This window comes from Pleurodeles waltl, chromosome 2_1, assembly GCF_031143425.1.
Source record: "Pleurodeles waltl isolate 20211129_DDA chromosome 2_1, aPleWal1.hap1.20221129, whole genome shotgun sequence".
NCBI lineage: Eukaryota > Metazoa > Chordata > Amphibia > Caudata > Salamandridae > Pleurodeles > Pleurodeles waltl.
This window is the reverse complement of record NC_090438.1, coordinates 580603817-580862468: the sequence shown is the minus strand read 5'-3', so window position 1 is coordinate 580862468 and position 258652 is coordinate 580603817. Positions and strand designations below refer to the sequence as shown.

Here is a 258652-nt window from a genome sequence, read left to right as displayed (position 1 = left end):
ACTACACTAATGCCACCCTATATATTTCATATGAGTAGAGTCATGTAAGGTGAATTTAATAATCCAATGCTATATCCATGTCTCTGCCGAGCAACGGTCACAGTCACGAAAATATCTGCACTTATGTTCTCTAACTCAAGCCTTCTCTCTTTAGGCGTCTATACTTGGTGATCTGAATAACTTTGTTGATTCTTTTGTAGGAAATGGCTTTCTTATGCACAGTTTTTTTGTGATGTGTGCATTCCTATTTGAACGTTTCTCAGCCCCCCTGTTGGTCTAAACGGCTCAAACTAAAATGTTTTGTGCGATGGTTAGCATAGTACAAAGGCATGCCAGCTGTCTCTAGTGTGAGATTTGTACCCAAGGAATATCACACAATACTCTGATTGGCCCTTGTTGCTATCTGGTTTCATTGATTTTAAGATTTGTCGCAAAAATCAGGACAAACTAGTTTAGTTGATCCAGTTTGCATGAAATACTTTGGGGTGTGGTTTTCTTGGGCTGCTCTGCCCGTGAAAAGACCCACTTTGCATAAAATGTGGAGGTTTTTTTTCATGCTGTACAAGAATGTGATTTAGAGGTTGCATTTTAAAGTCTGTTTTGGCTTGCAACCCCTTTAGAACTAGAGAGCACGGCTGTCGTGCCCAAACAACAAGAGGTTAGAGCTGGGTTCCCAATCTGCGTGCCGTGGCCCCCCAGTGTGCTGTCAAAACTAGCCAAGGGCTCCACGAACAGATTGGTAACCACTGGAAGAAACTGCTGATGACCACGAGCATAAATCACAGGCAGGCATTCTCCAGCACTAACTCTTAAAGCCGGCTGCCTGACTGAACAGTTAAAGCAATGCTCGGAGGGACTCGCTAGGAAATGCATTACTGAAACTGGTTTTTGTGGAGAAATTGAGATAACTGTTGCTATACGACAAAATTAAAGGCAATCCTCAAGGTTGACAAGTGGGGTTATGAGATTAATTGAGATTAATTAGGATTGATGCTTTTAAGTTTTAGGGTGCGCCCCAGAATAAGGTTTAAAACGATTACTATGCCAATTCCTGGTTTAAGCATTTAGTATTTCCTTTCAAACTTTAAATACCACAATAGGCCCTGGGTTTGCAGGTTTTAGAATGCCACAACTGTTTCAGTCCCGACAGCTATGTAAAGCTAAAGATTTTCATCAGTACATTTGTATTTAGTGTTTATAATCACAGGTTCACTGAAGTGTCTTGTCACTAAACATGCAGGACCGCTGTAGAGGAGGCAGCGTTCACAAGAGTTAACAAGAAAGGTTACAAATATCCTTTTTTGAGTATAATGAAATGGGAACAGATGTGTCGTAGAGCCTAGTTCTCTCATGAAATTATTCCATTTTCTGACCAAAATATATTGAACACCTTTTGTAAATGGGAACAGAGCAGCACTTCTAAATTCAGTACATTCTGGATTGCCACAATAGGGCAGTAGGGTCTCTTCATATGTGTGTAACATTTGGCTGGTTTCTCAGTTTAAAAAAAAAAAATGTTTCTACATGCTTTTGGCCAGTATTTAATGAAACCATTTTGGGCACCTATGCAAAAAGTTAGAAAGCTACAACTATTTCCTTTGTTTATATGTAAGGACAAAAAGAAAAATTGTAAGTAGAGATGTGGCTATTCCATATTATTATTAACTAATGCTGTTGACTTTGAGTGTATCTATCCATGTCCTCTTGAGTGCTCGCTTTAAACTGCACGACAAATTAATTGATAACTATGCTACTCTACGTTCACTCTACTCCATTTAGAACTGGGTGAACTGTAAATCGCAGCCCTGAGAGCAGCCAAGAACCCCACGGCCCATCAAGCTCCCACAATGCAGTAGAAATACTTTCTGTGCCCTAGAACTTACTACGCCGCTGGCTTGGCTCAAGAAATATCTCTTGGTGCACCAATTAGCAATGCAGAAAAAATCTGCAATGTATACCCGCACATCAGAGCTGTAGCCTTTTGGGCTCTGGGGTGTATTAATTGAGAAGTACCATTCCCATTGAGTTTTTAAAAAGATGGAAAGTTGTACACTGTTTCCTGTTAGTTACAGAGGCACCTCCAGAGAAAAATGTGGCTTCCTAGTTTCCAAGAAGGTGAGGACAGAGGCTAAGCAGAGGCTCTTCACAAGTTTGGGGTGTGTTTGCTGGTGCTCTGTGACTGTACAGTTATACAGATTTATGAGACGGGTTGTGAAGAAGGTAGTAAACAAGATGAGATATTGAGAGTTGTCAAAAACATTTGCAAAATGATCCTCACCTGGCATATGTTGATGAATTCATATAGTCTTAATATTTGTGCATCTGTATCACTGTGCTTTCTGGAATTTCACTTTTACTGTCTTTAATATGTGGTTGAAATATTGGCATTAAGCATTCTTTACACTAAAGAACTGGGAGTGGCTCACTGTGCTACACATGCCATTGGATGCCATATTGCTTAATTATCTCCTCATCCCTGTCACAGTTCTTACACACTGAGCGATATCTCCTCCTACCAGAAGAATCATCTAGCTTTCAGTATACTACCGCATGTAAGCAGAGCCAATGAAACGGTTGGCGGTTCTTTATTAAATTTTGATATTGTGGTCTCTATCGCTGCTGGCCTTTGTAGCGACATAGTGGAGCTTAAACCATGAAAAGCAGATACCTCTCAGAAAAGATTGCTTATAAAGATCCCTTTCTGTGTCAGAAATGATTTGGTGATCAGCTTGATAGTTTGATTAGGAAATCATCTGAAGAAAAAATGATATTCACTGAAAAGCAGTCCTCTGGAGGAAGACATGGAAGTTCCAGCAGAGCCTCTGAACTGGCTTTTCAAGCCAGAATGAGGAATCAGTCCTTTTGATAAAGGTGATGTAACTGGGTTGTTGCTTCTTCTGAGAAAACCCAGTCTCAGCAACTCAGAGTCAAACTGCCTGAAATTCTGAGATGTCAGTAGAAGCTCCTTGCTTCCAGTGGGAGGAAGGCTGAAATGTTTCCTGAATGACTCAGAGTACTCAATTTAAGATACAGGGTGCTGCTTGTTATCTGAGAAGGGGATCAAAACATTTCAGTTGACCTTCTCCTGAATTCCCCTGTACAACCACTCTTCCAAGCGATGCAGTAAAGAGAGATGTCTTACAGAGTGGAATGCAGAAGCTACTGAACAAAAGACCAGTTGTGCAAATACCCTTTCTTCAGAGGGGAGGAGGAACATATTCTGCCTTGTTTTTCATGAAGAAAAACTCTGGGAAATACAGACCAGTCCTGGATCTCAAGGTCGGTGAACTGTTTAATCACACACATGAGTCAGAATGCTCTCTCGGAGGGGCGTGGCCTGACGCCGATGGCAGAGGAAGCCTCTCCGTGAGGCTCCTGCCAGCGATTCCCACTCCGGTCCAGCCTGAAAGGCAGTGGAACCCCAAACCGCTCCATTGCCCGGCTGAATATGCGCAGGGGTCCCGAGGCTCATTTTGAGGGGTCCGGTCCCGGAGTGAAGAGAGTTTCGGAGCTGAATTGGCGGCCGACGGAGTGCCGCGGAAAAAAAAAAGATGGCGGCCGCGATCTGAACGGCGTCCCCGGTGGCAGAAGAGCCACTAAAGCAATTCCATGCTCCTTTCCCGCTCACCCCTCTGGGAGACAGGAAGTACAAGGGGTCCTGGTGGTTCCCTCTGGGGTCCCACGCCGACGAACAGAGGGGCCCAGCGCGGCGTCTGTGCTCGGATAAGGACCGCGGAGCGCACACAACATGGCGACCGACACCCGAGGGAAGGACCGAGTGGATCAAGGTGAGAGGCGAAAATTCCGGGGTTCCCCCAGAGCTCCTTTGGCAGCTCCCCTCTGAGGACATCTGATCGCAGTCTACACGACAGCGCCGGGGGGTACTTCTGGGAGGCTTGACCCCATGGACCGCCTCAGGTGAGCTGGAACGAGGAGGGCGAAGTCGGCGACTTGATGGGGCGAACCTGGCCTGCACTGGGACACGGTGCATGCGGCCCCCCTCTACGGGGGTCCCCCTAGATGCGCAGTGCTACATACAGGAGAGTGCAGGGGGCCCCCAGACACTGGATGGGAGTCATGCATGCTTGAAGGCACCCTCCACGAACGGCAAGGCTTTTTGGCTCGACGGGTCCACACCCTGACTGGGAGGAGAGAGAGTGTCCTATCTACCTGGCGTGTGGAGTACCTCAGGGGTTCTTAGCGGCCTAGAGTGCGGAGTGCGGCTGGCACTGGAAGGCGATAATCCTCTTACACGTGTACCGAGCGCCAGAAACAGCAAGTCTCTAATAAAAAGTTTGGCGATCCCTCTGGCAGTGCAGTATACAGCGCGGTGGTGGGAGAGTAGGGGTCCAGAGCCCACCGATCAGACGGAGCTGGAGCCATACCCCAGAAAATGGGTAAAGTCGGTCGCCGGAGGGACATAGAACAAAAAGGTGGGTCCCCAGCTGAGGCACAGGCAGTCCCGCCTGAACCCAGGAATGACGCTTCAGGAGAGGGCCGTGCCGACCCCACACTTCAAGATGTCCTACAAGCTATAACGGCTTCCCGTGTAGCACTGGAGGGGAAAATCGACGCTTTGGCCACAGATCTCACAGTACTGCGAGATGATCACCGCCGCCTAGCCGAAAAGGTGTCCACCACCGACAGACAACTTAAAGAGCTCCTTCCAGAGGTCAAAGATGCCACTAAGTCTACACAGCAGCTGGAGACCAGGATCAAGGCCCTGGAATTAAGGGCCGAAGACGCGGAAAATAGATCGCGTCGCAATAACATACGGGTGATTGGTATGCCTGAAAGTGTTCCACAAACTGGCCTGGCGGAGTTCCTCGAGCGGTGGCTCCGAGAGGACTTAGCGGGCGACGGACTTTCTCCTTTTTTTGCGATCGAGAGGGCACATAGAGTTCCGTCGCGTCCTCCCCCTCCGGGAGCCCCCCCGCGACCTATAATAGCCAGGCTTCTTCATTACCGGGATAGGGATTACCTGTTGCATCAAAGTAGGGCCAAAGGGGACCGCACAATGGACAATCACACGGTTCGTATCTTCCCAGACTTCTCCCGGGAAGTACAGAAACAACGGGCCACCTTCAGAGCTACAAAACAGAAACTGCGTCAATTGGGTCTACAATATGTCATGCTATTCCCGGCGAAGCTTAGGGTAGTGACCAAAGACAGTACACAGTTTTTCACTACGGCGGAGGAGGTATGGCAATGGATTGATCTGCTTCCACATGAGGGGAATGGTCCTCCGGCACAGGGCCCTGAGCATGGACGGAGGAGAGGGGCTAAACGCAACACGGCCCGTATAGTAAATAGTCCCTCACCTGTGGAGATGCAAACTGAGAGACGAAAAGCCATGGAGGCAGCAGCTTCATTGAGCGGCTCTGATCGCGGATCCCAAGTACAGACTGCTGCGGACTGTGAACCATCTGATTCGGACCATGAATCCGAGACTTCCCAAGTATCCGACAGATCGGGCCCGGCCATAACACCGGGCACTTCTGACTGTATCATATGAAAGTCTTCCCATCGAACTACACTTGAGCCAGTTGTCCTGGTAATGAGAGCCTCCCCTGGCAGGCACCATGGTGGCCGGTGAGGAGGGTGTACTAGCTGTCACTATGGCGGTCGTACCCACCAGATGGATGAGACCGGGGTCCACAAGTACTACTATATCTTGCAATCCGGTAGTGGGGATTAGGGCGATGGCCCACTCCTTTTGTGATCTAGGAGTTACCCCACTTTCGATAATCTAGTTGACATTTCGCGAAGTTTGGATGAGAGTAGTTCAAACTTTTGTCCCGGGGAAGGGGAGTTGGGATGTTAAATGTTGGGGATTGTTTAGGGGGAGTGATGAGTGGTGGATGTTTAACACTGGTCTGCTGATGTTATATAATGTGAGAGTAGGGATCTTCGTGGTATATGCTAGCCCTGCATGGGGTATGTCACAGATGGGGATTGAAACACAGTTATGGCGTCGTTAGGCACTTATAAATTTCTCTCATGGAATGTACGGGGCATGCACACAATGTCTAAGAGATATAAGGTATTCTCACATTTACAGCGGAGGGGGATTCAGATTGCGTTGCTCCAAGAAACACATTTAACCCAGGCTGAAGGGCTAGCACTACAGAAAAGGTGGAGGGGCCAGGCATACTATACCTCTTATTCCACATTCGCCAGGGGTGCCTTGATATGGATCAGAGCCGGGGTTCCATTCCAGGTATTAGACACGCTCATAGACCCAGAGGGACGTTTTGTAGCAATCCGGGGTCGATTGGAGGGAAGAGATCTAGCGTTGATCAATGTCTATGCCCCGAACTGGGACCAGGGTGAGTTCTTTACACGCTTATCGGGCCTCCTAGCCACCTATTTGCAGTTCCCCCTAGTGATGGGGGGCGACTTTAATTGTGTGGCCGATCCCTCCAGGGATCGCTCCCACCCTCCGTTACATGATTCCCCTCTGATGAGAGTAGCAGGGCTATTCTCCTCCTGGCAGGCGAGTTGGGGGCTGGTGGATATCTGGAGACGAGTACACCCAGAGACCAGAGACTATTCCTTCTTCTCCCCCCGGCATGAGCTCCATGTCCGCTTGGATGTGTTTTTCTGCTCCCCAGACATTTTCCCTCAGGTGCATAATGTTGAATACCTGACCCGCACAATTTCTGATCATAACCCTCTATTACTAGAGTCACGCTGGGGTTCGCCCCCCTCTCGCATCCCCACCTGGCGGCTGAAGACTGAGTCCCTAGAAGACGCACCCTTTCGGGAGGAGCTAAGACAACATATTACCCACTACTTTGTAGATAACGAGGCTTCGACCAATAACCCCTTGATTGAATGGGACGCTTTTAAAGTGGTGGTGCGTGGGCGCTGTATTGCGGGAGCGGTAGGGGTCCGAAGGACTCTACTTAGGGACACTGAACAAGCGGAGAGTGAGCTGCGAGAGATGGAGAAAAAAAGACCTGAAAGTCCGCTCCTTCAGCCTACTATCTTAGAGCTTAGAGCAACGGTCGCTGACTGTGTGGAGCGTCTTCGATGCTTTGACTACCAAAACTATATTACACGAGCACATGGGGAGAGAGACAAAGCGGGTCGGATGTTAGCTTGGGTAATATCGCAAACGCATAAAACATCCCCTATCCTGGAAATGATATCGGAGAGTGGAGATCCCCTTCACGGGCAGGAGCAAATTAACTCTCACCTCGTGTCCTTTTACGAACGATTATATAAAAGCACTCTTCGTCCTGTCGGTAACTCCACCGATAGTTATGTATCTAGTCTGCAGTTGCAGACACTACCACCAGATGTTGCGACACAACTTGAGGGAGCCATAACACAACCAGAGATTCGGAGGGCCATTAGAGAACTATCGAGGGGAAAGACTCCGGGGACAGATGGTCTCCCTATCGAATTCTATGCCACGTATATAGATTTGTTAGCTCCTAGGCTTGAGATACTATATCAATCCGCCAGAGACCGAGGAATTTTGCCGGCAACAGCGAGGGAGGCGGTAATAGTGCCCTTGCTTAAACCTGGGAAAAATCCTGCGGAAGCTGGGGCATACAGACCTTTATCCATGCTGAACCTGGATTACAAGATCCTCAGCAAGATTCTGGCCTCTAGGCTTCTCCCCCACATGGCAACACTAATACATACTGACCAGGCAGGGTTCATCCCGGGGCGCAACACAGCGGATAACATACGCAGATTTATAGCGGTCATGAACGATCGAAAATCGTCTAGCCCAGCCCCTGGAGTGCTTGCAGTCGATATAGAAAAGGCCTTTGATAGCTTGGAGTGGGCCTTCCTTTATACAGTGATGTCCCGCCTTCGTTTCGGACCTGAATACATTGCCTGGGTCAGATTGTTGTATACTGAGCCCACTGCTAGGGTACGGACAGGACGGATAATATCCAGACCTTATGTCGTTGAGCGGGGTACCAGACAGGGGTGTCCCCTATCGCCGCTGCTATTTGCACTGGCTATGGAGCCATTAGCGGCCGCAGCGCGCGGTGGTGGGGGGGGTCCCGGCATAGTGGCAGGGGGCAAGAGACATCAAATAGCGTTGTATGCGGATGATCTATTGATCTTCTTAGACGATGTACACAGAGACCTTTCCCGGACCCAGCAGTTACTTTCGCAGTTTGGTGAGCTTTCTGGTCTTCGGGTGAATTGGGGCAAGACCGGCCTGTTTCCGTTGAACGCTACTGTAGCCCCACCATTGGAGTTGGGAAATGTCCAGTGGGTTCCAAGATGCCTCTCATACTTGGGGGTCAAGATTTTCCATGACCCAAAGGATATAATAGACAGCAATATTGGAGGCTCATTGCGTTCCCTCTGTTCCAACATGGCTTTCTGGCAAACCTTACCTCTATCTGTAGCGGGGAGGGTAGCCATCCTTAAAATGGTGGTGTTGCCTCGCCTTCTGTATCACTTCACGGTCCTGCCGGTATGGATTCCTAAGGCCATATTTGCAGAACTAGAATCCATGGTCGTGGCCTTTATCTGGGGGGGTGGACGGAAGCGAGTGGCTCTGGCCAAACTTCAGAGGCGGTCCACAGACGGAGGCCTAGCAGTCCCGGACTTTGAGGCTTACTACTTGGCAGCGCAATTCCAATGGTTGGCGCAATGGATAGCCAACAGATCAGCAACAGGGTTGGGGGTAAAGGCATTTACTCCCCCAGAGACTAGATTATACGAACTATTGTTGGGGTGTCCGGGTACTGGGACGCATGATTCCCTTGAATTTAAAGTCCTTGCGCGCTGTTGGAGGAGCTTTTTGCGTAAACTTAAAGTAAAGGCCCCTTACTCCCCCGACCTACCCCTCTTGTCCCTAAGAGCTTTGCCCCATCGGGGTGACTGGGGAGGACTCCAGTCCTGGGTGGAGTCCGGGATACAGACGGTAGGAGCACTATTTAAGGAGGGGGCACTGATGCCGTTTGAAGTCCTTCGGACACAATTCGGTCTACAGGGAGGACACTTCTTATTGTATGGCTCAGTAGTGGCTAGTATCAGGAAACACTGGCTGACACGGACAGGAGAGCTCACTACACAAACAACCTGTACATATTTGGCGACTTCTTCTGGCACCTTTAAGGCAGTTTCTAATCTCTACAGCAGGGTTCAAGCGGATAGGAACATACCTTTGACTCAACTCAAATTGTCATGGGAAGTAGACCTGGGCACAACTATATCCGATGTGGACTGGGAGCGTATTCTGGGGGGCTTCCCCAAAATGACTCGCAATGCCAGATTTAAGCTGATTAATTTTTATGTACTTCATAGGGCATATCTCACCCCTGAGCGGATCAGCAGGTACTTTGAAGTGGAAGGAGTAAATTGCCCGAGGTGCGGACTAGAGAAGGCAGAATTTAGGCATATGTTCTGGAGCTGCCCTACGGCGGAGGTGTATTGGGCGGAGGTGAGCCGTCTGGTGGCTGGAGCGATAGGAAGAGAAGTCCCTTGCACAATAGGGCATTGTCTGCTTGGCTGGTTTCCACGCACGGCTAAGTACAAAATAACCAACAGGTTCCGGGACTTGGCCTACGTACTGGCCAAGAGGGAAATAGCGATGTCCTGGAAGAATCCAGTTGGGCCGAGACTGTCCCTATGGACCAGAGAATTAACTAGGTGGGCTGGGTGCGAGAGCGCTGTTTTACATAGCGAGGCCAGAAGGGGTTGGCGGCCCCTGGAGGTGGCGCAAGGTTGGGACGCGATATTAGACTCCTTTAAGGAGGAATGCCGATTAGGTCCAGTCCCCTGATTGAATGATGTTTGGATGTTTTGAGAAGTTACCAATAGTCCCAAGCCATTGGTGCCAGTACAGATGACCCCGGGGCAGGATCCTACGGTTGGACTAGACGGGGTAAACACTCTCACACTGTGAGCGGAGGATTGACTCCTTCATAGCACACCTACATACAATACAAATGTCCAGATAAGCTACCAGTACCATCACTGGGGGGTGGGGCACTGTTGGGGAGGTTGAGGGATGGGGGGGTAGGGTAGTTGTTGCAACATCAGATTGCTGTTAGTGCAGAGATGTGTAGATTGAAAAAGCTCTTGATCTCAGAGTCTATGTAGGTCACTGTATATTCTCTTATACTATGTTTACCTAATCATTGGTTGATCGAAATTGCAATAAACTTTGTTTACAAAAAAAATGAGTCAGAATGCTCTCTCTACAATTGATTGCCCCTTTCTTGAACAAGGGAGCCATATTTGGCATCCCTAGCACTTCATGATGCATACCTTCAGGTGCGTGTACATCCAGCATCTCAAAAGTACCCGCGTTTCTGCGTGGGCCAAAATCATTACTGATTTCAGGTACTTCCTTTTAGAATGTCCTCCTCTCCTAAGGTCTTGACTAAGGTGATGAGTTCATTGGTGGGATTTACCCATGATAAAGGGATTCAGCTATTCCCATACCACGATGTGTTGTTGTTGACATTCCAAAAGTTGGTAAAATATTTTGGCTTCCTTTTGATGGATCTGTTTGCTTTGGAAAAGAGTGCCCTCCTTACCACATTTTTAAGATTATGCTGTCTGGGAGAGCATGGGAAATGGATGCAATGTCTTGCGTATGGCCGAATGGCCTTCTGTATGTCTTTTCCCCAATTCCAAGGATGTATTACAAAAAGTGAAAGAGGGCAAGGCGATGCTCCTTCTGGTGGTCCCAGTTTGGGATCCTCGTCCTCAGTACGCCTTAGTCCTCCACTTTGTCTAGCGTGGATAATTCCTCTGGATCCTTACCCTTTGAGAACACCATTTTTGTCTTTCCCATCTCTTCAGCGACTCAGGTTGAGGGGCTGTCTGTTAAAAGATTAAACCTAGAAACTATGAGTTGTATTCCGGAAGTAGCTTTGTTAGTGCAACAGTCCAGATGTCCGTCAACCTGAAAGTCCTATTCTCGACAGTGGCAGTCCTTTGACAAATGGTGTAGTAAATGGTAGTCATAATGATTCTTGATAGAGCCAGTGATGATGATGGATGTTTTTTGTTTTTTTTAAGAGGCTCTGGCAGTCTCTACCTTATGAGCCAAACGGGCAGCAGTGATCATTGAGTCTCAGAATGCGGCTTCTTTGGTGGGATGGTTGCTATGTTTTTTTTTTTCCTACTCAAAAGGCCAAACCACCCTTAGCCTCCCTCCATTGGCTTACTATCCAGGAAAGGATTAATTTTAAAGTTTTGTGTATGGTACATCGACCTCTTCATGATAGGGGACCTTCTTTTATCAAGCGTATGATCACACCCTACACCCCCCAGAGATCCCTTAGATCCTCATCTGCTGCTCTAATTAACACCTGCCGTGTTAAAAAAACAAGATGGGGAGGTAGGTCCTTCAAATTCATAGCAGCGAATCTGTGGAATTCCCTCCCTCTGTCACTTCGAATGGACAATTCCGAACTCTCTTTTCAAGGTAAATTGAAGACTAATCTTTCCAGCATAAATTCTCACTGTGATTCCTTCGTCCTCTTTCAGCGCTGGGAGACCTTCGGGTAGCCATGTGCTTTATAATTCTATTAAACTAAACTAAACTAAACCAAACTCTTTTGTTGTCCCATACCAGCTCGGGATCTTCCTTTGGTCCTAGAAACTATGCAGAAACCACCTTCTGTGCCTGTAGAGGAGGCAGAATTCAAGTTACTGACTTGCAAGATGACTTGTGGTGGCTTTTGCCATGGCACGAAGAGTTGGGAGCTTTGTTATCCTCTGAAATGTTTTTTAAGGCTTCTTCCAGATTACATTTTTCATCCTGCCACCCAGTTTGTTCCTGTATTGTCATTCTCAATGTTCAGAGGAGGTAAGTGCTCCTCTTTGCATTGATTATCTGATAGAGACTTCTAGTTGCAGATTCCTTACCTTAGAATTTCCCCCAGGCGTAAGTCTGGATCAGGAGATTTTCCTTCAAACAGCCCCCCTACACCCTATAAGGTGGCATCAGTTGACTCCGCAGCTGTTGTTGGCGTCGTGGTCGCTGGATGACGTTGCGGGTTCTATATGCGTGCCACCCTGGCATGCTGATGTCAGTTCTTTTCTTTTGTCTGAAGAGAGCTACCCCTACAGTCGTTTTTTAACTGGCCTTTCAATCTTTTGTCGATGTTTTTTGATTCCATGCAACGTCTGTCACCAGATGATGTCCGTGACGGATCCACACCTCATGTGTCTGTGGTGCTTGGAGCGCGACTACAACCCAATATCGTGTTCAGAGTGCTGGGCCAAGAACCCGGAGGCTTTGAGAGAGCGTCCCTAAAGCTACTTGTGGCCCGATGGCCGGCTCTGCTTCGCTCCCGCTCGAGAGGATGGTCCTGAGACGGCTTGTGGAGCCACTCACCACTCGTCATTGTCTCATTCAAAATCATCGGGCACTCAGGTAAGCACAAGTAGTCGAAGAAGTACAAGCACTCTTCGACTTTACCCTGTCGGTCAGACGACTCAACGCAGGACAAGGAGGGTCAACGCTCTAGGCCTCTGTCCTCGGAGCCTACTTCTGGGTCAGCTGTGCACCTCCCCGAGTTTTTGGGAGTCGGAACTACCCCTGCCCAATTGAGGGAATTTTACGAGGCCATACGCCTCCTCTTTGGGCAGTCTGCACCTGTCGGAGGACCTTTGGGCCCCGCAGGGGCCCATTCTGGATCCACGCCAGCGACTTCAGCCTCGGCTGCACGGGGTACCCAGGGATCCACCTCCAGATCCGAACCGGCATCGGTGGTACTATTGCGACCTTCCCAGGCGACTGTCACAGCCTTGATGCTCCTGACGCCCCGTGGGCATCATCGATCTCCTACTCACTGCCAACTCCGACATGGAACCGGACAGGCGTCATTCAATGCTGATTCCGCCTTTGGCGGGGACCTTGCTCCCTAGGTGGGATCCTGAACCTTATTCTTATGGGTACGAGTTCAGTGAGAGTTTGAAGGGGTCGCTGGACCCTCTAGAATACCAGCTTGAATACCCTATGGACTTGGCTCAGGAACTGGGTGAAGCCTGCGTTCTGGGTACCTCCCCTGAAATGCTTTCTCCATCTACTCAGCTACGGAGGGGGTTGGGGGGACATCTTATTCCATGATGGTGTGGAGAGCAGCTGAGGTCTTGGGCCTCGAGCTGCGTTCAGTGGCTGTCAGGACCAACCTCCTGACTACAGTGCTGCAGCCTGGGGCTTCCACATCAGAACCCCTTTTGCCCTTTAATGAAGCCCTCACTGATGATGTGCTGGGTACCTGGTCCAAACCCAGCACAGGGGCTCCTGTCAACAGGAGAATAGCCTGCGGCCATAGTCCCGCACCTAACGACCTGGCATTCCTGACCCAGTTCCCTACCCCGAGAGCTTGGTCATCCAAGTCTCAACATCCCATGACACATTCCCTTCCACTCCCCCAGCTAGGGAATCTAAAAGGGTGGATCACCTTGGGAAGAAGCTGCTTTCTTCCTCCAGCCTGGCATTGCGGTCCATGAACACCACATGCCTTTTGGGCTGTTACAACCATACTTTATGGGACATGGTTGCACAAGTGCTGCCACGGGTCCCGGAGGAGGCCAGAGCCATTCTTTCCTAAACTGCTGCTGATAGGAGAGACGCAGCTGAGTTCATGATCGGATGTGGCCTGGATACGACTGACTCTCTAGGCAGATCGGTTGCTTCCATGGTGGCCTTGAGGTGCCAGGCCTGGTTAAGGACATCTGGCTTTTCAGGGGATGTCCAACCCACTCTGATGGACATGCCCTTTGATGGCACCCATCTCTTTAGAGACAAAGCAGACTTTGTCTCCGAGGAGTCCCGAGTTATGGCCTGGTCCCTTGGCCTTGCAGTTGCTCCCGCCCCCCTCAGTCTGCTTTTGGCCCCTTTAGTGGCTACAGACGGCATGCTTCCCAGCCTCTGCATGGCCAGGGACATGAATCCAGCGTCCTGGTGAATCAGGGAGCCAGCGGTCTAGCTAGTCCACCACCTCCGCCCCCCCTCAACCACTGCCTCTAAACCTTCCTAGTCTGATGCTTCACAACCAGGGCCCAGTCAGAGGCAGGATTCGGCATCAGCTGCACAGCTGGGAATCCATCACATCAGACAGGTTACCGGGCTCCCCTTTGGCCTTACCAGCGCCACTCGGGTGTTCACCAGAGTGATGGAGGTGGTCAGAGCTCATCTGTGCAGGATCAGGGTTTCAGTCTTCCCCCTACCTCGATGACTAGCTGTAGAAGGCGAGCTCACCCTAGGCTGTTGTTTTTCACCTGCAGACCACAGTTGACCTGCTGCATTAGGTATGGTTCACTATAAACATGCCAAAGCCACACCTGACTCCCTTTCATCTGAGCTGTTCTTGACACAGTGCAGTTTCTGGCCTATCCTCCTGAGCAGAAAGTCCAGAATATTGAGGCTATGATACTGATGTTTCAGCCTCTATCCTGGATTTCAGTGAGAATGAATAAGGCTGCTGGACCTCATGGCCTCCTGCATCCTGCTAGTGACACATGCCAGATGGTATATGCGGGCTCTGCAGTGGGACCTGAAGTTCCAATGGGCACAGCATCAGGGGGACCTCGCCGACATGGTCCAGATCTCGGAGGGGACTGTGCAAGATGTTTAGTGGTGGGGGCGGAGCTTGCCACCAGTGCAGATGGCTGCGAGTTGAGAGAGATCTCTTGCCGCCTGAGTAACTAACCAGTTAATCTTGCAATAATTCTCTCAGACAACATGGCACAGTGATAGCCATGTGCTCTTGCCTCCCTGTGAGACGCAGGGTGATCTCTAGCAGAGTCGACGACTGAGATCAAAAACCCAACCTCCCTGCGTGGCCTGAACCAAGATGGCAGAGAGCACTCAGACTCCGGTGAGGCCACTGTGGCCGGGAAAGTGAGTGGAGACGGATCAGTGGGGTTGAAGCCCCCCATCTGAAATCCAGCAGTGATGTGGACAGAGCTGTGCCCCGTCAGTTGATGACAGCTGATGCTGCGACAGCTGGTGGTACCCCAGGGGGCCATTGTGAAGAGAGGACGAGCAGAGCTGTTGGGGGTGCAGGCAGCAGCCTAGGTGCAAGAAGGCTGGCCGCACGAGTAGCTGTGGCGAGAGGGGTGTGTGACTCCTCCCACCTCTCCTCCACCCCCCCGTTCAGCGATTTGGGGGGAGCTGCAGGGGCTTCCCATGCAGCCTGGTTGGTATCCCCCTCCTGTGGCCCTAAAGAGAGATGGGCGAGGCCCTGCGTGAGTAAGTAGCTGCTGCTGGCTGTGACTGAGGCTCCAGAGGGGGGAGACCTTTTGAGGGAGGACCAGCCTTGGTTCGTCCCAGAGGAGGAGACGAGGAGTGCCCAGGCCCCAGTGACCAGAGGGTGATGCAGAGACTGAAAATCCTTGCCCGAGGGGAACTGGAGTGGCACTTGGGGACAGCCCACCCCCTGGGGTTGTCGAGGCAGACCCTGTGACATTGGACTGGCCCGTGAGGGAAGCGGCACAGGGGTGTAAGCAATGAGTAGGTCACCCCTGGGGCTGGCGGAGATGAAGACCAGGGGCAAGCTATCCAAGTAAGTCTGCTCCAACAGGTGGCAGTAGGAGGTGAGGATCAGGAGGCCGGGCCATGGTGAGCTCTAAATCGGTGCAAGTAAATAAACCTGGACAGATACACCATATGAATGGAAGCGCCAGGGGGCCAGATGCTGGGTACTGAGACAGGATCCCATGGCAAAGTCCCAGTGCTTAACGGAGAGCCCTCATTAAGCACCATCATGGCAGCCATACAAGACATTTGAGGCTCTATTTCACCCCTGGAGCCCAAATTAGACGAGGCCCAAATCGACATCAACCTCCTAAGGATGGATTTTGGAAAGATATCTGAGAAGGTGGCCAAAACAGGCATAGAGGGGCTTATGGCAACCACCATACGCCTGGAGGAGCAGGTTTGGCCCGTCACCAAGAAGAGCTCGGAGATGGGGGCCAAATTTGAAGACCAGGAAGGAAGGTCCAGGAGAAACAACATGTGAGTGGTGGGGGTGCCAGAGAGCATGGAGGGCCCTAACGCAGACCTCTTCGTTAAAGACCTGGTTTTGAATAAACTCAAACCAAAACAACTGTCTAACTTTTTCTTGGTGGAAAGGGCGTGCAGAATGCCAGGCCCTCCACCAAAACCAGGGGCCTCACCGCACACAATAGTGGTCAGGATCCTGAACTACGGGGACCGTGACAACATCCTACGAGTGGCCAGATCCTATGGTGACTTAAAACTAGACAATGCTGTTATTCGCTTCTTTCGAGACTTCACCCTTTATAGGCAGCGCCAACGGAAGAACTTTGAGGGTGTTAAAAAAGCGCTGATGGCCAGGGAAAATAAATACATGAGACTGTTCCTAGCCAGACTTCGATTGGTGACGAATGTCAAGACCTGGCCCTTCGGGTCACCAGAGGAGGCGTGGGACTGGCTGGAGAGTAACCGGTAAGAAGCAGGGAGATTGCGGGAAGCTCAATGGGCAGATGGAGGTGAACAGAACATGCCCAGCGGGAGATGTGGAAGGCGCCTCTCCTAGACAGAAGCCTTAAAGGTATTGGGGAACTATTCCAGAAGTTTGAAAACTCTGTTGGACTCCTACTGCTTGAGAATTCCTCAGTGAGGGGGTAGACTGAGTGAGGAGCCGAGAACAGACTCCGCCGCATAGCGGCGAAGGGCAAGATAACTCCTCCACATACAGGAGGGGACATAGTACATTCCTCCAAATGACATCCGTTTTTTAACGCCACACAGGTCGCGGCACACCCCCATTGTAAAATGGTTTACTTAGGGCGACAGGTGCTCTGCAAGTTGGGGTGGTGGGTAGAATTCAACCCACAATGTAGGGTAACTGGGAGAGGGGAGTTGTGGGAACGAATTTTACTGTTTTGGTTTCTGATGAGAGTTCTGTTTTTTGTGACTAGTTCATAGGCATACTGGGTCTGCAAAGCACTGTTAGGAGCAACGAGGATCGGTGTAAAGGGGAGGGATGGAATGCCACTGGAAGTGGGTATCTGGTCCCAGCAGTGTAATAGTACTTGCATAGGGTGGGTCCAATACAGAATGTTCCTGAAATGTCAGTGGTCTTGGAAGCAGGATCAAGCGCACGCTGGTCTTGCAACAAATTACGGAATTATGGTGTCATTCACCAGATGTTATTCTGTTTCAGGAGACACATCTCTGAGGGAATTATTAAAAGACACTTGATAGATTTGGCTATACACTCATGACACATGCCGGATACACCACTGATTCCAGAGGGCGTAGGAATACTTTTCACAAAATCAGTAGGCCTCATCCCACACGGTTATGGTACGATAATAATGGACGTGGTGTGGTGCTCTTGGGAACCTGGGAGGGAACCACTCTGAACATATGTTCTCTATATCTCCCCTCCCCCTCGCCTACAAGAGGTGACTCTCCCAGAGGTTGGGGACCTGTTGTTAGGACTGCCTCCTGGGATCCTGATTTTGGGGGGAATGACCTGAACTTAACTATGGACCCAGGGGTAGACAGATCTGGGGGACCTGATATCAGAGGAGGTGGCAGCCTGCTTTCCCAGTTTGTGAGGGCGCTGGGCATGGTCGACCTGTGGAGGGATGACAACCCCCAGACGAGACAATACACGTATTTCTCCGAGACCCATGGTAGCTTCTCCCGACTGGTCTACATTTTTACATTGAGCGTCCATGCTTCCCGATTCTGGGATGCTGTCATTCACGCACGGGGGGGAGGGTGGGGGGGGGGGGGGGGGGGGGGGGGGGGGGTGACAGACCATTCCCCATTAAGGGTCACATTGATTGGGCCCACGAGGACATCTCACTGCCGAGCTGTCTGGAGCCTGTGGGATAAGAGGACCCGAGACAGACTAAAAGAGGGGGCGGATCTCTACTTTAAAGAAAATCTGGGCTCTGTATTATCGGCATACATGCAATGGGAGGCCTTTAAGACAGTCCTGAGGGGGCAGGCCTAGGCACTAATTGAGGCGGCCAAGAAAGAGTCAAGACTGGAATGTGCAGTCATGGAGAGAGACATTGTTCGATTGGGGAAGATGGCCCTCTCCTCCGAACCTCTTAGGACAGAGGTAAACTGCAGTTAAGAAAGCAGGAATTGAGTTCTTTGGCAAAAAATCATGCCAGGAACTATGCTATCGCAGCCCACTACAGACTGTAGGAGGTTGGTGGAAAAAGCCAGAAAATTACTGGCCTGGCTGGAGCAAAGAGACAGGGAGCACTCATGGGTGTTTACGATAGAAAACACAGAAAGCGCCGTGCAGGTAACAGGCGCAACCATAGCAGAGGTTTTTGCAGAATACTATGAGGACCTACATGCCTCCAAGAATGCCATGCCCCTAGTGGACTGTGCTGGCTTTCTTTGGGATATTCATCTGCAGGTACTGCAAGTGCAAGACAGAGACGCACTGGAGGTAGACATAACGGAAGAAGTAGCCCGCACCCCGAGGGATCTGCAAGTGGAGAAGGCCCCAGGCTCGAATGGGCTTTCAGTCAAACTGTTGAAAGAGCTGACCAGTACTAATGCCGGCCCACTGCTAGCGATGTTCAGGAAGGCCTGTGTAAGGGGTTACCTACCTGCAGATCAGAGAGCCACAACGATAACTGTCATACATAAGGAAGGCAAGCCCTCAACGTCTTGCAGCTCTTACAGGCCTATATCATTAAAGAAGGCGGCCAAGGTTTTGGCTAAGGTCTTGGCAAACAGACTTCGGGGGAGTCCTCGTGTCACTTGTTCACCCAGACCAGTCTAGGTTTAGGCCAGCAGGAGCACACGGCTTAACCTTCGGTGCCCCTATGGGGTGCTTCACTTGACAACTGATCCCCGGGCAGAGCAAACGGTCCTGATGGCGCTGGTTCCAAATGGCATTTGACTCCCTGGAGTGGGACTACATGTTTGCAGTTCTGGAGAAACTTGGATTTAGGCTGTGGTTTTGCGTCTGGGTTAAACTGGTATACGTCTCACCCATGGTGCGTGTGAGGGTCAACAGGGTGGTATCTCAGGAGTTCTAGCCATGGAAGTGTACCCCCCAGGGTTGTCCCTTATCCTCCATGCTTTTTGCCCTCACATTAGAGCCACTGGTGGCATGGATCCAATGCCCATGAGGGTGGGAAGAGCATATCTCATTATACGCCCATGACAGTCTATTTTAAGTATCAAAGCCCTCCCTTACTATTGGCAGGCTCATGCAAATATTCATAATTTTTGGAGACCACTGTGGATAGAACATCCTGGTCGAAACGATAGTTACAACAGGCTTTCGCTATCTGGGCATTTATGTAAGCAGGAACCCCCCCATGACTTTCTGAATAGAAACCTTGGGCCAGATGTATCAAAGGGTTTTGCCCATTCTGTGTCTATGGGAAAATATACTCATACATATGGCCCTTTATGCCTGAACTGGAGAGACTCGAGGGGGACGTCACTCACTGGCATAGCATCCCACTGACCCTGATAAGTAAGGCTGCTCTCTATAAAATAGTGAGCCTACCACAATTTTTATACATTATGCAGAACACACCTTAAAATATCCCACAGGAAGTCTTGGCCAAAATAGACTCAGGGGTACGCAGACTCCTGTGGAACCAGAGTGCTCCTAGGATTACCCTTGCCAAACTGCAAAAGGGGGTCTACCACGGAAGACTAGCAATTCCGGACATCAAAAAATACTATTGGGCAACCCACGACCTCATAGTCAATGAATGGTGTTCAAAGACCAACAGGCTTCAGTCTGTAAGCTTGATAGTCATATGATGGGTAGGGGAGGCCCGAGACCTTACTGCGTAAACCCACCGGCCTCTTTCCCACTCTGACATAGTCACAGACTTGCAGAAGTGCGAGACTTGCAAGGGTTTCAGAAGTGGAAACTGATAGGCATAGAGCACCTGCAGATGTGTGGAGGGAGCAGGTCTTCATCAGTTTTGAGACTTTTAGGGAGGAATACACTTTAGGTAGCACTGAACACTCAATATTTACAGTTGGGACATCACCTGAGGAGGCAAATCCAGGAAGGGGAACAGCTGCTGGAGGCTCCCCCCCTGGAAGATAGGGTCCTGTCTGAACCAATTCCAAAAACAAAGAAGGGGATCCCTGCGATTTACAGGAAATTAATCAATAACTCTCCAGACCTGCTGAGTAAATTGAGGGAGGCATGGAAGGCCGATGTGGGAAATTTAGGAGATGATGAATGGGCGGAGGCTCTTGGAGGACCCAGGGAAATAGCCATCAGGGCCAGGTTCAGACTAGTCCAGTTAAAGATCTTACATAGATTGTACTATTCTCATATGCTTCTACACAAAATTGGCAGGGTGGTGAGCCCCCTCTGTGCTTTAGGGGCTGTAATAAAGAGGGCACATTCATACACATACTCTGGGTATGCTCTTGATATGGGAATATTGGTCCAGCATAGCGCGGGAGATGTCCCAGACCACAACACTAGAGATACCTCTGGTTCCTACTGGGAATTTCGGGGGAAAACACATGGCCCAGCTATCAGGAAATCTGGTTGAGACTGGCATCTGGAGTAGCCAAATGCAGCATAGCAAGAGCCTGGGGCTGCACTGCTATCCCTCGGCTCATGGACTGGCAGATTGACCTGGACTGGTGCCAGAGAGCCGAGAAAGCTATATACAAAGGAAAGGGATGCCCCAAGAAATGGGAGAAAGTATGGGGAGATTGGGTGACTGTCCGAAGTGGGGGGATGGAGGTGGATCTTCAGGGGAGTCCTGAGAATGGAAACAAAGGGCTAGGAGTAGTTTTACCACAATGGTGAAGTGGCTGTAAAAGTGCCATAAACGTTTTGATGGCATATTCAGTGGCATTATGCAAAGTGTTCTGGATGATTAAACATGTACTTTCTATGCTCCATTGCAAATAACAGTGTGAACCCTGCACTTTTATAATAAAAATATATTTTTTAAATAAATAAAAATATCTGTAGTGGTGATTATTGAACCTTGAATGGGTCATAGGCAGATCCTTCTCCCTTCCCCAACCAGATCTGACAGTGGTGACAGATGTGTCACTCTTGGAATGGAGAGGCCACATGGGAGAGGCGGACGGAGATCAGAGGCTTCTGGTCTGCGGTGGAGTCGTAGCTCTATATCAATCTTTTAGAGCTCAGGGCGATCAGGCTAGCATTGAAAGCATTCCTTCCCTCTCTCATAGAGAAAGAGTTGCAGGTGTTCACAGTCAACACCACTGCCATGTGGTACTGCAACAAGCATGACGAGGTGGTGGTGTGGAACCTTTGTCAGGAGGCTCTGCGCCTCTGGACATGGCTGGAACATCAGGGCATATCCCTGGTGGTTTGACATCAGGTGGGCTCTCTGAACACCAGAGCGGATGAGCTCGGACCTCACAAATGGCGTCTCTATTTGGAAGTGGTGCAAAGTCTCTCCCAGCAGTGGGGAGAGCCTTGGCTAGATCTGTTCACCTCCACAGAGAACATGCAATGTCAGCTGTTGTGTGCGTTAGGGTTTCCAAGGCAACACTCGCTCGGCAATGCTTTTCATCTCAAGGCCTCCTTTCTGCCAATACCACTTCTGCCCAGAGTTCTCAAGAAGATCAAAAACGACTGGGCCCAAGTCATTCTTGTGGCTGTGCACCGGGCACAAAGAGTTTGGCATCAGAATCTCTTGAGCATGGCCATCGATTCTTCACTCAGACTGCCTCTTCGGGAGGATCTTCTGTCGCAGCAGCAGGGGATGGTTCTCCACCCTTACCTGTCCAGTCTCCGCCTTCTTGTGTGAAGATTGAGCAGCAGCAGTTGACTGCTTTTGACCTTCTTCCCAAAGTCTGTAACGTTATCTTGACAGCCAGGAGTTACTCTACCAAAACTGTACACGTCTGTTGATGGAACAAATTTGTGGCATAGTGTACAGACAAGGCTGTTGTCCCCCTCTTTCTTAGGTTATTTTGTTTGTTCTTCCCTGGCCCATCAGGGCTCTGCTTTGGGCACCCTCAAGAGTTATTTGTCTGCCATCCTGGTATTTTTCTCCGATTGCAAGACCAACCCTCATTATTTGAATCTCCCATTGTTGGAAGATTTCTCAAGGGTCTTACCCATCTGTTTCCTCCTCCGTTCATAATGCATCAATGGGATGTGAACTTAGTTCTTACTTTTTTGATGTGTGCTTCTTTTGAGCCACTTCACATCCGCCCACTTCAGCTCCTTCCTCTGAAGACAGTCTTCCTTGTAGCCATCACCTCTGCCCGCAGAGTGAGTCAGCTGCAGGCTCTTTCCTCAACACCACCTTTCATCTCCATCCATCCTGACAAGGTGATGCTTCGTATCAGGTCTTCCTTTCTACTTAAAGTGATCACACCCTTTCATGTTGGCCAATCCATCACTTTGCCTACTTTTTACGTGCCCCCACATCCTTCTAAAGAAGAGTAGAGACTCCACCGTCTGGACCCAAAAAGAGCGTTGGCTTTCTATCTTGATCGTACCAAAGAGTTCTTGGTGGATGATCAACTCTTTGTGGGTTATATGGATGCGAAAAAAAGGTCGGCAGTGCAGAAGGGAACCATCTCTAGATGGATTGTTCTCTGCATTCAAATGTGCTACGCATTGGCTAAAAAGCACCCCCGGAGGATTTGTGTGCTCACTCTACCAGAGAAACAGCTGCAACCACTGCATTAGCACGCAGAGTTCCAGTCCTGGACATCTGCCAGGCAGCAACATGGGCATCCTTGCACACATTTATCAAACACTACATCCTGGACAGTCAGGTCCACAGGAATGGGTACTTTGTCCGTTTATTCCTGCAGGATGTCCTAGTATGATCTTGGTTCGCAGACCCTCCTCCGGGGATGGTATTGTTTGGGTATCTGTTCTAAGGTAAGGAATCTGCATCTCGAAGTCTCTATCAGATGAACAAGTTACTTATCTTTGGTAACAAATTATCTGGTAGACACATTTTAGTTGCAGATTTCTTACTGACCCACCCATCCTCCCTGCTCTGCGAACTGATTTGAAGGGACAGGGTCTTCCCATTCAGGGCCCTAGTTCTGGCACATGAGAGTTAGTGTTCTTGATGGCTCTGTGCTTCTGGTGTGGAAAGTCGTGAAAGGAAACTGACGGCAGCGTGCTGGGGTGGCACCTATATACGACCTGCGACGTCATATCCAGTGACCATGATGCCAATAATGGATGCGGAGATGACTGACGCCACTTAACGGTGCGCAGCGGTACTGCTCAAAGAAAACTCTCCGGATCCAGACTGATGCCTGTGGGAAATTCTAAGGTAAGGAATCTGCAACTAGAATGCCTCTACCAGATAATTAATTACAGAAAGTAAGTAACTTGTTCTTCATGCTCTTGCCTTTGGTGAGCCGTTTGCTTACTTTGGTATCAGCTCCCTGTGTAAACTGACTGTGAGGACAATGAGGTATTGGCCTGATACTTACTGGTAATCTTTATTACTCACAGTCCAAGTTTGCCATCACTTGGGGGCCTAATTTCAGCTTTATGTGGCTTGAGAAGACCGGATGGGTGGTTAGTAGCCTTGCCTTTTTATGCCATGTCAAACAACAATACGGTGATAGATGGAATGCTTGAATTAATCTCAGCCAGTGGCAATGGCTTGGGGCTGCATTCCAGTCCATCGTTTTTCACCCACCATGCCACTCTAAGCCAAGATCTGTGTATATAAATCAGTATTGACCTTGCGCCTCATGGGAACAGTCCATCCTGAACTGCCAGTCGAGGCCCACTCCACAAGTGATCAGAAGCATCACCAGACTAGTTTCGTCCTACTTGGGGCTTTTCAGTAGGTTGTAGCTTGAGTCCTATGGCATAGCAACCATGGCCTGAATCAGGGGTGAAAGGCCTTTGGTTGCTTGTGTTCTGAATCAAGCATGACATGACCTGGAAGTTCATGCTGGATTGTTCCTATTGGAGCAGGTTCAAGAATGATTTGTATATGGCTGGGTCCAAATTGAGGTGGTATGGTGTGCAAAATAGCGAAGGACTGGGATGTAATGCTGGCTACTGGTATATAACCAGCTCTTCTCCACAGCTGCCATCAAGTACAGGCCGTCCACCTGGAGCCTTTTTTTTTCGCAGCCCCACAGTCTCTTGACAAGGAGTCCTACCAGGGGTTGGGTTTACTGTGCTTCACCAGTAAAACGAGATGAAAAACAACTAAATGAGACAATGGTAAGTAGAGCAGGATGTAAGGATAGGACTATAAAGTGAGAGAGATAAAGGGAGACGGGAGAAAATGAGATATATATGTAATGGAATCCAAGAGACTTGGAGACAGGTAGGATACAGAGAATAGTATACTGTTACTCAGGATGTGAGAGAGACAGAAGGGAGAAAACCAGAATTGTAAACAGTGAGAGAAAGCAAGAGAGATATAGAGGTGGAGAGATGGGGATACAGCTGGTGGAGGATAAAACAGGCAGAACACAAAAGAGATAAGTGGAGAGAGAAAGACATGGGACATATTTAAGAAAAGTGGTGCTGCACTGGGTGCAGCACCACTTTTTTGCACCCTTTATCGCCCCCCCTGCCTCCCCCCCACCACCACGTGTGCGCCGTATTTAAAATACGGTGCACCATGGCGCAGGGTAGGAGGCAATAGCGTCATTTTTCATGAGGCTATTGATGTACTCCGTAGTAGTAGTGCCAAAATATTGGCGCTACTCCTGCAGAGTACATAGGGGCGCATTATAAATAATGGAAGCCCCCTTTTAACGCCTGATCTGAGCAAGCATTAAAAGTGCCGTAAAATATTACGCAGGGAAATCTGTTAGAATGTGGGAATACCCCCTTTGCATACATTATGCCTGGCACAGGAATATTGTAGCACAAAGGGCACAATGCATGCATTGCGCCACTTTGTAAATATGGCGTGAGGGTTTTGGCATTGTTGGGCAACATTAGTGTAAAAATAAAACAAATGGCGCTAATGTGGCGCTAGGGGCTTATAAATATGCCCCTAAGTCTCAGATTGCAAGGCCCAGGGAAGTGTGAAGCAGCTGTCCACAACTTGGGTGCTTCTGGAAAAACATATGCTCTTCTTTATCCTTTTTGCTTTTCCTAGACATCAGGGAGAAATCGCTCCCACCCGCTTCCTCCCCCCCCCTCCCCCAAACAATCCCATCCCATCCTGAACCCTCATCCAGACCATTACTTGGGAACAAGTTGCAGTAGGATTTTCGTGAAACATTCCGGTCTACTTAGTTTTTCAAAATAGTTAACACTGAAGGCCTAGAATTCACTGATATAATGTTATTGCCACAAACAAGCATCCAACTTCTAAGTACTGCTGTGGAATGAGTGTTATTTTCTTCCCATCAGAATATACTAAGTATTGGTAAAACCAGTAGGTCTCTACTTTGGGACTTATTGGCTTTAGCAATGTTATTGTATATACATCGCAAAGTTCGTGTAAGCAAAGATTTTGTTTAAACTCTGTTTGCTTTAGGGCAATGTTGTATTGTAAATGACCACGAACTATCAGCAAAGTCAAGAGCTCGTGGCTCTAAAAGGCTCAGCTACTGGGTTTTCCAATGCGTGGATGGTACCTGTGTGCAGAGTTGCATTAAAGTATCCAGGTGAGTTCTGGTTGTGGGAGGGCGTAATATGTCACGAGGGGGGCAGGACCAAGATGGCGGCACAGTATGACATGCCTTTCCCACCCCAAACTCTGCCTGGGCAATAACAGCGGCCCCCAAATCAGGGGGTGGGGTGGGGGTTCTGTTATTTGGCTCAGCCAGAAGTCCTGAAGTGCCCAGGAGCTGGCCACAGTGGCAGGAGAGTCAAGATGCGCTGTTGTTTTGGCTCGATCGGTTACGCTGAAGGACTGATGCAAGGGCAAAATGCAATCACTGACCCCCTAGCAGTTGTGCAGTGACAGAATCACAGAAAGGGGAGGGACTGAGTTAGCTGGTTTGCCCGCCTCACCGTGCACAACATTTGGGTGGACACACTGATAGTCTGACATGGTCCAGCTGAGATCGAGAGGCCTGTCTGGGGTAAAGCAATGAAAGGAGTGTTGCAGCGAGCATCCTCCTAGAGACCCAGCAGGTGAACAGTGGCAGAGGAGGGGCGAGACCTGCATTTGGCGAAAAAAAAAAACGTATAGAAAGCATTCGACAGCCTCCAGAGAGTCCTAGAGCACATAGAACGATGCTCATTGGAACCGTAAAAGGGCGTATTTGACCTCAAAGACCTGGACTGCGACAAAGGTAGACCTTCCTGTTGGGAATCTGAATCAATTGTCTGCTGCATGGTGCTGCGCTGAGCTATCTCAACAGGAAGGCTGGTGCGGAGTCTGGACACTCCAGTTCAGACAATGATACCCTTCCTGACATCATTGTATGCTTGCAGTGTTATAAACAAAAAGAAGCCATCATTACAGCGGCACAGCACAGGGGCCTGATAACATTTGAGGGGCTTACTAGCCTCACACCCAAGACTTGTTGGCGAGTACTTTACAGAAACTGCACTGTTTCTAAACAGTTCTAAACAATTCCAAAACTCTTGAGATCCAAAGGGGTTGGATACTGATGGGAACCACCCTTTTCGATTCCCATTCACCTGAAAGGGTCATGTCCTCCAATTGAGGCACCCCAAATCCTTGGGCGGCACCAGAGGGAGGCGGTATGACTGGCCCTTCAGAGGAGTGTCCAGAGCTGCGACGAGCCGAGGCCAGCGAATGGCAAACTGTCCAGGGTAGGTGATACGGATATAATCTGTCAGCCAAACCCACTGTAAAAAGAATGCTGCCCTCTCCCAGCTTTGGGGCTGTTGCTCCCAGCGTCCTAATTCAAAACCCCTCCAGACGGCCCATTCCCGCAATTACATATTAATACCACAGTCAGTTCAATTGTTTGGGAAATGTTGGCTGCAGTTTATTAAAGTTGGTTTACAGGCATGGCTGCCCTGCTTTTATGAGGGCCATAAATCATCCTGTCACATCACTGTTACAATTAGCGGTTGTCATAATCGCGATATCCCCCTGAGGTTACAGGCCCTGGGGTTTGTGATTCATATTGGTACATTTGTGTCATACATTGGTTAGTATCTTAACAACCTTATCCTTGATGGTAAATTGCCTGTTACATGTCCTTTTTTCCTTTGCTGCCAAGCAGCCTCGCGTTTTAGTGCTTTGCCGTTATTTCTTTTTTATGTAGGAGGGTACTCGTTCCCTTTAGGCTCAACTCTCTACCTTGTTTAGTCCTTGTGTCCAGCTCTCCGGCAGACCCGTGCTGCGAGTGCCGTGTTTCCGAGTACCTCCCCAGACTGCCTTACCCTGCCGTGAGGCATCCCAAGGTAAGTAGCCCTGCCACCCCCTGTGTTGGGTGTGGCCTTACTTGTCCCTTAACTCGCCTTTCCGCCATGCCGCCTATGAGTTACCGCTCGAGGGCGGCTCCCCCATTCTCTGTTTGTTTTTTATTTGCAGCCTGCTAGACTCAGGGCCGCCCCCAAGTTATTCCAAAAAACCTCTGTTCCCTGGGGGGACCGGTGTACCCCATCTTTTCCAAAGTATTCCAGCCTCTTCAGGTTGATCAGCCCGTGTCTGATGCTCTCCAGCCATTTTGGATGCAAAACGTTTTGGTTGCGACGTTCAATTACTTGCGTGACTTTTCTCATGCCCCGCTGAGGTGGCTCCTCTCCATTTCTGTCTGGGGATAATTTCTGACCATATTAATGTGGTGTTGCCGAGGCGCCTCGCTGAGAGGTTTGCCCTAATGCTTTCCAGCACTCCTCTCCTGCCACGTTGAGCCATTTCGTTGCCCCCCAGGTGTATTATTAATACATCGGGTCCAGGTTGATGGGAGGCTAAAAGGTCTCTTAACCTGTCTTGGAAGTGGTCCCATTCCATGCCTGGGAAACCAAACCATTTTATAGTCGACTGCTAAAGGCGTTGTCTGCTCGTTGGGCCACCCGACTCCCACCAGATTTGGGCTCTGTGCATGAATGAGTGCCCGATCACCCATGCCGTCCTCCCCCCGCCCGGTCTTAGTTTGTGCGCCCCTCTGGCGCGCTTTTTGCTCAGGGGCCTCGGTGTGGTTTCTGTTCCGGCCCCTCGAGCTCCCTCTGGTTGTGGGCCTTCGCCCAGAGACATGAGTGCACTGCAGTGGCTGTGGACTCCTGGTCCTGAGGTGCCGTGCCTCGGAAGGACCACCCCTTAGGCCCACTTGGAGACATTTCAGGTAGCGGGATGGAGGGAAGTTGAGGATTTGTCTGAGATTGTACGTGCAAATGAAGGAGGAGGGTTGCTGCACCTTATGGACAACACTGGTCTCTTTGCCATAATCCATGTGAAGGGGTGGGATGCGGTTTCAAATGGTTAGAGTTGGGCAGACCCTAGTAATGCAACTTCCCTGACAATCACCATGTGCAGGCCTTCACCCAACTGCTGCACTAGTCCCTTAACATTGCTGCAATGCCTGGTCTTGATAGAACCACGGTACCCTAAGGACACCAACATGGCACAACTGTGTAAAATCCTGAGCTTCAACGTGAGAGGCTTGAATGCTCCTGCAAAGTATAGGGAAGTCCTGTCACTTTTAAGGGACTTGGAGGTGCAGCTATATCTATTGCAGGAGATGCACCCTGTAAGGAAAGACTGGTCCTATATGCGCTCCAGATGGTTGCTATACCAACTTTACTCTTCTTGTCACACCAAGAAAGGGGTAGTGACAATTTTAATCTATACTTCATTCAAAGGGGAAGGTGGGTGAGATTATAGTGGACATGAAAGGCAGGGTGCTGGCAATAAGACTGACAGTGGGTGAATATGGTTTCACTACACCTAACATCAAACAAGAAACATTTATTAAATCTGCCACCCCACTGATATCACAAAAACATGATATCATTTTCTTCTCAGTGCACCATACATATGCAAGAAATTATTGCTTTCTCGGCCTCGCAGACTGCTAGCCATGTAATGGAGGCCTTGATCGGGACTGTGGACCACATTAATCAAGGGATTGTGAACGCAGGCCGACGTAAAGTGTCGCAAGGGCAACGCAATTGCCAAGTCCAGATTTATCAAGCAATGAAAGATCACCTTTCGTGGCCCTGCATTGCTTGGTAAATCTGGAGTGATGCAAGGCAATGCAAGTCGCTGCCTTGCATTACTCTGCCATGGGAATGCATTACGTGGGTGTTCCCACTCATCCACCCATGGATTATGGCACATTCCCAGATTTCCCAAGACTGGTAAATCTGGTAGTGTGTCAAAATGGTACACCTTCCTAAGGGAGGCGCAATGGAGGAAAAATATCTTTATTTCTCCTAGTTTCCTCTTTCTAAATGTGCTGTTTTCCCTCACAAAAGGTAGCACATGTGGGACCCTTTGAGAAACAACCCCTGCTGGAGGAATTGTTCAACCCTTGTTCCCTCCTCCACTTGCTTTGGCACTGTGCCAAGCTTTAAAAATACTGTACCGAAGCCCTAAATAAGGTAGAGGAAATATACGGGAGTCAGCTGCCCCATTTCCCTGCATATATTATCTTTTCAGCAGCGGATCACCTCTCTTATCCTTTTATATAAAGGTTGGCAGATCTCCTTTCTGTTGGACGCAGACAAGCAGGTTATTTATATCCAATGGGGCAAAGAACATCCACCTACTTATCAAAGCTGGTTGTACTGGGTTTGGGATATATTAGTGATGGAGAAGATTTATTTGAGGCTCTCTGGCTGAGGGGAAAGCTTTCAATCACTGGAATACACTGCACTGTCTTACTGTATTATGATGGCTGTCATTTATACATTCCTGTTGGCCCATGAATGTAGGCAGCAGTATGCATATTTTAAAACTTGATTAAACACAGTTAATACTATAATGGGTCATGATAGACAGCTCTAGAGCGGAGGCTGTAGGTTGAGCGAGTCAGTGGGCCATAACAGTGTTCAGATTACATTATCATCTAATTTGTGGTCTCTCCAGGTTGCAAATGTATTATTTGTAATTAGCATTTCTAATTATTTACAACAAAATTGTTGTTAATCATTTATATCAAACTGCTGACAAGCACTCACGAAGTCTATAGAGCTGGCAGTTTTAGCCATATGTTTGTTCTTCTGTAAGACATAGGGGTGTCATAGAAGAAAATGCTCAAAAAGGCCCCTAAGTGTTGGTCATTCAGCATGCTCTGTAAAGCAGAGGCTAGCAGCACTCTTTTTTTCCACTTAGGCCCTGCCCCTTTTAGGGATCTGCCCCTCTTCATATCACTTAAAGCACTGTGATCCAGAATAGGCTTTTGCTTACAGATAGCTAAAAGCTGTCTCGTAGGTATCAACTAAAAATTGTAATGTAAAACTGTGGAGTCATTGGGGCCAAATCTACGTGGCGCAGAAAGGAGCGACCAGTGTACTCTTCTGTGGTGCTCAATGTCTTTCTGAGGCAGGATTTGAGCTGGTATAAAGTGTCAGGGGGGTAAGTCGTTCACTTCAGTGAAAGTGAGCCAAAGGTCTGACCGCCGCCTCTGTGACAACTCAGGCAATGATTGTAGGTTCCAGGACTTTTGCTGCTAGCATGCCCCTTTAAAAGAAGCTGCGGTACTGGTTTCCCGGTGAAGTTGATCCCAAAGTTGTGCAGGTCATCCATCTGCTCCCTGGTGAAGTAGATCCAAATAGCCTCAGCTTCTCTAAGAGTCAAGCACAAAGCAAATGAAGAAGCATGGGCAACAGACGGCAATATGGTGGGGGGAGCAACATAGAGAGCAGGGCAGAAGCAACACAGGGGACGTGGATGGAGGTGAAGCAACACTAGTGGGGAGGGAAGGGGAAAACGTAAATAGGTGTGAGTAATGGGAGTGGGTAGTAGAGAGAACCACATGGGCGAGAGTGCTGAGGGAGAGAAGAAGCATATTAGGAAGACAACTGGAAAACACATGCGCTCTTGTGGAGTGCTTAAATAAAATTTAAAAAAAATAAAAAATATCAACAACCATTGACAAAGCCATTAGGTCTCGCCTCGAAGAGAACTTATTGGCTTTGTCATTGCCTATGTGGCATGTTGTATAGCAGCATGCCTGAATATATATTTTTTAATTAAATAACAAAAACAGTACAATGCTGGCTGTGTCAGATTTGTATTTTTTTTTTATTGTGGTGGGACAGAAGGTGACAGAGGGAGGATGAGTGTGGTGAGGGCAAGGGGGTATCAGACAACAGGTGGGGCAGGAGAAGCTCTATGACAGGGCTAGCACTGGCCACCTCATAGCACTTTTATTTGTTTGCTGAGAGGTGGGCGGCAACACGGTCAGACGGTGGAAGGTGGGACATATGAGGGAGCGTGGAGGAGGGTTCAACAATGACAACAGAGGGTGTGGGGGGGAAGAAGCACTGTGATGCAGCCAGCACTGGCTCCCTCATGGCATTTTATGTTTTTTTGTTAATTGCGAAGTGAGTCAACATAGTAGGAGAGAGGGGACTTACTGGGTAGTCAAAACAGACAACAGCAGGTGTGGGGGGGGTGATAACGCATCCCACCTTATGTAATTTACTTAGTCTGGGACTCGTTTTAGGCCAATGAATCTTTTGACCCTGATTGGAGACACCTTAGGACGAGATGCCTAATCAGCATATCAATCAGTAATCAATAGTCTCATCAATATTCACAGCAGCAAATTAATCCAATTCGTTAATGACATTAATAAGAATCCAAACTCACCATGACCTTTCAGCCATGACCTTTCAGCCATGAATAACCACACAAATGTAATGAGGTTTATGAGATTTATTCCCTATTGATTACAATCTAATAGCAAGTTTATTAGTCTCAACATCAGAAAACACATCAACAATGTTATAATGTGGCAACTTGAATAAGATTTGAGCATGGCAAAGATTATAAACATCAAAACGAAACACGGCGTCAACATGTATCTATTTAGCAGATTATCAGTAGCGCATCTATTCAACACAGCAAAGATTCAGTCATTTTGTCTGATTGCACCCAATATTAGTGATCTCCTTGACTAACCTCGAATTAGCATCAGCATGTTGGGCTTCATGCAAAACAATTTAGTAACAAATTTAGAAAACGTCTGACTATGGTCTCGGTCAAAAGCAGTTGGTACCTAGAAAGGAAAGGCAAGCAGACAATTACAATTTCATTATCATATAGTTACCCTCCATAATGGGTCAGCATACAGAGTCAGTCTTCGTCCTCAGGACAGTAGTCGATTCGCCACCCGCCAGAATAGAACAGCAAAGTCTCAGCTAACAGGGCAGAAAGTTCTTCCCTCTTAAGGAGGAGAAGAAATAGATATTGGGCAAGACAAGGTAAGGATGGTTTGAAGAATCAAAGCAGCAAGGTTACAGACAGAATGCCAGAGTAACAGCAGGGATGTCCCTCTAATGCTGATGTCTCCTTGTAACACGACGTTAAATTGAATTTGCCGGACAAGTCTCTAATTTTTCCATTGGTCAGTATTTGGTGCACCAGTATCTCTACCCAATGGTTGGGAGGTCACCTTACTAGAATTTTCACCTAAGACAGTTCTCATACAGTTCATTGACTCCTGTGATTTACGTCTTCATCGGGTGAGATGGCAGGTCAGGCGACCTTGTACCTGTTGCGAATTACACTGTTGCATTAAACAAGAATGTCTCCTTGAGCAAGTCGGGTCTCATGAGAAAGAATTTACTACGGCTACACACATCTCTAACTCCTGGAAAAGTACAGCTTTATGTCCTTCAGGAAGACAGCACAGTGCACGTTAGAAAAAAACATTTAATATGAGACCAAGCAGCTAGGTCCAGACTCTTGCTAACTAAGGCCTAACGATTTATCCAGCAAATCCTTAACATCTAATTCTTAATGCTAAAACAGAATCATACATTAGTACATTAATAATTCATTATTAATCAATTTCATTAGTCATCGTATACATTGGTGGCCACTCCCCGTGGGCACATTTCAAAAGCGTACATTAGAAACATATTAATGCGTTTTCTATGCAGCTTCATTACACATTATTTTACAAGCAGTTCATGTAAATTCTAATTATAAAGCTACGCTCCAACAGGGGAAAGCAATACGGTGTGGACACTTTATAGCAGTTTTTTTTATTTTTTATTGCAGGGTGGCAGGCAGGATACAACACAAAAGGAGGGAATCAAACAATAGGGGACTAGGGAAGGGCTGGGAGCAAGCACAGAGATAACAGAAGGTGAGAAGGACAAATTGATGGACAATTGAAGGAGGTAGGGGCTGGGACAAGTGACAACACTGACAACGGGGGAGGATGGGTGAAGGCAAGTATGAACATGTACAACAATCGAGGGTGGGTGGAGACAGAGGAACATGGAGGTGGGAGACGTAGGGGAGGTCCTTTTTTGTGTTTAGGCACTCAACAAAAGTAGCACCAAAAAAATTAGCAGTAATGGGTCCATGCTCTAGGGTAGGGACACACAAAAGGAAGGAAGCCTACAGCAACTGGCCAATAAGAAGCAAACAAATGGAAATGAAGCCAATCAATGGTAATCAATGGGCGGAAGTAAACCCACTGTTAAAAAAAACAAAAGATCTCGAAGAGACAGCACCTGCACGGTATAGGCAAAATGTAAAAAGTAGCACCTAAAAATGAGCAGTGGAAAGATACAAGTTCTGCAACCATGTTTCAGGTGAGGGCCAAACAAAAGAAGAGGAAGAAAAGCCACCAAAAACAAACGAGAATTAAGGAAATGAGACAGATAAAGCCAACCAATGGTAAATTAAAAAAAAATTAAAAAAATTAAACAAAAAAAAAAACGGGCAGACTAAGCCCACTGTAAACTAACAATATGTCATGCAACAGACTATTAGACAAGAGTTGAAAAGGGTGGTACAGGGTCTTGCTCGTCTACAAGAGTAGTCACAGAGGGCAGTGGATCAGATATCTTTCCTGGATAGTGATGACATTTTATATGTGGTGTTTATGTTTTCCCTTTTTGCTGTTTACTCAGATCCTGTGCATTCTCCATATTTGGACTTGAAAGGCCATTCATTAGGTGCCTAATGATAGTATGGGCCATATTTATACTTTTTGATTGCAAAACTGCACGACGCAGTTTTGCGTCAAAATATTTACCGCCGTCTAACGCCATTTCCCTGTGCGGGCGTCAAATTTATACTTTGACACATGGCAGCGCAAACCACTGGTCTGAGTCGCAAAGAAAAATGACGTTAATGCGCCGAAAATTACTGTGAGCCGGTTTATGACGTCGCAAACAGGATGTTCGCTCTTTTTTTTACGCAATTGCGTCAAAAAGCGTCTCAAACAGCAAAATGTGCTAAGGAGAGTCAAAATGGATCCCAGATGCCTGCACAGACCCCAGTAAGATGACAACAGACCAGGAACCAGCCAGGAGGACCCACAGAACATCCAGGAAGGGGGGGGGGGGGGAGGGGGAGAAGAAAAAGTGTCGCTTCAGTGCAAAGGAGCACAACATTTTGGTGAAAGAGGTGACCGAACACCAGCACCAACTGTTTGTCACCTCAAAGTTGCCAATTAGTAGGAGAGATGCAATATGGCAACAAATTGTTGACACGATTAACAGTGTGGCAGAAGTACGGAGAACAGTCATTGAGTGCAAGAAACGCTGGGATTACTGCAAGCGCAGGACCAAGGAAAAGATGGCAAGGAACAGGAAGGCAGCACTGCAGACTGGAGCTGGAAGTCCAGCACCACAGGAGCCCCTGGCCCACATGGAGGAGATGGTTGCAGCCGTCATCCCTGAGGAGATCGTCACAGGGATTCAAGGACAGGACAGCGCAGACTACCAGGAGACAACACACATGCAGGGTAAGTTGCATGGGGAACTAAAATGCACAAATGTAAACTGCAACCAGGTTGGGGGACATACCTACTACACAATGCATGTAAGTTATGATAATCAGGGAGTGGCATGGGTAAAGGGACACGGCACGGGGGCATGGGCTGTACAGAGGAAAATTGGGGCACAGTACTACACTACACCAACAACCTTTGCATGGGGGTATGCTGCCATGCCAAGGATGTTGGAAAGGTAAAGCCTGGCCAGGAGGGTAGGGTACAATGTAAGGCTGGCAGCCCGTCACACGTCGGCCAGTATTCTCCCTACATGAACTAGGGCCCAATTAACAACCTCTGACCATATCTGCAAGTGGACTATAACAGACAACAGTTGCCATTACCACCTCTGCTGTGTGTGTGCAGGTCAAGTAGCTAATGGCAGTAACGTCCCCATGGATCAAACACACACAAATTAGAGGGTTCAGGATGACAACGTTATCAATCCCCTTTAATCAATACAAATGTCCCAAACCTGTCAAATGCGAATGTCCATAGTTGCTACAAACATCAGCCATTGTCAAACATTAGGAGGTACACAGCACCAATGTCATACCCATGCATATGTCAGGGTCCACCCTGTGCCTGGGTCACAATGCAACATCCCAAATGTCATACTGCTCAGACAACAGCATTGAGGGGGAGGACATATGTAACTGGTCACAGAAATACACCCGCACAGTCAGAGGAGGAAATGGAACACTGCTAGGACAATCTGTGCAATCCAATGTAGCACACATATCCCAAGTACACACTACCAATGCGGACATCCGTATCGTGCCATACCAATGCTCTACATAGTATATGCTAGATCTCAGCAACATATAGGTGGATGTGAAAGATCAGAGACTGGGGTAGTTCCAGAATGTTAAGTGTGGTGCTAGTGCCATCAGAACACCCACAGCCAGTTAAAGGCCTCACAATGAGAATGGAAGTAGACAGAGGGTTGAGTAGGACAAGAAGGGCTAGGAAGTTAAACATACAGTCAACCATGTTCATTAGTGATTAGGGAAGCAGAAGTCTGTGGTTAAGACTTTGGCATCCCTATTCTTGGAGAAGCAGGGTCTGACTTGCTGACTAAATCACTAATATGGTCCTATGCTACATTTTCTGAGTTTAAGTTTTATCCACATAACTCATCCCTATTCACATGGCCGTGCCTACAGGACTGACCTACAATCCAAAATTATGACAATATGCTAATGATTGGCCAACTCCAAGAGGTGGAAAAAACGATCCTCCACTCAAGGAACATATCCGATCATTGACCAGCGCATCACACCTTGCTATGTGTCCAACACACAGGAGTCAATCACACATCATCAGCAAACAACACAGAAGCAGAAACATCAACACTTACTGTAGATGTCGGGGTCCGCAAATCGAGACACCTCTCCGATAGTGTAGGGGGCCGGTCCACCTGTAAGAGATGGAAGGGAGAAATGTGCTCAATGTCTTTGCACTGTACAACATTTCAAAATACAAATACTGTGTGTAAGATTAACTAAGAAAGACAAGCCTCTCAGACATGAGGATACTGCATCCTACATACCACTGCAAACATGAACAGAGCCGGGGACTCCAATGAGGGAGACACACATCTGCACACATGCAGTGGCCCTGACTATCATGTGGTGGCAAACATGCTCCTTCATTAGTTAGCAGAAATAATCTTGGTGTGTATTCCTCTCATCATGTGGATCCATGTGAGACATGCAAAGCCACTTTCTGTGAGGACTGCAATACCAGTCACCCAGACATTGTGACTAGGACCAATTTAAGACACACAAGTACAATGTACAGAGAGCTATGGACAGTTGTTACCCCCTCAATTTGTATCATTTTCTTCATTTGATGTGGCACAGCTATGGTAAGTTGCACCAATCAGAGATATGAACCCATGGGCATAGCTTTTACCATCCATCCCTAATTTAAATGTGGCACTACAAACTCAAAATATCATTCTAAGATGTTACCTGAGGTAAGCTATAACTTGTTACGTATGTGTCAGAATCCAGTTCAGACATGTATCCGAAAACAATTGAGGGGCACAATATTAATAGTAAAAAACTGGATTTCAGACATATGTTTCCTGATACACTCACAGACCAAACAGTAAACACATGTTACAGCCACATTGGCATCATCAATTGACATGAAGCCAGCACTAATTTACAGGCTCCTGTTGTGTTTTGAAAGTTAGTTTAGCTGTTGCGCCCACAAATGACGGTAATGTGTAGGAAAAGTGTATACCTCACAGGCAACTGTGGCCCATATCTATACATAATTTGCACTGCATTTGTGTTGCTGTTGGACACAAAGACGGCGCAAACTTACAAAATACACTAGTATTTTGTAAGTTTGGGCCGCTCTTGCTTCAAAACAGGTCTCAATTGCGGTGCTAACAAAGTCGAAATATGGCCCGGTATGTTTAATTAGCATTCCACATTAAAAAACATTGGCGGGAGCATATGAAAAAATCTGCTACTGTCACTACAGAGCATTTAAACATGCACATTACTCTGATTTGTACTCACCAACAGGGCCACCAATCACAATCCCCAGGTGGTCCAGCAGGTCTTGCTCCCTGGAGACAAGATCAGCCCAGCGGTGCTTCAGCTGGTGGTCATTGCGTGGTGTGTGGTATATTCTCTGCAGATGGTGCAGCACCTTTGCCCACCGGAGTCTCCTTGCCTTTGTGTGATATCCTTGGATCACACACCCACCTGCCTCGATCATCAAGGGTAGGAAGTGGCACACAACCATATGAACACACCCAGGTCCTCCACTCCCATCCTGCCAAGACGAGGCCTACCCAACATTATTGCACCAAAAAAAAGAGGGGATGAAGGGGTACAAAGGAGAGTAGAGGGAAAGTAGGACAGGAAAATGCTAACTAACACAGCCCAACGATACCCAAACTACCACTACACACAACAGACTCCCAACACAACAAAGACAAATGTTTACAACACAAAAGACCACAAAAACACTCAGACAAGATACCACAGACAGTTATGAAACACAAAATGACAATTGAAAGACCACACTGGAGACAAAATCACAAACTCCACAGAGAGACAAGTCTAAACACAGCCACAGAGTCAGGAAATATCACAGACTGCAAAGTGAAAGCGAAAGTACACCCACTATACCAAATCTGTAAACAGGATATCCTATTACATCACTTCTTGTCTCAAATGTGGTGCGTTTTTATTGTTATGCATCAAAATATTACGACGCTTACAGTCTGTGCGACCTTGTTTTTGACGCACATGCTTAGAAATAACCCTGCATCCATATTTTGAAATATGTCTCATGCCTAACCAATTTCTGGCGGTACAGTGTGGGAATTACCGATAAGGGTCAATGGATGTTTCCTGGCAATGTGCGTCATATTTCAACGCATATGCGTCATTTTTTTATGCAGGTGTCATTTTTTTTGACGTGTATGCGTCAACATTTCTGCCTTTAACTGGGTTTGAGTAATTTCTCATTTGTAATTGTACCAGACAGTTGTGATACTACAGAGTAAGGCTGATTGCACCCAAATTGGGCATTACGGTGTATTGGCACATGTGACAGATCATACAACTGCGGACCATGATCCTCTAGTTGTTGTACCGGATTTGCACTCTTCACTGAAGCAATAGGTGGCCAAATGTGTGGGATACAATTAGGTATTACCCAGTTTGGGCATGTTTTGCGTCGAGAGGATAGCAAGCTGACACAAATCAATACAGTAACTCAATGCCTAGGGGTCAATGGTTGTGATTTGCCTACTACTATTGTTGTTGTCCCACTGTGAGACCATCACAAGATGCATGTTTGAAAATCTGCTTGTAGGCATGTGGAGTCAATGTGTCCAAGCCTCAGATGCTAGTCAGTGTGGAAATGAGAGGACATGTGTTAGTCATACACGTAGCAACAACTGCTGTGTGCACTTCCATGATTTTTGGGAACATAAGCACCACCAAGTACAAAGCATTCTCAGGATTGATGGCTGATGGTTGTTCATGGCAAGGTTCCAAAACTTAGCCATCACATGTCCTGGAATGATGGATGTTACATCCTAGACACTTGTTTGTTTACCCACCATGAGTCAGGAATGGTATAATGCTAAGTGGGTACCATGTTAGTGACACCGTGTCCGAAATATAACACAATTGTAATGTTACGCCACAGTTGGAGTCATATAACTGATCCATGTCTCTCCTGTGGCAGTGGAGAACATCATACCAAGCAGCACGTGTTCACATATTTCCAGTGGTAAAAGGCACAGAGGTGTCTGGTTCATGTGTGTGGGCCAATGTTTAGCCTGTATCATTTTTGGGGTCTATGTCGTCACAGTTATGTCCAGGTCTAGTCATGCGTCTGTGGAGCCATTTCCGGTATCTACAAAGTATCCTTCACAGATCAATAGAAGGAAAGCCAATGAGGAATTGAGAACCAACATGGGGATGGTCCTGCTCTGTCACTGCAGACGTGTTATGAGACTGTCAACAGGGCAACCTTGGTTTGCTGGCCAAGGTGCTGTGTCAGGATTCTGATACCTGCAGGTGTCCTCACAAGATTTGTACACAGGTTGGCCTCTAAATCTCCCACTGCATCTGGGAACATCATTGCCTCTGTGCTGATTAATCTCTCAGCTATTCACCAGACAAGCCCCATCAAGATGTTGGGAGCAATGTGCATCAGCGTGTGGACTGTCGGGGTCCTAACATGTGTAGACATTTCATGCACATTATCTTACGTTGTTTGTTGTGCTGGAGGCACCATATCCAATCCATGCATACAGCCATGGTACACTGTCAATATTAGTCAATCATGCATACATGAAACCCAGACAAGGGATAGGCCATAATTGGTCTATTTGGAGACAGGTTCCCCCTCCCCCATGGTACGATAAGTCAACTGGTTATGCTATATAATGTATTGGAGTATGCATTGCAGACCCACCTGACAATACCCCAGGAGGAATGTGAGGGTTGGGAAAGCAACTATGATACAAATGTAGCCACAAGGAACCTTTACGGTAATGCAAAGACAGGAGCCAGTCAGGCTAACAGGATTCAGGGGCAATCAGGATCCCAACATTTGACAAGGTAAATACACAGTGGTCAGACTGAGACTAGTCAAAGGTGGAACAACAGTGTGGAAACGGACAGCTGTGTTTCTCCTTTGTGTTGGAATGTAACACATTAACCCAAGGGCTGGGTTACACAGCTGATTTTTACAGCAATGCCTAACAATGTTACAGATTAAACTGCAGCTTCTATGCTGTACCAGGCAGCTGCAAGAGCAGTGCATGTTCAAATGGCTGGTCTCCGTGGAGGTGCTCACAGGTGTGTGCAGCATCAGTCTCTCACAAGTCCTGTAGGTGAGATTCTAGTACAAAGGGCCAACAGTACCTTTCACATGGGATGCAATGCACAGGTGATTACCGGTCCTACAGACTACAAGGCATTGCATTATTTAACCTGACGTCCATGCAGACAGAAGTACAATGACTATGGCATACCATACTAAAGGGGGAGGCACACTGGATTAACATTGAGAGTCTGGGTGTGTGTAGAGGAGGGATTATCTGGGGACACATTCCCATTCCAGGGACCTCTGAAGAAGGGTGGGCTGAAACAGGGAACATGGGTGTAGATGGACTTAGGACATGGGCTACCGTGTGCAGGGGATGTCATGTGAGCAATGCTAGTCATACCTGGGGCACATGTGCTATTCATTTGCAGCTTAAATGGAAATCTTGTCACACATAGTCCTTGCAAAGATAGGTGATGTGAAACTTACTGCTGTCAAGGGTCTGGTCATACCTTCTTGTCACCAATGCAATAGCACATCCACTGCCTCATGTATGAGGCTTTTTTTACCTTATTAACTGATGGTGTCTTAGTTGTGTGCCATATGCTACGGTGAACCATGTAGCTAACATGTATGTGTGAAATAGGTATTGCCCTTCAAATGTGAAATGTACATGATATAGGTCATTTGCAGTGTGTGTGTGAATGTGGCTTTAGATTCATACGCATCACAATAGATTTGGAATTTCCTGTGTCCTAATCTGTATTTCACCAATGCTCCATGAGGCTACACTTTGATTCTGGTAGTTAGAGATAATGTAATGCAAAAATGATTACCCAGACCATGATATGGTGAATAGAATGGGTGTTTATTGACATATTGTAAAACAGTGGTGATGGTGAATAGAGTCAAAAGAAATTGTAGACAATATGTTGGCACCGACCGATTGTCACCATGAGTCCTAGAGACGCCTTTCCCATGGAACCCGTTCTCAAGTAGGGGGTGGGTACCTGTTTTACCAGTCAACCTAAGTAAGTGACTGGTTTCTATATATTTCTAAAGAGGTCTGTTATTTAGTTATATGGGTCCTGATGAAGCGTCAGTGGATCGGTATAGACCAATAGACGCGAAACATGTCGACCATATTATAGAGGTGCCTTATAATTTTTAGGACTCTCTAATTTATGTATTTATCTTTTGAAAGACGTATGAGCATAACCCTCAACCTCACTTTCAAAACTGTTTTTAACCTTGGTCTTCATCCTTACTATACTGGACTGATTAAATGATGAAGTTTATGGATCATTAACCAATTTTAAATCCCTCTTTTTTCTTCGATGGTGACTTACAGCACCTCTGTTTTGCACGTTTGAATTTTTTAGTCACTATCTCAGAATTCGGCATAGAGCCCCCTTACGGGGTGCCCACTAGGCATTGCAGTGCCGGCCTAGTGAGGAGCGTTTCCCGATGATGATGCTAGTCATCCATAGTGATGCTTGAGGGCTCTCGCTCCTGAGATCATAGGTTCTTCCCTGTTTTCTTTTTCTTTTTCCATTTGGAACAGTGTACCTGTATATAGTTACTATTATAGGGAGATTGTACACTGGACCAGCAACTCTCCTAGTCCCTCCTTTTGTGTTAGCGTGTTTGGATGGTCCCCCTCATGATGATGGACAGCATCCTCCTCTTCAGGCATTTGTGGGTCTGGCTCATATAGGGGAATGTTCCTTCTTACACATGTTGTGCAGGATGGCACAGGTTAAAATAATTTTGCACACCATTTCTGGTGAGCATAGGAGGCTGCCTCCAGTGATGTCGAGGCACCTGAATCTGGAGTTCAGGATGCCAAAGGTCCTCTCGACTATGGTGCGTGTCCTCCTATGTGCCTCATTATAGGCACACTCTGCTGCAGTGCCTGGGTTTGCAAATGGGGTCATGATCCACGGCTGGATCCCATACCCCTGATCAGCTGAAAGAGAAATTTAGTGGGAACATGTTGAAGTACCTTGCAACACGATTATCACTTTACATGGCAGTTGTTCTCTTGTGTTGTCTGTGACTCATCTGTGTTTGTGTTATTGTGTGGAATCCTAGGCTTCTAGGATGTACCATCAGCATTGGGTTGTTTCCTTTTCTGAACAAGTGTTTGGCTGTTGACCGGATGTCAGCAGTATTTTGGTAGATTTGCAGTACAGTGTATACTCCCTTGCACTGTGTCATGTGAAATAGGTGTCCCTGTGTCTTACCTAGGGTTGAGATGATACTTCCATAAACAGAATCAATTCCACAGTGGTGGTAACACGGTTGCATCTATATACCCTGGACATCCCATCCAATTTCACATATGCACTAGAATTATTTAAACATCAGTGAGACCCTTTGAATTAGCAAGGGGACAATGTGCAACACATCTCCGTACGTTGTCTGCACTGACGTGTTGACAATTGACTATGCACTAATTTCACATGTGTGACAAGTTCACTGCAGACCTATTTTTCTGCCCTTGCCAAGTCGACTCAAGTTGTAACGTGTACCTATACTACTGCACATGTTCTAGTTCAGCTGGTTAACTTGGTTGTGAGGTTTTCATTTTGAGTGTCAGAAGGTCCGTATGCCTGTACATCTGTTGTGTGTGTTTGTCACAATGCGTATGTGTAGGAATGTGCACTTTCAATACTGTCCCATGAAGATGTGTTCTTCGCACAGTCCACTTGCTTATTGGTAGTGGGCAATGTCACCCCAGGAGTGATGTGAGATGTTGGTACTGCCTCAATGCTTCCATGTCCCATTCATTAGAGTCATCGTCATCAGGCTGTGTGTAATGGTGTTTGACCTGCAGAAAAACACATTACACACACAGTACATATTGTTTGGAAGGGTGCTTGATTGAGTGTTATTGTTGTGATATTAAAAGTTGAATCTTCCAAATTGTACTGCCAGTTGGGGCTATGTCTTTGTCATTGGGTTGTTTTAAATTGTCCCCTTGTGTCTGTGGAGTGGCATCAGTTGTTATTTGGAATTGTCAGTTGTCCCTAGGTGTTTATCCCATTGGGTGTGGATCTCAAACATGCCTAGCTGTGTCACTACCTCATTGTCTTCCTGTCGATGTCATGGTGTATGTGTTGTGTGTCCTAGAGGGTTGCTGTGCAGTGTGTAAATAACTGGGTTTCTGTACTTACCAACAAGTAGTCCATTTCCATATCGTCCATCCTGGAAGTGTTGATTGATGGTGCAGTGACGGAAGATGAATGAATCATGTACACTCCCAGGCTACTTAGCCACAATGCTGGTGATCAATCTCCAGTGATCGACAATGGCCTGCACATTGATGGAATGTGTGTGCTTCCTGTTGCGGTATAGATGTTCAGTTGCAGCAGGTGGCACAAGGCGTACATGTGTGCAGTCAATGGCACCAAGGACGTGTGGGAAGCCATTAATTTGGTAAAACCCCTGTTTTGTCTCCTGCTGCTTCTGCTGTGTGTTGGGGAAGTAGATGTGGCAGGGTGTGAGGGAGATGATGGAATCCAGTACCTTGAGTAGGAAGGCGGAGAATGATGGCTGAGAGATCCCGGCAACCAGGGCACCAGTGGTTTGAAAGGAGCCACTTGCCAACATGTGTAGTACAGCTAGCAGCTTGGGTTCTGGTGGAATGGTGCGGGTGTCTGCAAGCTGGGTGCCAACTGTGGCTCAATGTTGTGCAGCAGCTGCTGAATGGCTTGCCAGTTGAGCCTGTACCTTTGAATGATGTCTTGTTGGCGGAGTCCCATTAGGGTTGTCCTGGTGCGGAATATCCTCTCCTACCTTCTGCGTTGCCTTTGGGGTCCCTGCTGGTGTTGTGGAAGCTGCTGTTGGTCCTGTGCTCTGCGTCTGCATGTGAAGCACCTCCATGTCTTCCTTTTGGAGCTCTGCTGTTGCTTCTGTGTGTTTTCCTTAAGTACAGGTGTGTTTGCCCCATTTTAATGCCTGCCCTAGGTGTCATTTTTTAATGCAAATCGGGCTGTGCGTCATTTTCCGACTCTGCGTCCCGGCCATGCGTCATTTTTGCTCGGTAGCATAAATAAGGCGCATGTGAGTTGGAGTAATTTTTTTGGACGGGAACGCCTACTTTGCATGTCATTAACGCAAGGTGGTTTCCCGCATCCAGAAAATGACGCACACTGAGTAATTTTGGCATTTGTGGTCTTGTGCGTCAAAGTTTAAATATGGTGCACGGTTTGCGCAAATTGTGCGTCAAAATTTGACGCCCACTCGGCGCAAACAGAGTATAAATATGCCCCTATATTTGAGAGCTGCAAATATTAAATGTGATAAATGTTCTTCACATATGTCCTTCTCAGAGCAGATTGTGTTATGAATGTCTTACTTTACATTTGCTATCAGCACTGCTACTGTGCTAGAAACGTCATTCCTACATCTGCCAACTGACTCCATATTATATAATGGCACCTTCAGATATTGCTAGCTTGTAATACAACAGCACTTTGCATTCTCAAAGCTTTAATGCATTCCTATAATGATAACTAAAATTACTAGTCCCACAATGCAGTGATGCTGTTTATAAAAGAAACAGTCTGAAGGTGCAACATGACAAAATGGCTTCTTGGGAGGTCCATCCTTGCTGCTCTGATATTTGTGTTGATCATGCTCTTTGTTGGGCCACCTTACCCCACATATGGAATACCTCAGCTGGTGGAAGATCCTTCGCCTACCTCACAGCAAAGAGCAGGAACACCCTGCCCCTGCACCTCAGGCCCTCACCATCACTCCCTCAATTTAGAAAGGACCATAACACCTGGCTCTTCAACTGAAGCTCAGAGGACAAATCCCCCACAGCACCTTGAGACCCTTACGGGTGAGTAGTTGTGCTCTATAAATCCTGATTTGATTTGAGCATAACTGGTTGTTGAGAGAGACTAGATATTATCCTACTAGCATACCATTTTGCTGGTGGAAGACAGTAGTATGGAAGATTGACCGTTTTTTAGGTGTAAAGATTAAGGCTCAGAATAGCACCAAAAAGTGTTACGCGCCAACCAAAGTCATCTGGTTGCTCTTGACAAGTGTAAGGTGTAAGGCAGACCACGATGGAGCAAGGGTCAAATACAGGGACCAGGTTCATCCTGGTGAAAAGTATTACCTTCAGACTTGGGTTGACAAGCCCTGTCAACAGCTGGACCATCACCTTTTTCATTGCTCCAGCTCCACAGATTCCAGACCCATATTTACAAGGCCAAGCAAAGCCACTTTGCACGATTTTTCACAGACTCAAATATGGAGCAAGGCAGCACAAGTTGCTGCCTTGCCTTATTCTCCATCCAGGGGCATCCCATGGGCATTGCACTGGGCTTTCCTACCCAACACCCATGGGTTTTGACGCATTCCCAGATTTACAAGGCTATGTAAGCCAGGGAATGTCAAAACCATACACTTCCTCAGGGGAGGCATGACTAGGGGAAGTATCTTGATTTCTCCTAGTTTTCCCTCTTTCTGTGCGTGCTACCTTCTGAAGCACGCATAGAAAGAGGAAAATGCACCCATAGATTGTTTTTGTGCAGAGAGGAGACCCTTCCTGCACAAAAACAATCCTGCAGGCAAGGGTGTCTTTTGGTGCTAGGCAGCCAAAAGGGCACCAGTGCAGGGAGAAAGGACAAAAATGCACTGTATGTTGTAAATAGAGTGCATTTCTGCCCTTTTCCTGAGGCACAGGGCTGCGCAGCAAGGTTACTAGCTGCACTACCCTGCAACACTATTCAAGAAAATATGCCTTTTAGTCTCTTGAATGAAAGTCAAAAATCCTCATTAGGAAACCAGCAGGCTGGACAAGATTTCAGTAAAGTAGTTGACTTTTGACAGGAAAGCTCTGAGGGAGAGAAATTTGAATTTCTCACCCAGATAAAGTCCCTCAATGAAGATTTCTTCTACCTTTGAACTTGTTCAGTTTTTTGGAACTCTAATCCTTCCAGCAGGGGCAAGGTTGTAGCCTTTGGCCAAAGTGTGCTCTACAAGGCCAGGCACCTTCTCTGCAAGGTTCTGCTGGATTGGATTTGCAGCTATGGAGAAGAAAATAGCAAGAACAACTGGAATCTTTGGCCCAGGGGGGATGCACCTATGTCTGAAAGGCTTGGAAGGGCAAAACGTTTTCAAGTCCCAGGTTTCAGGAAACTGTAGGAGAAATGCACTTTGACACCTGCCAAATGTCCAGGATCTTGGATGCAGCACTTCAGTCATGACTCACTCCAGCAGATGCTAGTAGCAGGGTCCTGGGCAGGTCCACCTGGAACTGGCCAGCTGGAAATACAGAAAGTAAAAAAACTAAATAAATTACAAAAATTATAAAACAAAAACAAATTGGTGCTGTGTAGGAGGGCTAAGCACCAGAAAAGGCATGACTTATGCATGCCTTTCACAAATGAAAGCAAGCGGATTTGGAAAGGCAAGCCCACGAACCAATGTAAGTGACTGACATGGGCATGGTTTGAAGCCCAAAGAAAGAATACAGAATGGGACAGAGCACTTTGCGCTCGCCCATCAAAAGGAAGGCCTAGGGCTGGCAAAAGTTTTATTTTTCCAGGTAGAAATGGCAGTAAAACTGCATACCCAAGCTAAAGGCAATGCCTGGAGACAGATTTTACAGTGCTAATTTAATGGGTGGCACAATGAGTGCTGGAACCCACTAGTAGCATTTAACTTACAGGCCTGGGTACATTTATAGTGCCCTAGCGCCACCTTGCGCCACATTAACGTCATTGTTTTTTTTTTTTTTTACATTAATATGGCCCAACAAGGTTGAAATCCCTGCGCCTTATTTACAGGGTGGCGCAATGAATGCACCCCACCCCTTCCATCCAGTCAGAGTCCATAAACATTTTTTTAAATTTGATTTACTGTTTTTGTACTTGTGGCTTCTCCCATTTGCTACAGTGCCACCAGATTTGTAAAAACATCTTTCGGCCGCTTTATATATATATATTTTTTTTAAATCACCCAAAGAGGCAACCACAATCTTGTAATAGTAAAGGAAGAAAAAAACGGCAGCTGCTTCATGCTGGGTGCGTGCGCACATGGATTGGTAGAGATTGCATTCGACAAGGGTTTCTAGGGTGAAGGGAAGAAAGCAGACACCCATTTAACTCCTCTTTCAACTAGATGGATTTTGTAATTCCCTACTTATTCGATTTCTAGCAATTCATTTCTAGCTTTACATAACTGGCTGAGATGTAGGTGTTCGAGTTCTGACCTAGGTTTGCTTTAGATTTAACAATTGGATAAACAAAAAAAAGGCCATTTGAGTATGTTGAATGCCTTCCTGGCATCTAGTCAAGCAGTGCCATAAGAAAGCTTGGGATAATATATAGCAGTAGAGCTAATAGACAACAACCTGTCGTTTATAAACCCAGATTGTAATCCGATAGTAGGATCAGCTAAATGGGTGTGAGGCACAATACTAGAAATTTAGAATATTTTATTAGTGTTGCTAAAGAGCTTCCACCTCTCAGCTCTATCATGCTTCTAATTAAGTGTTAGTAGGGACTCCATCATTGGTTTGGTCCCACACGTTAATTACCCATTCCAAGCGGCTTCATGTGCTCTTGCACCGTACTGTTAGGGACTTAGCAAACAATAATAGTAAATTAGCAAGCACACCGCCAGTACAGTTCAACGCAGAAACCGGACCATAGTCCTCATTACTGCTGGTGAGCATAAACGGTCATAAAAGGCACCATGTGTATATCTTCTCCTTTTTGAGGAAAGACATAGCTTGTTTTAATTCACGTTTATTGGGTAGCATAACCCTGGAGAGATCGTGTAACAGGAGAATTGGGGCCCTCTTGTATAAGATTTCTTCTAACCTGCCAGCCATAAGAAAGCTCTCTCTAAAGACTTTGGTCCGCATCTCTGGGACCATTTTCTTCCTGGTTCCTTTTACACTCTTCCAGTGTAGATAAACCGCAAACGCACCCAAAAGGGGTAAAGGAAACGGGATGTTGAGAGGAAAAATAAAATAATGTAGGAATATTCGAGCTATTCTGTCTCCCACCGATATGATAGTATTATTTTGAGACTCCTATATGATCTTAATAACCGTCGCAATTGTGACAAAGAAGAAATGTAAATAACCTTGCCGGATTGGGTGCACTCTGGGATGTCTGTCACACAAGGAGCTAATTGCTGAGCAACCTTCCAGCTCCATATTGCTCTGGCTACTTCTGAAAACAGCCAGCTGTTCCTTCATGCTTGGCAGCTCTGACCAAGAATCTGAGCCTGTAGGAGGCGGTCCTGGTTTGTAGTGGGTAACACAGGTACTTACCTTATACCAGGTCCAGTTATGCCTTACTAGTGAAATGTAGTCAGTGTCTAGAAGCCAGGCTGTCTAAGGGTAGCTGAGCAGCCAAGGCTTATCTAGGAGACATGCAAAGCTCTTGCAATACCATTGTAGTCACACAGTACTCACACACGAAAGAAAATACTCAGTGTTGCAAAAATAAAAAGGTTCTTTATTTTTAGTGACAATGCCAAAAATACCTTAGAGACTATACTCCTTTAGTAGGTAAGTAATACACACAGTATATACACACTAGAATGCAGAAAACTGTAAGAACAGAAAACAGTGCAAATAGTGGAAATCACAATAGGTTGCAATGGGCCAAGGGCAAACAAACCATATTTTAAAATAGTGGAATGCGAAAGTTGGTTTCCCCACTAGGCAAATGTAGTGTGCAGAGGGGCACAGGGAGTGTAAGAAAACACCAAAGGTAAGTAATAGAACCCACTCCAAGAAAACAGGAGTAAATCACAGTAAGAGATTTATAGAGCGCACCTGAAGGCTTTCCAGCGCTACAAGGTAGGGCGATCTCGTATTAATGCCAACGAATAGCCTATAAGGAGAATAAGAATGTCTTCAATTTCTTACGGAAATAATTCTGAATGGTCTTGGCGAAGTTCCAGAGGGAGAGAATTCCAGAGATGTGAGACTAACTGAAAAGGAATTGCCTTCCCATCTGGTTTTCTTAAAACGGGGCGTATTAGCTAGTGAGGCCGAAGGGTATCTGAGGGACCTAGCTAGAACATTAAAGGACATGCGTTATTTAAGAAATCTGGGCCCCTTATTGTGCACAGCTTTGTGTGCCATGCAAATGGCCTTAAAATTGACCTGTTGCTTTATAGGAAGCCACTGGAGGGAAATTAAAGCAGATCAGGCAGATGTGTATTTAGGAATATGTTTAAGTAGGCATGCAGCAGCATTTTTTACAACCTGCAGTCTATTGACCACATAGCTCGGAGAGCTCAGAAAGACAGTTGCCATAATCTAGGCGGGACAATATTAAGGCTCGGATGAGAAGTCTTCTGGCCAGACAAGGTAAAAGGTTAATAATTTTCCTGAGGGTTCCTAATAGGCCGAAGCAGGATGCAGCTAGCTTTTTGGATTGAGTGTCCATCGTTAGGCGTGGATTTAGCCAGAAGCCTAAGCACTTTGTTATCCTTAGGGGGCGGGAGATAATTAAAACCATCCGGAAATGTTGTCAAGAGATTAGAGGGAGTATGATTACCAATGATCATTACTTCAGACTTGTTGTCGTTGAGCTTAAGTTTAGACTCAAACAATTAGCTATATCCTCAAGGTAAGATGAAAAATTGGACTGAGTGATGTTTCCAGAGTTAGAAAGAGACACTGAGTGTCGTCAGCATATGAAATTAAAGAAAGGCCATTGGGTGCCACAATTTTGGCCAAAGGAGAGAGATAGACATTGAAAAGAGTGGGACTCGAGGACAAGCCCTGTAGAACACCACAGATGAGGGGGGAGCGTGTTAGAGTAGAATGCACGGTCCAGAAAGTGAAAGGTTCTATCTTTTAAGAATGAAGAGAACCAGCTTAGTGTGGTGCCTTTTATTCCTATAGCAGTGAGTCTTTGAAGGAGAATATTGTTGTCTACAGTTGCAACGGCGGCACAGATCTAACAAGAGGATAGCTGCACATCCTCCATGGTCTAATATTTGGCAGGCAAATTCCATAGCCACTAACAGGGCTGACTCAGTACTATGTTGAGGTCTGAAGCCCATTTTAGAGGGATCCAGATGTTCATAATCCTCAAGAAAACAGGCTAGCTGACTGTTGACGTGGTTTTCCATGATCTTAGATAAAATGGTGAGGATAGCAATCGGTCTATAGTTATTCAACTCCAGGGGATCAAGATTGGGCTTTTTCAATGAGGGTTTGACGACAGCATGTTTTAGGGGTTGCGGTATCAAGACAGAGCTTAGGGAGTGATTTAAAATGTTTTCCAAAACAGAAGAAATTATTTCAGAAGCTAGAGCTAGTATATGTGGTGGAGCGGGGTCTAGGAGAGAGCCTGATTTTATCATATGTAAGTATTTAGTAACAAGAGCCTCGTCACTGGCTTAAACAACGAGAGGCCATAAAGATTTGAGAATATAGATTTTGATCTATTTCGTGGTCAGAGGTGGAAGTAAAGGAAGAATAAATGTCAACAATCTTCTTTTGAAAGAAGCTTGCCAAGTTGTTACTGTGAAAAGTGGAGGCCTCTATAGGGGAGTCCTTGGGAGGGGTGGAAACAAGGTCTTTGAAAATCATAAAGACTTCTATGAAAGATAGCAGCCTGTTCTATTCTTCAACTATAAAAAGTAGCTTGAGCGGTTTCAATTGAAGCATGAAAGGCTCTAACAGCCTCCCTATATTGCATCTTGGAGGTAATACTATAGTCCTTTCTCCACCTTCTTTCTAAGTGCTTACATCTCTTTTTTGCTTAGGCAGATGAGGAGTAAACCAGGGATTTATCTTGTGGCCCGTCCTTCTAGCCACCATCTTAATAGGAAGAAGAGTATCTAAGGAAGTGGAGATCCAGTTGTTAAAGTTATCTATGAGGCCTGGGTTGAACTGATCGTAACTAATCAGGGAGGCATGGAGAGCATCCTGCCAATCTATGGGGTCTAATTTTGACCAATGACAGGCAGTTGGCTTAGTAAAATAGTGATGGGAAGGGGGAGAGGGACATGAGGCATAATGAGCAGCAATAGATAGTGGTCCATCCAAATGAGAGGAAGAGGAATATGAGAAGATACATTTGAAAGGTTGCTAAAGACTAAGTCAATAGTTATGGCCTTTGGTATGAGTCGGTCCTTTGAGCTGAACCAGGTCTAGTGAGGCTAGATTAGAGTAGAGAGGCAATGTTAATCTACATGAATATTAAAATCATCAAGAATGGTAAAATTGGGAGTTTTGTAGGAAATACCCGCTACAAAATCTGGCAAGGACTGTAAAAAACATTCCCATAAGGGCCAGGAGGGCGGTAAATAAGCATCCCAGAAAGAGTAAATGTGGCATTGAGGGTTAAAGCAAAGGACAGGCTTTCGCAGTCTGGTATTTCTAGTGGAGTGACGAACACTTAATGGATTTCTTGTGGATAATGGCAATCCCTCCACCCTTAACATGGGGTCTGTAAGGTAAACACCTCATCACTTCGGGGGAGGAATCTTCATTATGCCAAGTTTCTGTAAGAAACAAAATGTCTGGGGACCATTCTTCTAATAGAGAAAAAATATGTAGACTGTGTGCTGGTAGAGAGCGACAGTTCAGCAAGAGTAATTTACAAATATATTCATTGGTATTGATAAGGAGTTGTGATTGAAGATTATGCAAGAACCAGAATAGACTGCAAGACACCAACAATGGATTCCTGGACCTGTAGACCTGTGGCAGAAGGGGTCCAAGTCTTGCAATAACACTGTAGTCACAGTACTCACACACATGAAAGAACATATTCAGTGTTGCAAAAATAAAGGTACTTTATTTTTAGTGACAAAGCTAAAAATACCTTAGAGACTATACTGCTCAAGTAACAGGAGGGCAGAAACCTGTCTGAGGTGGCAGCAGCTGGGGCTGCCTGGAAAACCTCAGAAGGCTGGTATGGTAGTACTGGGGGTCCACTGTGGAGCCCCCAGAGTGCATGGAATTGTGTAACCAATACTAGAATCAGTACTGGGGTACAATTCCCAGTTGTTAGATACCTTACATGACCATATTCAGAGTTACCATTGTGAAGCTAGACCGAGGTATTGACCTATGTACAGTGCACGCGTAAAATGGCATCCCCGCACTCACGAAGACTAGGACAATGGTCCTGATGACGTGGGGGCACCTCTGCTTATGCAGGGGTGCCCTCACAAACAGGTACTTTGCACCCAGCCTTCAGGGTTGGAAGGCCAAACATATAGAGGAACTTAGAAGTGACCTGGTACAGTGAAAATGGTTGTGAAAGGGTGCATGCACCTTTTCACACAAGCTGCACTGGCAATCCTGCAGAAGCCTTTGTATGGGTTCCCTATGGGTGGCAAAGGTAATGCTGCAGCTCATAGCAATCCCCTGGAACCCGGATGCCCTGGGTAACTAGGTACCATATACTAGGGACTTATAAGGGAGCACCATGATGCCAATTTGGGATGAAATACTGGGTTACCAGTATGTAGTGACAAATTTGGGAAAAGAGCATAAACACTGGGGTCCTGGCTAGCAGGATCCCAGTGACAGCCAAACACACTGACAAACATGGCAACATGGGGGGTAACCATGCTATAAAGAGGCTACTTTCTTACAGTGCCTCCTTTGGGTGTTGCTAGAGCACACCGCCCCCTTGATTTGGGCCCTTCTACCCCAATATTGAAGTCCATAACACTGCTGTCCATTGAGCAGACTCCAGTGCTGTCCAAGGAGACCATAGTAGAGAGTATCATCCATGTAGTAAAGAATATCAGGCCAAATTTTATCAATGACCCACATTGTGAGCACCACCCAAAGGTTCACCCGATGGTGAATATTTCTGGTTCAGATTCAGGTGCGCTGGCTATGGCTGATGGGGGAAATATTGTCAAGCAGGGGATGACAACTGAGAAGCTGATCTCCTACCACCTTACAGTGCTAATGCTTGCATTTACTTAGATTTTTGCAAAATACCAGTGGATTTAGACCAAAAGGGGACATTTCCTTCCACTCACGACCTGCTTTAGTGGGCTTACCTTTAACAGTTATCTACTAGGCAGTGGCAGCTTTACTTTCTGCAGAAAAAACGTTTAATATGCTAATGGAAATCTTGCAGTCTGCTACAGGTTATTTGGAGCCCTTCCTTCCATTCTGTGAAGCAATCCTGTAAGGGATGCATGGATGAAACTTTTTGGGCGCAGTAGCCCACACAGATTGCCATTAGCCTGTCTCACATCTTGTCCTAACGCCCCTCAGTCTGGTTGTTCAGATGTCCTCAAAGTACAACACTAGGGCTCAGATAGATGAGGGAAATCCAGGAAGCTCAAGACCTTTGGTCACAAGGTATTTAACTTTAGCTGCTCCAAACTGTGATACAACACCACTTTTAAAACAGGGGTGGGAGAGGTTTTGAACTGCATGTTGGGGCTGATTCACTTGTAGCAGCAATGGGATTTTTTTCCATTATTGGTTCACCTAGCAGGCTTCCTCCATGAGAGTAGTAAATGCTCTCAGTCATCTCACTGGAGGTCACAAGGCAGAGTATCACCCTGAACTGAGACAGTTGATATTGCCAAGAGCATCAGATCAACAAGTCTCTGAAATAAGTTACTGGTTTACATCACCCTCAGGTCACATCATGTTTGCAGTAATGATTGAGAAGTTCAGAAAAGGTTTTGATGAAGAAATATTTTAATACGGGGGGTGGGGGTAGGGAAATAGCATGCTTCATCAGGTCTCCATACTGAACAGTACTTTATTTATTCTGCTGTCAGACCTTCATTTGCAACTACAAGACAATGTCCATTGCAGCAAGGGGACAATAGGAAAGAGAACTACGTTGTCCTAAAAAGAACTGCACTCGTAACTCCCTGGACGAATTCTCTACTTTTAGGGCCAAGACCTTTACTAGTCTTCTGGGTTGGCAGTAGGTTCATCAAACCATCAGTTTTGGGAAATGGTCTTGTAACAACTCCTTTCACTCACAAAGAAGTCTCTGCTCCCCATAGCCTTCATGGTGCCCATTTTCCTCAATTCAGTATATCCATTCCATTAGAAGCCACTAATAATGAGCCAAGCACAGAGTTTCCAGTCTAAAACAGTACAATTTGGGCTTCGATCTCCCTCTAAAGCTTTTTCCTGATGACTCACAATGGTCGCTGTTCATGTCTAGAAACGGCACCTTTAACCTTCCTTTGAACGGAGCTGATCTCAAAGATGTTCGAAGGAGCACAAGGCATTCAGCCTACAACCATCATGCAGAATTCCATCAAAGCGAGTAAACATTCTAGGAATCAACCTGAATGTGTAATCGGCAAAATATTTTGCTTTGGCTGGGCAAATTCAGTGTTTGACCCACAGAATGCAACTGATCAAGACTTAAATACAGACAGAACAGTACTCCAAATCTTTGTGCATAACCCCGATTCTGCAAGGCTGCCTTCCCTAGACACAACTTCAGTAATGGATCTAACAACTGCATCAATCTTCAGGATGAGAAGCCAAGGGGAATGGAAAGGAAGGCTTCTCATCCCACAAAGTATTTGGCTTCTTGTGTAGTGGCAAATCAACTTTATGAAGCACACCATTTCACAAAAAGATCTGGAAATTATTTTGATGCCTTCCTTCAAGGATGGTGTTAGAAATGGGGTCTCTAGTTGGCAGAGGTATACACCCTTGTCCAAGTAGGGACCACAATCCTAGTCAGGGTAAGTCATACACAATCCAAATTATCCTGTTCCCACCCTCTGGTAGGTAGGCACTGAGCAGTCAGGCTTAACTTAGAAGACAATGTGCAAAGTATTTGTGCAATAAATCATGCAATAACAGTGAAAACATCACAAAAATACAGTTTTGGAAAAATACGAGAGCTTTATCTGAATAAATTAAGGTCAAAACAATCAAGATTTGATAATCCCAAATTGAAATATCACTTTGATAAGAAGAGTCTTAAGTTCTTAAAAGCCACAATTGTCTCTTGCAAGCACAAAGTACCTGATATGCGTCAAAATTAGTCGCACGGAGACCGCAGAGGAGGAGATGTGTGGAAAACGAAGGGTGTGTATCAGATTTCTGGGCACACAGACACTGCGTCGCTTCTTTTCCACACGGCAAGGACTTTGCATTGAATTCCAGCATGCAGGCTTCAATCCTCTTTGCTATGCAGGGTCTTCTGACACCCAGGGACAATGTGTGGAAATCGTGGTTGTGCAGGACCAAGTCACAGGTGCTGCGTCGATCCAGTGGACGATGCGTTGGAGTTTCTGAAGCACGGCAGGCCATGGGTTGATTCCTCCCACAGGAAGTCAGGCTGTGTCATTCCGTCTCAGCATTGTGTCAATCCAGCGGGCTGTCTAAGTTCCAGTTGCAACGCTGGCACTGCGTCGATCTCTCAGGGAACCTGGCTGCATCATTCCAGGTTAGCGATGCAGCGATTCTTTCACCACTAGGCAGGCTGTGAATCGTTTCTGGCAGACTGTGCATCGATTGTTGCCACACAAGGCGTTCCTTTGCAGAGATGACATCTTTTTGCCCATGAGACTTCAGGAAACAGGAGGCAAGCTCAATCCAAGCCCTTAGAGAGCACATCTCAGCAGAGCCAGAGGCCAGCAAGGCTGCAGGGCAACAGCAAGGCAGCAGTCCTTCACAGCAAAGCAGTCCAGGCGAGTCCTTTGTGCAGCCAGGCAGCTCCTCTCGGCAGGTTGCAGGGTCTGGTGCAGAGCATCTGTCCCGGGAAGTGTCTAAGTTAGTAGGGTCAGGGACCCAGTTTATATACCCAAAAAAGCCTTTGAAGTGGTGGAGACTTCAAAGAGTGGTTTTGAAGTGCACAAGGTCCCCTTTCAGTGGAACCCTGTTTGCCAGGGTCCCAGTAGGGGGTTTGGCAGTGCATTGTGTGAGGGCAGGCCACTGCCCTTTGAAATGTAAGTGTTAGGCCTTCCACCCTTGCAGCCCAGGAAGACCCATCCAGTATGCAGATGTGTGCAGTTGTGACTGAGAATCCTGTGTGTGGTTGCCTGGGTGAAATGCACAAGGGAGCTGTCAACCAGCCCAGACATGGATTGGAGACAGGCTGTAAAGGCACAGGAGTTTAAGTGCAGAGAAATGATCACTTTCTAAAAGTGAAATTTCTAAAATAGTAATATAAAATCCACAACCTCACCAATCAACAGAACTTGGTATTACCATTCTGGCCATACTAACTATGGCCTTTCTATACCCCTTTCTGATCAGAGCCTACCACTCAAACAATATATGAGGGTAGCCCTAATGTTAGCCGATGAAAGGAGCAGGCCTCACAGCAGTAGAAAATGAATTTAGGAGTTTTCCACTACCAGGATATATAGAAAAAAACAGGTATATGTCCTGCCTTTTACCTGTATATAACCCTGCCCTTGGGGTTAGCCAGGGCCTACCTTAGGGGTGACATGTAGCAAAAAGGGAGTTTTAGGCTTGGCAAGTAGTTTTAAATGCCAATTCGAAGTGGCAGTGAAACTGCAAACACAGGCCTTGCTATTGCAGGCCTGAGACATGGTTAAGGGGCTACTTGTGTGGGTGGCACAATCTGTGCTGCAGGCCCACTAGTAGCATTTAATTTACATGCCCTGGGCACATGCAGTGCACTTTACTAGGGACTTAAAAGTAAATTAAATATGCCAATTGGGTATGAGCCAATGTCACCATGTTTTAAGGGAGAGCGCATATACACTTTAGCAATGGTGAAGTGCACAGTCCTAAAACCAGCAAAAACAGTCAAAAAGCAGAGGGAGGCAGGCAAAAAGTTGGGGGGTGATCACCCTAAGGCTGTCAGGTCTAATATGTGTCCTCCCCAGCTGAACGTGGGAAGAGCTACACAACATCTTGGGAGCTCATCGTTAAGGCGGAAGTATCTAGAGAGACCGTCAGCATTGGCGTGGACTGTCCCCAGGTGAATCTCCATCGTAAAAGCCCGCCCCCTGTAGGGAAATGGAACACCTCAAGAGTTCAGGATTTTGACCCCTCATCTGTATGAGCCATCTGAGGGGCCTGTGGTCGGTCTGAACCCGGAAGTGAGTCCCAAACAGGTATGGCCTTAACTTCTTAAGTGCCCAGCCCACAGCAAATGCTTCTCTCTCTTAATAGCACTCCACCTCTGTTCCTGTGGTAATAGTCTTCTGCTAATACAAACTACTGGTTGGTCTAGGCCCTCATTCAGCTGTACTAGGACTGCCCCTACGCCATGATCTGAACCATCTGTCTGCACTATGAATTCTTGGGAGTAGTCAGGTGCCGTTCACATGGCTTCCTTTAGGGAGTCAAAGGCTTTCTGACAAGCTTCTGCCCAATTCACCAACCTAGGTTGCTTTTTGGATGAGAGTTCTGTTAAGGGGGCCACTATGGTGCCATAACCCTTAACAAGTCTTTGGTAGTATCCAATGAGACCCTAGAAGGCCCTCACCTGTCTGGGTTCTAGGTGGTTGCCAGGCCTTGATTGTTTCAATCTTTGCCTGGAGGGGCTGCATCTTGCCGCCACCTACTAGGCATCCCAAGTATACCACAGAACCCTGCCCAATCTGGCATTTACTGGCCTTGATGGTCAGGCCTGCATGTTGCAGGGCAGGAAGCACCTCGGAGGTGGAGCAGGTGTTCCTCCCAGCTGGAACTAGACGGCGATGTCTTGGTAAACTGCGCAGAAGGCATCCTTGCCAACTAGGACCCCGTTAACCAACTGTTGGAAGGTAGCAGGGGCATTTTTCATTCCAAAGAGCATTTACTGTGATCTCTTTTGCCCCTTCAATCAAGGCTATCTGCCAGTATCCTGACGTGAGGTCAAAGGTACTAAGGAACTTGGCAGCACCTAGCCATCAGCCATAAGCTCATCAGCTCGGGCATGGGGTGAGCATATGTCTGACAGTTGTGACCTCAGTAGTCCACACAGAACCTAAGTTCCAGCTTGGCACCGGCAGCTTTGGGAACCAACACCACTGGGCTGGACCAGGGACTGCTGGACTTGATCACCCCCAAGAGCCAGCATCTTGGCAACTTCCGCCTTGATGCTGGACCTCACCGTATCCGACACACTGTAAATTGTATTCTTTACAGGGGGATGGTCTCCTGTGTCAATATCAGACACACAAGCGTGAGCCCAGGGGAGAGGGAAAACAGGTAAGAGAACTGCTCCAATAACTCGCAGCAGTCTCCTCTCTGATCTAGGGTCAGGGAGTCCGAGAGGTTGACACCCTCCATTGACCCATCAACTTCTTTGGCAGAGATGAGGTCGGGGAGAGGCTCACTCTCCTTTTCCATACCCTCATCTGTCACCAGAAGCATGCAGACTTTAGACCTCTCAAATTGAGGCTTCAGTCTGTTTTGATGTAACATTCTTAGGGGTTTCTTGGGGACTTGAGGTCCACTAAGTGGCCTCCCCCTTCCGCTCCTTGATCTTGCAGCAGTCCTGGAGAGCTCTAGGCTCTACTGGCTGCATTACCCATACTTTGTCTCCAGGTGAGAATTCTACCAGGGCGGCCTTCTGGTCATACCATTGCTTCATCACCTCATGACTGGCCTCGAGGTTGCTCTTGGCCTGTTTCCAGAAGCGTTGCATCTGGTTTCAGAGGGCCAGCATGTAACTGACCACATCCTGGGAGGGTTTTCTAGGAGCTTTCTCCAGCCCTTCTTTCACTATGCTTGGGGGGTCCCCTGAGCGGGTACCCATAGAGAATTTCAAAGGGGCTGAACTCCACCCCTTTCTGGGGCACCTCTCTATAAGCAAAGAGAAGGCATGGCAAGATGACGTCCCACTTATGCCTCATGGCCTCCTGTAGGCCTGTGATCATGCCTTTTAGGGTCTTGTTGACCCTTTTCACAGGCCCACTGGATTGAGGATGGTGAGGGGTGGTAAACCGGTAGGTCACCCCACAAAGACTATGTACGCAGACATGAAGTTTGTGCCTCTGTCCGACACAACCTCTTTTGGGAACCCCACACAGGTAAACATCCCCATTAGAGCTCTGGTCACCATCGGTGCCGTCACGGTCCTTCAAGGGATTGCCGCTGGATAGTGTCTAGCATGGTCCTCTAAAACCAGGACAAATCTGTTGCCTAGGGCAGTTTTAGGGTCCGAGGGACCAATGATGTTGATGCTCACCCTTTCAAAAGGGTGTGCCAACAACGGGGAGTGGGATCAGGGGGGCTTTTAGCCTTTTCCCCTGACTTCCCAATAGCCTGGCAGGTTGGGCAGGACCTACAGTAAGCATCTGAGGCTACCCGCATTTGGGGCCAAAAAAAAAAAGTGGCAAGCCTGGCAAAGGTCTTGTCTTGCCCCAAATGCCACGTCAGGGGGATGTCGTGAGCCAGACCCAGTAGGAAGGGTCGTGGTACTGAGGGGACCAGCAGCAAACGTGCTGCCCCAGCTTCCAGCACCTTGGGCTCACTGTAAAGGAGAACATTCTCCCAATAGATATGGTGATCGCCAGTGGCTTCACCTGCTCCTTGGGCCATGGCCTGTTGCCTCAAACCCTCAAGAGCAGGGCACTCTTTGAGCTTTGGAGAACTTCTCCTTGGTTGGCCCACCTTCATCTTGCCAGACAGCAGGCTCAGGCAGGTTAACCAGGGTGGCAAAGTCCTCCCCAGTTGGCTCAGGTGCCGCCTCATCCTCCTCCTCGACCCCAACCACCGCAGGAACTTCTGGGGCCAGGTTTCATCGGACCCCTTGCCCTTCTTTGCAGCTGTCTGGGCCACTGTTCCAGGCTCCTGATGCCCTTGACTTTTTTCCTGGGCAGCCATGAACTGTGGTCATGCAGACCCACTAGGCAAACCTAATATCTCCAGGTGAGACCTGATGTATACCCTTTTCTTTACCTACCAGTCCTCCCAACCCCTCCCAACCCCCTCACCAGACTGCCATTCCGCTGGCATTGATGCAGCCCTCGGTCACATCACAGACAAACATTTTCACAGGGGCCAAAAAGTTTGGAGAGTACCCATGTTCTAAAGGATATATACGTTTAAAAAAATAAAAAAAACATTAAGTCCAGCCCAAAATGCTAAACAGAATACATGTAATTGTCAGAACAGCAACAGTGAAAAGTACTCTGCACACAGGCCCCAATTTCCAGGGTGTGGAGCAAGATTCTGCTGCTGTCTGACATGAGCCTGCACCAAATTATCCTTCAGAGACCAACCTAGAGACCCTATACAGATCCACACATGCCATGCACAAGGAAGAGCTGAGAACTGAAATGGAACAGTGTTTGCATCTTGTGTGTTCAAAAGGAATACAGCCCTGATGCTGCGTGCAGAGGCTTTTATACTAAGGAAGGTCAGATTTATGGGTTTTAAATGAAAACTCAAGTTGCACCACAACTGCATTAAAATCGCAATAGTCTTTGGATGCTCAAGAATGTCCAATCAACTAGATAAAATGCTTTATCAGCATCTAGGCCAGAAGGATTATCCATTTCCTGGAAGAAATAGTATACGAAAAAAAAAAAAAAAAAAACGTTTTTATGCCTGTCCACAGTGAAGCATATTGATAGGGGAAGGTGTGTTTTTGGCCTGCCAGATTGTGGGACTATAAAATTCATCAGCTTAACAAATATGGAATAAAAAAAATAAAAAAATAAAAAACAGGCAGCAACCAAAACCAGTTTAAGGCAAATACAATGAACCATAGACGTCCTAATGAGAGCTACTTTTTTCCAGAGCATCACTCAACAAGGACCCCCTTCCTGTTAGTTTTGCATCTCCAATTCTTCCTTGAGGTCCTAGGCCTATTATTAATTTCCGAGCTTTTACATTTACAATCCTTTTGCTAAAGTATTTCCCAGGCATACTCCACCTTGTCCTAGGCTGCCGCCAATAGCTGCAGCCCGGAAGCAAATAGCTTCCTTCCACCCCTTTCTAATTGTGTGACTTTGCAATAAGTTCCGAGAAGCGAAAGGTAGGCTGCAAGTTTGGTTATGAGAAAAGCTCTCGTTTTATTTAAAATGTGCAGATGCCATCAATAACTGTCCCATGCCTATTGCTTCTATGGTGCCACATAAAATCTTCACACTTGCCTTCCACTTGATTAGCCCCGAAATCTGCTATGCCCCTTTAGAAGTTCATCACAATTGTGGAGTCACTTAAGAACTCCGTTCCGTCTCCCGTTAGATTCCCTAGATCCAATATATTATGGATTAGACTGAGCACAGAGTGAGTAGTCCAGCCCCATTCCATGTCTCTACCTCCAAACATCTACAAAAGTTAAGGAAGCATCAATCCTCAACCTCCCCCCGCCCCCACCCACCCTCTGCCTGGGAGGCATCTTGGCCACGTGTTTACAGGGCAGCAGCGTCTCAAAACAGAAGGCATGTATCTCTTTCCAACTTATGTCATGCGAGAAGGCTGCTTAGACTTAGCCGAGTAAAGGTCCTTCATACGAACTAACTTTTCAGAATCATGGAAGCTTTGTCAGAGCCTACCCTAGGCGTTCTTATGACAAAGGCATTTTGTTTTGGCTAGGTGATGCCTACTGTACAAGTGCCAAAAAAAAAAGTTTTCCATCTGTTAAAATCATTACAAAAAGGTGAGTAAGTGAACTAAATGGGAGGAAAAGTGAAAAACAAGTCTTATGCGATCATAAAGCGAAATAACCCATTAGGTTTTATTTGCTACTGTTCCCTTACACATGTTCCATATTAAGGGCTGCCCTGCCTAGAGCAGCAACGATATTTTGGTAAAGTGTGATCGTAGAATATTTTTGGAAATAAACTAGGTCTTGCTGCTTTGAGCTAAAATTGTAAACTTTTATGTTGGATGCTTACCAAACAATGTAAACAAAGGGTCTGGCACACAGTCCGGTTCCCTGGTTCCTTAAGAAACTGAGGACCCTGGGAGGCAGTGGGGATAATATTGAATTCATCCCAGCAGTCGCGCTATTCGACACCAAGGAAATAAAGAGTATTTGATGACAAAACCAATCTTCATGCAACATGCAGACCACCAGGAGTTCCCACTACACGCAGTTTAGATACCAGGCATTAAAACCTAGTCAACCTGATGGCCAACTACTCACTAACCAAATTAAAGTACTGACTTCTCCTGAAACAATACGGTACGAAATTGATTTCTCTACAAATTCTTCTCTGAAGGATGTTTCAAAATCCCCACGTCAAAGATATTGGTGAAAGAGCAAGGGAGGTGTTTGTGCCTCGGATAGGGAGAGCTATATACTAGGACTTAACAGAAAATACAGCCAATGCTATGGAAGCCCCACTTAGAAATAGCTACTTACTATTACCAAGCGCCAAAGAACCATTGAGAATGGGACAAATACAGATCTGAGAAATTCTGGAGGGGACGTTGGAATATCAGCATGCTGATTATTCATTGTGGCTCGGTCTTAAACCCCGGAGGTAGTGGGATGGAGTGCCGAGTACAGTGACTGATATATTACACTAGCATCCCCAGGAACACAACTTGCATCATACTGTTCAGGTTAAAGGTAAGTTTCCTTTTTAGGCAGGAAAAGCATATGTGGCTGGCACTTAGTCATGTGAAACAGGACATTAGGAGCTCCAGGGCAGAGTAAGTCGCCAGACCTGAGCAACTGGCTCTATAGTCTTTGGGACCTGGTAGATTTTGGGGAGAAGACCTATATCCAGGTGAGATCTGCAAACTGCAATGGGCTCCCTTTGCAGACTTTGTCAACTGAAATGAGAGAACTTACCACTACCCAAGTGTGCTCAGAATTGTCAAAGGCGGAGAAAAGGTGGCCAGTACAGCATAACGGACCCATTCCCAGAGCTGCTATTTGGAGGTCTGGGCACTGGGCCAGACAAGGCTATGCCTGGTTACAGATGAAGGGGGTGGGGTGGAGAAAGGTAGTTCAACATTGACATAGGGATGCTGGCCAACAGTTGTGCAAGTCTATGTGTACTACATTGATAAATATAAAAATAAATTTGAACCGTACATGAGATCCTAGTGAATCTATTAAATATTGGTTTTGCATACTTATTTTTGTTGCAGGGAATACACGTGGGGCAGAAAACAGGTTGGGTCAATGAAAAGGTGCACAAACGTATTCACACACTAGAATGCACAGGCAGGTCCTCCACTAAATCAGGTTTCGCTTATGAAAGAACAGGATAGTGAGGTTTGTCCAAGGCTCAAAAATCTTCCAAAGGCTTTAAGAAGCCACATAACTGACGTCAACCAGGGGATTAGGCCAAAAGGAATTCTACAAATACAGTCCTTTGGACGTGCCACCCCACCTCTCCCCCAGCTACATTTCCTAAACATATGGTGTTTGAGACAAATGGCTGGGGCCTGCTGATCAGACTTCTGCTCAACTCATTTTAGCAAATCTGCAATACATATGGGTGATGCAAGCATGAAGATAATTTTTCCAGGTACATAGCTTTATAAAGTCCTCTTGCCTACCTCAAAGGCAACAATTATTTTAACAAAATAGATTTTTATTCTCCTGGTGGACCTTACAATGGCATATGGTTGTTTTATGTCCAACCTGCTATGACCGCCAAGGGATAACGGCTTAGCTTTAAATGCCAGCTTAAGCGAAGGCATGTAGAAATGGAGGGAAATTCACCCCCACACCCAGGTCTTGATTCCCTGGGTAAGGAAGGCCCAGTAACAATATTTCGGTTGAGCCTGTCTTGGACAATCGGTGCTGTTCACAACATGGAATGGAGAATAGATTAGACCTGGACATGTGGCCATTTTGAGATGATGTGTACAAGGTGAGAAGTGATGAACAGTATGAAATATGTTTTTTTTTTTTTTTTTTAAATAGTACAAGAAATCTTGGACAGCTGCTGCCAAAAGCAAGAAAGAACAGAACAAAAAAGCAAAAATAAAGCTGCAACTATAAATACTGGATAAAAATCTTGCTCAAGGGTGGTCACAAATCAGACTAGGTTTGCCTTCTGAAAACTCCAGTATAACTAAGTTAGGTCATAAATGTACTAAAGATAAAGAGAAGCCTTCCTGCGTGCTACTCTGAAAGATTCCCACTTGCCTCGGCCCTGGAGATATTCATCTCCATCTTTGGACGCAAGTCTCTTGAACCTGTATTTTATCCATTATATATTGGTTCTACAGTTAAGCCCCTCATCAACCACCTAAATGACTTAGTGGCCCTGTAAGGAAGCCTTTTACCTTTGGGGACTGTTCTCCTAAAATTAAAAATGGCAGAAAGTCTGGAGGACAGAGGAGTTGGAATAAATACAGACTACTTGCACCTAGATGTTTCACCCGCTTGCACCAATAAGACTTCCCTTTGTCTGAGGAGTGACAACAGCCCATTGGATCCACAGAAGTTCAGATGCAAAGAAACCCAGAGGACAATGTGAAACTACATACTTAGCTATGGACCTGAAATTCAGTTCTGGGGAGTCTCATCCATTTGGAAACGTTGAGGAACCGACCCTGAAGATTTTATAGTTTCCTTCTTGTCATTTTAACATTAATTCTTGCTGCTACGAGACAGCATACCATTTCAAATTACATTTTCTCTGATAAATAAAACACTGACATTGTTTTTTTTCTGTCCCAAAACGCAATGCTGCTCTTGGTGGGCGTTTTGAAGAAAGACCCGACTGGTCACACGAATTAGAAAGCCATTTTGATGCAAACTTACCCCAATTAGATTGATTCCTAGCAGGCAGATGTGCCTGAAACACGTATAGCAGTAGAGTTAATTTTTAAACAAAATAGGATTTGTGCACAGAAAAGTTACTATTGGCATTGAGTTACTTCAACTCAGACATTTTCAACACACCATGGACTAAAAATGGAAACAGGCATTAGTAAGTTTTGGCGTCCAACCCTGGCACTGTATGTAGGAATACATGTGATCAGGGCAAATACAGTGAATCGCAGAGAAAATTAGCCAATAGCTGAAGTAGGCTGGCCCACTGCCTTGCCTTATGCTGTGATGGATAGAAGCAAACTCAAAGACTGTATACATTTTTTATTTATTTTCATTACATGAAATTGCAAGACAAATCGGGTGTCTCCAGGCCAGAACTACAAAAGGTAAGAAAACAGAATGACCGTGTTGCATTGGAAACCCAGTTCATTTATTGGCTACTACTCTGAAAGAACAAAAAGGTACCTCACCTATGAGCTGTGTAGTGAAAACGTGTCGCTTGACGTACACAGGGTACTCCTACGGTCACCGAGCATTTTCTTTCAGAACAAACCTTACACACGAAAATGGCTGGCTAAGGATTCAAAGTGGTTTAAGACAAAAAAGTCTGGTTTTGTTTTATTACATTTTGTGGTGAGCAAAACAAATGTAATTTGAAGTAAAGTGAACAAATAGGTCGTCGTGAACATCCAGAACACAAACAAATCGTTGAAGACAATTTAGTCAGAAGTGCTAGATTGAGAGTTATGAACAGTCTTAAACAAGCACATTTCCCCTCCTAAAATAATTCTGTTATCCACCTCGGGTCCCACTACTATCCCAAAGATGCAGCGAATAAAAAACAATGCAAGTAAAGTCTGATGTAAAGAGCTATAGTAAACACTGTGTAGAATATATTAATGATCAGACATCTGCAACTTCATGTTTTTATTATGTCATCTGTCAGTGATTGTGAGTGCCATATATTTTAAAGTGCTTTCGTCAAATGTGCCTTGATATATATTTTCCATATTCAATTTAGTGAACAAATGCATTTGTGTACTTTTCTATTGTCATGCAAATTGCATACTTTCCATTTCTAGCTGTGCTCAACACTAGGTAGCAAACGTTTAGTTTTTATAGGCTCATTAAAGAGCATAAGTTAATTTAATTAACATTTTTAGCACATCTTCCTTCCCTTGAACATATATATATTTTTCAATAAATATTTACAAAAACACACTCCGTAAATCTTCCGTCATCTTCGAGAGAAGGTTTTCCTTGTTCCACGACCTAAAATGAAAAGGGAAATGTTGTTCAAAATATATGGTCAGAGTATTGCAGCATAGCCTAGGCACACATTCTCCTAAACTCTTGTAAACTAAAGAAGTTAAAATTCACACCAAACAAATTTCAAATTACTATACCAGCCCCTGGGCTCCATATCCCATCTTTATTGCTGGGGGGTAAACAAAGGAAGGAGAGGGACGGCAACAGAAAACCTCTTCAGTCTTCTTCACAAGTCAGCATGAAAGCAGCTGATTGGGCAGTGGGAGGGACGTTAAGGGTTGAGGGATTGTATTATTTTGCCTCCTCCTGACCGAGCTCAACACCAATATGCCAAGGAACCTGAACAGAGCACAGTGGTCAGACTTGACGTCAGCGCTACATATTTTCATTGAACATCTCCCGAGCTATCGATAGTGTGAAAGTGACCACAAACATTATATTAGTGGCCACCATATGCACAAATACCACCAGCAATCACCTCAGGACATCAGGCAGCCATAACTGCAATGCCACAGCCACAAAGGTATTAATTTTAGCAAAAGTCTCCACAATTCTGCATGACTTATCACCCAAATATGAACTCTAAATAGGTTTTTGAAAAAAACCAAAAAACTTCAGCATATGTATTTTGAAAAAGGACGCATTTTCATCTTGAATATACACTTTCAATTTTGGGATACATTAGACCTAGCGAGTGCCTAATTTTTAGGCTGGACTGCACACAGAAGAGCTACTTACAGGTAGTTGGAGAGCTACCATTAAACTACTCGAGCTACTTCTTGGAGAAGCCTGGCTTAGAACGAGAAGGCATGGTATGAAGACTACCACATGCAAGCATGAAGAGGCAGTGGGGAAAAGCATGGGGGCATAGCAGAAAGCAGTGACTAATATGGCATTAATGGGAAGAGGGATAGGACTTCAGTGAACAAGGGAAGGATCAACGATAGCAAAGGCCAGTACCATTAGGACCAATCTGTGGCCTGGGGACCTCTGGGGGTATCCGTGAAGCCCCCCTCAAGGGGTCCACGACTGCTTCGAAAATTAGTCAGAAATGGCGTCTCAGTCCCTACTTGGATAGGGTGCGAACCACTGCCAACCTCTCACTCTAGTTTGGGTAAAGGGAGCCACACAGCTAACATAACCCCTGCTCATCCCCTTGGTAGCTTGGCAGAGACAGTGTAAAGTATTTTTACACCCAGTAATAGTGAAAACACCAGAAAAGTACTCCACACCAGTTTAGAAAAATAGCCAATATTTATCTGAATAACACAAGACCAAAACACAAATCCGACATACACAAGCAACGATATCACTTAAGATTAAATGCAATTGCAGTTCCTTGAAATCAGTGAAGCGCTCGACTGAGCGAAAGTACAGGATATGCACCAAAAATAAAGACTATGCAGGCCACAGAAGAGCTGATGTGTGAAAGAGCCAGAGATGTGATGGTTCCTTATTGTTGCAGGAGAAGTGATGTGTCTGTTCCTTATTGCTTGCAGCGGGATGTGATAATTCAGTTCCTTACTGCCACAGCAGGGGTAATGCTTCTGTTCCTTACTGCAGTGCGGTGTTGAAGAAAATGACACCCAGAGTCAATGTGTCAGAAGTCAAGCCACAATGCAATGTAAGAGTTGAATCAGGTGCTGCGTCCGAGTCAGAGCGTCGCGTCACAGACTTCAGTGATGCATGGTCAAACCTCATGCAACAGTGGTTCTTTGGACATGCTGCGACAAAGATTGGGGGCTGCATGGAAAACCATGGTCATTGCATCAAGCAGGGACCACGCTCCAGTGCGGGGAGCGGTGATGTATCAAATTCTTGCAGCGCTGCTTTGGTTCGGAATGATAGTGAGTAGATGTGTGGGTTTCTCCTTGTAGCACCTAAAACCTCCTTCAAAGGCCCAGACTAGATTTGGCATCAATTAGAAGGACAGGGCTCTCAGAAGAGGAGCCCGGATCCTGGCAGATGAAGTCTTTGATGTCCCTGAGACTTCATTACAGGAGGTAAACTCAACTCAAGCCCCTGCAGAACCTTGGAAGCAGGATGTAAAAAGCAAAGTCCAGTCCTTTCACTCCCAGGACAGAAGCAGCACGCCAGCACAACAAAGCAACAGGCAGAGTGGCAGTTCCTAATACAGCTTCTAGCTTTTCTTCCTGGCAGAATGTCCTCAGTCAAGAAGGATTCTAACTTTGTGGGGGTCAGAGGTCCGGTACTTCTACCCATTTCGGTCTTTGAAGTAGGCAAACTTCAAAGAAAATTCTTTAAAGTGCACAAGACCCTGCCTTTCCCTGCCCTGACCAGGGACACTCTAGCCACCATGTGGATGGCACAACCGAGGGCTAGTAGCGTTTGATTTACAGGCCCTGGGCACACATGGTGCCCTGTACTGTAAGTACAGACTTTTTTTTTTTTAAATCTGTTTATTAAACATTATGCACACACAACAACACGTTTAGTCATTGATAATTTTCCAAACTGTTTACACATATTTATAAGTCATTGCATCGCAGTTGCGCGATACAGTACCAAGAACTCCACTGAAAATTATGCAACTAATTAGCTAAGGTCACAGCTAAACACCGCCAATATTATTCCTAATACTGGATACACCAACCGGAAGGTGGGAGGGATAAAGAGAAGATCCGATTATTGTGCATGGAGGTCAGGGCAACACAATTGAGATGTTGGTTGTGAGGGTATAATAGGGCATGGAGTCGCTTTAGGGATAAACAAAGCAAGGCATGAGGTGCGTGAAGGCATGGCCCCAGCGTGAGCATCCAAAAGTGCCACCACATTACGTTAGGAGGGGGTATGAGGAGGTTAGTGTACCGAATGGTTGAAGATGGGGCAGCTGAGGATAACCTACTGTAATTATTAAACAGAAGGATAATGCCTTTGCTATTTTTTTTTTTTTATTATTATTATTAAGGGGGGTATGTGTCATCCCTATTTTCAATCGCTACCACGAAAGTGTCCCAGACTTCGGGGCCATCCTGTAGTAGGCCTTTGTATTGCAATAAGTGTAATGTCTGAGCTTCAGCTTGTGAGCGGCTGTGTAAGTCACGAAGCCAAGCAGAATGAGATGGTACGTGTGGGGCTTTCCAGAGCGTGGCTATTAGGCGTTTAAAGACAACAAATGCCAAATCAATAAATCTGTGCAGATGTTTATCGCCTTTGGCGCGTTGACGTATGCCAAGTAAACAAGAGTCTGGGGTGGGCGACAGAGTATGAGATGAAATGTCTGCTGTGGCATTTGTAACCAGATGCCAGGCAGAGTTTATGGGGTGACAGCTCCAGACCATGTGGTAGAAATCTGCTGCTGGAGTAGCGCATCTAGGGCATGTCGGGTTTGCGCTCGGGTATATTCTTTGAATGCGGGCCGGAGATAAATATGCGTGGTGAATATAATTGAGTTGGGTGTAACGCAGCCGGGGGTTGCGGGATATTGACGACTTCATTGTGAGAGCCGCAGGCAACGTTTTTTGTGGTAATGGTGCAGGGAGGGCAGAGTCCCAGCGTGCTTTAGCGACCGGTAACGCAGAGCAGACTTCAGCTAACAGTACTTTATATAGTTTAGTTATGCCTTTTGCGCTACCCATGGTAAGAAGAACGGTGAGTAGTTGGGATTCGGGTGGTTCATTGTTGCCAGATCCCCAGAGGTTAAGTAGCCGTTTAATGGCGTTGTACGTCAGAAAGGCTCCTGTGTGCATAACCCCAGCAGCCACTAGGTCCGCGAAGGTGTGCATTTTAGAGCTAGAGTAGTAGTCACCTGCATTTAGTGTACTTATGTCCTGCGTATCGTGGTTTAATGATAGTGTTTGGGTGCACGGCAACTGGAACAGCGGTAACAGAGGGGAGTAAGGAGGTGAAGGGGTCTTACTTTAAACATCTCTGCGCCAGCAGAAACGAGCTGCGTCTAACAATATAAGTTTTGAGGGTAGGTGGTTAGGACCAGATAAAAGTGAGGACAGTAACGTTTGCGGGGCCAGATATGCCTGCAGCATTATATATTCGGGGGAAGGGGTTTCTTTGAGCCATGTAGATACCCACATCAGCTGAGAAGCTGCATAACATCTCTCGAAGTTGGGCATGCCCAGAGCACCTGCCTCTTGCGGATATTGTGTTGTAGCCAACGCTACCCTGCGTCTGTCCCTGCCCCAGAGTAAGTCGGTTAATAATGAGTGCAGTTTGTTAAAAAACGCTCTTGGCAAACATAGCGGAAGGGCAGTAAAAAAAAAAAACAATATAAAAACCTTGGAAGGATGAGCATTTTAGCTATCGCTACTCGACCCATGGGAGATAAGGGGAGCGAGCCCCAGAACGACATTGAGCTGCGAGTAGAGCGCCCTATCAATGTTAGCTTCTTTCAGGTCAGCAATAGTGTGATAAATTTGGATCCCAAGATACTTAAAGGTAGTGTGTGACCATGGGAGTTGATATTGCGGTAATGTCATGTGAAGGTCTGTTGGTATGGGGGTGAGAGGAAAGGTACTTGATTTGGACCAATTGACGCGTAGACCAGAAGCCAGGGCAAAGGAGTCCAGCATTGATAGTACCCCAGCCATGGAGGCGGAGTGATTACGCAGGTATATCAGGGCGTCGTCTGCGTATAAGGATATAATATGATGTGTGTTGGATTCGGAGATGCCCCATAGGTGTGCGTAGCTTAATTGCTAGTGGTTCCATGGCTATAGCGAATAATAAAGGGGATAATGGGCAACCCTGTATGGTGCCTCTGCCTATAGGGAACGCCTCAGAGATAGGATGACCATTTTTGACTCGAGCTGTGGGTTTAGAGTAGAGCATTTTGATCCATCGGAGGAAACCAGGGCCAAAGCCAAACGCTTTGAGTGTACGTAGAAGGTAATCCCAGCTCAACGTATCAAACGCTTTTTCAATGTCTAGGGAGAGGGCTACAGCTTTTGGTTCTGTGTTACTGTGCATTATGTGAAGCAGTCTTCTGATGTTTAAAAAGGTGCTTCTCCCTGTGATAAAGCCCGACAGGTTACTTCCCCATCTAGAAAGTTTAATACACTCGGACCAATTTGCCAGTATTTTCCCCAATAGTTTACAGTGTGTTGAGAAGAGAGAGTGGCCTGTATGATTTAACGTCTAGAGGGTCGCGGCCTGCTTTCGGGAGAACGACTATTAGAGCTTCGCGCATGGATTCTGGTAATAGTAATTTAATACGCGCCTCATTGAATACTTCTATGAGTGGCTGCAGAAGATGTGCAGCGTGGGAGTTAAAGTACTCTACCGGCAGGCCATCTGAACCAGGGGTTTTGCCGCGTGCCATCTGCGTTAGTGCGGAGCGCAATTCTTCTATTGTAATGGGACAGTCCAAGGTGGTGACATTGTCTATAATATGTTGGTTATGAGACAAATGTTAATATGTCAGTTAGTTGCTGCTCCGATGGGGGGGGGGGGGGGAGAGGAGGTTTATATAGAGCACGGTAGTATGTAGAGAAGGCGTAGTTGATTTCAGATTGAATATTGACAATGATGCCGGAGCTTAAACGTATTGCACCAATAGGTGATGATTGCGAGGATTGGCGGGTCAGCCACGCCAGTAGTCTACCTGATCTATCCCCTTCAGCGTGTTGCCGTGTCATGTAGTGTCTGTAGTCGTGTTTACACAGTCTAGTGTCTGCTTCTCTGTGGGCAGCTTTAAGCAAGTTCAGTCCAGCTAGTGTGGCCTCACCTCTGGAAACCTCAATCTCTGCTTTACGGAGCTTAACCTCTAGATCTTGTAGTTCTTTATTGAGTATCTTCTTTACCCCCCCACTGTGGCTGCGAGGCAGTGGCCACGTATCACCGCCTTGTGGGCGTCCCATTCTGTAGCACGAGATACGGTTATGTTTTTATTTAGTGAGAAGTAATCAGCCAATTGTTTGGACATTTCTGCATGGAAGGGGGGGGATCTAAGAGTTTCTGGCTGCAGTCGCCATGTTGGTATGCGAGTATGCATGTGGCCCCAGCCCATTATTGCGCATAGTGGGTTGTGATCTGATATAGTGAGTGCCAGATATTCGGTACTGCACATTTTCTGGATTACGGTTGCGGACACAAAGATCATATCTATTCTGGTGTGTAACTTGTGTACTGGGGAGTAATAAGAATAGTCGCGGTGGGTGGGGTGACCCATCCTCCAGATGTGTCTTAAATCATTGTGAGAGGCCCATTTTGCTAAAGCTTGTGAGGCACGGTTGGATGGAACCGCAACCATGAGGGGGGAACGAGCGGTCTATTTGAGTGTCTAGAACGCTATTAAAATCGCCCCCCCAAATGCACTCTAATGCGGGGTCACTAAGACTGCCAGTGGTAAGCGTATTCAGGAAGTCGCCTTGACTAGAGTTAGGGGAGTATAGCGCTACCAGCGCTAATGGGAATCCGTCAAGGACGCCTTCTAGTATCACATATCTACCTTCTGGGTCGCATTGTGTGCGAGATGTAGTAAATGGGACCCCAGGGGCAATCCAAATCGCCACACCGCGAGCAAAGGAAGAGGAAGTGGTGGCGTGTAATTGTCCTTTCCATTTTAAGCGTGTATTCTCGAACGTGGATTTAGAGAGATGTGTCTCTTGTAGCAGGGCAATGTGTACTTGTTGTCTTTTAAGAAATGTATGAATCCTTTGCCGCTTTTGCGGTGCTGCCATACCTTTGCTGTTCCATGTGAGTATCTTATATTTCAAGATTCCCTGTTGTGTTTGAGAAGCCATAATGCATTTGTAAATAAAACTGAACCGGAGAAATGTTTGTCCCCCGGTCCCATTATGGAAATATTGCAACAATTACCCTCCCAGGCTAGCCAGGCAGCGTTCCCAGTATTGTTAAATGTGAACCTATTGATGTGGTATATGCGGGGTAGGCATTTGCGATTGTATTTGCGATTGAGTAGCGTGTGACAAAACCAATAACCAAAAAAAAAAAAAAGCACTCTAAAACAATATATAACATCAACAAAAATAGTGAAAAATGAAAAGAATTCCGGCTATTGTCGGCATGGGAGAACAGTCCATATGGAACATGGGGGGTGCCAAAAAGCGTTAGTTCAACGTGATAAGATTACCCTGCCCAAGTTGCTTATGATGCGCAGTACGCCGCCCAGGTCCGCAGGCCGGCCACGCGCCGCGTCCAAGGCTCTGCAGTGCTGCCAGGTCCCACTCGAACATCCGGGGGAAGGAAGTCCTGTTATGGTGTGTGAAGAGCAGGGATGAATAGATCTCAGTTAGTTTAACAAATATCGTCTGCTGTGCGCAGCGTGAGAATAGGGCCTAGTGTGGATTCCGCCGAGTCAGAAGTAGGATCATGGTCTGGTTCCCCATCAGTTTGATTAGACAGGGCAGTTGGTGATGTATTAACGAATCTAGACGTGGCCTGCAAGAGAAGGGAGCGTTCAGTTTGTGATTGTTCAGGCGAGGGTTTAGTGCCTTGTTTTTTACGTTGCTTCCGTCTTGTCTTGGGTGAAGACCAGTTGTTACCTGGAGTGTTTATGTCTATCGGGTCGGCAAAGCCCTTGGCGTGTAGCCAGGTCCAGGCATCCTCCGGTGTGGTGAAGAAAAGTACACAGTGTCATTTTGTACCCGGAGTCTGGCTGGAAACATCAACGCATACTTGATGTGGTGCTTGCGAAGGCATTCTTTAACACGATAGAAAGAGCTCCGTTTCCTCTGGACTTCTGCTGTGAAGTCTGGATAAGCAGTGATCATTGCATTTTCAAAACGCAGCGGGCCAGATTTGCGAAATAATTGTAGAATGAGGTCTCTGTCCCGGTAATTAAGGAGTTTCGCTATCAGCGGGCGATGCTGCGCACCAGGAGGAGCGGGTCTGCCCGGAACCCTGTGGGCACGTTCGACAGAAGAACTTCGGGATATTGTCTTTGAGAATGGTGTCCGTAAGCCATTGTTCTATGAATAATTCTGTGCTGGGGCCTTCGACCCGCTCAGGAAATCCTACCAAACGTATGTTGTTGCGTCGGGACCTGCTCTCTGCATCTTCAGCTCTGCGTTTTAAGAGGTCCACCTCCGTTGTTAAGTGTGATAATTGCGATTGGAGATCCTTCACAGTCCGGGGTAGTATTGTAGAGTCTCTCTAATTCAGACACTGTCGGTCAGTGCGTGTTGATCAGTGCGGAGTATGTTAAGGTCTTCTGCCACCGAGCCTATTTTGGCTTCTAGGGTGGACATAGTGTCTAGGATAGCTTGCAATATTTTCTCGAACTGCGACGTGTGTGATTGTAATGTAAGGTCCATCTTCTGCAAAGCCAGTTGCATGGTCGCTTGGGTGTCAGTGGGAGAGGGGGAGTCGAGATCCATTTTACCTGGAGGGGCACGTGGGGTTTTTGGTTTGACAAGTGTGATTTCAGGTTGATCCAGGCAGAATAGAACCGGGTGGAGGCGATGCAGGAGGGGCGATCATAAAAAGCCGCCTGTGGCGCAGTGAGGACGCAGTTCCGGAGAGCTGAGGGTAACAGTTGAAAGCAAAAAGTGATATACTACCGTCCGCAGGGTAGTATACTAAGCTTGGGATTCGCTTCACACGCTACCGGGCCGGATCTGCAGGTTCGTGGTGGAAATGTGAGCTGGTAAATATCTGGTGGATAGAAGGGTGCACTGATGTTTTAGTTCAAGCTTAGCGCCCGTCCCGACTTCTGGTAGTTGATGGGTTGGGTATGCTATGCTGCTGCAGACGAAAGAAATGGTGATGCCCCAGAGCCTCACAAGGGCAGCGGGACAACAGGATAGTTGGAAGTGTCACATATGGCCAGGATGGAGAGCGCGCCACAGATCAGTTCAGCCTGGGTGCTGAGGGCAGACTGCCCAGTTGAGGGTCAATGAGAAAGGATGCGTAGATAATGGCCAACTATATTAGCAATTGCTAGCGCAATTTGAAGGACTATTGCGCTTGCACTATTGGTTCACCACTCCAGCAAGCCCACACTAGGTACATCGGCGTGGCCTCAAGCGATGGGCCCTGCAGGGCTTCGGACGCGCCCACTCCCAATGGTGACAACCCCGCACGGGGGTTGTTGATGTGCAGTATGTAAGTCTGTTCTCACAGGCACAACATGCAGGGCACAGCTCAGTTAAAGGCACGCACCCACCTCAGGCGTAGTCAGCAGGGCTGAGACTTTTGTAGCATGGCCTCCAGGCCGGACGTAAGTTCAGTCCCTGATGTGGGTCCTCCGGCAGCAGCACACGATTATGTGAGCCGCGGGCACGGTGCACAGCAGGACACGAGCCGCTCACGTAGCGGGCGCTTCATTTGGTATGCAGCTGCTGCTGGTGGTGGTGGTGGTGGTGTAGGTCCCTCTTCCAGCCGGGGTGTCCAAGGCACAGCGGTGCCAACCTTATCCGGCGGGAGGAGTACGCTGTAGGCAGAGCAGCAGGCATCCGTTGGTGAAGTGTTGCTTTTGTAGCGGGGCAGCCTCATCCAGCGCGGCTGCCCCGAGGCGTAGTTAGAAGTATGGAGCCGTCCCCGGCTCCACCCGCCGGGCTGACACTACCGCGACCCGGCCTCCGGGCCGGTCGCAAGTGCGATAGCTGGTGCAGGCTCGGGACCAGAAGCCCGCGTCCACGCGAGCCCCCAGGCCGCCAACACGATCGCGGATCCGGCTGCTCAGCAGCCCGCACGCAGTGTGCAAAGCGGGCGCGGCGGCCGGACCACAAACGCGGGCCCCAGCGTGGTTCGAGCCGCCGACGGCCCCCAACAGCAGGGCAGACATTCACGCGACTCAGCCTCCGGGCCGGCCGCTAATGTAACAGCTAGTGCGGGTCCAAGATAGGCGGCCCGCAGTCCCAGGAGTCTTTAGGCCGTAGCCACGAACACTGATACGGCCTCCTGGCAGCCCGCTCGCAGAACACGGAGCGGGCGCGTTGTCCAGATTCCGGACGCGGTCCGCAGCGTGGGCCTGGGTCAGTGGGTTTGGGCGACGCCTGCAACCTTCACCCGAGGCGCAGGCACCGCAAACAGGATACTTGTTCGGGCCAGGGATCGGAGCTGCAGTTTATGCTGCTGCTCTGGTCGCCATGTTGGCCACGCCCCGTAAGTACAGACTTACCAATAAATCAAGTATGCTAATTATCAATCAATCATAGTATTTATAAAGCGCGCTATGTACCCGTCAGGGTTTCGAGGCGCTGGGGGGGGGGGGGGGGGGGGGGGGGGGAGCGCTGCTGGTTTAGCGGTCGAAGAGCCAGGTCTTGAGAAGCCTTCTGAATGCGAGGAGGTCCTGGGTCTGGCGAAGAGATGTGGGGAGAGAGTTCCAGGTCTTGGCGGCGAGGAAGGAGAAGGATCTGCCGCCGGATGTCTTGCGCTGGATTCGGGGTACGATGGCGAGGTTGGCGGATCGGAGTTGACGTGTTGGAGTGTAGAAGTTGAGTCTGGTGTTGAGGTAGGAGGGTCCGGTGTTGTGAAGTGCCTTGTGAGCGTGGGTCAGGAGTTTGAAGGTGATTCTCTTGTCTACCGGGAGCCAGTGGAGTTCCTTTAGGTGAGGGGAGATGTGACTTCGGCGGGGTATGTTGAGGATCAGTCGGGCGGAGGCATTTTGGATACGTTGGAGGCGTTTGATGTCTTTGGTTGGGATGCCTGTGTAGAGTGGATATTATGGATATTATGGATTATGGATAAACCAATCACTCATACAAGTTTAGACAGAAAGCACTTGCACATCAGCAGTGGTAAAGTGCCCAGAGTCCACAAGTCAGCAAAAATAAAATTCAGCACAGGATCAAAAATGGTCAGAAGCAAAAAGGCAGGGGAAACTGCACCAAGACAGGTCTAACAAATGAATGAAGTTTATATAAATGTGGGTAAATGTACAAATGAAAATGTTAACACTGTAAATGTCAAAGAATTTGAAATTGGAGGCTAAAAATTAAATTCGCATCGTCAGATTGATTTGTGGGAGTAGTGCCAGAGCATCAAACAGAATATAGTACTGACAATGTGTGGCTTCAATTGCATTTAGAAAAGAGCCAACCTTCCTAATAAAATGTTTATATGTTTGCAAGTTGAATAAAATGCAATCTGACTTTGGGTGTTACACTATCAGCCACATGCAACCAGACATGAAAGGTGGACTCATGAAATTGGTTTCAGATCTATATTTTGCTATGGGGCCTGCCCACTTAAAACTCTCTGGCAGGAGACAAGTCTGAACTAGGATGAATTCTTGCACAACCACCATGGGGATTCATTTGTTTCCACACACACACACACACACACACAGTGAGAGCCAATTTTAAATAGTTCTATACTGGTACCATGTTGTGTTGGAAAGGTTGTGGGATGTCGAGTAGACTATTCCCAAGCAAATGTTACAAACTAAAAGGCTACTGGTCTGACGTCCTTGATACAATGGACTGTTTCAAATACCTTCAGTGGTTCGCCTCCTGCCTTTCCAATTAACACCAGTTTGCTCACATGGGCACCTTCAGATCTCAAAAGATCCCTTTAACCTGTGAAATCCCAGGTCTCCTTAGTGTCCTCGTCAATCTGTACATGGAACCCCTTAGGTCTTCACTCCGATAAAAGCACCAAGATTCACCAATATATTGGTGATTAACAACTCTACCTGAAGATCTTCTGCTACAGGCATTCTTCGTCTCAAACCTTCTCTGCACCTTATCCCGATCTGGAAGTCCAGAACCTTACCTGAAGCTCAGCCCAGCCCAGACAGACACCCCATTATTAGCCAAATACAACAAAGAAGAAATAATACAAACCTGGCTCAATGACCCGATTCTGAATTGCTTCCAACTTTGTCAGTCACTTTGAACACCAAACTTACCTTCAAGGAACAATGCCAAAAAATAATAGGGCAACCTAATAACAGCTTTCATCTAATAAAATAAACAGTTTCTTCCAGAAAGATACTTCAGACCTGCTCATTCTCGCATCTAGATGTTGATAATGACCTACTCCATGACCTTCCAGGTTTCACATTGACATGCCTTAACATGCTGCAGTACATCTCATCCAAAGCTGGGATAAAGAACCATCACATCAGCCCAATCCTGATCAAACTCCAAGGCGGCAGCCTTTTCCATCTATACACCCAGGATCTGGAAGAACAACCCTGTATCCATACAGACCACCCCAGTACTGCTCCAATTTAAGAAAGAGTTGAAGATTCACCTTTTAAAAAAAAAAAAAAAAAAAAAAAAACCACACACACACACACTACATCACAAAGCAGTAACAATCCAATAGCCAGCTACGTCTTCCATCACTCATTGTGTTCACTTGTCTTATTGTACAATGCCCCATTGCCTTTTAGGCTAGGTGGGCTCTATCGAAATAGCACATACATACATAGATCTGTCTATTTGGAGGCCCATAGGCATGGATGACAAAGCTATAAAACTATTTTCCCTAAAAGTAAGACAGGTGCCTCTGCTACTTTGAGCACCCCGGCATGTCATCACTGCATGCTGGGGTAAAACGGACAAACCAAACAAGAAACTTTGGGACTTGTACATCTCCTAAAGCTCCCAGATTCATAAGTTAACAGCAGTGTCTGAATAAGCTTGTGGAAACACATTGGACGGTTTCCCTTTCTATGCCACTCGTGAACTTTCATGTCCCAGATTACTCCGTCTTACACATCAACAACCGCAACATTTTTCCAGAGAGTGGGCACTGCTCAGATATCAGATTACTGGGTGTAGAAAGCACAGTGCGTGGTAGGCAAAGCCCGAAAAAGAGAGGAGGAAAAAACAGTATGAAGCACTACTTTTCAACAGAGCCTTCTCACCCACTAGAATTCACAAGCAGCCTTCTGCTCACGAGGCAGTAGGCACCTGGCCACTTAGCCTGCCACTTGCCGGTGGCTTTCAGTTCCTGCTTGTTCCATCCTGATCCAGTGACACCGCAGCTGCCTGGTTTCTACTGCTGAGGTGTTCCTGACCAGGTTTTCCCCACGCACTGTTCTTCCTGCCAACAGATGTCCCACCCAGCCCAGATCCTACGTAATACAGGCTGTAGTGCGACCACGTGTGCATGCCACTGGTACACCGAAGGCATGCCCACAGCAAGTCTGCCTGTGCCCAGACTGCACCATGACCCCCTGACCCTCCCTCCCAGAAGATACACAATCGCCAAGCTCTACACCCTCAACCCCGGACGCTGCAACAAACACTGCCACTGCGCTAACCCATGCACCATGTTCAAACCTTTCACCTGCACTCACTGCCACTCTTCACATCAGCCCACTAACAAGCTCCACCCAAAACACATCACAGACCCACTTGAACAAAAACAGCAACTTGCACACGCCATACTCCAAACATGCTCACTATGCAAGCATTCCACCGAATTATGGGACCTCATTGCAACCCTCACACCAGACAGTCTTCCTCAGTGAAATCTGGCACAATCCCAATTCCACCCCAGACAATGACACAGCGATCCGAGAGATATAGAAGTACTCACCAGGATGCACCAACAAGCTGGTAGGCGTAACAGCAATCATCCACAAGGAGACCATACAGTGCACCACCACCACTGACACCACCACCCCGTGGAACATCAACTGCAAGCTCCACAAGGATGACAAAACCATCAGAGACACCCTTGCATACCGAACCCCCCCCAGGCCCGTGCGCCAGCTTTACAACACCATCGTAGACTTCATTGCATCCCTAGCCTTAAACTCAAAGGATTACATCTGTCTCGGCAACCTAGATTTCTACATAGATGACCTCAATAACACTGCACAACTGACAGAATGAGCAGCCTGTGACTGACCCAGATAGTCCACAACCTTACACTCACCGGAGGACACATGCTGGACCCCATTTTTACCTCCAGCAACTGCTTAAATACAGCCACATCACAAAACTCAAATGGACCGATCATTCAATCCTCAGCTTCAGCATATCTAGACCTGCACCTCCACCCCAAGATGACCAGCACCCCCCACCAGAGGTGGAACTAAATCTCAGACCAGTTGGGCATTTGCCCTTAACACTTCCAACCCTGCTATAACCACCAACCTCGAACAAGGATTGAAAACCTTCAACATCTGGATCACCAATTGCACAGACAGCATTGTCCCCATCAAGAGCAACCTCTAGAGAAAATCCTCCAAAAAAGGCCAGTTGATACACCCAAGAACTCAGAACAGAGAAACAAGACAGCTAGCAGCTGGAGAAGAGATAGTTCACCATCAAGGACACCTCTGGCAGAGCACCCTTCAAGACCTCCCTCAATCTCTACCACCGTCTGCTTAAGGCAACAAAGACAGCCCTTGCTGCACGCATCAAAGCCACCACTACTAAGGAACTTTTCAACATCGTTAAGGGAGCCAGTTCAAGTACTTTTGTCCTTGCATTAACTAAATAGAAAACAATTACATTCCACCGCGACCTACTGTTCTCCAAACAACTAATATAGCCCACGATATAGCCCAAGGTCTGTCCTGACACTGGGTGAATGTTATGGCAAGATCTGGGAAAGGATGCAGAAGTAAAAACTATGTATGTGGTCCTCAATATGACTACCAAGGTTTATGAACATTTCCTCAAACACCAGTGATAAAGGTCCTAAGCAGCGGATCGTGTTGCAATTGCTGAATAATTTTATTGCCAGAGTGTGTGGGGTGGGGGTTAGGCAATCTCCCAAAAGGGTTTGAATAAGGAGGTTTGACATCCTATGCCTGCCTTGTCTGGAAAGACTGGACTTTGGAGGTGTTTTGGTGGTGACAGATTTGGCTTTCCATCCCGTTCACTTTTTTTCCCTGCACTGTAATGTGTTCTATTTGGATATCTGCCTTTTACCAAACAAATTAGTTTGGTACACTCATCCAGATTAACACTTTGTGGAATTTGTTTTCAGTTTTGAAAATTCAGTAAAGAAAGTGTGATCATAAATGTGACAAGTCCAGTTCTTCCATACACCTCTCCAATGGGGTAGTACAGCCCCCCCCCCACCCCCAAAGGAAAATGGTATCAACTAGTTAATAGCTAGAAACTTTAGAATATTTGACTTAACGTTTCTAGTAATTAACACGTTTAAACAGTTAAGAGATTAGACTTCAAAATAAATGTTTTTTTTAAACATGAAGTTAAATTAGGAAAATGACAATACACATTGGCACTATACATAACGAATTGTAGATATGCTGTGCTTCAAAACAGTATAATATGATCATACGTAAACCCCTCCACTCCCAGTGCAATGGCTCTGCATCCCAACACCCCCCTCCTCCCAAAGGTCCACCCCATCTCTCAAAAACCTCCACCTGAATTCTGGAATTGGCCTAACCAGGATCCTCATATCAGTGTTGGTGTGGGCAGCCTCATGATTTATTAACGGCCTCTTCCGCAACTGCACAGTAGTCCATGTCCCTAAGCCACTGACCGGTGGTGGAGCTGTGGGCCTCCAATGCCTGGCTGTGTCTCATTTGGCAAGTAGGCACCCAATTCTCATTAGTATCCACTGTCCCCCTGAGGCCGTCCCATCTGGAGAATACTCAGAGTAGTCCTACTTTGGGATCTATTTCTATTGAGAAGCCTATCACCTCCCCTAATTGTGAAAAAATGTGCTTCCAGTATTTACATAAGGTAGGGCATTTCCATATGGTGTGTATCCAATCACCGATTGGGGCTCTGCATCCAAGGCACTCGAGGGCTCGGGCTCTACCAATCTGCAATAGACTGAAGTATAAAGTAGACCTTGTGCAAGAATTTAAATTGGAATAATGAGGTGTGCTAAAATGACCAATTGCCTAACTGCCATTTTAGCTTCTAGCCAATCTTCCTCATCCAATTACTTTATATCAGACTCATATGTCTGTTAGGACAGCCGTGGAGTGAGGCGTGTTATTCACAAGGGTCCAGTTAAACTGGGGAAATGCCCTTGCCAGTAATGTTTACTTCCCACTCCCCACACACCTTCCCCCATCCCTTCTCCAGGTTGGAGCTCCAGGGGGTTAAATTAGGGAAGAGGACTGGGTTCATTCCCCACTTGTTACACGACATCTCAGTTGTAGATATTGAAAGAATTGTACTTGGTGTAAGTTGTATTCTGAGGTCATTCTGGAAACTAGCCACCTGCAGTCGAATGGCCGGGTTTCTAGACTTCATTATTTATTAAAATAATAAGTAATTACAAAGTTCTTAAGTGTCCTACTTCTTAAAAAGTCAGTTCTTAAAAGAAAAAAGTTTTAAAGTTAAAAACCAACAAAAGGCACTTTCACCATGCTTAACTACGATACTATAGAACTCCAACATACTTCGTAACTTTGGGGACAGTTTGCATGCTGTGTTCAGGTTGCGGCAGCCAATCATGAATGCAAAACTAATTTCACCACCTCTCCCCTGCCCCTCCAACAACCATGCAGTGCGGTGGAAAGAATCAACCAATCAAAGGCATGTGGGAAAAGAGTTTTTAAATGCAATACTAAACCTTTGCTCCCAAACGTTTTTGGAGCGACCCAGACTTCCACTTCCTCTGGTTCTGGCTCTGCAGGCTTGTTTTTAGATCTTAACAGACCCCTCTTTCTTGGCAACTTTTCTGCAAGGAAATGTAGAAGCACAACATTAACTATAAACATACGCCCTTTATTTCCTGGTGCCCCATTGAGCTGATCATGGCATTTAGTCAAAGATCAAATGTATGTGGTGCCAAGATAATGTGGGAAGGCTATAGAATAACTCACCCACAACACCCCTCAGGCAGGGAAACCAATTAGCGTTATCCATCCTATTAATAGATGCAAATATAAAGTGGGCTAAAAAAAAAAAAAGTTACAATAAAGTGGTGAGTTCATATAGCTAGCAGATTGCCTTAGAATAGTGTGTCTATAAAACAAGGGGAACCTCCATGAGCCAACAGGGAGCAGGGGTGTCTATAAATTTCTGTGAAAACAAAAGTCCCTCGTGTGATATGCGAGAACAGTATGCATAGGAATACAATCAAACCTATAATTATGTGTCCAATAGGCGTACATATGTATTTATTGTGCATAGATACATAAGCATTGTGTGGGAGCCACAAAGAAAAAGAAGTCAGTTATAACATTTAAAGACTCAGGCTTACATATGACGAAACACATGGTTACATTGCTGATCAATAACGAACCAACATGTATATGTACATCAAGGAAACTCAGGCTGAAACGTGACAGGATAGACCCTAACGGTTACAGTCACTATTCACACGATACCAATGGTCAAAACCATCCTTTATCATTGAGTCTAGATACTATAGTAGACGATGCTTTGAACTTGAAGGGTAAAAAAAGATCCATCAGGACAGAGAAGTGTGCCTGAGAGGAAGATTATAACACATACAAGCAAGCATGAGCTGGAGAGAGAAGAAAGCAAAAGAAAAGAGAAAGATAAAAACCTTATCTGAACGGAATACACATGGACCAAGAGAATCCCAACTTTTATATAAAAGTGAATACCAGCACACACAAGTGTCTTGTGGGGTTCGCCAATAACCGAAAGTCTGGAAACATCACATGGGGGCATTGTACCCAAAAGCATGCAACATGCTTCACAAGTGTATGAGACATGCCAAAGGCCCACCTGGTATGATAACAAGGCAGGCCTACTATGGGTCCTGCTACACGTTTATGATGCATCAGAGTAAGGCTACAGATGCATGCAACATTTAAGAAATAGTAATACTCATCGTATAAGCTATCAATATGAGCGTGAACCCCACATGCACTACCATACATGGTGAAGGTGTGCACCTCAATGCACGGGGTCAACCGGAAGGGGTATACAGTCATGAAGGAGAACCAAGTCATAAATTAAACCAACCCAGTAAGGAGCCCCCCTCCCAAAAAAAAAAAATATATGGATGTGTTCCTCCCCAGTCTGAGGCTGGTACCCCAGACCAATTGCTGGAATTGGCAAACACCTACACAAAAAGCATTATGTAAAAGGAGAGAACAGAGGAGGGTGGTCTCAAAGGAGGCCAATAAAAATTGTGCCTCAAGCAATAAAGGCTCTTCATGCTTGGATAATTTGATGAAAACACATGTAAATATGCAAGTACAGAGTCCCCTGTTAAGAAGGACTTAATGTGCTAAGTAAAGAGGTGGAGAAAAATGTGAACCTACAGCATTAGGGTGTAAGAAAAATACACAGAGAAACAGGATGAGGAGTATTGCTGATATAAATGGATTGGCTCGTAACAGAGAAAAGTGCAGGTTGGGAGTTGACCAGGAGAATACATCAATTAGGAGCCTCGGTGTCCGAAGTGACAAGGGTGCCAGAGAGCGTGGTCGCAGGTACAGACGCAACCCATCTCAAGCAAGAGAAGGCCTAAAAACGCTGGAACAGTGCAGACAATCTTGCACATGCTACATCAGCATGCTCCTTCAGCAAGGCTGGCGCAAGGGTGAAAATGTAAGCAGAAAAAATAGAAAGGAAAGACAAGGAATAGTGCCAATAAAGGGCGAGTTGTGAGGATGACCATCATGAACCACATGAGGGCAATATCCAAAAGTACAATGAAATCCTCAAAATAAATAAAAGCAAGGGTGGGGAGTCGGTCCTCGCCCCGTAGGTTTACTGAGAAAAATATATATTTGTATCCCACTGGACCAGAAAAATTCCTATCAAAAATAGATCAAGCCAAGAATATGTGCTGCACCTAAAGATAAAAACTGTAGAAAAAGAAAACATAGGCCATATTAAAGGATTAAACGAAAAACAAATTAAGGAATAAAATATAATCAACTGGTCAGGTACAAAAGAAACAGGTGAACCATAAAACCAAAACAAAATTAACAAGCAATCTTAAAAAGAAGATCTAAAGGGTGAGGAAGCAGCCCCTCCAAATCACAATTGGCCTTAATAAGCATACAGGGAGTGCAGAATTATTAGGCAAGTTGTATTTTTGAGGATTAATTTTATTATTGAACAACAACCATGTTCTCAATGAACCCAAAAAACTCATTAATATCAAAGCTGAATATTTTTGGAAGTAGTTATTAGTTTGTTTTTAGTTTTAGCTATGTTAGGGGGATATCTGTGTGTGCAGGTGACTATTACTGTGCATAATTATTAGGCAACTTAACAAAAAACAAATATATACCCATTTCAATTATTTATTATTACCAGTGAAACCAATATAACATCTCAACATTCACAAATATACATTTCTGACATTCAAAAACAAAACAAAATCAAATCAGTGACCAATATAGCCACCTTTCTTTGCAAGGACACTCAAAAGCCTGCCATCCATGGATTCTGTCAGTGTTTTGATCTGTTCACCATCAACATTGCGTGCAGCAGCAACCACAGCCTCCCAGACACTGTTCAGAGAGGTGTACTGTTTTCCCTCCTTGTAAATCTCACATTTGATGATGGACCACAGGTTCTCAATGGGGTTCAGATCAGGTGAACAAGGAGGCCATGTCATTAGATTTCCTTCTTTTATACCCTTTCTTGCCAGCCACGCTGTGGAGTACTTGGACGCGTGTGATGGAGCATTGTCCTGCATGAAAATCATGTTTTTCTTGAAGGATGCAGACTTCTTCCTGTACCACTGCTTGAAGAAGGTGTCTACCAGGAACTGGCAGTAGGACTGGGAGTTGAGCTTGACTCCATCCTCAACCCGAAAAGGCCCCACAAGCTCATCTTTGATGATACCAGCCCAAACCAGTACTCCACCTCCACCTTGCTGGCGTCTGAGTCGGACTGGAGCTCTCTGCCCTTTACCAATCCAGCCACGGGCCTATCCATCTGGCCCATCAAGACTCACTCTCATTTCATCAGTCCATAAAACCTTAGAAAATCAGTCTTGAGATATTTCTTGGCCCAGTCTTGACGTTTCAGCTTGTGTGTCTTGTTCAGTGGTGGTCGTCTTTCAGCCTTTCTTACCTTGGCCATGTCTCTGAGTATTGCACACCTTGTGCTTTTGGGCACTCCAGTGATGTTGCAGCTCTGAAATATGGCCAAACTGGTGGCAAGTGGCATTGTGGCAGCTGCACGCTTGACTTTTCTCAGTTCATGGGCAGTTATTTTGCGCCTTGGTTTTTCCACACGCTTCTTGCGACCCTGTTGACTATTTTGAATGAAACGCTTGATTGTTCGATGATCACGCTTCAGAAGCTTTGCAATTTTAAGAGTGCTGCATCCCTCTGCAAGATATCTCACTATTTTTGACTTTTCTGAGCCTGTCAAGTCCTTCTTTTGACCCATTTTGCCAAAGGAAAGGAAGTTGCCTAATAATTATGCACACCTGATATAGGGTGTTGATGTCATTAGACCACACCCCTTCTCATTACAGAGATGCACATCACCTAATATGCTTAATTGGTAGTAGGCTTTCGAGCCTATACAGCTTGGAGTAAGACAACATGCATAAAGAGGATGATGTGGTCAAAATACTCATTTGCCTAATAATTCTGCACTCCCTGTAGATCCAAGCAGGCAAAAGCCAGTCTTCTATATAATGAGAAAGGCTAGATAGTAGTTCAAAGGGGCAGGAACTTGTTGCTTATGATAAAAGGATCCACTTAATTACATAACCAAGGAAATATTTCATCACAGTTCCAGACATCATTAAACTTGTTTAACTGATTATACTAGAGAGGTCCAGGTTTCCAAACGATTAAGAGCAGCGTGAAGCCTGTCGGCGCGTAGGATCCATCAGAGTTTCTCCTGGTTTAGTCTTACTGAAACGTCCACAACCCTCAGGAGGTGGCTTAACCACAATCACCGGCCACTGATGGTAGTTGTGTGTGTGTGTCCCAGTTGTGAAGTGTTCGACCAAGGGGGTATTGAGCTCTTGGCAGCATAGGTGACTCCTATGTTGAGAGATGTACTGAAATCTTATGTGTCACCTGTCCAATATTGACAGAATTGCAGGGGCGCAATAGCATACATAACATTTTGGGTATTAGAGTTCGAGAAATGTTGCAAGTTGAACTTGGTATTACCACACACACTCTTGCTTCTACAGTGAACTGGCACGCTAAAATTACCGCAACTAAGTCATGGCGTGCACGTTCTAACCCAGCAGTAGGTATGCATGCTCTTAGTAAATGGTACTTTATGCTTTTGCAAAACGCAAAACTAGGGCGCTCAATTGTGAGTTCTCCTGCATCAAGTACCTCCCAGTGTTTTAGAAAGCTTTTTTTCCCCCCAGTTGGTTGGAAATCGAAGACAACTCATAATGCAGACTAGTCTATCATTTCTTTTGTCTTGAAGTGTGAATAAAAACATCTCTAGGACAATACCATGCCAGCTCCAAGTGTTTCTTGGCCGGTTTGCGGAGGTATCCTCTTGCAAGCAATTTGTTAGACAAAGTACTGGCTTTGTTTAAAAAAATAAAATAAATAATAATAATTCTACAGCAATTCTATTTTCTCATACAAGGATCGAAACGTCATCGAGTTTAGTACCTTGGCTCAATGATAACTGAAGTCTTTTTTTTTTTTATTGGTACTGCGTAAATAGTCACTGTAACAATTGGGTCTATCTTGTCATGTTTCAGCCTGAGCTTCCTTGATGTGCATTTTTGTTCTTTATCGATCAAGAATGTAACCATGAGTTCTTTTCCATCACATTCGTAAACTTGAGCCTTTTAATGTCACAATTGATGGTTTCCTTGTTGTGGCTCGCACATGTTTGAGTATCTATGATCAATCAGTACAAATGTATGCCCTTTGGTCACAAAATTATAGATTAGTTTGTATTCCTATGCACACTATTGTTCTCACATGTCAAACGAGGGACCTTTAGAATATTACTAGCTAGGGGTGAAGTGGGGGGGGCGGAGGAGGGAGGAATAAAGACGCAGGGCCAATGCTATCCCATCTTTGGCCTGGAGGAGGCCTAGGATGTGGCAGAAGACAGCCAACGCATCGAAGGAGGAACATTATGTACTCAAGTTTTTATTGATACGATCCGCAAATGAAGGAAATCAGTCGCACGCAAGTGTTCCTTGAGGCAGAACCATTGAATATACTGGCCTAGGAGAAGCAGAGAGCGTATAGGCCGCAAAGCTGACATGAAGAGGTTTGGGCATACGGCATCCAATTTTGGTTGAACCCCTTACATCAGAGCGATCTGTTGTGTTACCACAAAGGTATTGGTGGGGAAAGCTGGCAGTTGTGTCTCACTTTCTCCTGCTGAGGTATTTGGAGCCAGACAATCTGTCAATGAATCTCTTACCTGCAGGTTGTATGTACAGTCTCACCCACACCCAATATAGTCACTCACACAATAGTTGCCATTTCACCCTACAATTATAAACTATCTACGCATTGCATGTGCAAATATTTAACATCCCAACAAGTATTACACATTAGCACAAAGATTACATGAGAATCAATTCATCACAAATTCCCAACATATAAATCCACGTACAACTAAATTATAACTAGGTACCTCCTGCACAGTTTTATTTGTCTGGATTGATATGCCACATACCTTATTGTGCTACCAGGCTAGAAATCAGTACTCTGTACTGCATCCCTCCAGCAACTGGTCTGTATTTCTCAACTCCACACCAACAGCGTACAACCCTTTGTTCTACAGGGTGCTCTGTTGAGCAAGGAGGAACCAGGTTGCACTGCTCCTCCTTTGTTACACAGGACAGTGAATAATATTTAACATAGAAAGTGCACTCTGGCAGGTAATGGCAGGCAACAAACTGGAGGAAATGGCGAGAACTACTTAAATAGTGTAGACTATCTGTTGTACTCCAAATAGCATAGATATATCCTTAATGTGCATTTCCTGGCGCACCTTGTATGGATGTTACGCAAATGCATATAGTCGGTACCCACCAACAAAGCAAATTAAATCTATACAAATGTGAAGCTAACTGGGCGGTGCAGAGCGGAATGGGTGATGAGGAGCACACAGGACAAGGGACGTATCCAGTGGGGTACACCTGGAGAAAGTGCTAAAGAGTAGGAATGAGGGAGCTTTCAAGATTGTGAAGGGTAGGTTAGGGAAACGGGAATTTAGGGTGTGGAGGGCAGTTGTTTCTTGCTTTACTGGGCTCAAGCCTATCAAGGTTGCTGTAGCTTTGTAGGCATTCCACCAGTGACCTTGCTCTTGCTGATCAAATGCACAAACCAGCTTGTGTTTGTAGCTTAAAAAGTTATTAGGAATACATTGAAGGTGATGTGAGATTGGAACAAGAAGCAACAGAGTTTTGGGGTTGGTGAAGTTCTGGAAAACCTTATCAATTGAGCCACACAGATGATATTCTGAGAAACAGGCAAGTCTGGCATTGCATCGATCGAGAGATCAATTTAGGGTTTTACCGCTGTGCAGAAGCCTGTTCTAGGGAGAAAAAGCTTTACACTTGGCAACTTCAAAACTGCGTGGTCTAGGATGGCTGACACCACAAAAGTGCATTGTAGAGTTCAACTAAGGGATAAGCAGTTCAACATTTCAGCAAAAGTCTGTTTGTTACATTTGTTCTGTAAGACTATAGCGAAGTAAAAAACAAAAATTTAAGCTGCTTTACTGAAGCAGTCCATTTAGGATAGGACAATAGAAATTCACAACTTCGCTGTACAACTATGTTTTTTGCAGGTAACTCGGAACATTAACTGAAGAGCAACAATAAAACTAGCTAGACATACCAAAAGAAATAACTCAAGGAGAAACCTACCTTGTTCCTGGCTTTTAACGACAGACTGAAAAACAAAAGGCTGCTCAGAAAGCTTTGGCTTAGCACCTCTGCCACTCCAATATTCTTCATTTGGCATGCCAGTATTGCCCTTTTGTGGTTTTCCTAATAATGGCCAACAAATGCACTTTAATAACCATAGAGGAAATCAAATTTTATATAGTAAGAGCAGTCTAATTTCTTAGAGTGCAGTTATCAGAAATACCATGAAACACCACTATCTTAATTACTCTAGATCCACAAATACAACTTTGTTTTTAAATATGGTCACAATACAAACACGTTTCCTCAACTTTGAGCCAAATGTTTACTCATGTTTCCCCTTCACCCACATACACCTCAATACCCTGTTCTGTCCTTCCTCTTACATGCTATGTAGGAAGGAGTAGGTACAATCTACTAGACAGGATACTTCCGAGAAGGTTAGACTCAATAGGTTCTGACGCGGCATTTCAAGGTTTTTGTGGAAGGCATTCAATGCGGTCTCTCCGTTTTGGAACAGTCAAATACAAACTCCTAAGGACTCCAAACTCAAGGATGAGGCAAATGTCGCACAGAATGAGAGTTTGAATATGTACCACCTTCCCTCCCCAATTAGAGATATAAGGCAAACACCATCAGGAAAAAGAAATACAATCTTTTTTCAAACGTGACAAAGTCTTATTCTGCTAAATTATAGACAAACATTTCTAGCAAATGTAATCTACAATTCCCTTGCTCCACCTTTTCAGTGTGAAAGGTCCCATATGTAAGCATATATCTTTTCAGTTTTGTGAGTGGCCATTGGAATTCAAGTGGGGTTGTACCATTTTTTTCGTACTTCCTCCATGTGTTTGGGGTATTTATGTCTGAGTGTGTGGACCAGAGTCAGCATTTTTGGTGACATTTGTTCAGCAGCCACTCCGAGTTGAAAGGATAACGAAGTTCATTTTCAGTGACTTTAGGATGATTGTTAATCTGTGAGCGGCTGGCTTTTCCCCTGTAGTTAGAAGTTCTGCCTCCCGTACATGCCAATAGAGTAATTTAAATTTTTTGTTAAAAAAAAAAAGACTTCAAAATATCCAAACTTATTAATATTCAAACATACCCAAGACTATCGGTTTCAACAGTTCCACCATAATACTGTCAAATGTTTTTCTTCAAGTTGAGAGTTGGTGTCTGGCGAGTTTGGGCTTCTTTGGAATGGCCTTTTAGGCTTCCCACAGCAAGCCAATCCACCCAGCTCCTCTAGTCCCACATCAAGGTATCACCAGCTCTCTCCTACATATTGTACGTTTTAGTTAATTAATGACTCCGACGTTGACAAACAAATGTTGGCATTGTCTCGGGGGTGGGGGCTAGGTTGCAGATAAACTGGACAAGCTACTTTCTTTTAATTTCTTGGACAAGGTGGGGGCGGGGGGGGGGGGGGGGGGGGAATGATTTCTATCCATCCTGAAGGTGGAGGCCCAGTGAAGCTGCGGACTGCAGCAGTCAAGGGCTTGACCAGGCCTACCCTGCGGGAACGTGAAACTCCGGGAGCAGCCGATGCAGGAGACCGAGCTGAAGGTGCTGGAGTGTGACAATATTCTTGGTGCCACGAGCCTCCTGAGGTATTGAGGACTGAGGCAGTCTCAGACTGAAAAGGGTGGCGGAAAGATCAGAGATGCCTCACAGCTGGGCAGCGAGTACTTAAAGTCCTGGTGTACGGGGGGGGGGGGGGGGCGCGCAAATCAGTACTGCTCTCCAGCAGCTGCTGCGCATATGTTTATCAGGTGGGGACCCTCTGCTGCCTTAGCATCACGACTGCACATCGGCCTTGGAGCTAAGTGCAATCTTTGGACCTGCCCAGCAGCACCTTTGCGGACAAAGACTGGCAGCGGAAGGCCTACCATAGGGTACAGCAAAGGAAGCAAGGACACTGGTGAATGAGTACCTGGGGGGAAGTCTGACACGGCGTGGAAGGTGGAACCCTGCTTGACAAAGGGCTCCACAGATCAGCTGGACCTAATCCTGAATGCCTCCCAAGAAGTGTTGGAAAGTAAAATTGATAACATTTTAACTATGGTATAATCCAAGATGAAAATCTTAAATTGGCAGACTAAGTAAAATGCAACACATACACCCTAGAGAAGGTGGGCCCCATGGTCAAGTGGCCTGCAGACCATGGTGAGTGACCTGCACTGTGTGGAGTGGCTGGATAGGTATGCAGAGAATGCAGAGGGTTTCAGCCGGCACAAAGTGTAGACAGTGGGACTACCAGAAAAGAGGACACAGAAATGGTGGCTTTTGAGAGATTGCTAGTGAATGAGGTTGCTTCTGACTATCAGAGGGCACACAGGATCCCAGTGAGACCCTTGCAATCTGGAGCCCCCATAGACCAGTGGTGGCTCATTTGTTGAATTAAAGGGTTATATTTGATATGGCAGAAAACCCAGGAAGTGTGCAACTTTTTGAATCCGACAGGCATCTGTGGCTACTTTTCCAAACTACGTTAGTCCAGCAGAGACGTCCTGCACGGTCGAGAGAGGAGGGACCCTGGGATTGTGTACATGCTTTTATACCCTGCCCACCTCAAAGTCAAGCTGGATTGTTAATCACTATTCTTTGATGAGCCGAAGATGGCATGGGATTGACTGGCATCCTACAAAACTGAACTACACTGAGAGCTGGGCAGGAGCACAACAAAGCTGAAACACCATAGCCAAGGACACCGCGCAGCAGCTGGGAGTGCAGAACCGAACACAAGTCTAGAAGGAGAGAGTGGCGCGCTTGATGCAGCCTCCTCCCAGAGGACATCACTGAAGAGGACCATGGATGGTGGGGCACAACAACCTCTTCCAACCCCTTGACTCAGATACTGCAATGGAGGCACTCAGAGGGCCCCCATGCACGTCTAGAACGGCAGATGACCACTAGCATGGGGGTGTCTTCCTTGTGTGGGATGCTCATGCCACCTGAACGAAAGCAGGCCCTAGGGTGCCAGCAGTACAAAAACTGTCTTCTGACCCTACTCGGTGGCAGCTGCAGGTGGCATTAATCAGTACTCCTCTAGAGTGGGCTGGCACTTCTGTCGATACACTGCATGCATAGAGGGGAGTCAGCAGTGAATCATGTCTGTATCAACCACTATGACTACCTTCTCAACCTGGAGAAATCCCTTGCAGTAGTTGGGTATTGGGGATTTGGAAAGAGTACGTTAATATGGTTCATATGGAGGGAAGACTGGGCGGGAGACTGCTGGTGTAGCTCAGAAAGGAGACCGCAGGAAGTCCGATATTGAGACAACTTATTGCCATTGGGTGGTACTTCACAGTGAAGGAGGAGTTAACAAGATCCTTGTTTAAGGGCAATACAGCATGTTGCACACATTTTCAAGAAATGTCTTTTCTAGACGGTAAGATAGGATTATGAATTGTGACTTGACAGGACTGGCTTGTGACCACACACCTAATATGTATGTAATTTGGTGTACATTTGGAAGCTTTGTTAACTTGTTCAAATTCAGGATCCAGTTTGAGTACTATAGCGATGGATGTAATTGCACATTACTACCAACAGGTTTTGAACATATGGTATTACAATAGTTTTGAATATTGAGACAACTTCTGTTAGTCCTGCGGTTGGCGGGGGATATGAGGAGGGGGGTGCATAAGTGGGGCGGCTGAAAATAATGGTAGTGCCATACTGGAAGAATCTGCTGTTGCAGCTTGACTAAAGTCAGTATACGAGTGGAAACTAAGTACTGATTAGTTATGGTTTGCTCATGACATAACATTTAGGTTGCATGGCTCTGCAGGATGTAGGGCAGCACGAGGAACAGTCAATTTAATTTTACTGCATCTTTAATGTCCTGGAATCTTAGGTGACTGTCATGAAGACCTGGGTAATTGCATTTGCTATGCTTTAAGGTTATGGTGTTATTTTTGCAGATGGCACATTGGATGAAAAAAAAAAGTCCTGGTGAAATGAGCTAGAGCATGCAGCATAATCAGTACTTTGAATCAACAGTTTGGATTAAAGTGAAACGTGTTTGCATCTCCTACACATGTGCCTACTCGAAAATGAGTAAACTAGATTAGAACCTAGGCGATCGTTCCCTAGTTCTAGGAGACACTTATGTCCAGAAGCTTCATTTTTTATGAACTGTACACTGATCTCTGGGTGAAGCGATTTGGGCAGGCAACCCACATCTGAGTGGGCATCAGCTGACATTTGGAGTTCAGTGCCTCAAGAATACATAACTGGCCTGCAAAGGTGGTTCTCCAGCACTGGGGTTTGCTCAACTGATTTTTTATAGCTACAACTTAGGCACAGCTGACCTGGTTTTGCAAATTGCTCTGAACGTCACTATAACCAATTGGCTAGCTGCTAGTAATGAGCAACCCCCGAGCAGAGACGTGCACAGAATTCTAAGTCATGATGCAACAAGCCTCAATCACTCAGCATGGCCTCTATAATCCCAGAGTGTGGCGCCAGTGTCAGTCCCAATAATGCGCTCAACTCCAGGGTTGTCTCTTCAAGAAGCGAAATGGGGAATTTGGAAAAGGATACAGAAGTGAACTGCATGAACTGTTGCCTTTGCTTGGCTATCCGGTACAGCAACACACAAGAAGGAATGCTATCGCTGCGGGGGGGGGGGGGGGGGGGGGGGGGGGTGGGGGTGGGGGGGAGAGAATAACTGGTCACAGTACCCTCCACTTTCAGCTTGTAACAAAGGACATTCTGAAAGGTTTGGTACGAAGGTTTCACCTGGTTAGGACAGGTAGGCCAACGTCGAAGCTTTGCCCATAATCCCACATGATACAGTGCATAATATGACAACAGAAATAGGATATTCTCCCAGTGACTAAGGCTAAAATGGTATTACTGGTCAGGCTGCAACTGAAACATATGAAAAGTAATGAATGGATCCCAAGCATGGTCCACCCTGCCAAAACAGGGACGACCACACCCAGTCTAACCCATCCCCTGGCAGGGGGACAAAGTCGTGTCCACCATTTTACCAGCCCAGGCAAGACTGAGCACAAGAGAAAATTGTCAAGCACAAAAAAGCCCTCAATGTGTTCATTGATCGAGCAAAGGGGTCCAAGACAGATAACCAGACAAGAGCTCAAGGCAGAGCACAGTGAGGCAGAAGCTGACCCCAACAGAGGCAGACTTTGATGATCTATCATAGGAAGAAAGGAATGAGCTCCTCGCCGAGGGAAAAAACATCACATCGAGAACCCCATTCAGCAGCCCCTCACCAAAACCGTGGCAGATTTCCCCCTGCCACCCCCCCCCCCCCCCCCCCCAATCATAGCAGAGGATCTCTTGTGCAGGTGGAAGAGAGCACCTGGCCAGCATGGCTCAGAACATTTAGTCAATGGCCGATGCACTCAGCTATCACTCAGATAAGATGGATGTACAAGTGGAGGTACTGAGTTCAGTAGCACCCCTTGTTGCTGGCATAGATAAGTGTATCAAAGACCTCAACAGCCTCATCAAGAGGGCGCTAGAGGCTACCAACGATCTTGCTCCAAGACGCTGCTGTTCTGCAACTCTAGACAAACTAAGCCAGCTGCCAAGCATACATGGGGTGTAATAAACAAGCTAAGACAGGAGAGGTGTACACACTCCCACGCAACCACAAGGAGGTTGCAACACTGCACTTGGTGACAAGTAGGACAGCAAGCCCAAAAATAAGGGCACCTCACCTGAAAAAGCGGCATCAAACAGTCAGGACCCCTCACCTCTGAAGAAAACCCTGAAAAGCACCAGGGAGGTGAGAGGAGTACTATCGAGCAACCTGATAAGAGCCAACCACAGGCACCAAGAACACCAGCAATACCACCAGGGGGAAAAGCCAAGTCCAAAAGGACTCAGAAGTGGAAATCACAAACTGCCCCAGAACCACATGGCTACAAACCTACCATACAACACTGGGAGCAACACACCAGCAACCTACTACAAAGGCATCCCAGTGGCATCTCACCCCACAGCATGAACCGGAGCCATCCACAGCAAACCTCAATGAACTCAAGGATCCATGGGAGAAGGGGAGCAGCCCCAAGGTGGTCCTGAAGCCAAAAAAAGGCCACCCCCAACCATAGCACCGAGAGGGCTCACCACCTGAAAACAAATGGCAGGACACACCGTTCAGGGAGCCCGCCTAACAAGGTAGTGTACACCCGACAGTCATGATGAGAAGAGTAGGGGACTGGTTGGTGGGGGGCAGGCCCCACACTAGAGTACACATGCCAACCCCACCCAAGAAAGTTCTGCCACAGGAGTCAGGACAGCTCTCCTTAAATGAAGGTGAGGTGGCACTTAACCCTCCTTCAGCCAGACACTCCACCTCTGGTTAGGCGAACTACCAGATCTGGCCCCAACAGAACCTCCTCATATCACCCCTCGGATACATTTTACACCCTGCTGTCCTCACCCACGGAGGATAAAAACTAATACAGCAGACTGCCCCAGTGAGAACACCCATTGGGAAGGAAAGTGCTGCACAATTCTATTCAGCCCAGAACACCCATCACTGCGGAACATGGACATCCTATCCTCAACCAGGGAAACATACTAGAACTGCTAGGACAGACTCCAGGATTTGCCTACATCACCACAGACCTGACTGATCTGTAGAATTCAGAGCGTGGAGAGCCAACTAATCAACCAAAGTCATTTGGCAGTCCAACAAGCCAGCTGGGGCCTTTCAAGGAAAACAAACACTGAGAAGTGGGGAACCATCCTGGAAGGGGTAGAATACCCTGGCTATCCATATTCTCTCAAGCCACAAGGCTTATGGAGGCCCCCCGACAGTGACCACTTAAAGCTCTGCTCCTGGAACATTCACAGACTAAAGGTCAAACCGCAAGATCCTGGCACTTATTTTTCTCCAAGACTTCTTGATCATCCCCCTACAAGAAGCCTGGGGCCTGAAACCAATCCCCATACCTGGCTATTCCCAGGTCCTCCTTCCCACCACTAAAGGCAAATTTAGCCACAGGAAAGGGAGCCTGGGGGTGTATCTATCCACTGCCCAAAAGGCCAGCTGCAAGATGTTCTACTCTGACACTGACCTCACTGTGCACCTAACCTATCACAGAAGAGAGGAACAAGGGCTAATCCTAGTCCACAAAAATATATATATATACATATATATATATACACACACACACACACACACACACACACACACACACACACACACACACACACACACCAGAGACAAAAAACAAAAAAAGAATCAAGTTGAACTGTCAAGCCTCCTTGTGGACCATATCACTCAAGTGGCTGTCTCCCACCCACATCTTCCACTACTAGTGACAGGGAACTTTAACATGAACCTGATAGGAGGGTCAGACACTAACGAGGTCATTGACGCCCAGGAAAACCAGTGGTATATTCCTGAACAAGCATTGATTAAAACAGCAAAAAGATGCAACATAGGAGCAGACTTCTTTGGCTCTCTTGAGCACTTAGGTCGCAGAACACTAAATGGCCGATTCAGCGAAGACATTCCCCCCCGTTCCCCATTAATCCATGCTACAAATGGAAACTCCATAATAGACTTTACCTGGGTCTTCCTATCACTGCTGTAAACTGCCTTACTTCAAAATGGGTCTAAGGTCTGAAAGTGATCACCTGCCACAGGAAGTGGCTTTCACTTTGACACCAGTCCTACACATGACCAACATGGCACCAAACAGCTGTGCCAGCTGAAAAGAATCAAATAGTCATCTACTTCCCTAGCTCTCCTGACTGAGGAAGCTGACAAGCACCTAAAAGCCTCCCAAATCAGAGATGGGTCAACAAAGACAAATTGGGAGGCTTTCATTCACTCATACCCAGCAATACGCCAGGAATTCCGCAGCCGCCAAACCAAAAGGGCCACAAAGAAGCCCCACTCCTTTCATAAGCTGAAACAGCTAAAGAGGAAAGTTAATCAAGCACTCCGGCTGGTCCGCCAGTTTCCCGAACAAGGTCACCTCACCAAACAAACAAGCAAAAGGGAAGCTGAACCAGGCGGTTTGGGAGATCAGGAGGCTACACATGGAAAAATGTGGGGCCAAACTCATCTGGGACATAAAAACACAAGAACAGCATCCAAATCTGGAGTACTGTAAGTACCCTGAAAAACCAACAAGGCCCAATCTCAGACTCAAACATCTCGGAGGAGGACTGGGCATCTTTTCTAAAATTACACTTCCAGCAAACCAAAGGCATTGAGGATCACCTCACCATCAGTGGCCTAGGCATGCCAACCAAGCCCGGCAACCCAGTCGCTAGCAACTCCAGCAATGTGGACAGTGAACAAGCCATCTCCGGTGCATGTATCCAATGGCTAACAGGCAGAGGGAGAAAGACTGGCACCTCTGACCCAAACAGAGTTCCTCAGGCCATCTATAAACTGTCTCCTCCCACCCCCTACCCCCCTTGTCAACCATGCCTTATCTGGGGAGTAGGGACACCGACCCATAGTCGTATAAGTTGTGGGGGGCAGGTCCTGGGGCCATTTCTTTTTTTCTTTTTTAAAATTTAAATGTTTAAATAAGTGCCCCCCTGGGCCTGGGGTGGCCAGTGCCCAGTGGGAATTGAGAAGAGGGGTTCAGGGCATGCATGCAACACTTTCATACTCCTGTCCACACAGCAGATAGAAAGGTGCCAGCTAGCGCAGGAACCGCTATTCACACAAGAAGGTGGCTTGGCAGTGTGGTCTCCTCCCACTACGACTTGTTTAAGGTTGGGGGAAGAAGGGGGTGAAAGCTTCAGGTGCCCCAAAGAAAACAATATATCAAAGGCAAGGCAGCACAGGAGTGTCCTCTCCGTGCTGCCATGAATTTACAAAAAAATAAATCTGTAGATGCACCCAAAAAAATAAAAAAAATGAATAATGGCAGGGCAGCTAAAGACTGGGCTCCCAAGTTGCCATTATTTAAAAAAAAAAAACATTAGAAAGTAAGTTGCAGCCCCACTGCTTAAATACTGAAATGGAGGTGCCGCTCTTTAAACATTCACTGCACTCCCGCTGGAGCACCCTATAACGACCAACATAGGCTTTTTTAAATTCTTGTAGTGCCCCAAGGAGAGGCAGGGGCACCACTAACACTAGTAAAATGTGGGATGCTGCAAGGACCACAGAAGTCATCTTGTGGAAACTAAAAAGTAATGGCCAGATGTATGAAAGGGTTTTACCCATTCTGGGTCTATGGGACAATGTGTTTGTACATATGACCCCAAGGGCCATATGTACAAACATTTTCCCATAGACACAGAATGGGCAAAACTGCTTGCTACATCTGGTCCTAAGTCTCTTGGTTCACTGAATGCATGACCTCCAGAGCACCATACCATGTTTTTAAAAGCACTCAGCTTGAGCAGTATGCAGGTACATCTTGTGGTTGATTTTATGGCTGCATTTTGTAGCCTGAAGAATATTAAAGATTCAAGCACACATTTATGGTTGTCAGACCAGGCAGCCTTAAGGTAGTCCCAACTTTTTCACCCACCTCCCTCCATTTTTGTTCTCATTTTTGCAGGTTTTAGAGACTGCACAGTTTACAACTGCTGACCAGTGCTAAAGTATTTGTGCTCTCCCCCCTAAAAATGGTAACCTTGGCTCAGACCCAATTGGCATATTTAGTTTACCTAAAAGTTCTCAGTAAAGTACACTAGAGGTGCCCAGGGCCTGTAAACCAAGTGCTACTAGTGGGCCTGGAGCACTGACTGCCACCCACATATATAGCCCCTTAGCCATGTCTCAAGTATGCCATTGCCAGACCTGTGTGCAGCTTCACTGCCACACTGAGTTGGTGTTTACAATTACTTGCCAAGTCTTAAATTCTGCTTTTCTTACATAAGACACCCTTAAGGTATGCCCTAGTTAACCCGTAGGGCAGGGTGCTGTGTGAGGCAAAGGTAGGACATGTACTTCTACGTTTTACAAGTCCTGGTTTGGGAAAAAACAACACACAAAAAAAAAGTTATTTTTTCACTAACGTGAAGCCGGCTTCTCTCATAGGCCATCATTAGAAATCCCCTTACATGCTTTTAAGTGGTAATTTCTGATCCGAGAGGAATAGCCTGGTCCTGTTTAGTATGGCTGGAATGGAAGTGAGAAATCCTACTTACTGGTGAAGTTGGATTCTACATTACTATTTTAGAAATGCCACTTTTAGAAAGTAGGCAGTTCTCTGCACTTACTGCCATATGTGCCTTACAGCCCCTCTCCAATCCACATCTGGTCTGTGCTGGTTGACCGCTCCCTTCTGCATTCCACTCAGGCCGCCAAATGCAGGACATTCAACTGCATCTGCATACTGATGGGTCTCCCTAGGCAAGAAGGGTGGAAGGCCTCTTACACTGCAAAGGCCAGTGGCCTGCCCTTACACAAAGGGTTGATAATCCCCTCCCTCCCACCCCAACAGGGCTCCTGGCAGACAGGGCTGCACTGAAATGGGAACTTGCACACTATCTCCACTTCAAAGGCACGTTTGGGTATATACTGGATTTGTGACCCCCACCAAATCAGACACTTCTGGACCTACAACTGGCCTCTGTCAGAGGGACTGCCTGGCTGCCCTAAAAACTCATCTTGACTGCTTTGCTGCAAGGACTGCTGGCCTGCTTGTTGTCCTGCTGTCGGCTGACCAGACTCTTCCTTCCTCCACAAGTGCTCTCCAAAGGCTTGGATTGAGCTTTCCTCCTGTTCTGAGGTCACAGGGCCATCAAAAGCTTTACCGAAGAGAAGAAAATCCAGCACATCAGAAAAATCAATGCGATGCCTGCAAAATTTGATGCACCACCTGCCCCATGGCTGGGAAAGAAAATATATATTTTTTTTTAAATCACTGCATCGCCTGCCGGATCGATGCAGCACCTGTTAACTCTTCTCAACATGTTCTGGATTTTCCACACATCGTCCCTGGGTGTCAAAATATTCCTGCATTGCAGTGAGGAATCAAGGCTGTGCTCCTGGAAACAGACGCATCGCCATGCAGCATGGAAAGAAAACGCATTGCCTTTGCCACGCTGGCAAAAAAACATATTGCATTGCTTTACTTGGAAGCATCTCCTCCTCTGCGGCATGATTTTTTTATGCATCCCAGGTACTGTGTGTTAAAGTACAACCACTGATTAAGGATGGCAACTCCTTTAAACCTTAAAAGAAAGTGATGTCTTGACTTGTGCATATTGAACTTTTGTCATTTGTCTTATTTTATTCAGATAAATATTATCTATTTTCCTAAACTGGTGTGGAGTACTTTGTGGTGTTTTCACTGTTACTGTAAGAGTTATTGCACAAATACTTTACAGAGTCTTCCAGGTTAAGCCTGCCTGCTCTCTGCCAAGCTACTGGAGGGTGAGCACAGGATAATTTAGGTTGTGTTGTGACTTCCCCTTGATGTAGGAAGAATAGGAATACATCATATACATCACATACATACAAACATAAGTTCCCAGACCCCAATACAAACATTTTAGGCTAGGGATAGTTGTAAACCAATGTAAGTAGTGAAAGGCTTAATACATGGCATACTTAGAAAGACAGACTGTGGGTTCAATAGAAAAGGCAGGTCATATTTAGGACAAACACTTATTACTAAGGAAACTTATACACATGCTGCATTATTAAGTTAGATGTGCTGAAACACACAAGAGGCCCAAGCCACATTAGAATGAGAGTTTTTCTTTGGAGCTGCGCCAACTGTTTCTTTCAAAATCTTCAATTAGCACGTACAGGGCAGAACAAAAGGGTGTATCCTGCCTTAGTGCAAGGGCCCTAAAAACCACAAGTCATTCATATCTTGGTGAGGGAAACTGTGTAAGGGTCAGAAGCAATTGAACAAGGCAGGGCTACTGTGAGCATCATGTAACATATAATCACTTGTTGTGCAGAAAGATAGAGATGTTGAATGACGTCAATGTTACTTAACCACCCATGAGCCAATAATCGTGCATGTGCTCTTTGAGAGGTACCTCTCCCCTATTATCTTATCTGTACTGCTTGTTCTTGCTTACGTCAATGCTCAACTTGTGACCATAGTTTGTGGTTTTTACAGTATAAATACCACTGCTTGTGAACTAGAACTTTGAACTTCAGTCATGGCCTCTATGTTGAGACTGCCGGTCATCCCCAGCTGAAAAAAAAAAATCGATTAAACCTATGTTACTTTGTCAAACTGATCGGTCTTATTTTATTAACAGATTTCCTTCTAACACCCTGACTAGGATTGATGACCTGTGTGATTAGCTGCATTTCTCTAGGAGACAGGCACTGGGAAGTCAAACAGCCCAGTATTGAGTTAGGCCCTGAGCATCACTTTCTTGCCCACATGGTCACCCTGCAGATTTCCTTTTGACATCTAAAAGGGGGAGGGGGGAGAAAGACGTTGCCTGCCAGTGCCTACTATCACCTAGTCTGACACTGCTGCGCTGGGCTGGGCTTTTGTGCTCTTCTGCATTACTAGGACCATCATGGAGTGTACATAATGGACCAAAGTGGATGTGGCCACCAGTGACCCCCCCCCCCCCCGCCTCCTTCCAAAGAGTGAATCAAGCAAGGTGCTGGGAATGGGGATAAGGCATGTATGGATGGCACATTTGAGGCACATTTGGTTGCCACTGACTTCTGGGGAACAACTAGGTTAATTGACTTGTCAGTAGAATTGGGCCTCAGACGCCACACAAACTTGGAGGGCACTGCCCAGTCTGACACCCACCATCTAATTTGCAGACCATCGCATCACGACTCCAGCACAAACTCAGAGCCTGGCTAGAAAACCCAGAAGGTTGTGTGTGCAAGGAATAATGTCCATATTGTGGGACTGCCTGAAAGGATTGAGGGGAGGGGTGAAAGAACACCCAGCTGGCCTTCTTGGGAGTTTTGGCTGCGTGAGGTGGTAGCCCCAGAAGGCCTCTTTAAAATTAATTGCTTTAGAACATCTAAATAGATTACCGGCACAACTGCCTTTCCCTGAGGCCCTGCTGCTTCTGGTGGTGGAGCAAACTGCTGATTTGGTGAGCAGGCTCCTTTAGCCTGTGTATAATTCGGATGTGGGCAGGAGGGGGCCCTGAAAGATGCATCCCCTAGAATGTTTGGTTACCAGTGTGCTGCTTTTTCCTCTTCTAGCTGGCAGCCCACCTCTCCACCCAACCGTCTTCGGTCATTATGAAACTTCTTGGTCCCTGGTTGGCTCCTCACCCTTGGGTGATGTGGTGTTTGGGCAGGATGGTTGTATGTCTGTCAGGGGAAGGGGGATTTTTACCACCACTTATTCCAATTTCTCATGCAGTGTTTTATTTGGATCAGACCATGCTCCCCTACTAGTTGTACAGGGCAGTCAGATTTGAAGGGTCGTTATTTCTTGGTACTGGGGCAAGTAGATGGTGGAGATGTTTCGCTATTTAATATCTTGCACCATACGCTGTCCAGCTGGCATTCCTATTCAGACTGGCTCCCCTCTCGTCACTGATAGAGCCTTACTGGACGATTGTTGGGGGACGGGGGTGACTCAGGTAAGCATTGACTGATAGATCACATCCCTTGCCCCCCCCCCACTCCCAATTGCTCACTTCACTGGTGATTAAACCGGCGGACTCTGAAGTCATGAGATTTGGTTGATTGTTAGATAACTGAACCTGTATTCTTAAGAGTACTCCTACTGATTGGTTTGCACGACCTTGAAATCCAGCTTGACTGGATCTATACCTGTAAAATGCTGTATGGGAGGGTGGTGGGAACCGAATATTTGGCAGAGACATACTCTGATCCTTTCCTTGTATTATGTACCTTTTGGTGGTCCTTGCCTAGATACACTGTTCATAACTGACACCTGAACCCTGTGATGTGAAAGAGCAGGCCTTCGAGGTATTGTTGAGTGAGCAGGTCGCAAATTTCTGGCCTGACCATGCATGCTCGACTTAGTCAGTGGGAGTCAAATGGGAAGCCATGAAGGCAGTGATTAAGGTCTACTGCATCTCTAACAAGGTGGGGGTACGATGCATTCCGCTATTCAGCACCAGCAGGCAGTTGCTGATCTCCCGCATGAGTTGGAGGGGATGCAGAGTTCTGGAGGAAAGGAAGAAATTGTTTGAGGTCAAAAGCCTATGGCGCTATGGCTATAAGTCATGTGGCCAGGGCCTACACCGACAGGGATAAGTCAGGTAGGATGCTGGCAATGCTCCTTCAGTTTGAGAGCTGGGGACACATTCCTCCAGGTGCAGGACTGTTCGGGTACCAGTGTAATGATATGGATGCACTGGCTTATATTGTGGACTTAGCCAGTTTCGCTCAGTTCCAAGGTGGGAACCAGTTGGTTTGGATACCACTGAACAAAGTATGGGGAACAATCCAGGAATTGGCAAGGGGGAAGGTGCCAGGACTAGACAGGCTACCCATAGAATGACGCTGCATATGCATAGGCCCTTGTCCCCAAACTTGTGGCCTGTTTTAATGACTCCCGTCAGTGGGGTCTCTTTGCTTCCCCATGCGTGAAGCTATTGTTCCACTTCTGAAGAAAGATTAGGACCTGCTCTCCCTCCGACTCCCAAGGCCCACTCCCCATGCTCAACTCGGCCCAAAAGATCCTGAGTAAGGTGTTGGCCACACTTACAGCACCCCCTCCCCCCCCCCCCCCCCAAACATCTGCTCACTGGTTCACGCTGATCTGCTTCTGTCAGGTGTATGAAGCTCCTTCACATATGCCTGCTGGCTAGGATCTGCACCGGCTCTCTACAATATCATAGGTTTTCGCGGTGGAATGGGGCACCCCACAAGGCTGTCTCCTATCCCCAATATTTGATTTGGTCATAGAACCATTTCTTTGAATGGTTCCCGTAAGCTAACAATATTACGAACTGCACCTCACTGATGAACGTACGTACCTTTTATTATATGCCGATACATTACTGTATCTGAGGGGGTGATGGTGACTTGAAGGGGGCGGGGTCTGTGCTAACAGATTTTGGCAGCCATTCTGGTCTAGAGGTCATCTGTAACAAATCCTGCATTTACTCTACCCCCCCCCTTTGCGCCCCCTCTCCCCCAATTGGCCCCTGCTTTGCAGTGGGAGTATCACACTGACACCTTGGGGTTTTGCTCCATCGGTCGCCACAATTGTTGGATTGCAACTATGGTCAGGCTCTTGCAGGTCTGACAGTTGGTGGCATTCTGGACGAGGCTGCCACCTTCAATGAGTGTCAGGGTTGCAGTCTCCAAGATGGCTTTCCTGTCCCTCTATTTGTTCCCACTCTCCTGCTTAAGCTGTCCAAGTAGTTATTTCGAGAGCTTGATGGCATATTATATTAGGGTGCATTGTGGCACTGCATAGCGCTCTGGAAGTTACACCTCCCAGTGCTAGAGGGTGACTTTTCAGCCCCTGATCTGGAATTGCACTATGTTGCAGCACAATTAGTGGGTGGCTCGCTGGTGGTCCTGCCTCTGTGATGACGCGGGTACCCGGGAGTGCGGCTCTATGTCAGTATTTGACCAGGATCTTGCTGAGCTGTCCTCCTCCCTCTAGTGTACTAATTCAAATGTGCTAATTAGAACAGCACAATATATTTGGGCCCGTGCTCTTAAAAGGGCGCATAACTCAATGCTGTGTATGTGCGAACTACCACTCCTGGTGGCTTGACGCTGGGATAGAGGGGGCTGGGCTCCACTGGTGAACAGACTGGGTTACGGGTGATTTTTGTCGGAGGCAATCTGGCTTTGGCACTTCTGGAGACTTGTGACCTCCCTGCAGGGCACTTTCTGCTACACGGCTCGCTGATTTGCATGGTACATGAGTGGTGGCGTTCTGGGGTGGCAGAACCACCAGAGAACGATGACCTTTGCCTTCTATCATTACAGGATGGATGAAGGTGGTCACACTGCTATAGAGCTCTCCTACAGGGTGCTCCACTAGACCTTACTAGGCTCTGCACAAGCCGTCTCCTTTTTGGGAGGGCTGGGGGAGGTGAAGGTATGAACTACCTCCACTTCCCCTGCCAACCTCCCCGGTGCATACACACTATTCCCAGCAGTGACGTCAAAGCACCATTGATGTTTAGCAGAGGATGTCTGCTTTTGTTTTTTTTCCATATGGTATGGTCTTGCTCATGCTGGTCGCTGTATTAGGCTCGGATCGTCCAGGTGGTTCACAGAGCCACCAACGGGGTGCTTATTAGGTCTGCATGAGCGTGCCACAGTCTGGATGACTACATATAGTTTTCTGGATCTGCCCCCGATTCTTGCTTGGAGACAACTATGAGCTGGAAGTCTGCTCATGGCCTGAATAGATATGGAGATAGAGATACGAGGCCAAAGGAGTGTGGAAGGTACCAATTCTACTTGCGTGGGACGCCATATTGATGCCTTGTCCGAGTGGACCGTGAGGGACGACGTATTGTGGATGAACCACTTACCGAAGTCACCTCGCCCACTGCTGACCGGTTCGTCACGGTCGTCCCTGAAAGACGGTCCTTGAGGACACCTACTTCTCGTGATATTCTTGAGACCCTCGCGGGTGAGTAGTGCGCTTTACAAATCCCCTGATTGTGGATGTCAGAGTGCATCAGAGGACGAATGGGTGCCTGGAAACCTTGCTGGAGGGCAATGCACTGGCTTTGTGAGGTGGCGGGGACCCACTAAGGGCTTACACCCCTCTTTGCTACGATGGTTCTAGTATCGCTGACCTTTCCACTTGTTAAACTGCCTCTACACGCTCTGGCCGGAGGTTTGTATCATCTTATGTTGCACTGCAATATTAATATAAATATTTATAAACGTGACAGCTGCCCCTAGTATGAGCCAAATACAGCTCTAATTTTTGTATTGTTTTATTAAACAGTGTACATATTACGTCACACAAACTTTAATTTGTCATTCTTAAAAAAATTATCCAACAGTTTCAATAAAATCGGTCTGTTTCTTAAAAACAGCCAAAACTGCTGGAAAATGCCACTCGAGTCAAGTTCTATCCTCAATTTTCTCATTTTAATGAGTTATTTTGCCCATCAACCAATCAATTCTCTTATTCTCGTACCCGAGCCGGTACAGTATGTCCATCTAGGAGTGATAACTGATAAAAGCACTAGCTCTGTGCTGGAGCGAACAACCCGTCAAGTACCCTGATAGTGCTATGATGGGGAATAGCATTGGACTTCGACATTATTCATTGTCTGTCAAAAATGAATCGTAAAATGCTGATTTTTGCAAGAGGCACACACATGCAATACATTAGCAAATATTCTTGGCGTTAGGGGTACCTAGAAAGTCACCTGAAGTTTACTATACGTAGTTTTAAAGCGCTGCAGAGAATATTTTGAGGCGATAGCAAATAATTTCACCAATGATACTGTTGGCCTTGCGATCACCATCAAATGGTATCGCAAGGCCTCTTTGGCATGGTAGCCGTTCTCTAAGTCCTGGAAAAGAAGAGATTTGACAATAGATAGCAGAGAGTAAATAACCAACATCCCATTATTTCGAAATGTCAGTGGGTGCCCTACGGTTTCAAAAAACTGTTTCTCGGTTTTGAAAGTCTTCAAAAAAGTTAAGTTTACAAACTACTGTGTTCTCTGTTTTTTAGTACCCCTACCAGTCTGCATTCATTTCCCTTACCACTGCCCCTTTAGATCCTCTTTTGCGCCCTGCTAGTCGTATAATGTATTTTTACATTGTGTGCCAGCGTGATTGTTGGAAAACCAAAAGCTTACCACCACGCCCTTCAATCTTACCAACCAACCTACGCCCCTGCCAACCCTAGCTGTTGCAGGTGGTTCAAACAGAGTTCTTTCCCTCTTTTAAAAGCCAGATCGTGATAAATTGAGAGCTGGCCAGTTTGTCTCAGAACAGGTATATGAAAAGTAGGAAGCTTCAAATGCTTGCGTTGTATCACACATTGCCAGATATGCGGCACCAAGATTGTGCAATGTTTTAACTAAGAGAAAATCAAGTATTGGCAATATGAACGTGTCTTGCCTGCAATACAGAGAATAGGCACTTGATGGTGGCATAGTTCCACGTATGCAAGACAGCACAAGCAAAATGTGGCTGGCATGGACTGTGCTGGGCTGCGTGTGGGCCATCTGCCGGCCGCTGCAGGTTCTCCGACAGGAGCCATGGTCAAATCATTCGTGCAACCACAAGGGTGGATGTTCCGTGGTCAGGGCGCTTGCCGACCTGGATCAGGTGCATGCGGGCTCTCAGACGGACTCAGGGTAATTGTCTATCACGTTGCCAGGAGGGTGTCTAGTTGGTGTCATGTTAATTCACTGAAAACAGTCTTGGTGTGCTGTGACCTGTTGGGAGTCTCCATTGCACAGCCCTGGTTGTCTCCGACTTCATCGGTGGGGCAATGTCCAGTCCTCTCTCAAGCTTGAAAGGACCCTTGTCTGGGTTGTCACGGGACTGCTTGTGATCTGCGCTGGGGCTGCTTATGTGCCACATGGGGCAGCTGCAAGACCTCCTAGGAGCCACTGCCTAGTCGCTCGTGCAATTACAATGGTAGATGGATCTGGGTCACGACTTGCTCTTGTCACCGAGAGCAGGATACCAATAGGGCGAGCAGTTGGTCATTGGTTGACTAGTTCTTCAGAGCATTCAAGCAGAGGTGTAGGACTCCATTCTGGTTGTTTAACTGCTCCTTTGATGGATACCGTGATGCACATGGCAATGATGACATTTGCCGTTGGGAGACCTGGACGACAAGTGATGTTGCTGGAGTAAGGGTGATTGGAGTAACTTCGTCACAGCGAGTGCAGTCTTTCTTTTGCTCATGTGCAGATGCTAGCTAGCAGTGGTGTCATCTGCTTCAAGCAGCCGATGACAGGTGGCTTGGATGGTCACCTTTGACGTGTGGGGTAAGTACACGGTTCGCGCATGGCGTCCTACTTTTGGCACTCCCGCCGAGCTGTCTCCAGTGACGTCATCGCACCCCGGTGGCTGTCTTGTGTGTGTGCACTCTTCCTTTGTTGTGGGAGTCCTCCATCTCTCCACCCTGTTGATCTTCCGTTCTTGTTCTTCTGTGGTCGTCAGGTGTTGCAGTGTGACGGGTGATTTCACACAGTCTCCTTTCTTCCTCCTTCATAGCGTCGTGCTACGCCATGCTTTCTTCTCCTTTGTTGTGGCGTCTGGCCACTTGTCTTCCTTTCGTGTGGACCTTTCGAAGGTCCTGTCCTGTCGACGGACTAGGTGCTCATCCCAGTGTTGCAGTGGTGGCGTCGTGCCACTCAGGGTGTGCAACTCTCCTCTTGCGAGTCACTGCCGACTCAGTCTTGAGGCAGTGTGGGGGAGGACACTCCTTGTGCGACTCTCCTCTTGCAAGTCTCTGCCGACTCCGTCTTGAGGCAGTGTGGGGGAGGACACTCCTTGCTGAGTCTCTGGCCCGTTGCAGGGCAGTGACATAGGGTCACTTTCTTTTCCGCTTCCTCTTCACTTGAGAGCGCAGTGCTTGCGCCTCAAGGCAGTGTTTTTTTTTGGGCACTGGGTCTTGCTTGAACCTGCGTGTGCTTTGCAGGGTTGGTCGCTTCTGATGACCTTCTGTGTGATGGGCCCACGGTGGCAGTCTTGTGTTGCAGAAAGGCCGGCTGGCACGGCCTCTTGTCCCGTGCGTAACGTCACGCTCTCGGGTGCTCTCTCCAATTTTGTGGGCGCGTTTCCATGTCGTCACATTCTCTGGTGCAGCTCTCTGCACATGTGACATAGTCTCTTTTCTTTTCTGGGCATCCTTTGTTATTGCCTGGCATGTCCCTTTCTTGTCCTGCAGTGATTCCTTTACCGCTGGGGCATGTGGCGTGCTTTCGGCAGTGGAGGTGTACGGCTGGCAGGGGCTGCGCAGTCCATGTGCGCTTTCCTCGTGCGTCGCGTGGCACTTGCATCCATTTCTCGTTGTTGCAGCTTGGCTGGGACAGCTGCAGTCTTCTCCTTCCCTTTTACAGCGTCGCTTCCTTCTTCCTCGCCGTTTCCGTCTTCTGCGCCATTTCTGTCCATTGGTTTGGAGCAGTCACTTTCTGAAGGTGCTGCTCCAAACTTGCTTTCATTCAAGCTTCTTTTACCTTTAAAAGAGAAATAGGGTGCAGTACCGATCCTGGCCACTGGATGCCAGTAGCGCACTTTTTTCCTAGCTTGAAGACAGTCTTTCCTGTTACCGGCCTCCTTTGTTTCAACAGATGCCGGTGAGGAGGGCATGCTGCCGGGAGAACTCCGTCATGCTGGAGGGGGCTGCAGGTAAGGGTACTTTTATTTATTTTCTCCCTTTTCTCTTCTGTCCACTTTTTTTTTTTTTTTTTTTTTAAAGCTGCACAGCCTCGTTTGAAGAGGCATGCAGATGGCACGAATTTTAGTGAGGGGGTTGGGGGCTCCAGGCACTGTATTTTCTTCTCTCTAGGTGCCTGTGAGCACCTCACTTCTTTATTCAGTCGTTAGAGGTGGGGGCGCGGCCCTGGGCACCTGGTGCTTTGGTGCGTGGCTGCACCTCATGCTTTCATTAATGCCGGAACGGGGGGGGGGGCCAGCCCCTGGGCATTTTCGTTGCCTTTGGTGGTGCATGCCAGCACCATCGGTGATCTCACGTTGCAGCCGCAGCAGTCCTTTGTGCTGCGGCCGTTTCGCTGGCATTTTTTTGGGTGGGGGCGGCCCTGTGCAAATTTTCTTCGGTGCGCGAGTGCACCATTATTAAAAGGAAAAGGGGCGACCGGCCCCGGCACCTTTTGCCAACTTCTCACGGCACACAACAGCGCTACTTTAAATGAAAAAGACGGCCGCCGGTTTTTCTTCATTCATGGTGCCCGATTGCACCAAGTACATCACACGCGGCCGCAGCTGCATGACATGCTGCGGACCGCCTTCTTTTACTGGGGCAACTGGCCCCGGCCACATTTTTGGCACTTTCTTCAAGGGGGGGGGGGGGGGGGGGGCGGCCCCCTTGGCTTTTCTCCGTTCCGGTGCAGGTCAGCACCGAGTGGTTGTGCAGAGGGGTGGCCCTGGGCATACCTCTTTGTTTTCTTCGGTGCGTGGGAGCACCAGTATCTCGGATTAAACGGGCGACGGCCCCAGTCATGGTTCTGCGCCCTTTTCTTCACGGTGTGCGACAGCACCAGACACGCAATTTCAGCACGGCCCCAGTGGCTTTCCCACGCGCTGCAGGCTGCATTTAATTTTGAAAGTATTGGGGGAGCGGCCCTGGGCTTTTCTTTTCCATTTGGCTTTGGGTGCAGAGAAGCAATGCTCCTACCTTTTTTTTCGCCGGCTTGAGGACAGCATGCAGGGCGGCAGGCGCGCTCCTTCGCATCTGGGGTGGGGGGTACCAAACAAGTTGTGTGGCAGCAGGCGGGTGGTTGCGGTGCCTCCCTGGGCGGTATATTCTTCCTCCCACGAGGAACAGCAAAGCCCAAGGCGGCGCACACGTGGGGGTCCGACCCCCTCGTCGCCAATGTTGTGTTAGGGCCCTAGGCCCCCATGCTGCTCAGAAGATAAGACACGGATTGGTGGTATCTTGAACTGGCCCTGGGCACGTGCGCCCGGCCCCTTTTATTGCCAGGGTCACCTGACCGGTGACGCCTGTGCTGGGTGGGTGTGGGGTGTATGTGGGAGGCCAGCCCTCAGCAGAGAGGCTGGCCAAAACAATAGAACGTGTCCAGCAGGACACTACAGTGTCCAATACACAATGTGCACATCTTCAAGATTACGCATGTCAGCTGTATGGACTTTTAGACTAACAGGCTGCTTTAGTCAGAGACCCCAAAAACTAAAAATAAATAATAACAAGCATTTGCAATGGAATGGGTCTCGAGAGACGCGTTACAGCTATTAGCGCTGTAAACTCCTAACGGGACTTTCCTTGACAAATAAACTGATAATGAAAAGTAATACAGTTTCACATTACGAGTCGATGGCCGCCATTAGCATGAAAGACACAGAAATTTGCTGGATTGCATCGTGTGTTCCGAATACCCATTCTCGTTTGTGGTTCAGCACCTTTTAATACTAAGTTAAACAAGCAATTGCAATGCAACGGGTCTCGCGTTTGCTCATGTTAGAGCTGATCGCGTTGTAAACTCCTAACCCGACTTCATCTATCGGCAAAAGTGCTTTTATGAGGGGACCCGAAAAAGTGAAATTAACTGTGTAAAGCGCTCAACTTCTGCTAAGCGAAATCGCGCTAGGAAAGTAAAGAAAAAGTAGTCCACGATCCGACAGAAAACAGCGAGCCCCGCATGTTTTCTGTACTTGGTCGCTGCGCTCGAGGAGGGCTAGCCACCGGAAAAGGCATGACAGGTGCATGCCTTCCACTAATGAAAGCAAGCAGATTTTACTAGGCAAGCCCACGAACCAATGAAACACACTGACGTGACATCGACAGGGCTCCAAGCCCTTTTCTAATAAAGAAAGTGTCTCGCTGCAATACGCATGCACTAGCGCATGCAACGCAGGCTCGACCCAAACAACCTCTTTCTTAAAAACTGCTTATGTACGGTGCGGTTTCTTTAGCATACAATGCATCCATGGTCAAGCCAGCTTTATTGAAGCCATTGTAAAAAGACAATTAAACAACGCGTTGTACTTTGTTGTGAAACGGGAAGAAGTCGACCTATTTGTCTGGTAGCTAAATTACAGCACATGCGACCAAGGAATCTGGGCGTAAAACTTGCTTCCCCAGCGTGACCACATTGTGTGCTATTGGGCAAGTCAGTCTTTCACTTTGCCTCCGCTTACTGAGTGTGGAAACTGAGAGCACCTTGAAGTAATTGAGGTCAGACTCTACAGTACATAAAATTAACTCTTGCATTTGTTGTTTTATGTGGACTATAATGCTGAGCCACATAACACAATAATATTGGCCACAAATAATAATGCACATGCCAGAGAGACTTCCAAAGCTTCACATAAGGCAACACAAGCAGGGCGTGCAGGAAATCCTTGATGTTTTGAAGTTCTTCTGTAGAAATTACTTCCAAAACATTGCAAGAAGGTGAAAGACGAGCAAAAGTTTAAAAGCTTGTTTTGAATTGTAGAGTATCTGTTCTGTGATTACACAAGCAGTTTTTTTCCCCCTTTTTCTGTGAGGTTGCGGACCTGCCCCCTCAATCACGCAAATTGTTAGCTGTTTTCAGACTGTCGTGGCAACCCGCATCCAGCATGGTGTACAATGTGCTCCCCTACTTGGCTCTCCTGGATTTACGGTACAAACAGTGCACATAAATAGTAGAACGACACCAAAGCTATTTGCCTTGTAATTGTTACTGTCCGTGTATTTGCAGTTTTTATGCGGTTTCTGATGTTCTGTTATTCCTGCAGTGAAACTGCTTCAGTCAGCACCTGTGTTTGGTGAGTCGCTGACACCTTAAATGTAATTGCATATGCATCATGCATCACTGTGTAGCGGGCAGTAATTGGCAGACGCAGCCTAGTGGCAGAACCACAGATCTCTCCTTAATTGGCTGTTGACAAACACTGCAGCAGGCGGTTCTTGCTGTGCATTGTATGTGAAATTACAGCTGTTAATGAAATGCACATAAGAGGTCGAAGTTTGACCACAAACAATTTGTAAAATGTGACGCTAGTGAGAAACCTTCATGGGACAAATATTTGGGGCTCAGGTTATGAGAGTTCCTCAGCAGTGCAAAGCATGCTGTAGCACGTCACACGGGGGCGGGGAACCAAATCAGTGATCCAGAACCCGGTGTGTCCATTGTCTGTTTTTAGTTGGCTGAAGCCTTTTTGGACTGAACTGAATGGTGCAAACAGACATAAAATGTCTTTCATTAGAGTAGGAAATGTGCACTCCTGCAAGGGTAGGAAGAGGGCAGATTGTTACGGCAAATGGGGGAGGGGGGGGGGGTCTTGTGGGGGCATGAAAACTGGATTGACGTCTAGTTAATTTGCTAAATTCCAATGTATTTTCCCCATTAACAGTTTATTGAACATTATTATTTAAATATGCCTACAAAATACCTCCAGTTTAATACTAGTTACAGTTATTACCAGTTGTAAACTCCCAATCGGATTTTTCTTGCTACGTTGAAAGAAAAAAACAGCGCGATCGCGCTGCTACAGTTCACTCGTAATTAAACCTATCGGCAAAAGTGCAATTATGTACGTAACCGGCAAAAGAGCAGTTAACTGAAACAGGGGCGATATTATGCGAAGCGCTTGATTTCTGCCAAGCGAGATCGCGCTGTGAAAATAGATAAAAAGTAGTCCACATCCTTGACAGGAAACAGCGAGCCACACATGTTTACAGTACTTGGTCGCTGCGCTCGAGGAGGGCTAACCACCGGAAAAGTCATGCCGTATGCGTGCCTTCCACTAATCAAAGCAAGCCGATTTTAACAGGAGAGCCCACGAACCAATCAAAGACACTGACGTGAAAGGGGCTCCGAGCCCTTTTCTAACTCCAGAAGCATCTCGCTAGTGATACGCATGCGACGCAGGCTCTACCCTAAAACAGGGTCTCAAAACTTGGGAGTGAGAAATCCAGAGCCGGTATTTGAGTGAGCATTGTGGACATACATTTAACATGTTACACTCCTACCCGGAGTGTAACACTTGGGTAGGAGCTCACCCAATTTTTATGCTACTACTGCAATTAAGTTTCACATACCCAAGATTGTCATTGCTTTTCGTGTCCTCAAATAAAAACGGATATCAGAATGGGAGTACAAAAAACAAAAAAACAAAAAAAACAAAAAAAAAACGTTCCCAGCGAGTTGAAAATGTAAACGGATCTTGCCAAAACTATCACAATCAAGTGGTACTGGCCCTCTAAAGTGAGTTTTTATTTCTGAAAATGATTTGAGAATTGCCTCAGAAGTCGGTCACCTCCCATGTCAATGTTAATCAGCAAGCCAAACGTCCAAAGTCCTGCAATACTGACAACCCCCTCTGTTCTTCGAAGGCTGGTCAATTGAAAGCCATCGGAGGCGTAGCTTCGGGGAGGGGGCAGCGGTTATGCTTCTCCTAATAAATATATCTTCTGGTGATTAGTTGGGGGACAGGTGTTTTCAGTCTGATATGGTGAGGATCTGTCAAATTTCACCATGATTTATTCCATACACAGACAAATTCAGACTCTTCGCTCTCTGGGTCTTAAAATTTTTTAGTGTTTGTTAGAAATTGAGTCTTTGGTTTGCAGTCAGTTAACACTCTTTCCAAGCAGAGACCCTCACTCTAGTCCAGGAAATGGAAATACATACTCAAGATAACCCCTGTTCACCCCCTTGGTAGCTTGGCACAAGCAGTCAGGCTTATCTCAAAGGCACTGTGTAAAGTATTGGTACCAACACACAGTAATATAGTGAAAACACTACAAACTGGACACCACACCAGTTTAGAAAAATAGGCAGTATTTATCTAATAAAAACAATACCAACAATCCAACATACACAAGTCTAGATATGAATTTAAAATCTAAAATATAAAGTCTTACTCCATAGGAAAGAACGGAAACGTTACACACAGTACCCGTTTTACGTAAAAAAAAGTCGTACAGGCGAGCATGCGTTGAAAGTCAACGATGTGTTTATTCCTTAGTCGCTAGTGAAGCTATGCGTCGTTTCTTCTTCAGTCCAGTAGGCGATGTGTTTTTCTATCCCACAAGAGATGCAACCATTTCTGGACAGGGCACCTCGAATCCATGCAGGCTTCAGTTGATTCTTGACATCCAGTGATGATGCGTGAGAAATCTGGTTGCACGGTGTTGGAAAACTGTGCTGCGTGCAGTTTGCATCGTTATCAGAAGCTGCAAGCATCATCTCCAGCTGTGATGATCATCTCCCGGCCTCGATGTAGGCAGAGTGTCGAATTTAGCCACGAAGCGGGTGGCGTGTCATTTTTCAGCCACAATGCAGGTGGTGCGTCTAAATTTTCCCCGCACGGAGTTGTGTGTGTATATATTTCAGTCATTGTTTTACCAGCTTCACCTCTCAAGGGCCCAGGTACTGGATGTGCACCACTTGGCAGGACAGGAGTCTTAGAGAGTCCAGGTGCTGGCAAAGGAAGTCTTTGATGGCCTGGAGACTTCAACACAAGAAGCAAGCTCAGCCCAAGCCCTTGGAGATTCTTCACAAGCAGGAATATACCGCAAAGTCCAGTCTTTGTCCTCTCTCCGGCAGAAGCAGCAACTACAGGCCAACCCAGCAAAGCACAATCACAGGCTAAGGGGCAGTACTCCTCCAGCTCGTCTCCTTGGCAGAGGTTGCACTTGAATCCAGAAGAGATCTAAAAATGTGGGGTTTTGGGCCCACAAGGTATACCCCTTTCTGCCTTTGGAGTAGACAAACTTCAAACGAAAGTCCGTTTTTCACAAGATCCTGCCTTGCCCAGGTCTGGCTCTAGACTCAGCAGGGGTTTGGAGACTGCATTGTGTGAGGGCAGGCACAGGCCATTCAGGTGTAAGTGACCACTCCTCCCTCAACTCCATCTCAGAGGTCTCATCAGGATATGCAGGCTACACCCCAGCTCCCTTTGTATCACCGTCTAGAAGGGATTCATAAACAGCCCAACTGACAGTCTGACCCAGACAGGGAATCCACAAACAGGCAGAGTCACAATGGTTTAAGCAAGAAAATGCCCACTTTCTAGAAGTGGCATTTTCAAACTGACAATTTAAAAATTTACTTTACCAAAAGATGTATTTTTAAATTGCAAGATCAGAGACGCCAAACTATTTCAACCTGCTCCCAAAGGAAACTACACAAGATATTTGAAGTCATCCTCCTTGTTAACCTATGAGAGAGATAGGCCTTGCAACAGTGAAAACCAAATTTGGCAGTATTTCACTGTTAGGACTTGTAAAACACACCAGTACACATCCCCCTTTTAACATACAATTGCACCCTGCCCATGGGACTACCTAGGGTCTACCTTGGGGGTGCCTTACCTGTATAAGAAGGGAAGGTGTGGGACTGGCAAGTGGGTACAGGTCAAATTGGCAGGTTAAAACTGCACAAATACACTGCAGTGGCAGGACTGAGCAATGTTTACAGGGCTACGCATGTGGGTGGCACAATCAGTGCTGCAGGCCCACTAGTAACGATTTACAGGCCCTAGGTGCCTCAGGTGCACTGGACTAGGGACTTTAGTAAATCCTACGTGCCAATCATAGAAAAGCCAATTACACATACATTTTACACAGGGAGCACTTGCACTTTAGCACTGGTCAGCAGGGGTAAAGTGCCCAGAGTACCAAAAAAAAAAAAAAAAAAAGCAAAAACAGAGTCCAGTACACAGTCAAAACATGTGTCATAGGCCAAAAATGGATGCCAGGTCTAACGGTTTCTCACTTAGTGTCCCTACCAATTTGCATTTATCCCCCTTTCCACTGTGCCTTTATGCCCTCTCATATATATATATATTATATTCCAAGGGGGGTACTAAGACAGATTTTCAGATTTGTTGGGAATTTTAGTTGAAGAACTGCAGAAATTTAGCACCAGAGCCTAACCAGACAGGAAGCCTAATGCAGTTAAAGTTAAAATACATAAAACATGGTAGCACACTTTATACAGATTTGGGGCCCCAAAAGTTTAGAAATTCCAAGGGCAGTGTTATTTTGAGAGACCGTGGCGGATATATGGTGTAATATTTGCAGCAGTCTCAACAGGGGTGTTTTGAAAGGTACCCGTTATATTCTAGTCTGGAGTTTTAATTACTAAATTATATGTATGTAGTTCTGTTGAGGTAATATAGTTAGACAAATATAGTTATTAGATAAATAGTTATTAATGTCATTGGCATCAATATGTATTATACACTGTTAGGCCTAGTTCATAATGGTATGATCTGTCCACCCCTTGTGGGAACTAAAGATGGAACTAAAGATGGTAGGTTCTGGAGGTGGTTGAGATCTGGAGTGTGTGATAGAATGTTGAGAAGCTGTGAGAGAAGGTGATGAAGGAGAAGGAGGAAGGCACAGAGTGAAGAACAAACAATAAAGTCATAATTGTTATAAAGAAGATTGGAGTGGACTTTATAATACTGGCGACGAGGAGTGCGTAAGGGGGCACATCCTTCTTCACCCCTTTTCAGGTTGGTGACACTCTACCTGTCCTGTGTCCTTCTATTTAACCAAATCAGTAAAATAGATTACTCTGAAATAAGTAGTCTATATTTATATTACAAGCAACGTGAAGATTAATCTATCCCTGAATTACTTATCTGCCTTCATCATTAACGATGAAGACATTAATAGGAACGTGTAAACATCTAACGCGTCCTGTCATCTAGTTCGTGATATGCATTTTGCGGTATTTCATACAGAAGAAGAATTGTGGTAAAACTAAGCGCAAATCAAAGCCTTACCGGTGATCGAAATTGTTAAAGAGCCAGCGGCATTAAACGCTTGTGAGTGAAGCAGCGCCGTCAAAGGAAATTCAATTGTTCAGGGCCGTAGCGAGCGGCATATAAATTGTCTTAGCGGGTCCAGACAAGCGGGGTGAAGGCGAAGCGGCGCCGTGTGAGGAATTTCTGACTAGAATTCCTTTCGAACTCGAGCGCCACGGCAAAGGAAGGTGAAGCAGCGCCGTGTAAGGAATTCCAGGCATTCGGGGGCCGAAGTGAGCGGCATGCAGATTGACTCCGCGTGTATTCAGAATTCACCACAAGCGACGAAGCTTCTATTTACATGAAGCTGACTAGAATTTCAATTGAACTCTAGCGCTACGGCGAAGAAAGGTCAAACATAGTTTAACGACACGGGGATTCAAAAGAAGTGAACATTCTGATAAGGATTCCTGAAATTAAATCCTTCGTATGTAATTTCCTGACGAGCGTGTGCATTAAATCAATTCAACATCGCTGACAGGCACAGCAGGTGAAGTGGTGCAATTGCCTGTTAACAGTCACGCTGACAGGCACAGCTTTTCTTCAAAATCATACTTTAAGACTCTAGTTTTACATCGCTGACAGGCACAGCATTTGAAGAGAAGCCGGCTAAGTAATTACGCTGACTAGTACAGCATATCTAATGATTTGGACATTTCTTTAAAGAGTTTTCTTATACAAGTTATACATATTAACATGAATTAAAGGTAATATTGTATGCTCTGTGGTAAATTTATAGAACAATAATAGAACATTGTCAGCAGTAAGAGTGTGTTATAACCTGAACAATGGCAGCAGCGGGAATGTCACAACCAGTTCCATTTTTGAATGAGTTGGGTGAACCAAATGTACCTTGGAAAGATTGGTTGAAAATTTTTGAGTCTTACTTAATTGCAATTGGTGGGGATAAGTTCAATCCCATTAGAAAACGACATATTTTACTTCATAATCTAGGAACTCATGGGAGGAAAATATATGAGTCCCTCCCTGATCCAATCTTTCCTGAGGGACAAGCCCAGGACGAGTATGTCACTACATACTCGAAGCTAGAAAAGCAATTTGGAGACAGAATCAATGTAGTCTTAGAAAGACAAATTCTTTTCCCGTTGCCAAGGCAAGCAGGAGTGTAACAAGCTATATTGCGGCCTTAAGAGGTTTAAGTAAGTTATGTGAGTTCGGAGAGTTAAATGATTCACTAATTAGGGATCAATTAGTTCGTTGTACTAACAACATTAAAATACAAGAGAAGCTTTTACAGAAGCAACCTGGGTTAGTAGAAGCAATTGAGTTAGCCAAGTCTATTGAACACACAGCAGTTTGTCTACAGGAAATTAATTCTGCTCCCCTTGAAACACATGTAAATGAAGTGGTGGAAGAAGTAAAAGGAGAAAATTCTAAAAATTAAAGGTAATGAGAAACCATCCCAAAAGGTATAATGGGAATAAAACAAATTTCACTTGTTATAGGTGTGGCAGTAACAATCACCTTGCCAATTCCACATCCTGCCAGGCTAGATCGGCAATTTGCAGGAAATGCAATAGGAGAGGTCATTTCGCGAGGGTGTGTAAAGATATTCCAAGTATGGGGACAACAAAACATCTGAAGAAATACCGCAACTAATTAAGAAAATTATTTTACAGGTAAATAGCGAGAATATAATAGACACCCAATATCCTGTATGTACAGTTGCAATTGATAATGAGAATGTAAGAATGTATGCTGACTCATGTTCTCCATTCACCATAATAGATACAAACAACTTTCACAAAATTCAAAGGAATGGCGTAATAGAGTTACAGAATCCGGATATAAGCCCAAAGGGATACAACAGAGACCCTATAATCCTGAAAGGTATGTTTAAAAGTATCATTTCCTTCAAGGATAGGTCCACGGTTGGGAAAGTATATGTGGTAGAGGAAGGTTCCAATCTTTTAGGTTGGCAACATCAAAAAGAACTGGGAATAACATTAGATCCCAATAATTCTGAACAAGTCCTGTGCATTGATAATTCTAATTTGGGAGAAGCTTTCATTCGAGAATTCCCAGATATTTTTTGTGAGCGGTTAGGATTACTAAAAAACTTTCAACATAGAATTAAACTAAAGCCCAAAAATAAGCCCACTGTGCATAAAACCAGACCGATTCCACATCTGCTTAAACAGTTAGTCAAAGAGGAATTAGGAAGGTTAGAGTCACAGGGAATTATTCAACCCATCGAATGCTCCGAATGGTTGGCCCCATCGTGGTGGCCAAGAAAAATAACAAAAATGAAATTAGAATTTGTGTGGATTTAAGAGACCTAAACAAAAATATCTGGGTTGAGAGGCATCCTCTTCCAAGAATACACGAAATAATGAGCACTATGGGGGAAGCTTCATACTTCTCTGTGTTGGATCTCTCGAGTGCATACCATCAAGTGGAATTGCACCCGGAATCTAAATGGCTCACAGCATTCACCACCCCTTTTGGATCCTACATGTTTAATAGGATGCCTTTCGGGCTAGCGTCAGCTGCAGCTGTTTTCCAAAAAATTATGCAGAACATTTTGGGCAACGTGTCCAATACCCTTTTCTTCCAAGATGATGTACTTATATACGGAGCGACGGAAATGGAACATGACAAAATACTTAGGGTTGTCCTAGGAAAATTAAAAGCAGCAGGGCTCACACTAAAGAAAGAAAAGTGTAGGCTGAAAGTAAATTCAGTAGAATACTTAGGGCATGTTATATCAAAAGATGGCTTTAAACCCAAAATTTCCCTTGTTGATGCAATTGTGAATGCCAGTGCACCAAAAAACAAAGACGAACTAAGGTCCTTCCTGGGCCTTGCAGAGTTTATGGCAAAATATGTAAAAAAAATCTCAACAGTATCTGCGAGTCTTAGAGAGCTACTGAAAAACAAAGCTCCTTATGTTTGGAACGAAATCCAGGACGAGGCTTTTAAGAATATCAAATCAGCCATTGTGAATGCTCCATACTTATGCAATTTTGACCACTGTAGGAAAACGTTCCTTACAACTGATGCCAGCAAATTAGGTTTGGGGGCCACCTTATCGCAGATTGACGGAGAGGAAAGGATAGTAGCGTTTGCGTCGAGGACGTTGAGCAAAGCGGAGGCCAATTATTCGGTAATCGAAAGGGAGACACTCGCATGTTTCTGGGCAGTGAAACACTTTAAATTTTTACTGTGGGGCACTCAATTCACGTTACGCACTGACCATAAGCCATTAGTATACGTATTTTCTACCAAGGGGTTTAATAGCACACCCCGGATAGCCAGATGGATTCTAGCCTTGGAGAATTTCTGTTTCACGGTAGAATATCTACCAGGGTACAAGAACTGTGCAGCTGATTTCCTCTCAAGAAGCCCAATGGACTGTGTAGAAAATTTTGATACTATAGAGTACTCTATTCTAGCAGTTGACTTACCATCCATTAGTGATGAGGAGTGGAAGTCTGCATACCAACAGGATGATTCTTTGGCTCTGTTAAGGGTGAAAGCGAGAGAGGGATGGCCTGAGATGAGAAAAGACTTAGAGGACATCATCAAAGACTATTGGGAGGTAAGATGGGAAATTAATGAGAAAGATAACTATATGCTTAGGAATGACAAAATTATACCTCCTCGGAATCTTAGACAAAAAAATAGTAAAACTAGCTCACGAAGGTCATCTAGGAAGAAGTCTTACTAAAGCCAGAGTAAGAGAAAGATTCTGGTTTCCTAGTATGGATTCCACAATTGAGAACGAAGTTAAAGAATGCTCCTTTTGTGCTCTAAGCGACAAGTCCAAGTTCATTCGCAAGACACCCATTTCCCCAGTACAGGTTCCTGTCAAGCCATGGTCTAAATTAGCATTAAACATTATTGGGCCTCTTTATTACACTGGTCTGTCTACAAAATTTGTAATTGTACTTATAGACTATCATTCACACTGGATCACAACCAAATTAGTTAACGTAATTACTACTGAATCAGTCATCAACTTCCTGAAAAATGTTTTTAGCTTAGAAGGAATCCCAGAAGTTCTTATAACAGATAATGGGGTCCAATTAACTTCAAGCCCAATGAAACAGTTCCTGGATTCTATTGGGGTAAAACATTACACCACAGCTTTATATTGTCCCAGAGCCAACGGCTTAGCAGAACGAGCTAATAGAATGATTAAAGAATGTATCCAGTTAGCAAGTATTAACAGATTGAACATTGAAAACACCATTAGAGAAATGTTATGGGCCTATCACACCACTCCCAACTCTATAACGAAAATATCACCCTTTTCAGCATTACGGGACAGAGTACCATTTACCAAATTCTATCCCTCATGGTTGGGTGGGGGGAGTACAGTGCAAAAATACATCTCCAGGTGCTAAGACAAATATAGAAGTAAACCAGGAAATGTATAAAGAAAGGTATAATACCAAATTAGGGGTTAAAAAACAATACTGGATGGTGGGGGATAAAGTTATGATCAGGAAACCAGCTGGTAACTCGAGAAGGGGAATGGGAGAGACCAAGTTCGTGGGACCATTTTGCATTAAAGCAGTAAAGAAGAATGTTATTTTAGAAAATGGACAATGCTGGAGCATGGACAGGGTTGCGCGATATGTACCAATCACTACCAAGACTGCAGATGAAATTCCAACAGGGAAGGAACCAATGCAGTCAATAATTCGGAGTAGCGGACTGAGAGCTCCTAGTTGCCGAGCGAACAAACCTCCCGCATGGAGTAAGGATTATATTTGAATCCAACTATTATGCAAAACTTCATGTTTTTGGAACTGACTCAATTTCAAAGGTCTGGAACTGTTATGATGTAGATTTAATTAATCACTTTTAATGTAAAACCTTCCCTTTGTATTTTTGGTTATATTATTGTGTGGGGAAGATGTGTTATATTCTAGTCTGGAGTTTTAATTACTAAATTATATGTATGTAGTTCTGTTGAGGTAATATCGTTAGACAAATATAGTTATTAGATAAATATAGTTATTAATGTCATTGGCATCAATATGTATTATACACTGTTAGGCCTAGTTCATAATGGTATGATCTGTCCACCCCTTGTGGGAACTAAAGATGGTAGGTTCTGGAGTGTGTGATAGAATGTTGAGAAGCTGTGAGAGAAGGTGATGAAGGAGAAAGGCACAGAGTGAAGAAGAAACAATAAAGTCATAATTGTTATAAAGAAGATTGGAGTGGACTTTATAATAGTACCCCTACGTGGTTGCTTCCACTGGTTGAGGCCTATGAAGCAAATCTCATATATATATATATATATATATATATATATCCTTCTCCCACCCAGTTTTGGAAAGTCATGCCGTGTGCATGTCGCCGTATTTCGCATATCAGGTACAAGCGCACATCCACTTACACAATGTAGGCTTCACTCACCCTGGCAAGCCTGTGTCTGGATGTAACAGGCAGCATCTAAGAGGTGGTCAGATATTAAAACAACCCCACCACCCCCTCAGAACTCACTGGGCATGCCAGAATGTAAGAAGGATAAGCTAGCAAGCCCTCACATAGGTAGGAAATTAAAAGCTGGGTCAGCTGGTTCAAGAGGGCAAGTTGCGAACTACGGAAGACAAAAAAAAATAAAGGGCACAAATGGAAGCTTACTGAAATATAAATATCAAATGAATAAATTATGTACAATAGATCATATAGAAAAAGCCAACAGAATTGATCAAGAGCTATAGGACACCACTATAAATAAAAATGAGGCAACACATGGCATTGGATGATACTGGAAGCACCAGAAGCTGAACTCAAACTCACTTGCGAAGGATAGGAAAGGCACTTGCAAACCATAAATCTTAAAATTAAACTAAGTATCTAGGTGTATACCCTGCCAGATGGCTTGATCCTGGGGACAGCTAGGAGAAACCCTTGTTGGCAGGGACAGTCCAAGTACAGTAGCTACTGGAGATAATGGAAGGGGCAGGTGCCTCAGGTGACCTCCCATTTGCGGTGCGGCAGACAGCAAAAATCTGGCAAAGGATAGTTGAGTGGCATTTAGAGGCACCTCCTTACACCATGTATTGCGGGTGTGGATACTAGCGCTCGTCCAACAAATGGCTGAGAACATGCCCTCTAGGCCTGGAAGGATGGTTGCCGTCTGCAGCTCGGGGACTTGCATCTCAACTAACATTTTATTTCCTTAGAGAATGCCCAAGCAGTTTGCACTGGGGCATTTCTTGCATTATGCTGACCTGATGGAAATGGCGAAGCAAATCTAAGCCTACTTCCCGGTGGCACCTGGGGCCTCTTATACAGTGGGAGTCCTGTTGATCTGTAGGATGCGTGCATCCTCACTTGGACAGTGAGGTGTAATGCCCGCTTTAAATTAGTACATTGTAATTCCCTGAAGCGCATTTAGCTGACCCCCATAATTCTCCATAGGATATCACATGCCCACACATAGTTTCCCCTGATGTGGGTCAAGCAGGACTGACCTTCACCTCACCTGGGGCTGCAATGCAGTTCATGAGTTTTGGGTCCAGGTTTAAGGAGTGTTTAAAATGTATTTATATAGTGCTTACTAGCCCTGACAAGGAGTCCAAGAGCTTTACAGTGAATAGCAGGCTACCAAAGAGCTGAAGTTAGTGGTCAGTCGATTAGTTATTTGGGTTCATTTTTCATGCTCATTACATGCATCCAATCCAGTCTGAGGTACATTGACATAGATGTGATTATTTTAGGGGGGGGGGGGGGGGGGGGGGAGGGGGGCGAGATGTGTGAGACAGTTGCTTGTTGAAATTAAGTGATATGGTTTCCAAAAAGCTGTATGGCAGATAGGCATGAGAATTTAGAGTAACTTGTATACAGAAGAGGCAGACAGAAGGTAGGAAGAAGCCGAGGTCAATTTAAAAAATAAAAACCTACACAAGTGATGGAAAGTCTATTTTTCCAAGCAGGATTTTGATGAATGTAACAAGTTGAGCATTGTTGCAATCAATTTGTGGATGTTAACCTGTGGAAGACTGTTTCAAATTCTGCTACAAAGGAATGTAGCTTAGTCTTTCTAGAAGCACTCTTCAAGGTAATAAAAGAAGCACATTGCTTGCTGAGACCACTTTACTTTAAGCAGTGCGACAAAGAGCATCTTTAAAAAAAAAAAAAAAAAATGATTTTTAATAGGCCTGGGCGGAGTTCCACTCCACAGAAATGATTAAAAACTCTGGAATTCCAGAGGCAGAGTTCCATGAGCCATGGAGTCCTGAATGCACCCAATCTCTGAACCACTAGGCAGGGTCGGGCCCGTTTAGTCAGGCCTGACTCTGCTTAGCGCTTCCAAGATCGGCACATGCAGGAGAGAGCCGTTGGCAGTGAAAGCTGCTGTTTCAGCCCTCTTGTGCACTAGACTGTGCCATGTGCATTGCACACGGGGCAGTCCGGTGCACAAGGGGCCTGAAACAGCAGCTTTCACTGCCTATGGCAGTCACTTGAATTCAGGCCAGGGCTATAGGCAGCAAAAGCTGCTCTATCAGGCCTCTTGTGCACTAGTGTTCACAGTGAGGAAAAAAATAAATATATATATGCCCATATCTGGACTGCAGACACGGGGTGGAGTTTCCGGAGAACACTGCGCTCTAAGCCCAAAACTGTTAGATCCGCCCACCCCTACTTTTTATATACCCACTGCAGCATATTTAATACTATAAAGTATTGCTACAGTGCACGCAAATGATATGCACTATACATACATATACACACATACATATATATATATATATATATATACACACACACACACACATACATACACACACATATATGTATATATATTATAAAAAATATGCTATGTAAACACCAACTTTAAAAGAACGCAACAGATAGATTGCGGCAGCCATTAGTATATTCAGTGCATGTTTGTGACCCATTCAGTGTCGTCTGGTTCAGAAGGTGCTGTCCCCTGCATCTACCTGAAGAGTACCCCCACAGAACAGACACCATGTCAAGCACAATGTATGTGTCTGGATAATTTTCCCCTTCCAGGATCCACCTTGCCTCGTAGTGTACTCTGGTGGTGCGTGAACTTACAAGGATGACCTCGAAAAAGGTGGTTGGGTCTTCAAAATGCAGTTTGGTAGAATACATACGTTTGAAGACCTAAAGGTCCTAAGCGGATCTATAAATTCCTGCAACTGGCACGGATTCTTGCCATGCACGGGGGGCAGAAAGGCATTCACCTGGACAGGACAGCAGGCTGGCTCTGGAGTTGCACACTGGCACAGGTGATGTGGCTGAATGGTCATTAACAGAAGAGGCCCACATGAAGCTTGGCAAAAGTGATCCAAGAGTGGAGGAAGATATCACTGTTTGGTGATAGCTAGGAGATGGGCTCTTCTCCCCAGAGGCCACAGACTATTGAGACTAGTGAGGGACCTGAATATTTTCTCACCTTTAGGTGGGACTGGCACATGGGCGGGGGGGGGGGGGGGGGAGGGGATTGTCTCTCATTTTTGTTAGTTTGTCACATATGGGCTTGACAAGCCAGCCTTCCCAGGGACACCTCCAAATGCTGTGGAAGGACATGCCCTTATAGGGTATTGTGCCTTTATCCTTCAAGCCATAGAAGGTCAGGTACACATGCAATGTGGTTATTTGCCGTAGTTGCGAATAACTGCCCCACAATTCATCTTGTCTGCTTGCATCTACTGCAAGTGAACTTACTTTGTGTGGTAACTGACTGCTACTAGAAAATTAAGTCAGTTTATCAGGTCAGATGTCTGGCCTTAGTTAAGACAACTTTCTACGCAACCTAATAAGAAGCAAAGTAATGACGCCCCTGCTGTGACCACAGAAAGAGTACAGTGCATACATCAAATACATTTTTGCTTAAATCCATATTCCCTTACAGTGGTCCTCCATCTAGGACACAAAAAGGTACTCAGTGACTGGTTCCCTGCTGCTCTAAATTCCATTGACACCCCCCCCACCCCTTTTGACAAATAGGCCAAACAGCGGAACGGTTCCAGGAGTGCCACACACACTAAATTGCCAGCAACTATGGTTGATTTAGAGTTTAAATTAATATTTTTTGTTGGAAATGGCCCTTTTTTGCTGGAAATGGCCCTTTTTTGCAGGGTTATCCCCCAAAGTTTTGCCTCTGATCTCCTGTTTGACTGTGTGCTGCATTTCATTTTTGATGGATTTAGGACTCTGAGCATTTTACCACTGCGGAACCGTTCTTAAGTGCAAGTGCTCCCAGTCTAAATTGCACAGGTGATTGGCGTCTCCATGACTGGCATACTGGATTTAGTAATAAGTCCCTACTACAATGCACCAGTTATGCCCAGAGCCTGTAAACCAAATTCTACTAGTGGACAAGTAGCACTGATTGTTAGTGCCACCCACAGAAACAGCCCGTAAACAGGTCTCCGACCTGCCACTGCAGTGTGTGTGCAGTTTTAAACTGCCATTTCGACCTGGCAAGTGCACCCGATTGCCAGGCCAAATTATTATTATTTTTTTTTTTAAACATGCAAGTCACCCCTAAAGTAGGTCAAAGAGAGCCCCATGGACAGGGTGCAGTGTATTCAAAAAGGTAGGACATGTACTGGTGTGGTTTACATGTCCTGATAGTGAAAAACGAATTTAGCAGTATTTAACTCTTGCAAGGACTCTCCCCCATTGGTAACATGGGAATTACCTTGAATTATCTTTTAAGTGTAGTTTCCCATTGGGAGCAGATAGAGATGGAGTCGGGGGGGGGTGTCTCTGAACTCAACTTCATACATCTTTTGCTCAAGTTGGTTTTCGAATTGTGAGTTTGAAAATGCCACGTTTTTTCTGGCACTGGAACAAGGGACAAGACTATCACAGAAGGAAAGGCGCTTTTCAGAAAAATTGAAAAGGAAGCCAGTGAATCTAAAGCTTTTACATAAATCAAAAATCCATCAAATTTGTAATGTATAAACAAATATTTTAATTTGGAGACCGTATCCATAATTGAAGGAGGATTTCTGTACTCAACCTGAATCGCAAACAGCACTCAGAGAACCAGGGAAGGTCCAAGCAAAGCTTTCACTTTTTCTGAGACATCCTTCTCAGATTCTGCCAGGGACTGTGAGCCTCAAGAAGAAACTTCTAATCATAACACAAATATGAAGTAATCACTGACTTTTTTTGTAGGAGGCCAAAAGAAGGGGCAGAAAGAATCAACGATGGGACATGTGAACACATTGCTTACTGTACAAGTCAATAAAATCCATTTTTCAATTTGTCTAAAAAAAAAAAATTCTAACAATCAAGCAGAGCATCGTTGAGAAAGTTCTCTTTTGTACCAGACCGATACTTATTTTGCAAGTCTTAAAATGGAAGTGGTTGAGTTTTTTTTTAAAAAATACGCCTGAAAGCTTTTTCTTCTAAATAATTTTTTCCTAAATCGGGATTACCATAAGATGGAGAAACCCTCAGGATTTAAAAATAAATAATATTTTTACCCTTCTCCCAATGTGGTTCACAAGGAGGTGCTTACATTTGAGCAGTCCTTTCAACAATCAATTGGAAAGTAAGAAAGAATCTGTCAAAAATAAATCGGACTCCAAGCCAACGTAAAGCCTTAGAACACTTACAGAATGATGAAACCATAGTCAGACTGACAAGGGATGGGGGAATTATTGTCATCTGGTCAAAGGATGACCAAAAAAAAAAAAGAAAAAAAAAAAAAAGCTTACAGACAAATCCTTAACTGAGATTTTTGTTGAAAGACCAACAGATCCTGCCAGGGAGAAATGTCCGTGATTTCACAAGCCGCTTATGAAAATGGCTACATTAACCCAAAGACGCACGGATTTCTTTAAAAATTTAACCTGCGGATTCCTGTGATATTTTTCTTCCAAAAAGTACACAGGCAAAAAGTCCCCTCTGGGATGTCCAATTGCGTCAGGTTGTGATTTGGTATTGGAGCCAATTTCCCAATATATTGATATATTTCTTATACCAAAAAGTTCAATCACATCTTAGATACAACAAATGCCATTAAAAAGATTGAGGGAATGGAATACAGCCTTGAAACACAATGGCTGGTGAATCTGGATGTAGTTGCTCCTTATACTCAGATTCCTCAGGAGGGTGGCCTTGAAACCATAAAAATATACCTGGAAGAAAGAGTAAGATCCCACTGCACCACCAGAGTTTATAATTGAATTTGCACGCTTGGTATTAATAAGAAATTATTTCAAAATAAAAAAAAAAAAAATTCATATCCAAGGGACAGCGATAGGAAGTTTTTACACTGGAGCTGGCCGTCCTTTACACAGCTCAGTTCAAATAGAAATGTGTGTATAACAACCCTTTTTGTCATCAAATTACAAGATGGTTCCAGTACACAGATGACATCTTATGTATCTGTATGTGAGATTCAGACTCTTGATCAATTTTACAATTGGTTAAACAATAAATCCCCTAATATACAGTTTTGTTTGACCAAGAATCCGACAACTACATTCTTGGATACTGAAATCATGGTGATTGACATTAAATCAATGACAACACTACATCGGAAACCAACTGACAAATAAAGCATTGCATTATTCCATCTTCCATCCAAGAAGCCTTCAAGATGATTTGCCATATCAGCAGTTTTTACGGATCAGGCATTGTTCTAGAAAACGATTTTCACCATGCCGGAATTTTGGCAGTGCAATTAAAAGAAAGAGGGCAAGAAATTGCTAAAAATGCAATGAAAAGAGCTTGGTTCACGCCACATGGATGTTTATTGGAGGAGAAAGAGGAATTGAGATCAGAAAGCCATGTCTGTCTCTACCTTCTGTCCACAAACAAATCATTTTAAGAAAATTGGCTTCTACTTGCAGGATTAAATTGTTCTTTTCAACAACCATTGTTTGCACTCAAAAAGAAAACTAGTATTGGCAAACATTATACAAGCAGATACTCCTCCTACCTCAAACAAAAGCCATTTGAGACAACTTTGGAACCGGTCGCCTTTGAAGGGACCTCATAAATGTGGGACTTGTATAGTGTGTAATCAAACTCGAGGGTTCAGAATTTTTACATAACATAAAATGGATCTAAGAAATTATTTGCCTATGTATATAGGCAAGACCAATTAAGAGGTGTGACAAAGGATAATTCAGCATAAATCAAGGATTTGTTGAAGTAGTTACAGCTCCCCTAATCATTTTTTGGACAAACATGGAAGATAAATTACACTGGGCATTTTTTGCCACTATCCAATTGTACACAAGAGGTGGAAACCTTGAACAAAGTTTAAGTCACAAGGAGGCCCATTTCATTTTGAAATTTCAAACTGGGATTCATGGGCTCAATGAAATAACTGGGTCACAACACCTTTGGTTCGAAAAATAGTTTCCCCATTGTAAAAATAATCATTTTGATGCTGTGAGTAATTCAAAATAACGGTCGGTGAGACGTTTAGATGTCAGGAATAATTTTATCTAAGACTACAGGTTCATTACAAACTACTATTCCCAGAATGCAATTCTTTGTCAGTCCTGGATTGATACTGGATCTTAAATATACGACTGAGCCTCTACCATTGTCTTTCCCAAATGTTTAATTCCTAGAAGTAACAGATAAGGTGTGACATAAAATGGAGTCAAAAAGTTTGAGAAAATATAGAAGTCCCCCTATTTTTTTTAAGTTTATATATTGCAAACCTCAAAGACATTGACTAATAAAAACCAGCGAGAGAATTTAGAGTTGTAACGTCATTTGACTTTACTGAGGACAAAACATTCAATGTGTGGTATTTTTCTGCTATGCACTAATCAAGTAAGTTAATGGTTGATTTTCTCCACAAAATAAGCTATTTTCTTTAAATGTGTAATGCTACCTGTATTTAACCACCAACTCCACCTGGACCACTGACTCCATTTTGAGCTTAACCTCAAATGCCATCACATTGTGGAGAAGTGTGGCACAATGGTTAGAGCGGCAGACCCTGATGCAGAGATCTGGCCCGGGAACAAGGTTCAATTCCCACCTCGGCGGCTCTTGGGCTCTATTCCCTTGGACCAGATAATTCTCGCCTCGGTGCCTAATCTAATTAATGGGTCCCACTCTAACTCTGGGCAATAGCTTGCTTAATCTCCACAACGGCCCTCACAGCACTTGGATGCCTGGCTTCCCCCTGGGGCTTTTCAGGATTGGGTGCCTCACAGGGAAAAGCCAGGAGGGGTTCCACAGCGGTATGCGTACAGCGCCTTGAGACCCTAACGGGTGAGTAGTGCGCTATACAAGTGCAAAATTTACAGTTTACAGTATTAGGTGGCACAGGTATTTTTCCCCACACACAGCTTGTTTTCTACATTGAACATGTTTTTGCTTTTCTCACTAGAGAAGGGAACATACCGTGGGGGATGCAGAGGTGATAAGACTGCATCAGGATATGAATGTTTACAGCATTGACGGGTAGAGCTGTCTCGGGAATGCACAATGGGACGTTGCCAGGTCTTTTTGCCTGTTTGACAGACCAAATACAGCCAGTTTCACAAGTTACTCAAAGAGAGAAGGTTACCAGAACCTTCCCCTCAGGTTTAAGGCATACAAGGTGGGGGAAGCTTGGCATAGGTGGAAGGAAGTCACTGTTGAGGGTGGACGCACTGCTCAAAAAAACCAAGTCCCACTGGGGAGTGTTTTTCCCCAGTCTCAGCTGTCCAGGGTTCCACAGCTTGATGTTGGCAAGGACAAGGATGTTGGATTCCATTCCCATGGTGATGCATTGTTAATTCCTAATTATCTAGTTTTGCTGTGTACATACGAAAAAAATATATATATATATATATATATATATATATATATATATATATATATATATATATATATATATATATCTCATATATATTCTCTGCCTTCATATTCATTGTTGATGTATTGCACTTTTTCTGCCCATCATTATTCAACTGATGCGATTTTAGACTCTGCACGCGTTTTGCTGCATTAAAATTAAATGCTCAAGTTAATATTTTTGTATGTCCTCATTTGAGATCTGGGAAGTGCCTTAATAAATTCATTACACAGACTAAGTGCTACATTCTTTGCATTCTTTAGCTTCGTTCCCTTGTTCGTTTGAAGCCAAATAGAACAGTTTGGCATAGTCGTTTGCAGGAAAAGACTTAAAAGTGAAAAATGTTTGGCAAAAAGTCTCCCACATGCCAGGGTGGGGAAAAAGCACCATATGATGTTCTTGCAAATGAATGGCCTTGTGGAGCAGCATTAATGTGAAAACCAGGGCAGATGCCTTATTGATGCTGAACCCAAAACAGTTTCTCCGTTTACAGAAAGTGCCAGTAAACAGGGACATGATTTATCTATTTTAGGCAGACGGGGCTGGATCTGGTTATCTGTTTATAGAAAACTCATGACTTGTGCACGGTTAGAACAAGAATCAGCTACTGGAGAGGCAGCTAGTTGAAGCTAAAAAAAATATAACGTAACCATGCTGTCTTGTCAGAATAAGTTATTGCAGGATAAAGTGGATACTTAATCTGTTGCAGAAAAGACAGCTGTTCACATTGCCCAATATAGATGATATAAATGTAGGGGTAGAGTCAATGAAAAGAGTTCATTTAGCTATTGCTAAAGCCGGGTTAAATTGGGATCCAGAAATCTGGGATACCACAGTTTTTTTTTTCCCCCCTATTCCAGTGAGGAGTCAGAACAAAAAACAAAGGGGGCAGCTTAAGCTAGATGAACAGAAAGTAGTTCGTGCACAGCCTATATTTAGATGGTAAATATAGGGCATCCCACAAAACTGGGGTGGGGGGGGGGTGGGGGAGGGCCAGAGCCAAACTTTGAGATGCATTCCCTAGAAGATTATTCTCAGCAGGATATTGGTGCCATGGATAGGTTTTGTCAAAAACCTGGCGAGCACTGCTTACGTGGATGGGGCACTTGACACAGGAGCTTCTGGGGTGGCACAGGGTGAGTAAGATGCAAGAAGTTTTGTAATCTTAGCACGGACGCCAAAACACCAGAGCAATTTGTGGGAAATCAAGGAGTGATTAACTTGCTGCAATTGGCAGTTACGGAATGTGGTTAGAAAGATCATACTGAATCCGACTGGCCGGCAAATAAGCCTTGTTACACACAGAGATGCTATGCAAAGAATTAAAGAAGAAAGTATGGAAACTGCTATTCTCTTGGATGAGGCTCACAATTTGTTAAATGCTCCACTGACAGTTTCAGTACAAAATAAAATGATGTGTCATGCTCCTCCAGTTTACAAGCAGGTAGAATGACTCCTAATTAATCAGATGGGGCAGGCATTGAAAGATGTACTGGATGCAGTTTGTGAGTTAGGAGAGCTTGGAGACTGGATAAAACCTGAGAGCCTCAAGGTGGGAGGGTTGCATAGATAGAGTATCTAGGAGAGACATGTTTATGGCATTACTGAAGGATGGTGCCAACAAGGAGCAGATTGATGGGATAGGTACCAAAAGTTTCTGGGAGATGTACCATAAGCGAGGGCTTGACAGAAAGGAGGGCAGCAGGAAAGTGAATAAGCAGGATAATAAACAAGTGAATCGGGGCCTGCCACAGATGCAGGAGGAAGGAAAAGAGGGAGAAAAAGGTTTCTTCACAAAGGGAGAAGGAAGATTTGAACAGCAATTGGTTAACTGCTGAAAACAAGGCGGGAGAGGAATCTTCTCACAGATGAGCTCATATATCCAGACCAGACTGTCAAAAGTTGACAGGTTTATATCAGATTAGTAAACAGGTCAAGCTCCGGTACAGGGATGGGCTCAAAGATAAGATACTCCATGTTGATTTAGAAATTCACTGGAAGCACAAAAGTGTTCAATGGTTCCGGGCCTAAGTGGACACTGGAGCGAAAGCCTCTAAATTTATGGACATCCAAAAGAGTTAACAGATCAGCACAACGCTGTAAGCAAACCACTGCAGTGCAGACTACTTTTCAAATTAAAATAAGGAGAACGCCAAAGAACATATAGTTTTAATTGTGCCCCTCCGAGAGTATCTACTGGGATTGGACATTCTGAAGGGGATGACTTCATACTTGGATGCTGGTTATCAATTTGTATCAAAATGATATTTCAGTGGCAGCAGCGAGGGTGGGTCATCTGAAGGTACCCCCAGTGAAGGTGGTTTGTTTGAAACAATACCGAATTCTGGAAGGGCATGTGGAAATAAGTGACACTATACAGGAGCTGATGGAGGCAGGTGTGGTGGCTCAGGTCAGCACTGAGTGGAACAGTCCTCTGTGGCCTGTGTGCAGAGCAGATGGGCGCTATAGAATGACGATTGATTACTGAGAATTGAACAAATATATAGCCCATTTGACTGCTGCAGTACCCGACAACATCACTTTGAGAGAATACAAAAACAAAGGGACCTGGTATGCAACCATTGATATTGCCAATGCTTTCTTTTCTATACCATAGGCCTCCGACAGTCAGGATCAATTCAGTTTCTTGTGGAACGGCAGACAATTCAGGATACTAAGACTCCAAGGGTATGTACATAGCCCCACCATCTGTCACTAGTTGGTGGCAGAACACCTGGATGAAGTACCTCATTGCAGGGGTGCAATGATATGATGACTCGGAGATAAAACAAGGTGCAGACTCATTTGGACAGGGTTGTGAAACTTCCAGAGCAAAGGGTGGATGATTAATCCAGATAAGACTCGGGGACCCTCCCAAAATGTGAAGTTTCAAGGAATTTAGGGGAACCAGGGACAGAAAGGTATTGCTGCAGGGAAAACAAAGATTCAAATTTGCCACTCCCTGTAATAAGCAGGAGACTCAGTGATTCAGTGGATGGTTTGCTTTTGGAGACATGTCCCTCAATTGAGTCAGATTTTGGCCCCTTTATACGAAGTGACAAGAAAGAAACAGGAGTTTGAATGGGGAGAGCAGTGTGCATCTGACTTGGCAAAGACTGCGATTCAACAAATAGGCTTTAGACTTATGGCCAGTGCAGGAAGGAGACACTGAGTTACATGCAACCATTCAGGGGCAATATGCAAATTGGAGCATGTGGCAAAGTCAGGGAATAAAGATGGTGGATACTGAGCAAATGACCTAGGTCATAATGTGATTCCGAGACCGGAGATTCCAATTATGCAGGGGGGTGATGAGTTCACTTAAAGCTCACCAGATAGGACATGCACAAGAGGCCAGTATAATCAAGTGGAAGTGGTACATACAGGACAAGGCTTGAGTGGGACCAGCAGGACATCAGACCTGCATGAACAGGTGGCACAGGCCCTGGTGCAGGAGGTACAAGAGATCAGTCAGTGAGGTGGGGTGAATCCTGGTCCTCGGAGGATAGGAAGCATGTATGGTTTACCAGTGGTTCAGTCAAGGATGTGGGGGCCAAAAGACATTGTAAGGTAGTGTCATAACCCAGTCACCAAGAAGTTGCTATCCACTACAGCAGAAGGTAAGAGTAGTCAATATGCAGAATTGTATGCTGCATATCAGGCACTGAAACAAGAATTGCCTGGGACCTGTCACATTTATACTGATTCTCTACGGCCAATGGGTTACCCAGCTGGCTTCCCACGTGGCATGCACATAACTGGCAAATACATTTAATGGAAGTGTGGGGCAAAGAACTGTGCCAAGAAATTCGGGAAATGATAGAGCAAAGTACTGTTACTGTGCATCATGTAGATGCCCACAGTCCCACCGACTCACTAGAACAATGGTTTAGTTACTTTGCAGAAGGCAAAGCTGAAATCTCAAAGGCAGAAGTGGTGACACAGGATTCCAACTTGTTGGGGATGGCTACATAGATGCACCAAAAATGTTGACATCTGGGAGAGAAGGCCAGTAACAGGTGAGCAGAGACTAGAGGGATGCACATTCTCCTAGATTTGATAGAAACAGTTATCATGCAGTGTCCTATTTGTCAAACACAACAGAGATCTGTCCCGCAAACTGTCAAAGACAGTTTTGTGAGGGAGAAGTTGCAGGGGCAGATTGATTACAGTGGGTCACTACAGACTAATCGTAGATGTCAATACTTTTGCACGGTGGTGGATCCTTATTCAGGATATCCAATCGTAGTCCCCTGTAAACATGCTACTCCGTTCAATACCATTGAAACTCTGGTCTTGTTAATGTTGTATTACAGAGTCCCACTCCAAGCGCAGAGTGATCACAGGTCACATTTCAAAGGTGAATTGGTGCAAGATTGTTCACAACACAATATTGAGTGAATTTTGCATACTCCATATCAATCACAAGCTGCAGGACTGATTGAGAGAATTAACGGCTTACTGAAAGCCCCATTCATGTCTGACGGAACTTTCAGAAACTGGAGAGAGCATTTAAATGAAACCCTCCAAATTTTGAACAGACCAAAACAAATGCAGAGACCCCTTTAATGTGAATGTTGACCCCAGCGTTACAGATACAACCCCATGTAGCAACCAACACTATCATGTATTGGTAAATAAAACTGGGGGCTTAGCTCCTTACCGAACCCACACAAGAATCTGCAGGACTTGATTTACATGCTTTGAATATGTACAGACTGAAATCAAGACACATGGCACTTCTTCAAACAGGTGTTGGAATACAGATTCCACCCCGGAGCATGTCAGATTGATTGCTCCCCGATCTAGGTTGCCACTCAAAGTTATTCAGGTCTTTGGAGGGGAATTGATCGATGCAGACAAGAGGAGAGTTCAAAGTTAACCTTTTGAACAGTGGAGACACCGACTTGATACAACCCGTAGATATAAATGCGCGGATCATAATTCCTGTGCATGGGGAGGGAGGTTTTGGCTCAACTGACAAAAACACTGGTGCTACAGTGTGGGTAAAATCCCCAAATCATCCTTCTGAACCAGCAGAAGGTACAGCCAAAGGCTAGGACAATGTACTAATAATCATGAAACCAGGAAAGGACAAGTGGTAAAATGTACCAGTCGATAAAGGTTATTTGCGAGAATGCTCATACTGGTTTCTTTTACAGATCATACTGCAAGGCTTCAGTGCAGCTTGTACCACCTGGACAGTATTTGTGGTTGTCGGGTCAGGAGGGACCGAGAGCCCCCAGCTCTGAAGTGATTGACCGATCAACACCTTTATTGCACCGGACCGAAAATGTTTGGACACTTCTGGCACGAGCCATGTTCAATAGATCAGATTTCTGTAAGACGAATATGAGTACTGTTGACTCCTGCCAGCGTTTTGCTGCAAGTCTTTAACGGCAACAACAAAGATGAAGCATTTCAAGAAAGTGACACGCTGTCACACTAAACATTATATGAGTATTGCGGGTTTTGCCAAGAGGTAATGGATGAAAAATGGAATAACCTGACTTGTGTGATTACTTACAATATTACTACAGGTGATGTCTGCTACAACTTACCATGTGATACTTACAAAATCAGAAAATATGCTCAAAAAGCACCTTGACACAATGGGTCTCCTCAAGAGATCCTGTGGCAACATTTATTACTGTGTCAGCATAGAAAGAATAAACCTTGTAAGAATATCAATAGCATCTCTGGCCAACACATTATGACTGCTGCTAGCCACATCAAGCATGTTAAAGTACCAGTGGGATGGTTGTTCTCTTGTGGAAATATCCGGACTGTATGCTTTCACACCGTTAGGACTCATGCGGTTTCCATTTCACTCTGCACATACTCGCTATCCAAGGGAAGCAGTTCAATTAAGCGAAGACTGACTTTAAAATTCAGTTATAAGCATTTCTATAGCAGGAGTTGCAGGATTAACTGTTTATAATATTATAATACTCGAGTTATTAACAAGTTACCATGTTTGATGGTTAAAAACATCAATCGCACATCCATCGCATTGGCTGAATTACTCCTTGATATATGGAGCACTAGAAAAGCTGCTTTGCAGAACAGGGCAGCAATTGACTACTTGCTCTTGAAGAATGATCATGGCTCCCCAGAGTTTGAGGAAAAGTGTTGCTTTAACCCATCAGACCATTCTAAACCCATCCTCTCTCATTAATGCTTTACACGAATTAGTGAAAGTAGTAAAACAAGATGTTGAAAAAGGGTGGTGGGATTGGTTATTCAGCTGGTTGTCTGATTTTGGGTAATCAAGCAATTTTACGTGGAGGAGTACTCAATGATTTGTATTATAATAATGCTATGTTGCTGTGTCCAATGCATATCTAATCTACTTACAATGTTTAGACCGAAAAGGGTTATTTTTATACCAGTATGTTATGAGAGTCACTGGTCAAAGGGTGGAGTGTAATGCTCTCTCTATTTAACCACTGACTCCATTTTGACCACCGACTCCAACTTTAGCTTAGTCTAGCTTCAAATGCAGTCACATCGGTGGTGCAGGTATTTGCCATGCACAGCTGGTTTTCTACATTGAGCGTGTTTTCGCTTTTATCACCAGAGAAGGGAACATATTGTGGGGGATGCAGAGATTATAAGAGTACCAGGATGAGAATGTTTACAGCAGATAAAAGTACAACTGTCTGGGGAATGCACATTGGGACCTAGCCAGTTCGTTTTGCTTGTTTGACACAAACCAAGTACAGCTAGTGCTTGAATTTCACAACTTACTTTCAGGTATATAAAGGTGGGGAAGCTTGGCGCTGAGGTGGAAGGAACTCACTTTTGAGGGAGGATGCACTGCCCAAAAAACACAAGTACCATTGGGGAATGTGTCTCACGTCTTATCTGTCCAGGGTTCCACAGCTTGACGTTGACAAGGATGAGTTTTGATTCGATTCACATGGTGATGCATTTTTAATTCTTAGTAATCTAGCTTTGTGCATACACACATATACACACACACACATATATATGGTTTAAGCAAGAGGTCAGAGTCACAGACTCCGAGGCGCACTCAACTGCCTGTGCTGGTAACAGAAAAGACCACCCTCAAATTAATAATATCCAAAGAATTGTTTTCTGCAATCCAAAGAATCCTTTATGGTGTTTTTATTCAAACAAACAGCAACCATCAACACGTTTCAACTCCACTTGAGTCTTGCTCACGGTTAGTGAGTCCCATTTCCTTAAATAGTAAAGTTTTGTATCTCCCATACCAATGCATTCTGGGTATGGTAGTCTAATCCAACAATCATACAAAAATTAAGAAAATTAAGAACATTGTAATGATACTAAGGGGCAACAAACAGTATTCAGTTTTCAAATGGCCAAATTATCTACACACTTTCCTTAAAAAAAGATAATTGTAATTAACTGTCAGGGACTTTATATCAATTACTTCATCTATTCTTGCGCAATCAATGCAGAGAAGAGGGATTTTTTTAAAACTCCTTTGTAATATGCCATTATTTGTTATTTCTCTCCCATATCAGTGCCCTGCATAATTTTATATGAGAAAGAGGATTCCATACTATGCATCTCACCACTTCTCACAATAATATTGGCTAAGCGCCCTACAAATAACATTCTACATGGGACAAGTTTCCATCCTAAACCATCCTTAAAGAGTACTCCTTTGGTGAATTCCTAAGAACCAAAAGAAACTGCTCAAATGATGAGGAAATGGAAATGCAATTCATGGATGTTAAACAAAGATTTCTTTGAAGAGGCTATTCAAAGGTGCATGTCGAACTTGGTGCAAAGAAAGCTGAAAGGAGACCTCGCCAGCAGACTTTAGTTCATAATATATCCAATACTTTCCAAGGAGAAATAAAGGAAGAAAATGAGGGCTCATGCTTGATATTAACATACAGCAAAGAAAGTAAAAGGATTGTGAACATCTTTAAAAGATATTGGAAGATACTAAGAAGTGATCAAGATTTTAAGCAAATAGTAGGAGCAAGGCCACAAGTAACATATAGAAGGCCAAGGTCCTTAAAGGACATGCTAGTTAGGAGTCACTATCTGGCACATCCTAAAACAAACTGGCTAAATGTTAGATCAACGGGCTTTTATAAATGCAATAAATGTAAAGCTGGTCAAACTGAAAAACATGAAATCCTTCATAGACTATAAAGGAAAAAAAGATATGTGGTATGGAAATTTTTATACACGATTAGGTATCTAAAGATATGAAGCACTTAGCTAATGTGTGTAAGAAATGTTTGCCTAAGGTATCTATAATAATGAATCATTAGATCACAAATGTTTTTATGAAACTTTAGTTAGTTATCGATTGCACTAATTTGGAAGCTATCATTATTAACATTAGTTGTATTCCATCTGTAATGGTACTTACCGCATTATCCGTGACATGTAGGGCGCTTAGCCAGTATTATTAAGAGAAGAGGCGAGATACATAGTATGGGATCTTCTTTCTCATATAAAATTATGCACTGAGCTGATATGGGAAAGAAATAACTAAAAATGGCATTCTAAACTTCATTATCTTACAAATGAGTGTCAGAAAATCCCTCTTTTCTCTGCATTGATTGCACAGGAATAGATAAAGTAGTTGATATAAAGTCCCTGAGAGTTAATTGCAATTATTTTTTAAGGAAAGTGTGGAGATAATTTGTCCATTTGAAAATTGAATACTGTTTGTTGCCCCTTGCTATCATTACAATGTTCTTAATTTTTGGATTAGACTACCATGCCCAGAATGCATTGGTATGGGAGATACAAAACTTTCCTATTTAAGGAAAAGAGAAATGGGACCCACTAACCGTGAGCAAGACTCAAGTGGAGTTGAAACGAGTTGGTGGTTGCGGTTTGAATAAAAACGCCATAAAGGATTCTTTGGCGTGTGGTAAACAATTCTTTGGATATATATACATACACATATACACACACACACACATATATATATATATATATATATATATATATATATATACATATGCACACACACACGCGCACATATATATATACATATACACACACACACACACACACACACACACACACACACACACACAGTGCATACATGTTCATTGTTGATGTATTGCACTTTTTCTGCCTATCATTCAACTGCTGTGATTATTTTAGTATTTGCACATGTTCTGCGGCATTCAGGTTAAAAGCTCACATTAATATTTTTTGTATGTCCTCGTTTGAGATCTGGGAAGTGCCTTAATTAATTACTCAGACTAGGAGTGCCACATTCTTTAGCTTTGTTCCCTCTTAGTTTGAAGATAATCAGAATAAAACAGAACCTACACAAAAATGTTGTGCATACCATCAGTCTCTGCAACCGCACACGATTCAAGCACGGTGCCCTTGGTTACTTTGTTTAAAAATAAACCATGCACCATCTGAACAGAGGAGCCTGGGTAAAATGAAAACCTCTCAGTTGGGGCCACGTAAAGTGTTTGTCACCATATGGAAATTGACTCAAAGTCCAAGACTCGCTACTGAAAAACCAGCCTAATAAAGTGAGTTGATTTGACTGGCGAAATGGAAATTAATTCAAAGTCTGTTTTCTGGAATGTTTCAACCAAAGGATATACTTTACAGTTATGCATTTTTGTTCCAGCCGAAAAGATAATTGCCTAGTAGGATGACATTTTGCACAAACTGGGTCAAACAATGATTTCATTTGTAGTAAGTGGTTTTAACAGTTCCGACACGGATGTTTATTTGCGCTTTCTAATGGAAGAATAATAAACACTCTTGGTACTTTCGCTTTTTTGTTTTCAGTTCAAAAGTGGGAGCATGATTAAATCTGGTACATAATTAGTAAGCATTAAAATGAGGGGTTCTCAATGTCCTTTCCGATATTCAAAACTTTTGTTAAACACTTTTTTCCTTTCTTGATTACAATACGGTACAGTTCATGGTCCTGAGAAGAACCCTGAACTGTTTGGTTCAAAATGCGTCAGCTTCAAACTACTGAGTTGGCTTTGAGCTAGACTGGGTTGTAGAGAACCCTGAACAAATGAAAGTAGCCTGAACACCCTCTTTGTAAGCCCTTAAATAGAGGGAAAAAAAAAACCTCTACCCCTTAGTTCAGTGGAACTTGGAGTAAAAAAATAAATAAAAATAAAAATGAAAATCATTGTGAGACTCCTTTTTATTCCAAATGATGAACTGGTGAACTGGGTGTAATTTGTATAGTGAATACAGTTTGGTGGTTTGTTTAATGTGATGAATGGTGTTAGTATCCAATATGAAATTGTGTATGCCTGATTACGCAAAAAAAAAAGAAATGGTGTAAGTATGAATGAGATGGTGATTTTGTTTAAGAATGTGTTTTTTAGGTTGTTTTGGAGTAAGACATTCTGTTAAAAAAATGGTTAGTGGTTGATTTACATTTTTTTAATTAAATCAAAACAAATTTGAAAGTAAAAAAATTCACTTTTTCTGGCTACAATATAAAAAAGGTGCTAACTAGCGTCAGTTAAGGTTTATTTTCTTTAAAACTTTTAGAAAGTGGGCATTTTCTTGCTGAACCATTCTGTGCCCCTGCCTGTCTGCTGAACACATGTCTGGGCCAAGTCGACAGTTGGGCTGGTTATGCATTCACTCTAGACAGTCACACAAAGGGAGCTGAGGTGTGCCCTGCATATCCTGATGGCCCATCACCAGGCTAATGGGTCCTCCTGAGCTAGAGTGATGGAAGGAGTTGACGCGTGCACCTGAACAGGGCTGTGCCTCTCCTCACACAAAGCAGTCTCCAACACTCTGGAGTGTCTGGGGGCTAGGGAATGAAAGAAAGGGTGTTGTGATCTACAAAGATTTCTCTTTCACGTTTACCTACTTCAAAGACAGAAATGGGCAGAAGTATTGGACCTCTGACACTAGAGTTAGAATCCTTCTGGACTGAGGAAATTCTGCCAGGAAGAGATGGATCAAGGACTGCCACTGCCTGTTGCTTTGTTGTGCTGGCCAGGTGCTTGCGTCCTGTATGTAAAAGGACTGGACTTTGCTTTCTACATCCTGCTTCAAAAGATTCTCTAAGGGCTTGATCTGAGCTTGCCTCCTATTAAGAAGTCTCAGGGAGATTAAAGACTTAGTCTACCAGCACCGGGCTCTCTTACTGAGAGTCCCAATTTGCCAAGTCCAGTACCTGTGCCCTTGGGAGTGAGTTTAGTGCAACAATGAAGAAACTAGTGCATTCACTTTGAGAACAGCATCAGAATAGGCACTGCTCTGACCCTGCACCGCTGCCTGCACCACAGCCGTGGTCCCTGCCAAGTGCAATGACAATCACCATGACCTATAACAGTCCTGATGCCGCCGCACCTCTGAAGTCCCACCACAGCAGGAGTCCAGAGTGTTGTTTCACTAATGTCTGTGGCTCCAGACTCCACCACAGCCCTGTGGTTTTATCAGGACAGCACAAAGTCAATGCCTTGCGTCTTAACCTGCTGGATTCATCAACCCAGTCTTGTCATAATGAACAGATGCCTTGCTGCCCAACACATCATCACTTTCTCTGCAACTGTAAGGAACAGACGCCTCACCTCCCCTGCCTAGCTGAAAGAAACTAACACCTCACCTCCCCAGTGGCAGTAAGGAAACAACGCCTTTTACCGGCTCCAGCAATGCCTCACCTCCCAGACTCCCTGCAATGTCTGTTCCCTCATCGTCCTGCAAAGTACTGTAACTGGGTTCTCTATGATTCCGTGGCAGACTGCGCTCAATTGCTGGTGGCGCTGGACGGTTGGAAATAACTGAAGCAGTTTTGATAGCCCCAGTTGAAGCTATCGTGTTTAAGCACTATACTACATTTAATCTTTGAAAACTCGTATCTTTGCTTGTGTACGTTTAATTTTTGCTGTTGTGGTCTTGTTTTACTCTGATAAATTTTGGCTATTTTTCTAAACTGGTGTGGAGTACTTTTGTGGTGTTTTCACTGTTACCGTGAGTGTGCTTCAATACTTTGCCTCAGAGATAAGCCTAACTGCTTGCGCCAAACTACCAAGGGGGTAAAGCAGGGGGCTATTTCAGCTGTGTGACTCCCTTAATCGGACTAGAGTGTTGGTCCCTACTTGAACAGTGTTGAAACCGCTGCCAACTAGAAGCCCCATTTTTAACAATTTTCTTTTGTATATTAAACCAACTGAAGTTGACATCCACAGATTATTCTCAAAATTATAAAGTCAATGTACACACCTGTATAAACTACACTGAGGCAAACAAAGGAAACATGGGTTTAAAGTACACTGCTATGCCCTGTGGCTTTCAGTTGTAAAGGTTTCAATTTGCAGCAAATAAAGTAAGCCATCTTACCTCCTGAAGGCTTTTGTGATCTCCTTTGTTCAGGCACTTCCAGACAACGCTCTGGTTTACCAGTAGACCTCTTGATGTAACTCCCATGCTCGCAATCAACTTCCTGTTCTTTCTGCCTCGTTCGGCGAATATGTGCAAAGCTATCAAGGAGTCCTTTCTTCATTTTCACTTTTTCAGAAGATGGCCATCTTATTAATTGAGGAGGCCCAGAACCTTTGGAGTATTTCCACACTACCTTTTGCTGAGGTGCAGCTTTGTACACTTTACCATTGCTGATGTGTAATTTGCCTTGAGGAATGCTTTCTTCTAGAAAGTACTCCGCTTCATCAGTCTCATCATCATCATCTTCACACCTGTTATCAACAGTCTCTTCTACTACCCAATAGTCCTCTGAATCCTCAGGCTCAGAAAGAGACATATTCTTCCTGGGTTTCTTTTTCAGGGAGTAAAGTTTCCGCCGACTAACGTCTCTCAGTGAGACCCCCAATTTCCTATTTTTACCAGAAACTTCAACTTTTTGACTGGAGACTTTCCTGTCCTGGATCGCACTGTATTGGGTGCTGACAGCATTTGTATCCCTCTGGATGCATTCATCATCTTCATTCAAGGAACCACCACTCTTAATCTTCTCTTTTTCTGAGCTATCAGTACTTTTCCGAAAGGAGTACATACTTTTTCGAAGCAAGTAGTCAGGCACATAGTAAGATACAGGTCCATTATCCATAGAAGACCCTTCATCTCTGGAAGAAAGATCATCAGAAGTCACACTCAGGACACTGGTTCGTTTCTGCTTTCGATCAGACAAACAGATATCATAATTGCAGTTGGTTTCCATGTTATCCAAGCACGCCAGCCAGCTGGGAGAAGGAACATAGTTCTCAACTGAATCTTCAGCCCACAAAGCGAGTTCACCATCACATGCTACTGTCTCATCATGATTTACCAAATCTAAATCCTTTAACTCCTCCATACTGGCATTCAATAGTCCATCTTGCTCCCTGTGATCAGACTCTTCATCATGGAAGCCGTTGAAACAGATTGCATTTTTACTTTCAATGTTCTTCACAGTGGCATGAAAGTCCTGGCAGGAATTGGCCAACTCTGGAAGTTTTGAAAACATGGCTTGACTCTCTGCATCTTGTCCAGGTCTTGAACCCTGACTTACATGTGCCTTCTTCTCGGGCTCCAATCCAACCACATTTTGACCAGGTAGGCACTGTTCGTCCTTTTCTTGAGCAGAATCAATAAGCATCAAAGGAGGGGGTGCCACTCTGCACTCTTCTTTGGGATAGGCAGCAGATTGCAACATCTCCTCCCCTTCAGGCCTGGCTCCATAACGGACACCCTCACAAGAACTAAGAGAATACACATCTCGTTGCACTACATTATCTGCCATTTCTTTATCGTTTGCCACATCATACAATGGTATGGTTTCTTTGTAGGATTTCCAGAGCTGTATTGCTGCAGGGGATCCACTACCGTACTCTATTCGCACCTCTTCCTTCTCAAAGGCATAGCTACCTGGAAGCAAATTTCTGTAGGATGCAGAGGTGCAAGCATTTTTGTGAAAGTCTCTTTCTTGCACTGCAGCCACAGAGGATCGAGAGGATTCCAAGTTCTCAGAGATACTTTCATTTCCTGTGCCGATACCAGAAGAAAGACCAGTCATGTTGCCAGCATCACAGGCCCTCGCACTGGTGCCCAGATTTCCATTCCTTTTTGCCATGTCAGATATTCGTGACTCAGTCTGTGTTTCTTTGGATTCTGTTCTTTTCCCTTGACTACTAAAGTGCCTAAATCGTGTAGCATGGTAAAACATTGGGGAAGGGGGGTGTGGGTTAAAATGGGGTCTTCTGGTCATTCTCGTGTGAATTGGAGGCTGTGGAACATAAAATCCAGGGTACTCTTGCAGCGCAACAGAATAAAACGGAAAATAAGGATTTCCACTTCTGAAGCCTAGGAGGAAAAAGGAAAAAAAGATGCAGGTTACATTTACTGCATGCAGTGTGCATTTTTTACCTGTTGATGCTATTTGTGGTGGACTGTACTTTGCAGTTGAAGGGAGCATTCTCAAACTCCCTTTCTTTCAGTGTTCACTCACTCTTAGGCACCAGTTACCACTCCAATCACACATTGACACTGTTCAGCTCTGCTGCACTTCAGCTAGGTTCATGCTATGCTTTCAGGAGTTATTTATTTTATGTGAAGTCTACCTGAATTACTAGAGGAATCTTAGCTCAGTGCATCTATAAATGATGCTCGGTACTTTGTTAGCTCTGGCATAATTTTAATACTGAATAGGGTGATATTGGGGTCACACCGGTACGGTAGGTAGAAGCACAGCAGGCAAAGGCACAGAGTGGATCAAGTCTGCATAAGCTCATCTATCTCAAAGCTAGTGGGACTGCACCCGTCACCGCAGATACATGCAAATGATGCAGGAGCTGGGGGAGCCTCCTCAAAGGATCTTGAAGACAATCACTCCCTAACCATACTGAAGGGACACTCGCACACAAACCCCTCCCACCACCTGTTCCCCAAATCTCTAGCCCAGGCCAAGCAACCATCTTTCAAACTGCAGAATGCAACAGGACTGGTTTCACATTGAAACCCATCCTTGCAAGCAGCAGATAGATAGCGAATTCCTCTGGAATCGAACATTTCACCAGCTGTAGCAAGAGTGATCAGCATGGTTAATGGATACTATACAACTGCAAGCCTGTTCCTTGGACAAGGACATTCACTCTGCTCAGGACTAAGTACCTGTCAAGGTTCCTTAAACGTCATAATTAAAACAGTACACACCTTAAATATGGTGGTACGAATAGCACAGAGTCAATTAGGAGGGTGCCAGTGTCCAAATGAAACAAATGTGGAGAAAAATGGACTGAAAGCCTCACCCACATCATCATGCCATGCTTCATCATAGGCAATTCTGTCCTACTTTGGTAGGATATTACCACCACATAATCCACCCCCGCGGTCTTGACCTCAAAATGGAGATCACAATCAGTTATGGATAGGTGCAGGATCAAGATGGTGCAATAAAACTGTGTAAACCCAAACAGTATCCTTATTTATAGGTTACATCAGGTAGAATTATTATCCCTGAAGGGTCTTGTGCCTTCGTTAGGGTAAACAGGATCAAACATCCTTACTGTTGATTCCAGAGGTAAATAACTCTTACCTTATGGATCAATCTTGTGTAAACAGTTCTATATTTGAGGTATCTAGGCTCCACTGGGCTCAAGTGAGAGAAGACTGCCATAGTCTCATGTTGTACCATGGGTCCACCTCCTTGACAAATAAGTCTCCCTCCATGGACCGCATAAAACAGACTTATGATACCAAAATGAAATCCAAAGTCAAACATTCTGAAACTGAAAGTACTGGTAATGAGGAATGTTTGGTCATAGTATATAATGTTCTCACGCACATAGACCACAATTAAAGTGCCCATTCACTTTGAGAAAACTATTACCACTTTTCTTAGTAACAACTTCAGAGACTAAATGCTTCCAGTGATGAACCCAGTGTTCTAATCGCCTAATGATTTTGGTACTCCAAACCAGAGCCTGGTTTACAAATCATATTACATTCGATATGTGAAAAACAATAGACATGCTTCAATACATGAAGCAAATTAAAATCAAAGTTAAAAATAAATAAAAATAAATAAAAGAAAAAGGACTATCCAGGGTGGGGGGGTGGGCGGGGAAGAGGACGAGGCCAGTATGGCTCACAAACGCAAAGTGGTTGCAGTATGTCTGTTTATAACTGAACACTCCTTAATACGCAGAAATGGAGGGGTCCACCACAGCTCAGACAATTGGTGTTTTCAGCTCACTATGTTCGGGAGTGAGCTGTTTCAGAAGGGCGACAGATGCTTCTTGGGGGAAGTGTGGGGAGGGCCTACATTCATTTTAATAAAATCTAAATGTGAGCAAACCTAATTTCTCTCCATAATAGCATTAGTGCTACTATGCGTTGTTAATTTAAAATGTTTAATATAAAAAACCTCAAATCCCCCTCCCTCTGGCAATTCTGGGAATCACAACAAATTAATGGGAGAATTCAGTTGGTGAAAACGTAAACAGAAGTTTTGATTTTGCATCTTGATTCTGAACTTCTCCAACCCCTGGAGTTCTTAGTACATTGTCTTGTAGGTCATTCATTTCAATCTCATCCCTCTTCGTGCGGATTTTTTGTCCCTCTGTAACTTGACCCAACTCTGCCAAAATTATTTTGATACCGCTTATGAAAAGAAAAATGCACATCACAAACCAAAAGAATTAGTATCTGTCCTAATACGGTCCTGAAGATTTGTCCTTTAATACCATAAAACCGCTTGTCAATATTTGAAAAGCTTTTCCCTATCGCCTCTCAAGCCCTTGTCTCCTCCAATCTATCTTAAGAGAAATACCGGTCATTAGATAGGCATGTTAATCTGCTTACTTGCGCCAGGCATATGATGTACCAAAATAGGCAGCTTTCTTATTTTCAAATCATGTAAAGCTACACCTACAGAAGGCATCCTAGCACTAAATACAGGGAGTGCAGAATTATTAGGCAAATGAGTATTTTGACCACATCATCCTCTTTATGCATGTTGTCTTACTCCAAGCTGTATAGGCTCGAAAGCCTACTACCAATTAAGCATATTAGGTGATGTGCATCTCTGTAATGAGAAGGGGTGTGGTCTAATGACATCAACACCCTATATCAGGTGTGCATAATTATTAGGCAACTTCCTTTCCTTTGGCAAAATGGGTCAAAAGAAGGACTTGACAGGCTCCGAAAAGTCAAAAATAGTGAGATATCTTGCAGAGGGATGCAGCACTCTTAAAATTGCAAAGCTTCTGAAGCGTGATCATCGAACAATCAAGCGTTTCATTCAAAATAGTCAGGGTCGCAAGAAGCGTGTGGAAAAACCAAGGCGCAAAATAACTGCCCATGAACTGAGAAAAGTCAAGCGTGCAGCTGCCACGATGCCACTTGCCACCAGTTTGGCCATATTTCAGAGCTGCAACATCACTGGAGTGCCCAAAAGCACAAGGTGTGCAATACTCAGAGACATGGCCAAGGTAAGAAAGGCTGAAAGACGACCACCACTGAACAAGACACAAGCTGAAACGTCAAGACTGGCCCAAGAAATATCTCAAGACTGATTTTTCTAAGGTTTTATGGACTGATGAAATGAGAGCGAGTCTTGATGGGCCAGATGGATGGGCCCGTGGCTGGATTGGTAAAGGGCAGAGAGCTCCAGTCCGACTCGGACGCCAGCAAGGTGGAGTACTGGTTTGGGCTGGTATCATCAAAGATGAGCTTGTGGGGCCTTTTTGGGTTGAGGATGGAGTCAAGCTCAACTCCCAGTCCTACTGCCAGTTCCTGGAAGACACCTTCTTCAAGCAGTGGTACAGGAAGAAGTCTGCATCCTTCAAGAAAAACATGATTTTCATGCAGGACAATGCTCCATCACACGCGTCCAAGTACTCCACAGCGTGGCTGGCAAGAAAGGGTATAAAAGAAGGAAATCTAATGACATGGCCTCCTTGTTCACCTGATCTGAACCCCATTGAGAACCTGTGGTCCATCATCAAATGTGAGATTTACAAGGAGGGAAAACAGTACACCTCTCTGAACAGTGTCTGGGAGGCTGGGGTTGCTGCTGCACGCAATGTTGATGGTGAACAGATCAAAACACTGACAGAATCCATGGATGGCAGGCTTTTGAGTGTCCTTGCAAAGAAAGGTGGCTATATTGGTCACTGATTTGTTTTTGAATGTCAGAAATGTATATTTGTGAATGTTGAGATGTTATATTGGTTTCACTGGTAATAAATAATTGAAATGGGTATATATTTTTGTTTGTTAAGTTGCCTAATAATTATGCACAGTAATAGTCACCTGCACACACAGATATCCCCCTAACATAGCTAAAACTAAAAACAAACTAAAAACTACTTCCAAAAATATTCAGCTTTGATATTAATGAGTTTTTTGGGTTCATTGAGAACATGGTTGTTGTTCAATAATAAAATGAATCCTCAAAAATACAACTTGCCTAATAATTCTGCACTCCCTGTACATATACTGCTTGTGATGCACACCTACATTTTCCAGGAGATTTTACACTCCTAGCATCTAGGAGACTTGCATGATATACCTTAGCTCTCTTTCCTAAGGATCAATTCCTTAACCAATTTGCTGGAAGCTGAAAATAAGCATACTTTCCACATAGTGAGCTACTTTAACAGTATGTTCCTCCCGACAAAAATGTGACATTTGCCCTGCACTCTTGCACACAATCACTTTTTTATTATTTATTTATGCAGATTTTGAATAAACATACAACAATAATGTAAGGAAATGCCTCCTTGGCATGGTTACCCCCTGACTTTTTGCCTTTGATGATGCTAAGTTATGATTTGAAAGTGTGCTGAGGCCTGCTAACCAGGCCCCAGCACCAGTGTTCTTTCCCGAACCTGTACCTTTGTCTCCACAATTGGCACAACCCTGGCATCCAGGTAAGTCCCTTGTAACTGGTACCCCTGGTACCAAGGGGCCCTGATGCCAGGGAAGGTCTCTAAGGGCTGCAGCATGTCTTATGCCATCCTAGGGACCCCTCACTCAGCACAGACACACTGCTTGCCAGCTTGTGTGTGCTGGTGGGGAGAAAATGACTAAGTCGACATGGCACTCCCCTCAGAGTGCCATGCTAACCTCACACTGCCTATGGCATAGGTAAGTCACCCCTCTAGCCGGCCTTACAACCCTAAGGCAGGGTGCACTATACCATAGGTGAGGGCATAGGTGCATGAGCACTATGCCCCTACAGTGTCTAAGCAAAACCTTAGACATTGTAAGTGCAGGGTAGCCATAAGAGTATATAGTCTGGGAGTTTGTCAAACACGAACTCCACCGCACCATAATGGCTACACTGAAAACTGTGAAGTTTGGTATCAAACTTCTCAGCACAATAAATGCACTCTGTGTCCAATGTGCACTTTATTGTAAAAATACACCCAGAGAGCATCTTAGAGATGCCCCCTGAAAACATACCCGACTTCCAGTGTGGGCTAACTAGTTTTGCCAGCCTGCCACACACCAGACATGTTGCTGGCCACATGGGGAGAGTGCCTTTGTCACTCTGTGGCCAGTAACAAAGCCTGTACTGGGTGGAGGTGCTTCACACCTCCCCTGCAGGAACTGTAACACCTGGCGGTGAGCCTCACAGGCTCACCCCCTTTGTTACAGCGCCACAGGGCATCCCAGCTAGTGGAGATGCCCGCCCCGCCGGCCAGTGCCCCCACTTTTGGCGGCAAGGTTGGAGAAGATAGTGAGGAAAACAAGGAGGAGTCACTCCCCAGTCAGTCAGGACAGCCCCTAAGGTGTCCTGAGCTGAGGTGACTGACTTAGAAATCCTACATCTTGCAGATGGAGGATTCCCCCAATAGGATTAGGGATGTGCCCCCGCTCCCCACAGGGAGGAGGCACAAAGAGGGTGTAGCCACCCTCAGGGCTAGTAGCCATTGGATACTATCCCCCCCAGACCTAAACATACCCCTAAATTGAGCATTTAGGGGCTCCCAGAACCGAGGAAGATGGATTCCTGCAACCTGAAGATGAAGGACTGCTGATCTGAAGCCCTGCAGAGAAGACAGACACCAACTGCTTTGGCCCCAGCCCTACCGGTCTGTCTCCCCACTTCAAGATAAACTGCAACAGTGATGCATCCCCCAGGGTCCAGCAACTTCTGGGGCCTCAGAGGACTACCCTGCATCTAAAAGGACCAAGAAGCTCCTGAGGACAGCGGCCCTGTTCCACAAAACTGCAACTTTGCAACAAAGAAGCAACTTTTAAAGACCACACGTTTCCCGCCAGAAGCGTGAGACTTTCCACTCTGCACCCAACACCCCTGGCTCGACCTGCGGAAAACTAACTCTACAGGGAGGACTCCCCGGTGACTGCGAGCCCGCGACTAGCCAGAGTTGAGCCCCCACAGCGACGCCTGCAGAGGGAATCCAGAGGCTCCCCCTGACCGCGACTGCCTGTTTCAAGGAACCAGACGCCTGGAAAACACTGCACCCGCAGCCCCCAGGACCTGAAGGAACCAGAATCCAGTGCAGGTGTGACCCCCAGGCGACCCTCTTCCTAGCCCAGGTGGCGGCTACCCCGAGGAGCCCCCCCTGTGCCTGCATCGCTTAAGAGACCCCCGGGTCTCCCCATTGAAACCTATTGAAAACCCGACGCCTGTTTGCACTCTGCACCCAGCCGCCCCTGTGCCGATGAGGGTGTAATTTTTGTGCCTGCTTGTGTCCCCCGTGGTGCCCTACAAAACCCCCCTGGTCTGCCCTCCGAAGTCGGGGGTACTTACCTGCTGGCATACTGGAACCGGGGCACCCATATTTCCATTGAAGCCTATGTGTTTTGGGCACCACTTTGACCGCTGCACCTGACCGGCCCTGAGCTGCTGGTGTGGTAACTTTGGAGTTGCCTTGAACACCAAACGGTGGGCTAGCTTGGACCAAACTTTGAACCCTGTAAGTGTTTCTTACCTGTGAACTTAACATTTACTTACCTCGCCCAGGAACTGTTGATTTTTGCACCGTGTCCACTTTTAAAATAGCTTATTGCCATTTTTGCCAAGACTGTACATGCTATTGTGAAAATTCAAAGTTCCTAAGATACCTGAGTGAAATACCTTTCATTTAAAGTATTGTTTGTAAATCTTGAACCTGTGGTTCTTAAAATAAACTAAGAAAAGATTTTTCTATACAAAAACCTATTGGCCTGGAATTGTCTTTGAGTGTGTGTTCCTCATTTATTGCCCATGTGTGTACAACAAATGCTTAACACTACCCTCTGATAAGCCTACTGCTCGGCCACACAACCACAAAATAGAGCATTAGAACTATCTTTTTGCCACTATCTTAACTCTAAGGGGAACCCTTTAACTCTGTGCACACTATTTCTTACTTTGAAATAGTATATACACAGAGCCAACTTCCTACAAATACCCTTCAGACAGCAAGATGCTCCAAGATGTTCGGCCCTGGGGGCGCAAGTCCAACAACCAATAGTAAATGCAGGTGTCCAAAGGTAGAAAAACAGGACAAACCAACTAAAACATAAGCAAGCACATCACTCAGCCATCACAAAAAGCAGCATCACACAGGGCAGCAACTCAAGCTATGTCCCAAATACAGGAGCATGTGGAATGAACGCCCCATTGCTTAATAAGTGGTCTCCAAAAAGGAGACCAGCGGCACCCAGATATCTCTAGGCCTAGAGCTTTCGGGCATCAACTCCCAATAAGTCGTTAGTTGTTCCTGACAGAACACAGCATCGCGCAGCCACTCAGAAACCTGAGGGGATCGACCCCTTCCTCAACATATTGCGACCCTACGCTTGGCCAACAGCAACATGCCCACCAGCCTCCGCATAGCGACCGGTACTCCATCCACCCATGCAAGCAGCGCCAACATCGGAGAGGGGGCTAACTTCAAGCCGGTGATCTCCTCAATTGCATGCAGCACCGCTAGCCAGAAGCCACGTACCTCCCCACAGTTCCACGCCAGATGGAGAAAATCAGCATCTGGGGCGCAACACCGGCCACAGTTAGCAGCTGCACACAGCCCCATAGCACAGACTCCGGGGCGTGTAATAGAGGCGGTGCAGAAATTTGAAATGAATGAGGCGTAGCCTGTAATTCGGCGACAGCTCCCTCATATACACACAGCACTTCCTCCATACCTCATAAGGGATGGCTTCGCCAATATCCATTTCCCACTTAGCCTTAGCAGACATCGTGCTTACGCCCCGCTGTTCCTGCATACATCCATACAGTTTAGTAACAAGTACTTCTTCGGTGACTGCACTCCATAAAACCTCCAGCGCCTGGCATACCTGTGGGATTTCTGAGAGACCAGAATAACTCGCACGAAGCATTGCGCACACACCCACACACACACACACACACACACACACACACACACAGAGAGAGAACATACAGCAGATGCAGTGCATTATCCGTCCTCTCACCAAGCGCCACCTCCAGAGAGATGAGCTGTCCCTCCACAAACCAGTCCCCCAGTGATGACAAACCTGAATCACAAAGGTAACTTCGCAGCTGCAAATCTCGGAACATCCTCGCAACGGCAAGCAGCGACATCGATGGCGCAAAGAGTTTGCGCATGGCAGATTGATTCAATAAGGCCATCCAAGCCCCGATGGTGCACACCACCACATCAACTCCCCGAGTCCTAGGCAGAGACAAACTCCAAGACACGTACCAATCCATCTGGCCATACCGCATCGCTGTCAGGAGCAATGTGCGGCATATAGTGAACGGATGAACCCAGTATTATGCAAAATGAGCTTGCGCACAGTAATCGAGCTCCATGTCCGGAGCAGCAAGGCCACCCAATTCAAACGGCAATGTCAATTTCTCCCATGCAATTAGAGGTTGACCACCCGCCCAAACCAACCGAATCATAGCAGCGCGAAGGCGCTTCAAGAAGCCTGCTGTGAGGACGATGGGAAGATTTACAAACCGATACAAAAATTTGGGCAGTACGGCCATTTTAGCGATAGCAATACATCCCATCAAGGACAATGGCACTGAACGCCACACCTCAACCCTGTCCTCCAGCCAAGACCTAACCTTTCCATAATTAGCCATCCAGAGCGTCTCCACATCACAGCTCAACCAGACTCCCAAATACTGTACCAGCCCACTACTGGATAGCGGGACGGGAAACCCGCCGTCCCAGAGGAAACAGGAAGCACAACCAACTTAAACCAGTTAATCACGATGCCTGAAATCGCGCCAAACCGAATTCTCATCCAGCAGCATATCTAAATTCTTCCCCGGTTAACGAACATACAGTGCAATGTCGTCAGCATACATAGAAATCAAGATAGGCATGATTGGAATGATGATGCTGCCGCAGATAGGCCGCCAGGGGCTCCATCGCCACTGCAAATAATGGGGATAAAAGGGCATCCCTGCCGGGTTCCCCGAGCTACCCAGAAGGAAGCCAATACAATACCATTTAACCGCAGGCATGCGACTGGCTCAACATACAACAGCCGTATCAAATTAACAAAACGCGTACTTATACCCACTCTCAAGAAGCGAAAAAAGATATTTCCACGCCAACGAGACAAAGGCCTTAGTTGCATCCAAAAACACCGCCGCCACATCCTCTTCCACAGTAATCAAACTGGCGACCGCAAAAAACGTCCGCAAGTTATGCGCCGTGAACCGCCCCGGCATGAACGCCGACTGGTCCGACAGCACCAGCTTTGTCATCGACGGCTGCAACCATTTTAGGCAAAATCTTGTTGTCTATGTTGATTTTAACAATCAATGCCTCCCGAAGAGAAGCAAGAAGGATGCCATGCTACATAGCCCCGGTATAGACCTCCAGTAATTGAGGAGCAATTATATCAGAGTACTCTTTATAAAAAGCAGAAGTCAGACAATCCAGGCCGGGGGACTTATCCCCAGGGAGGGATCGAATCGCAGCCTTTACCTCCTCCACCGAAAAGGGCTCGTCAAAATAAGCTCTAGGCACATCAAACCGCGAAATAATCCTGGATAGCCTCAGCACTCACAGCCGGTTCAGAATACAGGTCCGCAAAAACCTTAGTAAACACCTTTATGACTGTCTGTGCCCGTCACACGCTCTCCCGCAGGACTGTATTTCAGTGACCTAGCTGCTTGCCCAAGGTTTACGGAGCATGCACGCCAGCGTGCGCCCAGCTCACTCCCCCTCACTATATCGCCGTGCCCAGGCTGACCTCCCCAAAAAGCAAAGTTCTCGCATAGCGGCTTCTTCATATTCAGAAATTGCACACCGTAGAGCTGCCAGCGTGTCACCAGACCAGTCCAAAACCAAACGCACCTCCAATTCGCTATCCGCACTTCCAGATCTGCCAGCTCCTGGTGCAACGCCCGCACCACTCCATACTGTTTTCGAAATACATATTCCACGGATGACCACTTTAAAGGCCTCCCACAACGTGCCAGCCGAGCTCACAGAACCACAGTTATCGCTCAAAATAGTGGACAATGGCCTCACGGATCTCCCCGTGGAACACACCATCCCGGAGTGCCTCAGAGGGCAACCGCCACATAAAAGCGAGCCCCGGCCCACCAGGCACCACAACTGGGGAATGGCCTGACAGCATCCGCACCAAGTGCTCCACCGACTACGTCCAAAGCAGCATGTCAGCGAGCCCAGCCACCGATCTATACGAGGCCAGCTATTATGGACATAGTTAACGCATGTTCCCCTCTCTCGTCTCCGTGCTTTACTCTCCATATATCCACCAAGGCCCCATCTGTCGTAATAGCTGACAGAGCCCTAGCTGCAGCCACTTGCTGAATCCTGGCCACACCCTCCCGATCACATTAAAGTCCCCTCCCCACCAAATCACTGCACCTGCCCCCATCGATTCAACCAACCGCCAGACCTCGCTAAAAAACTCCAGATCATCCGTATTAGGACTGTACATAGCCACAAGTCTGCAAGGCCTGTCCACTAGCAGCCCACTCATCAGCACGTATCGTCCACTGGGGTCCACTATTACCTTTTGAGTTTGCCATTGCAGCCCCTTGCGCAACAAAATCGCCACGCCTCTGACATACCACGAATATACAGCGCCATGACATTCACCAATCCAGCCAGCCTTCAAGCGGTGCATCGTAGCCGCCACTAGATGAGTCTCCTGCAACATGCATACGTCTATATTCTGGCGCTTAACGTACGCAGTCATAAGATGCACCTTACGCTCATCGTTCAAACCTCACACATTCCAAGTAAGACAACAAATCGATGTCACCTGCTCCTGTGTCATCCCCGCCGCTCCCACACTCCCACTCATACAAAAGAGACAGAAGATATGAAGTAAAAAGACCAGAAGAATCAAACCGTTAACCAACCCCAGCCCCCACCCACCCACACAGACCCCACCCAACCGGGTCAAAGCCAGCAGCCACCCCCCCCCCCCCCCCCCATAGCCCTACAAGCACAACACTTAACACATGTAATAATGACAGGACTCATCCAAGGGGCAAAGAGATAACTGCCCAACCCTTCATCCCGACCAGGACTGGGAAGGGCAGGCAAAGGGCCCTTAAAGGAACAAGATCATTGAGACGGCAAATAGTGCAGTAAGCACTGTATCCAGATGGTCAAGTGATCAATCACTGCCCGTGGCCATTCAGTGTCGCTAAGAGATGCGCCCTCCACTTCAGGCCCCCTTGAATCAGCGGCTGCAAGGCTTCGAGGAATTGTCTTAAATTTGGCCACCATCTATGGATCAGTAAAGAAGTGCAGTTTGCCCCCATACTGCACCCTCCGCTTCGCAGAATATATAAGAGAAAACAGAGCATCCGTCTAAGGGAGCGCTTAATCGGTAGGAAAGCCCGATGCGCCACCTGCACCCCAGGAGTATAGTCTGATATATAGGAACTCTGAACTGAACTTTTTTCCAATCACCAGACAGCGATCTCTAGCCAGGTGGAGCACCGCATCCCTGTCACGATAATTCAACAGGCGGATGATGACAGGCAGAGGCGGAGTCCCAGGTGGAGGCAGAGGTCCCAGCGACCTACGCGCTCTCTCCACCACCATTAGACTTGAAAGTTCACCAGGAAATAGTTTAGAAAGCATGGCTTCAACAAAGTACTCCATTCTGCCCATGTCCGTGGACTCCGGAAGGCCAATCACTCGGATATTATTGCGGCGAGAGCGAGCCTCCAAATCCTCATTCTTATTGCATATAACTTCCAGCTCTCTCTCTATATGCAACAGCTGCTCACGCTCATCCCGCCGCTGATCTTCTAGTTCTGAAGTTTGCCCCTCCAACTGCTCAAATCGAGAGTCATGGTCATCCACTCTCGCCTTGATGCGATCCAATTGTTCAGTTAAATGGTCAAGCTTAGCATCAATCCCAGTCAGACTGGACTTCAGATCTAAAAACATGTCTTTCACCAACATGTCTGCTGACCCTTCCGCAGACAGCACCTCTCCTGATTGGGAGGAGACTCCACCCCTCCGCCGGCCCTCATTAAAGGAGATCTTTGCTTGTCGCTGCTCGGCCTTCCCCATGCCAGCGGCCACAGAGTCCCCCACTTAGGGGACCCCACTGAATTTAACACAAATAGCGGCCAGCAAACGGCGCCTCCCAGCCGTCGCTCTCCCAATGCACGAGGCGTCCAGGGCAACTGAGCTCTCAGAGAAAAGAAAAAAAAAGCACAACCTGCAGCTCCACCAAGTCCAGAGCGCCACAAGACCATGCGCGTGCTCAAACAGCTCAACAGCAGGGGAACCAGGCCCCGTATTGTGCCATACCGCAAACCAAGCAGCGCAGCTGTTAAAAAAAGGCGTCCAGAGTCTCACACTCGTGCCGCTAGCCAACTCATGCAGCCGAGCCACCTTCCAGCAGGCCAACCACAGGTCCTCCCCCAGTCCAGAGGCGGCAGAGCAGCCACTAGCCTGACCACTGTCAGCACCCTAGCCCCCAGGACTCAAGGGGGCCTAGTCGCCTCCACCGCAACCCCCTGGGCTAGAGCCCCGGCCAAGGCCTGACAAACACGACTCTCCAAAGGCCAGGCGAACCGAACCCCCCCGCAGAGCCCAGAGAAAAATAAAAAATAAAAAAAATAACCACACACAAGCCCGCGTGTAGCGCCCACCCAGCAGAACGGCGAGCCGAGGCGCTCTGGTCCAGTGGACCTAATACCCGCAGGGAAAGGCAGGGGCCACGGTCCTGCACGACCCCCAATCCGACCCCGGAGAAGTCCGTGGGAGCAGCAGGGGCCTCTGTTGCAGCGGGGGGCCGCGGTCCAAAACGACCGCCAAGCCGGCCCCCACTGAGAGTCCTCACCTCTTCAGCAGGCGCCACCATCAGCGTCGGCGCTCTCGGCCCCAGTTCACTCAGTCCGACCGAAAGGGCTGCGACGGCACGCCTCCATTCACCAGCCAGACACGGCCAGGCCCACCTCCTCATGCAGCGATCGGCGCAGCCAAGACGCACCGACACCCCGGAAAGGCTGCCTAGCAATAAAATCAATACAATGCCACCTCAATAAGGAGAAATAAAAAACTGGGGCCTGATGCCCAGCAGAGCCTCACAAAGTGCCGCCCATCTTGCTGGCTGGCTAGCTCCGCCCCCCCTTGCAAACAATCACTTCAGCCATCTGCTTTTTTAAAAATCTTCATGTACCAAACATTTTTTTGTTAATCTAGGCTAAAGTTTAGATGTATTCTGTAGGAAGTTGGCTCTGTATGCTGCTATTTCAAAGTAAGGAATAGCATGCACAGATTCCAAGGGTTCCCCTTAGAGGTAAGATAGTGGCAAAAAGAGAATTCTAATGCTCTATTTTGTGGTAGTGTGGTCGAGCAGCAGGCTTATCAGAGGGTAGTGTTAAGCATTTGTGGTACACACACAGGCAAGAAATGAGGAACACACACTCTGACAATTCCAGGCCAATAGGTTTTTGTATAGAAAAATATATTTTCTTAATTTATTTTAAGAACCACAGGTTCAGGATTTACAAACAATACTTTAAATGAAAGGTACTTCACTTAGGAACTTTGAATTAGCAAAATAGCATATACAGTTTTCACACAAATGGCATATAGCTATTTTAAAACTAGACAGTGCAATTTTCAACAGTTCCTGGAGGAGGTAAGGGTTTGTTAGTTTTTGCAGGTAAGTAAACCACCTACGGGGTTCAAAGTTGGGTACAAGGTAGCCCATCGTTGGGGGTTCAGGGCAACCCCAAAGTTACCACACCAGCAGCTCAGGTGCAGAGGTCAAAGTGGTGCCCAAAACGCATAGGCTTCAATGGAGACGGGGGTGCCCCGGTTCCAGTCTGCCAGCAGGTAAGTACCTGCATCTTCAGAGGGCAGACCAGGGGGGTTTTGTAAGGCACCAGGGGGACACAAGTCCACACAAAGTACACCCTCAGCAGCACGGGGGCGGCCGGGTGCAGTGTGCAAACAAGCGTCGGGTTCGCAATAGGATTCAATGGGCGACCAAGGGGTCTCTTCAGCAATGCAGGCAGGCAAGGGGGGGGGGGGGGGCTCCTGGGGGTAGCCACCACCGTGGCAAGGGAGAGGGCCACCTGGGGGTCGCTCCTGCACTGGAGGTCTGATCCTTCAGGTCCTGGGGGCTGCGGATACAGTGCCTTTACCAGGTGTCGGGTCTTTGAAGCAGGCAGTCACGGTCAGGGGGAGCCTCGGGATTCCCTCTGCAGGCGTCGCTGTGGGGGGGGGGGGGGGGGGGGGGGGGGGGGTCAGGGGGTCCAACTCTGGCTACTCACGGTCTCGTAGTTGCCGGGGAGTCCTCCCTGTGGTGTTTGTTCTCCACAAGTCGAGCCGGGGGCATCGGGTGCAGAGTGCAAAGTCTCACGCTTCCGGCGGGAAACGTGTGTTGGTTCAAAGTTGCTTCTTTGTTGCAAAGTTGCAGTCTTTGTGGAACAGAGCCGCTGTCCTCAGGAGTGCTTGGTCTTTCAAGATGCAGGGCAGTCCTCTGAGGCTTCAGAGGTCGCTGGTCCCTGTGGAACGCATCGCTGGAGCAGTGTCTTTAGAAGTGGGGAGACAGGGCGGTAGAGCTGGGGCCAAAGCAGTTGGTGTCAGTCTTCTCTGCAGGGTTTTTCAGCTCCGCAGTCCTTCTTCGTCTTAGGTTGCAGGAATCTATCTTGCTGTGTTCTGGGAGCCCCTAAATACAGAATTTAGGGGCGTGTTTAGGTCTGGGAGGGCAGTAACCAGTGGCTACTGTCCTCGAGGGTAGCTACACCCTCTTTATGCCTCCTCCCTGGGGGGAAGAGGGCACATTCCTATCCCTATTGGTGGAATCCTCCATATGCAAGATGGAGGATTTCTAAAAGTCAGAGTCACCTCAGCTCAGGGCACCTTAGGGGCTGTCCTGACTGGCCAGTGACTCCTTGTTTTTCTCAATTATCTCCTCTGGCCTTGCTGCCAAAAGTGGGGCCGTGGCCGGAGGGGGCAAGCAACTCCACTAGCGGGAGTGCCCTGGGGTGCTGTAACAAAGGGGGTGAGCCTTTGAGGCTCACCGCCAGGTGTTACAGTTCCTGCAGGGGGAGGTGATAAGCATCTCCACCCAGTACAGGCTTTGTTACTAGCCACAGAGTGACAAAGTCAGTCTCCCCATGTGGTCAGGAACATGTCTGGTGTGTGGCAGGCTGCTAAAACTAGTCAGCCTACACGGGTAGTCGGTTAAGGTTTCAGGGGGCACCTCTAAGGTGCCCTCTGGGGTGTATGTTACAATAAAATGTACACTGGCATCAGTGTGCATTTATTGTGCTGAGAAGTTGGATACCAAACTTCAGTCTTCAGTGTAGCCATTATGGTGCTGTGGAGTTCGTGCATGACAGACTACCAGACCATATACTCTTATGGCTACCGTGCACTTACAATGTCTAAGGTTTTGCTTAGACACTGTAGGGGCATAGTGCTCATGCACTTATGCCCTCACCTATGGTATAGTGCACCCTGCCTTAGGCCTGTAAGGCCTGCTAGAGGGGTGACTGATCTATACCTATAGGCAGTGTGTGGTTGACATGGCACCCTGAGGGGAGTGCCATGTCGACTTAGTCTTTTTATCCCCACTAGCACACACAAGCTGGCAAGCAGTGTGTCTGTGCTGAGTGAGGGGTCCCCAGGGTGGCATAAGACATGCTGCAGCCCTTAGAGACCTTCCCTGGCATCAGGGCCCTTGGTACCAGAGGTACCAGTTACAAGGGACTTACCTGGATGCCAGGGTGTGCCAATTGTGGAAACAAAAGTACAGGTTAGGGAACGAACACTGGTGCTGGGGCCTGATTAGCAGGCCTCAGCACACTTTTGAATCATAACTTGGCATCAGCAAAGGCAAAAAGTCAGGGGGTAACCATGCCAAGGAGGCATTTCCTTACATATTCCTAACCCCAAATGCTGTTTTTTCCTTTCCCCACCAATTCTCTCCATCTCTTCCTCCTTCAGACTTTGATGTAGTAAATTAATCTGTAAAGTTTCTCAGCCCTATTCAACTTACAACTAACCTTCTTAAACGTAAGGCTTTTTATTAATTTGGCTGACCAGCTTTATATAAGGATACATGCGGTCTAAAGCCTTCGCCCCCTTTTATGGATTTAAAGCAAACCGGCACATCTAATGGCATATGAATATAAAAAAAAAATAATTAACACAATGATTGAGTATGAGGCAAAGTTATTATCACTAAGAGATTAAGCGGCAAATGATAGTAACTTCTGCTGCCAGAGACGGGAAGATACATGCAAGTATCAATCTTCAATGCTCATTACCTTGGAATATTTAACTTAATAAACACGGTCTGAAAATTTCCTTCAGAGCCATCTTTTTGTAATATTTTTATACAAAATCCAGGTTGCTCATCTAATTAGGTCTGCTTAAATCTAATATCAGCAGACGCACCCTTGACAGCTAAGTTATGAATCACTTATTACCATACTATGGCTAATGACATGACTAGTAATATAATTTTGAAACCTTGATGTGAGGTTAACGCAAAGGTTTCAAGTTAGATCAAGGAAAAGAAAATCCATAAACTCGGACATTACTGTGCAATTCATCAACAATTAGCTCTTCACTCTAAATCAATTAGTACGTTAACTTTAGGATAACAAATCACACCTTCAACTGGATACCTAAATGGAAATTCACGCTTCTGCTGCATAGCTATGGGAACCTAGTATCTTTTGGTTGCCCGAGGTACAAAATATGATTTTTCAAACAAACGTGTTACTTAAGTTAACTGATCAAAATTGCGTTCAATTCTTAACTTTGATAACATCATTCATGGGGGAATTCTCAAATGCTTTGATTGTTCAGATTCATAAGATCTCAGACCAGGATCACTTATGGCAGTAGGTCTTCTCAGAAGAACCAAGACAGAGTGCCAAATCAAAGGGACTCAGCTCCTTGCTTCGTGTTAACTGTCACCAGCACTCTGTTCGGCTGGCATTAGAGCTTCCTGATCATTTCTAGAATTACCTCACAATATTTTTCAGCCTCTCCCACTTATCAGCCACCTTTCTTCCCTCTACTATCCATAGTAGTATGGAATTCATTTCAGTTCATGGTACAGACTCCTCAGTTGATTGTTATTTTTCATAGTTTTTTCAGTCTGACTTGGAGACCCTTGCACATGGTCTGTACCCTCTGCTCATTCGCACTGAACTTGAGTTGGACTCTACAAATAAGTGGCTACTGTCATCACTTCTTCACTGGCCTGCCTCACTCTGTATGGGAGGCATGTAAACAGTGGGGCAATCTTCCACACAGCAGTGCTGGTCACAAGAATCACCTGGAAAGGTCCCTTCCAACATGGTACAAGCCATGTTTTCCTGACTGAGGTCATGGCATAGTGACCCTGTCCTGCAAGACTAGCTTAGTCAACCTGATGAGGAACAGAGTGTACCAAATCAGACAGTCCTTTATGGTACTTAAGATCCTTTATACTCACAAGTCTAGCTGCACTGAGCTAATTCTCAGTTATCTCCATTACTACTTCATGTAGTGTGAGTTCAGACATTTGACTGAAAGAACATCAGGCCACTTCAAAGCTGGAAACACATTTTAGAGTGTCATTAATTTGTTCCCACTGTGCCTGAAGCTTCTAGTCTAACTGCAGTGGACTCTCTGGTTGATCTGTAAAACTATGCACAGCAACATCATAAAAAAATAAAAAATAATAATAAACAAAAAAAGTGCCCTAATCTGAATCCAGAGAAACCGGTATACCACATCAAGGGATCAATTCCCTTTCACACCTCCTGGTCTGGCATGCTTCAACAAAACAGGAAAAAAAAAAAAAAGAAGATTGTAACAAAGTCCATTTCAGATTTGACTTTCAATAAAGTCCTAATTCAAGGGATTAAAGGGCCAGCACATTTCCCTAGTTAACACACACTTACAGCAGTACTTCTGGCTGCATTTAACTGCTGCCAAGTAATGCACTTTTGACAAATTCTCAGCAGTAGCACAGAAATGACTACCAGTAATCGTGAATGGCACAGGATCATGGAGACTTGTGTCCATGTAAGTGTCTGGCCACTGTGAAAAGGACCTATCACCAGATAAGACTCCTATCCCTCGAAACCCATCTCTCCCTACAATTCTTTGAAAATCCAACCCTCACCCACTTTCTGGCACTTCTTTCAGCAACTATCACTTCTTCATAAATATTTACAGTGCTCATCAACATGTTTGAAACAGGGTTAAGTTCTTTGTTTATCAAATGTAATATACTCCAGAAAGCAAAACCTGGCCATTTCATCAGCATAAGGGTTTTCTGGAATTAACAAAATAACATCCACTTGTGTACTGCACATTTATAAACTGATCTAAGCAGCTGCAATTCCTCGAACAAATCCAGGACATGTCTGCCCATTCCAGACTGGAAAACAAGAGAAGGTTAGGAAACCCATCTGAGCACAACAGTGCAAAATCAGAGAATGCTAAAACCATATTCACTATCGCTGTAAAGGGTGCCACTCAAATTACTGTATACGTAGTGTGCTCTGGTCAAAGAATTGAGATCAGCCACCTGTGCGGATGTTGCATTCCACCAACAATGGTGTTGTGGAAGCCTATTTGTCCAGACAGCGTATGCTGCTTTAAAAAATTCCTGGTCTCTGTTAAACAAGAACCATCCACAAACACGTTAAGCTAGGGCTCTTCCAAAGGGACATCTCGAATGTCAGGTCTTTGCAAACTGATCCAGACAGAACTGCTGACCATGATTGCTGTGATGTTACTCCTTTGCCGCTCCTAGAGAGTAACAGGATTCAACACATTACAACTCAAGATTCTTTTCTCCCGCCATAATCACCTGCTCATACCAAGTGAGCCGGCCGTTTATCATGGGCAAGACTGCGGGTCCATAAGATCAACTGAATGTGGAACCATCACAATAAGTGAAAGGCCCATTACTAGGCCATCATATTGTAGGATGCTAACACCCATGGTGGCTACAGCTTCAAGGCATCCAGGAAGCACTGGGTAAGTGTGCAAAGAAGAAAGAAAACACACAGGCCATTTTTCTTCCCCATGGATCTCAGTAAACACGAAGAATGCACACCCTTCTCCCTCATGACAAACCAAATCCTTTTTGTATATTGATCATTCCTAATGCAGGTGTGCTGCAAAGTTTGAGGTCTAGGAAGGCACTCATGCATTTGTTGGCCCTGGTAATTCTCCTGTGTGTGAGCCTCTGTAGAGGCTTAGCTATTAAGGAAGAGTTGGGAATCCACTGATTGAACATCAGCAGTAGCCCACCATTCCCAGAAAACATCCTGTATCGTGGGTAGGTATGTAGGCCTTAGGAATGGAGATTCATTCTTAGGACACTTTCCTAGCTCCTTTCTTAATGTGGTGTTCCAAATGGAGAACATGCCTCTGGCAGCACTGTAATTTTGTTGGTGACACATTGTGCCCATTATCTGCAAAGTGGTTCAGCAAGGCAATTATATTTTGCTAGCAAGCTTCTTGCGTTATTGATGCCTCCAGTAGGTGGTCACTGTACTAGACCAGAACAAAAAGGCATGGTCTCCAGATTTTCCTTGACGGTTTAAAGATAGAGGGGCACTCTGTAAAATTCTTTAGGACTGGACACAAGGGTTTTCTTAAAAATTGGAACGTGTGAAGAAGTGGACTATCTGCATGCAAGGAATGAAAAAGAACGCCTGACCGATCAATGGCTGAGAACCACTCCTCCACGTGAAATCTGAAAGAGTATCACAAGCAGGATTTGTTACCACAGAAAAATGTGATTACAATTTAATTTGCCCTTCTTAGGTCCTGAACTATCCTCCGTTTCTGCGGTTGCTTCAAATCCAGCAATGAAAGGATGCCCTACCACTTACTTCAAAATGCCCCGTTTTAGCATGGATTTGATGGACTGGCATAATTACGGACAGTACCTTGGGTGTGAAGTTATATTGAGGCATTCTGAGATGTTGTGAATTAGGCTTTGCTGTGGTTTTCACGGGCTCTTCATTTTTAATCCATCCAATGTCTTTACCTGTCAAGTCCCAGATTTCCCCTATTAACTGTACATCTTAGGTCAAGAGGAACGTTTTCCTTGATTAGGACTGGAAGCCTGCCTTGGAGTCCTTTTCTGTACCAACTTAGATTGTACCAACATGATTTTCTCCTCAATCTTCCTTGAATTGACATCACAATTATCACTACAATGTTTTGTATACTTAAGGATCTTGTCCAAGGACTTCGGATGCAAACAAATATTCTGCTGCATACGAGAAGCACTTTCTGGGCGCTGACAATACAGAGGGATTAATTAACCCACTAAGGTTCTTCTGGATGGTATTGACACCACTGTGTGGTCCTAAAATGTACACCAACCTGTCATAAGTGTGCACAAGCTCTTTGGTGGTTCTGGTTATTTCAAGCTAATCCATCTCTTTCAGCAGGTCCTTTGGTTTCAAAGGACCAAACAACTGGTCATACCTATACAGGACAAGGAGGGAAGGCGTATTTATCTGGGATTGCCTTGGCAGCTCAGGCAGCCCAATACACAGCTACTTTGCAATCTCCCCACAACTTCAAAAAGCATATTTAAGTCTACCCAAGCCATTTAAAGAGTTTAGCAATTCTTTTGACCTCTGTGTACGGTTTCAGGATTCTCTTATCTTCAGGATCAGATTACCCAGTGAAAGGGGATCAGAGCAACTCTATGGCACATTAACATATGCACCCTGTGAACCTCTCAGTAGGAGCTCACCAGCCTTCGAATCAATCATGCTAGCTCACACCCTTCCATGCTGACTGGGTCCCCTTTTGCCTATTGGTCCTTCTACAGTAAGAAAGGGTGGCAGGACTACAAAGGTGTAACAAATCCTTAATGTGCACAGTCAAACTTTGTCTCATTTTCTTTAATTCATCACCAGCCTAATATTTCAGTAAGTTCTTACTCTCCTTCAAATAAACTCCAAAGTAGTCAGCCAACTCTTGCAACCTGCCATGCACCTCAGCTCACTGCTTATGAAGCCTAGATCAAGTGTACCCTGTACATGATCCTCCAAGTGTGAGGTTAATTGGACAACATTAATCACTTTGGAGGGAGTCTCTTCTGTGCATGTTTGAGAGTCTGAAACTAAAGCAATAGTGACATATGTATTAGGGATGTACAGAGATGTTCCTGAAGTAACAGGAATCTGTGGCAGGGACCCTGCACCTAATGGTGTATTTACTTTTTATACCTACTGTGGTAGAGGTTGCAGGTTACAGGTGAAGGAACAACATTGTTTGAAACTAGTCAGGAATTTGAGTCATCGAAGAACTCCTCATTCGTATTGTTGACTCAGGCTCTTGTCAACTTCACCTCCTTTTGTGACTCATCCTAGTTGTCTCCTTCACAAATGCAAGAAAAGAGCCAACACCCTCAAGCACTCTTGCCAACCCTGTGGTCTTGCGTTCCATCTGGACTCCATCCAACTGGGAGATTTTATTTTTTGTTTGATTTTTTATATCTTTGCTTTTCATGAGCCAAATGTTCCCATGAGTTCAACACTTCAAACTGTATAGGTCTGGGTTGAGGATTCATCTCATACATCACTAATCAGCTTTTCAATTTTTCTCACATTGAACGTGTCATACAGGGGAAATTGTAAACTGCAATTTTGTTACACTGTTTGACCCAAACAAGTATATCGTCCAACATTAGGGGCCATATTGAATGACTGTGTGCCTTGTGAAGGACCTTTCAGACACTGAAAACAGATACATAATTTATTTTCAATATAGCTCGGATTTTCTTAAAAAAGGACCTCACTGTCGCAAATTGTGATATTAAACACATTTTCAATCCCAATGAAATGGCCAACAACGTTCAGAAAATCACAACGCAACACTAAGTGAAACAACCACCCTATCCCAGTTCAACCCAAAAAAAAACAAGTGCAAAGGAAAAATTGAGTTGCTTGGAGGGAAATAGGGAACAGTACCTTCTTGGAACTATCAAACACACAAAGCAAGTTCCAGATGAGCAAGAACTCACATTAAACTGGTGGGTTCTACTCCTGGGCACAAAGGAATGACTGAACACCAATCCCAGTTATAACAATCTCACAACAGAAGTTTTAATAAGTCCCTGTCTTTGGCGCAGCGCCTCTCAGTCCAGCCCCTCAACCTTAATACACACTTCAAATGCCAGTTAGATATATCTGGCTAGGAGAAATTGGGTTAAAGGTTGAGGAGGATAAACCCCTACTCAAGCAGCAAACCATTTTTGCCAGGGTGAGCACAATTTTTATCAGTATAAATGAGACAATGCTGGCTGGTAGGAATTTTGTGGATTCCTGCAGATTCTGGAAGGTTCCATCACAAAAATATTGAAATATACTGCACCCTGCCCTTTGGGCAGTCCATGGCCTATTCTAGAGGTGACTTACATGTATTAAAAAGGAAAGGTTGAGCCTGACAAAAGGCTTATTTTGCCATGTTGAAATTTAAGTTTAAAAACTGCACATATATGTCTGAAACTTGTTTGGATGCTACTTAAGTGGGTGACCAAGGAGTACTGCAGGCCCACTAGTAGCATTTACTTTACAGGCCCGAGAACCTGTAGCACCACTTAGGCAGGGACTTACAAGTAAATTTAATATGCCATTAATTTAATATGGGTGTAAGCCAATTCTACTACGGCGTAAAGGAGAGCACAAGCACTTTAGTACTGGTTAGAAGGGTTAAAGAGGAGGATGAAGGCAAACATTTTGGGGATGACCTTCCAAAAAGGGCTAAGTCCATCAACTGGGGTCTTGAATTTCAAGAAGTCAGATAACCTAAACCTCAACTCTGAACAATCAGCACATTAATCGCAGCAGGTACAAGCGACAAACATGGCAGGACATTCAAATCTTAAAATTCAACATCAGAGTCCTCTTAGGCACAGATGGCTTCTGCAGCTCAAAATAAGAAATCAAAATCTACAATCAAAACTGCAAAATGAAAAGTCATACTGCTAGGATCCTGCAACCACTGAGGAACTGTGTCAATAATCCAAATGGGAGGAGATAGAGAACAGAATCAGGGCAAGATTAGGTATGGGAGAGAATTCCAAGTCATCCATGCCCAGTTAGTAACCATCGCTTGGTGCACATTTTAAACAGAGAGGAGAAAACAAAAAAAACCACACACACCCACCCACTACAAACACAAAAAACTGTCCAACAAGGCTAAAGCGAAATTATACAAATTATACAATTACATACTCAGTAGGTTTAAGGTTCTCAATTCAAGCTTCGTTCGGTATCCTTCACACTTCCACCATCTCTAGCTAGATAAGATACAGACTCAAACGGCACACTGTAGGAATCTATAGAATGAGCTATTCTTTAAATCATAACACAATGACTACAAAAACATGCATGGGAAAGAAGGGAAAAAAAAACCTGCATTCAACACTAGAATTCCAGCTAGTCTAGAAATAAAACGTTAGTGTCAACAACAACAAAAAGTTGGCAACCAACAATTTTAAAATTAGTGCCTACATGATCTTTAATAAAAACTAAAAGTGGATAATATATCTTCTCTTTCCAGATAGCATTAGTGTGCCTACTTGTTATTGTAATGTAAACAGTTTAATATAAACTGCAAGGGAGCTCTTGGGAATTATGGGGGTTATGTGGGTTTCATGAGACCTCAAGAACAGACAGCTGATAATTCACTTAGGAAGCGTGTTAAGGAGAAATACTGCAGAGGCCATTACATAACGCCCTCAAGGGTCCTGGGCCCCAACACTTCAATTTTAGTACCCTCCTGTGTGGAAAAAAAAATAAAAATCTATTGGGTGTGAGTATGAAACTGCCTCTGACATGGTTAACCCCCCACCCCCCCCTTCCACCCCCCACCACCACAATCGTTTTGCCTGGTATCTGATGAGATTCCGACTGAAAGTGCATTGGTTTCTGCTAACCAGGTCCCCAGTGACCTCTATTTCCCTAAACTGTAAATTGTTTCCCCAATAGGCAAATCCGTTAGCACCATCTACAAATCCCTAGTAAATGGCACCCAGAGTGCCTGCTGAGCTAAAAAGGGTCCCTAAGGGCTGCAGCACCATTTGTGCCACCCTAAGGGACTCCATACCAAGCACAAGACAAGCTGCATGTATTGACACAGACAAAAGTGAAATCACAACATGGCACACAGCCCGTGTGCAATGCCCCCTAACACTGCATGCAATATATGTAAATCACCCCTACAGCAGGCCTTCCATCCCTAATGCAGGGTGCACTGTATTACATGCGAGGGCATATCTGCAAGAGCAGAAATGCCCCTGCTAGGTCTAACAATTCTCAGACAAAGTAAGTGGCAAGGGAAGCGATTTTAAATGCAGGTGGTGGACACTGCTTAATAAGAGTTTGCTATCTACATGATGGCTTCACTGAAGAGAGGAATGTTTGGTATCAAACCTTTTGTATCTGTGCACCCACACTGATACCAGTGTTGGACTTACCAATACATGCTCCCAGAGGTCATCTTTGAGGTGCTCCCTGAAACCCTGTGTCTAGTGTTTTTACTGACAGGTTTGTCAGTCTGCCACCAGAGAAGTTCTGGCTCTCTAGGGTGAGAACCTTCTGCTCTTAGGAGGCCCCAAACAAAAGCCTGTCTGGGAAGAGGGTGTAACACCCCTTTCCACAGGATGACCTGCTGATTAGCCTTCCTAAGGCGGCAAACCTCAGATCTGCAAGCTTTGAAATGCAAACTTGTCCCCTCTCCCCCCAATTGTCCAGGCCCCACTTGGCATCAGGACAGGCATGAAAATTAGCTACTCAGGCATGCAACCTCCAGGCAATTACCACCCCCTATGGTAGGCTAAGCCGAGGGACACGATTTCTCAGACATAACATTACAAATATACATGTTAAGCGCACATTCACCCGTAGGCCTCTTGGTGCTGAATAACAGATGTTTGTTACCCAACTTAATTGTACTCATTTTATCGACCTCAGAACTTGAATGAAAGGCTGAGTGGACCAGTCGGGATTTGAACCTGTGAACATGAGGTCAAATACAAGTCCCGTACAGTGGAGGCATTAGTCCACTAAGCCACCAGACCCGGCATGGTCTTTGAGATGGCATACCTAGAAATTCTGGTACAGGGTTATGCCCACTTCCCACAGGGAGAGGTCATATAGGGGGCATTTGTACCCCATGGTTCAGTAGCCCATTGGCTACTGCCATACAGACCCCTACACTTAGTTTTTAGGGGAACCCCTGGCACCAGAGAAGCAGATCCTGATGCCCTAAGATAACCATGGACACTGAAGAGCCAAGAAAGCATTAGAGGAGAAAAGAAGCTGCTGACCATGGACCAACTCCACCAGCATGTCTACATCCCTTTTCGAAATCTGCACCAGAGTGGACTCATCCTGCACCTTTGACTCAGGAAATCCAGGAGGACTGCCTGCCTTCAATAACAATTCAAGACCTCCTGTGAACAGCAGACCTGTTCGAGCTAACTCGAAAGAAGGAACTCTGAAGCCTCTGGAACAGCCAAAATCCAACAACTGAAGTCACCACTGCACCCACCATCTCCGACAAGAGTTAAAGTGGACCACCAGTGCCAACAAGGTTCTCCAGCTCTCCAGAGTGAGTCCATCATGGTTTTTCCCCACCAAGACTCCCCAATGACTTATTCAGCCTCTGCACACAGCCAACCATCCATCCATCCATCCATCCATCAATACTCCGATAAAGAAAACCTGACACTTGCCATCCCTTAGCTGCAGAAAAGAGGACCAAAGTTTCCTACCTGTGCCCAAGCATCGTAAGGCCTAAGCCCCTGCTGTTGGTTCACCCGGACTGGCCTCCTGGCCAGAGCCTGCAGCCTCTTTTCACAGTAACCAATCTACACTGAAACGCATTGGCCACCCAATGCTGTTTTGCATCCTGCACCCAGCTGCCCCCTGCCGCTGGCAGTGTACTGCTGGCGCTGGTTTGAAATTATTCACTACTCACCTTAATTCCTGAAGACTGGTATATTAAGTTGCTGTACTCTACCTTTTTACAGAACTTGTTTTTCTTTCTATAGGATAAACACTGCAAAACGGATTGCAAGATGTTTTTTTCTGAATATATATATATATATATATATATATATATATATTCACAATAAAAGTAACCATAAGGCCGCACGCTCAGGAAATCATAAGTAAAGAGTATTTATTTCATACACAACGCGTTTCGGCTGACAAGCAGCCTTGATCACATGTATAATTTTGACCAATATACACAGCCTTAAATACCCAACGAACATAGTCATAGAAACAGGACTGAGTTTGCTACCTTTCTTTATAAATGCCAAAATAAATTAAATTTTGAATTTAAATTAAGGAGCTGATTGAGTAGGAAATAAATATATGTATATTCATGTAGAGATATCCATCTCATTGATAATAACTTAAACTATACAGATGCAAGACACTTATATTACAATAAATACTGAGAATGTCAATGTATATAAATAAATACAAATATAAATATAATTTATATATACATTCAGTACAAAAATATTGTTAAGATTAATAAATTAATTTTTTCTTCAATATGATTAAAACCAATATCTGATAAGTATCTGAGTGTCTTTCCCTCCTGCAAGAGATGATAAAATTCACATAACATGTATATCTTTGTTATTTCAAAAAAATTATTCCCTTCTTCAAATCAGAATCCCCCAATTATCAAATAATATCAATATAATTTTCAAAAAAATTATACATTCTTCATATTAAATCCTTATAGAATTCTAGAAAGAAAAGAAAAAGGAAAAACTCAACACTATTTCTATGATATTAATACCCATCACCACGTGATAAAGCAAGCAGTAAATAATTCAGTTATCCATCCGGACCCCACCATTCTGAAAAGACAATCAAAATAACAAAATTAAAATTAGAGATCATTAGAGGAACACTACTCCTCACACTAAAAAACTACTATAAAGAATGTAATGCACCATCAACAATTCCATGTTTCAGAACAAATTCATCTTACTAATCATTGAATAAATGGGTGTTTAACTCTTCCCCCATATTCAAACCTTTCGGTGTCTTGGTTTCCAAAACAACAATGTGTCGAGATTCTTTTTTACGTAGTCAACTCTCTGTTCCCACCTCTATGATGAGATGGCACATGTTCAATACCAAAGTAAGATAGTAAGGTAATGTCAGAATTATGATTATCCTGAAAGTGTCTAGCTACAGGATAATGAGGATCCTTTGTTGTAATAGCACGCATGTGTTCAAGAATACGTTTTTTCACTGCATGTTTAGTGCTTCCCACATACCAAAGATGACATGGGTATTCCAATACATAAATAGTGAATGGAGTACTACACGTCAAAAATTGTTTGATTTGTGTATTTGTTCCTGGTTTGCTTGTCGGGTACTCTTTCCTGACCACACTATTATGGCATGCTTTGCAGTGACCACATGGGAAGAATCCCTGTAAGTTATGTTCTTAGTTGGGAGATAGGCTGAGATCAAATGATGTCACTTCTATCATGAAGATTACGACCTCTTCTGTAAGTAATCGAGGGCCACTTCTGGATCTCTTTACCAATAATAGGGTCACACTACAAAATATTAGTGTTTAGAAATGATCTTTTTAATTTCTGTGGTATCCTCATTATATGTTAAGATCAATCTGATGTCCTCATCTTTCTCATTTTCCACCTTCACAGTATTAACTAAAAGGGTCTGGATTCTTTCTACATTCTTGATTTTATCAATGGCCTTTTTGATTACCCAATCCGGGTAACCTCTTTGTTTAAACCTCATGATCATTTATTTCTGTTCACGTTCAAAAGCCTCATCAGTATTGCTGATTCTTTTAGCCCTTAATAGTTCACCATAAAGGACACTCCATTTAAGTTTATCGGGATGTCCACTAGTTGCGTGCAATAAATTATTTCCTGCAGTGATTTTTCTGAAAAGTTCAGTGTGGATCATCTTATCTTTAATCCTAATATCCAAAAAAAATCAGATTGATGACCGGCTGATGTTATATGTCAGTCTAATATTACAATCATTTTTATTAAGTTTATCAATAACCCGTATAGCCTCATTCTCCGATCCTTTCCAGATTATAAAAAGGTCATCAATATACCTAAACCACAAAATGGCCTGGGTAATTTCAGGGTACTTTTCTTCATCTTTAAAAATCTCTTCTTCCCATAAGCCCAAAAATAAACAGGCAAAACTGGGAGCAAAGCAAGTTCCCATAGCAGTCCCAAGGACTTGTCTATAGAGCTTGACATTGAAAAGGAAAATATTGTTAGTCAGGCAGTATTTTATCATCTCAATGATCATGTCAGTATGGGCCAAATATCTTAAAGACCTTGTATGTAAAAAATGTTTAGAGCTCTTCAGAGGAGTATAGCTTTGTCCAGACACAAGGGAGCACCCAGTATAAGTCAAACCAAGTCCCTTTCGGGGTTAGAGTGACGCATAAATTATGCAAAAAAGAAAGGAGAACTCTGGGAAGTTCCCAATGTTAGGTGGAGAGCTGCTCTAGTAAGGAGCACCCTGCAACACCAGCGACACTCTAAATTTGCTCACCTCAAATGTCTGCTTATCTAGCAAAGTTTTTAAGCATAGGATTAGCACAGTGCTATCCTCGCCGAGCTAGACAGTGACAAAGTCTTTTGCCATTTGTACAGCAAAATCTTTAGGCATAGGATTGACATAGTGTCATCCTCGCCGAGCTGTGCTAATCCTATGCTTAAAAACTTTGCTAGATAAGCAGACATTTGAGGTGAGCAAATTTAGAGTGTCGCTGGTGTTGCAGGGTGCTCCTTACTAGAGCAGCTCTCCACCTAAAATTGGGAACTTCCCAGAGTTCTCCTTTCTTTTTTGCATAATTTACAATTATTTTGCCCTGCCTACGGACATTGTAGCAGGATGGGCCCAGAGGGCAGTATGCCTTTTGGGCAATGCTAACTGTGCCCTCTACGCGGAGAGGCGAAGATCCCTTCTCCTTAAGATTGACCCCAAGTTAGGAGAACTCTTCAACTCTGAGGTAGGGGCTATTGCCCAAGGGAACCTGTTTTGGCGACCCCTTTGTGAAGGAGTTGGGCAAATTTGTTGCCACCTTCTCAGCGCTGGATAATGCGCAAACCTCCATCAAAAAGATATTTCCGGGGACGAATTTTGGAGGGGCTGGAAGAGGCAGGGGTCGCTCCTCCAGCCATTCGTTTCAGCAAGGCACCAGCTCCTATCCCTCAAGGAACAATGGATGAAGGGACATCAGACAAGGAGCCTTCTTCCCCAATCGGGGTAGAGGGAAAGGCAGAAAAGATGCCCGAGGTGGAGCAAACGCCCCCGGAGGTGCCAACGGTGATTACTACCCTTTTTTCCCCCCCATCTCAGGTTCTCTGGGGGGGAGGCTGCAGTTATTCATAAACAGGTGGGACCAGTTAACATTGGACGCCTGGGTTCTCCAGACGGTGTCAGGGTTCCACATAGAGTTATGGGGGACTCCGGTTCAAGAGGTACCGCCTCAGCCTCTCGTCTTTTCGGAGCCAGACAGCGCGCTGATTCTCGGAGATGCAGGACCTCCTGCGCAAGGAAGCCATTCGTGCGTCAGTCCGCCACCCCAGAGGTGGCGTGAGCAATCTTTCTGGTCGAGAAGAAAGAGACACAAAGGGTTTCGGCCAGTCATCAATCTCAGAGCCTTCAACGAGTGGGTCGTCTACCGGCACTTCAAAATGGAAGGCATTCACATGCTCAGGGACCTCCTCTTGCACGGGGATGGGCTGATCCGGCTAGACCTCAAGGACGCACTTACCTGACTGTCCTGATTTCCCCCCCCTCATCGCAGATTCCTGCAATTCATCTGGAGGGATCAGGTGTTAGAGTTCACGTCCCTGCCTTTCGGTCTGTCGTCGGCACCTTGGTGCTTCACGAAACTGCTCAGACCAGTGGTGGAATACCTGCGGTCTCAGGGGATCTGTTTGATCATCTACCTCGATGACATCCTCCTGATGGACAAGTCTCGCGCATGCACCTAGTGTCCAATGCGAACACAACTATTCAGCTCCTCCAAGACCTGGGGTTTGTGATAAACACCCAGAAGTCGGACCTTCTTCCATCTCAGTCCATGACCTTCCTGGGTTTCCTTATCGACTCCCATGTGGCCACCCTCAGTCTCCCAGACTCGAAGATAGCCAAAATCAAGAAAGAATTGTCGAAGGTCTTGAGGCGCGACAGAATCTCGCTCTGGCAATTGGCCAGAGTAGTGGGACTCCTCTCTTCCTCTGTACAGGCCATCTTTCCAGGCCTGCTTCATTACAGGGCCCTTCAATGCCTGAAGGCTCATCACCTATGACGCAGCCTCATGTACTCCGAACTGGTAACTCTCTCCCAGGAGGTGCGGACAGAGAGAACCAGTGGTGGCTGGACCACATGGAGGAATGGAATGGCAGGGCGATCTTCAAAGCCTCGCCGGACCTGGTGATAGAGTCGGACACCAGCCGCTACGGCTGGGGGGCTCGATGTGGGAACATCTCCTTTGGGGGACGTAGGACCCAGCGGGAACTCAGCCTTCATATCAACTGCCTGGAGCTCCTAGCAGGTTCCTTCGCCATCAAGTCCCTGACATGGGACAGGGTCTCCTGCTGCATCCTCTTAAGAATGGATGCTATATCGGCGGTGCAGTATGAACCATTTGGGGGGCACCCGCTCGAAGGCTCTTGCAGAGATGGGGGGGTGGGGGGGGAGGACTTCTGGCACTTCTGCCTCCAACAACATATCGGTGACGGCGGAGTACCTTCCGGGCTCCCAGAACAACCTAGGGGACTGGAACTCCAGATTCCTGGAGGATTCCAGCGACTGGACAGAACGGAATTACTCGCACTCATGAGGCGCGGGGTCCCTGCGCAGTGGATCTCTTTGCGTACAGGTGGAATGCACACCTGCCGCAGTACTTCAGTTACTATCCATACCCCGGTAGATGCTTTTCTGCATGATTGGGAGCAGAGTTATGAGTTTCCCCCCTTCCTCTTGATCCTGAGAGTGACAGCGCAGATACATCGCCAAGGGGCGACAGTGATCCTCATCACTCCATTGTGGAGGTCTCCGGGTGGTTCCCCTCCCTTCTGGAACTCTTACAATTCTGCTTCCGAACTTCCCGTCCATCCCATTGAGTCCAGAGGGACAGTTACACCCGCTGGTCCTTCAGGGCCATCTCTGGTGGCTTGGAGGATTTCCGGTCTTGCTGGACGGACCACAGACTTTCACAGGAGGCTGAAAAGTTTCAGACAAGCCTGGGCCGGAGCACTTGTAAAAGATACAGATCAGCCTGGAACCGTTGGGCCCGTTGGTGTGGGAAGGCACGTCAATCCCATGGGGGCCCAAATTACAGAGGTCGTAAGCTTCTTGGCGGAGTCCAGTCAGTCTTACTGCTCGATTAACTTGGTGTGGTCCGTGATTTCGGCATTGCCCCCCCCCTCCTGCCTCATCTCCCCCCCATTGGCAATTGCCTGGTGGGGGAGCACCCTTGGGTGTGCAAGCTGCTGAAAGGCATCAGGTTGAGCCGTCCCCCGGAACCCAGATACTCTGAGCTGTGGGACGTCAACCAAGTAACCAGGTAACTTATCCAGCTTTTGAACATTCACCCAAACTATGTGTGGTGAGATGTTTGAAGACATACGATTAAGTGACGGCCGACCTCCGGCCACTGGGGGAAAGACAATTGTTTATCTCCCTAAAGAAACCCTTCAGGGCAGTTTCCTCCCCCTCCATTGCTAGGTGGGTCAGATGGATTCTGATGGAAGCCGGCATCAACGTACAAGTCTTTGGAGCGCATTCCACTAGGGAGGCCATGACCTCCAGAGCCATTCAGGTAGGGGGGAAGGCTGGAAGATATCAAGAACGCGGCCGACTGGTCATCAGAGTCTACGTTTAAAAGATTCTATTTTAAGCCCATTCACGAGGCAGCCTCACTTGTGGTAAGTAAGCTTTAAGCATGCATAATCCTCGCCTCCTGTCCTGACATAGAATGAGAAATTTCCTAGCTATCATGAAGGAAATTTTCAATTCTATTAAGGACACAGAGGCAAGGATTATCCCGCCCGACATTCCAGGCATGTCACCCACCCAAGGGCGGATTCACCGGATCTGGAGGTGGTATTCATTTCTTCCAGATTTGAGAATGAGGTTATTTAAGGTGGAACTTGTTCAAACTGGGTAATGATGTTTGCAAGAAGTACCGTTCCTCGTCATGAGGGGAGTGGGATCTCCAGTCTGTTTAGTTTACCTCACCTGTTTATGCATTCCAGGACATGGATCCCAATCTCACTGTTCACTTTCTTCCTAGGTACAGAAACTGCACCAACCAAAGGACACCTTAACTTCCTATCGCACTGAAGTCGAGGAAGGACACTGGCACGGACTGATATATACACACGGACTGTCGGATAGTGCTATGATTTGACATTGGTTGCCATGGTGACGTGTCCCATGGGTGTTGTAGTTTTTTTCTATTGTTGCACTTTGAACCTGCTGTTAATAAAAAGTGAAGAAAGAGGATGCATAATCCTCGCCTCCGTGTCCTTAATAGAATTGAAACTTTCCTTCACAATAGCTAGGACATTTCTCATTCACATCTATGTTATATCGTTTGTCAACACTTGGCAAATATACTTGATTAGCCACTTGAACAGGTTTAAATCGCATCAGTATTGCCCGGAAGATGGCTGCATAACAAGTGCTAATTTTGCAACATTCCCAAATCCTGCGCTATCTAGACTTGTGTTATAAAAACATTTAAAAAGGTGAGAACATTGGTGTGTCTCATAATGAAACAGTTAAATGACTGTACTTCTATTTGATCACATCCATGCTACTCAAAGCAGCTGAACAACAAATCCTTTTGGAATAGTTCGATATACGCAAAATATATAAAGTGACTTGTGCTGTGCATACTGCATTATTAAATAAGCAAACATTTTAAACCATGCCATTGTTGCTAGTTTGCGTCAATGTACAGTTATCACCAAAATCTCATCATGTCACCTAAAACACAGAATGATTAACATTTTAGAAAATACGAACTCACATCTCTGTTGCCCATAGGATAAGTATCTAGTTATTTATTTTCTTTTAGTCATATGTTGAGCTCCAAATATAAAAAGTGACTCATGCTGTACAAATCTCATTGCTCCAAGATGAAACTATAGAATTCCTATCTCTACAGTGAATTGTATGGGTAAATTCATAACTAATCGTTGCATATCCTACACAGAATACAAAGTGACTTGTGCTGTGCAGACCCCATTTATTAATACATCAAAACAGTTTGAGCAAGGTCACTGATACCAACATGCAGCATGATTTACCACTATGTATCACCCAAAGTTCAACGTTTTATGTAAGATAAACATTGGTAAATAGTGTACCCAGTTATCCTGTTTGTACTTCTAAAAACAAATTTCATTTCTAACATCAAATATATAAAGGGACTAATGTTGTGCATATCGCATCATTAAACAATAGAAACTGAGGAATATTACAGATGTAATACAAGTTATTCAATGGTTCGATTCAGACATTATTTAACCTATAATTTGCTCAACATATTGGGTATCCCGTCCAATCGAACAATCCAACACTCAATTGTTGTCAAATTCTATTCATCCATGCCACAATGTCCGTTGACTATATATATATATATATATATATATATATATATATATACATACACACATACATACATACATACATACACACACACACACACACACATACTAAGAAGTATTCAAACTAGCCATACAAAGATGATATGAGACTACAAAGATTTTAATGGGCCATTTCTCAAAATGCTTCAGCTATAGGGACTCTATTTAGTGAATAATGAAAAAAATTATTTATATACAAAGATCTGGAAGATGAAGTTGCAAAATTAAAAGAGTAACTACCTAAGGTAGTTGCCGACAGAGTGTTAACAACAAAGTGCAAAAACTCCTGACCCTTCAAAAAGCAACAAGACAGATACCTTGTGAACCCATAATATATACACTATATAATAGTGTATATATTACTATTTATAGAGTATTCCATTACCATATAAGCAGCCCTCAAGAGTGATCTAAATTGGTCAACTATAAAGACTTACCTTTTAAATTATGTAGAGCTAGACTGGCACCATAGTGGTAAGTCGGTGATCTTACTTACATCTGTTAGGGGAAATCCCCAAGTAGGGCAACATTATTTTCACAATTACAACTCAATTCATTTCTAGATATGCACATGAAGTTCTGCAGCTACATTGTGTCCCCAAGTTTTCAGTCCCCAGGGATAAAATCATCCTAGATTCCATTCTCCTTGGTTCTAGTACCGTATTCTCCCCTGCGGAGGTCTGCTTTTACACGTTTAATTCTAAAGGTCAAATTATTTCAATCTCCCTCATGAACTTCTCAAAAATGTTTTGCTATGGGGGTTATGATCTATCTTGGTTCTTAATGGCTAAGGTGTTGCAAGAATTGGATCTTCAACTTGTGTATAGTACTCCCAACATATTTTCTTGCACATGCACATTGGATGACATACACTACATGATCAGTGTCTCATGTGATCCTTTCTGTGATAGAGCACAACTTTCTCTCAAATGTCTCAAAATACTGTATTCAAGGCATAGTTGCATTCTTTGTAGTGACCACAACTCCTGAATCCCAAACTCTTTTTGGCTAACCACATCACACTTTTTTTGAACAAACAGACTTAGTTAGGATGTCTAATGATCTCACTTTGCAAAATGTAATCTGTGAATGTGGGCCAATCTGGTCCCTAAATGCTAGTCTTGTTGCAAAACATGCCAGTTGCGTGTCAAAATGGTTTTCACTGCCTTGTGTTAATTATTAAATTCCAAAAAGAATCTAGGCTGAAAGGATTCAAGATTGTTGTGCCATGGGCTTCTGAGATTTAAAAAGCAATTCCTCTCTTTTCTGGACATTTGCCATTTCATATGCATCTGTGAGAACCGTCTATACCAAATTTGTGTTTAATTGATGTATATAGGGATGTCACATCCAGTCACCAAGAGAAATGTATCCTATCAAGGAATGCCACGGATTTTTGATAGAAAATCTGTTGTATCATGTAAATATAACTGGAGCTCTGTGATATACGACATAAGGAGAGATCAAGATATCTGGATGTGTTCAAGGAGAGAGCCAATCATGTTGACAAAAGGTCTACGTGGAGGGTGATTTTTATGGATCCTAGGTAAAAAGTATATGCAAGGAATTTTAGGAAAATCCACTTTCAAATAGGTGAATTTCTCATATTCAATCAGCCCACAACAGAGTTCAGCTTAGGGTAATTTTGTTGGTACATAGTAGTGGGATCTTTTTTAGTTTCTCATAATGATGACTGTTTTCTAGTTGTTTCAGGGATTCCTTGATATATTCAACATTGTCCATGATCACAAAACACCGCCCTTAAGATTTCATAAGGATAGAATCATTGTTCTTTAGGGCATCACTCTCTTTCCAATCATTATCCCTGATGTTACCGTATCCTTTTGTTTGTCGCCAATCATACTTTAATACCTCCCACTACTAGTTCGTGATAAATATCAACAAGGTTACCACTAGGTAAATGAGGATTAAAGTTGTCAGATGGCTTCAAATAACTGGTTGTGGAGAGGTCAGTCACAAATCCCATTGAATTTAAATGAATTATTTCACCGTTGTTTATAGCAATGTCAGAAGGTTTATCTAAAGTCAGTTCATCAGCTAAGTCGTTGATGGGCAGAAGTTCTGGAATGTCACCTATTTTGAACCCAGAATATTTTATATTTTTAGTTACTTTGATAGAGGAAGATTATGTCATAGTACTTCTTCAGCCAAAGCCTCAGAACAAGTTTGTATGTTTCAATGCGAATTTTGCTGCAATCCAAGTTTGTAGTAGGACAGAAACTCAAACCAAGATTTAAAATCTTTTCCCGATTCTGGGTTAGTGTTGTTTTTGAGATATTGACTACTCTGGCACTGGCCAAGGACTCAGTTTGTGCATTAAGATCTTCAGCTATTCCTCTGATCTTTTTCTATTCCTGTTTCCCCTCCTCGTTTTGGGCCACCGAAGCCATGTTCTCTGCCTCTCGCTGACTAGGGAGTGGGCAGTTTCATTAATCTCATTGCCCCATGAAAATCCAACTTTTGTTGTGGTGCTTCATCTGCTGAGGATCCTGGATCTGAACTTAGATCAGATGCCACGTTAAGCAACACAGATATACCCACAGTTTTACATTTTTCTTGGACGTGTCATATTTGTGGGTAAACGGAGAGATCCTGCCATACTTATAGTCCAGTCGCTCTCTTTTAAACGTATGTGCCTTGTGTGCTCATTTCCTCCTCTTGTTTCGCAATATGTTCCTCCATTTTTGTTATCAATTTAACCTCCTCTTGGGCAGAGACCATATCTAGCTTTCATCAATCCATCAATAATTATAGTCTGTTCCATGCAACATCTGGCATGTGTGGTTAATGTTCCCATAAGTTTCAATAAACAATCAACAGTGTGGGATCTCCATTCCTCTAGATGATACAGGTCCATATCCCCAAATGTTGGCAAAAAGCGGGATGAGTAGTCTCTGTGGGACTACCACATTCCATATATTTGGTGAGTGATGTAATTTCCCACAATTTCTTCCAGTTCCAAGACCCGTGCTTTTTCTAATTCCCTAATGATGTTGGTTACTGTTCTGGAACCAGGACTTTGTATTTGCCTTATATTGCATTGACAATCAATGTTATCAAACACAGCTGCTGCCTTCTCCCACATGATATATGTGCATACATACACTTACTATTTTTATAAATTAGTGTGGATCTCCTTTGTGTTGGGTCTCATTTATTGACTATTGTCTATATTTGAATATATCTTGCAGTCCTGTGTTAAGCCTAAGGCTGCTTGACTACATTACCCCTAAATAGGGCACTTTGGACAAGGTTTGCTATGCAATCCCACTCATTGGGGAATCCCTGGACCCTTCACACAGTATTTACATAATGGCCAGCTTTCTACAGTGTTCAGAAGGCAGATCTCAAAGAGGAGGAGTATAGAGACTGCAGTCCTGAAAGGAGACAAAACAAATCTAAGTATTTCAATAAACCTCTGCTTAATTTAAGAAACCTGTGCATATGCAATCGATATTTAAATTGAAAATTCAGCGTAAGAAGGCACACTTGCTGGGTCCATTTCAAGGTGTTCTCCTGTTCTTCGGAAAAGAACAGTCCTATTCGGGTGTTCTTACATACGTCGTGCACAGTATTGCAGGGAAATACCAAAAGTAACGTGGAGCGTGACATGTATACCGGTATTTTCTCACTTATTTTACTGAAATGACTGATGCAATGAAGGTTTACACAGTGATCCGTTAATATTTAAAAAAGAGGCCATTCAGTGAATATTTCACAATAGTTTTCAAAACCCACGTGGGCAACAAAGGAACATCCTAGAATGCCCAATGCTGGCAATCGTTAGAGATTAATGCTTCAGTAAAGACCAGGGGCTGCTACTCGATTAGGATCGCAATCCCCCCCCCCCCCCCACCAGCAAACTCAACAGCCAAACGATAACAAACTATGTTTATTATCGTTTGGTTGTTAAAGGTTAAAGAGGCAGGGCCATGGGGTATGACGAGGGGTGCGCACTGTGCACTCCCCTTAGTGTGCACAGTTGCCAGGCTGGAGAGAGCCTGCACAGGCTCCCAAGTCTGCCTGGGGGGGCTCCCAGCCAATCCTTTTATTTCATTATTCTTCCCCCCCCATCCACTGCCCCCCTCCCTTTGTGTCACCCCTTTTAATCCCTGCGAGCCGTGACTTGTAAAGACAACCATTTTCTTCTTTACACTGAATAGGCACTTTAAAATAGTATATAGACTATTGCACTGGCTTCATTTTACAGTAAGCACACAAAATAAACAAGTATCCACACAAACAATCCAAGGCTAAGGGTCTCCATGTATTCAAGGCCAGTCGTTGCCATCTTACCTGGTGCTGGCAGGCAGTATGGATTGTAAACCTGCCCAAGGTACCATGGATTTGGGAAAGGCTGTTGTGCTGTTGGTTGTGCATAAAAAAAGGGTCTTGTGTGATTTGTGGGGTAAGGACCATTCTCGGAAGCAGGTGCAGTGTTCATTTTTATCTGGGGAAAAAAAAAGAAAGTTAGGTGTGTTAGATGACTATCTTTTGCTTGGCAAACACCAAGCCCAAATGAACAGCATTGGTTTGTAAAGCTACCGTAATCAACTTTTTAAAATGGAGTACCAAGGAGTGAACTATACAAAGAACTGCTGTGGCGGCAGGCTCGTATTTACAGTGTGGAGGCGGAAGGGGGGGGGCGGGCCAGGTGATTTTTTATTTTTATTTTTAATAAAAAAAATAAAAAAAGTTAGCCCGACTACGATCTCTTCTCTCACGGTCTCTCAGCTCTGACACATGAGTCACAGGACCCAGGAAACTGCACAAGCCAATCCGGATGTTAGTTTCATGCCGTTACCAGAATCAGGATTAGTGGGAGCAGCCTCTCGGCACTCGGGCCGGATGTAGGAGGAACACAAATTGCGACTTGCAATTTGCGAGTCAAAGCGACTCGCAATTCGCGATGTAGAAAGGTGTCTCAGACACCTTCTGAGACTCGCTATGGGGTCGCAAAGACCCACCTCAAATATTTATGAGGTGGGTCGCAGTTTGCGACCCCATAGCGAGTCTAGGCACTCACGGGGATGGTGGCCTGCTGGAGACAGCAGACCACCATGTCCGTGACTGCTTTTAAATAAAGCATTTTTTTTTTCTCTTTGCAGCCCGTTTTCCTTAAAGGAAAACGAGCTGCAAATAGAAAAAAAATACCAAAACCTTTTGTTTCGATTTCCCCCCCCCCCCCCCCCCAGAGTAGGCAGTGGTCCATAGGACCACTGCCTGCTCTGAAAAAATAATTTTGTGAGCAGTCACAAAGGGGAAGGGGTCCCATGGGGACCCCTTCCCGTTTACGAATGAGTTACCATCCACTTCAAGTGGATGGTAACTGCGAGTTGATTTGCGACCGCTTTCGCGGTCACAAATCAACTTACATCGCGGTGCAAGTCGCAAATAGGAAGGGAACACCCCTTCCTATTTGCGAGTCGGAAACACATTTTGCAAGTCTGTTCCAACTCGCAAAATGTGTTTCTGCATCGCGTGAGGGCTTTTGCGCCTCTCCATTTGCGAGGCGCAAAAGCCAACCTACATCTGGCCCTCAGTGCTGGAGGCTTGTGCTTTCTCCAACTCAGCTATCTTATGACAACTGGGTTGCTGGGCAACAGCCTGTTTAAAGTGTGCATGTTAGGCTGGCCGTCGCAAGACAGCTGGCCAAAGGGACATGCGCACTTTAAACAATTGTACAGCTCCCTGCTGCCACTCAGCAGCAATTGCCCCACCCTGACACTGCTCAAGACGTGGTGCTGAAAAATAAAAATGGTACCAAACAAAGTTTACCATTTTATTTTTCCATTCGGGGGCCATTTGGCGGGCCAATGTTCTTCCACCCATGTGGAGGGGCTGCTCCTGGTGGTTAACTTCAAACAGGTGACTAATACGATTTCAGGCACTTGGAAACAAGGGAGGTGTCGTTTTAGAGGGCTCCTAGACTACAGTTCATGCTGTTTTACCAGTGGTTCATTTAAAAAACAAGAAGTGACAGGGGCCTCGTCAGGAGAACGTGGCAGCTTGCACCATCCATTGCTCCTGCAAGCACTGCTAGTTTCAGTACTAACCATGACACCTACAAGTGCAACAATTCACACTGTAAGGCCCCCAGAGCTATAAGAAATGCTGGGGTGGCACATATTAGCGGTTGTTAGTGTATATTAAAATTATTAAACAGCTGTTGTGCTGATGTCCACATTTTGCAGACAGCACCACCATGTGGCAGAATCTCACAAGCGCAGGGGCTAAGAATTAAGTGCCAGTGCAGCGCAAATTAAGCACTGTACAGTTGCCACACAAGACACTCACATATTAAACACTGTAATATGCCATAAACTGCCCTAAATCCTTATTTTTAATCAGTTAGCCATGGCAAGTAATGAGGTGCACAGGGCAGAGATGCTCATTAAAATAACTCCCACTTTGTATTGAATCCAAAACTTTAATAATGTTTTCAAGAAGAAGTCTCTCAGCCTATTCACAATAACAAAGGTACACTGTTCCTAACTCTAGGGTGAACAGTTAAAGTTTAGGAGCTAGAACCCTCACACACCCGAAAGGGGTGTCATGCTTCATCATCGGGAAGCTCCTCGTCAGACCGGCTGGTGCAATGTCTGACGGGCTCCCCTTTCGGGGGCTCTTTGCCGGAGATCTTTTTTATATGTGGTGGCTGCCGTTGAATTATGAAGGTCAGGCACTCTATATGGCAGGAGAGTGGAAAAATTAAGATTGATTAGAAACCCCTGAACTTGTTCTGTTTAATATCTATCCAGAGGGGTTACGATCAAGATTAAAAAAAACATAATTAAGTGGAAAATGAGAATGATGCTCAACCACTTTAAAAAGCCTGGAGTACTGTGAAATTGTCACCTGCCCCCTAGGGTCTGGTCAACATGTTTCGCGTAATATTGGTCGTGAAAGATCCTCTAACGCTTCATCAGGACCTACATCAAACTAGACTTCTCCTGGCTGTATACGAAAGAAAACACTATCTAATTGTGTGTGTGAGAGAGATAAATAACAGTCACTTACATTTGTGTGAACTGTCTCGTCAGTAGTCTGAAACAAAAAAGTCGCCCCGCCCTCTTCGTGTGGGGGGCCCCTTAGGGAGTAGCACGTTCCAGCCTATAGCTTTTTTCTATAGGCGTCCTCAATTTGAGACACCTACCCACAGGCGTGCTCACCCTGGAATACCTGATGTCTGTTCTAAGGTCTGACATGCTTGCACTGTCAAAGTACTTACTAGAGTTAGTTCATTGTCACCATAGACCTTGTGTCGGTGGGGCTAATTTGGGAAGAGGACAGCAGCATTCTAGTTCTGGTCAACAGTACTGGGTACAGGAAGACTTCTTCCCCTCTGAAAGCTTAGTAGCAGTGTTCACCTCCCTGTGGTCCACGTTTGGCTGAAATAGTTATTGAAGTGACCCAGCCATGTTTTCCACCAAGATGCATCAGTGGCAGGGTCTGCTACTTTGCTAAACACCAGTAGCACAGTCCTGGAGGTAACTGTGGAACTGCCTCAATGAGGTGGTGTGACAGGTTGCATGGCACTTTTCCTTCGCTGCAATGCCAACAGCTCCAGAGCTGGGAACGTTGTTCAACCATGGTGGGCTGATATGCGAGGTTACTTTTCCCTTCAGCCAGCTGGGTTTTGGGCATTGCTGGTGATTCAGCACAGATGGTAGGCAGCAGGTTTACGGCTAATTTCTCATGTTTTAAAGACATATCTTAGTCTTCATTGGAGGAGTCCTGGAAGGAATCTCCATTATCCATGTGAGTTAATTCTGAGTGCCTTGGCTTTGTTGCACTGCAGTCGTTGACACCAGTTCTTAGGTACACGTTCCTTCTATAAGGTAACCCCCTCATAGGCTCACTGGGCACTATATTGTATAGCAGACCTGCTGTTCCACCAGATCCTTGTCAGGCGATGCTGTTGACAGATTCAGGTCTATGTCATTCTCCAACTCTCAGCACCAGAGAGGATGCTCTCACTATGCTGCCAATCACCCGGGCGCCTCAACAATGAGCAAGCAGTTGCCAAGAGAAACAGTTGCATGTTACTGCAGGGCCGGGGGCACCTCTACAGTGAGGTCAAGGGATTATGGCACCTGCTGATGTTTTGTCAGGCTGACACAGCCTAAGTTGCTAGCAAGGAAGGCTTCAGCTGTTCCATAGGTAGGCTTAAAACACAGAAATTTGAGTCCGTGTGGGTCTTTCCTCAATTCCTCATCACTAGTGTAGAAGCTTCCCTAATTATAGCGCATGCTGAGTTGCCGCACAATATGTTCAGTTAACACCACCTGGAATGTGACATGTCACGAGTGGTCCCAATTACCTTGTTCTCATTGGCCATGCCCAGCCACATGGTGCATGCAACAGGACCTTCCACGCAGGGCCTGGGTGGCCCACTACAATATTCTTCTCAACAAGCCAGGGCAAACATTTATGGATATACCAATCTTTTGTAAATTAGTCAAATCCTTCATAACCAGTTGAACATGGGATCACACTGAAAACTGTTAAAGGAATTTAAAACCGAGTGGTGGAAAAGGAGGTGCCGGTCAACCCATTTGATTTATTAATATTTCAATAATTCAAACAACCCTTTGTACAGACCGCTACTGCCGACCCCATTAAAACCACGAATCCCTTCTTAACTTGCAAGGTATATCTCTAGAAAAAGCTATATTTTTCAAATGTGAAACACAGCTGATCCTTTACTTGCAGATGTGGTGGTTCGTTAGTGTGCTAAAAAAATAAAAAAATAGAAAAGGAAAAAAAGTACTAATCTGTCAAACACTATATTGTTGGTAGAGCACAAGCGGGCTTAATGATTAATATATCAGTTAAGCACTTCAGCCCAAGGTTCTAAGCCTTCCAGCTGCTCTTTAAAGTGGAAGCGCCCAGTGTCAACCACTCAAAGGTTGAAACAAAATGTGGGGTTTGTTTCACCTTTAAGCATCATGAGTCCCAACCCTTTAGTCAGGTCCAGATTATCTGCATCCTATTGACCCCCTAATGCTGGCACTACAGCACTGTTTAGCTCCAATGTTTAGGGTCTCAGTATCATGCAAAGAGCGCTAGCACCGTGAGCACACCAATAAGCTGTGTTCCTGTTCGAGACCACTATTCTGTAACAAGGTTCTCACATGAAATCTCGCAAGAACTTCAAATAATGGCAACCTTTGTGGGCACAACAGTCCATAAAACACTATACCGAAGAGAGGAACAGCTTTGCCTCAAGACCAGAAGGGAGAGGAGGAGCAGTTCCACTGATCTCCAGAATAATCTCCCTCACTTCTGTAACCAGAAAAATCAGCAAAGTCAAGGCATAGTTGTTGATAAAAGGCATGCCGGAGTATTTTAGAGTTAATTGTTTAAAAATATAATTAAAGACAAGAGACTTCAAAAAAAATACTAGCATCCTCAGAAAAGTATTGCATTGTTGATTTTTAAACTACAGAACAGTTTTCTACAGTTACTGAAGGTGAGAAGGTTGCATCCAATCCCCAAAACGTGTGCGTTTTAAAGGCAACAAAATCTAAGAACATATCCACCTGCTGTGAGGTTCTTGAGCTAAATGTATAGATAAAACCACTATTAGGAGGTAGTGGAGATCCGTAGGTGGCTACCATCAGAAGAGCATACTAGTTCAAGTTCATTACGATTTGGAATTCCTAGGAGGTCTACATTACGACAAGATAACATATCAAATAGCAACAATAACAAAAGTCAATTAAAATTAAAAATTGAAAAATGTCAAATAAGGAGCATACTTTTTTTTTTTTTAAATGATCAATAGATATGTAAACACTTTGAAAAATTTAAAAATCTGAAAACAAAACATTTTACTGGAAGGATTATACAAACTAATTAAGGGCCTTTCCCAATGATCATACCATAAATTTCAGCAAAGAAGGACAGACCAGTACAACATTTTTTATGTCTTGGACATCAGTTTGACAAAAATCACAAACATTTCAAGTGTGACATCATTTATGAGTTAGACCCTTTAACGGAAGTAAGTCCATTCTCAAAGTGCAGAAGCGCCTCAACCCATGGGTGTAAGTTTTAAGTCACATAAGATTGCGATTTTGTTTAACATAGCAGAATTATTAAAACCATCAAATCTCTTGACTACAGAACTTTAAAATCCAATTCATGGCTTATGTAGAAATACATACTTTGAAATAGATTGTCAACTGGGTAGGAGATAATCAAAAACAAATATTTAGATTTAACTCCAGATGTTCTATGGCATATTTAAGACTTCCTGAAAAGCGGTCATCTCTCTCAATGTCACAAAAATCTCCATACATAAGGTGCCTTAATGAAAGTGCTTTGCTGCAAAATAGGCAGCGGGCCTAACGGATCACCACTACTAGGCCTTGTACGAATGAGCTCTTAATGCCAAACTCTAATCATAAGGCAGCACTGGATGCCAGAGTGTTACAAGACAATAAAGGGATCATTATGACTGGTGGACAGTTTACACCATCCACCAAAGTCCAGACAGACAGTCAGGTTCCCACCAGTGTGGCCCCCTTCCCACAGGCCCCATTAAGCGTTCTCCGCTAGCCCAGCGAGGAACAGCCTACAACATTGACTCCAGCTCATAATACAGCCGGTGGCAATGTAGTAGTGCGTAGGGTGCACCAGTACCTGTTGCAATGATCACGTCTGCAAAGCATACCCATGACCCACCCACAGGCCCCTTGACCCCATCTCCTCCAGTAGTTACATGGCGGTGCTGCCTCCATGTAACCGCTGGCGGAGACGGGGGTCGTAATCCCCAGGGTGACGCTGCTTGCAGGACAGCCCTGGCAGATTAGGACTGCCAGCACTGCCTCTCCCTTCTATGGAAAAAACTGCCGGTCCGATTGGCACTACAAACCACGGTTGCAATGTGGTGGTGGGACCGCCACAATGGCAGCAGTCCAACCGCAACCCTGGCAGTCTTAAGACTGATCTCCACCCATCAGTAATTTGCACTACGTAGAGGACTGTAGTGCTATAATGAAATGCAACAAATTAGCTGGAATGCCCAGGTTCAATAACTTCTTCCACAAAGTTAGACAATCAACCTTAACGGCTGGGGAGAAGTTTATAACAGCAGCATATACTGTCCGCTCTAACAGTTACATATTTTCATTTATTACCTGCAGCGCTGTGATGTTATCTAGTGTACTATGGTCTTTCCTGAAGCGGGACCAGTCCAATGGGATGATCTGATTGCTTTCTGGCCAAGTCTTGATGTTCTAATAGGCTTTTGGTAAATTATTTGCTAACTGCATCCAGTAGCACAATTTGTCAGTAATTTGTAGGAGAAGGTCTATCACACTTTTTATGTACAAGTATTACAACACCTCATACCCATGATGGGGGCGCTGTTACTTTTAACTAGTGTTTAATACAGGTTGCAAGACTTTTGCCCAAAAAGAAGGTTCCTGCTGAACCACTGAGATTGGATCATCCAGGCCCATTGCACCCAAAGCTTGTAGTGCCAAAATGAATGGCTTAATCTTGGTTGCTGAAGGGGGACCGTAGCTATTAACTTCTCTGGTATGATCAGGCAGGATCTCTTTCTCAAAGAACGTAGGATTAGAATTTTCTGCGTACAAGGAGAGAAAATAACCTCTCCACCACATCTCATAAATAGGAGATGGGAAAGATCTTATTGGTACGGTAGCATTCTTCAACAATTGCCCAATATTTGTGGATTTCTTTTTTTAAGGCTGCTTCTCTCAAATTAGTCTACCTCTGCTCATTATTCACCTTTAGGCCTGCCTTCAGCTGACATCTTCAATAAGGATATAATTCTACCCCTTTTCTTTTGAGAACATACGAAACTAGCCAAATCAACCTATGAACTTCCTTATTTAGGAATAACAGAGGCTCTTACTAATGTGGAGGCCTCAAACATACTTGGCGATTACCCTTTATTACCTGGCCCATAAACTAAGAAAAACGATTAAGGGTGTCTGTTCCAATAGTCTAGAGATAGAATAGCCCTCTATAGGCAGTTTAAGTGAGTTTAACTTGAAGGGAGCCAGCAAGTTCGCCCAGTATTCTTACTAAAATTGGTTTCTTGGGCTATGAAATTTCAGGCCTCTACAGTAGAAAAGAAGCTACACTGTAGTCTATAAAAGAGCCTCTCCAAAGATGTGTGTAAATTGAGCTGGCCAATCAGAGTTGAATCTCTCATTTAAGATCATATAACCATTCCCCCGCACCCCCCCGAGACAGTTTAGAAAAATATACCCTCATATACGTTCTGACAGATGGAAACATCAGATAGCATATTCAACAGATTCCTTCTCTAATCACTCCATGAACTTCCTTCTGTGATGCAAACACTTTACAATTAAGGTCTCCAACTAGCAGTATTTCACATTTTCCTTCATTCATTTCAATCAATGAGATGTAATTAAACACTTCAAGTAAGGTTTTATTTATCAGATATCTGGGGTAATAAGGATTTACCACTAACAAAGGGAGTCTTCTGCCACCCTCTACGAACAAGTTAACCTTCAGTACTTGGAAAAGATTAGAAGGGGCTATAATTTTCATATCCCACTTTCAATTATTACTCAAAAGTACAGCAAATTCCCTCCTTTGCATGGCCTCTCTTACAGGTCAACACATTGCAGCATAAATGGATGCAGATTAAATCAAAATTGTAATCTACTTTTTTTAAAAAACTACTTTTTCTAAAGAGTTTGCAATTCCAGCTGCATTCCAAGAAGCCACTCTGTTACTAGAGACCAAACTGTGGAGCATGTCCCATCCCCAGAGGAGTTTAATGCTCCAGCTAACCCCATTTCTCTTGCTCGTCCTCCACCCAGGAGACCATAACATCTGACCCTGAATATTTTACCGCCCTCACCTCTCAAAACTTTTCTTTTTTTTGTAATGTTTCTGCTTCCATTTATCACACCCATGAGCCGACCAAGTATCAAACAGCAACTGAACTGTATAAACAGATTGACTGCTGGGAGCAAGCTTTACATCACATACTGGGATTACATCAATACCTCTACATTGGAACGACTCACAATTTTTTAAACCTAGATTAGTAACAATTTTCGAGTAGAGTAACCATACCCTTGTCTTAAATACTCCAGAAACGTGCACTAGATTTACCAGAGAAATATCTTTGCTTTGCATCAGATTTAAGTTTTCAATGTCTGCAAAGTAAGATAAAAAAAAGCGATTCATAATTACATCACATTCAAACAATACAACAAAAGCAAGAAATAGTACCCATAGAGTCCAGAGTAGAAGCAACACCACAAGGGAAAGAACTTCCACTCTGGGGAGAGCGACTTTGAAAGGTATTTTGTTCAAAGTTAGTCTTGGCCGCAATGGCGGCAGCAACAAAAGGACCAGCTCTAGAATTTAATGATGATTGCCACCTCTGCAAAAGACCTCATCCCATGGAGATCACAACTCCCTTTTTCCTTGCATTCAAGACTGGTCAATATTCTCCTTCGGGGACAATGCTCCAGAGACTCCCACTTTGCGGAAATTAATTTTCCTGGACTTATTCTCCGATATCTTCCGTATAGAAATTGTTTTCCATTTCCCGACCCCTTACTAATAGGGGGAGCCGAAGACTAATGGACAGGAAGTGGACCAAACCATTGGTCTGAAAATTGGAAAGGGTTCCACCACAGTACCAGAGCCCTTAGGCAGGATATGTTCATGTTTGAGTTTATAAAGCGCATGGCTACCCAAAGACCTCCCAGCGTTAGGTGAGGAACAGGAACAGCTAAGTCTGTACTACTGTCAGCTTCTGGAGGGGAAATTGTAACAAGATTTTTAGTGAATAAACAGGGCTGGCTTGACCAGATAAATTAGATAGGGTCTCTCTTAAAAGATACTAGAGGTTTACCAGCCTGAGTTCCCTGATAAAGCTGAGAGCCAAGTTTGAGTTTTGCCAGACTGAAATCTGTCAACTGCCACAAGAGACGGACCAAGAAAGGAAATAAAAAAAAATAAAAAAAAGCTTTCGACAAGCCTCGTGAGTAACAGTTAAAAAAAAAAAAAAAAAATCTTGGCCAGGAAAAGCCCGTCCTCCTTTGAGCCCATCAGCACTTTTAGTATTACCAATAAAATGTCTTGTATATGGACAGAGCTATTCACCTTATTTTTCAAGTAAAGCTAGAACAGAGGCTACCATTCTTTCCAGACACTTAAAGGACTGATATTAGCACATTGTCCAGAGAGATTACAGGTCTGAGTCCCAATAATCAAACTCCGGGCTTGCAGGTGTATGAAGTACCGAAGAAGCTTAATCTGTAGGAGTGCTTCTGAAGAGCCTTAAACCAGAGGCGGGTGTAGTCCCAACTGGGTCTTTGCTTTACTACAGGCTAAAGAGCTCCAATTGGCTACCACACTAATATCAATGTCTGGGAGAGTGAAATACTCTATGAAGAGTTCACCTAATCATTTATAACTAGAAGGTGTGCTGTTCCCCATTTCGGAGACTGATGACTATTTTACAGCAGGTGGAACTTGAAGCATGATTTACATCATTTCCAGCAGCCATAGAAGAGTCAGGAGCCCCTCCATCAGCCATTGTAACTAGGCCAGCTTGCTTCTCTTTTTGAAAGAAAGAAAATTTTATTTTTACTTTGTGTGGGACAAGCTAAGCCCCTTATTTCTAATAGGATTTGATTTCGTTTTTTTACATGCTCTTGTAAAAATGTATCTGCCAGATCTAATCTACGACCAGTCATGCTAGTCCTACCTAGAACCTCTAGGCCTCCAAGCAAAGTTCCAAAGCAAAGCTGTAGGGTATATTATTGGGTCACACTATGACACTTGGGAACTTTAAGGGCTGAGCCCAGAGAGTGGTCCACAGAATATGCGTAACAAATTGGACCTCAGATTAACAGTGGGCAGCACACAGGCAAATTGCAAAAAAAGCAAAACAACTTGGCAACGACTGGGCAACGACTGGGGTGCAACTGAGCATGAGAACATCAGCTAGCAAGCCACACCTAAATCTAGATATGGGCTGCTTCCACTGGACAGCCAACTTTACACCTGGAGAGTGCCTATACCTTAGGGCCCTCCAATGCAGTTTTTCTTTGGTTGCATTTATTCAATACTACAGACTTCAAAGTGACTGATTAGAGTTCTTAGCTTCATTACCTGAGAAATATCTCAGAGTTGGGGCCACAAAGAAACGACCTCTCGGACCACTCTGTGCCTCGGTGAAGCACCTTGCAGGCACTTTGGCATCTCCTTGCCTGAGTCTGTGGCTTTTGCAGCACCTCCTCCCAACAATGCATCAGCCAAACTCCTTACACCATGATGGGTCACCTCGCATGGGTTGCTTCGTGGCAAATGCTCTCCAGATTAATTCACAAGCTCGCAGATCTACAGAAACCATGTATTCAGTGGAGGGATAACCTCCCTACTACCCAGCTCAGACTCATGGACGTCATTTACAAGTTAGTCCCTTACTAACCCAGACACTGTCCTTGCAACACCTGGCTTCATCTTGCAACGGTAACACCATTTTCATGTAAAAACAAATATTCCAAGGCAGGTGTAAGGAAATGCCTCCTTGGCATGGTTACCCCCGGACTTTTTGACTTTGCTGATGCTCAGTTATGACTTGAAAGTGTGCTGGGACCCTGCTAACCAGGCCCCAGCACCAGTGTTCTTTCCCTAAACTGTACCTTTGTCTCCACAGTTGGCACAACCCTGGCACCCAGGTAGGTCCCTTGTAACTGGTACCAAGGGCCCTGATGCCAGGGAAGGTCTCTAAGGGCTGCAGCATGTCTTATGCCACCCTAGAGACCCCTCACTCAGCACATACACACTGCTTCACAGCTTGTGTGTGCTGGTGGGGAGAAAATGACTAAGTCGACATGGCACTCCCCTCAGGGTGCCATGCCAACCTCACACTGCCTGTGGCATAGGTAAGTCACCCCTCTAGCAGGCCTTGCAGCCCTAAGGCAGGGTGCACTATACCACAGGTGAGGGCATATGTGCATGAGCACTATGCCCCTGCAGTGTCTAAGCAAAACCTTAGACATTGTAAGTGCAGGGTAGCCAAAAGAGTATATGGTCTGGGAGTCTGTCAAACACTAACTCTACAGCACCATAATGGCTACACTGAAAACTGGGAAGTTTGGTATCAAACGTCTCAGCACAATAAATGCACACTGATGCCAGTGTGCAATTTATTGTAAAATACACCCAGAGGGCATCTTAGAGATGCCCCCTGAACAGATACCTGACTTCCAGTGTAGGCCGACTAGTTTTTGTCAGCCTGCCACTCACCAGACATATTGCTGGCCACGTGGGGAGAGTGCCTTTGTCACTCTGTGGCCAGTAACAGAGCCTGTACTGGGTGGAGGTCCTTCTTACATCCCCCGGCAGGAACTGTAACACCTGGCGGTGAGCCTCAAAGGCTCACCCCTTTTGTTACAGCGCCCCAGGGCATCCCAGATAGTGGAGATGCCCGCCCCTCCGGCCACTGCCCTCTCTTTTGGCAGCAAGGCTGGGGGAGATAATGAGAAAAAACGAGGAGACACCCACCAGTCAGGACAGCCCCTAAGGTGTCCTGAGCGGAGGTGACCCTTACTTTTAGAAATCCTCCATCTTGTGGATGGAGGATTCCCCCAATAGGATTAGGGATGTGCCCCCGCCCCACAGGGAGGAGGCACAAAGAGGGTGTAGCCACCCTCAAAGACAGTAGCCATTGGCTGCCTTCCCAGACCTAAACACACCCCTAAATTCAGTATTTAGGGGACCCCAGAACCTAGATTCCTGCAACCTTAACAAGGACTGCTGTCCTGAAGCCCTGCAGTGAAGACGGAGATGACAACTGCTTTGGCCCCCGCCCTACCGGCCAGTCTCCCAACTTCGCAGAAAACTGCAACAGCAACGCATCCAAAAGGGACCAGCGACCTCTGAAGCCTCAGAGGACTGTCCTTTAACCAAGGTCCAATAAACTCCAGTGAACAGCGGCCCTGTTCAACATCCTGCAACTTCTGTGCAACAATGAAGCAACTTTAAGGACTTCACGTTACCTGCCGGAAGTGAGAGACTTGCTACTCTGCACCCAACGCCCCCGTCTGGACCTGCGGAAAACCAACACTACAGGGAGGACTCCCCGGTGACTGAGCCCGTGAGTAGCCAGAGTTGACCCCCCTGAGCCCCCACAGCGACGCCTGCAAAGGAAATCCAGAGGCTCCCCCTGACAGCGACTGCCTGTAACAAGGGACACAACACCTGGAACCAACACTGCACCCGCAGCCCCCATGACCTGAAGGAACCGAACTCCAGTGCAGGCGCGACCCCCAGGCAACCCTCTGCCTAGCCCAGGTGGTGGCTACCCAGAGGAGCCCCCCCTGTGCCTGACTGCATCGTTGAAGAGACCCCCGGGTCTCCCCATTGCTTTCAATACAAAACCAGACGCCTGTTTGCACTCTGCACCCGGCCGCCCCTGTGCCGCTGAGGGTGTACTTTGTGCCTGCTTGTGTCGTCCCCCCTCGTGCCCTACAAAACCCCCCTAGTCTGCCCTCTGAGGACATGGGTACTTACCTGCTGGCAGACTGGAACCGGGGCACCCTTGTCCTCCATTGAAGCCTATGTGTTTTGGGCACCTCTTTGACCTCTGCACCTGACCGGCCCTGAGCTGCTGGTGTGGTAACTTTGGGGTTGCCTTGAACCCCCAACGGTGGGCTACCTTGGACCCAACTTTGAACCCTGTAAGTGTTTTACTTACCTGTGAACTTATTACCTACCTCCCCCGGGAACTGTTGAGTTTTGCACTGTGTCCACTTTTAAAACAGCTTATTGCCAATTTTGTCAAAACTGTACATGATATTGTGATTATTCTAAGTGCCTAGAATACCTGAGTGAAATACCTTTCATTTGAAGTATTACTTTTAAATCTTGAACATGTGGTTCTTAAAATAAACTAAGAAAATAGATTTTTCTATTTAATAACCTACTGGCCTGGAACTTGTCTTTGAGTGCGTGTTCCTCATTTATTGCCTGTGTGTACAACAAATGCTTAACACTACCCTCTGATAAGCCTACTGCTCGACCACACTACCACAAAATAGATCAATAGAATTCTCTTTTTGCCACTATCTTACCTCTAAGGGGAACCCTTGGACTCGGTGCACACTATTTCTTACTTTGAAATAGTATATACAGAGCCAACTTCCTACAGAGGGTTTTATTTTCCATCTGTGAAACATTAGCTGCTCGAGGGCCCTTGGGACAGTGCACAGTTGAAATGTTATATTGTTTCAACTTGTCCCATCAAGTCAGGTGTTACTTAGTAACACTTTGAAGCCTCCTGGGCCTCTGTCTCCACTAAGCACAACTTTTCTTGTCACAGATTCTGGCATGGTTCCCTGGTCTAAAGTGAATCTAGTGCAGCCATCTGATTTAGCTAAATGTGGCTCATCAGGCAGGTAGCGAAGACCCTTCGGTTTAGACATATGGAGGCAAAGTACACCCAATTCAGTATCTGCAAAAGGTCAGTAAGAACCAGGAACATCCGATGGAAATTTGCGGTGCTAAAACTTCAAATTGTCAAGTTAAAACCAAGGGCTTACAGTTTTAGTTGCTAGTCAAAGAACAGGAACAATATTTTAGTAAAGACCAGTGCTCCAGGATAGGACCACAACACAGGCCAGAGGACAAGAGTTAATTCACAGGCTGAAAGATTAGACTGCGTATGGAGGAACACATACGAGTTAGACAATGCCTTCTTGCCTGCATCAAACTAGTCCTGTGATACTCTGGATAATTTCCTCATTAACGATACTCTTAGGAATAGGAATTTAGCAGGGGCTGGGATACTGGGTGCATTCAAGTCCTTAATTTTTGCCAAGCCTAAACAACTTGTGTGTTGTACAGTTTCCTTTAAAAAATAAAAAAAATTAAAAAAAAATTAAATTTGAACAGGTATCGGTGGTACTCTAAATAAAGATTCCTTTCCCATTATTTGCCAATTTTTACTTCCCACACACTAAGTCAATCGGCTTCAACCAATATTCATAGACTTTTATAGCCAACCGGGAAACAAAGATCTCAATAAATCAATTATGCGTCAGTTAATAAAATGTTGACTTTCCATCACTGGCAATTTAAAATAAGACTCAACTTTGGGCCCAGAAAAATATGCAACCTTTTCAGAAAATGCTAAGTTTCCCACTGCTGGAGTTGGACAATGTTCCCATTGCATATAATTAAAAATAATCTTTGGGGTATTTGCTCTGTGAATGTAAGGATGTCCATAACAGTTATAACAAACATATCCCCATAATTTTTTCTTGATAAACATCTTCACTTTCAAATACAGTAAAATATTTGAATCAGACATCATACATCAGTCATCAGAAACCACTCCAGGAGTTATTACATAATTCATGGACAGTTTGAATGCATATGGACTTAGGATGACCCCAAATGGGCCATATACATCAAATGGTACTTTATTCCAAGCAATCCAATCTGGAATTGTTATAGCTGAAATGTTCACTAGGGACAAGATTCTGCGGACATTATGGGAGGTAAAATATTGTTTTAGGACCTCATCCACAAGTTCAACTGTAGAGCATTCAAAAAGCTAATGACCACATATCAGTAAGGAAAAAACTATGACCAATCCAAAGAAGGAAGGCAAGTACAGTTAATAAGAGCCACAGATAGTTCCACTGAAGATTAAAGTAATTAATTTTGAGCCACAATATCAGCTTATGTGCTTGTAGTTGTGTTGCACAAGAGACAGAGGAGTCGGTGAAAGTGTCACTGACTGTCAAAATATCCAGAAGCAGTTTGTGCAAAAAATGGTGCAGTGTTTGGAAGGGGAGAGCTGGCAAAAGTCTCCCTTGGTAGTTCAGAGTAGGCTATTCCATCTGTGTGTAGAATTTGAGTAGATTTGCCCAACGTTCTTGACATTTGTCACAGAAGAAGTTAATAGGACTACTAAGATAATTTTCCACCCTCCCCAAGCTCAGAGAGGTGTCTGTGTTGCTGCTTAAAACCTGCGGAGAAATATTCTGGTCTGGAGTGAGGGATTGGGGTACTATCCAGGAGTCCTCTAGGTCTGCTGTGCAGGATCGGCCACGTGGTGCTTGATATTGTCGATGGAGACAAAGTGATTTTAGAACCAGGCAGCGGTTGAAGAACGACAGTTCTGGTACCATGTAATCGCAGGACCAGAACCGGTGCACAGTAGAAAGGACTGAACTGCTTTTTCACAGCAATCTTTTCACGCACTAGATCCTTAACTTTAGAATAGAGCCAGTAGGTGTTATAGGTGCAATCCCTATTCCCAAGGAGGCAGCACTGGCAGGTGCGTTGTCGTCACAGAACTGTTGTAAGTCCTGCAAGACAGTGACATGTTCATTTATGTCAAAAGTTGTATCTGCTGCCTCTGCACCAGGACCATAAAGATCTGGAACATACATTTGCGTTCCAAACAGGCATTCATATGAAGTACACCTCCCAAGGACCTTCTGGGCAGATTACATGCTCTCTGGACTCCATACAGGTGATTAAGCCATCTGCAATCCATACCTAATACTCTGGCTGTTAAGGATTGCTTTAAATCCCAGTTTCTTCACTCCATGACAAGATTTCCCTTGGGATGAAATGGAGACGAATACAGTTGGACCCCTATTGAAGCTATGGCATCCCTGAAAGCCCTCGAGGCAAAAGCAGGGCTCTGGTCCGAGTGGAAAGCCACAACTGTACCTGTGCTGATAAAGACATGCAAATCTTTAACAGTTCAAATGTCAGTAGAGCGTTGAGGCCAAACCCGCAAAAATCAGGAGCATGAATTAACATTGACCAAAATGTATTTGTATGCACTATCAGGAGGCCACAGTGGTCCAAGTACACACATTGTAAAGGTTTGCTGGAACTTAGGAGGGGTTTCTGTTGTGGGCATTTGATGGTGGACCCTTTTATCTGATGACAGATGTCACAGCAAAGGACATACTGCCTGGCCGGACTGTTTCGAACTGGCCACAAGTAACCTGCTTACAACAATGATATTGTACCTGCCACACCAGCATGGGCAAAAGCAACTCCCTCATCCTCCACTTTGATCAACTCTGGTCTTTGATTTTTGTTTGGGGAATCCCACCATCAGCCACCTCTGGTATTGTTACTAGGGCAATATTAAGGCTAAATATGCAGTAGGAATATTTGGCTGGATATGCCTCTGGCCTGGATTTGCAGTCACCCGAAGCTTTCACAGCAGCCAGTGTTTCACCATCCAATTTCATCCTAGAACGAGTTATTGCAGCACAGGAGTTATAGCTACTGATGACTTGGCTGCTTCATCAGCCAAGGTATTGGCAGTAACATGTATTCCAACACGATGTCCCAGTGTACGTACAGCATGGACATTGGGTAGCGTTCGCTTCAGATCCGCTACCCCCCCCACACCAAACAGCAGTCTGTGTTTAATGGTGTTGCCTTTTGAATCTCTGAATCCATCCTGGCGCCAATAATGCAGATATTCCCTGAATGAACAGACACAATAGTACAAATCCTAGACTATTATTGTTAACTGTTTTGGATCTGTGTTTTCCAGTGCCATCACCAGAGCCATCAGCTATGCTAGTTGTGCAGTACAGTCTCCTAAGGTCTGCATGTGTGTGCTGGATGGAATTCACCATCTTTCTTGTGGCCACTCACGACCACACAAGCGGCAGAATATTGGTGTTTTGTGCCCACTGCGGGTTGAGCTGAGCCATCAGTGCACATAATTGTTTGATATTGTTCCATAGGCAATGTGCTTGCAGGAATCGGGTATTCAAGTTCATATTTCAAAAAAGTAGTGAGTGTCATTTTGGGTCAAAACAGTCATAAGTTGCCGTCCGAGACGTTGCCCATCGAATCCAACATGGATGTAGGCCTTAGTGTTATGAACGCTGGTTTTGGCAACAGCTTCAAGGGCTGGGATCAGAGATACGACAACATGTTTCCCTTGGGCCAGAGGCCTCTCTTTAATGACAGCCACCTGGAACAGCAGTGAAAATATTCTGTGTGGGAGCTAAGCATTGTTTAACTGTGGAATACAGATGTGATTTGTTTGCAATCAGGACAGTATCACCCTCACTGAATGTTGCATAGGTGAAACCAACAGCACCAGCAATTACTCTGATTACCAAGTGTGTTTTGTTGTCCCTTGTGTGTAAGTGTTTAGCTGCAAGCAGGTCTTGTTGCAATGTACTGAGAATGTTCTACAAAATACCCCATACCGGATTCAGCATTCACTGATATATACACAAATATTATTGGTTGACCTAATTGACAATAGTTAATGAATGAGTCTACTAAAGTAATGAAAACCCATCTGTTAGACATGCCATGGGTAGAAAGGAATAGCCAGTTAATTTACATGGCAGTAGAAGAAATTACTAACGCTAGTGAAGACACTTCAAAGATAACTAAGCCCTTGGCGTCAAAAATACTGACATATGTCCTTTTCTAGTTAAGGCAAGAGTAAAGGAAACTGCTTATTTCCAAGGATTCTGCAAATACAATTTAACATGTATAAGAACGTTACAGGCTATTTGTACAAGGAATTGAGTGAAATAATTTGAAGTTTGTTAGTAGTTCTGCGAATTAAGTTGCTCCGACATATTTTTATATAGATGACCATGCATGCAAGGGCGGTGCACATCACAGCCTAAAGTGAAATCCTACAATATACTTCTGTTGAGAAGGGGGAATTTGCCTGAATCTTTGACAAAAAAATGTCCACATTATTAATAGTAAAAGGCACTAAATCTCAGACATTATCCAAGTGGAGAGAAAAGTAGGAAGAAAATCTGCTGACATTGGAAGACAGGAAATCTAAGGAAGCAATGCAGCAACCACAAGAAGTTGCCATAAAAACAGAGTTCCACTGAATCCAGATTAAAATAATCAAAGGTTATTTCACAGGAAGCGAGGGGCCATACATACTACAAGGCTGCTCCGTCTAACACACCTTAATGTGCACCAGTGGCAAACAAGGACAATGCGCCAGATTATGGATTATGCGTTGCCCTGGGTACAAAGCATTTATGAATGATGGACAGGACGATTCAGATAGTTTATCTGCCTTTCACAGTGCAGATAGCACCTACACTGAACTTTCAATGGAGACAGAGATCCCCTGCAGGCAAGTGCAATGAGTGGCAGGTAGATACAGGGGAGGAGAAAGAGGAGGGGACTACGAGACCTCCAGGGGGAGCCATCAGGTAGGTGCACTGAGTGGGTGCCATGTCTGCGTCGGGAGTCGCTTGGGTGGCTATTCAGTCAATTATCAGTAGTGGCAGGTCAAAGGGTGGGGTTGGTATGGGGAAGGGGTAGAGTGGTTTTGAGGACTGGCTAATGTGCAGGTTCTACAGGCCTTGAGTGGACTGCAGAGGTAAAGACTATTTACAAACTGGGAGTGCCAGAGCAGGCGTGAGTGCCTCAAGTGATCCATCCAGGAACGTGTGCTGAGGGGGCAACAGGGGAGGTCTGCCGAGATACTGGCATGCTTGCCACTCAAGGCCAAATAAAGATGGGGCCCACTGTAAAGCTGTAGGACACTTATGAGGTGGAACATGGGGGTAGTAGCAATGAGGCAGGTGTCTGCTTTTCACTGCCAGATCGGTCATGCAGGGCAGTAGTGTGGGCACTAAAACAACTAAGGCCCATACCAGAAGCTGGAAGAGTTTGAGGGTGGAGGGGCAGGAAGGGGGAAGAGGTCCAGGCAGTTTTTGCTGTGATGGCATAAGGGCCCAGCAGGAGCATCAACATGGGGACGGGCCTGCTCATGCCTCACCCCCCAGAAGAAAAGAACAAGAATGCAGGGACATTTCTCAGCCAGCCAAGAGACTGACGAGTGCTGTCTCTCTGGGGAAACTGTCTGGTCTGCAACAGTGCGGCCATGATGAAAGGTGTCAGGGGCAGTTATTGTGGCTACCAGTGAAGGTACAGGATTCATACCTTGCGAAGACACATTTTTCAGAGGAACAGCACACATGCATAATGTCAGCCTACACGTCCAGAGCAAAAAACAAGTATAGGCAAACTAGGTGAAGACAGGACTATCAGGCAAGCTGAAGGTATGGGACTTTGTAAAGTAATGTGGGTAAGGATTCCCAATGAGGAAGCAAACAGTAGCTCATAGGGTCAGTTGAGAAGTGTTTAAGTAGCACAGTGGGCCAATCAGGAACTCCCAACCTTCATGAGTGGCACAGGTGAGCCAGAAATGTCTGGTACAGCTTCCTTGCCCCAGTACAAAGTCATGGCTCTGCCCAGGGTAGCTAGCGGGACAATGTTGATGAACATTTCTGCGGTGGAGCAAGGAGGCCTTTCGGCAGCCCCCCAGCACAAGTTGGTGCACCTGGAAGACTGATTTTGATGTGCAGAGCGATGGCGCTGGTGACCAAGGCTGATCATGAGTACTGGACAAATGGGAGGAGGGCCACAGGGTACTAAAATATATGGCAAGAAACTGGAATATGAAGATAAGATGGGGTGAAATAGACCAGGATTGGGGGGGGGGGGGGGGGGTCACGTGAAAGAACATGAGGCTATAGTGGACTGATGATTCCAAGGGTGATTGGGGAGGGTAGAGAACCCTAGGGGCGACAGCGCACACACTATAAATACCAACTGATTGACCGAGATAAGGTTTGGTTTATTGCAGGACAAAACTGGATAGAGGAAAAAGCTGCTGCTGCAGGTAGTTTGTACAATTATGGCTGGGCAGACAACTCCAGAGGGTGGGTGGTAACGCTGAAGAACATTGGTGCATCTGTGAAAAGGTTTATATGTGGCTGAAGAAAGGGACCAGGACAGAGGATGACATGGGCAACACAGGGGAAGCTGGTAGTTTGGAGGAGGGAGCAGGGTAGGGTACTAAAGAGGGAATTGAGTCAGGACAAATAAAACTGCAAAGCAAAAAAAGGACGTATAAGAAGCTGCAATACATAGGTTACTAAACCTTAGGGGGCTCACCTGATACCCGTGACAAGAGGTTATGAAAAGTGGAATATGAAGATTTTTCAGTTAATACACAGGAAAGAAAGAGCAAAACAGTTGAAGTAGTAGGAGCTGGTCAGTCCGCTCAGTATGCCAGTCACCACCGAGGATTGGGGTGCAGCCCTTCTAATCTATGCCAGTGTATCCTACAAGGATTATCCAGAGCACTGTATCAGTCTGTTTAGGTATATGGATCTAATAGGCAAGGATCAAATATTTGGAGGATTTGCCAGTGGCAGCTCCTCCATTAGGGTGGAGGAGCATCACTCCCACCCTCCCAACCCCCAACCCCCCCCCCCCCCCCCCACTCACCACCAGCAGCAAACTTTTTTTTACCAAAAAACAATAAACTGTTTTGTCGTTTTTTGGTAAAGGGGGTGTGGCCACAGGCTTGATAAGCACTGAGTGGGGAGTGGTTAGCACTCCCCCTCACTGCATGTGTGCCTGCAGCGAGGAGATGGAGGAGCAGAGGGCGGCGTTAAAGTAGTGGTTATGTTTTTTTTTTTATTATTATTATTATATTTTTATTTCTCCCTCCCCACCGACTCCTCGGCGCACCACCCCGCACCCCCTTCTGCTTGCCGCGAGCTGCTCATGGCATTAGCATGGGTCAGTTACAATGAGGAATTTAAGGTGCAACTGTAAGCAGAGACCGAAGGAAATTGTGGAACGGGGTGGGATGGGGTGGGGTTGGGGGGGGAGAAAGGGGTGTATAATTATCTTTGGCTCCACACTGGAGTTCAGTAGACCTGCTCTAAGGACCTGCTCTGTTATCGCCCCTTTCAAGGGTGTTCCACCAATCGAGGGGTGGGTCAGAACAGTTGGAACACAGAGGGCAGGGTGTCCGTTGGAGCTACAAAGGCTACTGCATCCGATTACTACTGCTTCAGGCACTAATGTTCTCTGTGCAATAGCCGACACCCTGTTACACATGCCTATATGATCCACTCAAGAAAAGCAATGAGGGGCATGCCTGGTTTCCAGACATGGTGGATGCAGCAGGGGTAGTTTTGGCCTTCACTGGCAAGGAAGTGGTGTGCTGAGGAGTGGCCAACTTGTCAGAAGCACGAGGGGCCACCACAATACCTTCCAGGAATTCTTCTGCCTAATGGTGCCAGTGGCACTGTGAGGCAACCATTTTTTCCAAAATAAGTTGGTGCAAGTAATGTTGATAAGGCTGTAAAGAACACTGTCAATATGCAGTTCAAGAGGGATGTTATGTTGCTACAGTTGCTGTGGTGTTTGTGCTGAGATGTTTAACCCACATTGTGACTTTTCGGGCAAGGCATGTTACTGGAGTCCACAATGACACTGCAGATGCTTTCTCGTTCACAGCATAGGAGAATGTGGGCTTGCCAGAGACCGACAAGGAGAGAACTTGCATGCCAGATGAGTTATGGGAAAGAGGAGGTGCAGATTGCTAAATTTCTTTGAAGGGTAATTTACATCATCCACAAGAAGCATCTATCCACAAGCGTGATTGGAGCTCATGAGATTAGGAGCACACTGGAGGGATGGATCTGCAGAGTGTGTAAATTACCTGGTTAAGTTTTACTTGGATATGATGGATAAAGGGTTATCGCAGGTCTCCAAAGCGGTAAAAACCATCACTAGTGGCTTTCTACATCAAGATGTTTTGGGTGTTTGAGCCTTCAATGGATGTGATGAGCAGAAGGATGCTAAAAGGGTGCACTTTAGAAAAGAGTAGAACAGCAGATGAGGAAGCTTTTTACAACTGGCCTGTTGAAAAAAAAGATGGTCCCATTGCTGAAAAATATTTCGAAAAATGAGGATGAGAAAGTATGGTTTTAAAGTAATGATCTGGTTAGTCTTTCGTGCTTTTCGTATTTCTGAGATAAGGGAACAAATAGGGGAAGGTCTGCAGACTCTGGATGTGGTGGATGGACTTGAAGTGATAATTCGAAAAAAACAAAACTGATAATAGGCCTTGGTAGAAGAGTAGTGTTGGGAAGTTCTACTACAGCAAAGTTGTGCCCAGTAAGATCACTAGCAGCTTTGAAACAATGGAAAGGGAGGCCATATATTTCGCTACTTTGATGGTTCAAGGTTGAAGAGTGAGCAGGTTTGGCAGTTTTGAGGAAGTTGAGAGCTCTGGTTTTGTCAAGGGCAGAGTTTCGGACTTGTTCTTTTAGAATGGGATTACTACAGAACAGTACGCGTGGCCATGCAGAGACACACATTCAGCAAATTGGTTGTTGGCAGTCTGAATGTTTCAAGAGGTGTGTTCACCCAGAGTGGGTGCTGCATGGAGATGTTTCTTCTGGTTGTTTTCAGGTTGTGTTGCCAGACTTCAGAGGTTCGGTATCAGTTTGGATATGTGGTCACTCCTACAGAAAATGGGCAGCACAACATTCTCAGTGGAGATGTGGGTGAATACCATACATTTGATACCGAAAACTTCAAAAGGTGGCACACAGCATACAATTCTATTGAAATGTCTGAGCTGTGCAACAAAGAAATATGATCTTAAAGTATACTCACAGAAAGAAGATAGTACTTGTGTACATTAGAGTCTACTTGACCCAAGACCACGAAACGGCCTTTTTACACAACTACCGTGCACTACACTATACATGTGGAAAAGGTAAATAGATACTTTGCTCTTTGGCCATCCATCCCATAATAGCCAAGATGCCCACGTTAAGACTGTTCTGGCGGAGAAAAAGAAAGCAAACCTACAAAATGTAGGTTCTAAAGATGGCAGTTTATAGGAGTTTCATTAGTCAAGTGCAGTCCACCAGGAATACTTAACCACGTCAAGAAATTATTGGATAACACTGGATTTAAATACACTGCTGTGTAAACTGTTAAGGTTATGGTCGCGCACACACACAGTACTAACCTGTCGCCACTGCTGCTCAGGAATTTGTGGCCAGAATATCACTTCCAGAAGCAGTCCAAAGAAGCAGCCCAAATCAAACTGCTAGAACACCAGGGAGCACCGACTGAGACAGAACCTCACCTTTAAGGACTCATCTGAAGACCATGACATCAGATGGGACAGGGATTTCGCACAAGAAATCACTAAGTTGATGCTCAGAAGGTGAGCAGTAGCCACTCAAGGGGTAAAATCAGCAGTTGTAAGCAGCTCCGTAAACCACTCATTTTTTCAGCTTGCGCAACACTTGTTCTTCAACGTTCCTTATATTGTTTTATTATGAAAAAAGATTGTACCTCAACTACGTAAATGTCTGCGTGTGTACTGCCAGCGCACAGTGGTGCCTGGCTGCACAATCAACTGTTTGCATACTACTGCCGACATTTATATCCTGTGTCAGTATTGCTGGCATTACTTGCGTTCCTGAGTAAGCAGTGCCTTGTCTCCAGGAAAATTAAAAGCTTGATATTTCTATACTGGAGGCTTGCCTGGTTGATTGCCAAGCCAGAAACCCTCAGCTTTCCAATGGCATCAGTATTAGACTCCCCTATCCAGGAAAAGGGTAGAAAGGTCAAGGGTGTCTCGCCTATTTCATTCCGGACAAGGCCTAGTCAAACTCATACAACTCCCCATCTTCAGTCCAATTACCCAATTAATGGAAGCAGACTGATTACCCTTCTTAAGGCTACTTTGGATCCTCTTTACCCTTATCAAATCGCAAACCAATCCTTCGTCTGCCGTTTTTTGCAAAACTAACGGAGATACGAGTTAACCAACAATTAAACTCATTTCTGGAAGTACATGCTCTTTAGAATTATACAATCATGTCTGGTAGCATTCGACACTTATGAAGACAACTCCCAATGTTCAAACATCCCAAAGACAGAAATTCTTTTTGACATAACATGCACTCACAAATGTAGAAGGTCACCGTTCTAATTCTTGCCATATTACCTCAGTGGGTAGGTTTAAGCAGGGTTTGTCTACGGGTAGGGGTAAGAGTATGGAATTTTAGTAACTTGGTGGTTGCCAGCACGGGTAGTGAGCGTGGGCTACTGAAGGTTTTCATTTCGTACTTTACAGAAAAAGTAAAATGGCTACATTCAGGATGCACAGCTGATATGAGAACCCCTGGATGAAGACGCAAATTAGAACATGCGTGTTTCTAAAGTATTATAATTGCAACTGCAGTTGATTAGCACTTCACACCCCAGACGTTGAGCTGATGTCCATTTGTGAAAAGGCAGAAACGTACTCTGTTGGATCGTAGTGAATGAAAGAGTGCGAGAGGTCTTGGGGGCTACATGGGTTCTGCATTTGAGCTCTACGTTTATCGCTCTACCTTTTTGTGAAGAGCAGCAAGTCTATGGTACTTAAGCATTAAATGCAAATGTACACTGGAGCCACACCAGGTTCCTCTGGGGTTATTAAACTCTTATTAGACCCAGAGTAATTATTAAAAAAAAAAAAAAAAAAAAAAAAAAAAAAAAAGGGGATTTGGAAGGAGATTTGCCTCAGGTGCAGGTTAGCCAGCTCATAAACACTAAGAAGTATAAAAGATATACTTAAAGGACCATCCAGGTTTGGCATACTTGCATACACACTGTTGTATTTGATTTTACAGGAAACTGCTGCTGTATTCTGGCCATGTTGCAGTCAAGACAGCAGTATGTATTATGACTGGATATCACGCTCTCGGGGTTGGGGGGGGGGGGGGGGGGGAAGCGAATTATCACACCTATAGCACAATTATTAGACTTTAAAGTACCTGAGAGGCTCTTGTGATTTGTCTGCATTCAGTTGACATGAAACTGATGCCCATTTAGGAACCATTGAATTTAACCCGGATTCACTCCTTGGTGATGAAGGAACCAGCATGTCCTATCAGGTTTTGATCAGGTCACACTAGCAGCTGTGAGCTGCTGGGCTCTTGTGAGTTTTAAAGAGTATTGAAGAGCGGCTTTCTATGAGGCATTGCTGCTGATGGTTCCTCCAAAAGGACTCCCTTTTCAACTGATTTCTCAAACCTACTTATCCAGATTCATATCACCCAGTTTCATTCATAAACTGTTGGACCTGGCCCTTTTTACATGGTCATCCCCAAACTTTTTTCCACTTACTTTTTCTGACCTGTTTTTGTGGGCTTTAGGACTCTGGGTACTTCACCACTGCTAACCAGTGGAGAAGTGCATATGCTCTTTGTAAATTGTGATTCCATGACTGGCACATTTGATTTACTGGTACATCCCTAGTAAAGTGCACCAGAGGTGCCCATGGCCTGTAAATCCAATGCTACTAGTGGGCCTGCAGCACTGATTGTGCCACCCACACGAGTAGCCCTGAAGACATGACTCGGACCTGCCACTAGTGTCCGAGAGTGCAGTTTTACACTACCAATTCGACCTGGCAAGTGCACAGACTTGCCCGGCCCAAACCTTCCCTTTTACTACATGCAAGTCACCCCTAAGGTAGGGCCCAAGGCAGCCCCACGGGCAGAGTGCACTGTATTTAGAAGGTAGGACATGTACAGGTGTGTTTTACATATCCTGATAGTGAAATACTGCTAAATTTATTTTTCACTATTGCAAGGCCTATCTCTTCCCTTGAGATGTCTTAAGTGCAGTTTCCCATTGGGAGCAGATAGATATTTGGAGTTTGGGGTCTCTGAACTCAATTTAAAAACACATCTTTTGGTAAAGTTGGTTGTTAGATTGTCTGAAACTGCCACTTTTATAAAGCATTTTCTTGCTTAACCATTATGTGCCTGTGCTTGGCTGTTGAATCCACGTCTGGGTCAGACCAACAGTTGGGCTGTTTGTGAATTCACTCTAGACAGTAAAACAAAAGGTCCTGAGGTGTGTCCTACATATCCTGCTGGATCTTCCTGGGCTAGAGTGGGAGGGATGAGCAGACACCTGCACTTGAAAGGGTTGTGCCTAACCTCACACAAAACAGTCTCAAACCCCCTACAGTGTGGCCGGGGGAGGGCAAGGTCTTGTGCACTACAAAAAATGTCCTTTGAAGTCTGCCTACTTCAAAGGCAGAAATGAGTATAAGTACTGGACTGCTGACCCCACAACTTTAGAAAACTTCTGGATCAAGAGGAACCTCTGCCAAGGAGAAGAGCTGTGAGGAGGAGTACTGCCCCTTTGCTGTGTGCGCTTTGATGTATTGGCCTGCAGTTGCTGATTCTGCCTTAGAAAGTACAAAGGCTGGACTTTGCTGTGTATTCTGCTTGTGAAGATTTTCCAAGGGTTTCGACCAAGCTTGCCTCCTGTTAAGAAGTCTCAGGCCCCTGACTTGCCAAGTGGTGCCACATCCAGTCCCTGGGCCCCTGGAATGAGAAGCTGGCAGAACCCGAGTGAAAATCCATGCACCAGAAAAAGCAACAGCACCTGTACTGTGGCTGGAGAGAGAAGAGAGAAAAAACAAAAAAAAGTAGATGCTGATTAAAAGAAATCTATGCAGCGCCAGTGAAAATCGATGCATTGCCAGCTCAGCTCAAATTCATTGCTGAGGAGCGTCTGGATTTTACATCCATCATCCCTTGCCGTCAAAACCTTTATCACCGCACAGACCAGAGGCTGCCTGTCCGAAAGCAGACGCATCCTTTCCCTGCGAGGAAAGGAAAAACGCATCGATTACCCAGCAGAGGAAGAATCAAGGCACTCCCTCACTTGCGAGTAAGGAATCGATGCATCGTTTGCTTTTCCGATGCACACTCATCTGTATGACTATTTGTAACGCATACCAGGTACTTTGTGATAAAAACGCATCCACTGATTCTTCTGGATTAAGACTTTATACTTTAAAAATTGATATCTTTAATTGTGTAAGTTGGATTTTTGGCATTTTGGTCTTGTATCATTTTGATAATTATTGGCTATTTTATCTAAACCAGTGTGGAGTCATTTTGTGGTGTTTTCACTGTGTTACTCTATATGTTGGTGCAAATATTTACACAGTGCCTAAGAGATAAGCCTGACTGCTTGTGCCAAACTACCAACGGGGGTGAGCAGGGGTTTTCCCAGCTGCGTAACTCCATTGCCCAGACTAGGGAGACTGTCCTTACTTGGACAGGGTATAAACTGACTGCCAAATAAAGATCCCATTTCAAACAAACATTTGAGTTATTCTTGCTAAGAGCTTTTAAAATGTGTTACTACTCACAAGACACTCTCTGCTGCCAGATCAGTCAAGCTTTATTTCAGGATAACTCAATATAATCTGAACATTTTCTGTTTGTGGGCAGATCAAACCCTAGGGTTTAACTGCAAGGGTAATAGTACTTTTGATTCAGTGGAAACACATTTTCTTAACTGATGGTTACCTAAAGCAGATGTAGATATATGCGTCCTCGCCGGTCTAATCCATGTACATTGCATTGGTTACGGGGCTTCAGTGGTTGATTTTCTATAAATGTTATTTTACCCCCCCCCCCTCCCCCCCCACAATCCTAACTCGTGCATTAAGTGTTAAATTGACAGCAATTTGCCATGGTCGCTCTTCACCAGTTCTCTTGAAGTACTGCCTATTGCAAGACTAGTCAGCAAGAAACAGAATAGGGTATGGAATTGGACTGCAATAAAAATGTAAATATCAATATATATTGAATCAGTAACAGCAGACGTTAGGCTATTCAAGGGGTTCTATCAGTTGCCAGGACGAGACCAGCTCGCCCCAGGCACCCTAGGAGTTAAACTGCATTTGTTTACATCGTAAGTACTTTTACACTGCATGTCATTACATCAGAAGTACACCCTGGGAGTTAAACTGCATTTGTTTACATCGTAAGTACTTTTACATTGAATGCTTTTACTTCTGCAATCCTTTGCAAGTAAGTTGTACTTTTACACACTCATTTATATGTTTAACCTTAACTTCTGTTTATGCATGTAAAGATGTAAGTTTTATTATATTAATGTATAATGTAATTTAGGTGTAAATCTATACTATAATTTAGAATAAATCAAAAAATTTCATTTTAATTAAATTATATTAATTTTAACGTTATAAAACGCTAGCGCTCCCCCTTGGTCCTCCCTACCACACCCCCCAAGTCCGGGATGGAAGTGAAATTGCTTCCCCTTCTGCCCCATTGGCAATCTGATGACGTGAGCGTGCTCACAGCACGCAGACGTCATCAAATGCTGCAGAGGTTATTCTGGACACCACTTGCTTCTAGCGCGTGGAGAGAGGACAGAAGAAAGGCGAGTCCTCTTTGGGTGGGATTTTTTTGGGGGGAAAACAGACAGGGGGAAAAGGAAAGAGTTTCCTTTCCCCCTGCTCCTCTTTTCAAAGGATTCCTGCTCCATGATCATGGGCGAGGCCCACGATCATGGAGCAGGAATCCACCACTAGGCACCGGGGATCTTATCTGTTTATTTTGGGGAGCTACCCCTTGGGCAAGGGTCGCTCCCCTGGGGCAATATCTAATCTGTTTCGGCCCCAACTGGGGGCAGAACCGCCATTTTTTGGGTGCTCTGCCCCCAGGGGGAGCGGGGGGGGTTCGAAACACTAGGAATTATGTTTTTATATGATCTTTTTAGGCAGCAACCTCTTAGGCAAGAGTCGCTGCCCTGGGGGCAATATTTTTTTATATGTTCTCCCCCCCCCCCCCCGGGAGTTAGATCGGCCATGTTTTTTGCAAATCTCGTCGGCCATTTCTGCCCCACTTGGGGGCAGATTCACCTATTTCTTTTAGGCCCATCTGCCCAAGGAAGGCTGAAGCCACCAAGACGGCAGGGATTTTTTTTTTTTTTTGTTTGTTTTTTTAATTTCCCTTTGTTTTTGGTGCTGGTGGCACCCTCTTTGGCAAGGGTCGCCCCCCAAAGGGAGCATATTACTGATGGCCTTTTCTGCCCCTCTTGGGGGCAGATCTGCCTATTTTTTGTTTTTAGGCCCATCTGCCCCAAGTGGGGGCAGAAGCCACCAAGAAGTCAGGAATTTATTTTTTGTTCACCTTTTTTTTTGTACTGGGGCGCCCCCTTTGGCGAGGGGCGCCCCTCCAAAGAGGGCACAGAGCTGTTGGCCATTTCTGCCCCCCTTGGAGGCAGATTGGCCTATTTTTTAGAATCCACTTAGGCACCAGGGATTGTGCGTGTGTTTTGTATGGGGGGGGCGGCCCCCTCTGGCAAGGGTCACCCCCATAGGGGACACATTACTGATGGCCATTTCTGCCCCATTTGGGGCAGATCGGCCTATTTTTTTTATTTTTTAGCAGAAGCCACTTAGGTACCAGGGAAAATGTGTAAGTTCTTGGTGGCGTAGTGTTTGTCAACTGGTGAAGTATTTGTGATAACAGTTTATTTCTTTTTGTTCTAGTTCAAGCTTTTGCTTCCTTGGCTATGGATCCTTGAGGTTTTGGCAGTAGTTGTCCTGCAGTTTGCATAGTTGCATGTTTTAGGTAAGTAATTTACTCCAAAGGAGTATTGTTGACATGCATGAATGATGTGGTTGTAGGTGGTGTACTAAATGCAGGATTGTGCGAAATTGGCCTTAGATTTGGGCACAATGATATTTGTGTTGTCTTATGAATAATTTGTTGTTTTATTGTGGGATATCATAGGCGATTGCTGTGTGTGCAGAGTAGTTGCTGGTGAGTAGCTTTTTCAGGCAAGTGAGTGCCATAGTTTTGTACATAACTCTTTGTGATAAAGCTACACTTTGTTTATTACTTATTTTAGACAGTGCTGGTTGTTGTTGTTGTTGGCAATCCATTTGCTGTTAGATAGGATCATGGCTATTCGCAGACTGACTGCTCAGCAGGTTGTTGGCATGCTTTAGGAGTCTTCTGACCAGGATTAAGAGACTGACTCTGCATCTGAGGCAGATGAGGAAGTGAGAGATTCTGGAAGTGAGTTTTCTATCTGAGAGGATTCTTCTGATGAGGAAGCCACTCTCATTGCAGATGAAGGGCCTGTTTTTAGAGGAGGAAATTGATGTGCCAAGAGTGCAGCTGCCTGGGGCTGAAGGGTTTCCCATTGGAAGACCTGACACCTGGATTGCTCCAAACATGGAGCAGCCACATTTATGTGCATTTACTTGTCTCCCAGGGTGTATAGAGTCAATATGGAAAACTTTTTGCCTGTCAATTTCTTTCACTTGTTCATGGATGATATATTTTTGGAAGAGATTGTTGAGCAGACTAATTTGTATGTGGAGCAATATTTGAGGGACAACGCTGCCAGACTTAGGCCTCAGTCTAGTGCTACCCAGTGGGTTCCCACAAATCTGGAAGAGATGAAAATTTTTAGGTTTTAATTTTTTGACTGGGTTGATAAGGAAGGAGTCACTGGCTTCTTATTTGTCTACTAGTCCCTTGATGGCAATGGCTATATTTCCTGCAACCATGACTCCTAAATCTCTATTTGCTTCTTCAGATGCTGCATTTTGTTGACAACGCTTTAGCCTTGCCACGAGACCACCTCGATTGTGAGTCTTTTTAAGATTAGGCCTGTCCAGGATAATTTTGTAGATCTGTTTTCAGAGGTGTATGTTCCAGGCAAAGAGATAAGTCTGGACGGGTCTTTGGTCCTGTTCAAGGGGAGTTTGGTTTTTCAGCAGTACGTTCCTAGCAAGAGGGCACAGTATGGAATTAAATTGTACATGCTGTCAGAAAGTAGTACAGGATACGTGTAAAATGTCTGGGTCTACACTAGTAGGGATTCCAGTATTGACCCCCCACCCCCAGTTGTCCACCCACTTTTGGAGTTACCGAGAAAATTGTGTGGGAACATGGTAGACTGTCTAATAAAGGTCACCATTTGTACGTAGATAATTTCTACACTGGAGTGCAGTTGTAGAAGGAGTTTAGAGTGGACACTGTTGCTTGTGGCACAATCTGTTCTAACCGGAAAGGCTATTCAAGGGAGCTTGTCTCTTTTAAAAAAAAAAAAAAAAAACCTGAGGGGACAGTGCAGTGCCTTGCGGAATAGTGAGCTGCTAGCTCTGAAATTTTCCTACAGGAGGGATGTGTACATGCTAGCTACCCTCTATGAGAGTACTTCCCCTGTGACTGTTTGGGGCCAGGCTGACAAAGTGCACAAACCTGCGTGCATTTTGGACTACAGTAATCACATGGGTGGTGTTGATAGAGTAGATCAGAGGATGGAACCTTACGCTGCTCTTAATACTTATGTGTCGTATAAAAAGTTGGCCATACATTTATTTCATTTGGCAACTTTTAATTTGTCAAATTTCAGGAGTTAGTGATGGAGAATCTTATTGTGGTGGAACAGGCAAGAGTTAAAAGAGTAGCAGTGGTGGAGGATGTGGCTAGATTAAAAGATCGCCACTTTCCAGATCACATTCCTCCCACTCCCAAAAAAAGACTTGCCCACTAAGAAATGTAGAGTATGTGCTTAAAGAGGTATCCGGAGGGAGAGACAGATGTACTGCCCAGATTGCCCTTCAAAGCCTGGGCTGTGTGTGGCCGGCTGTTTCAGTAGTTACCACACCCAAAAACAATTTGGGGAAATACCGTGAGCGTAGACTGCCTCTAATATTTTCAGATGCTCAGTTTCACATTTTTGTCATGTTTTCAGTTAGAGCTTTTGTGTTTGTAGTTTTGTACATATTTTATATTTAGTCAGTGGTTTCTTAGTTTTTTTGTTTACAAACAACAAAGTGATGGTGGTGTGTGTGGGGAATCACACTGCCATCAGCTAGTGTGATTGTTCTATCAGGCATGTGGGCGTATGTAAGTGATGGGCCCTTGAGTGGCACTGTCTGGCGATGCGAGTGTTGTAATGTGCTAGGCCCGTGGCTGGCAGAGTGAATGGTCTTGAGCATGTCTTACATGAAAAGGGTGTGAATGGACTGTAAAGCACAGTTGGTGCCGTGACAGTGCTTTACAGCTCGTGAGCTGTGAGTCATTGGTTCCGTTTTTGGCCTTTCAGTTATTAACAGCGTATTTCATTTTTGTGAAATGTCGTGTTAATAAAATTTGATCTACTGAACCATCACTCACCCTCGTGCCAAATCCAACCAGAATGTGTGGTAAAAATGACAAAACCTGCTCCGCTGTAATCAGGCGTCGCAGCACACCTGTGACACACAAGGTGTCTCAGGTGGGACCTCGATGATGAAGCATGGGTGATGGGTCATTTTAACAAACTAAATGAGTTTTTCACAATTTTAGTGTTTGGAACATCACAGAAGTATGTGGACACATCAAAATGTTATGTTACAAAACTACCTGTGTTGGGGAGGGTGTACCTATGTTTTTGGTCTTGGTGCAGCCTTCATCTAGGGAAGCCTACCAAACCCAGACTTTTTTTTTTTTTTAAATAAACACCCCAAGGAGTCCAGGGAGGTGTGACTTGCGTGGATCCCCAACATTCTTACCCAGACTCCTCTGCAAACCTCAAAATTTGCTTTAAAAAAAAATACAATAAAAAGCATATTTTCCTCACTTTTCTGTGTAGGATCACCGCTCCGGCACAAACTTCCTACTCCCCAGCATTCACCTCAGCCTCCCAAGTAAAATGATACCTCGCCTGTGTGGGTCCCCAAAGCAGTCAGCCTAAAGATGTATAAAAGAAAAATGTGCTTATCAACTCGCTGTGTTATCCCCTCAATCTCTACAGGTTTTTGGCCTTTTTCTGTTGCAGGTACCCCAGCCCCCACACAAGTGAGGAACCATTTTTATTGGGAGACTTGGGGGAACGCTGGGTGGAAGGAAATGTGTGGCTCCTCTTAGATTCAAGATCTTTGTCACCGAAATGTGAGGAAAGTGTTTTTTTAGCCACATTGAGGTTTGTAATGTTTCTGGGTAACAGAACCTGGTGAGAGCCCCACAAGTCACCCCATCCTTGATTCCCCTAGGTGTCTAGTTTTCAAAAAAGTGCAGGTTTGCTGGTTTTCCTAGGTGCCGGCTGAGCTAGAGGCCAAAATCTACAGCTAGGCAAGCAGGTTATTTTTTTTTTTTTTTTTTTTAAATCTGACGTGCAAAAAACACGTCAGATTTCAACGTAAAAATGTTAAGTGTCCATGTTGCGTTTCCTGTCGCGAGCATTAGGCCTACCCATGCAAGTGAGGTACCATTTTTATTGGGAGACTTGGGGTGAACACAATAGCAAAACAAGTGTTATTGCCCCTTGTCTTTCTCTACATGTTTTCCTTCTAAAAGTAAGACGGTGTAAAAAAAAAAAAAAAAAAAAAAATCTATTTGACAACTGCCCTGTTATTCACATGCTAGTATTGGCATCCCAGAATTCAGAGATGTGCAAATAACTACTGCTTCTCAACACCTTATCTTGTGCCCATTTTAGAAATATAAAGGTTTTCTTGATACCTACTTTTCACTCTTCATATTTCACCAAATGAATTACTGTATAACCGGTATAGAATGAAAACCCATTGCAAGGTGCAGCTCATTTATTGGCTCGGGGTTCCTAGGGTTCTTGATGAACCTACAAGGCCTTTATATGCCTGCAACCAGAAGAGTCCAGCAGACATAACGGTATATTGTTTTCAAAAATCTTACACATCGCAGGAAAAAGTTAGATTAAAACATTGCTGTTTTTCACCTCAATTTCCATTTTTTTTTTTTTTTATTTTTTTTAGTTCAGCTGTTTTCTGTAAGAAAACCTTGTAGGATCTACACATGACCCCTTGCTGAATTCAGCATTTTGCCTACTTTTCAGAAATGTTAAGCTTTCTGGGATCGAGCATTGGTTTCACCCCCATTTCTGTCACTAAGTGGAAGGAGGCTGAAAGCACAAAAAAAAAAAAAAAAAAAAAAAAAAAAAAAAAAGTAAAAATGGAGTACGTCCCAGTAAAATGCCAAAATTGTGTTGAAAAATTGGTTTTTCTGATTCAAGTCTGCCTGTTCCTGAAAGCTGGTGATTTTAGCACGCAAACCCTTTAATGATGCCATTTTCAGGGGGGGGGGGGGGGGGGGAGATCAGCCTTCTTCTGCAGCCCTTTTCCCCCCCATTTTTCTTTTTTTAAACAAAACATTTGCTGTATTTTGGCTAATTTCTTGGTTTCCTCCAGGGGAACCCACAAACTCTGGGTACCTCTAGAATCCCTAGGATGTTGGGAAAAAAAGGGACACAAATTTGGCGTGAGTAGCTTATGTGGACAAAACGATATTAAGGCCTAAGCACTTACTGGCCCAAATAGCCAAAAAAAGGCTTGGCACTTAAGGGGGGAGGAAAGCCTGGCAGCGAAGGGGTTAATGAGTTCTCATGTAAACAACTGCACAGTGACACTTGGCCAACACATCATGAAGATGATTAAAGCTACTTTATTTTTTGTAGTACACCATTCAGGCTGTTGTAGCTTTCTTCAGGATCTAGTTTTGTCCTGTCCTGGATTGGGGCACTTAGCAAGTTTGAGCTGAATGAATTACTGTCGTCCTCACAGAGCCAGAAATTGTGCCTTGTGGCGCATGGTATATATTTCATGTTTTGATTTAAAAACTCAGACTCACTCCACATCTTCGCTCAATGTATCTTTTGCATTCCCTTCTTTGTTGAAGTCAGATATCTCCAATGTAAGCATTATGGTCCTCATTATGAGTTTGGTGGGTGGCAGAGGCTGCCTGCCAAACTTATCACCATCTGACTGCAGGTGCAGCCAGAACACCACCGGCCTGATTACAAGTTTACTGCTGGGCTGCCCGCCAGCCCAGTGGGAAAAATGGCCTTAACATGGACATCGGCTTGTAATCGAGCCAGCGGCAATGTGGCAGTGCAGCAGCACCCGCCACGCTCTCCACTGCCTGTAATTCAGGCAGTGGAAAGCACAACGCATATGTCCAGGGGGGGGGGGGGCAGTCCCTGCACTTCCTGTGCCAGGTGCATGGGCAGTGCAGGGTTCCCCCCCCCCCCCCAGGCCCCCTTTCCATGGTGGTCCAATAGCCATGAAAAGGCTGGCGGATTGGGGAGTCGTAATCCCCAGGGCTGCGGATTACAACCTCCAAGATTGCCAGACTGTTGACCAGCAGCAACCTGGCAGTATTGGCAGTCGGACTGTTACGACTGCGGCAGTCTGACCCCCCCACTGTGAGTCTGGCAGTCTTAGGACCGCCAGACTCTTAATGAGGACCTATGTGTGATTTTAGGAAGAAAACTGCCAGGGGTGCGGGGGGAAATGGTACAGAGGAAAGATTGTTACTAATCCCTACTGCTGTACCTCAGCAACGTAGAATACTCCTGTCCTTTTACTGCAAAGTTGGTTTTCATCAAGTCAAGGTAAGTAAGGTTCAAGATGACTCAGCGATGGATAACCCATAATTTGAGCGTTTTAAAAACAAGAGCAATGGAATATACTTTGTATTGGTATTTTTACATCTGGGTGTCACTGGGTTTCAGCCTGCCACCACTGCAGAACAAAGGACGTAAGATACTGACGTACGCATCTGAAGGAGTTTCTGTGGGGGCCCACTATTGCTCAATTACATACATTACAATAAAGAAGAGATGGCGTACCTATGTGTCTTTTTAATTTTTGGGAAAGTGCAAGTCTGGCAAGGCAGCCAATGCAGTCCGTACCCCGGACTTAAAGATAGGGCTAACTGTCCTACACAATATGCACCAATCATTGTCCCAAAAAACAATGCCACAGCCTTAACGACATTGCACTTGAATCTGCATGATAACTTTCCAGCCAAACTACACTCAATAAAACATTCCATATAAACAAGGTTTAGTATACACTACACCTGCTCAGACAAACTGAACATTAATGTCCATCATCTAGTATGTCACTGCAAAGCAGCAGCCAACGACGGGCTGTCCAAGTCTACATTTGAACAAAAATACATTCATTTATAAATATTTTTTTGCACTTGCCATACAATGAAAAAGGCATTAAGGAATTCAGTGTTTGCTTAACAAGCTGAACACTGCATTCATTAATTGTATGTGGGTATCTTCAAATACCACAAAAATGCACATGCTTTGTGAAGGACTAAAGAAGAAGTCTGCTATGGGCATAAGTGAGATTTTGGCATTTTGCATCCAAGAATCTCATATCTGTGATAATTTTTAGGTCTTGCCTAGAGATGGTCATTTTTAGTTCTCTCCTAGGAAGCGCATGCGCGGTCTCTTCGAAACGTGCTGTTTCTTCGGTGTGCTTTAGACACGCCCATCATTTGCCGCTCCGAGATCCTTGCTTTTTAGTGGTGGTTTGGCTTTATTCGTCCCTCTGTGTCTTTGGTTCCCTCCCAGGTGACTGGCCCTATTACAAGTGCTCATGCCCTTCAGTCTATTTATGTTTGTTTCGGCGGACTAGTTTGGCTTTATTCGTCCCTCTGTGTTTTTGCTTCCCCAAAGCTCTTGTGCTTGGCTTGCGTTTAGTATCTTGTGTTTTCACCCCCTCTCCCCCCAATCAGCTGACTGCATTTGCTAAATTAAACGTGTTCCACGCGTTTTGTTCCTGGTTTTAGAATGCTGTGCATTTCCACACAACTGGCGGCTATGGTAAAATAAAATGTGTAGTGCGTTCAACTGAAAGGAAGTTTGGATAAATATCGATTTGGGTATTTTCTGTTTTGCGCATATAGGTGGTTACTAGTACTGTCCATGATACAGCTCCCACAGACATGGCTTTTCTTCTCCCCCCCTAACACCCCCTGCTTTGCTGTTGCTTCTTTGCACCGGCACATTACAGGTGCAGAGACCATGCCCCTCCCGCCCCCCTTGTTTGTCGCCGCTCTCCACCACCAAAGCATTTTGTTTGGTCTCCTCTTCCGAACTGGAGGGTCTGTGTGAATATCACAGAAGGGCCCCTAACTTTAACTGGCACGATATTGTGGGTAACCATTACCTGAGATAATTCAAATATTAGAAATGATTTTTTTTTTTTTTTTTTTTTTTTAAAGAAAAGTGCTTCCTCCAAGCCCCGCATGCTTCGGTCCTGTTTTTGGAATGTTGTGCATTTCCGCCTGACAGCGCTGTCAAAATAACATTAACTGAAAACGCAGCACGCATTTTAAGTATGGTTACAAATCAATTTTGGCATTTATCTTTAGATTCTCTTAAGCACAAATTGATGGATTTCACAGATGTAATGTGGTTTGCAGTACCGTGCATGAAACAGCTGCCGCAGATATGGCTTCTCTTCCCAAACATCTCCCTCACAGGGGAGAGGATGCGGCATAACAGCCAGAGCTGCCCACCCTGGAGCAGGAGGAACCAGGTTGGAGTCTCAGCATTGACTCAACATCTTGTGATTCTGGGCAAATCACAATCTCCCATTGCCTACCAAGAAATTAACAAATGTAACTAATGCTCATGTAGAGCGCTCCAAGACCTTCTGGAGGAGTTCACTCTACATAAAACTGCAAAACTCTCCCGCTTTGATGTTGCTTTTGGCACATTAGAGCTCCAGAGACTTTGACCCTGCATGTTTTGTTTATTGCCATGCACTAACCCCAAACCATTTTGTTTGGAAATCCTGTCTTCTTTCCCAAACGTGTGAACATTACTGTAAAGACCCAAAAAGAAGCACTGAGGGGCTCCCAACTTGACATGATATCGCTGGAAACATTACCTACATGATACAGTTGCCACAAACATGGTTTCTCTCCGTTCCCCAAACATTTTCTTGCTAAGTAAAACCAGTTTGTTTTCTGGCATTGTTCCAGGTGGATGGGCACTACTGGTGTTTTCAGTAGGCACATGCAACAAACCTGATCTGCCTATCCAGGGTCAGACAGACTCAAAATAGGCTACAATATCCAATTACAGACACCCCTAACTAGCGAATTTATCATTTCACTGTTCTATATCGTGCCAGAATATAACTTCAAAACACATGCTGAAGATGCGGTCTCTGTATATACTATATCAAAATGTGTGCGCGCAGAGTCCAGGGGTTCCCAAGAGGCTTAACAGAGGCTAAAGTCGATAATACTAATGCACTTTTGTGGTAGAGTGGTCAAGCATTTGTTGTACACCCACATGCGATAAACGAAGCACACACTCAATGGCAACTCCAGGCCAATTGTTTTTATATAGCAAAAATGGGTGTTACTTTATTTCTAGAACCACAAGATTCAATTAGCAAGTAAGTACATTTGCAAGTAAGTAGCCAACATATGTATCCATACCACTTTGTGTCAATTTGGCAAGTTAAATGGTTTTCAAGAAAACAGCAAATATTTGTTTTAAAAGTTAACTGCAATTTTCAGAAACCGTTCTGGGGGAAGAAAGTAGTTTGAGTTACATACCGGATTTACAGTTCGAGTCTCTGGTGGTTCAGGATGTCCTTCGGTCAGAGTTCAAATTAACCCCATACACCCACCACCAGCAACATTGGCCGGCCGGGTGCAGAGGTCAAAGTTGAAGTCGGTTTAACATGGGCTCCTATGGAGACTTGTAATTAGGCCTGCTTGCAGGTAAGTATATGAGTCGTCGGATGGCAGACCCAGGGGTATAAAGAAGCACCCGGGGCCACCGGTCCGCACCAAAAATCTTCAGGGGCACAGGGGCAGCCGGTTGCAAACACAGCCTTGGGCTACCAATGTTTTTCTATAGAGGAACCCCAGGGGTCACAAAGATGCTGCAGGTGAAGTCCAGGAAACCAAAGGCAAGGAGGGGGGTGGGGCCTGATGGATGTTGCTGCACCAAAGGTCAGATTCCCCAAGGCCAGGGGGCTGAAGGTGCAGGGGTTCCCTTTAGGCGTCAGGGAATCTTGTCCAGTTATGTCACGGTCAGTGGTGTCCTCTGGATTCGGATGTAGTCATGTTGGATAGTAGGGGTCAACCCAGGTGAGCACTTGCTCAGAATCACCTAGGGACCAGCTCTAGTCAATTGGGCCACCTGGACACAGGCCATGGGCATCAGGTGCAGAGTAGGTAGGACTGGCAGATCCTGGAGCCTTTTGCTGGTGTTTCTTTCTAGACAGGGCCGCTGTCCACAGGAGTTCTTTGTCCTCTGGGGTGCAGGCAGTCCTCTTGAGTCTTTCGGAGGTCACTGATCCTGCAGGATGAGTCGCTTTTTTGTAGCAGGGCTACAGAATCTGGAGACAGGCCTGTAGGGCTGGGGCAAAGTCAGGTGGTGTCTTCAGTCTTCTCTGCCGGGGGTCAGGTTAGCAGTCCTTTCTTGTAAGGTCTCCAGGAATCTGATGATCTAGGTTCAGGGGAGCCCTTAAATCCCAGATTTAGGGGTGTTGCAGGGGGTCAGAGGGCAGTAGCCAATGGCTACTGTCCCTAAGGGGGACCACAGGGACAGACCCAACCCTATTGGTCCCTCTTCTCCAAACCAAGATGGAGGATTATGAAAGGAGGGGCCCCATCAGCTCTGGACACCTTAGGCGTGGTCCTAGCTGAAGTAGGCACTCCTTGTTTTTCCTAATTGTCCCGCCGGACTTGCTGCCAAAATTGGTGCTCTGAAGGGGGGTGGGCATCTCCACTAGCTGGAGTGCTCTGGGGCACTGTAACAAGAGGCCTGAGCCTTTGAGTCTCATGGCCAGGTGTCACAGTTCCTAATGGGGGGGGGGGGTGGGGGGCGCGGGAGGGAGTTGTGTAGCACCTCCACCCAGTGCAGGCTTGGTTTCTGGCCACAGAGCACAGAGGCTCGCACCCCATGTGGTCAGAAACTCATCTGGAAGTGGTAGGTAGGCAGACTGGTCAGTCCACTAGAAGTTGGGCTAAAATACAGGGGGCCTCTCTAAGATTCCCTCTGGGTGCATTTTGCAATAAATCCAACACTGGCATCAATATGGTTCTATTGTGCTAAGACGTTTGATACCAAACTTCCCAGTATTCAGGCAAGCCATAATGGAGCTGTGAACTTTGTAATGACAAACTCCCAGCCCATATACACTATATGGCCACACTGCACTTACAATGCCTAAGAATGGACTTAGACACTGTAGAGTAATATTGCTCATGCAGCTTTGCCCTCAACTGGGGTATAGTGCACCCTGCCTTAGCCCTGTAATATCTGCTAGAGAGGTGACTTACCTATGTCACAGGCAGTGGGTTATGGGCATGGCACCCTGAGAGGTTTGCCATATCATCTTTGCCTTTTTCTACCCACCAGCACACACAAGCTGCAAGGGCAGTGTGCACGTGTAGGAAGTTGGCTCTGTATGTACTATTTCAAAGTAAGAAATAGCATGCAGAGAGTCCAAGGGTTCCCCTTAGAGGTAAGATAGTGGCAAAAAGAGATAATTCTAATGCTCTTTTTTGTGGTAGTGTGGTCGAGCAGTAGGCTTATCAGAGGATAGTGTTAAGCATTTGTTGTACATACACACAGGCAATAAATGAGGAACACACACTCCGACAATTCCAGGCCAATAGGTTTTTGTATAGAAAAATATATATATATTTTTTAGTTTATTTTAAGAACCACAGGTTCAAGATTTACAATCAAAACTTCAAATGAAAGGTACTTCACTTAGGTATCATAGGAACTTTGAATCAGCAAAATAACATGTACAGTTTTGGCAAAAATGGCAATAAGCTATTTCAAAACTAGACAGTGCAAATTTCAACAGTTCCTGGGGGAGATAAGTGTTTGTTAGTTTTGCAGGTAAGTAAACCACCTACAGGGTTCAAAGTTGGGTCCAAGGTAGCCCACCGTTGGGGGTTCAGGGCAACCCCAAAGTTACCACACCAGCAGCTCAGGGCCGGTCAGGTGCAGAGGTCAAAGTGGTGCCCAAAACACATAGGCTTCAATGGAGAAGGAGGTGTCCCGGTTTCAGTCTGCCAGCAGGTAGGTGCCCGTAACTTCAGAGGGCAGACCGGGGGGTTTTGTAGGGCACCGCAAAGGGGGGGGCCCCAAGTCAGCACAAAAAGTACACCCTCAGCGGCACGGGGGCGGGCGGGTACAGAGTGCAAACAGGCGTCTGGTTTGCAATGGAGTTCAATGGGAGACCCAGGGGTCTCTTCAGCGAAGCATGCAGGCAAGGGGGGGGGGGCGCTCCTCGGGGTAACCACCACCTGGGCAAGGGAGAGGGCCACCTGGGGGTCGCTTCTGCAGTGGAGGTCGGATCCTTCAGGTCCTGGGGGCTGCGGGTGCAGTGTCTTTACCAGGCGTCTGGTTCTTAGAAGCCGGCAGTCGTGGTCAGGGGGAGCCTCTGGATTCCCTCTGCAGGCGTCGCTAGGGGGGGGGGGTCAACTCTGGCTACTCACAGGGTCGCAGTCGCCGGGGAGTCCTCCCTGTAGTGTTGTTTCTCCGCAGGTCGAGCCGGGGGCATCGGGTGCAGAGTGGAAAGTCTCACGCTTCCGTCGGGAAACGTGCAGTCCTTTAAAAGTTGTTTCTTTGTTGCAAAGTTGTTTCTTCTTTGGAGCAGAGCTGCTGTCCTCAGGAGTTCTTGGTCCTTTTAGATGCAGGGTAGTCCTCTGATGCTTCAGAGGTCGCTGGACCCCGGGGAGCGTGTCGCTGTTGCAGTTTTTCTTGAAGTGGGGAGACAGGCCAGTAGGGCTGGGGCCAAAGCAGTTGGTGTCTCAGTCTTCTCTGCAGGGCTTCAGGTCAGCAGTCCTTCTTCGTCTTCAGGTTGCAGGAATCTATCTTGCTAGTTTCTGGGAGCCCCTAAATACTCGCTTTAGGGGTGTGTTTAGGTCTGGGGGCTTAGTAGCCAATGGCTACTAGCCCTGAGGGTGGCTACACTCTGTGTCTCCTCCCGGAGGGGAGGGGGGCACATCCCTAATCCTATTGGGGAATCCTCCATCTGCAAGATGGAGGATTTCTAAAAGTCAGAGTCACCTCAGGACACCTTAGGGGTTGTCCTGACTGGCCAATGACGACTCCTTGTTTTTCTCATTATCTCCTCCGGCCTTGCCGCCAAAAGTGGGGCAGTGGCCGGAGGGGGCGGGCATCTCCACTTAGCTGGAGTGCCTTGTGGCGCTGTAACAAAGGGGGTGAGCCTTTGAGGCAGTTCCTGAAGGGGGAGGTGAGAAGCACCTTCACCCAGTACAGGCTTTGTTACTAGCCACAGAGTGACAAAGGCACTCTCCCCATGTGGCCAGCAACATGTCTGGTGTGTGGCAGGCTGGCAAAACTAGTCAGCCCACACTGGAAGTCAGGTATGTTTTCAGGGGGCATCTCTAAGATGCCCTCTGGGGTGTATTTTACAATAAAATGTACACTGGCATCAGTGTGCATTTATTGTGCTGAGAAGTTTGATACCAAACTTCACAGTTTTAAGTGTAGCCATTATGGTGCTGTGGAGTTCGTGTTTGACAAACTCCCAGACCATGTACGCTTATGGCTACCCTGCACTTACAATGTCTAAGGTTTTGCTTAGACACTGTAGTGACATAGTGCTCATGCACCTATGCCCTCACCTATGGTATAGTGCACCCTGCCTTAGGGCTGTAAGGCCTGCTAGAGGGGTGACTTATCTATGCCATAGGCAGTGTGAGGTTGGCATGGCACCCTGAGGGGAGTGCCATGTCGAATTAGTCATTTTCTCCCCACCAGCACACACAAGCTGGCAAGCAGTGTGTGCCGAGTGAGGGGTCTCTGGGGGGGCATAAGACATGCTGCAGCCCTTGGAGACCTTCCCTGGCATCAGGTCCCTTGGTACCAGGGGTACCAGTTACAAGGGACTTACCTGGATGCCAGGGTGTGCCAATTGTGGAAACAAAGGTACAGTTTTAGGGAAAGAACACTGGTGCTGGGGCCTGGTTAGCAGGCCTCAGCACACTTTCAAATCATAACTTGGCATCAGCAAAAGCAAAATGTCAGGGGGTAACCATGCCAAGGAGGCATTTCCTTACAGCCCGTGTTTGATGAAGGGTGCCCCAGGGTGGCATAATACATACTGCAGCACTTTGGGACCTTCCCTGGGCACAGAGCCCTTGGTACCATGGGTACCTTTTACAAGGGACTTAACTGTGTGCTAAGGATGTGCCAATTGTGGAAACAATAGTACAGTTTTGGGAAAGGACACTGGTGTTGGGGGCCTGGTTAGGAGGATTCCAGCGCACTGGCAAGTTAGCATTAATATCAAGCAAAAAGTGGGGGGCGACCATGCCAAAAAGGGCCCTTTAATACATGTGCTGTATGTGTATTTTTCGGTATGTAGGAAGGTTTACCTTACAGACAAAAATCTGTAAAGTTTTCAAAAAAGAAAATGGACCAATTTTCCAGTGTGTGTTGTGATTTGATTTATATACTCAGTGCATCTGAGTCACGCCAGCTGCACTTTACTTTTTCAGCATTAAGTTTGGTTGATAAGGTGCAAACATTTATCCTTCCTAGGCCAGGTGTAACAACACCGGCGCCTCTTAAGCACAAAAGTTATTTTAAATTTGAAAATGCTGAAAGTTGGACTTTAATTCCGGGGCAGCAGTGTTTGGGCTTAATGGGTGGTTAAACATCCTGTTATTTTACTCAATTGCTGTGTGTTTACAAACACCACAAATGCTGCTTGTATCCCCAATAAGGATCTTTACAGATGTTAATATATTGTTTTGTGTAGTCAAGCAGACTCCTTTATAACAGAGCCTGAAACCATTCTTCTTTCCTACACCACGTTACTTCATCCTGGCGCCAGCTTCGGGCCAAAAGGTGCAAGTCTGATACAATCTTAGAAAGTGCTACAGGTTGGATAAAAGGCATACTAAAGTGTTTGTAACCCACTTCAAATAAATGTTTCCACCACTTAAAACAAACTGGGGATTGAAAATGCAATAGGTATAAAGAACTTTAGGGGAAAATTGGTGTGTTTCTTCATATGTTGCTAAGGGAGTGTTTGCCGAAAATACTATACAATGCAGCTTAAAAACATTGGCAAAAAAAATAGCTCTAGCTAAACACTTAAACTCCTAAAGGCGAGCTCTATTGGCATTACCAATGCTTGCTAGGTCTTGTCTACAGACGGATTTTTGTTGACCACCGTAGAAGATATATTTGGTCAATACCATTATTTACAGTGGAATTTGGGTCAGCTCCTGGTTTACCACTGTTTGGCTCTTGGCAGTGTCATTTACTTGCTTATTTTATGGTGTTCCTTCCGTAGATCACTGCCCTGGAGCATAGCTTCTTTTTGTTTGTTTTTTTAAATAATTTTGATTAGATGACTTGCACTCAATTGCAAAATTGCTCACATTCAGGGAACTACTTTTTTTCTTTTTGCACTCCATGAAAAAGAAAAATCATTTTCCTCTTTTTGACTATGCAAAAGCATTTTTTCCTCCACAAAAAAACAATCCGAAAAGCATTTTTGTCTGCAGTGGCAGACTAAAGGCTAAACCCACTGTCAAAGATTTTGCCATCGGTGCTTTGACGTAGTACTACCCGAGTACTACAAGAAAACAGTAAACAAATACCATAGTACATACAAACATGAATAGTTAAAACTAAGTTTATCTACCGTAAAGACGCGTTGTCTTTTCCATAACATACGATAGGCAGTTCAGCTTTTAAATAACAAAGTAAAATTATTTTGAATTTAAAAAAAAAAAAAAAAAAAAAAAAAAAAAAAAAAAAAGGTAAACTTGGTTGGCATATATAACAAGCACTGGCAAAGGCAATAGGCCTGGGTTTTCATGTAATTGGAGTTATAGACCACTTACAACCCCTGACGAAGCGTTTAAATGTGCTTACCGACGTGACACAAGAAGGGATATAGTTATAAAGTAGCCCATTGAGGAGTTCAATGCATCCGTTAAAGAGGCGGCAGTAACATATACACAAAGAGCCAACGTGATACATTTACAGAGATTAACGCTTCATTTCCCCTGCAGCCCCGCACGTATGTAATTTTGCTAGCACTTTGCAGAGTTCTTTCAATTGAACGGGTAGCACGGGACAGTAGGTTCCATTTGTCTTGCCAAGGGTGCCTCCGTTTTCTACCTCTTCAGTGACGCCTTTACTCCGATTTAACGAGCCGCATCCATGTCACTGCAGGGGCTTGAGTCTTACGGACCACCACAACTCCGCACCAACGAACCTATAGTTTGTAATGCCACACGCCGACATGATCTACCTTAAATTAGGCCCTCGCCGCTTTATCACAGTCCGCTCCTTAAACAGATTTTAGTAAAAGCTTAAAGCAACCAAGAAATGTTTGCCAGGCAGATAACGCTAGTCTAAAAAGTTAAACTGCGTGTGATCTCGAATGTCATGAATTACTTAAAGGTTACAGGCGATAACGAGGCACTTGACAGCTACGTTCTGAAGCTACAAAGGTGGATACAGAACAGCCAGAATTAACAGGAAATTTATTTCTTTAAAATAAACAATTATTCGAATTGAAACACGTCAGCTGCAGTAGCAGCAGCCCGGACACCCCCGGTGCGTACATCCCTGGGACAAGCTATACAGGAAAGATACCAATAAAGTCTGGTGCGTGTGCTCTATCTCAAAATACAAGTTCTCTAATAAACCTTCGCCGGGTACAAACTAGAAAATACTTAATACTAATAAGCGCTCCGAAAAACGTAGCACAGTTGTTTGTTATTGTTAGAGACAAACCATTTTAAACGTGAGGACCCACACACGTTCTCTCACCTTGTTTCAGGAGCACAACTACAACTTTCCAACCCCGCCTCCCACCTGCTGCTCATTTATAACACGTCAATCAAAAAGGAGGCAACCGAGAGGCGGGATTACAAAATAAGGGTCGGGGAGGGGCAGGGCGGAGTGGGAGATGTGGAACGGAAGGCGGCATTTGGTAAGCGGGTTTTCAACAAATGAACAGACCTGTAGTATTGGTAAATAACCAGCTACGTGGTGTATTGCCCATCTCGTGAACACGTCAGTGGCATTGTCGTTGTTCAACAAGCCGTTCACTCCGACCAGTCGTGTTTCAAATGTCCATCGTACTGCACCCCGGGATGAGAGAGTCCACAGTGGTTAATTTGTAAATAAAAACGTGCCGGTGCCCAGAGCGCTCTTCCGGAAGACGCGGCTGCTGCATTTAAATGCGCGAGCACAGAATACTGAGGCAGCGTAGTCCTAAAGCCCTCAGCTCAGTTTTGCAATTTTCTGCTTTCTCTCTTTGTGACGCTTTTCCGTCTTTCTTTGCTTCGTCTTTCCCATATGCATCTTTTGCTTGCAGTAACCGAGTGATGCAGAAAAATAAGTGCCAACCACCGACTCAAAATAAGCACTGCGAGTCCACCAGCTTGACTACTGTGAGGAGCACGTGCTGTTTCTCGAATCGTCTGCCTGAACAGAAACTTAAGTGTTCAAGATTTGTCCTCCAGAGAACTAGAGAAAGCAAACCCAGGACCAGTTTATAAAGAGATTGTGGGAAGCAAACCCAGACGGATTCAATGACTCGGGGTGTAGCTTTCACTTGTGCAGTAGGTGCAGTGGCACTGGGGGCAGAGGCCTGAGGCCTGAGGGGCCCACTGAACCCTGATTATTGCTGTTTTTTATTATGCAAAAATTAGCTGGGGCCTCATTTCCTTCCTTGCACCAGGGACCATGATACACTTGATACGCTTCGGAGGCTTCTATTATGCGTTTCTTTTCTTGCTTAACTCTAGCAGCAGTCAAGAGCAACAAATTACAACTCCCAAGTGTCGAACGAAGAAAGCCAATGGTAAGAAAAGCGTAGCATGAACACAATAACCAATAAGAATAACATACACACTATCATTACGTCACTTGACTGCGAACAGCCCTCTTTTCTTCCTGTCACAGTCAAGTGAAGTACTTTTATTAATTAAGTAAATATGTTTCCACTTTTGCGTCTTTGGACAAAGCTCAACAGTCTTTGAAGAAAATGTTTTCTCAACTGGGTTTTGCCCGGGCTGGCAGAGGCAGGAACTGCTTTGCCGGCCACAGTTATTCCAACCAAAGTTCCATAGGTTACTAGAACACATCTTATCAAGAATACAAGCCGCAGTTTTACCCGCAAAGAGGCAGAAGTTTTCGTAAGAGGTTACAAGTGCTTCAGGTTCTCTAATCAAACAGGTAAGCCTATCTTCTGGCCTTCCTCCTGTAGGGGGCCATCTTAGATTTTTCTCCCAAAATGGTTGTTAATGACCTCTGACCCTTGGGTATTAAAAACAGTACAAGGTTATACTATCGCACTACTCAAACCCTGTCTAAGCATGTTTACCTATACCTCCACGATTTTCAACACAAATGTCCGATCTCATATCTTCTGAAGTACAGTCTCTTCTACAGAAACAAGCAATTGCTCTTACCCTACCCGAGCCATCAGGATTCACCAGATCCATTTTCTTAGTTCAAAAGAAGAACAAAAAGGTGCGTCCGGTAATCAGTCTCAAGTGCTTCAACCACTTTGCAGTCTATCGACATTTCAAAATGGAAACAATTCTTCCCCTTCAATACAATTGGATGGTTCGTTTAGACCTACAAAATGCATACTTCTTAGTTCAGATTCATCCAGATTTCAGGAAATTTCTACAAATTCAGTGGTTAGACCAATACTTTCACTTTACCTCTCTGCCCTTCGGTCTCTTGTCAGCTCTGTGGTGCTTCACCAAGCTCATGAAACTGGTGGTAACTTTCCTCAGAGCTCAAGGAGTGAGACTCATCATTGTTTTAGACAACATTCTTATAATGAGTCAGTCTCCCCAATCCCTCATATCTCACCTGACACTGACATGCTCTTTCTTATCCAATCTAGGTTTTATTCTCAACAAAGAAAAATACTCTCTGTCTCCAAATCAACTAATAGAATTCTTAGGTTTCTAAATAAATTCAGCTTCTGCCATCCTTCTTCCTTCTGCAAAAATAAAATCCATAAAATCATAAATTCTTCAGATTCTACGCAACTCCTTGATTTCTCTCAGATCAGTAGCTCGAATAGTTGTACTTCTTTCTCCCTCTATCCAAGCGATATTCCCAGGCCCTCTTCACTGTCGGGCGTTACAGAGACTAAAAATTCAACATTTAAGAAAAACCCTATCGTATTCAGAAACTATCCCTCAAGATCTCGATTTACGTATAGTGGATAGACCACTTAGATGCCTGGAACGGGAGAATTATCTTCGCATCAGCCCCAGATCTTGTCTGAGAATCAGATACAAGCCGCACAGTTTGGGGGGCCTGATGTGGTCCAATTTCGACTGGAGGTACATGGTCTTTAGAGGAGTCCATAATAGCATATCAATTGTTTAGAGATGCTGGCTGCCTCCTTTGTAATCGGAAGCCTTGCAAAAAACAAGGTTCGTTGTGCTAGCTTTCTCAGGATGGACAATATTTTGGTGGTCCAGTACATAAATCATCTTGAAGGGACAAAATACAAGCCCTTAGTGGAACTGGTAAAAGGCTTTCAGGAACATTGCCTTTCAAACTAAATTTCGGTTAATGCAATGTATCTTCCAGGAGCTCTCAACTCTGTAGCAGATTGGCATTCACGCCATCTTCGGGATTCAAGCGACTGGAAACTTCATCCTTCGATCTTTCAGTCAATTCAGAACAAGAGGGGCCCTTTAATATTAGATTTATTTGCATCATGCCTCAATTCCCAGCTTCCTCAATTGTACAGCTGGCCTCCAGATCCGTTGGCCTTGGCCTCAGATGCCTTCTTACAGGATTGGTCAACGTCTCTGAATTACGCCTTTCCCCGTTTCTTCATGAACAGCAGTATACTTGCGCAAGCAAGGCAGCAACAGGCCTGTCTAGTGCTTATAGCTCCATTCTGGCAAACCCAGATATGGTTCCCAAGCCTTTTGGAACTTTCAATAGACTTTCCCATCCTTCTTCCTTTGTTTTCGAACCTCTTGTTGGACCCTCTGAACCATCCTCACAACTTAATCTTAGACAACCTTCTGACCCTTTTGGTTTGAAAAATTTCAGGAATTCCCAACCTCTCCCTTCCATTTCATCAGAGGCTTCAGAATATATCAAACAGTCCTGGGCTCCAGGGACTAGGAAGGCTTTCAAGTCAGCTTGGTCTTTGTGGAACAGCTGGTGCTTGGGAAGAGACATCAATTCCCTTTCAGCAGATGTAACGTTCATCATTAATTTCCTGGCTACAGAAGCAAGCAAAGGCAAATCCTATTGCACCATTAATCTTTACAGATCACCTGTTTCATCCAACCATGCTTATGTTAATGGCAAGCCAGTGGGAGAACATCCTCTCGTTTGTCGACTTTCGAAGGGAGTAACATTTTCTAATCCTTCGCTTCCCAAATATAGTCAGTTATGGGGTGTAAATACGGTTTTAAATCTCTTTTTGTTTTGGCCTGATAATTCTATGCTTTCTCTGAAAATGTTATCTGCTAAGTTGGCGATGTTATTATGCCTCATCTCTATTAAACAACTATCTGATATTAAAGCTTTAGACATTTCTTCTCACCAGTTTACTCCATCAGGTGTCTTGTTCACGGTGGTTCGGCGAAGGAAAACCAATCTAACTTCAGTATTTTATCCTTATTTTCCTGATCATCCCAAGTTATATGTGGGACAATGTTTAAAAGGTTATGAACAGAAGACTGTAGATCTAAGAATGCTCTCTGTATCCCAACTGCTTATCTCCTTTAGGAAACCTCATAATCTTGTATCTTCCCCATCTCTAGCTCATTGGGTAAAATGGCTCATGTCTTTGGCAGGTATCAATACTTCCATGTTTGGGGCTCATTCTTCCAGAGGAGCAATGGCATCCAAAGCCTTTTGGGCGGGTTCCCACTTGGTGGACATTGTTAGATCTGCAGATTGGTCTAATGATAATGTGTTTAAAGTATTTTATTGCAAACCTGTTGATAATAATTAAATGAATGTGATTAATATGCTTTGAACAAGCATAATAGGAGCCTCTGGTCTTGACATAAAATGTAGAATTCCCTACTATTTAGGACGGAAAGTCTTAATCTTATTAAAGACACGCAGGCAAGAATTATCCCACCGCACAGTTTAACTGTTGTTTTCACCCATCCTCACAGCGTCCGCAACTACTACTCAACCTTCCTCGTAAATCTCCAACAAACCCTCTCTGATCCTTCGTCTTCAAGAAAAGTTGTGAACCATGCTGGTCCTGTTGCTCCACAACCTTTTCCGTTTCCTGGATTCATAAACGTTTGTTATGAACTTTTTTCCTTCATCATGGCTATTCTTATTTTATTTTCAATTTTTCTCTATTTCGTTCTGATTGACTTCTCGAGCAAGAAAAGAGGGCTGTTCGCAGTCAAGTGACCTAATAATAGTGTGTATGTTATTCTAATTGGTCATTGTATTCCTACTATGCTTTTCTTCCAATTGGCTTTGTTCCTTCGCCACTTGGGAGTTGTAGTTTGTTTATCTTGACTGCTGATATTAAAGTTAAGCAAGAAAAGAAATGCATAATACTCGCCTCTTTGTCTTTAACAAAAATAAAACTTTCCATCATAAATACTATCTACATTATCCGGTCCACACTTTAATCCCAATCCAGACAAAAATTGTAGTGCCAAAACCATTGGGTTTTTTTTGTGTGCGGTGCGTGAACAGAGAAATGCACTTTTTTTGTGTTACATTGCGATTGGTTGCATTATTTTAGCTGCATTTAGAATGTGCTTTACAATCCCGAAGAGGCACCAAAGAGGGGAACATTATTGACCAACGTGTAACAGAATTGTGCATTTGCATACAGAACAACACCCTTACAGGCACCATGCATGCCCACAAAAACAAAACATCTCCATACACCAAATGCGCCCGCATACATTCACACCTACATGCACTTACTACCATCACAGCACAAAGCCCAACAGATCTGTAATTATGTATACATTTAAAAAATATCTTTTTTGGCAAATCTATGTGAGGTATATCCATACAATGATGCGTGTCAGTAAATCGTTCAAGCACTAAAAGTACACAAAACAAGTCCCAATCGCGGAAGCTCCTTTCGAGTCCCAAGTCCGTTAAGTATTTTGTTGTTAATGCAATAAACTTTAATAAACTTTAATCGTGATAACTGGTATATATTTCCTCTTATGTCCTCCTCAAGGCCAGCTCACGACCCCTTGTAATCCACATCAGACACCACCGTCCTCTGTAACCTACGGCCCTTTCATCATGCCAGCACTCGCTCATTTCAAGAAAGATAAGAAGCAAGAGGATAAACGACAATGCTGTTTTATTTGGCAGTCTCTTTGTTCAAACACTTACAAGTAATTTGTTGGGTGAAAAAAACCAGAACAATGTTTGCTAACAAATCGCTACTTTTTTTTAGCTGTGATGCAAATCGGTATTTAAGTTTCTCAGAAAGCAACATGGGAGCAATTTGTATCACACTATCTAGAAGAAGGGAGAAGTGAAAGGAGAAAATGAGTTCAAATACTTCACAGCTTCTCCGGCTGTTATAAAGCATGGAATAGATATGAACTGTCATCGGCAAGCAGTAACCTAACCATATGAAGAATGTAAGTCATAATTTATGCCAGTTTACACTCTGCATCTCCAGACTGTTTGCATCACTAGGACGAGGCATCATGTTCATGGACCACAGTATCCTTCTGCCACCACTCCCGATGTCTGATTCACAGGTGTTCCTTTGTTCGGCATTGCAACCAGTGTTCCTTTAAATTTAAGGCATAGTGTCATAATGCTAGAACATTTCACACCTGAATTCTGAGATAAATTTCTGCTGCCTTTTGCAGACCTCCATCCCAGCATTTACTCTGTTCACAAATAGGCTTAGATTCAATTCCTGACTATTTTATGTGAATGAGAGCGGCGTTGAGTGCCTGAATATCCACAGCCCTTTTTGTACAGCAAAGGATCCTTCACAGCTTAAAGAAAGAGGCTGCTTGTAAAATTTAACTAATAGGGTGTATTGATAAGGGAAGAAAAGGCGCTTTGGATACAAGTCAGCCAGAATTCATTAACCTATGAGGCGCCCTCACAAGGGAAAACACCCATCCCTTAAAAGTTTATAAATAAACCCAACACAATATAGAAAACAAAGTGAGGCCCCCCAACAATTTTTACAATTTCAAATCAATGTGTATGTTAACTCAAATGAGTAATATTGTAGAAAAAACAGTCCATTCAAAATTTAACACAGTTCCGTAGCATCCGGTCCAATTAAATGATTTATTGAATCAAATCTTCCAATAACTCAGTATTTCATCCATGGAAATACATTTCAAGCCAACACGTGTTTCGTCATGGGAAATTCTTTCGTCCCAAACGACTTCTTCAGGGCTAGAAATTGTAAGCAAATTATTTGAGTTAGAAACCAAAATGCTCAAACACCAAATTTAAGTGTTGTGCAAGAACCCCAAATTTAAAACCAAAATTCTAAACACCCAAACAAGTGAGAGGAAAGAAATTTTATTGTATGTTGAGCAAGTATTGAACTTCACTCGGAAGAGAATAAACCATAATTAAAACCGACCAATCACCAGATGGAAATCCTAATTCTCCAAATACTTTCACAACTGTGTTGTGCCTCAACATCACCACTTAGTCACACTATTAGAATTAGTGATAGGATGCAAATTCGGTGTGCAACGAACAATACTATCACAAACAAATGTACATGCACAGTAATCAGTGGATTAGTGGTGCTGTCCTCATGACTATGTTTAGCGAATTCCTTAAAGCTCCTGACTACCTTAATTTTAACCAAAATCCAGTGCAAACTGAATTTGTGGATTGTTTTCTGCAACCTATGGTTTACAATCTCCCATCTTTCATCAAAAACACCACACATATTCTCAGTATGTTGAATGACGTAGATTGGGAGAACAAATGTTATTAGTCACATTGGACGTGGTATCTTTATATACCTGTATTAACCATGAGTTAGGACAGGAGGCCATACGACATTTTCTAAACAAAAGATCAGCAAGTCTTTGGGAACACACCACAATGGTAATTGAGATGATAAATTTGATTCTCACCAATAATTTTTTTCTGTTCAATAAAGACTGGTTTCGACAAAAACGGGGTGTACCGATGGGGTCCAAATTCTCTCCCTCCTATGCGAATCACTTCATGGGTGGTTTGAACACAAATGGGTTTGGGGTCCTGAATCTACTCAATGGCAATCACTAATTCGAATAGTGTGACTAAGTGGTGATGTTGAGGCACAACACAGTTGTGAAAGTATGTGGAGAATTAGGATTTCTATCTGGTGATTGGTCGGTTTTAATTATGGTTTATTCTCTTCAGAGTGAAGAGGCTGCTTGTAGCCTAATTCAACCTCAAAACATAAAGGGTTTGCCCATATAACCAAGAAGAACCTGGCCTGTAACTACAGGAAAAAAATATAGAGTGGAAAGCTGTGAGGAAAGATTGAGACACAATAATTTAACCCTCAATGAAACATTATTTACCAGTAAGTATTCAATATTTTAATAACAACAAATGTTTGTATCAGTATATTTCACAATGTCTGTACTTCTGTAACTACTCAGAAAGAAGATCATGAATGAACATTTCTGACCCACAAGATAATTAAAAGCTGAACAGGTATTATATTTTACATTTTTTGGTGCCTGTCCACCAACCCCAGAAACATGTGAAGTAAGTCAGTTCCTTGTTGCTTCCCACAGTTTTAAGAAAACTGAGGTGGTTGTCCAAGCTCTTCCAGCATTCAATCCACCGGAAAGTAGTCCTGTCCAAAAACGATAATGGTACAGTAGCCTTTGAATTCTTCTAATGCTAATCTAATTTAAGAGCATTCTTCTTCATCGGACTCCTTCTATGCAAGTTGACGCATTTCGGTCAAAATAAAAAGACTTCCTCAGGACCAAGGAAGTGAAGGAACCTTTAAACCTCGCCTCATTCACCTTGTTGGATATTCAAAGTATTGTACTGCAAGTAGCCTCATTGTGAATCTGGTTCATATTGGTATTTCATTAGAAGTATAACAGTGTTATTCATATTGTCCATCTGCTGGTGGCTTTGTGGCCTGCGCAGAAGCCACATAAACTTAATGCTGTACTCTGTCACTTACAATGTTATTTGGGGTTTGCCTGGTGGTTAGGAAAACCCTTCTGGTCCTGCCATGGAAATTCAGATGCACAAGGTACTCTCTTCTGCACAAGGTGTTGGGAACAAAGTGATTATTTAATTATACAAATTATTGCCTCCAATTTCATATTCTGTTAGGGAAAATTAGAGAATATTTTTTTTAAATTATACTCTTGCTCAGCCACCCAGGTATTCAATATTTGCCAGTGCCCAGTTTTATTACAAACAAATGCTTAATACCATAAGGCAAATATCATATATTTTCACAGCTTTCTGGTTGACATTTTGACTCATAAACCAAGTTAAATGGGTCTCCTCACAACAACTGCTGGGATGGAAACGTCCCCACTTGGCAGAATGTGGACCTTTACCCTGAGTGCCCCAGCTAGGGTGATATCTGGATCCTTGGTAACAATTTTTGTTCATGGGTGGACAAGGGTCATGTGTGTGCTTTAAGACCTAGGGCTCTCTAACGGATTGTGGTCTTGCTTAGTCCTGAAAAGGTGCCCAAAGTGCTACCCTCAGTTGGTAGAAGGCTATTTCCATCACCGTAAGTTAAGCTTCACAGGCGTGGTGGTGTCAGCCTACTGTATGTTCAATATTAGTGATCGGTAGAGTGACATGGCCTTTTTACCTGTGGCATTGGAGTGGTGCCTCCTAGCCCACTTGAATAAAGTTCTGCTGCCGTGTACTTAGCGCAACCCTGGCTTACATTGAGTTGTATGCTGTGCTAGTCAGTGTGTGTGATTGCGTGTGCGTGCTGGGGTGTATGTGTGCCTGTGAAGGGTACAGCACATGAGAGCCTGCGTGTGTAAGTGCTTGTGCGCAGGGATGCAGGTGTGCTTGTGAAGGGCACAATACATCAAAGTGTTTGGGTTCTACTTTTAGAGACCCAAGACCTGGTGGACATGCATATGGAGGTAGAGGACTACCCCCACGCCAACAGATTTGTGGATTGCTGCATTCCTGGGAGCTGGGTGAGATACACATTGGAAGAAGGAAGAACCAGGCTGTTCGTGCACTTCAAAAGTATTCTTTGATTCTAAAAGAATTCACTGGTCAAAGTGACGTGGACACATCCTAGGAAGGAGATGGGCTGATAAGGGAATCATAAAGAGTAGGGTTGGGGGCCTTTGTAAACTTCTGATGCACATATCACTGAGGCTGACTTCAAGATTTGATCCTATAGTTACTAACTTGGCCTGTGTTTGGGGCTATCAGATTTAAATACACTCCTTTTGTGTGAGACTGCTCTCTGGGGAAAGAGCACAACAGAGGAATGGGACTTCAAAGTGGGCAGCCCCTACTTCAAAGACACTAAATCGCATTTGTGTCTGGAAACGATTTATAAACAGGGGAACTTGAGACTCACAGATTGTCCAACTGAAGTTGCACACCGGTATGGAGAATCTCAGCTCGAGTTCTGCCTGTTTGGACCAGGATTGGGGGCTAAGGATCTGACAGTCTCCCTGCTGGGTGAGGGGACATTACCCAAGAAAATCAAGACCACTACCCAGGGAAACTGCAGCACCAACTTCTGACTGACTCAATACTGGAGGACCCTGTGAGGAATAGGAGATTGCAGAGGAGCTAGCCCAGTGGTGATTCTGTCGAGTGAATCCCTGAAGCAGAGCATGAGATTTGCATCCACATAAGGACTGCAGCACCTATTTGGCTGTTCACCCGCATGCATTGTTATTGACCCACATTTGCCATGTGGGAGCTATGGTGAAGGTGCAATGCTGTGGGAAGTGGTCCGACCAAGGTGTTGCAATCCGAAGAGTGGCCTCATCTTAGCTATGGTTTGCGATCCCACATGCAACATGGTGGCTGCAGGAAATGTTAAGGACCATCACCATGGTGCAGCGATGTGGTGAAGATATGTTTGTCGCACTGTACAATACTGTGACACAAAAAGGAATGCCATCTTAAATGTGTGGCTCGCAACCCCTGTATGCCAGGAATGGACGGCAGTGAATCTTAAAGGCCGTTGCACTGTTGCAGTGATGTGGTGAAGAGAGGGCTGCCACCCTCTGCAGTGTTACGACAGAAAGAGGGATACCAAATTGAGTGCTTGGAGTGCGATTTGTTTATGCCAAGTGGGACCCGTGGAGGAAACCGAGGGCCGTTGCCCATGAGCTATGTACCACTAGGAGTCTGGTACTGCTACTGTGTCCTCGTAAGTTGCGTAGCACCCCCGGCCTGCCATCAGAGACCAGAGGTACTTAACAACAGCAAGTCTTTGGCTGGACATTCAATTATTGTGACTTCGGAACATACATTGAGCTGTGAGCCTGTGCCCACCCTCTACATAGATCCCCAGAAAAGCCTTGAATTCCTTGACTCTTGTTACCACTGACAGTCAGGAAGTGGTACTTGGCCTAGTTACTTAGAGCCCATAGTAAGCTGGGCCCCAGGATATCAGGAGTAAAAGGCCTCAACCGCCACTGTTTTGCCCAGTAGCTCCTGCTTGCCCCATGGCCCTCCAAAAGGGGTTCTGACAAGGACTGTCTGGATTAACACCTACGGGATAAGAAAAGGCCTTTCAGCAAGAATGTCATCACATCAACTCCTGACCAGAACTACCTCACCTTGTACAACATACCTCAGAGCTGGAGTGTAAAGAAATGGCTCCCTGTTGCAGTTACCCCCCACTTTTTGCCTGATACTGATGCTGACTTGACTGAGAAGTGTGCTGGGACCCTGCTAACCAGGCCCCAGCACCAGTGTTCTTTCACCTAAAATGTACCAATGTTTCCACAATTGGCACACCCTGGCATCCAGGTAAGTCCCTTGTAACTGGTACGCCTGGTACCAAGGGCCCTGATGCCAAGGAAAGTCTCTAAGGGCTGCAGCATATCTTATGCCACCCTGGGGACCCCTCACTTAGCACAGACACACTGCTTGCCAGCTTGTGTGTGCTAGTGGGGATAAAAAGACTAAGTCGACATGGCACTCCCCTCAAGTTGCCATGCCAACCTCACACTGCCATTGGCATAGGTAAGTCACCCCTCTAGCACGCCTTACAGTCCTAAGGCAGGGTGCACTATACCACAGGTGAGGGCATAGATGCATGAGCACTATGCCCCTACAGTGTCTAAGCAAAACCTTAGACATTGTAAGTGCAGGGTAGCCATAAGAATATATGGTCTGGGAGTCTGTCAAAAACGAACTCCACAGCTCCATAATGGCTACACTGAATACTGGGAAGTTTGGTATGAAACTTCTCAGAATAATAAACCCACACTGATGCCAGTGTTGGATTTCTTAAAAAATGCACACAGAGGGCTTCTTAGAGATGCCCCCTGTATTTTACCCATGGTTCAGTGCAGGACTGACTGGCCAGCCTGCTGCTGAGAGACGAGTTTCTGACCCCATGTGGTGAGGGCCTTTGTGCTCTCTGAGGACAGAAACAAAAGCCTGCTCTGGGTAGAGGTGCTTCACACCTCCCCCTGCAGGAACTGTAACACCTAGCATTGAGCCTCAAAGGCTCAGGCTTCGTGTTACAATGCCCCAGGGCACTCCAGCTAGTGGAGATGCCCGCCCCCTGGACACAGCCCCCACTTTTGGCAGCAAGTCCAGGAGGAGATAATGAGAAAAACAAGGAGGAGTCACTGGCCAGTCAGGACAGCCCCTAAGGCAACCTGAGCTGAGGTGAGTCTGACTTTTAGAAATCCTCCATCTTGCAGATGGAGGATTCCCCCAATAGGGATAGGAATGTGACCCCCTCCCCTTGGGAGGAGGCACAAAGAGGGTGTAGCCACCCTCAGGGCTAGTAGCCATTGGCTACTGCCCTACCAGACCTAAACACACCCCTAAATTCTGTATTTAGGGGCTCCCCTGAACCTAGGAACTCAGATTCCTGCAACCTAAGAAGAAGAGGACTGCTAAGCTGAAAAACCCTGCAGAGAAGACAGAGACATCAACTGCTTTGGCCCCAGCTCTACCGGCCTGTCTCCCCACTTCTAAAGACACTGCTCCAGCGACGCTTTCCCCAGGGACCAGCGACCTCTGAATCCTCAGAGGACTGCCCTGCTCTAGAAGGACCAAGAACTCCCAAGGACAGCGGCCCTGTTCACCAAAGACTGCAACTTTGTTTCAAAGGAGCAACTTTAAAACAACTGCGTTTCCCACCGGAAGCGTGAGACTTGCTACTCTGCACCCGACGCCCCCGGCTCGACTTGTGGAGAAACAACACTTCAGGGAGGACTCCCCGGCAACTGCGAGACCGTGAGCAGCCAGAGTTGCCCCCCCTGAGTCCCCACAGCGACGCCTGCAGATGGAATCCCGAGGCTCCCCCTGACCGCGACTGCCTGCTTCCCAGATCCCGACGCCTGGTAAAGACTCTGCACCCGCAGCCCCCAGGACCTGAAAGATCGGAACTCCAGTGCAGGAGTGACCCCCAGGAGGCCCTCTCCCTTGCCCAGGTGATGGCTACCCCGAGGAGCCCCCCCCCTTGCCTGCCTGCATCGCTGAAGAGACCCCTTGGTCTCCCATTGATTTCCATTGGAAACCCGACGCGTGTTTGCACACTGCACACGGCCTCCCCCGTACTGCTGAGGGTGTACTTTCTGTGCTGACTTGTGTCCCCCCCGGTGCCCTACAAAACCCCCCTGGTCTGCCCTCCGAAGACGCGGGTACTTACCTGCTGGCAGCCTGGAACCGGGGCACCCCCTTCTCCATTGAAGCCTATGCATTTTGGGCACCACTTTGACCTCTGCACCTGACCGGCCCTGAGCTGCTGGTGTGGTAACTTTGAGGTTGCTCTAAACCCCCAACGGTGGGCTACTTTGGACCCAAACTTGAACCCCGTAGGTGGTTTACTTACCTGCAAGAACTAACAAACTCTTACTCCCCCTAGGAACTGTGAAAATTGCACTATGTCTAGTTTTAAAATAGCTATATGTGATTTATGTGAAAAGTATATATGCTATTTTGATTATTCAAAGTTCCTAAAGTACCTACCTGCAATACCTTTCATTTGAAGTATTACATGTAAAATTTGAACCTGTGGTTCTTAAAATAAACTAAGAAAATATATTTTTCTATACAAAAACCTATTGGCCTGGAATTGTCTCTGAGTGTGTGTTCCTCATTTATTGCTTGAGTGTGTACAACAAATGCTTAACACTACTCCTTTGATAAGCCTACTGCTCGACCACACTACCACAAAATAGAGCATTAGTATTATCACTTTTTGACACTATCTTACCTCTAAGGGGAACCCTTGGACTTGTGCATACTATTCCTTACTTTGAAATAGTGCATACAGAGCCAACTTCCTACATGGAGTATTTATTTGCCCATGATGCGGTTACCAAAACATAGTGTTACTTCAAAGGCTCATGCTACTAAAGGCTGAAATAAAGGTACTCAATTACTCATGAATCACCTGTGCAATGTGACCAAATCAACAAAGTATCCTTTATATAGCCAACACCCAACGTTCAATAGCTAAGCATAAAGGCTGTATTTGTATCTTATATTGCCCAGTATAATTACAGCCATACCTACCGTTCTAAATAAAGGCGGTTTCACAAAAAATGCACATTATTGTGCCAATAACACTGAACTCCGCCCAGACAATGACAGTTCAGTAATTAAACTGTTCAAATATATCCTCACCAAGCATGAGCTGGAGGTGTTGGCTAAAGGCCCCTCTTTCGTACAAACTAATTCCCCAAACAGCTTCAACATTACAACAGAGCTTCACCAGTTTTTTGGGGAAGTCAGATCGAGACGCAGTTTCCATTGGATTCGATAAGAGCAAAATGTGATCGTACAGGATTAAGGTTGCCTTCCACATCCACACCCCCTGCACATATGATGTCTCACACACACACAAAGAATTTCCCTAAGAGATATAACTGAGCGTTAAAAAAGATACATCAAAATAGTACAACAAAGAAAAGGTTATCAGAGTATTCAACCAAGAGCAATACAGCTATAGTTTTCAAACCAGCAGAAAAGGTGGATCCTGTAGGAGCGTGAGTTTTCGAATATGTTTATTAATGGTTTTCGTATTAATAATGAGTGATGAACTAACCTGTAAAACGAGAACACTTTTAAAATGGCTGTTTTTCTGTTCTAGGTTGAGCAAAATTATATTCAGATGCTGTAGTTATTTTTCCATGATTCAAAGCTTCTATAATAAATGTTTTCAAGCGTGTGCAGACGTATCCACAGCTACCCCTAGTGGGTTGCGGTGTTATGTCTTCCAGGGTCACATATTAACCGAGCATTGCATAAGTTGAAATGTCCTATTGTTCGAGAATGTTACTAATACTTGGTCTTTCCTCGAGGATGGAAGTGAAAGTAGCGGAGAAAGTTTCTTCCTGAAAACAACATATGCAATAGGGGTGGATAAGACAATGGAGTTACAGATGAGAGGGAAGGAGAGTGTGTCTACCAAAAGAAAATGTTATAGTTAGCGTAGGTTTGTTAAGTTTAGGTCATCAAATTAGTTGTCGATTGGCTGAAATGAAAACACCCCATAGACTGACCAATCAGGAGTTTATTAGATTTTAGTATAATAATCTGTGTAGACTAATTAGAAGAGAAGAGTACGTGAGAGAGAGAGAGTTGGAGAGTACGAGATTGTGGGTTCGTTGTTCTTTGAGAGCAGACCAGTGTCGAGATTAGCTGTCCTTAGGCCCAAACTTCTGATGACATAGCTGATGGTGTCCTCAAGTAGAAGCTGATCATTTGCTGTTTCTACTATTGTGGTAATGTATGTTATTAAACGTGAATTGTGTCTGTCTTGTTTTTCAGGTACCAACTGCAACTAATGATTATATTGCTGCACATTATTAGTTTTTATATACAACATAATCGAGTTAAGAGTTTTTCTAAATTTGTGTTACTAAATTCTTTTCACATGAAGCCCAACATGTAATGCTAATCTGTGGTTAGTCAGGGAAATAATAATCTATCGCTTATGATCTGGTTTGAAATAATTTGATGCTGAACTAATGCATTCTGTATCATCATTACCAGTTTTTGTATTATTAATAAGTGTGATTCTTTTGGAGATAATTTGTTTTACTGTATTAATCAAATTGAGATGCATACGCCGTTTTAATGAGCCGCTACTGATCGTATATGCTTATCATTTGTGTTTGAGAGTTATCTTCGTGACCTTAGGTTTGTTAATATAGGGAAATAAATCTAGGAATTCTTGTTACTAAATGGGTGTGATTATTGACTGAAGCTTTATAATATTGAATGTTGTTGATTTGTTATTGATTTGTTGGCTCTCACAATTCCCATTGGTGACATCCCCTCAAACCTATGTCGCTTCGATCCATCGTCCTCTAGTGCAGGATCCATTATACAGTATTGATAAAAATGTGGATCTCCTGGCGCACTCGTAGTTTTTGGTAGCAGATTACGGTTACGTCATTGTTTTGATGATGTCATAATGGGACTGTGAGGTTTGAGTGTGTTAAAGTGGTTAGTATGTTCTTTCTTTCTTTCTAAAATTGTTGAGCAGATTAACATGATGAGTGGCTAGTTGCCTTAAGTGACTTTCCCCAGTTCTTGGAAAACCCCTAGGTTGATAGGTATGTTCTTGGCGGTGTGTGATAGTATTTGAATGAGGTGTATAAAGTGTTTGCGCTTGCACAGCTTTAGCTAATTTGCAGATGATCGTGATGAATATGAGTTTAGAGGAGTAGAGATACTCGAATTAGTGATTAGATGGAGTGGGCGTACTCCTATAGGTACGAGAGTAGGGAAGCAGCATTCTTCATTTGAGTGTGGCGCTTGTTGCAGGAAAAAGTATCCACGTGGTTGTTGATGACAGACCTAGAGAAATAACTCTGGGACTCCGGAGTATATTGACAAGTGTAGAGAGACACTTGGTATATGTTGTAATTCGTTCAATTAGTAGGCCGATCTGTCGGGATTGGTAACTCGAGTTTATGAGAAAATAGTGTGAAGGAGAATATACTGAAGACTTGGTGAGTACTAAGTGCATTAGACAATAGTCCAAGGAACAGTGGAGTAGTAAAATTTGCTGGTCGAAGTTCACTCGCGATTGTGGGAACTGTGAAAAAGGAGTAGGCGAAAGCTGAAGGGTTTTTTGGAAGGTTCTGAAGTGTTTGTGTTACCCTACCTGTAGTAAATGAGCGAATTTTGTTTTCTTATTTTGAGTTAGCTAGCAAATTAATATTGCGTTGGTTGTAGTATGTTTGGGTTGTGAAAGGGTTAGTATGATAGGTTTTATCAGAGTTTCAGCGAGGGTACTGAGGGGACTGAATGTGTAGAGCGTGACGTAGTGGTGCTGCGCTAGGATTGGTTGGTTGTAGGAAAGGAGTTGCGCACTGATTTATCAATCCGTCTGGTAATAGAGCAACACGATTGAAAGGCCAGGCGAAGAAAATTGTGGAATAGCAGTCACTTCACATGATTGGTTATTCTTTCTTTAAACTTGTTTATTGCCTTTTTGTGTTGTTTTGAAGTTACATTTTTGTGTGTGAATGTTTTGCTTAAATAAATTGAGTCAAAATGACGTTTTTCAAAGCTTTGAAACGTGCATTAAGGGGTGATGAGTACATTCTGATACTTGAGGGTGAGATTTGTCTGCCAGAAAATACTCCAGCATATATTGTGTTTGAGGAGAGAGGTGCAGCGGCATGTCTTTGGTTGAAGCATTGGATCAAAATAACAAAGAAAGCTTTTCTGGAACATGGTACGTTCAATTTAAGAGGTCTGGATAATTTGAGAACGAAGATGTACAGTCTTAAACCTCCACCAAGGCCAGCTCAGTATGAAGCTTTAGCTATATGGGAGCTGGTAGCAAAGGAACAGCAAGCTTTAAAATATGAAAGGAGAATGAAAAGGGTAGAGAAATCGCTAACTAAAACATTATGGGATGAAGAACAGAAAACGTGGAGAGAAGATACATTACGCAGGGTTAGGTTATTTCCAGCGAGAACAGGTGAAGACAAGGTGAAAACAAAAGATGGAAAGAAAAAGAAAAAGAAGGGTTCATTAGAACAGAGCGCAAAAGAGCTGAAAAGGGTTATGTTTAATAATGATGAGACCGAGGAAGATGAGGTGCCTAACCATGTCGTAGAAACATATCTTCCGCCCAATATGAGACGGCAGGACATAAGTGGATCGAATGGGAGCGGTATGAGTAACATAGGGGGTCATTCCAATGTTGGCGGGCGGCGGAGGCCGCCCGCCAGAATTCCCCCCTCCGAAATACCGCGCCGCGGTCAAAAGACCGCGGCGGGTATTACAAGTTTTCCCCTGGGCTGGCGGGCGGTTGCTGAAAAACCGCCCGCCAGCCCAGGGGAAAACGACCTTCCCACGAGGATGCCGGCTCGTAATCGAGCCGGCGGAGTGGGAAGGTGCGACGGGTGCAGTGGCACCTGTCGCGTATTTCAGTGTCTGCAAGGCAGACACTGAAATACTTTGCGGGGCCCTCTTACGGGGGCCCCGCGACCCCCCCCTACCGCCATCCTGTTCATGGCGGCTTTCCCGCCATGAACAGGATGGCGGTAGGGGGGGTCGGAATCCTCATGGCTGCGGAGCGCGCTCCGCAGCCATGGAGGATTCACACGAGCAGCGGAAAGTCGGCGGGAGACCGCTGACTTTCCGCTTCTGACCGCGGCTGAACCGCCGCGGTCAGAATGCTCGTTGGAGCACCGCCAGCCTGTTGGCGGTGCTCCCGTGGTCGGTGGCCCTGGCGGCCACCGGCCGCCAGGGTCAGAATGACCCTCATAATTCCTATTGCACCATTGACTTCAGAATCAGCGAGGGGTGAGCGGAGTCATGAGAGAGTACAGATGCAGAGTAGTTTTAATGACTCATTGAGCAATAGACAACAGATTGTGAGGAACATTCCTGAAGTTCAGACAGAAGTTCAGACAGTGAGGACAATGGCAAACATACTTTTTTCACAGGTTTGTCAAGGAACAAAGATACAAGAGCCTGTACATATACAGATTCCACAGATGCAGAACATGAGAGCAGAACAAACATTAGGAGCAGGAACACTGATTAAGCCAGACGCAATTACTGTACTGTAGGCTGGTGCCTTCCACCGCGCCTACAGACTCCTCCGACTAGCGCTGTTCTCGCGCGTCGGAGGTGGGAGTTTGCCATCCCCATGGTAACGTGGGGGTGGCTCCGGACGCCTGGGACGCGGATTTCCGGGTCCTGGGTGTTGAAAACAGCGACAACGGACTCGGGGAGAGGACGGAGGAGACTTCGGAGGCAACGACCTCGAAAGACGGAGCCGAGCATCGGGAGGCGGCCCCCGTAGCAGAAGGAGCCAGGATTGAGAAGCAGGAGCTTCTCAACGAGAGAAGAAGATGCGAAGAGGGAACCGGCCCACGAGAGACGAGCGCTTTCCGCCACGTCCCAGGAGGGACGTGGCTAAACAAGGTACGGTCCTTGTTCAAAGGACAAGCCAGCCCTTACAAACAGATAACAGGGGAGGAGAGAGCGGGAAGGGAGGAGGAGGTGGGGAAGAGGGGACTAAACGGAGGAAACCTCTACTGTTAATTAGAGCAGTAGACAGATTATAACTCTTGGACCTGATTTATAGCAAGAACTTCCGGGGAGCAGTAAGGGTGTTTTGAGTACAGCACCTGTGTTTCTTTTCACACACTACCGGGTCGGTCTCTCTCTCTCTCTCTCTCTCTCTCTCTCTCTCTCTCTCTTTTTCCCTTGTCTCTCACAATCCTACTTTCATGTTAAAAATATATATATATACGCCCGACTTACCTTCCATTCCATTCCTTTGTTTTCGGTTCACCGGGAGTCCAAGACAAGGCGGCGCCAGTCAAGAAAGGACCTATAAAGAACACCAAAAGGAGAAACATTAAAGAAGATATTGCACGAAAAATCTAAAACCACCTGTTTGCACAAAAGTCTTAAATAAATATCACCTTCACTTGTAATACGTCTCCGAGTCCTTCATACCACCCTCATGCCCCGTAACAGTGGTGTCAGAAGTGCGATGAGATAGGTGGTACGAAGAATCCGGCAAAAATGGGAGACAAGCCAACGCTGGAGGACATGATTCAGCAACTAGCTGAAGGCCAAAGACACCTACAGCTCGTATGGGAGGCGCATCAGAGGGAGGCAAAAGAAGATCAGGAAGCCCTACAAACCGCATTAAAGAGCCAAGCTACCATCATGGCGAATAATCAATTGATACACAAAACTACTTTACAGGAATTAACTGATACCATCGCAGCAAGTAAAGTACATCCAAACGTCCCGAGTTCTGTCCTGCAAAAATTTCAAGAGGGGGAGGACCCCGACGCGTTCTTCATGAACTTTGAACGCGTGGCCTCCTCGGCCCAATGGCCGGAAGAGCGCTGGGGTCAATACATTGCCCCTCTCTTAACAGGTACATTAAAGACGGCGTACCAAGCAGCCAACCCCGGAGGTATTACACCCTATAAAGATATCAAGAGCAGCATATTAGAGAGGGTGGGCCATGACTCAGAGTATTACAGGATGAGGTTCCAGAAAATCAGGTGGGGACAGAGTGAGGATCCCAGAACCTTCTATTTCCGAGTTAAAGATCTAGGGTTAAAATGGTTGCCCTCTGGGAACTGAAAGAGAGGACATTATCAAGGTGGTTATACTGGAGAAATATTTGGACTCACTTCCCGGTTCTACTAGGAATTGGATAAGACAACATCCAAAAGTTGACACCGAAATGGCCGTAGATCTAGCCTGTACCTATCACCGATCTGTTGATTTTAAGAACCCAGGTATCAGAGTCAATACCAAACCTCCGGTAGCACCCCTTAAATATCCCCCACGACGGTTATCTGAAGAACCGGGGCTGAGTCGGAGTGGAGAGGCGGCCCCCATGCAACAGCCCCAGTGTTACAGCTGTGGGGAATGGGGCAACATTGCCAGAATGTGCCCAAGAAAAGGCGACAGGGTAGAACCCATGGAAATCGGGGTCACTAGGGGTAGAGTACTGTGTACCGGTAAGGGAAACCTTAGGTTCAAACAAACCGTCAAGATAAACGGGAATCCCATACAGGCTCTTATAGACTCGGGGTGCAGTCAGTCGGTGATACGAGGTAACCTGTTAAACCGTATGGAACAAACTTCCCAACAATGGGTTTCCATCTGCTGCATCCACGGGGATAAAACCAATTACCCTTTGGCTCTGGTAAAAATAAAGTGGGACGAATATCAGGATTTTCTACCGGTAGGAGTCATGGATCAGTTAGTAGAGGACTGTGTCATAGGCACCGACTATTTAAGATTCTCCGAACTATTAGACAAAGTGAGTTCGCCCGTAATGTCTCCAGACTGGTGGACTGAAGCCCCCTTTCATAGCAGTCCTATTGAGAAACCACCAACACGCGTAAAACTGACGAGAAGGGAAAAAAGACAAGGGAAACATAACTACCAACTCTCAAGATCCGGACATACCTCTGCAAAGATGGTAGCCAGTATATCCACTCCCTCTCTCTCTTTTCGGGCTAGTCAGCGAGAAGATCCCACACTAAGTCACGCCTGGAAAAGTGCAAAATCCAAATCCACAAACGAGGTGGGTCCCTATTTTTTAATCCTAAGGAACCTTCTATATAGGATCATCAACTCCAACCATGGGGAAAAGAAACAGCTGGTAGTACCCGAGCCCTATCGTACCCAAGTCTTATTTTTAGCACACAACCAACCAGGGGGTGGGCATTACGGTAGGGAGAAAACAGAGGAATACTTACTAAGACGATTCTATTGGCCGGGGGTTTACGCCCAAATTAGAAAGTATTGTTCCCAGTGCCCCCGCTGTCAAATAATAGACCCAGGTTCGCTTAGGAAGGCCCCTCTACAACCACTCCCCATTATCGATATTCCATTTTCTAGTATTGGTATGGATCTGGTCGGACCCCTCTTACCCTCCAAAAAAGGGTATACCTATATCTTAGTCTTAGTCGACTATGCTACTAGGTACCCAGAAGCGATTCCACTCTCTAGTATGACCACGAAGGCAGTAGCCCAAGCCATGATCACCTTCTTTTCCAGAGTAGGGTTCCCACAGGAAATACTAACGGATCAGGGAACGCCTTTTATGTCCGCCCTCATGAAACAGATCTGTAAAGTCTTGGGGATCAGGCAGTTAAAAACCTCAGTCTATCATCCCCAAACAGACGGTTTAGTAGAACGCTACAACCGTACTATTAAAACGTTACTAAGAAAAACGGTCGAACATACAGGAAGGGACTGGGACCAGAAATGACCTTTAGTCTTCTACGCCATCCGTACCCATGAGCAGACATCCACGGGACATAGCCCCTTTGAGCTAGTATTTGGGAGACAACCACGTAATTTACTCGACATGGCAGTCGAGGGGTGGGAAGAAGAAGGAGAAGATGAAAGGCCCCTGTTAGAATATGTTAATAAATTAAAGACCCAACTACAGGTCGTGTGGGACGATGTCCGGAAACACCTAGAGACAGCACAGAGAAACCAAAGGATGTATTATGATCAAGGGACCAAAATGCGATCTTTCCAACAGAATGACCAAGTCTTAATATTACGACCCTCGTCCGAAAACAAACTCTTAGCCAGGTGGCAGGGACCCTATAAGATCTTAAAGTCCGTTTCCCCAGTCACATATCTGATCGAATTGTCCCAACACCCTAAAAAGACACAAATATATCATGTCAATCTGTTAAAGAAATGGAAAAACCAGAAGATACAATAACACCCACCGCCACAGGATTTTTAGTAACCCCAACCACAGAATTAGGGCTGGACCTCTTTCCCACAAACAGGGAAGAGGCATGGGAAACCCCACGGGTAAATAGCTCTCTTACAGAAAATGAAAAAACCCAACTTCTAGCCCTTTTAAAAAGGCATTCACATTTTTTTTCAGGAACACCAGGAAGAACCAACTTAATTCAACACCACATTAGAACCCCTGAGGGGAAAACCGTCCAGTTACGACCCTACCGGATACCAGAGGCACGAAAACACCTCATTGAAGAGGAAGTACAAAAGATGATAACCCTCAAAGTTATTGAACCATCTACAAGCCTGTGGTGTTCTCCTGTAGTCATAGTGCCAAAACCGGGCGGCTCCGTCCGGTTTTGTATCGATTTCCGCAAACTAAACAAAATATCCCTCTTTGACACATACCCCATTCCACGGGTTGACGATTTACTCGAGAAATTAGGGAATGGTCGGTATATGTCAACCTTGGACCTGACGAAGGGTTACTGGCAAATTCCACTTGCTCCTGCAGATAAAGAAAAAACTGCCTTTTCCACACAGTCGGGACTCTATCATTTTACTGTTCTACCCTTCAGTCTCCATGGGGCTCCAGCCACGTTCAAACGCTTAATGGATGGCCTCTTGAAACCGTTCCAAGCGTTTACCGCAGCATATTTAGATGATATCGTCATCTACAGTGATACCTGGGAGGAACATTTACAACATCTACACAAAATTTTCAGCACATTGTTTGGGGCGGGCCTTACGGCCAATCCAAAGAAATGCAGCCTAGGAAACAACCACATCGCATATCTCGGATACTATATCGGAAACGGGTTTCTACAGCCCCCAAAAAATAAAGTAGAAGCTATTTTGCAAGTATCTGTCCCCACGACCAAAAGAGAACTTCGCTCTTTCTTGGGTCTTGTGGGGTACTATCGCAGGTTCATTCCCCAATACTCTACACTGGCTGCTCCTCTCACTGATCTCCTTAAAAAGCACTATCCTTCGAAATTGCCCATGTTCTCAGACTCCCAACTATCCAGCTTTCATCATCTGAAACAGTCCCTTACGACGGAGCCCGTGCTCAGATGTCCCGATTTCTATAGACCATTCTATTTGTATACCGATGCTTCCAATGTGGGGTTAGGGGCTGTCCTTACTCAACCTGACACTGAGGGCCAGGACCATCCTATTGTATATATTAGTAGGAAGTTACTTCCCCGAGAATGCAATTATCCGGTTATCGAAAGGGAATGCTTGGCTATAAAATGGGCTATTGAAAATCTGCAATATTACTAGTTAGGCAGACCTTTTGTCCTCTTCACCGACCATGCTCCTTTAACCTGGTTGGCTTCTCATAAAGACTCCAATGCTCGGGTGCTCCGTTGGTTTCTGGAACTTCTACCCTTTACCTTTCAGATACGGCATATTCCAGGTGCTCAGCAAGGTCCGGCCGACTTCCTGTCCCGGTTTCCTGATCCTACGGTACTCTATCAGTCCCGTTCATGGGATGGGGTGTGTAGGCGGGTGTCTTCCACCGCGCCTACAGACTCCTCCGACTGGTGCAGTTCGCGCGCGTCGGAGGTGGAAGTTTGCCATCCCCACGGTAACGTTGGGGTGGCTCCGGACACCTGGGACGCGGATTTCCGGGTCCCAGGTGTTGAAAACAGCGACAATGGACTCGGGGAGAGGACAGAGGAGACTTCGGAGGCAACGACCTCGAAAGACGGAGCCGAGCATCGGGAGGCGCCGCCCGTAGCAGAAGGAGCCAGGATTGAGAAGCAGGAGTTTCTCAACGAGAGAAGAAGACGCGAAGAGGGAACCGGCCCACGAGAGAAGAGTGCTTTTCGCCACGTCCCAGGAGGGACGTGGCTAAACAAGGTACGGTCCTTGTTCAAAGGACAAGCCAGCCCTTACAAACAGGGAACAGGGGAGGAGAGAGCCGGAAGGGAGGAGGAGGTGGGGAAGAGGGGACTAAACAGAGGAAACCTCTATTGTTCATTAGAGCAGTAGACAGATTATAACTCTTAGACCTGATTTATAGCAAGAACTTCCGGGGAGCACTAAGGGTGTTTTGAGTACAGCACCTGTGTTTCTTTTCACACACTACTGGGTCTCTCTCTCTCTCTCTCTCTCTCTTTTTTTCCCTTGTCTCTTACAATCCTACTTTCATGTTAAAAAAAAATATATATATATATACGCCTGACTTACCTTCCATTCCACTCCTTTGTTTTCGGTTCACCAGGAGTCCAAGACAAGGCGGCGCCAGTCAAGTAAGGACCTATAAAGAACCCCAAAAGGAGAAACATTAAAGAAGATATTGCACAAAAAATCTAAAACCACCTGTTTGCACAAAAGTCTTAAATAAATATCACCTTCACTTGTAATACGTCTCCGAGTCCTTCATACCACCCTCATGCCCCGTAACATGTACCTATTACGATGGGTCCAGTAAACTCCATTATATGTTCGAGTGGACAATAGTGGAGAAAATTTATCACTGAATGTGCAGAATAGACAGGGACCAAGTTTAAATGAGACAAATTCTCTAATAGATTTGTCATCTGTCGAGACATTGGGAACAATGGCCCAACAACCGAGTACGAGTTCAGGACAAGGGCGAGGAGCAGGTGCACAAACTAGTGGAGTATCTCTGAAAGGTTTGACTGCACAGGAAATAACAGACTGGTTGGAGGACTTAAATAGTTTAAAGCAACGACAAGAGAGAAAGGAACAGGGAGAGGAGATGATGAACAGAGTAAGGTTAAACATGGAAGGGAGTGAACTCCTACAGGGAACAATGGGCGTGAACAGACTTGACTCTTATACTGAAGGCAATTGAGATACCTGTATAAGGTCATTATGAAAGGAGCAAACAGGGTTTATCAACAGTTACAAGACGTTGCAGATGATTATGACATTGATTTGACAAAGATGAAAACATTAAAAAGGAGCTATAGACTGAGTTTAGAGGAAGAAGATTTTGTTCACATGAGGTCCGCAGGGATGAGAACGCATCTTAGAGAGTTACTTGAGAAGGTGGAGATTTGGAGAGCATTGGATAAATAGGAGAGTAAATGGGATAGAAAGAGAGGGAGACCTAAGAAAGATGGTGGGGCAGGAGATGCAGTAAAGATGTTACCAATGAGAGAAACACCAGGAGGGAATTTTATTCATGTACCTTGGAGTAGAAGTGACATCATAAGTTTTACAAATGATTATCCGAGACTGAGAGAGAAGCCAATGGAGTGGTATCAGCAGACAGACAGGTTTGTGAAACTTTCAAAGTGTCTTTGGGAAGACTTGAATACACTTTTTGACATTGTGATTCCAGCAGATTGGTGGGTTGAATGCAAAAGGAGTGCTGATTGGCCGACGAGTGAGCCACAAAGAGATTTGAAGAGTGGTGCGCCGTCACCTGAAGTATTGAAATATTACTATAAAGTCACTGAGTTTCTGAAAACAAGAGTCTCGCCGAAAAGTGTTGATTGGCAACACATTGAGAGAACAACACAATAAGGGAAGGAGTCAGTTCATGCATACTATGAGAGGTTGTTGAAGGCATTCAAACAGTTCAGTGGTGCAGAAACAATTGAAAAGGAAAACAGGAATCATTTGTTGTTCAGATTTGTCGATGGGTTGAAACCAGAAGTGAATCAGATGATTAAGAATCACTTGATATGTTGGCAAGCAAAGCCGATTGATGAGGTCTTGCAGTATGCTAAATATTGTAGTGACACAATTGAGTTGAAACAGAAGAAGCTGAAAAAAAGGCGATAGTAATGCAAATTAAGGCAGCACAGACAGGAATGCAGGGTCATTTATAACAGTTACCACAGGGAAATGGATTGTTTCCGAGCCAAGGTCGTGATAGAGGACGGGGAATGATGATTCCAGTAGTGAATAGAAATGTGGACTTGAGTTCAGTGGTAATGCAGAATGAACAGCATCGGCGAAAGGTATTATCTTGCCATATTTGCACGTTGATGGGACATTGGAAAAGACAGTGTCCGATGTTGAATCAGGGAGGAGGAATGGTTCAGCAAACAAATGGTGTCAATTCATTTCAAGGCATGAGAGAACCTAGAATGGGAGGTCAGAATCGACATTTTCAAAATAATGTGAATAACATGCAGAGTTTCCAGCCTTTACAGCAGTGCAACAAATGCAAAATGTGCAACCTCATGTACAGCAGGTACAAATGCCACAAATACAACAAATGCAGCCACAGGTGTAGATGGTGCCTGTACAGCAAATACAGTTACCGAGACAGGTTCAAATAATACAGAGCCCAATGGAGCAGCAGCAGGTTATGCTTTCACAGGTGGTCACGAAACAGTATAAAAACAAAGGTGTAGACACAGTTGAACAATTTCCTTTACAAAGTGAGAGTGAAAGAAACCCTGAATGGCCGCTGAGTAGTTCAGATGAGCAGGAGTTCATGATGGGTGCATCATTAGATGTCGATCAGAGAGGTCCTTATGTGGAGGGTGAAGTGCATGGTCGTGAGGTTAGTTTTTTTGTTGACACAGGAGCAACACACTCAACAATAAGGACAGTTGAAGTACCAAACATACCTGTTTCTGAGAGGACAGTGCAGATAGTAGGGGTTGCAAACAAACAGTTGGTTAATGCCCTTACAGAACCAGTTCTTGTGAAGATTGGAAATTTCGGAGCCTATCATAGTTTCGTTGTTTGTGATTCCAGTCTTGCTGTTGGGAAGAGATTTGTTGTGCAAAATAAATTGTTCGATCATGTGTTCCAGGAAAGGAATTACAATGGAGGCCATTAGTGTTGATGGAGAGGATTTGTCAGTTGATGAGGGAAAAAGAATAAGAGGTTGTGAACTAGCTTTGTTGAATGTGGAAGAAGACCAACTAGTCAATGAAGATGAGACTCATGAGGAACATGAATTGGAAGATTTAATGAGTCTCTTTCCAGTGTTCGAAAAGAAGGACTTGCCGAGTGAGCTACAGGAAAGGGTTAAACCAAATGTTTGGGATTCAACAGGAAAAGACATTGGCTTGATCAAGAGAGTTGAAGGAGTCAAAGTGGCAGTGAAGGATAATGTGGTGTTTCCACGAACAGCTCAATACCCGATGATAAATGAAATTATTTAAGGAATAAGGCCACTGATAGAGCAGTTTTTGGAACAAGGAATTTTGAAAGAGGTGATGAGCAGTCCATGTAATTCACCAATCATGGGCTTGAAGAAACCGAATAAGAAAATACGTTTGGTACAAGATTTAAGGAAAATAAATGACATTGGGGTGAAATGTTGTCCAGTGGTACCTAATCCAGCAGATAATGTTTCAGATTCCATGTGATGCACAGTGGTTTACACAGTCATCAATTTGTGCCAATCATTTTTCTCAGTGCCTCTTCATGAGGACAGCAGATATCTCTTTTGTTTCAAATTCCTGACTAGAGTTTACTGTTAGTGCAGGATTCCTCAAGGGTTTTTAGAATCACCATTGATTTTCAATCAGATTTTGAAAACAAATTTGGAGTCTTTGGTGATGCCTTACAAGTCGACTTTAGTGCAGTACATTGATGACTTACTGATAGCGTCAAAGACGAAGGAAGGCTGTAGGGAGGATATGATTGCTTTGTTGAATTTCCTGGGAGACAATGGTCATAAGGTTTCTCCAGCTAAATTGCAATACTGTTAGCAAGAGGTGAAGTATTTGGGACATTTGATTGAGAAAGGGTCAAGGAGAATTTCCAGAGAGAGAGTGGCGGCAATAAAGAAAATAAATATGCAGAGTTCCCAAAAGGAGTTGAGGAAGTTTTTGGGAATGGTAGGTTATTGTCGACAGTGGAGCCCGAATTTTTCAGTGGTCTCAAAGCCGTTGCAAAGATTGACACATAAGGATGTTTCAGATCAAATAATGATGGATAAGGAGTGTGTGAAAGCCTTTACTGAGCTGGGAGAAAGTTTGTGTCAAGCACCAGCTTTAGGTATGCCTGACTACACAAAGCCTTTCCTATTGTTTTGCCATGAGAGAGATGGATGTTCTTTGTCTGTCTTAACACAAAAACATGGTGGTGTCAATCGCCCGGTAGCATACTTTTCAGCTACCTTGGATATTGGTGCAGCAGCCCTACCTGGATTTCTGCGAGCTGTTGCAGCCACGGAACAGAGTATAACTCAAAGTGAAAATACTGTGATGGGTTATCCTCTGACAGTAATGGTACCTCATTCAATTGAAATGTTGTTTACCAGATGAACGACACAATATTTGACAAACGCAAGATTAACACATTATGAAACAGTTATTCTTGGGGTACCAAATGTGACAATAAAAAGGTGCACAGTGCTTAACCCGGCAACATTACTTCCAAATGAGGGAGAAGATCTGTCTAACATAGATGATGTTGAACATGATTGTTTGGAAGTGACAGAACTTTTACTAAACCAAGGGAAGACATTAAAGATACTTGTTTGGAAGACAATGATCAAATTCTTTTTGTTGCTGGTTCTTGCTTAC

General features: G+C 45.2%; 1 protein-coding gene across 1 annotated transcript; it reads right to left on the bottom strand.

Moving 5' to 3' along the window:
• Positions 1 to 65013: 65013 nt before the first annotated feature.
• LOC138266581 (uncharacterized) lies at positions 65014 to 230107 on the bottom strand. The gene is made up of 6 exons (XM_069215426.1): positions 230079 to 230107; positions 184047 to 184200; positions 143970 to 145925; positions 89581 to 89703; positions 82387 to 82494; positions 65014 to 65979 (listed from the first exon to the last, which is right to left on the bottom strand). The coding sequence occupies exons 2-6, from the start codon at positions 184192 to 184194 to the stop codon at positions 65945 to 65947; spliced, it is 2370 nt and encodes a 789-aa protein (XP_069071527.1). The 5' UTR covers positions 184195 to 184200; positions 230079 to 230107; the 3' UTR covers positions 65014 to 65944.
• Between the last annotated feature and the right edge of the window lie 28545 nt (positions 230108 to 258652).

What these genes read in the sequence shown, in the direction of transcription:
- LOC138266581 (XM_069215426.1), bottom strand. Translation starts at nt 184,194, where the DNA reads ATGAACACTGCACCTGCTTCCGAGAATGGTCCTTACCCCACAAATCAC. An exon ending in CGTTAAAAGCCAGGAACAAG is followed by an intron (nt 82,495 to 89,580) that starts GTAGGTTTCTCC and finishes ATTTCCTTGCAG; the next exon opens with AAAAGTTGCCAAGAAAGAGG. An exon ending in AAAAACGTTTGGGAGCAAAG is followed by an intron (nt 65,980 to 82,386) that starts GTTTAGTATTGC and finishes TTTTCATTTTAG; the next exon opens with GTCGTGGAACAAGGAAAACC.